General features: G+C 42.8%; 2 protein-coding genes, 2 long non-coding RNA genes and 1 other non-coding gene across 19 annotated transcripts; 2 read left to right on the plus strand and 3 right to left on the minus strand.

The window, feature by feature from the left end:
- Nucleotides 1-26,754: 26,754 nt before the first annotated feature.
- VWA3B (von Willebrand factor A domain containing 3B) lies at nucleotides 26,755-201,306 on the plus strand. 11 transcript variants are annotated; one of them, XR_011490444.1, is made up of 29 exons: nucleotides 26,755-26,994; nucleotides 32,225-32,452; nucleotides 43,771-43,865; nucleotides 51,035-51,285; nucleotides 53,338-53,497; nucleotides 57,943-58,112; nucleotides 63,186-63,301; nucleotides 80,482-80,607; nucleotides 91,348-91,526; nucleotides 98,236-98,390; nucleotides 103,455-103,593; nucleotides 104,647-104,778; nucleotides 111,800-111,898; nucleotides 120,453-120,635; nucleotides 125,786-125,913; nucleotides 127,918-128,060; nucleotides 134,143-134,259; nucleotides 135,638-135,725; nucleotides 135,808-135,964; nucleotides 144,835-144,953; nucleotides 151,129-151,179; nucleotides 157,709-157,913; nucleotides 182,641-182,752; nucleotides 187,940-188,064; nucleotides 189,197-189,334; nucleotides 191,352-191,452; nucleotides 200,185-200,465; nucleotides 200,557-200,785; nucleotides 201,235-201,306. XR_011490444.1 is itself a non-coding variant. In XM_070474633.1 (27 exons), exons 2-27 carry the CDS (start codon nucleotides 32,257-32,259, stop codon nucleotides 200,534-200,536), a joined length of 3,837 nt encoding a protein of 1,278 aa, XP_070330734.1. In that variant the 5' UTR covers nucleotides 26,756-26,994; nucleotides 32,225-32,256; the 3' UTR covers nucleotides 200,537-201,306. The 11 variants fall into 11 exon arrangements, 1 of the variants encoding a protein (XP_070330734.1); XR_011490440.1 differs by having other exon boundaries at nucleotides 26,756-26,994; nucleotides 200,185-200,785; XR_011490441.1 differs by having other exon boundaries at nucleotides 26,756-26,994; nucleotides 200,185-200,785; nucleotides 201,245-201,306.
- LOC139031796 (U6 spliceosomal RNA) lies at nucleotides 117,584-117,690 on the minus strand. Its single transcript, XR_011484301.1, has one exon. It is a non-coding gene; the product is annotated as a U6 spliceosomal RNA (small nuclear RNA).
- Nucleotides 135,719-141,358, minus strand: LOC110144105 (uncharacterized). Its single transcript, XR_011490458.1, has 3 exons — nucleotides 141,040-141,358; nucleotides 138,626-138,721; nucleotides 135,719-136,415 (listed from the first exon to the last, which is right to left on the minus strand). It is a non-coding gene; the product is annotated as an uncharacterized lncRNA (long non-coding RNA).
- A 17,304-nt stretch (nucleotides 201,307-218,610) lies between the features above and the next one.
- Nucleotides 218,611-223,776, minus strand: LOC139037636 (uncharacterized). Its single transcript, XR_011490512.1, has 2 exons — nucleotides 221,663-223,776; nucleotides 218,611-220,189 (listed from the first exon to the last, which is right to left on the minus strand). It is a non-coding gene; the product is annotated as an uncharacterized lncRNA (long non-coding RNA).
- Nucleotides 223,777-223,782: 6 nt separating this feature from the next.
- On the plus strand, nucleotides 223,783-262,483 carry CNGA3 (cyclic nucleotide gated channel subunit alpha 3). Of its 5 annotated transcripts, none has more exons than XM_070474647.1 (9): nucleotides 223,783-223,883; nucleotides 238,674-238,810; nucleotides 246,559-246,672; nucleotides 248,937-249,116; nucleotides 252,293-252,346; nucleotides 255,236-255,301; nucleotides 256,582-256,689; nucleotides 257,847-257,953; nucleotides 259,525-262,483. In XM_070474647.1, the coding sequence occupies exons 2-9, from the start codon at nucleotides 238,710-238,712 to the stop codon at nucleotides 260,913-260,915; spliced, it is 2,121 nt and encodes a 706-aa protein (XP_070330748.1). In that variant the 5' UTR covers nucleotides 223,783-223,883; nucleotides 238,674-238,709; the 3' UTR covers nucleotides 260,916-262,483. The 5 variants fall into 5 exon arrangements, with proteins under 5 accessions (XP_070330748.1, XP_070330747.1, XP_070330746.1 ...); XM_070474646.1 differs by lacking the exon at nucleotides 223,783-223,883 and adding an exon at nucleotides 225,974-226,918; XM_070474645.1 differs by lacking the exon at nucleotides 223,783-223,883 and adding an exon at nucleotides 225,974-226,840.
- Nucleotides 262,484-288,358: the final 25,875 nt, after the last annotated feature.

Raw genomic sequence — 288,358 nt, forward strand, 5'->3', positions numbered from 1 at the left:
TTCTCTGAGGGCATCATCACTGAAGCAGGCTGATATATTCTGAAATTTAAGATTTTTTTTAAACCTCGAGTAGATTGTCAAATGACAGGCTTTCAAGCTTTGAACCTGTGCTATTTGTAGATGAAACCCACCTGAAATACTCTAATGTAACGTGCACTTCATTGATTTTAGCTAAGCACCAAGTGACATAGGAATATCCCCAGGTAATTTCTAGGGTGCCCAGGGGTACTTTCCAAGAGTTTATATACACATCTAGTCAATTACCAAATGGTGTTGACTATGTCTACAGTTTTAATTTTTCAGTGCCAGCCCTGTCTACTGGTCAAGCCCATCTCCTACACGTCCCAACTGTTTTTAGGTCCACTTCTGCCTTGATTCCTGCTGGCAATGCTACTGTTTCTCTGAGACCCCCACTCCTCCTATTGTGGCCAGGAATCCTGCATCTGCAGCTTCATCCATGGTACCTGCCTGGCCTCACCTCCTAAAATTCTATTAAATTAAAGGATTTATAACCTAAGGTGATGCAATAGTAAAAAAATCCACCCACCAATGCAGGAGACACAGAAGACATGGGTTTGATCCCTGGGTCAAGAAGGTCCCCTGGAGGAGGAAATGGCAACCCACACCAGTATTCTTGCCTGGAAAATTCCATGGACAGAGGAGCCTAGAGAGCTACAGTCCATAGGGTCGCAAAGAGTCAGACAGGACTGAGCGACTGAGCATGCACATTAAAATGATTCAGGGCAGAAAATGCAATGGCATTAACTTTTTCTTCCCTCAGGGCTGTTGGTTACCTGTTGAAGCTTTCTGATCAGGACTATAAACTCTCTGTATCAACAGGGGTCAGGACTGCTTCACCTGAAGTCCATTGACCTCCCAGGAGGCTAAGTATAGCATTCATCAAGTCTGTGAATTTGGATGGGAAGGAAATTACATCTTCACTTTCACTCTCCTCAAACTGAAAAATTGCATTTCCCTTCTCTGTGAAGGGCTTCCCTAATAGCTCAGTTGGTAAAGAATCCGCCTGCAGTGCAGGAGACCCCGGTTTGATTCCTGGGTCAGGAAGATCCGCTGGAGACGGGATAGGCTACCCACTCCAGTATTCTTGGGTTTCCCTTGTAGCTCAGCTGGTAAAGAATCCGCCTGCAGTTCAGGAGACCTGGGTTGGGAACATCCCCTGGAGGAAGGAAAGGCTACTCACTCCAGTATTCCGGCCTGGAGAATTCCATGGACTGTGACCATGGGGTCACAAAAAGTTGGACATGACTGAGTGACTTGCATTTCACTGTACAACTAGGCAGCAAACAGGAGTAGAAGTACCAAATCTGCTCCAGCAGATATCTCAGGTATTTGCAGTGATGTTACAATTGTTTCAGACACCACAAAATACTGTTTATACTCATTCCTACCTTAAAATCACAATAATTATTAGACTTGCCACTAGATCTTGTCACCTATTTTTCTCTTTTTTAAGTACTCAATTACTAGTCTTCAAAGTATTTCCTCCTTTCTAATAACCATCAATCGCATTTCTTTTTCTGGTCTATTTAAAAACTTTTTATTGGAGTAGAGTTGCTTTACTGTGTTAGTTTCTGCCGTAGAGTAAACTGACTCGATCTGAATACAGATCGCCCCTCTCTTTCAGATTTCCTTCCCAGTTAGGTCACCACAGGGCACTGAGTGGAGCTCCCTGTGTGTAGTTCTCATTAGTTACTTACTTTACACATAGCATCACTACTGTGTTTACGTCAATCACAATCTTCCAGTTCAGCCCATTCGCCATTTCTCCCCTTAGTGTCCATATGTTTGTTCTCTAGGTCTGGGTCTCTATTTCTGTTTTGCAAATAGGTTCATCTGTACCATTTTTTTTTCTAGATTCCACATATATGTGTTAATGTAAAATATTTGTTTTCCTCTTTCTGACTTACTCTGTATGATAGTCAAGTATTACCCAAACTTAGAGACCTGTATTTTAATAGAATTGGTTTCCTTTATAATCTTATGTATTTTATTTTGTTCATTTGAAAGCTATTTTTTTTTCCTAAGAAGGGGTCCGTGGCTTTTCCAGATTGCCAAAGGGGTCCACATGCAAAATTCTTAAGAAACGCTACTCTAGAAGGTTAATTAATATAAGGGATGTTAGAAATGATTTTTCTGCCAGGTAATCAAAGCTGCTCAAGTTATGAGCTTGGTTATTGCATAACAGGGGCATAAAATCAGAAGACCCCACTGTCTTACCAATTGCCAGTTAGACCAAGATCTAGGACCCTGCTTGGTCTACCTTATACAAAGGACATTTTCTCTTTTTTTTTCTGAATAACTTCACTTTATTTCTCTGGGCCCATGGTAACTGGCGCAGCGTAAGGGGTTCAGTAAACTAGGATGAATTACAAAGGACATTTTCACCTGGCTTAACCAGCAGCCTGACTGGCCCTGTAGTTAGGACATTGTTGTGTCCGTTCTGGAGTGACCCTTTCTAGCAAAGTATGTGTCATGATTGAATTGTGTCCTCCAGACTAGCTGACATTCTCAACCCCTGATACTTGTGAATATGACCTCTTTGGAAATAGGGCCTTTGCAGATGGAAACAAATTCAGATGAAGTCATACTGGAGTCTAATCTATTACTGGTGGGTGTTCTTGTGCTAAGAGAAGAGTCACACAGGGAGAAGACCATGTGAGGATGGAGGCAGACACGGGAGCAATGTAGCTGCAAGCCAGGTTGCACCAAGATTGCCAGCCACCTCCAGAAGCCTGGAGAGGAAAGGAAGGATCCTACCCAGCATCTCAGAGGGAAGGGGACCCTGCTCACACCCTGGTTTCAGACTTCTAGCCTCCAGAACTATGAGAGAATACATATCTGCTGTTTCAAACCACCAAAGCTGTGGTATTTTGTTAGCACAGCCCTAAGAAACAAACTCAGTGTGTATCAGAGCATATGATATAGAGAAGGAAACCTCACTGAGGTCACAAAACCGGTTGTGTGACTTTTGGAGCCTCATTGACTAATGCGGTTTGTACATGTGGCAGAATCTGGTCTAAGCCTAGCGTTGATCGTTAGGTACCATCTGGTTGTGAAGTTGTGAGGTAGGAAATATATAGCAGCCACCCACGTCCAACTGGCAGAGCCTAGAGATACCCGAAATAGTAATACAGTTGTTGGTCCTCGGGGTGAGCTTAGCTTCGTTGAAAACAGAATGCCACTCCCTTTTTGCATTACATTCAGTTAGAGCTGCCCCTGTCTCACAAATATCTCCTTAGATATTTACTCATCGCCCCTTCTATTCCTGGGGCTCAAACTGAAGTCCAGGAAAGGCGGGGCAGGGATCAAATTCGCAGGCAAAATCTATGCTGGTTCCACATTGCTATGTCTCCTTCTTCTTTAGGGTGAATTCCCTCCCCAGGACAGCTTCTACCAGGATGAATGCAAGTCCACCCAGTGGGTTTGCTAGCCCTCCATCTGGTCTACTTTCTGGTAGTGGCCAAGGTCCCCTTAGAACTCTCTTCTTTATCAACACAGCAGCCTATTTACTGGAGAATTAGGGTTACGGACACTTGTTTTAGGTTTAGATTAGGGTACAGACACTTGTTTTAGAAAATACTTTGAGCTCTTGACGTTCTTACTTCCCCGATTTGGACACTCAAGGAAGGGATGGTGGGGGATGGGCAGCCTGTGGGGCAGGGACATCTCGTTGGTTGGAGCTCCTTGCCTCTGAAGCCCCCATTTCCTTCATGTTTGGCTCTGAATAAATGGCCCAAACAATCCTTCCTTCCACTGAGACCTTTGCCTCCCGCTCTTGCCTAAAGATGTGTCCTGAAGTCTGCTTCTGCTCCCAATATATTCATAGCCTTTAAAATACATGTCCATTTATTTTATTTTAAAGGCCATTTAAAAGGCTATCTGCTGCTGCTGCTAAGTCGCTTCAGTCGTGTCCGACTCTGTGAGACCCTACAGATGGCAGCCCACCAGGCTCCCCCATCCCTGGGATTCTCCAGGCAAGAACACTGGAGTGGGTTGCCTTTTCCTTCTCCAAAAGGCTATCTGCTGCTGCTGCTAAGTCGCTTCAGTCGTGTCCGACTCTGTGAGACCCCACAGACGGCAGCCCACCAGGCTCCCCCGTCCCTGGGTTTCTCCAGGCAAGAACACTGGAGTGGGTTGCCATTTCCTTCTCCAATGCATGAAAGTGAAAAGTGAAAGTGAAGCCGCTCAGTCATGTCCGACTCTTCACGACCCCATGGACTGCAGCCTACCAGGCTCCTCTGCCCATGGGATTTTCCAGGCAAGAGTACTGGAGTGGGGTGCCGTTGCCTTCTCCAAAAAGGCTATCTAGATAGCCATTAAAGTGGGGCTTCCCTGGTGGCTCAGACGGTTAAGAATCCTCCTGCAATGCAGGAGACCCAGGTTCAATCCTTGGGTGAGGAAGATCCCCTGAAGAAGGAAATGGCAACTCACTCCAGTATATTTGCCTGGAGATTTCCAGGGACAGACGAGCCTGGCAGGCTACAGTCCATGGGGTCGTAAAGAGTTGGACATGACTAAGGGACTAACACACACACAAACACACACACATAGCCTTTAAAAGACTATATAGCCTTTAAAATTACATTAGAACAGTCCTAAGAGTCACCCAATCTTTCAATAGTTTCCCCAGACCAAAGTCAAGTATTAACCTGCATAAATCTATACACATGTAATCTAATCTTCAAACATCAGAAAAATAGCTCTCCACCTTCTCCTCCATTTCAGAGAAGGAAACTATCTCACATGAGAGATTTTTTAAACTATCTAGTCCTGCCCCCAAATCAAGTTTTCAGTTGAAGAAAAAGCTGTGGCCAAAATCTCTGTGAACAAGCCCTTCATGTTACTCAACTGCCCTTCTCCTCCCTCCGCTATTTCTGGCCAGTGAACCAACTCTCATTTATTGACTGACTGGGATTTAATACATACACCATAAAATCCATCTCTTTAAAGTGTATCATGTAGGGACCTCCCTGGTGGTCCAGTCATTAAGACTTCACCCTCTAATGCAGGAGGTGTGGGTTTGATCCCTGATTGAGGAGCTCAGATCCCACATGCCTCTCGGCTGAGAAACCAGAAACACAGAACAGAAGCAGTATTGTAACAGACTCAATAAAGACTTTATCCCCTCTCCCCCCCACAAAAAAAAAAACTAAAAAGAAAAAAAAGTGTACCATTCAGTGGTTTTTTAGCATATTCACAGAATTGTATCACCATCACCAGTATCGAATCCCAGAACATTGTCATCTCCCAGAAGAGAAACCCGTTAGCAGTCACTTCCCATTCTCTCCTTCCCCAGGTGCTGAGTGCCATTAATTTAATTTCTGTCCCTTTGAATTTGCCTGTTCCTCTATTTTATTCAATCCTTTTCCAATCCCAGTCCCACCCAATTCACACCTCTTTAGTGAAAGCCTAGTGTGTGGGGAGGTTCTGTGCTCTGACTTTGAAAGGCCAGCTGTATTCAGCTCTCTTTACTCGTGGTGTCACGAAAGAGCAGGTGGCCTTGCAGATGGCCAGGAGGGGCTGGGGGTCAGGGGTCAGGGAAGTCCAGGAGAACAGTGCGGCTTTCCAGTGAGAGAACACCCAGTACTACGCCGAGTTTGTCAACTGAAGTCACACACGCTTCATTAGCAAGAAGGCTTTGATAACCGTGGAGAATGTTTGACAAGCCCAGGGGCCTTTGTTTCTAATTCCTGGAGAGTTGCTGTGGGCGGTTGCTAACTTTCAATGCAAACAGAAACAAACTAAAATGTCCGCTGAATGCCTGGAAACTTGATTCTTTTGGGCACAGTCCACTTGGGCCCTGTTTGTGCTCACGGCAACCGTTTGTTGGATCTGGCATCGACTGATGGACATCATTGACGTTCTCCTTCATGGCAGGGCTATTATTACATCACCAGCTAACTAAAGCCCTACGAGATGAAAATAGTCTTAAAGATACCTTGGAGAATACAATTTAGCCTTAAAATATACAAAAAGAGCCACATTCATTTTGCTAGGCTTTTTTTTCTAAATGAATCTATAGTTATTCTAGATATACTTTAAATTTTGAAAGTATATGTTTTTTCAAATAACGGGAAAGGGCATTTGTTTTTTTGTTGTTTTTAAATAAAGTTCCAAGCAATTGCAAGAGGGAGGGGATGTATGTACTCATATGGAAGATTCACTTCATCATACAACAGAAACTAACACAACATTGTAAATATTGTAAACATTGTAAATATTACAATAAAAAATACAATATTGGGGGAGAAAAGAATACTGAAATAAAAGAAAGGCAAAAATTGAAAACAATTTTTTTATCAGTATTTTTTTTCTTTTGATACTACCTACTACTAATACATAGGGCTTCCCAAGATGACTCAGTGGTAAAGAATTCACTTGCAATACAGGAGACGTGGCCTTAATTCCTGGGTTGGGAAGATCCCTGGGAGAAGGAAATGGCAACCCACTCCACTATTCTTGCCTGGAAAAGCCTATGGACAGAGGAGCCTGGTGGGCTACAATTCAGGGGGTCGCAAAAGTGTCGGATACCACTTAGCGACTAAACAACAAAAACAACTACAGTAGGTAAATGCTAAATGTTTTTACCTTGGAATTTCTTTATTTAATTCATTTCACTTTCTTTATACATTTTCATATCATGGCCTCATTTATTATCTCACACGCTTATAATAGTTTATATATCTTATACTTACTGATATTTACCACGTGACAAGTTAAAGCTAAAAACATTTAAAATATTCAATTCATTTAAAAATAACAGTAAACATTACATGCTAACATAAACAAGATATCTTTAAGAAAAATAAGGATAGCTTCTGAAACAAAATTTTAGTGAGAAGAGTGGCATTGTTTTACATTTTTGCCAATCTCTTGAATGACTGTCTCAATAGAAAGCATTTAGATTCTCATATCTACTTTTGCATTTGAGTCAGTTCTAATGAGGTGGATGAACCTAGAGCCTATTATACAGAATAAAATAAGTCAGAAAGAGAAAAACAGGTAAGATATATTAACACATATATATGAAATCTAGGAAGATGGTTCTAACGAACCTGTCTGCAGAACAGCAGTGGAGACGCAGACACAGAGAACAGACTTACGGACAAGGGCAGGCGGTCGGAAGGAGAGGGTGAGACGAACGGAGAGAAAAGCACTGAAGCATACCCACTGCCATACGTCACACAGAGAGCCCATGGGGATTTGCTCTGTGACTCAGAGAACTCAAACTGGGGCTTGTAACTCTGTAACAACCCAGAAGGGTAGGAGAGGGTGGGAGGTGGGAGGGAGGTTCAAGGCGGAGGGGACACATGTACATCTATGGCTAATTCACGGTGATGTATGGCAGAAATCAAACCAGTATGGTAAAGCAATTATCCTTCAGTTAAAAATAAATAAATTTATAAAAAGAAGATATGAGAGGGTCTCCCTGGTGGCTCATTAAAGAATCTGCCTGCCAGTGGTCTGGGAAGATCCCAGATGCCGAGCAACTAAGCAACTAAGCCCGTACCACAACTACTGAGCCTGTGCTTTAGAGACCAGGGGGCCACAACCACTGAGTCCATGGGCTGAAACTACTGAAGCCCATGTGCCTACAGTGCATGCTCCCCAACAGGAGAAGCCACAGCAATGAGAAACCCCCACTCACTGCAACTAGAAAAAAGCTGCCCAGCAATGAAGACCCAGCATGCATGCGTGCATGCTAAGTCGCCTCAGTCATGTCTGACTCTTTGCGACCCCATGGACTCTAGCCAGGTTCCTCTGTCTATGGGATTCTCCAGGCAAGAATGCTGGAGTGGGTTGCCATGCCCTCCTCCAGGGGATCTTCTCAACCCAGGGATTGAACCCATGTCTCCTACATCTCCTGCATTCCAGGCGGATTCTTTACCCACTGAACCACCTGGGAAGTCTGAAGACCCAGCATAGCCAAAAAGAAGTAATTAAGAACAAAAGTAGATGAGATATAATTCACATATCATACCATTTACCTATTTAAAGTGAATAATTCAACAGTTGGCAGTATGTTCACAGAGTTGGGTAACCAACTAAATTAATTGGTCTCACCCTCTCCTGGTCTAAATTAATTTTAGAACAGTTTCATTACCCTGAGAAGTAACCTTGTACCCATTAATGTGCGTGCTAAGTCGCTTCAGTCATGTCCAGCTCTTTGCGACCCTATGGACTGCAGCCTGCCAGGCTCCCCTGTCCATGGGGATTCTCCAGGCAAGAATGCTGGAGTGTTGCCAGTCCCTCCTCCAGGGGATCTTCCCAACAGGGATCGAACCTGTGTCTCTCATGTCTCCTGCATTCTCAGGTAGGTTCTTTACCACTAACGCAACCTGGGAAGCCAGTAGCATTCACTCCTAATTTCCCTTATCTTCCACCCTCAAGGCCCTACCCTAAGCAGCTACCAATCTATCATACATTCTGTCTCCATGAATTTACCTATTGACTTGGCTGGAACTGCCAGTATAATATTGAATATAAGTGCCAAAGCAGATATCCTTGTCTTGTTCCTGACATAGGGGAAAGTAGTCAGTCTTTCAATATGGTCTGATGTTAACTGTGGGTTTTTCATCAATGCTTTTTATCAGGTTGAGAAAATCCCCTTCTATTTCTAGTTTGTTGTGTTTTTATCACACAAGGATGTTGGGTTTTGTCAAGTGCTTCTCTGAATTTATTGAGATAATCAGGTGGGTTTTGTCTTTTATTCTATTAATAAAGTATATTACATTGAGCCAAACTTGCATTCCTATGGTAAATTCCATTTGATTTTGTAATATGAAATCAAATACTATAGTAATGTTGTTCTCTGTTATATTAAATTCATTGGTCTGCCTTTGAATGGTCTCTTTTGACCACCCATAATTTTATAATATCATATGTTGGTCATTTGGAAAATATTGGTTCATGCAGTTATACAGATCTTTCAAATACTGACACAATTCAGCAGATAATATTTAAAGCAATCACAGTTGTTAATGTTATAATCAATGTCATCAGAGAAAATATTTAGATGTTGAAAAGCTGTCATGTTCATGGTGGTGGACAGTAATCCTCCAAAATTCTGATTTTCATTTGAGATCATAAATTTTATCATGAGTAACAAGTACTGTCAGTAGCATTCTTAAAGTGATAGGCTCATTTTACTCACTTCCAAGAAAACATCAGCCAAATACCCAGTTCTGAATAATCACAGTTTGTCTATCAGTTGTTCTTTCAAGTAAAAGTGGTGTTCTATGAAAAAAGTGGCTACGTTCTATGGAAAAAAGTTCAGTTCACAACACACTCTCTCAGTTAATTTTTTGGGGGGAGGAAAGACATTGTTACTTTGGTATATAGCAATGTACTTCCTATTTTGTCATAATACATGTTTTAATAAAATAAATAATTTTAATTTGAAAATAACTCAAAAGTTGAAATTTAAAAAGATGAATAAATTTACTGCCCAGAAAGGGCATTCTTAAATGAAATTATCTTTGGGACTTCTGTAGCAGTTCAGTGGTTAAGACTCCGAAATTCCAATGCAAGGGGCATGGTTTTGATCCCTGGCCAAGGAACTAAGATCTTACATAGTACAAAGTGCAGCCAAAAAAAACCCCACCAAAACAAGTGAAACTGTCTTTTTTCCCCCTTGTATGTTGTTCAGTTGCTAAGTTGTGTCCGACTCTTTGCAACCCCATGGACTGCAGCACGCCAGGCTTCCCTTTCCTTCATGTCTCCCGGAGTTTGGTCAAGCTCATATCCATTGAGTCAATGATTCCATCTACCCATCTCATCCTTTGTCATCCCCTTCTCCTCCTGCCTTCAATCTTTCCCAGCATTAGAGTCTTTTCCAATGAGTCGGCTCTTCACATTAGGTGGCCAAAGTATTGGAGCTTGTGTATAGTGGAGAAGAATATAATGACTTCCAGTACAATGTGGAGCCACTGCATGGCTCCCTGCTAACATGCTAACAGTTTTAGCTACCATTGCTTTTGTGACATCAATAATGTCAACACAGTGACGAAGACAAACAATCTTAATATTACTATAAAAATAGTTTTAAATTTGTGTGATTAGTCATTCAGTTGTGTCCAACTCTTTGTGACCCCATGGACTGTAGCCTGCCAGGTTCCTCTGTCCATGGAATTCTCCAGGATCAAACCCGGGGCTTCTGTGTTGCAGGCAGCTGCTTTACCATCTGAGTTACTAAAGTTCTCAGGGACCCCTAGGGTTTCATGGCTCACATTTTGAGAATTGCTCTTTTATGGAAATTATACGTAAATGTCATAAAAGACTTCTGTAGGTATTAACTGTTTCTCTTCAACTTGTTCAGCTATTGCTGATAATCCATACTACCTTAATAATCCATACTACCCTGAAGCACAAGCTTGATTGGAAGAGGTGGTCATTTCTAAAGGTCTGTCCTAGTTAATCCAATTTTAGTGCATTTTCACACAACTGTGGTGATTGTACATGGCTTACAGCTAGTTTTAATTTTCAGTGCCTTAAATGATAGCAGCTGTAGCTTTCTTGAGTATGACAGCTTTTTGGATGGAGAGAGAGAAGCACAGAGAAGTGGGCCAGATTCACCTGAATAGGGAAATTTTGGGAGCTCACTTATGTTTACTAAGACTTTAGCGATGAGAGCAAATGTTAGTAAGTTCTTTTGGCCATGAAGAGTGTTGGTTTCAGTTCCCCTTTCCTTGGGTTTACTCTGAATGGTACTGGATCTCAGTTTCAGGAGACTGAAACTGCCAACTCCTTCTTGTCTTGAGAAAAGGAGTAAAGAGGTAGGCTGTTCTGTTCTTATTTGAGCTTAGAACACATGAGCAAGTAGCTCATATCCATGTAATAGTGAAGATCATTTCATCAAAAATAATGATGACAAAATTAACGAGGAGCTGAAAATTGCTGAGTACAAAGGAATGCCATCTTGACCATACCTACTTTGAGCAGTAGAACATCTAAGAAGACATATTCTGAACTACCATATATGAGTAAATTCATCAAATTCTTATCAAAATTGAGAACATTCTTTCTTTAGCTGCAAAAGTGAGGAAATATAATTAACCTACTAAAGGAAATTGAACTGGTAGTTAGGTCTGTTTGGGGGGTTTCTTATGCTATTCTTCCCCCTTCACTCATTATTTGATTTTCTTTGGTTTCTTCTGTTGGGTCCACCAGACTTGGCACCACATGCTGGTAGGCAGGAGACAGTGGATGTCTTGGGGCCCTTAGTGAGACAATGTGTGTGCTGAGAATAGGGGATGAGGGGACCCATCTGCCTACACATATATTTATAAAAAGCATGCACCATAAAATTTTTTCTCAGAGAGTATTTATTGGAATAATTATCACCAAGGGCCAAGATACCAGTTAAGATTTTTTCAACCAAGACAAGAAATTTTATAAAGAATAATGATGCTCTGGGGTAGTTTTGATGACGTGGGACTTGAAGACAGGTTCACTGACAAACACCAATGTGAAACTTGCCATGGTGTCCAAAATACTGTAAAAGGGCAATACTAACATAACACTGTCTGTCATAATGTCTATAATGATTATAGACATTGATAACTACTATAGTAGGTGATATAGAAAGCAAACCAAGCAAACACAGTCACTAACTTCTAGAACATCAGTGCATATGGTTGCTGCTGCTGCTGCTGCTAAGTGGCTTCAGTCGTGTCCGACTCTGTGAGACCCCATAGACAGCAGCCCACCAGGCTCCCCCGTCCCTGGGATTCCCCAGGCAAGAACACTGGAGTGGGTTGCCATTTCCTTCTCTGATGTGTGAAACTGAAGTCACTCAGTTGTGTCTGACTCTTAGCGACCCCATGGACTGCAGCCCACCAGGCTCCTCTGTCCATGGGGTTTTCCAGGCAAGAGTACTGGAGTGGGGTGCCATTGCCTTCTCCGAGTGCATATGGTAGACAAGTCCAAAGACAGACTCTTTAAAAAAACCTAAAGTATAGCTGAACTACAATGTTGTGTTAGTTTCAGGTGTATAGCAAAGTGATTCAGTTACATATTCAGTTATATATCTATATTATGCTATATATTTATATCTATTCTTTTCCAGCTTCTTTTTCTTTATAGGTTATTACAAGATATTGAATATGGCACCCTGTCCTATATAGTATGATAGGGACAAAACAAAGGGAGAAAATAGAGACTAATTAGTTGATAACTAGAAAAATATGGGGCACTCTTGTAAGTTAATGATTACTCAAGAGATCAGGTTTGCTTAATCGCAAAACCAAGCGGCTTGCTTAGCAACAAAATCATGCGACAGAAGCATGGGACATGCCCCCAAACAATAAAACAATGGTGGCATGAGACCCACATCATGCCCAGTGAGCTCAGTAAGTTAATGATCCCTAGAACATTCTCTCTGCACACAGAAAAAAACCACAGTTTGTAGACCCAGCTTGACCACATGGGGATAAGAGAACTCCCCTGCTCAACCTGGAGGAAGAACTGATGATAAAAACATGACGTCTACGCAAGAAAGACAATGAAGTTCTTCTCTCCCTCCCCCTTTTTCCTTTGATTATGAAACTGTAGCCCAGTAAGTCCTTGGGGCACAGCATTTCTTGCCCACTTTTAAGCCTCACAAGTGTTCTATTCTAAGAAATCACCTCTTGTCTGTCACCTTGCTGTCCTGGAATTCTTCTCTGACGAGACATAAAGGACTATGGTACCAGAACTCTTCAGACGCCCCCTTGAAATGACATCAATCGGTTTCAGGTAGGTCCTTGTCGTTTACCTATTTTATATGTATTAACATTAGTGTCTATCTGTTAATACCAAACTCCTAGTTTATCCTCCATCCCTTCCCCCAGCTTCCCTCTTTGGTAACCATAAGTTTCTTTTCTGTCAAAGACAGACTCTTAGATATTTATGTATTTATTTATTTGGCAGTAGCAGGTCTAGTTGCAGCATGTGGGATCTAATTCCCTGATCAGGGATCAAAATCGGGCTCCCTACATTGGAAATGCAAAGTCTTAGCCTCTGGGTCACCAGGGACATTCCAAAGACACACCTTAACAGCCAGAGTTTCTTGAGGAACATGTGGACTTGCTTGAAAGAAAAGGAAACAGCCACTATTGCCTTACAATACAAATTAGTCCACTCCAGTATTCTTGCCTGGGAAATCCCGTGGACAGAGGAGCCTGGCAGGCTACAATCCATGGGGTCGCAAAGAGTCGGACACAACTTAGCGACTAAGCAACAACAAAAATCCCTGGGCTTATCGCACACATACAGTTGTGAAACCAAAAGAAATTTATAAAATAAACATGAACAAGTGACCAAACCCAGTATAATTCAGGTTGATATCTCTTAGGATACGGTGCTTTTGTATGTGAGGTTACGGCTTGCCTGTTCCTGGTACAGTGTCCACTACTGGATTCAACATGATGACTCTCTTTCCCCATCACTGGTCTCTATCAAACCACAGTGAAAGTTACTTGCATAGAGATAGCTTTAACAGTCATTTGGCCTTTACTGGGCAAAATGCATCATTTCATAATCATGCTATTCTCCAGATTCTTATTTGAGGCATTTAATTGCTACAGCAACACATCAATAAACACAAGTAAACATGGTCACTTTAAATCCCACTGATTGGCGGGACATCATTCAAAGATATGAGAATTCATCAAGAAATAGCTATATATTTTTAAAGATGAATAATGGAAATGAAAACAACATTAATAAATGTCCACAGAGCATTCACAGACATCCAGAAAGAAGTTTCAGGAATATAGGGTTGAGAGTCCAGTTTGAGAAACATTGTTATTGGCTATTCTCCGGTGCATTTAAAAAACTAACTGGCTTCTTTCACGTTTAGACATGGCTAAGGGCAGTGTTCAAAAGGGAAAGATGAGGTGGCTGGGGAGAGGACAGTGACAGTCAGTCCACTGGAGACTGCAGGGTGCAACATGAGTGTCAAGTGGCCTGAAAGGCCCAGGAGCAGAGCAATGAGAATGAGCTTCACGGGCGGGGCAGCTGAATGGAGTGTTAGGCAAACAGTGCGGAACAGAAGCAAACCCTGCAATGACATGTGGCCCAAAGAGTGGCCCTGAAAGGAGGCTCAGGGCACGCCAGGACTGATAGAGAAACGTTATACACAGGAAGATCTGGCATGGCCATCAAAGTAATGATGCTAATCAGGGCTACTCTCCATTTTGATCATTGAGGTCAACGTATTTTAGCCAGTTAATTAAATCCACGACTCTCATTCACCCCTTCTCTCTACCCAGTGAATCAACAAGTGTGTAATAAGCAGAATTAACTGACAGGTTGCTTTGGCAGCTGTAGCCCACAGACCACATTAGACCACATTAGATTTAATATTCTACCCACAGCAATCAGCTTCCTGGGAAGAGCAGCAATGACCATGCTTTAGGCATGCACAATGCTCTTATGAGTTACTCTGTAGTAAGGGAGTTGGGAAAAGTCCTTGGTATATTGGTTGTGATCTCATGCATTGCCAATGACATTAATGTAAGGACTTGATTAAGGTCTCTAAAGATCACTTTAAGCTAATATGATTAAATTCTTAATTTTCAAACTTTCATTTCTGAATAAGTTATACATTTACACAGTATAACATTCAGAATATATAAAACAATATTTAGTGAAATATCTCCTTTCCACTGCTGTCCCTAACCTCTCATTTCCCATTCCTGGAGGTAACCAATATTGCAGTCTTGGTCTCCTTCCAGAGATAATTTGTGCACCGATAAGCCATCATATATATTATTACTTTAAAGATTTTTTAATTTTTAAAGTCCTATTGAATTTGATACACGATTGCTTCTGTTTTACGTTTTGTGTTTTTGGCCTTGAGGCATGTGGGATCTTATCTCCCCAACCAGGGATCGAACCTGTAACCCCTGCGTTGGAAGGTGAAGTCTTAACCACTGGACCACCAGTGGGGAAGTCCCCAAATATTTATTTTTAAAGAAAATAATTTACTAGCCTCATATTTTCATATTGTAGATAACATCAGGTATGTTTTTCCTTTCAATTAAGGGGGAAATGGTCATTAATTTTTCAAATTCTAAAGTAATACAAATAATAGAAAATCTAGAAACTATAAAAAGGAAAAAAAATGAAAATTGCCCCTCACCATACCATTTGGAGATAACCTCTGCTGATCCACAACGATCTCTACTTCCTTGTACTTTCAGGTGATATGCATAATATTTTACATTGAGATCTTTTTGTTTTCACTTACAATAGTGTTTCAACCTTTCCAAGTCATTAAATTTGCCTTCTACACACTGCTTTAAATGGCTTGTTTGTGTATACTATAATTTATTTACCAAGATGTCTTGTTTGAAAATCAAGTTGATTATTATTTTGCACCACTATAAACCTTCACTTGATATATATTTAGTCTTTATTGAGCACTTGGTAATTTAGGTGCAAGTTCCGTAAGGAAAAACTGTGCTTATCTTGATTAGTTACCTGCCTACAGCACAGTGACTGGCTGCATGAATTTAACTATTAAAAGTCCAAATTGACAACAAAAATGCAATTTGAAGTGAAATTAAACCTCAAAAAAGATTTATCTAAGTGAAATAAAATATCAGAAAAGATTAGTTTTCTGATGTCCCATATAAGTTGCTTTTTGGAAAACTGGAAGGCATTCTTTCATCTATGACTACAAATCCTGTTAAAGACACACCAAGGGTTTGTTTATTTTCTTGCATAAAAAGAATTGTGTGGGTTTACATCAGGGGGCACTTTCCAGGACTGCTGCTGGTCCCCTCATCCCTAGGGTGGGCCACTGCTGACCCACACCTCCACGGGAGACCCTCTAGCACTAGCAGGCCGACCTTCCCCCAACCACAGAAGCCTAAGGCTGGAAGGTACAGGAAATCCTTAGTTTCTGAACCTGACTTCACTGAAGAAGTCAAAATAGTTCAGTGCATTTTCAACCCTCCAGTGCTTTTCCAAACATTAGCTGAAAGAAAGCCACAGTACAATACACAAAAGACAATGGACCCAACTACCGGGCTATAGGGCTGCCAGACCCGACTACTGGGCTACCTGATCCCAGCCTGTGACTGTTCTTGAAACAATGCAACAGAAAGAATACGAGATCCTTACACTCCTCCTCACCTACTCCTGACTGGGAGCCCTCATCTTATGTAATCCCCCAGACTCCTCGTGGAAAGGGGACATAGGTCTTGAGACATAAGTTTCTTGTGCTCTCCCCTTCTGCTGGCTTTCTATTTTCTCCAAAAAAGAAAAAGAACTGTGGGATTTCCTGGGGGTCAAGTGGCTAAGACTTCGCGCTCCCAGTGGAGGGGGCCTAGGTTTGATCTCCTCCACCTACCAGTGCAAGAGACACTGGTTCAACCCCTGGGTCAGGAAGATCCCCTGGAGCAGGAAATAGCAACCCACTCCAGTATTCTTGCCTGGAAAATCCCATGGACAGGGGAGCCTGGCGGGCTAGTGCATGGGTCACAAAAAGTCAGACACAGGTTATCAGCTAACCAATGACGACAGCAAGGGCACCCATACCAGATGAAAACATTACACAAAACACTCTTCACAAGTGACTATAAGACAATGCCATTTCACATTTTACAAAAAGCTACTTTCTCAAAATAATACCCTGTTCCTCAGGAAAGCTCTGTTTTAAAAGATGGTTAGTAGACAATGGTGGTGTTGTTTACTTTTCTTCTAAGTCAGAAAACAGACCCTTTTTAGTTTATTCAGTCTGCAAAAAAACACCTTCCCCATCCCTCACTATGAGTTTCCACAGTAGGAACAAAGATGGGATGCTTCCAGGGCAAAGGACAGACAAGGAAAGGAGGAGGACAGATAGAAGAGGATGTCATGGAAGTTCCACTGGTTACTCAGCCAAAGGTTAACATCAGAAGTTAAAAAGAATTTCCAGAGACTGCCCACCCCTGTACTGACAAAGCCCTTCCCTGACCATAAAAAACATCCATGAAGACCAGGAATACTGAGTGCCCAGTGATAACAACAGTGTCAAAGACAAAGGCACTGGGGCACCCAATGCCAAGGTTTTCTCAAGGGCAACATGCACAGTTGGGCCCACATCTAGGTTTACCTTTGAGCATGTGAAAAGAAATCCCCTGCAAATCTTTGAAAATATTCACAGAAAGAGAAGAGAAACAATCACAGCCTTTTTTCCTTCTTTCTCCTCTGGCAACTAGATGTTTGACCATTCTGAGCAGAAGGAAGCTCTTTCTTGGGTCTATCTTTCTCTGAAGATATTTTTTAAAAATTTCCAGTTCTTAATTTTTTAATGATGAACCTTAAGATACTGATAGAGAAAGCTCCAGTAATCCCAGAATGACACTTTTAACCTGAACTTGGCCCATGGTTACCCCAAATGTGATCTGACTTCACAATAGATCCAACACAACAGAGGAATTACAGTTCTGCCTCTGTCAGTAAAAGTTCATACAGTCAGCTCTATCAACTTTGAAACATATGTCACCATTCTTTTAACTTTTATTTTTAAATAATTATATAGACTCACAGGAAGTTGTAAAAATAGTGCTGAGAATTCCCTGTAGTGTTTCCCTTGCCTTCCAGTGTGGATCTCTTACATAACTGTATCAAAGCCAGGAAACTGACATGGACATTGGTGCTATTCTCACTATTCTTTTGACATCTGACTGCATAAGAACTGAAAGTCCTTAAACCTAGGAAAATGAATGAATTCCATCTCCTAATAAGATCTACTACTACCAGGTTCAAGTTCTCCATACTTCACCCTACTCAGGCTACTTTGACTTTGTAATAACCAAGCGTTCTTTGGGCAGAGAAATGTGGTTCACGTAATTCCTCATCTTGAATACACGGAGCAGACCTCCCTGTTCCTTGCTCTCTGTGGCCAAAAGACAGTTTCCCATCATTCTACCAGAAAGAGAAGATGCGTCTTTTTTGGTGCTGCTCTTGAATGTGTCTGTGTGTGTATCTGTGTGCATGCACACTCAGTTGCTCAGTTGTGTCCAACTCTTTGCAGCCCCGTGGACTGTAGCCTGCCAGGCTCCTCTGTCCTCGGAATTCTCCAGGCAAGAGTACTGGAGTGGGTTGTCATTTTCTACTCCAGGGGATTTCCTCAACCCAAGGATAGAACCAGCATTTCTTGCATCTCCTGCACTGGCAGTCAGATTCTTTACTATTGTGCCACCTGGGAAGCCCATACTTGAATGGTCTTTTGCTTTTTAACTTTTTTGGGAAAATAATTATAGATTCACAGAAAGTTCCAAAAAAGTACAGAGAAGTCCTTAGTACCTTTCACCCAGTTTCTCCCAGTGCTTACTATAAAGTTCATTTGTTAGGTTACAACATTTGGAAAAGATAATTTCTGCATTTTTTAAACTAGGAAATATTAAAACTTTTCTTTAAGTCCTTTCATCCAGTGAAAGAAAATCTACTATACCTGAGACTCTCCTATTCAAGAGATTGGGCCTAATTATGAACCAGTTCATTGAAAAATCTTGGAACTATAAAACAATGACACACAAATCTTAGATACCTCATTTGTTTGTTTTTTTGGCCAAATTGTGCAGCATGTGGCATCTTAGTTCTCCGACCAGGGATCAAACCCATGCTGCCTGCATTGGGGAAGTCCCCTGAGATACCTCATTTTTAATTTGGCTCATGTAAAGATATAACATCAATCTTTTGGTATAGGGTTGTAGAAAAAAATTTTGTCCCTCAATGGAAAATGATGTATTGTCTGTAGCATACCCTCCTGCCTTATCAGATAGATGGTGTGAGTAACTGACAGACATGCAAATTCTATTCTGTTTGGTAAAGGTGAGGTTCCTCTCCCCTGTGGAAATGACAGTCTGTGTCTATTTGCATACTCAACTCAAAATTACTCCATATAATTTTTAAAAACTTTACTATGAAGCACTTATCTGCCTGGTTCTTCCCTTTGACGCATTACTGCTGCTAAGTCGCTTCAGTCGTGTCTGACTCTGTGCGACCCCATAGACGGCAGCCCACCAGGCTCCCCCGTCCCTGGGATTCTCCAGGCAAGAACACTGGAGTGGGTTGCCATTTCCTTCTCCAATGCATGAAAGTGAAAAGTGAAAGTGAAGTCGCTCAGTCGTGTCCGACTCTTTGCGACCCTATGGACTGCAGCCTATCAGGCTCCTCCATCCATGAGATTTTCCAGGCAAGAGTACTGGAGTGGGGTGCCATTGCCTTCTCCATTTGATGCATTAATAGAATCTTAATGTGTGTTCATTTTTATATCTGAATGAGAGTCATGATTTTATCTTTTTTTAGGTCAAGACTATTTCCTTTGAATATTTCTCCACTGTTGAGAGCTGCTTCTCTCCTTTTTTTTCTTTTTTTCCAAAAATCACACTCATAAAATGTCATGGACAACAACAATTTAGTTTCACTCTCTGTAATGTGGAAATAGAGCTTAAAGATCAGCAAGCTGAATACTTCTAGATTTGCATAACTGTTGTCCCTTCCCCTAGCCATGTGCCCTCAGGGTGGGTTTTACCCACTCCTAATTCCATAGCAATGTTATTTAGTGACTCACCTTTATCTAGGATTTCCAAAGCATTCATCCAAAATTTCACAGAAATTGGAACTTTTTTTGAGATGGGCTGGGACCTGGAACCCTTTGCTGCAGTGCTTACACTTGGACAAATATCTCCTCCAGCAGCAGACTCAAACTATAAGGGACTTAAAACAACTGCAGGCACGGGAAGTTGGTGCAAATTATGTACAAGATACAAAAAGACAACAAACTAACTGCAGCTTCTGAGGAGCTGGGAGAAGAAGCAGAGTCCCCCTGCCCAGGATCCCTGCACGCAGAAACACCAAGGCAGACCACATAAGCCACCCCTCCAGTCGGATCCACAGATCTGCTCCTACCCTTCCTCCCTCAGAGCATTTAAGGAACCAGCTCACTACCCCCAATCCACCCCTGGAGGAGCTTGTAAGGACACCTGCTATTTGTTTTCTCTCCTTCCTGTTGCATGAGTCCCAAGAGAGCCTTGTCTGTCTACCTCGTCCAGCCTCTTATAATTTCTGTTGATTAAAGAGTTCAAAGCTTCCCAGGTGGTGTGAGTGGTAAAGAACCTACCTGCCAATGCAGGAAGACATAACAGACACGAGTTAGATTCCTGGGTCGGGAAGATCCGCTGGAGGAGAGCATGCCAACCCACTCCAGTATTCTTGCCTGGAGAATCCCAGATTTCTTCAATGAATGGGCCTCAAGCATGGCTCCTCGCTTCCTCTCTTGCTCACTGAACCAACATTTTGGCTACATCCAAGGGAGACCTGGCCACAGTGAGAGGGATTCTGAGCTTTTTGGGGAGTCTGGAGTCCAGTGCAGCCCCTGCGGAGTTGGTTTCATTGGGCCCCCACTGCTGGCATTCATCCATTTGGCTATCTTCACCCTATTTGTCAGGCCAGGGGCTTCCTTTAGTCTGTTTGCATTCCATCCTCTGGTTCAAAGCCAGGATCCTTCCATGTCTATGTTGGCTCAGGTTGACAGACACCCACAGAAACCCAGATGGACCAGACCCTTCCCCAAATTTCTTTCTTTCTTTTTTTTTTTTAATGTTTATTTATCTGGCTATGCCAGTTCTTAGTGGCGGGACTTGGGATTTTTGATCTTCATTGCAGCATGTAGGATCTTTAGCTGTGGCATGTGGGATCTAGTTCCTTGACCAGGGATTGAACCTGGACCCCCTGCATTGGGAGCTTGGAGTCTTAACCACTGGAGCACCAGGAGAGTTCCCCGAATTTCTTTATTACCTCTCTGCATCCCCTCTGCTCCAGGTGCTGATTTCCTTCCACGTGTGTTTCCTGTGCTTTGCGCTCTGGGTCAGTACATTCAGGGCTCTCTGTATTGAATACAAGTTTATGCATTATTCACGATCGGCTCGCTCCTCCCTGCAGCCACTCTCATTGCTCTGGGCCCAGAAAGAAGGCTCCTGCCTCCATCTCCTCCCTTTGAAACTCCCTTTCTTGAAAGGCACTGAGCTGCCATTAAAGGCCCGTTCACGTGCACACATGTTCATCTGACTCCTGTCCTAGGAATTCAAGTTCAGAAACACAATGTTATTTGATGTATGGTATTTGAGAAGGGTAGTTTGTTTTCTTTCACATTTGTAAACATTCCAGGAGGTATGAAGGCATGAATGTTTTATGATCCCTGAGAAAAATGATCAAAGAGTATAATTAACCTGACCAAGGTCACACAGAGAGTGAGTGTGTTTAATCAGTGCATGGGCCCCTTGACCCATTACCTCCGATTCCTATACCTTCAAAACTTCCTTTTCGTACTTGCATTGGTAGGTGGGTTTTTTACCATGAGCGCCACCTGGGAAGCCCAAACCAGAGTGTATTTGCCTGCAACCCTTTCTAACTGCTGTTCTCCAAAAGCCCAAGCCTTAGTTTATATGGCAGAGAGAAATTCCTACTGCCCACTGGTTAGCCTGAGCTCCTCATAGTTCCTCATCTCCTACCAATGAGGTGGGGCCATGTGACTTGCTCTGGCCAATGGGCTGTGAGTGGATGCAAACATGACTACATCAATATAATTGTGTGTGTGCATGTACATAAAATGTTTGCATTTGTTTTGCAACTTGTTTAAAAGATAATAACATACCTTGGAAATTGTTCTGCATTATTACAAATAAACTTTGTAATACTGTCATATTACCATGAGAATATACCATAATTTCTGCATTGTGTGCATGCTAAGTCACTTCAATCGTGACTAATTCTTTGCAACCCCATGGACTATAGCCTGTCAGGCTCCTCTCCCCATGGAATTCTCCAGGGAAGAATACTGAAGTGGGTTGCCATTTCCCGCTCCAGGGGATCTTCCCAACCCAGGGATCGAATCTGTGTCTCCTGCATCTTCTGAGTTGGCAGACAGGTTCTTTACCACTAGCACCACCTGGGAAGCCCATCATAATTTCTACTACTCCTTCATTGATGGACATCTAGATTTCTATTATTTTGCTCTTATAAAAACACTTTCATGTATTCTCAAGGACATCAAAAAGTGGAATGGCTAGATAGAAAAGTATATATGTTTACAATTAAAAAATGATTTAAAAATATTTTATTAAATTCAATTTACTGCAATTTTACTGCTCTAAGTGGTCTAATGTTATCCTCTTCCTGTCTTTGGTCTCTTTTCTTCACTCCTCGGGAAGTGTGAGTATTGGCCTAATTGGATCAGACTTCAGGATGCTGACCAAGTTTACGTCCATCAGGTGTGTTTCTCCCTCTGTCACTTAGCTCTTTCACAAAAGGGACAAGAGAGCAGCCAAACCAGAACTTACATCTTCTGGTGGGCAAACACTCTTCTCTCTTTCTCCACATCAGCAGTATCACACGTTTGCCCCTCCAACTTGGCAAGGATCTGGAAGAGAGACCTGAGCTGCGAAGGAGAGACCCTAGACTTGTGCCCGAGTCCTATGCCCTGCAGGTCACCCTGCCTTAGGTTCATGCAGTGTAGTGCAGTGGTTAGTTGCTAAATCATGTCCAGCTCTTTTGCAACCCCATGGACTGTAGCCTACCAGGTTCCTCTGTTCGGGATTTCCTGAGCAAGAATACTGGACTAGGTTGCCATTTCCTTCTCCAGAGCATATTCCTGACCCAAGGATCAAACCCACCTCCCCTGCTTGGCAGGCAGATTCTTTATTACTAAGCCACTCCCTAAAATGAGGAAATGGCTTATCTCCCATTGCCATTGTTCACTGTGTCTACTCCGATCCTCAGGAACCACGAGAAGAGGATGACCCAGTCAAGGCAATATTCAGACCCATTTCTGAAGATTTTTGCATATGATCAAAGTCTCATTCCAGGAGTGCTGGTTTTGCCAGTTTTTGGTATAAATATCTATTTTGAAGAGTGATCTAAAATGTTCAGGTGTTTGGGACTTCTTGTTTAGATAAAATATTTATCTAAGCCTTAATTCAGCGATTGGGATATGACTGTAGACTCAAAGGCATCTAGTTTATTGAAAAGCAACACTGCATTGCAAAGGGGTTGATTAACAGGAAGTGTGGGAAGGAGGGGTGATTAGAAAATGGATGTGTTTTATTCCATTTAAAACTGAAATGTGTTCTGTTAAAAGCCCATTCAAGTCTAGTGAGGTTTTCACTGTGGCACTAATATCCAGTTCTAAATGAACACTGTACAGTTGAGACGACAGAACATTTCTTATGGAGAAAACTAAAGCCAATAATTGATCATCATAGCACATAATTAAGAGGGTGAGGTGTTGAAGCAGGTTGCCTGGGTTCAAATTCTTGGGCCACCATTTACTTGCTGAGTAATTTTGGACAAGCTGCTTGGGCTTATGTCTCAGTTTACTTGTCTGTCAAATGGGGATAATCATGGTATCTTCCTCCTGGAGCTTTTGTAAGTATTGAATGAAGTGACATATTAATAGTGCTTAGAACATTGCTTGGATTTCAAGAAATTCTAGCTGTTATTTTTAAATGTTGATTAACACTGAACATTGTTGTTCAATTGCTAAGTTGTGTCTGACTCTTTGTGACCCCTTGGACTCCAGCACGCCAGGCTTCCCTGTTCTACATTACCTTCCAGAGTTTTCTCAGACTCATGTTCATTGAGTCAGTGATGCCGCCCAACTATCTCATCCTTTGTTGCTCCCTTCTCCTCCTGCCCTCAATATTTCTCAGCATCAGGGTCTTTTCCAATGAGTTGGTGCTTCATATCAGGTGGCCAAAGTATTGGAGCTTCAGCTTCAGCATCGGTCCTTCCAATGAATATTCAGGGTTATTTCCTTTAGGATTGATTGGTTTGATCTTCTTGCAGTCGCAGGGACTCTGAAGAGTCTTCTCCAACACCACAGTTCAAAAGCATCAATTCTTTGGCTCTCAGCCTAGCAATTGTCAAAGGGCAGAACAGTTATGCTTAAAATCTCTGTTCCTCAAGAAAGATGTTAGACTTAGGGCTGCAAACCTGCATTCACTCCCCACACAAAGAAGAGTGAACTGAAGAACATCACGCTATGTACAAATGTCTCTTTGGACTGTGCCTTCCCTGATGTCTCAGGCAGCCCATGGCAGCCAAACTCCCTAGACCAACAGCACCATCCAAGGTTCAAGAGCAACTGTTGCCTGATTCAGGTGCTTCACTCCCCATTGCCTCCTTCCTCTTTAGGAGTGCTTCTGTGTTAATTCTATCTCAGATTCATCCTCACATATGTACACAATTCCCTTGGATTAACATTTTACTTTTTCTCTGGTTCCAGGTTTTGTGGTGGGCTCAGGAAAATTGCTTTTCCTCCTCTTGTTTCATTTATCACCCTCCCTGCCCCTCACCTACGAAGATTCTGCTCATGATCATAAGCCCAGTAGTGCCAGTGATAGGCTTGTTTAAGAAAAAAGAAAAACCATTCAACTAGAAAAGTAAACAGCACAAAGGTCAAATAACAATGTAAAGGGTTGTCACACTTGGACATGGTGCCAAGAGTGTGGTACTGACAACTGGTGCTCTAAATCTGGACAGGTGGAAAGAAATGATTGGGGCTAGAGCGTCCTGAGGGCCGACTGAAGAGAGGGGCTTGAGCTGGCCCTGTAGGTTCTGGGGGCTGTGGCTCCCAAGCGGTGGTAATTCAGGTGAAGGGGGTGTCGGAGTAGAGGCATCTGTGGTCAGAGGCAGGGACCACATTTGTCTCTCCGCTGGAGAGTTTGAGTTGTGGGCAAAGAGGCTGAAAGTATATGGTCCCTGAATGGTAAACTCAGGTTAAACTTTACTTCCCAGGTGGCGCAGTGGTAAAGAATCTGCCTGCCAATGCAGGAGATGTAAAAGAGGAGGGTTATATCTATGGGTGGGGAAGATCCCTTCGAGTAGAAAATGGCAACGTACTCCTGTATTTTCACCTGGAAATTTCACAAGCTACAAAACATGAACTTGCAAAGAATTGGACATGACTGAGAGTGCACGCGCATGTGCGCACACAGACACACACAGACACACACACACATACATTACTTTAAGGATGGGAGTGAAATTATAGATGTCTATTACTAAGGTTGAAGGTAGGATACAAAATATGTATAAAATGCAAATTCAAAACAAAAGTGTAAGTGTTCAGTCCAATGGCATATTGCAACTGTGCTAAAGGGTTTTGTTTTGTTTTGTTTTAATATTTATTTATTTGGCTGCACCAGGTCTTAGTTGAGGCATGCAGGATCTTTCGTTTTGATATGTGGGATCCAGTTTCCTGAGGGATGGAACCTGTGTCCCCTGCATTGGAAGCGCAGAGTCTTAAGCCTAGTAGTGCCAGTGATAGGCTTGTTTAAGAGAAAAGAAAAACCATTCAACTTGAAAAGTAGATAGCACAAAGGTCATATAACTTCTCTGGAGCACCAGAGAAGTTCTGCTAAAGATATTCTCACTCCAGACCACTCAGCAAACAAAAATGAGTTGAACTCCCCTAAGGCTGGCTGAACTGAAGTCCCTATCAGCAATGCAGTATTTCAAAATGATTTCAACTTCTGCACACTTTTCTGTCTACAATTTAAATAACTAATGTTTCCTAAGAATGTATGCTTACAGGCATATAAACATAATTGACAGAAGTATAGAGTCACCTGCAGTGACTTGCATGTTAAGAGACAAGTGTCACAGGGAAAGGAGAGTGCGTGGGATGAAGGTGGGGACAGGATGAGGGCCCAGCGTAACAGCATGAGGTAGTGGGTTTGGCAAAGTGGCTGCTATATGCTCTGCCTCACCCACAGCGACCTAGGAATACAAGCCTGGCAGGGTGTGGGCAGCAGGGTTTAATGTGGCATAGGCAAACGTGGGCATGGCCACTGTGCTACTTGCCTTCTGAACAGAATCTTCAGTACTGCTGAGTTTCTGTTTGTTTTTGGGGTGCAAATGGCAGGTGTCATTTGCTGGGACAGTAGTATACAATCTAATAATTTTGTGTAATGATTTATGATCTGAGAGCAAACCTTTCAATACTTTTAAAGTTACAAAGGCATTCAAAGAATATAGGAAAAATAAACTCCTGTAGATGAGGTAGACTTTTCTGTTTGGGACAGAATTATTCAGTTCTAATATTAACTATGTTTTATTAGATCTCCGAGCCAAAAATTTACCGAAAAAAAAAAAAAACAGCCAAAAATAATCTGGTCACTTCTTGAATTTTAAAATCTAAGACACAATATTAACTATGTTTTATTATATCTCCGAGCCAAAAACTTACCAAAAAAAAACCAGCCAAAAATAATCTGGTCACTTCTTGAATTTTAAAATCTAAGACACAATATCTCAACACAGTAAAACAATACTTGCCTGTGGGGTCTTATTAAGGATTTAAAGATGTTTTTCATAAACACAATTTTATTTCCGAGTGACTGAAAAAAAATCACGTCTTGCTCTCTTTGCTTACTCATTGTTACAAATAAAAATAAGGGTTAAAAATAAAGCCAAATGGAGAAAGTAATGCCTATAGGAATACTCACATCCAATAGAAAGGAGAGATTTTGGTTAACTGCAGCCCCTACCCCGCCCCTCTCCAAAATTACAAACTTGCAAGACTACAGTTCACAGTTCTTCAGGTCCCTCCGTCTCAGCTGGACCCCCACACCCGGCCCCGAGCCGCGCCCAAGCATCGACTCCCAGCGCCTCCTCGGAGCCCCGCCCCTTCGCCCCTGGCTCCGCCTCCGCGCGGGCACGAGCTCCATGGGCGGGGCCGGACGGGGGAGCCGCGCCGTGATTGGAGGTGTCCGAGCGACAGGCGCGACGCTGTGGCCCCCAGGTCGCGCTCGGGTCACAGAGAAACAGAACGGCTGGAATCCTTTCGCGCCAAGCTCGGACACTTAGCCCGCTGGAGTCGCTCTTTATCAACCGAGATGCGTACCTCGCCAGTCCTCCCGGGCCGGAAGGCCCCCCAAGCAGGGGAGGGTGGCTGCTGACGGAAACCGCCTGGTCTTTCACCTGACAGGTTGCCTCGTAAGTGCTGACTGCTGTCCCCTCACGTCAGAACCCCTGAGGCGCCGAGGTTGCTAACAAGCTGCTGATGGAAGCCTTGGAATCCCACAGTTTACGAGCTGGATTGGCCCCCTCTTAGAGGAAAGCTCGGCGACTTACCCCGAGTCACTTAGCTAATTCATACCAGGGTCAGACCCAGAAGCGCGTCCCGACCCCTAGAGCGCTTTGCACCGCCCCTCATTCCGGGGGGAAAGCTCGCCCCGGTGGTGGAGACCCAGCTTGGAAAATTTTTGTCTGTACTCTAGGCTGACAGTGATAAGGTGAAGCAGGTAGTAGTGTGCCAAATATTTAGACTGAATTAAATTATAATTAAGTCATGCATTGTGGTGGTGGTGGCCCCCTCAGCCCCATCCCGAGGTGTGAAGGGCCCTTCCCTCCCTGGCGCGGGCCGGCGCGCTCTGTTGAGACAGGCCCGGCTCCCCCACACCTCTCTGGGTTCAGCCCCGCCTACCCCACAGGACCGGCCTGCTCCCGCCGCCCACACTGCACAAGCGGTCGGGGAGCCCCGTTTTGGTGCAGGGGGTAGCTCCAGGGCCACTTCGTTGGTCGTAGGCTGGCTGGTGGGGTCGCGGCCGCCTGGGCCCATGGCGCTGGCCAACTTAGACTGAGATCCCGGTTGATGGGGCACGTCCACTGTGGCTACGTGGCCACCGTGGTCTCTGCCGCCTGCAAACCTCACTCAGCCAAGGGCTGGAGGGCGAAGTTGCAGGAGCGGCCTGGTACTGGTTTGGACCGGCAGCTTTCTGGAGTGCACCTTTCTGCTACAAGAGCAGTGGAAGCGAGGCAGGCACCCACTACATCACCTGCTCAGTCACTGGCGGTCGCCACGGTGGGACGAGGGCTTCCCAGGCGACTCAGCTAGTAAAGAATCTGCCTGCCAAAGTAGGAGACGTGGGTTCCATCCCTGGGTCGGGAAGATCCCCTGGAGAAGGAAATGGCTACCCATTCCAGTATTCTTGCCTGGAGAATCCCATAGACAGAGGAGCCTGGCAGGCTGCACTGTCCATGGGGTCGCACAGTCAGACACAAGGGAGCAGTAACATTGTCACTCAACCTCTAACCATACAGGACTGCTCTCTTAAGGCATGAGGCCTTCTGCAGGACTCAGCTCAGGGCGGCCATGGGACATCTCTTGCTGCCTGGTACCCAAAGACCCAGCAGCTCCAGGGTGGCTGCACCTAGAGCCCCTAGTTACCTTGCTGGGGGTAACTAGGCCAGTTTAAACAACTTTCTATATTTTTCCCAAACTTCTGCCTGCCTGCAGCTGCCAGCTCACACTTTCACTTCTCTCTCTTTTTTTCCTTTTTTCCATTTATACTTCCTCTTTCTATTTAGGAAAACCTTTTTCTATTTCCCAAAACTTTGGCTCTTGGATAGCTTTTAAAACTTAGGGAAGTGCTCAACTGGAATTTGTTATTTCTAACTTCTGGATTCCTCTAAATTGTAATAACCTCAGATAAAGAAACTCAGTTATAATACTAATCATAATAACATAGTCAGAGCTGTAAAATGTCTGTTTAAAGAGACAGCTATTTCCCACACTGCGAATCTTCGCCTTGTTTGGAACAATCAGGATTCTCAGTAATTCTGAGTGATCAATTTAATTCAACTCAACACCTGTACAAAGTACCTGCTGTATGTAAGGCACTGTGCTGAGGACATTCATGTGGTTTCTTCCGTGTAGTAATCGAATCTACTTTCAATCTGGGGAGCACGTACCTGAAGTAGCCAAGGCCATATGGGTGGAAGATCCAAGCAAAAACTGGGGCTTTCTCAGGGGGAGGCTGCAGGAGTTTGATGAGGCCTCTGGAGAGGCTTAATGGGGGAGATGGGATTGGAAATGGGCCTTCAAGGCTGAGATTCCATGCAGGGGAATGACCTGAGACCAGCTTAGAGGTAGGAAAACAGGTGGGCTCTGTGGAAGGATTGCTTTGTCAGTTCACTTGGCAACTTTGTTCTGGAAGCTTTCTTGCTTCTCCAGAGTACCTCTTACCCCATTTGAGAAGAATGATCTCTTCTGTTGGAGGTGCCCTTTCTCTCCTTTATTCCTTGTTTTCTCTGGATAAGTTCCGCTTTCTAAGCTTTCGTTTCCGAAAATATGGGTATTCTCACACTAAAAAGCCAAAAAAGTCAAGATGTGAATTAGGAGGACTCCTATAGGTTCTCTGATCCAACAGAGCCTACTCGACTTAAAAAAATTATTTAAAAAGATCATTTGAGGGACTTCCCTGGTAGTCCAGTGGCTGAGACTCTGTACTCCCATTGCGGGGGCCTGGATTCTAACCTTGATCAGGGAACTAGATCCCATATGCTGCAACTCGGCATGTGGCAACTAAGACCCAGTGCAGTCAAATAAATAAATAAATAATATTTTTAAGATAAATGAAAATCTTTCAAATGCAAAAGGAACTGGGGCATACACCTTAGCTGAAGGATTCAGTTATCCTTTGTTTGGAATTGAGAATATGTCCATTTGGCTTAAAAGCAAAAGCCATGGCTCTTCTACAATCTTCTTTAAGCTTCCAAAATCCAGTTTAGCCTTAGTGAAGCAGTTTGTGTAGCTGTGCTCCTTTTTTAACCTCAGGCATGTAGCTCCCTTTCACAAGAATATTACAGGAGGTGGATGAGTGTGTTCAGGAAAGAGAGAAAGTAACTGGAAATGATGAAATAGTAAAAAATATTCTGAGCTTCCTTTTTCTAGTTTTTGTAGGAACCATTGGCCAAATTTAAAAGTCCTTCAGCTGGCAGTCTTTGTTGGACAGATCTCAAAAAGAAAGTAGAAGCATATTAGTCTGCCCTTGTTGCTGTCTTCATATTCTCTGATTCTAAAGGAGGAGGAGGAGGATTCCAAACTTCATAGCTCTGGGAACTTTGGGACTTCCAAAAGGAGGTTTGGATAAAAGTGGGTATATGAAAAAGGGTAATAACTTTTTTTAAAGCTTAAAAAGTCCATTTATTAGCTTACAAATAGTATGAAGAGTAACGACTTTTAAGGAATTTATTTGTACATAGTTCTTTCTGATGTATCAAGTTCTCATCCACGCATTGACACATTTGTTCCTTGGGGGAGCCCTGGGAGTCAGGATGTGTTACCAGTGCAGAGAGGAGGAAATCACTTGCTTAAAATGGCAGAATGGACCTACACAGAGTTTTCATCCTTTATCTTCCAACTTCTACATGATGCTCTCTGAATACTATTGTAACATTCTCATCAAATTGAGCCTTAGTAGAAAAAAGATCTTCATCAAAAATATGAATTTGTTTGAAATTTGGAATTCAACGTATAGGGACAATACAAATTCACGTAAACCTTAAAATGGAAATCATTATCTTTATTTGTTATTTAGTTAGTTAGTTTTCAGCTGTGCTGGGTCTTCACTGCTGCTCGCAGGCTTTCTCTAGTTGTAACAAGTGGGGGCTACTCTCTAATTGCAGTATTTCTAATTGCAATGACTTCTCTTGTTGCAGAGCACCAGCTCCAGAGCTCAGGCTCAGTTACAGTGCACAGACTTAGCTGGCCTGCAGCATGTGGAATCTTCCTCGACCAGGGATGGAACCCATGACCCCTGCATAGGCAGGTGGATTCTTAACCACTGGACAACCAGGGAAGTCCAGAAATCATTATCTTTGAAAACTTGAAAATAAGTCATAAAGCTTATTGAGCCTGTGCATGTGTGCTTAATTGCTTCCAACACTTGGCGACCCCATTGGCTGTAGCCCGCCACGTTTCTCTGTCCATGGGGATTCTCTAAGTAAGAATACTGGAGTAGGTTGCCATGCCCTCCTCCAGGGGATCTTCCTGACCCAGGAATCGAAGCTGTGTCTCTGATTCTTTACCACTAGTGCCACCTGGAAAACCCTTATTGAGCCTGAGCTCTGCGAATAAAGGTCAGTGCTCTGTCTTCAGTGAGGACCCAGGAGCCCTCCTGGACAGCAGTCCTGTTGTATGGAGTCTGTAGCCTTGTACCATAGGACCATGTGGGAAGAGGTCACTTATCACCATGGCAGAGTGGTAAAGAAATGGCTTTGATTTCTGCTTCTGCTTTACTGACTATGTCTCCTGAACATGTTCCAGTTCCTCAAATGTAAGTAGGGTGATAACAGTGGGTAACTGATACCGATATGAAGAATTTGTGAGATAGTCTTTGAAAGGCTCAGTCCAGTTTCTGGCCAACAAATGGAAGTTGCTGCATGCAGTTGGATTTTTTTTTTATTGTAAAGTCCACAGAACATAGACTCTGGAATGGAAGACCCAGGTTAGAATCTAAGCCACATACCTCCCACCACCCCATCCCCCACCAGCTGTGAGAACTGGCCAAGTTAGTTAAGCCGTCTCTGTGTTGGTTTCCTCATTTGTAAAATGGAAATAGTAGTACTGCCTACTCCTTAGGTTACTGTAAGGAAAATGTATACTACACAGAAAATACACAAAGTTAAACGTTTGCTAATAGTACATCTAACGTCTTTTCACAAAACCTCCCTAGCTTGGGTCCAGTTGATTTCTGTTTGACTAAATTTACTTGTCATAACAGGGATACTTTCTGGAAATAGGATGAGAATTTTAGAAATGGGAAAGGGGAATTTTTCCATTGTTGGAAAATGTTGCATTCCAGGGAACCCATTTACATGCACCGCACATTCCTAGATACAAAGGGAAGCAGAGCTTTCTACTCTTTCCCCAGATTTTCAGGCCCTGCCTAAAGCAGTGGTGAGTGAGCTAAGATTGTATTACAGTCTCCTCACTCCATGTGTACACCAGCTTTATTTAGGCAGGTGTGGATCAGTTCAGTGTGTTGTATATTGTTTTAAGTTGGGCTGATCTCTTAAACTTTCTGGTTACTTGAGCCAGAAAGCCACAACTTTCAAGTAAAGTCCCCGAGAATGAAACATGGGATGGTGAATCCTTGTATTCACCACACAGAGAAAACTACTGTAAAATTGGCATATATCTTTCTCGATGTTTTTCTGAGTGGGGGTATGTACATATAGATATTGAATCTTATGGATACCTTTTAGTCATGCATTTAGGTATCTCTTTGCCAACAAGTATACAATTTTGTATTACTTTTACCTGTGCTAAATAGCATTCAGTGTAATGATTGTACTGTCATTTATGTTAAACCTGTCCTCAGTTGATATTAGCTTGTTTCCAAGTTTTCAGGAAGTCTGATTTTGACAATTGCCCTTACAGGAGGCTCCTGTGACTTAGATCCTAATTCAGAGATGGAAGTACCAGGCTCATCTTCCACCATCTCTGAGGACCAGACTCGGAGGCAAGAGGAGCTGAGCGACACTAGAACAGACTCAGTCAAGCAGAGTCTCATCTCATCTGAGGAGTGGCTTCAACTGCATGGGCTTAAGAGCAACAAATTGACCTTGAAACAGATTTTGTCACAGATTGGATTCCCACATTGTGAAGGTATTAATACAAAGTGCTGACTGGAAAACCCAAACATTATGCTGCCCTTTAGCCTTTGAGGAGGCGGCATCAGTTCTGAAGTCCCCTCAAAACACACGTCTCTGAGTTGTTTTTTTTTTTTTAATATATTTATTTATTTGACTGTGCCAGGCCTTATTAATAGTCACAGCATGCGGATCTTTGAGTTGCAGCATGTAGGATCTAACTCCCTGACTAGGGATTGAACCCGGGTCCCCTGCATTGGGATTGCAGAGTCTTAGCCCCTGGACCACCAGGGATGTTCCTCTGAGTTTGTTTTTGTCTCACATCCTTATGGGTAAAAAAGATTTGTGCATGGACCCCCAATATATGTATATTATATAGATTTAGAATCATCAATCCACCTATTAAATATTAGTAATACTTAATTTCATTCTTTCTTCTTTTAAAGATGAAATAAAACCTAAATATAAGTTATACCCCTCACACCCTGCAGATGTCTTGCTCCCGCCCTGGCATGTGCAAACCCCTTTTGTAGGCTATGGATTAGGGTAATAGGTCTGTGTCGTTTCAGGGAGAACTCGCTATTTTCCTATTGTGGCCTGCTTGTGGTAATGGGCCAGTTTCTTCTAAATGTGTTGGTTACAATGTTGATTTTCAATTCCCAGGAGTATTGCCCTCCAACAGGGAGCAGGGAAATGTGTGAGGAGATATATATATATATATATATATATACACACACACACACACACACACACACATATTGTTTGTTTGTTTGTTTGTTTTAATGACATGTTGACTTGAGTTGCTACTGAAATATAGGGCCTGGGTCAAGGATACTAGGATTTTACTCTGAATCCGTCAATCAATTAAATATATTTATTGAGCAGCCATTAATACTATGTTTTTCAGATTTTTAAGCAGTTCCCTTGGCAGCTTTGTTTTGGTAATAAGCAAGGTCTAGGAGAAAGAAATGGCAACCCACTCCAGTGTTCTTGCCTGGAGAATCCCAGGGATGGGGGAGCCTGGTGGGCTGCCATCTATGGGGTTGCACAGAGTCGGACACGACTGAAGCGACTTCGCAGCAGCAGCAGCAGGGGATGTAGGGGTTTCAGACTGACCTGGGGGCCCATCCTAACAGCAAGGCCTTGATCTTCAGGGTTCAGGCTCTGCTTTCTTTATCCTGCTGCTGCTGCTGCGAAGTCGCTTCAGTCATGTCCGACTCTGTGCAACCCCATAGACGGCCTACACAGCGCTAAAGCAGCTGATCCTATACCATCTAAATACCCTTTGAATAGGCTTCCCTGGGGCTAAGATGGTAAAGAATCCGCCTGCAATGCAGGAGACCCAGCTTCAGTCTCTGGATCAGGAAGATCCCCTGGAGAAGGGAATGGCAACCCACTCTAATATTCTTGCCTGGAGAATCCCATGGACAGAGGAGCCTTGTCCATGGGGTCTTAGAGTCAGACATGACTGAGCAACTAACACTTTCACTTTCACCCTTTGAATAGAAGGAGTCTGCCAGAGTCAGGGTCTATGGGATTCCTATACAAAGAAGCTGAAAAAGGTTTTGTCTCATGTTTCAAATTATTATAATTCAGTCATTAACATTAGCAAAATAGCAATTCTTCATATTTTGTCAAGGATTTTTCCATTTAAGATCATGAGGGATGTTACTCTGTAATTCTCTTTTAATGTCCTTATTAGGTTTTGGTATCAGGATTATGTTGGCCTCATAAAATGATTTGGAAGTATTGCCTTCTCCTCTGTATTCTGATGGTGTTTGTACATGATTGGTACTAGTTCATCTTTAAATGTTTGATAGAACTCACTGGTAAAACTTATCTGAGCCTGGAGTTTGTAAGAAAAGTTTGATAAGAAATTCAATTTCTATAATAGACATAAAACTATTCAAATTTTGTTTCATCATGTCAGTTTTGGAAAGTTGTTTTATAAGGAATTTGTCCATTTTGTGCATGTTTTCTAACATATTGGCAAAACATGTTCAAAATATTGCCTTGACATTTTTTAAATGCCTGTAGAATATGTAGTGATGTTCCTGCTTTCATTTCCAATATTGATAATTTGTGTTTTCTCTCACTTTTTTTGATAAAGTCTTGCTAGGGGTATATCATACCTCTTTTTAAAGAATCAAATGTTGGGTTTGTTGATTTTTTTTTTTTTAAATGTTCTTTGCTTTCCATTTCTTTGGTATCTGCTTTGATCTTCATTATGTATTTACTTCTACTTTAACTTGCATTTCTTTTCATAGTTTTTAAGGTGGAAACTTGGATAATTAATTTTAAACCTTTCTTTTTTTCTCATATAGGTATGAGAAAAATTATAAGTACTCCCCTAAGTATTGAAATTATAAGTATTCCCCTAAGCATTGCTTAGGCTGAATCACAGTTTAAAATATTTTTTTCTATTTTTCTTAGATACTTAGATTAGATTTCTTAGATTCATGATCTTTTTCCTTAGATTCATATTTTAAAAAGGAATATGTTGTTTAATTTTTAAATATTTTAGGGCTTTTAAAGATAGCTCTTTGAAAAAAAATAAAAATAAAGATAGCTCTTTGTCATTGTTGGATTTCTAATTTAATTCTGTTGAGTTCAGAGAACATCTATTAGTCTTTTGAAATTGACTGACATTTGACTTATGTCCTAGTGTGTATCTTGCTGCACATGTAATACATGCTGGCAAGGAATGTATATTTTGCAGTTGTTAAGTGGTATTCATAAATGTTAATTAGGTGAAGATGCTTGATAGTATTGTAGAGATATTTTACATCTTTAGTGATTTTTTCTCCCTAGTGGATTTGTCCATTTTTCCATCTAGTTTTATCAATTTTATTCATATAGTTTGAAGCTCTGATTGCCTGCACATTTAAGATTGTCATATCTCACTGATAAATTGGCAACTTTTGATAATTTTGAAATGTCCAACTATCTCAGATGGTAGTCCTTGTTTTGACATTTGCTTTGTCTAACATTAATATAACTACTGCAACTTCCTTGTTCTTCGTTTTTGTATGGCATGCATGTTTCTACTCTTTCACTTTCACACCAGTTGTAATGTCATTAAAGAGTGCCCCTTTAGCTCAGTCTCATGATCTTTTTTTGCTGTTTACCTACATTAGTTTGCTCATCATTTATCTGTTGGTTTTGGATGTGCTGGGTCTTTGTTGCCCTGCACAGGCTTTCTCTAGTTGTGGCGAACAGCAGCTACTTGCTAGTTGCGGTGTGCAGGCTTTTCAGTGCTGGCTTCTGTTGTGAAGGAGCACATGATCTAGACACATGGGCTTTGGTAGTTGTGACTCTCAGCTTAGTTGCTCCCTGGCATGTGGGATCTTCCTGGACCAGGGATCAAACTCATGTTTCCTGCATTGGCAGGTGGATTCTTAACCACTGGACCACCAGGGAAGTCCAGTCTCTGTCTTTTAATTGTAGTTTGGTTCTCCATATTTAATGTAATAATTGCTTTAATTAGCTTTAGGTATGTGCTGTGCTGTGCTTAGTCGCTCTGTCGTCGCCATCTCTTTGCGACCCCATGGACTGTAGCTTGCCAGGCTCCTCAGTCCGTGGGGATTCTCCAGGCAAGAATACTGGAGTGGGTTGACAGGCCCTCCTCCAGGGGATCTTCCCAACTCAGGGATCAAACCCAGGTCTCCCACATAGCAGGCAGATTCTTCACTGTCTGAGCTGCCAGGGAAGCCCAAGCGTACTGGATTGGATAGCCTATTCCTTCTCCAGGGGAACTTCCCAACCCGAGAATCGAAGCAGGGTTTCCTGCATTGCAAGTGGTTTTCTTTACCAGCTGAGCTACCAGGGAAGCCTAGATTTAGGTATACCATTTTACTATTTGTTTTCCATTTGTCCCATCATTTTCTTCCCTCTCTGTTCCTCCTTTTCTGCCCTCTTTTGGGTAAGTTGAATATTTTTGTATTTCATTTAATTACATTTTTATTTTTATTTCAATTTCAATAGAACTTTAAGGTACACCTTTTTACATTATATTTTCAGTGGTTACTCTCTTAATTATATCCTTAACTTGTCACAATCTGGTAAAAGTGAGCTTTGCACTACTTCATGTACAACGTAAGAATCTTAGAACAGTATAGCTCCACTTATTCTCTACTCCTGTCCTTGGTGTTATTGTTTAAATATATTTTATTTTTGTATATATTACAAATCTCACAATCCAGTGTTATAATTACTGCTTTAAAAATTCATATGTCTTTTAAAAGAAAATGAGTGGGAAAAAATAGCATCTTAAAATCCACATATTTAAATACTATTTATAATATTTGTCTTTCCTTTGTCTTTCCAGATTTGAAGTTCTATCTGGTGTTTTTTCCTAAAGAATTTCTTTTAAGCATTTCTTGTAGTGGTAGTCTTCTGGTGACAGATTTTTCTCAGTTGTTATCTGATATTATCTTTATTTCACCTTCTTTTTTTTGTATCATTGATTGATTGACATAATTTTTTTATTCTGGAGTGATATAGTCACAGGAGGTTGCAAAGATAATATAGACAGATCCCACGTACCCTTCACCCAATTCCCCTAATGGTTATATAAAATCATAGCATAGTACCAAATTCAGGAATTTTACATAGATACACAGTATGTGGCTAATTTTATGCAATTTTGTTTCTTGTATAGTTTGTATAACCACCACCACAATCAAGATACAGAACTGTTTATCACCACAAAGATCTCCCTTGTGGTACCCCTTTATAGTCATACAGACACCCCGTCTTCCAACATTCTTAACTTCTGGCAACCACCAGTCTGTTTTCCATATCTATAATTTTCTCATTTAGAGATCATTTATGTATATGGAATCATATATAGTATGTGTATGGTATCACATATGACCCTTTGGGATTGGCATTTTTTCATTTGGTATTATTTCTTTGAGGTTCATTCAGGTTGTTGCATCTATCAATAGTTTGTTTCTTTTTATTATAGAGCAGTATTCCATGGTATGGATGTACTGCTGTTTATTTAACTTGTCACTCATTAACAGATACCTGGGTTTCTTCCAGTTTGGGGATATTGCAAATAAAGCTGCTATGAACAGTTGTTTACAGGTTTTTATGTAAGCATTCATTTCCACTTCTCTGAGATAAATGCCCAGGAATGTAGTTGTTAGGTGGTAAGTTGTTCTTTAGTCGCTGAGTCCTGTCCAACTCTTTTGCAACCCCATGGACTATAGCCTGCCAGGCTCCTCTGTCCATGGTATTTCCCAAACAAGAATACAGGAGTGGGTTGCCGTATTCTCCTCCAGGGGATCTTCCAGACCCAGGGATTGAACCTGTGTCTCTTTTGTCTCCTGCATTGGCAGGTGGATTCTTTACCACTGCACCACCTGGGAAACCCTAAAGTTCTTTGTAGTATTCCATTGTTCTTTTGATGTCTGTTTTAAGGGTTTTAAGTGATAGTCCCTGTTTTGTTTCCTGGTATCAGTAATCCATGTCTCGGTCCAGTCAGTTCAGGACCACAGTCTTGTCTAACTCAGTGAGACTAAGCCAATTCATGTCTACTCTGTTTTTATCTTTGTTAGCATTGCTAGGGGGTTGTCAATATTGATCTAATTAAAACACCAATTTTTAATTTCATTGATTTTCTCTATTTTTCCTATTTTTAATTTAATTGATTTCTGCTTTGATTTTTATTATTTCTTTGGGAGCTTTAGTTTTGTTCTTTTTTTAAGCTGTGCTGGGTCTTCATTGCTCTGAGCACTTTTTACTCTAGTTGTGCTGTGCAGATTTCTCATTGTGGTGACTTCTCCTTTTGAGGAGCACAGGCTCTAGAATGCGGGGCTTCAGTAGTTGGGGTCCAAGCTCTAGAGCACAGGCTCAGTGGTTGTGCTACATGGGCTTAGTTGTTCCAAGGCATGTGGGGTCTTCCCAGACCAGGGATCAAACCCAGGTCTCTTGCATTGACAGGCAGATTCTTTACCATTGAGCCACCAGGGAAGCCCAGTTTTAGATGATTGATCTGAGACTTTTCAGCTCATCTTATGTCAGAATTTAGTGTAGTAAATTTCTCTCTCGAGACCATTTAAGCTGTGTCCCTCACGTTTTTATGTTGTATTATCATTTCATCATCAATTTGTCATTGTCAAATCATTGTCAAATCAATATCATTTCATTCAGTTTCATTTCACTTAAGAAGGAATTTTTTATTTCTGTTGAGATTTCCTCTTTGACTCAAGGAATTTTTTTAGAAGCATGTTATTTAGTTTCCAAGATTTTGGAGACTTTATCTTTTATTATTGATGTTTATTTGTTTCCATTGTGGACAGAGAACATACTCTGTTTCAATTCTTTTAGATTTTTTGAGGTCTGTTTGATAGCCTGGGATATGGTTTATCTTGGTATATATTCTGTGGTACTTGAAAAGAATGTGTATTCTTTTGTTGTTGTATAGAACATTGTATTTTAAAAAATAAATGCCAACTAGATCCTGTTTATGATGGTGTTGTTGAGTATCCTTGCTGATTTTCTGTTATTCTATCAGTTGTTGAGAGGAGTGACATTGAAATCTCCAGCTACAACTGTGGCTTTGTATATTTCTACTTTCAGTTCTATCAGTCTTGGCTTTACATATGTGTGTCCCTGTTGTTTAGTGCATGTACCTTTAGAATTTCAAAGTCTTCCTGGTGAATTGACACTTTTATAATTATATAATGTCCTCCTCTACCCTTAGTAATATTCTTTGCTCTGTGGTGTACTTTTTTTACATTAATACAGTCAACCCTGCTTTGTTTTTATTCATATTTACATGACATCATTTTTGTCCATTTAACTTATATGTCAGTATATTTGAAGCAAGTTTCTCAGACACATTATTTAATCAGTTTTTAAATCCTGTTTGCTAATCTCTTTTAATTGTTGTATCTATACCATTTGTATTTAATATAATTATTCAATTTGTATTAACATACAAATAATTATATTAAATACAAATGGTATAGATACAATTCTAACGAGTTTGCTATTTTGTTTTTTTGTTTTCTTTTTTTGTCTGTTTTCCATTTGTTTCTTTTTCCTGCCTAGCTCTGGGTTTCTTAAACACTTTTCAGAATTTAAAAAAAAATTATCTGTAATATTTTTGAGTGTATCTCTTCATACAGCTCTTTTAGTGGTTGTGCTAGGTATTACATTATAAATATGTAACATATCAAAGTCTCCTGGTATCAGCATTTTACCAGTTTGAATGAAGAATGGAATCTGTTTCCCTTTATGTCCCTTTAATCGCCTCATTTTTAATGTGCTTTATTTTTTCGTACATTAAGAATCACATTAGGCTGTACTGTAGTTTTTTATTCAAACATCAAGCAATTTAGAAAATTCAAGAAGAGTCTGCTTTATTTACACATACTTATATGTGTAAATACTTACTGTGTTCTTCCTTCCTGATGTTTCAGAGTTCTTTCTTTTATCATCTCCTTCCTGTCTATAGAACTTTATTTATTCTATGAGAATAGCTCTGCTGGGAACATTTTTTTTTTTTTTTAGTTTCTTTGTCTGACAGTATCTTTATTTCTCCTTCATTCCTGAAGAGTAATTTCACCAGGTATAAGATTTGGTGTTGACAGTTCTTTTAGCACTTAAGAGAGACTGTGTGGGTACTTCCCTGGTAGTCCAGTGGTTAAGACTCTGCACTTCCACTGCAGGGGGCACAGGTTCCAACTCTGGTTGGGGAACTAAGGTCCCATGTGCTGTGAGGCACAGCCAAAACAAAGAAACAAAGAAGCTAGTTCCTTCTGGCCTCCATGATTTCTTTGGCTGTGCTGGGTCTTTGTTGTTGCAAGGCTTTTATCTGGTTGTGGAGAGCAGGGGCTGCTCTCTAGCTGTGACGTCCAGGCTTCTCCTTGCAGTGGCTTACTCTGTGGTGGAGCACAGGCTTTAGGGCATGCCGTCTTCAGTGGTTGCAGCCCCCAGGCTCTAGAGCACAGGCTCAGTAGTTGTGACCCATAGGCTTAGTTGCTCCAAGGCATGTGAGATCTTCCCGGATCAAGGATCAAACCCAGGTCTCCTGCGTTGGCAGGTGGATTCTTTATCACTGAGCCACCAGGGAAGCCCCCTCCATGATTTCTGATGAGAAAACCACTGTCATTAGAATTGTTGTTGTCATTTTGTTTTGTCATTAGAGTGTCACCCAGTCATGTCTGTCTTTTGCCACCCCATGGGTTGAGATTTTCTAGGCAAGAATACTAGAGGGGATTGCCATTTCCTTTCTCCAGGGGATCTTCCTGACCCAGGGATTGAACCCAGGTCTTCTGCATTGGCAGGAGGATTCTTTGCCATTGAACCACCAGGGAAAGTAAATACTTTTACCCTGATGCTTCTTTATTCATTACATTTCCTTTATACATGTTCATATCATGTGCTCATTTTTAATCTCTTCTACTTAGAATATATGCATTTTATGTCTATATATTTGTTGTATTGGAAGTTAAAACTAAAACCATTAAAAATATTTGTTCATTTAAAAGTCACAAACCTATTATATGTTAGCATAACATTTTCAAGAAAAATAAGTAAATTTTTTAAAATAAAAATGTTAGCAGGAAGAGTGGCTTTGTTTTACATTTTTGCAAATCTCTTTAATGTTTATCCCAATAGAAGACCGCTAGTTCAGGTATGACTGATTCATTTTGCTGTATAGTAGAAACTTAACATTATACAGCAATTATACTCCAATAAAAATTAATTTAAAAAAACCCAGCTATATTCTCATATCTACTTTAAAAAAATTGTTTTTGATCATGCTATGTGGCATGTGGAATCCTAGTTCCCTAGTTATGGATCAAACCTGTGCTGCCTGCAGTGGAAATGCATAGTCTTAACCACTGGACTGCCAAGGAAGTCCCTCTCATGTCTGTTTTATCAGAAATAACAGCTTTATTGAGATGTAATTCACATTCTATACCATTAACCATTAACCAATTTAAAATGTATAATTCAATATTCTTTAGTATATTCACAGATATGTGCAACTATCATCACAGTCAACTTAAAGAAAATTTTCATCACCTCAGAAATAAACCTTGTACTTCTTAGCTATACACCCTGCCCATAAGGCCCCAGACCAAAGTAATCTACTTTCTATCTCTCTGGATTTGCTTGTTCTGCACATTTCATATAAATAGAGTCATATAATATGGGATGTTTTTTGACTGATTGTTATTGCTAAGTTGTGTCCCACTCTTTTGCAACCCCATGGACTGTAGCCCACCAGGCTCCTCTGTCCATGGGATTTCCCAGGGAAGAATACTGGAGTGGGTTGCCATTTCCTTCTCCAGGGATCTTCCTGACCCAGGGATAGAACCCAAGTCTCCTACATTGGCAGGTGGGCCCTTTACCACTGAGCCACCAGTTTTTGTTGTTGTTGTTCAGTTGCTAAGTCATGTCTGACTCTTTGCGAGCCCATGAACTGCAGCATGCCAGGCTCCCCTGTCCTTACTATCTCCAGGAGTTTGCTCATATTCATGTCCATTGAGTTGGTGATGCTATCCAACCATCTCATCCTCTGCCAAGAAGCCCCTTTGTGACTGATATGTTTCATTTAACATGATATTTTAAAGATTCATCTATTAGTACGTTGTAGCATATACCAGAACTTTATTCTTTTTATGGTCAGTTACTGTCAGGAGATGAATTGTATGATTATTGCACAGTTTGTTTATCCACTTATCATTTCATGGGTGTAGATCTGATAGAACTCACCAATTTACTTCTTTCAAGAATTAATGCCACTCCCATTTCTGCCTGTTCTTGATTGTTCTCTAGTGCCTTCAAGTAACTTTTTAAATATTTTGTCCAGAGGTTTTTTTTTTTTTTTTCTATGTAAGAGTTAATCAATAAAACCTACTTCACAATTATTGAATGAGGAATTCACAATGCCTTTCATTTTAATTGGCAATACCGCTGATGGAGTCTTACATAAATTCATCTCCTTCAGTTCTCAAAAACACAGTCCTCTCTCCTGACTCCAGATAAATGCCTGAGGTAAAGACAGAATGCTGCTGGTGATGTGAAGTTGCTCTATAAATGTCAGTCACAATGTTGAAATCTTAGAAATGAAGGTTTTAGAGTTTGAGAGATTTATTGAATGAGGTTATTGCTGACAGAATTCAAGTACCCATTTTTTGCTCTTTCCTATTATGGACATTGAACTTCAAGACTTATAAATTTTATCATTGCTGGTGATTTGGGACCAAGCCTAGCCTATAAAATGTAGCCTTGCCCTTCCTGCCTTTCCCAAGCAGGCTGTGACCCTGCCTCCCTAGAAAGGCAGAGGAAAGGAAGTGTTGGATCCAAGAGTACCACCATTCTCTTCACCACTTTTGGGACTTAATAATTTATAATAATAACAAAATAATCATCACAATAAAAACAGTTCCTGAAGCCTTACCTCATCTCTGTCTTTCCAAGTCATAACTAGTCCATGAAACTTTCTTTTAGTTCTGTGAGGCAATGACCATGTTTCAGGAAGCATTGTATTCCCATTCTGGAAACACTGTGTCTAGCACATAGTGGGTGTTCAGTGAGGGTTTATGGGGTTGATGTTGAACAGCTGTGCATATGCTCTGAGAAGAAAGTGGTTTTGACAGTCTGTATGAGTAGTTTGACTCTTGCTTCATCTCATTCACAACCTCCTCCTTGAGAGAACAATAGATGATATCTAAGTTTAATATTTAAAATTTGTATTAATTTAATTTTTGGCTGTGCTGGGTCTTCGTTGTTGCATGTGGTCTTTCTCAAGTTGTGGCAAGTGGGGGCTACTCTCTAGTGATGTGCGGACTTCTCACTGAGGCGGCTTCTTTTGTTGTGGGACATGGGCTCTAGGGTGTGTGGGCTCAGCAGTTGTGGTTCATGGGCTTAGTTGCCCCATGGCAGGTGGGATCCTCCAGGAGCAGGGATGGAACCCGTCCCCTGCATTGGCAGGCGGATTCTTAGCCACTGAACCACCAGAGAAGCCCCTAGGTTTAATTTTTAAAATTCTGAAAACTAAATCCAAGTCCCAAATAAAAGATTTCTGGAATTAAACATAACTTCTATGTCATCTTTCTGACCTCTGCCTTAATTGTTCTGGGCAAAAGACCCAAGAGACCAAGAAATAAACACTGTTCTTCCTTCCCATTCATTCATACATTTGGTGTTATAACAGTCACATTTATCATAGTGCCTGGAAATACTTCATTATCTAGAACAGAACTCTAAGCATCACAGATACAATTTGATGTCAGAGATAAGCATTTGGAAATAAAAATAAATGTTGATGTTGTACCATTTTGACTGCTTTTCTTTATATACATGCAGATTATGTGATGTCTCTGGGGAGACTTGTGGCTTCCCGGTATGCAAACGGCCTATTTCCACAGATCTACACGACAGAAGATGGCAGAGTGTACAATGTAAGTTGGAGTTCCCTTGATGGGCAGGTCCAGGGACACACTGCTGAGGTTGACACAGAGAGGCTGCCAAGCCAGGGCCTTATCAGTGCTGGAGGATTTCTTCTGACAGTGTAGAGGTTGGTGAATGTCACAGCCCAGGAACTTGACCCATTAGAGATGAGTGCAGAAAGCACCTGACCAGAGGTGAAGACGTTTGCATATCAACACTTTACCTGGAAAATAAAGGGAAAAAAACAGTATGACAGGGGTCATCTGAAAGGCAAGAGCAGGCTGCTATTACCTGACAGGTGCTCTAGAAATAAAGAACCACTGATGCAGGTAGTAGTGTATATAGAGAGGGTGGCACCTTGTACTGGAGTCCTTCATTCCCAGCAATTCAACATGTGATTCCTGCACCCGCCACAAATGTCAGGCCCTGTGCACACCCCGGCCACCACAGGGAGCTCCAGAGACACACGTCCCATCGTGTTGCTTCATGGATACTTGTTCACGTCACTGTACATCCATGTAGAGTCCACTTGGACTGTTATTTCTTAGTATTTAAAAAATATACATTACTCGCATACTTAGTCTGTTCCTAAACAATAATATGGTGTAGAAGGGCTTCCCAGGTGCCACGAGTGGTAAGTGAAGAGCCTGCCTGCCAGTGCAGGAGACGTGAGAGAGGGAGTTCGACCCCTGGTCGGGAAGGGCCCCTGGAGGAGGGAACGGCAGCCCTCGCCAGTGCTCTCGCCTGGAGAACCCCATGGACAGAGGAGCCCGGCGGGCTGCAGTCCACGGGGTCGCAAGAGTTGGACACAACTGATGTGATTTAGCACACACACACACACACAATAATATCCATGGAATTTTGAATTTGGTGTACAAAATGTTTTTTTTTTTTTTTGTCTGAATCACCTTAAAAACCAACGCAGAAATACCGGATATGTCTGTCTTTGCCATTCAGTTCCACCTTCATGGCCCCCGTGACACGGTCCCACCCTGGTTTCCATGTTGTGGTGGTGGCTTGTCGTAAGTGCTGCGAAGCCTAGCGAGGGGGTTAGGTACGTGCTTTAGGGAGCCTTGGAAAGCAGCAGGAGGTAATGCATCTGCTTCAGGAATAAGCTTGAGAGACAGAGTTGCTGGTGAAAATGAAAGGAGCTGAAGGCAGAGTGCTGAGCATGAGCCAAGACGTGAAAACATAGAATTACATGGTGTGTTCAGGAGACACACCTTCCTTAAGGTGTTGTGAGGATTGTTGAAAGGTTTTTTTTTTTTTTTAATACCATATCTTTTAAAAACAGATTCTTCACAGAATAGGGCACCATTTTTTCTCATTCCTTTTGTATGTCTCCTGCCCTCCACCAACCCCTGGAGGGCCTTGCATGGTTGTTCGTGACCTATGTGAATGACGCTTTATTTGTGTGTCACCTTTCAAGGGCAGCCCCTAACGTGTTCGTGGTAGTTCTGGGTGATCAAGTGATCTAGGTACAGGGGAGCTTGGCCTGAGAGAGACAAGAGGACACAGGACAAATGTCATGAGCACGAGGATGGGTACTGGGATGGCACCCCTTAGAGGAAGCCAGGCAGATATGCTGGCATGTTTAGAAGCATTTTCAGAAATGTTTTTGGCATGATGTAGTTATGCAGATAAAGAAGTGGCAAGAATACACAGAAGAACTGTACAAAAAAGATCTTCATGACCCAGATAATCATGATGGTGTGATCACTCACCTAGAGCCAGACATCCTGGAATGTGAAGTCAAGTGGGCCCTAGAAAGCATCACTAGGAACAAAGCTAGTGGAGGTGATGGAATTCCAGTCGAGCTATTTCAGATCCTGAAAGATGATGCTGTGAACGTGCTGCACTCAATATGCCACCAAATTTGACAAACTCAGCAGTGGCCACAGTACTAGAAAAGGTCAGTTTTCATTCCAATCCCAAAGAAAGGCAATGCCAAAGAATGCTCAAACTACCGCACAATTGCACTCGTCTCACGTGCTAGTAAAGTAATGCTCAAAATTCTCCAAGCCAGGTTTCAGCAATGCATCAACCATGAACTTCCAGACATTCAAGCTGGTTTTAGAAAAGGCAAAGGAACCAGAGATCAAATTGCCAACATCCACTGGATCATCGAAAAAGCAAGAGAGTTCCAGAAAAACATCTATTTCTGCTTTATTGACTATGCCAAAGCCTTTGACTGTGTGGATCACAATAAACTGGAAAATTCTGAAAGAGATGGGAATACCAGACCACCTGACCTGCCTCTTGAGAAACCTGTATGCAGGTCAGGAAGCCACAGTTAGAACTGGACATGGACCAACAGACTGGTTCCAAATAGGAAAAGGAGTATGTCAAGGCTGTGTATTGTCACCCTGCTTATTTAACTTCTATGCAGAGTACATCATGAGCAACGCTGGGCTGGAAGAAGCACAAGCTGGAATCAAGATTGCCGGGAGAAATATCAATAACCTCAGATATGTAGATGACACCACCCTTGTGGCAGAAAGTGAGGAGGAACTAAAAAACCTCTTGATGAAAGTGAAAGAGGAGAGTGAAAAAGTTGACTTAAAGCTCAACATTCAGAAAACTAAGATCATGGCATCTGGTCCCATCACTTCATGGGAAGTAGATGGCGAAACAGTGGAAACAGTGTCAGACTTTATTTTGAGGGGCTCCAAAATCACTGCAGATGGTGATTGCAGCCATGAAATTAAAAGACGCTTACTCCTTGGAACGAAAGTTGTGACCAACCTAGACAGCATATTAAAAAGCAGTCAACAAAGGTCCGTCTAGTCAAGGCTATTGTTTTTCCAGGGGTCGTGTATGGATGTGAGAATTGGACTGTGAAGAAAGCGCCGAAAAATTGATGCTTTTGAATTGTGGTGTTGGAGAAGACTTTTGAGAGTCCCTTGGACTGCAAGGAGATCCAACCAGTTCATCCTAAAGGAGATCATTCCTGGGTGTTCATTGGAAGGACTGATGCTAAAGCTGAAACTCCAATACTTTGGCCACCTCATGTGAAGAGTTGACTCACTGGAAAAGACCCTGATGCTGGGAGGGATTGGGGGCAGGAGGAGAAGGGGGCGACAGAGGATGAGATGGCTGGATGGCATCACTGACTTGATGGACACGGGTTTGGGTAAACTCCGGGAGTTGGTGTTGGACAGGGAGGCCTGGTGTGCTGCGATTCGTGGGGTTGCAAAGAGTCGGACATGACTGAGTGACTGGACTGAACTGAACTGAACTGAGTTAGGCAGATGTTTCAGTGAAATTTTTTTTTCAGTCTGGCTTTGCTGATCTCACTTTTCTTCTACCTAATTTCTTCCCTACCCCATCTAGTTTTCTTTAGGATATCTGGATTTTATCTAGATCTGTTGAATACAAATTTTTAAAAGTTTAATTCTTATTTTATATTAGAGTATTGGGTAGCATCACTGACTCAATGGACATGAGTTTGAGCAAACTCCAGGAGATAGTGAAGGACAGGGAAGCCTGGCATGCTACAGTTAATGGTAACAGAGATAAAGGAAACCTCTGCAGTTGCAGTCTGGACACAACTTAGTGATGGAGCAACAGCAAATAGCTGATTGACAATATTGTGTTAGTCTTAAGTGTATGGCAAAGTGATTTAGTTGTATGTATGCACATATTCATTCTTTCTCAGATTCTTTTCCCTTGTAGATTGTTACAGACTATTGAGTCGAGTTCCCTGTGCTATATAGTAAGTTCTTGTTAATTATCTACTTCATATATAGTATGTTGCTATAAACATTGGGCTGCATGTATCTTCACAAGATTAGTATTTCCATTTCCTTTGGATATATACCCAAGATAATTGCCAGATTATATTCCAGTTGTGTTTTTAGTGTTTTGAAGCACTTCCACACTGTTTTTCATGGTGGATACACCAATTACGTTCCTGCCAACAGTGTAGAGGTTCCCTTTTTCTCTGTTCCTTCTCCATCATTCATTATTTGTGGTCTTGCCAATGATGGACATTCTGACTGGTGGGAAGTGATATCTCATTATGGTTTTGATTTGTATTTTTCTGATGATTGGTGATGTTGATCATCTTTTTATATGCCTGTTAATTATCCATATATCTTTTTTGGCAAAATGTCTGTTTAGATCTTTGGCCCATTTTTTCAGTCGTGTGTTTTTTTTTTTAATATTGAGTGTGTGGGCTGTTTATTTTAGATATTAACCCCTCGTGAGTTATATCATTTGTAAATATTTTCTCCCATTTAGAAGACTGTATTTTCATTTTGTCAGTAATTTAGTATGCTGTGAGAAAAATCTTTAATCCATTTGTTTATTTTGTTTTTTTTATTTTGTTTCTTTTGCCTTAGAAGACAGATCCAAAAAATATTGCTATGATTTATATCAAAGAGTGTTCTACCTATGTTTTATTCTTGGATTTTTATGGTTTCCAGTATTACATTTTGTTCTTTAATCCATTTTAAGGTTATTTTTATATGCAGTGTGAGCAAATATTCTAATTTTATTCTTTTATAAGTAGATGTCTAGTTTTCCTCGCACCATTTATTGAATAGAGTGTCTTTTCCCCATGGTGTATTCCTGCCTCCTTTGTCATAGATTAATTGCCCATTATATCTGGGCTCTCGGTTTTGCTCCATTGGTCTATGTGTCTGTTTTTGTGCCGGTACCATACACTGTTTTGATTGCTGTAGCTTTGTAGTATAGCCTGAAGTTAAGGAACATGATACCTCCAACTCTGTTCTTCTTTCTTAAGATTGCTTTGGCTATTCTGGGTCTTTTGTGTTTCCATACAAATTTTAGAATTATTTGTTCTAGTTCTGTGAAAAATGGCATTGGTATTTTAATACAGAGGCATTAAATATGTAGATTGTCTTGTGTAGCATGGTCATTTTAACCACATTAATTCTTCCATGAACATGGACTACCTTTCCAGTTCTTTGTGTCTTATTTAATTTCTTTTATTAATATCTTATACTTTTCTGAGTATAGGTCTTTTATCTCCTTAGGTTTATTCCTTGGCATTTTCTTCTTTTTGATGTGATGGTAAAGGGGATTGTTTATTTAATTTCTCTTTCTGAAATTTCATTGTTCGTATATAAAACTATGACAGATTTCTGTGTACTGATTTTGTAACCTGAATTCATTCATGATCTCTAGTAATTTTTTTGGTGGTGTCTTTAAGATTTTCTATGTATAGTGTCGTGTTGTTTGCAAACAGTGACGATTTTACTTCTTCCTTTCCAAATTGAATTCCCCCCCTTTTTTTATGTCGGATTGCTTGATGCTCTGACTAGAACTTACAATACTGTGTTGAATTAAAGTGACAGGAGCAGGCATCCATGTCTTGTTCCTGATCTTAGGGGAAATACTTTTAGCTTTTCACCATCAAGTATAGTATTAGCTATAGGTTTATCATATATGGCCTTTATATTGTCAAGGTCCCTCCATATCCACTTTGTGGGGAGTTTTTTTTTTTTAATTAAAAATGGATGTTAAATTTTACAAAAAGATTTTTCTTCCTCTGTTAAGATGATCATGATTTTTTATTCTACAGTTTGTTGATGCGGTATATCACATTTATTGATTTGCAACTATTGAACCATCCTTCACCCCTGGGATAAATCCCACTTGATCATAGTGTATGATCCTTCTAATGTATTTTTGAATTTGGTTTGCCAATATTTTGCTGAAGATTTTTGCATCTATGTCCATCTATGTAATTTTATTTTTTGTGGTTTTGATATCAGGGTGATACTGACCTGGTGGAATGAATTTGGAAATGTTCCAGACTTTGCAAATTTTTTTGGAAATAGTTTGAGAAGGATAGGTGTTAACTCTTCTCTAAATATTTGGTAAAATTTTCACCTGTGAAACCATCTGGTTCTAGGCTTTTGTTTTAGGGGAGTTTTTTTTTTGGTTTTGTTTTGTTTTTTTACTTAGTTTTACTGCTGATAATTGGCCTGTTTATGTTTTCTATTTCTTCCTGGCTCCATCTGGAAGATTTGTGCTTTTCTTTTATGTTGTTCATTTTATCAGTATATAGTTGTTCATAGCAATCTCTCATGATCCTTTGTATCTCTGTCTTTTTCATTACTGATTTTATTGATTTGGGCACTCTCTCTTTTTTCTCTATGAGTCTGGCTCAAGGTGTGTCAGTTTTGTTTATCTTTTCAAAGAACCAGCTCTTAGTTTCATTGATATTTTCCATTGTTTCTTTAGTCTATTTCATTTATTTCTGTTCTGATCTTTATAATTTCCTTCTTTCTACTAACTTTATGTTTTGTTTGTTCATCTTTTTCTGGTTTCTTTAGGAACTTTTTTTCCCATCTGCCTTTGCTGATCTCTATTTTCTTTTACCTAATTTCTTCAGAGTACCCCTGAGCATTTTCAGAATTAAAAATAATTCTGTGACTGGAAAGGTTAAACACAATCTGGAAACACTTTTTTTTTTAAAGAATGCTATATTTTTGTATAGATCTCATCATCTTGTTTCCTTCTATGGGAAATTATCCAAGGGTTTTTTAGTTGAAAGATTGGAAGACTTCTTCCTGGAATGTATGGGGTTTGGAGGATCATCTATGAAATTGTTATTAATATACAGTTCTTGATGGCAAAGTCATAACTCAGTGGGCCTTATTGTTCCTGGCTGCAGTGGGGCTCAAATTACTTGTTTTGACTCATCTGTGAAAAAGAACAAAACAGTGCCACTTACAGCAACACGGGTGGACCGATTGTCATACTGAATGGCATTAAGTCAGACACAGAAAGACAAATATTATATGATATTGCCTAATGTGGAATCTAAAAAAAAAGAATACAAATGTATTTGTTTACAAAATGGAAGTAGAGTCACAGATGTAGAAAACAAACTTATGGTTACTGGGAGGTGGAGGGAGTAAATCGGGAGATTGGGACTGACATATACACACTGCCATATGTAAAACGAGAAACTATTGCTGGATAGCAAAGGGGACTCTCTCAATCCTCTGTAGTGGCCTGAGTGAGAAAATAATCTTAAAAAAAAGAGTGGAGAGAGATATATATATAAAACTTATTCACTTTGCGGTACACCTGAAACCAACAAAACACTGTAAAAAAAAACTAAACTCCAGTAAATGGTTTTTTAAAATGACTTGTTTTGGGATGCTTCTATTCATTTTATTTTGTTACTTTTATTCTCATTAAGCTGACAGCCAAATCAGAACTGATCTCTCAGTATATGGAACGTTTAACACAAGCTGTGGAGAGCTGCAAGCAGCGGATGGACTGGCTCACCAGCAACAGCCGGCAGATCTTTGGTGTCATCTTGGAGCAGTGCATCGCCATAGTGCTGGATTTGGGCGGCATGCTGGAGGAGGAGCTTAGTCTGTGCCGAGACGCCCTCACCATGGTCCTTCAGGAGCAAGTGGCTCACGCAGCCAAGTTCAATATCATTCGGTGAGTCCCCACGGGGCCAGTGTTCCCCTGAGACCTCGTGAGTGGTTCTCGTGTGTCTGGGGTTAAGTAGCACCACTAACACGGTTAGCTCTGTGGATGGGGAGACCTATAATCTTGTCATTTCTCAGGCTTTATCATTCCAGCAAGAACCCACACTTATCAGTATTAAAAACTTTTATCTATTTGGTGCAGGGCATTAGAAGAGATTTTAAAACAGCGTTCTCTTCAGTGTATGTCAAGGTCAAAATATAAAGATATTTATTATATTGAATATATGTTTAAGGCCATAAAATTCCTTCACACATTTTAGACTTTAGGTTTGATAATGAATTTCAGCATCACAAATTTTCACTGGTTTTCAGACTGAGTTTGCAGCTCAACTTGATTTCCTCTGTAAGCTGACCTATCTTTTAATCAGAGCAACAGGTGACTGGCTTTATAGAAGTTCCCTTATTTCAGAGTCTTCACAATCAATTATTTATGGATTCTTGGATTCAAGAGACTTTGGACTTTAGTGCTGACTTCTCCTGTGGAACAGTTGCTCTATCTCCTTGACAAAAGACACCTGGATGAGAAGGCCATCTATCTGAGTCTTTCTTTTCTAAGTAAAATATTTTCAGCTAAAACAGATGACACCCTTGAAGATGCTGCCTGATTGTGTTCTATCCTGGGTTCCTATTTCTATCACAGATATATCATTGAAGAAATTACGTGATTAAGTCTATAGTGCTTCAGCTTTCTTGGGAATATGTGCTATAGCATATATGCCACCTAGCCAGATCCTCTATGCAGAGGCCACACAGAGGTGACTCAGAGGTGAGGCACCCTAGGCCTCTGGAGGTATAGGCCAGGAGGGACAAATCAGGCTGATTCCTTTAGTCCTGGATTCATATAATTCTTCCCACTACAAATTCATATATGATTCATATAATTCATTTAATTATAAACACAGAGATGAACTCAAGTAGCTGTTGTTTTTTGGAGGGGGGATTTCCATCACATTTCCAGTCCCAAATTAAACGATTTAATCAAAAGTTCCAAGAATTTAAAAACTTACGCTCTGATGAATTCAAAGCAATACTGTTTTTGATCCTGAAAAGGGTAACTGATAGGAATCTTTCAGAACAATGAAAACAATGTAATAAAAGAATTAGAAATAAAGTTGTGGAGTAACAAAATTGTTGCTGATTTGCAAATCTTAATGCTTATAAACTTACTACTCATAGAAGACAGTTGCAACTAAACCTGCCTATTTATGAAAATAACTTTCCTCAATAATTTTTTGACATTAAAATTTTATTGAAATATAGTTGATTTACAGTGTTATGTTAATTTCAGGAGTACAGCAAAGTAATTCAGTTATAAAAATTTATACTTATTCTTTTTTAGGTTCTTTTCCATTGTAGATTATTACAAGATATTGAATATAGTTCTCTGTGCACTTTCCTCAATAATTTTAGTACACTTGGTAATATTCAAATTTTTGAGATTTTTTTAATTCGTGAAAGTGAAAGTTGCTCAATCGTGTCCGACTCTTTGTGACCCAGGCCAGCATACTGTAGTGGGTAGCCTTTCCCTTCCCCAGGGGATCTTCCCAACCCAGGGATCAAACTGAGGTCTCCAGCATTGACCCAGAGATCAGATCCAGGTCTACCTGCATTGCAGGTGGATTCTTTACCAGCTGAGCTACAAGGGAAGCCCAAGAATACTGGAGTGGGTAGCCTATCCTTTCTCCAGCAGATCTTCCTGACCCAGGAATCGAACTGGGGTCTCCTGTATTACAGGCAGATTCTTTACCAACTGAGCTATCAGGGAAGCCCTTCTCCTATAAATGTTGTTTTTACCAGTCAGTACAGCTTATGGAAAGTCATGGTGCTTTGGAAACCTGCCTTAAATAGCTCACCTGTTTTCTCATTAACTTTCAGAGGTCTGGGAGCTACATTTTCTTTCTCTCTAGTGACATTGGGTGTCTTGTTGCTTGTAGCTTTGAGACTGAGGGCTGACAGCTATATCGACCACTCCCTGGTGACAGCCCCATGTGATTCCTTTCAGGGTTTCTCAAGAGCCTGTGAAATGGCAGGAAAACTCTGTTCCTGTGACAGCACCATCCATAGCCGCTGCCATCAGCTGGGTCGAGAAGTTGTCTTTTGAGCTGGCTTCAAGTCACACTAGCTGCCTGGATGCTCTGCTGGAGGCGGGGAAAGATGAAGTGGTAAGTGTGTGTCCGTGTCTGGTCCCAGGTCACAAAAGTGACTTTGAGCTTATTCCTTCACACTCAGTATCCTCACACTGCCTCCTAGCTGAGCTTGAGCCCTTCCAGTTAGTTGCATCACATAGAGACTGCCTCCTTGGCATCCAAGAGCCTCAGAAGTCTTAATACTGTTCACCTCTGAATCTGGATCCAATTGAGAAATAGATGACAGGCCCCACATGGGGGTCAAAAGAGCATATCTGGTGGCGCAGATGTGGATCAATCAAATCAGACTCTGCTCCCCGAGCCTGGCTGGGCTTCCCCTGCAAGGGGGGGGTTGGGGCCACAAGGCACACCCTCCTTTAACTGCTGCTAGGAGAACCATGTGCTGCTCACAGCCTCTGAGCATCAAGAAAGGAAGGCTGAGGCCCTGACTGTGTATCTCTAATGCTTCAATTTCACTTTTCCACTTTTGCTTACCTGACAATTAGATAAACCTGACTCTTATGGGCTCTTACGGGCTCTTCCCTGGTGGCTCAGATGGTAAAGAATCTACCTGCAGTGCAGGAGATCCAAGTTTGATCCCTGGATCAGAAATATACTCTGGAGAAGAGAATTGCAACCCACTCCAGTATTCTGGCTTGGAGAATCCCATAGACAGAGGAGCCAGCAAGTCCATGGGGTCGTGAAGTTTGGACGTGAGTGAGTGACTAACACTTTTCTTTCTTATGAGAGGAGAAGTTGTAAGACTCCTCATAGAACCCCAAGAATGAGGAAATAGGGTTTCCCCAGCATGCGTGCTTTGAATCTTTCCCAGTTCCTCTTCACAAATGGGTCCATCAGGTGCTTTCCAAGGTGAAGTGTGTCCCCACTGGTGCATCATCTGTTTTCAGATGCTAATGCATTCATGTATTTTTTTTGATAGGGACCTTTGGGAAATAAAGCTTTATCTGGAAGGTGTGATTAAATGGTGGTGTTTTGTCTCTTTTAGCCATAATGATGTGTGTTTCTGTGAGTGACTGTTAAGGGCAGTGACAGGCTAGAGAGGAAGTACTCTGAGCAGGTGAGGGCCTTAGGGCAGCCTCAACTTTCTAAGTGGGGATAGGTCTGCTTTCTCTTGGGATACAGATGCTTAATCCTTACTAATCGATCCATATTAATTGATATTGATAATTAATTTCTGCTTCTACCCTGGAAGCCTGGGGGTTCTTTAGATTTCAAGCTTTACTCCGTTGTATTAAGAAGTCGTTTCTTGGGCAAGGCACCTTGAAAGGAGAGCCCTTAGTGGTCACCAGACTGTTTATTGATACTGAGGGTTCATGGTTTGAAAATGGAAACATACTGTTTATCTTTATAAAGCCAGAGGACAACTGTTTTTCATTAAAAAAGAATGAAATACAAGCTGCTTTGTTCTTTGGCCTTTCAAGTTTGTTTTAACATCTGTAAAATTTCAAATGTCTGGACACTGTAATAAGCATTCAAGAAATGGAATATTTCACAGGCTCTTGGATGTGTGTGTGTGTGTGTGTGTACATGTGCACATGGGTGTTCTCTTTCTTTGTTCCCCTGGCTACCCTGGCCATAGTTGACTCTGGCGACCTGACGTGACAGCAAGATTTCCTGGTGATCTTGCCTTTATATTTTATGTCCCTCCAGTTTGTATGCCTCCTCTCTCTGGGGTTTTTCCCTAGCCCAGGAAATGTATAACAATATAGTGAGTTCCAGGGAAGTTCTGTGGAAGAGAAAGTACCAAAAAGAAGTTTCCAGGCATTGGCCACCAAATGCCATGTGAAAACTCTTGAGAAGAGACTATGGGGTGTGAAAGATGTGGGACATATTCAGACTGGTGTTCTCCACTCAGAACTTGTATCTGGCTGAGGTCCTGAGGAGAATGTTAATAAATGCAGCTGCCTCACATATAAAAATGCCATGCTCTGTGTCTTAAGATGAGTAAAGAAAAGCATGCATGGTAACTTCCCTGGCAGTCCAGTGATTAAGACTCTGAGCTTCCACTGCAGGGGACATGGGTTCAGTCCCTGACTGGGGAAGATACTGCATGCCAAGTGGTGTATAAAAAAAAAGCCTATAAATGGGTAAGACTTTAAAAAAAATCTATTAAAAACTTCCCTGGCGGTCCAGTTGTTAAGACTCCACACTTCCAATGCAGGAGGTACAGGTTTGGTCCCTGGTCAGGGAACTAGATCCCATATGCCGCATCTAAAGATCCCACATGCCACAACAAAGACCCAGTGCAGCCAAATAAATAAATAAATATTTTCTTTTATAAAAAGAAAGGAAGGCAGTGTGCAGATGGTGGTCTCTGGGAAAGCATGTCCCCAGAAATCTGGAGCACAGATAACTGAGAGTTGACCAAAAACACAGGCAACTAAGAAGCTGAGTAAGAACCTTAGTGAATAGTGAATAACCCTATAGCCTTGATTAATGAAGGGAAGCAAATCCTGACTCACTGCTGGCTATAGCAATTTCTAGTTTGATGAAATCTTGAGGGGAAAAAAATCTCTGTGTGAGAATTTCAGGTTCTTGGGTTATTGCCAGAGCAAAGAAGCTATGTTTGCACTGCTCGAGGCAGAGATACAAGGTGTCAAGCTGTCAACAGACCAATGAGAGATATTTGTCCTCACTCACTTTCTTGTTTATGTACCAAACCCTAGAATATACTCCCCATGTCTGTTTCCCTGTCTTGAGCTTTGTGTGATTGTAGATCCCATGAGAGGATGAAGCTGTCCTCATGCTAAACTTGGACACCAACACAGTTAGAAAACTAGTAACCATGGCTCAGTGGAACCTATTTAAGATGTCTTATGTGAGCCTGGGGTGCTGCAGTCCATGGAGTTGCACAGAGACGGACATGCCTGAGAGACTGAACAACAACAATGTAAAGTAACGTCTAACACCATGAAGAGAATGACATAGAATGCATTTTCTGGAAGAACAGTATTAGTTGTCTAATTAGGAATCTGAAGAACACTTTCTTCCTCCTGTCAGTGTTTTTAGTTCTTTTCAAGTGGCCGGCTGGGAGAAATAGGCAACATTCATTCGTCTTTACCTCCCATGAGGTACTTTAAAAAGTCAGGGACTTTGTGATGAAGGGCCTGAGAGAGTGAGGGGTCAGATGGACTTTTTGTGCCCAGTTCGAGGAGGAGTGTGGTTGCAGTAGATGGGGCTCTGGCCATCTCCTGGCTCCCAGCATGGACCCCCTGCCACCCTGTCCCTACCTGCCTTCTTGGGCACAGACTGTCCCCCCTTTGCTGCCACTGACTGGGCATCCTAAGCAGCTGGGAGCTTACCCTCTGCCCACCTGTCTCTGGGACAGGTAGGCTTAAGTCTCAGCTTTGAAGTCGAGGTGAGGTAAGTGACTATCTACCTTCAGCCAACCCGGGATGGGAGATGTGTAATTAGAGGCTCCTGAATCCTGAAGGGCTGGTGACATCTGTTTATCCCTTACAACAGAACACATTTGCTGGAGGTTCTGGCTGGGTTATAAGTAGAGAATCACTTAGCGTGTTTGTTGGGGTTAGGTTTAGATGATGTGCGTTCCTGGCCCTCCCTGTGATTTTTACTTCCTGAGATTTATATACACGCATAAGTGTAAGTCATCATATTTAAGCTCTATCATGAAGCCAATTGCATAAGCTCCTTTTCACAGTGAAGAACTGAACTTAAACCACTTTTCCAAGGTTACAGAACTCAGTAGTGGCAGAGGAGACCTTTAGAGCAGTGTGGTTAAGGGTGGGGCAGGACCACCATTTGGGGCCCTGTAGATGGAGTTGATGTCTTTAAGTTAAGCAGGGACCACTTTGTCATTGTCTGCTTTCTGGGTGAGGTATGCATCTCCTAGATCCCTGGTTTAAGCTTTGGGGGGTATGTGGGGTGTGTGTGTGTGTGTGTGTGTGTGTGTGTATGTGTATCTTTCTCCTGACTTCTGGCCTGCTATGCCCCCTGACTGGCCTTACCTCCCCAGGTGTGTCTGTCCCTGAGGTGAGACCAGAGGATGAACCAGCTGGGAATATGCCCTCCTCCCCACACACAGTCTCAGACTGAGGATGCCTGGGTTTGCACTGTAGAATTCTGGCACCAACATGGGGAATTGCTAATAAGCTTCCTGCTCCCAGTGGCTATGCCAACACTTCCTTCATTCCTGGGCTTGAAAATAGCCATTCCTGACTGCATAACGTATTTGTGGGCTCAGAGGAAGCTTTTCTCCACATCTGCCAGTCATATCCTTCCCATGTAAAGGCTGAGACTTCCTGGCACCAGGCCTTGAATATCTCACTTCTTGACTTTGGCCCCCACACATCCTCAAGAAAGGTTGAGGAGTGCTGCTCTTCTTTCTGCCCATTTGTTTTTTTTAAAGAGGCAGTTTTATAGAGATTATATCACCCATGAGTCTGATTCAAGGCTAGGGTGTGTCAGGGAAATAAACCGACAGCACCACTGTTTTGCAGATTGAATCCATTTACTACTTTGTGGTGGGAGATGTTCCCGAGGAATCCAAGGAGCTTCTCCTTCAGCAGGCTTTGGAGATCCCCTGTCCTGTCTGCACGGTGTCCTTCAATGCCAGAGGACAGGGCACCATAGCCTTCCTGAAGGATTTGAGTGCCAAGACCTTCAGCAGGTAGGCCAAAAACAGGCTCCAGGGAGACTGAGTGAACTGACTGCTTGCATGAAGTCACTGGTGGGCCTCAATTCCGAGTGGTTTTCATGACCAATCAGTTGCTATGGGATTTCCCTGGTGCTCCAATAGTAAAGAATCCACCTGCCAACGAAGGGGACAAGGGTTAAATCCCTGGTCTGGAAAGATTCCACATGCTGCAGAGCAACTAAGCCCATGAGCCACAACTCCTGAGCCTCCAAGTGTAGAGCTCATGCCCCGAAACAAGAGATGTCACCACAGTGAGAAACCCACACACAGCAGTGAGGACCCAGTGCGGCCAAAACTCGGTTTCTCCATTCTTCTCTTTCCAAGGGCCTCTAATCTCCATTCACCTTTGCGCCCGTCTTGTTGTTCAGTTGCTCAATTGTGTCCTACTCTTTGCTGACCCACGGACTGCAGAACACTATGCTTCCCTGTCCCTCACCATCTCCTGGAGTTTGCTCAAACTCATGTCCGCTGAGTCGGTGATGCCATCCAACAATTTCATTCTCTGCCACTCCCTTCTCTCCTGCCCTCAATCTTTCCCAGAATCAGGTTTTTTTCCAGTGAATCAGCTCTTTGCATCAAGTGGCCAAAGTATTAGAGTTTCAGCTTCAGCATCACTCCTTCCAGTAAACATTCAGGTTTGATTTCCTTTAGGATTGACTGGTTTGATCTCCTTGCTGTCCAAGGTACTCTCAGATGTCTTCTCCATCACCAAAAATTGAAAGCATTAATTCTTCAGTGCTCAGCCTCCTTTAGGGTCCAACTCTCACATCCATACATGACTACTGGAAAAAACCATGGCTTTGACTATGTGGACCTTTGTCTGCAAAATGATGTCTTTGCTTTTTAATACACTGTCTGGGTTTGTCATAGTTTTTCTTCCAAGGACAAGTACCTTCTAATTTCATGGCTGCAGTCACCATCTGCTGTGATTTTGGAGTCCAAGAAAATAAAACCTGCCAGTGTTTCCATTGTTTTCTCATCTATTTGCCATGAAGTGATGGGACTGGATGCCATGATCTTAGTTTTTTGAATGTTGAATTTTAAGCCAACCTTTACACTCACCTCCTTCACCTTCATCAAGAGACTCTTTAGTTCCTCTTCACTTTCTGCCATTAGGGTGATGCCATCTGCATATCTGAAGTTGTTGATATTTCTCCCAGCAATCTTGATTCCAGCTTGTGCTTCATCCAGACCAGCATTTTGCATGATGTACTCTTCATATAAGTTAAATAAGCAGGGTGACAGTATACAGCCTCGATGTACTCCTTTCCCAATTTGGAACCAGTCTATTGTTCCATATCCAGTTCTAACTGCTGCTTCTTGACCTGTGCACAGATTTCTCAGGAGACAGGTAAGGTGCTCTGGTATTCCCATCTCTTTAAGAATTTTCCACAGTTTGTTGTGACTCATATGGTCAAAGGCTTTAGACCTTTTTTTTTTTGGAATTCTCTTGCTTTTTTATGATCCAGTGGATGTTGGCAATTTGATCTCTCATTACTCTGCTTTCTCTAAATCTAGCTTATACATCTGGAAGTTATTGGTTCGTGTACTGTTGAAGCCTAGCTTAAAGGATTTTGAGCATTATCTTGCTAACATGTGAGATGAGTGCAATTGTGCAGTAGTTTGAACATTCTTTGGCATTGCCCTTCTTTGGGATTGGAATGAAAACTGACCTTTTCTAGTCCTGTGGCCACTGCTGAGTTTTCCAAATTTTCTGGTATGTTGAGTGAGGCACTGTCACAGCTTCATCTTTTAGTATTTGAAGTAACTCACCTGGAATTCCATCACCTCCACTAGCTTTGTTCATACTAATCCTTCCTGTTTATACAGTTCATGGTGTTCTCATTGCAGGTATACTGGGGTGGCTTGCCATGCCCTCCTCCAGTGGATGGATCATATTTTGTCAGAACTGTCCACTATGATCCGTCCATCTTGGGTGGCCATGCACAGCATGGCTCATTGCTTCATTAAATTATACAAGCCCCTTCACCACAACAAGGCAGTGATCCATGAAGGGATCATAAAAAACTGGAAAACTCTTAAAGAGACGGGAATACCAGACCACCTTACCTGCCTCCTGAGAAACTTGCAACAGTTAGAACTATACATGGAACAACAGACTGGTTCCAAATCTGGAAAGGAGTAGGTCAAGTATTGTCACCCTGCTTATTTAACTTATTTGCAGAGTACATCATGTGAAATGCCGAGCTGGATGAAGCACAAGCTGGAATCAAGATTGCTGGGAGAAATATCAATAACTTCAGATATTCAGATGATACCACCCTTTTGGCAGAAATTGTAGAGGAACTAAAGAGCCTCTTGATGAAAGTGAAAGAGGAGAGTGAGTAAAAAAGTTGGCTTAAAGCTCAACGTTCAGAAAATTAAGATCGTGGCATCCGGTCCCATCCCTTCATGACAAGTAGATAGAGAAACAGTGGAAACAGTGACAGACTTTATTTTCTTGAGCTCCAAAATCATAGCAGATGGTGAATGCAGCCATGAAATTAAAAGACTCTTGCTTCTTGAAAGAAAAGCTGTGGCCAACCTAGACAGCATATTAAAAAGCAGAGACATTATTTTGCCAACAAAGGTCCATCTAGTCAAAGCTATGGTTTTCCCAGTAGTCATGTATGGATGTGAGAGTTGGACCATAAAGAAAGCTGAACATTGAAGAATTGATGCTTTTGAACTGTGGTGTTGGAGAAGAGCCTTGAGAGTCTCTTGAGCTGCAAGGAGATCCAACCAGTCCATCCTAAAGGAGATCAGTCCTGAATATTCATTGGAAGGACTGATGCTGAAGCTGAAACTCCAATACTTTGGCCACCTGATGCGAAGAGCTGATTCATTGGAAAATACCCTGATGCTGGAAAAGATTGAAGGCAAGAACAGACTGGTTGCCAAGGGGGAACTGGTTGGGGAAATGAGGGATTGGGAGTTTGGGATTAGCAGATGCAAACTATTATATATAGAATGAATAAACAACTAAGTTCTACTGTATGGCACAGGGAACTATATTCAATATCCTGTGATAAATTATAATGGAAAAGAAAATGAAAGAATTTATATGTATAACTGAACCATTTTGCAGTATAGTGGAAATTAACACAGCATTGTAAATTAACACTTCAATAAAATAAATGTTAAAAATCTTAAAAAAAAAAAAAGATTGAAGGCAGGAGAGAAGGGAACAACAGAGGATGAGTTGGTTGGATGGCATCACTGACTCAATGGACATGAGTTTGAGTAAACTCTGGGAGTTGGTGACGGACAGGGAAGCCTGGCATGCTGTGGTCCATGGGGTCACAAAGAATCGGACATGAGTGAGCGACTGAACTGAACTGATGGTTGTGAGAACTAGACCATAAAGAAGTCAGAGTGCTGAAAAATTGTCGCTTTTGAACTGTGGTGTTGGAGAAGACTGTTGAGAATCCCTTGGGCAGCAAGGAGGTCAGACCAGTCAATCCTAAAGGAAATCAACTCTGAATATCCACTGGAAGGATTGATGCTGAAGTGGAAGCTCTAATACTTTGGCCACCTGATGTGAAGAGCTGACTCACTGGAAAAGATCTTGATGTTGGGAAAGATTGAAGGCAGAAGGAGAAGAGGGCGGCAGAGGATTAGATGTTTGGATGGCATCACCATTGCAGTGGACATGAACTTGGGCAAACTCTGGGAGATGGTGGGAGACAGGGAAGCCTGGCATGCTGCAGTCTATGGGGTCACAAAGAATCAGACACAACTTGGTGAGTGAACAACAACAATGGTTCCTAAGGCCCGCTTGACTTTACAGTCCAGGATGTCTGGCTCTCATTGAGGGATCAAACCATCATGGTTATCCAGGTATTTAAGACCTTTTTTGTACAGTTCTGTGTATTCTTGCCACCTCTTCTTAGTATCTTCTGCTTCTGTTAGGGTCATACCATTTCTGTCCTTTGTACCCATCTTTGCATGAAATGTTCCCTTGATATCTCTTGATATTTTCTTAAAGAGATCTCCAGTGTTTCTAATTCTATTGTTTTCCTCTGTTTCTTTGCATTGTTCACTTAAGAAGTCTTTCTTATCTCTCCTTGCTATTCTTTGGAACTGTGCATTCAGTTGGGTATATCTTTCCCTTTATCCTTTGCCTATAAGTGGTATCATACAATGTTTGTCTTTCTGACTCATTTTACTTCATATGATTACCTCTAGGTCCATTCGTGGTGCTGCAAATGGCATTGTTTCATTCTTTCTATGGCTGAATAATATTCCATTGTATATATGGAATATATTCATCTATTGATGGACACCTAGGTTGCTTCCATGTCTTGGCTAGGGTAAATAGTACACCATCAACACTGGTACACAGGTGCTTTTTGAGCTTTAAGCTACATAGAACTGCCCAGGGACCTTGTTAAAGTGCAAGTTCTGACTCAGTGAATCCAGGTAGGGCCCAGAGATGTGCATCCCTAGCCAGCTCCCAGGTGCTGCTGCTGCTCCTGGGACCTCACTTAGAGGAGTCAGGCCTTAAAAAACTCACCCACACTGAATTCTTTTCATTAGTCCTTATGCTCAGGTTCTGGGGGCAGTGTGTGTTTGCTGAGTAAAACCTGACTGAAGCCCATCAGCAGCCCATCAGATGAGCCTATGGTGCCTCTTGTCACCAAATTTCAACACTGAGCCCTCAGGATTGTGGGCACTGTCTGGCCCCTCATTAGCTTCTTGGCTATCAAAACTGTTGACGTGATGGAACCCTGGGAACAAAAGAATAAATCTCAGCACAGGGTGTCATTTTTCCAGGATCAGTAAATACCATTTGGTTGAGCTAAGTGTCCTCTAATGAGCAGAAGATTCATCAGTTAAAATCCCAATGACTTCTCAATTCTCTGTTCTGTTCCGTCTGCCTGTCTTTTGTTTGTGGGAATTGACAAGGTACAGGGGAAAGCAGTGAACCCTTGGAAGGTGCTTAGCACCACAGAAGAGCAAATTCACAGCCTTGGGAGAAAGAACAGACTTACTAGCCTAATGTGCACTTACTAGCCTAATGTGGCAAATCTCTTCCTATTTCAGATTCCATGCATTTGCAGAGAGAACAGAGTGTGTGGAATTTCCTGCCTTTCCCGTTAAGGATGGTGACAGTGTGATTACTTGGAATTCAAGGAAACTGAAAGGAAAACTCCCTCCAGGTATCTGGGGTCAAAAAGAAGCGTGTACTTTATGTCGTAATAACTCCAGATGATCCCTAGCCTTGAAAAATAAAGCACAAGGGAGAGGGACTAACCGTATCTTTTGTATTATTCATGTGGTACAAGGGCAGAGTTCATAGATGTTAATGGAGAATTTGGCAGCCTGGCAACCAGGCATAAGTGTATTACCTAAGGAAGTAGCCTCAGTGAAATGTGTTTCTTAACTTGGGAAACTTCTAGAGACATGGCCCCAGGCGTGTCATTGCAGTCTTTATTCTTGGACAGGCAGAGCTGCTCTGTGCCCTGGGTTGTCTGGAAGCTATAATGCCCGCACTTGTTGTGGGTTTTCTGCTGCCTACCCGTCAGGGCTGGCAGTGCTTCTAGATGTGCATGCTGGATGATCCTGCCTCTTGTGAGGGCCAGGGGCATACAGGAAACTCTGGAAGCTGAATGAACTTTCTCTTTCTCATTCAAAAGATGTGATCAGAGAGTTTAATAGGCATTGAGAACAAGCTCAGGAAATAAGTGAGAAATAGTACTGTGGTTCAGGAATCCAGTTCTAGAAGCTTCCTCCGAAAGCAGGAGATGGGAGTTTCTTTGGGGAGCTAATGAAATTGCTAAGCTCCAAATACACTGAGTAAACACCACCGAGAAGAGTGGAGCAGGGAAGGCAGCTCCTGTGGGAATGTGAGATGACCCAGCATAGAGGGCATTAGAAGTCTGAGAAAGCCTATCCTGACCACTATCTTCCTGCTGACTTATAATAATCATCAGAAAGATTTCTAGCTTCAAACAGCCAGGAACTATTCTTTGGGGGTGGTTTGGGGCTGGGGAAGAAGCGCAGGGTACACATGCTTGCAAGTTGCCTCTGTTTCCATAACGGTGTTGCAGAGGCTCCAGAGAGAAGGGCCCTGGGACTGCATTGGAGCCACTTGCTTTCACAGCTCGGGGGTTGACACACACTTTGTGAGTCCAGATTCTGGGTTGCCCCAGAGCAGGGACGAGGTTCCAGCTGAGCTCATCAGGGCCACTGCTTTGGGTCACTTACACCTTTGCTCTGATGGTGAGGTGGACATCTCCAGGGGATTCAAGAAAATGTCAGTTGATAAACAAGATGCTAATCTAAGAAAAACATTAATTTAAGATGTATGCCTTGCCTTTGATGTTAATTTATAAGATTAAGCCTAGTGGGCAATGAATCGATCAAAGTAAAGAATGTGAGATGTCACCAGCTCCCCAAGGCACACCAGTGACCGTAAATGGGGTTTAATTCAGGCCTATGTGTTCCTTGGCAACTTGTTACAAAAGGAAGTGTCTCTGTCTGCATAGCTTACATTTTCAGCAACTACCCTCTTTCCAGTGCCCTTGAAGCATACAAATCAAATTACAGATAAAAACATTTTTCTTAGAATGAGGTCCTCAGGGCGTGGCCTGCCATTCTAATGCCATTTCAGTGATCACATGTTCTGAATTAGGAAGAGAATCCCAAATCCTAAATATGTGATCTTGTCCCTTCAATCCATCACAGTGTCCTAGAAATGCCAGCATTTCAGAACCTACCTCTCCTACTCAAAAAAAAAAAAAAACCAAAAAAAAAAAACCTGCCCAGAAATCCTTGAGATGGTTTTGGTTTGGAAAATGTGTGGTTTTCAGCCTCACTCAGGCTCAGAGGCAGTTCTCCAGTCTTGCCCTGATCAGTTCCCCCTCCCTGTCTCTCCATCATCTGTCTCAAGCATTTATCAGTTTACAAGCTTCTTCAAGGCCCTCTCTAGTCTCCTCTGGAGATAATTCCGCCTTCTGTTATGTAAAAAAGGCACACTGTCACGTGAGGGGCTGGGGGAGCAGTGCTCAGAGATGTCAACTGGCAACTGAAAGAAATGTCCTGCTGGTTCTGACTTTGAGGCTTCCAGAGAGTGAGTTCCCCTCACCCCATGCACTATATCAAGGCTATAAACCTCTGTAGTCAAGATAATAGTTTTTAAAAACTGTTGTAAAATGTACATAACATAAAATTTATCATCTTAAGGACTTCCCTGACAGTCCAGTAGTTAAGACACCATGCTGCAGAGGGCATGGGTTCGATCCCAGGTCGGTGAACTAAGATCTCACATGCCAAGTGGCACAGCCAAAAAAAAAAAATTATCATCTGAACCATTTTTAAAGTGTTAAGTACATTCTCTAAACTCAGCAGTGTCAAGTACCTTCACTGTATAGTGCAACCATCTCCAGAACTTTGTCCCTCTTGGAAAACTGAAACTCTGTACCCATTTAAAAAACTGTCCATTTCTCCCTGCCCCCCACATTTACCATTCTCCTTCCTGTCTCTGAATCTGACTGTTCTAGATAATTGGAATCACACAGCATATGTAGTTTTGTCACTGGCTAATTTTACTTAGCACGTGTCCTCAGGGATCATCCATATTATAGCATGTGTCAGAATTTCCTTCTGTTTAAAGGCTGAATAATATTCCATTCTCTCTTTGTGTGTGTATAGGGTGCAACTCCAAGGCTGGCCACTTTCTTTGGTTTCTAGAATTCAGTTTAATGATTGATTCCAGTGCCATACTATCGCAGCAGATTAGGGGAAAGTTAACCCCAGTCATTCCCAGGGATGACTCCTGAGCTTTTTCCACAGCTTGGAGATCCTTGGCTGTGCTAAGGCATCAGGAGGCGACTCTAGTAGTTGGACATCTGTTCCTGCCAATTTGCCCTATAACTATCCCCTGTGCCTGTCTTATGGTCACTCCATGCTGAGCAGTTCTCTGCTGCTGCTGTGCGTGGTGGCTTTAGATGTGGGAGTCCTTTGTAGACTCTACCCCCAACCATTTACCCTAGGCCTTCATCCCAGGGTGCTGCAGAGACTCAGAGCCAGTTCTCACCTTATCCGAGGATGCTCTTCTCTTCTTCCCCAAGCCAAGGGGAACCTCCTTCCAATCTGGAATAATGCTTCTCTTCCCACTGCTTCTTAAAGCTGCCTGCTTTGTAAACCCCAGCACCTCTCCTCAGGGGAATGGGGGATTGGATGAGGCTTCAATATAAAAAGCCAGAATGTCTTGCAGGCTATTTCATCTTTCTGCTCTGCCTTTTTTTGGGCAACTTTGCTGTGTTCCTGATACCTGCGTCAATGTGCAGGAAAGAGATGGGGAAGAGAAATATACAGGGAGAACAGATGAACCTAAAAAATATGATCCAATGATACACATAGAAGAAAACAATAGAATGGGAAAGACTAGAGATCTCTTCAAGAAAATTAGAGATACCAAGGGAACATTTCATGCAAAGATGGGCACAATAAAGAACAGAAACAGTATGGACCTAACAGAAGCAGAAGATATTAAGAAGGGATGGCAGGAATGCACAGAAGAACTATACAAAAAAGATCTTCATGACCCAGATAACCACCATGGTGTGATCACTCACCTAGAGCCAGACATCTTGGAATGAGAAGTAAAATGGGCCTTGGGAAGCATCACTATGAACAAAGCTAGTGGAAGTGATGGAATTCAGTTGAGCTATTTCAAATCCTAAAAGTGCTACAATCAATATGCCAGAAAATTTGGAAAGCTCAGCAGTGGCCACAGGACTAGAAAAGGTCAGTGTTCATTCCAATCCCAAAGAAAGACAATGCCAAAGAATGTTCAAACTACCACACAATTGCAGTCATTTCACATGCTAGCAAAGTAATGCTCAAAATTCTCCAAGCCAGGCTTCAACAGGACATGAACCAAGAACTTCCAGATGTTCAAGTTGGATTTAGAAAAAGCAGAGGAACCAGAGATTAAATTGCCAACATCTGTTAGATCATAGAAAAGGCAAGAGAGTTTCAGAAAAACATCTACTTCTGTTTCATTGACTGTGTGGGTCACAACAAACTGGAACATTCTTAGAGATGGAAATACCAGACCACCTTACCTGCTTCCTGAGAAATCTGTATGCAGGTCAAGAAGCAACAGTTAGGACTGGACATGGAACATGGAAAGGAGTATGCCAAGGCTGTATATTGTCACCTTGCTTATTTAACTTACATGTAGAGTACATCGTGTGAGATGCTAGACTGGATGAAGCACAAGCTGAAATCAAGATTGGCAGGAGAAATAGCGATAATCTAAGATATGCTGATGACACCACCCTTATGGCAGAAAGCAAAGAGGAGCTGAAGAGCCTCTTGATGAAAGTGAAAGAGGAGAGTGAAAAACTGGCTTAAAACTCAACATTTAAACAACTAGATCGTGGCATCCAGTCCCATCACTTCAAGGCAAATAGATGGGGATACGATGGAAACAGACTTTATTTTCTTGGGCTCCAAAATCACTGCAGGTGGTGACTGCAGCTGTGAAATTAAAAGATGCTTGCTTCTTGGAAGAAAAGCTATGACCAACCTAGACAGCATATTAAAAAGTGGAGACATTACTTTGCCAACAAAGGTCCATCTAGTTAAAGCTATGGTTTTTCCAGTAGTCATGCTTGCATGTGAGAATTGGACCATAAAGAAAGCTGAGTGCCAAAGAACTGATACTTTTGAATATGTGTTGGAGAAGACTCTTGAGAATCCCTTGGACTGCAAGGAGATCAAATCAGTCAATCCTAAAGGAGATGAGTCCTGAATATTCACTGGATGGACTGATGCTGACGCTGAAGCTCCAATACTTTGGCCACCTGATGCAAAGAACTGACTCATTGGAAGAGACTCTGATGCTGGGAAAGACTGAAGGCAGGAGGAGAAGGGGATGACAGAGAATGAGATGGTCGGATGGCATCAGTGACGCAATGGACATGAGTTTGAGCAAACTCTGGGAGCTGGTGATGGACAGGGAAGCCTGGCATGCTGCAGTCCTTGGGTAGCAAAGAGTTGGACACAACTGAGCGACTGAACTGAATGATAAGCATAAATATGACCTTTTATAGAGGTGAAACCTTAACCCCAGGTTGGGCTTTCTCTGAAGGAAGAGAATATATCCAGTTGCTATTTTTTATTTTATAAAATAACACTTCAGGAATCAGTGTTGGAGAATGAAAAATGGAGAGTTGGCATGCCATTAAATTGGTGACACATGTAGGTTTGGATCTGTTCTGTTCAGTATGGGAGCCATCGACCACATGTGGCTAGTGAGCATTGAAGTGTGAATCCAGTTTGAGGTGCGTTGTAAGGAATCCCCTGGTGGTCCAGTGATTAAGATTTGGCGCTTTCACTGCTGGGGGCCCCAGTTTAATCCCTGCTCTGGGAACTGAAATCCCACAAACTGCACCGAGTGGCAAAAAAAAAAAAAAAAAAAAAGGTGATGCACTGTAAGTGAAAAATACACCTAGGATCTCAAAGACTGAGTGGGGAAAAATGCAAATTACCACATGAAAAAAATGTGAATTATTACAAAATATAGATTAAATGTCAAATTGATAACATAAAAATATGCATTGCATCAAATATATTGATAAAATTAAGTTCTTCCTAACTTAATTGTGGCTACTAGAAAATTAGAAGTTATATATGTGGTTCACCTATTGAATTAGTACTGGATTGTATTGCTCTAGAGCCGCATTAGCTGTGTCATCACTTAAGTAGCTGTGTAACTTTGGGAAAGTTATTTAACCTTTCTGCTTCCTTCTCTCATCTGTAAAATGGGACTAATAAGTTATTATTATATTAATATATTATATTACTGTTTTTGTGCCATGTGCTCAGTTGCTCAGTCATGTCCAACTCTTTATGACTCCGTGGACTTTAGCCCACCAGGCTCCTCTGTCCATGGGATTCTCCAGGCAAGAATACTGGAGTGGGTTGCCATTTCCTTCTCCAGGGGATCTTCCAGACCCAGGGATCAAACTGCATCTTTTGCATCTCCTGCATTGGCAGGTAGATTCTTTACCCCTGTGCCACCTGGGAAGCATATTGCTGTATATTATATTTTTTGTGTTAAATGATGAGGAGGCGGAGAGAAATAAGGTGTTGTACTATGTTCAGGGAACTCAAATGCAGTAAAATTAAAGGCCCAGACTTTGGAGCCAGACCTAGGTTTGGATTTATCACTTAGCTATGTGATCTTAGTTAAGGTACTTAACTAATCTGATCTTTAGCTTTCTTATTTATGAATGGAGATGATGATGTTTGGGCCTTTCCACATGGCACTATTGGCAAAGAAGCCACCTGCCATTGCAGGAGGCATAAGAGACTTGGGTTCCATCCCTGGGCCAGGAAGATCCCCTGGAGGAGGACATGGCAAACTCCAGTATCTTTGCCTGGAGAATCCCAAGGGCAGAGCAGCCTGGCGGGCTACAGTCCATGGGGTTGCAAAGAGTCAGACACGACTGAAGTGACTGAGCATGCAGCACGCACGATGACGTTCATCTTATGAGTTGTTAGGAATATATTTATATATATATGTATATGTGTGTATATATGTGTGTGTGTGTGTACACTGTATAAAACAGTGTGTGTGTGTATACACGCACACACAGTGTTTTAAGCAGTACCTGGTACGTAGTTAACCAGCCAATAATTTATACCTTGTTATTGTCATAGCCATCACCATCCTGTGGGTTACTTTCCTGTTACTACCCCCAGGTAAGCAACTCAAAGACTAAATTTGTTTACCTTTTCTTCTGTCATTCCAGTTCTCGTGTTTGTTTTAATTCTTCTCTTAAGTACATTTAGTTCTCACTTGCAGTCCATCTGCTTTGGTTTCCCAAGTCATCCCTTGGTTGGCTAAAGTTTATCTTCTAATAGTTTCTCCAAGGAGGGAATCAGAGAGAAAATATCCTCAGCATTTCCAAATGTTCTTTTCTACCTCTTTATACTTAAGACATCTTGGCTGGATGGAAAGCTCTGGCTCACATTTTGTTTCTCCTGTGTGTGTTACTGGTTGTGCTGCAGTATCTTCTCATAGATCATGCTGCCGAGAACTCCAAGGCCAGCTTGATTTTTTTTTCTTTCATAAGTGACTTGTCCTTTTGCCTGGTTGCCCAGGAGTTTCTTTTATTCCACCAAGCTTTGTTGAGATAAAATTGACATATTGTGAAAGTTTAAGATGTACAATATGATGACATGATACATATATATTGTGAAATGATTATCACAATAAGCTTAGTTAAAGCATCCATCACCTCACATAATTACATTTCTTGTGTTTTGAGAGCATTCAATATCTATTCTCTTAGCAACCTTCAAGTGTATAATACAGTATTGTTAAATATAGTCACCATAGTGTACATTAGATCTCCAGGATTTATTCATCTAATAACTAGAAATTTGTACCTTTTGACCAGTTTCTCTCCATTTCTCTCACCCCAGCTGCTGACAGTCACCATTCTACTTTCTCTTTCTACAACTTTGGCTTTTTTTGTTTTCACATAGAAGTGAGACCATAATAGCATTTGCCTTTCTAATTTATTTCGCTTAGCTGCCCTCAAGGTTCATTCATGTTGTTACAAATGATAAGATTTCCTTCTATCTCATGACTGATTAATATTGCATAGATAGATGTTTTAAATTTTTATACCCATAAAAAATAAAATGTAAAATCACAGTTTCTAAATCCATTCATCTGTCAGTGGATAATTAGGTTATTTCCATGTTATGACTGTTGTAAATAATGCTGCTATGAACATGGGAGTACAGATGTCTCTTTAAGACAGTAATTTCATTTTGCTTGGTTAGATACCCAGAGGTGGGATTGCTGGATCATATGATAGTTCTATTTTCAGTTTCTTGAGGAACCTCCATCCTGTTTTTTGTAGTGGCTTTACATGTTTACATTTCCCATCAATAGTGCACAAATGTTGCCTTTTCTCTACATTCTCACCAACACTGTTGTCTTTTTGTAATAGCCATTTTAACAGGTTTGCAGTGATATCTTGTGGTATTGATTTGTTTTTTCCTGATAATTAGTGATGTTGAGCTCCTTTTCATGTATCTCTTGACCGTTTGTATGTCTTCTCTGGAAGAATATCTATTCAAGTTGTTTGCCCATTTTAATTGGATTGTTTGTGTTTTTGCTATTAAGTTGTTTGAGTTCCTTTACATTTTCTATATTAACTCCTCCTAAGATAAAAGGCTGGTAAATATCTATTATACTTCCATTCTGTAGGTTGCCTCTTGTTTTACTGATAGTTTCTTTCTCTGTGCAGACAATTTTTAGTTTGATATAGCCCCACTTATTTATTTTTGCTTTTGTTGCTTGCTCTGTTGGTGTCATATCCCCAAAAATTGTTGCCAAACCTGTATCAAGGGGCTTTTCCCCTATGTTTTCTTCTAGTAGTTTTACAGTTTCAAAATGTTTAACTTACTTATGTTTAAGCCTTTAATCCATTTAGAGTTGATTTGATGAGTGGCATAAGATAGAGGTCCAGTTTCATTCTTCTACATGTGAATATTCAGTTTTCCCAACACCATTTATTGAAGAGACTATAATTTTTCTATTGAGTGAGGATTCTTGGCTCCTTTTTCAGGTATTAGCTGAATTTATAGGCACAGACCTAGAGACTATCATACTTAGTGAAGTCAGAGAAAGACAAGTGTCATATGATATCACTTATATATGGAATCTAAAAATAGATACAAATGAACTTGTTTATAAAACAGAAATAGACTCACAGACATTGAAAACAAATTTGTGATTACCAAGAGGGAGAGGGTGGGGGAGGGATAAATAAGGAGTTTGGTATTAGCAGATACACTTGACTATATGTAAAATAAATAAACAACAAAGACTTACTGTATAGCATAACTATATCTCAATTTAAAAGATACGGGAAGAAAGGAGACTCGATTGCAGTCCGGGGGTCACGATGCTGAGCTGCCACTGCAGGGCGCGTGGGTTCAACCCCTGGGTGGGGAACTAAGATACCCCCGTGTTGTATAGTGTGGAACAAAAAAAAGGTGAGGGGTAAAAAAAAAGAAGTAGAAAAGGAGTGAATTTCGGGTAATAGGAAAAGATGGTGATTTTCTGAGTTTTTGTGTCCAATACACCTGGCAAAATGGTGTTAGGAAATCTGTTCTGCTCCACGGTATTGTTCTGAAGTCCAAAAATGGTGTGGCTGTAAAAGTTTGGCTGATTCTACTTTTGGAAACTAAACTTTTTTGTGTGTTGGTGAAGGAAAAATGCATGAAAGAAACTAGGTATTACAAAACCAAAATTTACTTATTTTAAGGTATGTTCTGGCTGTCTGGCTTAAGGAGAAAAAGCAACCAAGTCCTTATCCTTGGAAGACATTGTGATCTTGAATTAGATATTTAAAGTTTGCGGGCCCATCACTCAGACTTGGCATCATTTCTTTGTTTCTAAGCTGCAATTTAATTTAGAAGCACCAACTGGTGCCTGTTTATGGTTTACTGAGAACAGTTCTCTCAGAGGTCTCCTTCCTACTCCCGAGAACTCAGTTTAATTCAATAGATGGAGCCGGAGCAGCTGCACTTCCAAAACTGTTGCCACATTACAGTTTACGAGGCTGAGACTTTAATCATCTCCAAAGTCCTGCTCCTTCTAATGATGGTTTGCCTTGGATTTCTTATAATACTGCTCTGAGACAGTCCTCTGGTTAATGAAGCACTTATTAAATGCCTTGTGTGTGCTTTGGAGTCTCAATAGGGGTGAGGAGGAAATTCAAAAGGAATAGAAGACAAAGTTCCTATTCAGGGAACCCCAAACGCTTAGGATATCAATTTTGCTTCCACTTGGTAATTTAATTTCCCATCATAACTATAGGATCTCAGTTTAAGGTTTAAGAATTGCCCACCTACACTCAATCTTCTTCTTCCCTTAGGTCACACCTTCACCTGATAAATGCGAAGGTCTCGGTTCAGTTCAATTGCTCAGTCATGTCCAGCTCATTGCCACCCCATGGACTGCAGCACACCAGGCTTCCCTGTCCATCAGCAACTGCTGGAATTTGCTCAAATCCATGTCCATCAAGTCGGTGATGCCATCCAACCATCTCATCCTATGTCGTCCCCTTCCCCTCCTGCCCACAATCTTTCCCAGCATCAGGGTCTTTTCAAATGAGTCAGCTCTTCGCATTAGGTGGCCAAGGGATTGGAGTTTCAGTTTTCAGCATCAGTCCTTCCCATGAATATTCAGGACTGATCTCCTTTAGGATTGACTGATTTGATCTCCTTGCAGTCCAGGGGACTCTCAAGAGTCTCCTCCAACACCATAGTTCAAAAGCATCAGTTATTTGGTGCTCAGCTTTGTTTATGGTTCAACTCTCACATCCGTACATGACTACTGGAAAAACCATAGCTTTGACATGATGGACCTTTGTTGGTAAAGTAATGTCTCCACTTTTTAATATGCTATCTAGGTTTGTTATAGCTTTTATTCCAAGGAGCAAGTGTCTTTTAATTTCATGGCTGCAGTCACCATCTGCAGTGATTTTGGAGCCCAGAAAAATAAAGTCAGTCACTGTTTCCACTGTTTCCCCATCTATTTGCCATGAAGTGATGGAACCGGAGGCCATGATCTTAGTTTTCTGAATGTTGAGTTTTAAGCCAACTTTTTCACTCTCCTCTTTCACTTTCATCAAGAGGCCCTTTAGTTCTTCTTCACTTTCTGCCATAAGGGTGGTGTCATCTGCATATCTGAAGTTATTGATATTTCTCCTGGCAATCTTGATTCCAGCTTGTGCTTCCTCCAGCCCAGCATTTCTCATGATGTACTCAGGAAGCAACTGCTAGAACTGGACATGGAACAGCAGACTTGTTCCAAACAGGAAAAGGAGTATGTCAAGGCTGTATATTGTCACCTGCTTATTTAACTTATATGCAGAGTACATCATGAGAAACGCTGGGCTGAATGAAGCACAAGCTGGAATCAAGATTGCCGGGAGAAATCTCAATAACCTCAGATATGCAGATGACACCACCCTTATGGCAGAAAGTGAAGAGGAACTAAAAAGCCTCTTGATGAAAGTGAAAGAGGAGAGTGAAAAGGCTGGCTTAAAGCTCAACATTCAGAAAACTAAGATCATGGCATCTGGTCCCATCACTTCATGGGAAATAGATGGGGAAACAGTGGAAACAGTGGCAGACTTTATGTTTTTGGGCTCCAAAATCACTGCAGATGGTGATTGCAGCCATGAAATTAAAAGACGCTTACTCCTTGGAAGGAAAGTTGTGACCAACCATATTAAAAAGAGAGACATTGCCAACAAAGGTCCGTCTAGTCAAGGCTATGGTTTTTCCAGTGGTCATGTATGGATGTGAGAAGTTGGACTGTGAAGAAAGTTCAGTGCCAAAAAATTGATGCTTTTGAACTGTGGTGTTGGAGAAGACTCTTGAGAGTCCCTTGGACTGCAAGGAGATCCAACCAGTCCATCCTAAAGGAGATCAGTCTTGGGTGTTCATTGGAAGGACTGATGTTGAAGCTGAAACTCCAATACTTTGGCCACCTCATGCGAAGAGCTGACTCATTTGAAAAGGCCCTGATACTGGGAAAGATTGGGGGCAGGAGGAGAAGGGGATGACAGAGGATGAGATGTTTGGATGGCATCACCAACTCAATGGACATGGGTTTGGGTAAACTCCGGGAGTTGGTGATGAACAGGGAGGCCTGGCGTGCTGCGGTTCATGGAGTCGCAAACAGTCAGACACGACTGAGTGATTGAACTGAACTGATCTGAATTAGTGGTTAATTTCCATAGGGCGAGGCTGAGCAAAATATCTTAATATGTAATTTAACACAAGGAACTGAGAGTTTTCCCATTATAACAAAAGCTACCAATTTCACCACTTTCAATCCCTTTATAGATGTAATATGTCCCCTTTTATCAGATCCATATTATAATTTTACGTCTCTTGGAATTTTAATTACCTCATTGTTTATTATTATTTTTAAATGATTCATCACTTTCTGAAAAGAGATGTGCCGTGTTTTCATTTGATAGTCACCTTCAGCTTTTTTATATCCTTAAAGCTGAGTAGGCATTTAGGGCTCAGGCAGTCCACCCAGGGGTGCCAGTTCCCCCCCAAGAGCCCTGGCCATGGGGAAAGGGCCATACACTTAATGAGCTCACAGTCCAACCCAGGGCATGGTCTGGGATTCACAGTTGCTGAGAGTGGTTTTAATTTAATTTAATCACCTTTCTCCTCCTGCCCCTGGTATTGCTAACATTTCAGATATTGGAGGGAGAGGTGAGCCTTTCCTTGCTGTGGCATGAAGATCTAAAAGTAAACAGCTTACTACTTTAGGGCATGTCACTGTCAATATCCAGCATACCTAGGGCATAGCCGTATGCTCAAATGATATAAGTCTGTTATATACCATTGAGAAGAGTTTCTTTTCTTGCATGATTAGGGACTGTCAGTTATGAGATAGTGCAATTCCTTGCGGAAAGAACATGTTAGATACTTGGTCATTGTTTCTTCATAAAAAAATGAAAGGAGGAAGGATTGGAATTCTTACTGGAAACTCTGGATCCTGTGCTGAGTGCCTTGGAGGATATAAAGATAGAAGAGACGTTGTGCCCTTGCAAACAGAACCTGTAATCCAACTCTGCAGGCTGATACCATAGAAAAGCTGTAGATGACAGCTCTCGGCCCCCAGATGGCCCTGGACACAGTGCTGAGTGGTGAGCTGTGTTGTTAGCAGCTGCTTACTAAAAATAAAGCCTTGTGTTTGTGAAGGATTGACTTAAATTAGCCTGGATTCAAGGTCTGGATACACTAATTCACCATCTCTGCCCGATGCTTCTCTGTGCTTTTTGGAAGTGGAGGTTGACATGCCAGGCAGCCAGGATTTGCATATGGCGCCAGCCTGTCTAATGGTGTGCGGCCTGAGAGTGTGTCCTGGCAGCAGAAGCACTGAGAGCTGCGGTTGTGGCTGGGTCATTTCATGGGAATTAAGAAGGGGCAGAAGGAAGATGGCTGTTTCATGGAGAGGCTGGGCAAAGCTTGATAATGGAATCAGGCCAGTGCCTTGATTGAAGGGTGGGGTTAGGTAAGTGCAGTGGTGGGCTATGAGCCCCCGATTGGGAGCACAGGGTAGATGCAGGGGCCCTGGAGAGCTGGGAGGACAGTGCTCTGGCCAGGTTCATGGTGGCAAACTATTAGAAGGGATGTACTGGGGGAACTTGAGCCCTGGATTTAAATGCCAGCTCAGGGAGCAGGGCCCTGCTCACTTGACAGTGTCCACTCACCATGTGTACTATGTGCTCAGTGAGTATTTGCCAAATGAATAGAATAATGGGAACTTCCCTGGTGTCCAGTAGTTAAGAGTCACATGCCAATGCAGGGGACACGGGTTCAATCCCTGGTCCGGAAAGATTCCATATGCCATGGAACAACTAAGCCTATGTGCCACAGTTACTGGGCCTGTGCTCTGCAACTGGAGAAGCTACTGAAGTGAGAAGCCCGCACACTGCAACTGGAGAAAGCCTGCATACAGCAATGAAGACCGAGCACAGTCAAAAATAATTTAATTAATTAAATTTAAAAAGATTAATGAATTGGACTCTGACAACTGGACTTTATGCTGCAGGTGAGACAAGTTTAACAGGGAGATGGTGTTTGGTGGCAGGTACTCTGTGGGCTCTTCCCCTGATAACGTCAAAACATACCTCACCTGGGTCTCATTCATACATTGAACTAGCCAGTCTGAAAAGTCTGTACCGGGTACAAATGACAAACAGCAGCTTGATGTGACCCTAGCTCCAACTGGTGTCAGCATTCTGGGAGCCTTCAAGTTGTTGCCACAAGGCCTAGGGGGATGTCAGGCGTTGGTGAGGGGAGAGAGTCCTTTGGACTGGGTCTTTTAGGTCACCTTGGTGTCTCTATGAGGAGCGGTACCCTGTTGGTGTGCATGACAGGTCTCTAGATGGCTTATACCTTGATGGTCAGGATCCACTGTGGTTTCATCTCCTCTCTGATTTGACCTGGAGAATTTCAAACTCACAGAGCTTTCTGAATACTGAAATTTCTTGTGTCTCATCCTCCACACTCTTCTATTTTCAGTGGGGCTATCTCCTTGGCTGCAGCTGTTTTGATTTTCCATCTAAGTTCCTTAGAAGTGACCCAGATAAAAATGATATCTCTTTCTGACTGGCTATAGGATAATTTGAAATAAAACCTCTACCTTCTGGGGACTTCCCTGGTGGTCCAGTGGCTAAGACTCTTGAGTTCCCAGTGCAGGGGTCCTGGGTTTGATCCCTGGTCAAGGAACTAGATCCCACATGCTGCAACTAAGACCCAGCACAACCAAATAAATAATTTTTTTTTTTAAGTCATAAAAAAAACCCCTCTACCTTCTAAGTTAGGCTTTTTATTGCCTGTGTTTTTTTCCTTGTCTACTAGCTGGTTTTGTTTCATTGTGTTTGTTTTTAAAGCAAACCTAGTTAAATGGGTAGGTTTTTAATATATAACTCTATTTGTTTATTTTATTTTTGGCTGTGCTGGGTTTTTGTTACTGCTCTGGCTTGTTTCTAGTTGTGGTGAGCAGGGGCTCCTCTTCAGTTGCACTGCTGAGGCTTCTCATTTCAGTGGCTCGTCTTGGTTGCAGAGCACAGGGCTCTGGGGCTCATGGTGCTCTTGTGGCACGTGGGCTCAGTGGTTGGGGCTCCCAGGCTCTGGAGCACAGAGTAGTTAAGCTGCACGGGCTTAGTTGCTCCCCAGCATGTGAAATCTTCCTGGATCAGGGATCGAACCCGTGTCTTCCTCATTGGTGGGTGGATTCTTTATCACTGAACCACCAGGGAGGCCCTAGGTGGGTCATTTTGAGTTGTTTTGTTTCCCAATCCCCAGTGTAGGAATGTGTAGCTGCCTAATTCTAATGACTAAACCAGTAGAGTGATAGTTTAGTGACTCCTTGCTCAGGGGAGCACATCCCAGCTCACTGCTGCCCCTTAAACATACTTTCTTGTCCTTGGATCAGTGAGTGGCTACTGTATTTCCTTGGAAGCTTTTCCTTTGATGCTGAAAGAGTGGTCCACTTCTTGACATATCATTGGCAAGCCTGGGGAAAATGGAAAGCCTTGACTCATTTGAGACTTTTAATGAGAGAAGTCTGCTACTTAACACGTCTAGGCTGAAGCGAGCAGCTGGAAGTCAGCTTTGCTGTCACAGGGTCAGAAAGTCCTGTGGGCCGCAGGTTTGCAGTTGGCAGCAGCCTGCGATATTTTTTGCCCAGCGTGGAGCTGGGCACTCGTCACATTTTGCTCCTGGGGCTGCTGATGGCCGCCAGCACTGGTGGCTGTCCACCTCTGTCAGGGGCTGTCACTTGCTTCTTAGTGAATATGGCTGTCAGTGCTGTCTCACTCGCTCAGCCCTTCAGGAGGGCAAAGCTCTGGTGTCCCCCAGCTTCCCCGTGAACATTGACTCTGGCCTGCCCCAGTCTATCCTAGTGGTTTAAGGTCAGTCTTTTGGGGGTGGATAAATCTCCTGTGTCATCTCCTAGACCTGATGGTGGTCCTTCATTCTCTGTGGTTGTGGGATCTCGGGCATCCATGGACTGTTAAACTCGATGACATCAGCAGCTGGGGCAGGGGCTGCAGGGGCCTCTTAACCAGCCATCCCCATTCCAGGACAACTAGTCAGGGTGCTGAGTTGGTACAGTCACATCCACTTGGATTTGATACCCTGCTCTACCACTTTTGACCTTGGTGTGAGCTTGGACAACTAACTCTGCCTCCATTTACACAGTCATGAAACAGAAACAGGAATAGAATTTGCCTGCAGTGTTGTGGTGAAGAGAGATGAAAAAATGTTTAGAAGGCCCTAAGCACAATGCCAGGCACATAGCAGGTACTCTGAAAAGGTATTTATCATTAGAGAATTGGGACTCAGCTTACTTAAGTAAAAACATCAGTGTTCTCTGAGCCAACTGCATACAGTCTGTGAAATAGATTTGTTGTGTATGGGGTTTTTTTTGGATAAAGTTTTTTGAAATGGAATCTTTAAAAACTAGAGAATACATCTGCTGAATTCTTATCTACACAACCTTTTAGAGGAACCCCAGAGCAGAGACTCCCCTGTAGCCCCCACCATGCCTTAAGTGGTGCCAGGTGGTGGCTGGGCCCACAGATGCCACTGAAAATGGTTGAGTGGCATCTGCTTAGTGTGGTTGCCTGTGGGAGTTGCCGCTGACCTCGTATGCACAGCAGACAAGGTGGAGAGAACTGTAGGTGGAGAGAACTGTAGCTGTAAGAAATGCCCACATGCTCTTTTTTTTTAAGATTTTTTTTATGTGGACCATTTTTAAAGTTTTTATTGAATTCGTTACAATATTGCCTCTGTTTTACATTTTGGTGCTTCGATTCCAAGGCATGTGGGATCTTAACGCCTCAAAATCGAACCCACACCCACTCCATTGGATGGTGAGGTCTAAACCACTGGACCACTGGGGAAGTCCCACCCACCTGCTCTTTTTGGCATCTTGCAAAACTATAGGATGATATCACCACCAGCATATTGATATTAATGCTGTCAATATGCTGCCCCAGGTTCCCTCATGTTGCACTTTTATAGTCACACCCATCTCCCTCCTGCTCCTACACCATCCTTAACCTCTCAAACTACTCACATGTTAGAGCCAGGATCTTAGTGGAGGCAGAGCTTCTATCCCAGCATTGGACCTCTTACCGATGGGGTGAACTTTGATTGACTGAATGATTGGTTGCTACAATGATATAAATGTCTATATTTAATTTAGCCATATCATTAAAAAAAAAAAAAAAGACATACAGCCAAACCAAACCCTTAACTGAGACAGCAGAGTTCCAGAAAATGAGGCCAAAGAATTGTTAGTACATTAGGGAAAAATACCAAGTTGTGAAGGTGGTTTCAGAAGAGCAGAAAGTCTCAACTTGGTCAAGAGGTGAGGGGTATTACTTTCATAGACCGTTGAGTTTCCCTGCCCCACAGTGGTAACTCTGGCTTTCATTAGATGCTTTTTGAATATTTTTACTGTTTATTTTATTTGAGTGTTATCAATAAACTCATCTTAAAATATATTGGCTGCTACAAATATTTCCTTTATGAGGACTTATTGCATCCTAAAGTCTGCATTTATGATTTCTTGAGATGACAGCATTTTCTTAGGGATTTCATTTCTGAATCTCAGAAAGAATTAGTGGGAAAAATGGAATTCGATGCTCAGAAATATTCTAGAAACTTGGCCAGGGTGTGCCAGGCCTGCTGAGACCATCAGAGGGTTCTGGAGCCTCCTGCAGTCACTTGCTCACATGGGTTTCCCTTTCAGGAGCTGGGGTCAGAGAAGATGTGTTTCTCATCTGGAGGGAGATGGAGGAAGCTGGCAGCACACTGGCCCAGATCCGGAGGCTGGTGGCCGAGACTCCCAAGACCAGCATGGCCACAACAGACCATGGTGGGTGCTGTTGACAGGCGCGAGTGTGAAAGAGTCACTACTGAGTTGTAACTGCTACCGATTGGGGATTGGGACTGTTTCCATGTTCCTTACCAAGGAGGGCTCCTTAGTCCAGCTGGCCGGAGCTCCTGAGGGGACTCTCCAGAGCTCTGTTGTGTGTGTGTCTGTGTATGCATGCACATATGTGTGTCTGTTGGTTGTCAAAGCAAAACCAGAGATGGACAGCCAAATGGTTAAAAAGAAACAAGGTTCTATTCAGGGACTATTGCAAGAAGGGAAAAGAGTCCTCAGTATGGAAGTGGAATCAGTTATTAATAAACATGAGCAAGTGGGGATTTGCACCCAAGGAGCAGGGTGGAGGGCTGCTGGATGGAAAATTACTGAGAAGAAACATCAGGGATCGAAGGGGGTTTCTGGCTAAACCTATCTGACCGGATTCTTGCTGAAAGTAGGTTGAGGTGATCAGACATCACCTGGGCGACAATTGGGTATGAGGAATTTTTCTCAGCTATGGAGAGTGAGGTATTCTGGATAAACTATCTTAGCAGGATTTTTGCTGAAATTGGGCGATGCAAAGACAAACATAGAAGACCATGGGTCAAGAGCCAGCTGAAAATAGGATTCAGAGGAGCCTGAGTTTGGAGTGAGAAATATGGTTGTAAATACCAGTTCCATCATTAGATTAACCTGACTGCCTCTTTGAACCTTTGGTTATTCATCTGTTGAATAATTATAATACTGGTCTTGAGAAATTCTTGTAAAAATTAAGATAAATAATGCATGCTTTGCACCAAGGAGGTTCTTGGTAACTGTTAGCTCAATCTTTCCTCTTTCACATTTAGGGCAATAAGTATACTGATTCTCATCCCTGAATTCTTGAGTTAGTAAAGGATTTTCCTCTGGAGTCACTAGTTTCATTTAGGGCACAGCTAGTAATGATAGTAGTTAGTACATACCTTAAATGTTAGGCACTGTTCTGAGTTCTTCATAGGTATTAGCTCATTTCATCGTTGCTACAATCTTATAAGATAGATGCTGCTATTATCTCCATTTAAGGCTAAATAACTTGCCCAAGGCCATGCTAGAACTAACGAAGCCGGTATTCAAAACCGAGTTCCTCATTAAAAACACTGATGTCTGGCTCCAAACACAGACATTCTGATTTAATCCATAAAAGATGAAATCTGGACACTGGGAGTTTTTTTCTCTCTCAGTCTGGACATTGGGAGTTTTGAGAGCTCCCCAGGCAATGCTATTGTGCAACAAAATCTGGGAACCTCTGCCATGCTATCTTGCTCCTGGTACGCTGCCTATGTTACAGAGGCATCTGTGCGGGAAGAGAGCACGGAGGCCAGGCCGGCTGGGGGCACAGATGCAGCCGAAGAGGAGAAATGGGGACGGGGACATGAGTAGAAGGAGGAAGGGGTGGAAGGCAAAAGTGAGCTTGCACTGTGTGGCTTGATAAAATCCTGGTGACACTGACTTTTCCCCGTGAGTGGGTGTCCTGACTTGGGTCTGGGGTGGCAGCAGCGACAGTTGCTTTGCAAGGACCAGCTCTCTGGGGTTTCCAAGGAGAGACCCAATCAGGCTAGTCCGGAGGGACTGCTCACTTGTAGGGATACCTCTTCCTCCCCCAAAGGTGATCTTAGAGTCAAATACTCAGAGAGTCCTCTGTCATCCTGAGAGAAGAATGAAAATGAAACAGGGGACCTGGAATAAGATGTTTGTTTTGGGGAGCACTATGGACTGAATTGTGTCTCCCTCAAGTTCAGATGTTGAAGCAGTAACCCAAATGTGTCTGTATTTGGAGATAGGGCCTTCAAGGAGGTAATTAAAGGTAAGTGAGATCGTAAGGGTGAGGCCCTAATCTAAGAGAACTGGTGTCCTAATAAGAAGAGAAAGAGACACAAGATACCTCTCTCACTTCACACATCACATAAAGGAAAAGCTTCATGGGGACTCAGCCGGAAGGTTGCCACCCACAAGCCTGGAGGAGATGCTTCACCGGAAACCAGCCCTGTAGGCGCCTTGATCTTGGGCTTCCAGCCTCCAGAAGTGTGAGAAGATACATTTCTGTTTAAGTCATCTAGTCTGAAGCATTTTATGGCATCTTGAGCAAACTAATACAGGGAATAGTTAAGCTTGGGGTACTCTTGAGGGTAACGGCGTTTTTAGATACTGTTTCTAAAGGAAACAGAGGGGTTGTTGGCCTCTAATCTTCAGAGGGATAGATTGTCACCCCTTTGTTTCAATCTAATACACATGAACACATACCCAGAATTAAAAACCAAAATGACATCAAGCATAAATTTTCAAGATGCTTTTTGTGTACCATTTTTATTTAAAAAGGAAAATTTGGATACCTAAATTTCCACTGTTGGATACCCATGGAAACTTTTGTAACCTTGCTTTGGCCGCAGAGACTGACTTACTCCTGTTGCCATCCACAGCCCAGTGTTATTGAGGCAAATGCTGTGTCAGCCAAGACCTTGTGTCTGCTTCGTGTGAAGGTAGTGGCCTTTCCCATGTTTAGCTGCCAGGGCCTGTGGGTCAGAGGAGATCGGGTAGTCATCTGGAGAGGGGAAGGGTCAGAATGGAGGAGATCAGGTAGGTTGTCATTACAAGTGGAACCTTCGTGTGTATTAGACAAAGACTCCCTTCCTGAACATGGCAGCCCCTCACCTGCCCCCCGCCCCCGCCCCAGGCTAGGTGCACTGGTTCACGCTGGTTCAGGACCAGCTGGCACCTATGACCATAGGCTCAGAAGGGCAGTTTCTGGCGGGGATGACTCATCAGCCTGATGCCTGGAGTGAGAAGATGGTGAGGCCACACACACTCTGGCTGTTGGTAATTTTGACCTCGTTTTAATTACCAAGAGTGGTACATGAGAATTCCCTAAGGGAAACAGAAACTGACCAAAACACACAAAGCACTGGTTTTTAAAGACACCGGATACCAAGCATCAAACGCCAGAGATCCCTGAGAGATACAGGAAAATCCAGGGTAAACTCTGATAGTCTCAGCCTAATGCTTTGCCATGGTGTAAGAAGAAGGAGCTCAGCAAACTTCCAAGGTTGGGAGATAGAGCTGAGGATCCAGGGAGATCAAGATATCTAGATTTCACAAGACAAAGTAACACAGAACTCTGGAAATCTGCCAAGAGTCCTTGTGATTTCTGCTTATCCTGATCATTCTGTGAGGAAATTACCCAAGGCTGGGAAAGATCCACTGGGAAGAGTTAGAAAGGAAGGGTTTAGAGCTCATGTAGGGTAAAGAAGAATGCCTGTTTTCACCAGCCCATTTGGAAAAATTTGTGTCATAGAGCACTGGGTGGACTGCTTGGGAAGGTCTTACCTCAGTCATGGGAAATGACTGGCCTTAAACAGCTCTGAGCCCTCCTGAGTAAGCATCAAAGCACGACACGAAAGGAGAGAATTCTTTATGTATAACTTAACTGCATCTCAGAACAAAGCTCAAGAAGATTTATAAGAATATAAAAGCATCCAGTATCCAACTAGGTAAAACTCACAATGACTGGCATCTGATCAAAGATTACTAGGCATGAAAAGAAGGCTGTGCCCCTTGCTAATCAATCAACATTGACACAGATGTTAGAATTGACAGAAGGAGACAGTAATTATAACTGTATTCCTATATTCAAAAAGTTAAGTAGAGGCAGGTAAATATTTTTTAAAAAATACATGCTGAACTTTTACAGATGAAAACTTTTAGGCAAGAAAATATCTTAGGTGAAAACATGCTGAACAAAATCAATGGCAGATTAGACACTGCAGGAAAGAAAATGGGTGATCTTGAAGACATAGCAAGAGAAACTATTCAAAATGAGACACACAGAGAAAAATAACAAGAATAACAAAAATAAAAACAAAGAATAAACAGAAGAGCATCAGTGAATGTAGATGGAATTCCTAGGAGAGGGCAGGAGGTGGAACAGAAAAATATTTGGAGAAATAAAGACTGAAAAGTTTCCAAATTTGATGAAAGTTATAACTTAGAGATCCAAGGAATTCAAGGAATGTCAAGTACAAGAAAATGAGAGAAACTGTACCAAAGAACGCAATCAATTTGCTCAAAACCACTGATAAGGAGAAAATTTTGGGACTTCCCTGGTGGTTAAGATTTCATCTCCCAGAGCAGGGAACACAGGTTCCATCCATGGTAAGATCCTACATACCTCTTGGCCAAAAATAAAAACATAAAACAGAACATGTATTGCAAAAAAATTCAATAAAGACTTTAAAAATGGTCCACAAAAAAAAAAAGAGAGAGAGAGAGAAAAAAAAAAATTTTAAAGCAACCAGAGGAAAAAAAGACCTTTTCTGTAGAAAGGAACAGAGATGAGCACAGTAGGAGATTTCTCATTGGAAGTGAAGAGACAGTGGAGTGACATCTTATTTTTTCATTCAGTACCCTAAGCTGTCAATCTAGAATCCTGTGTTTTGTGAAGATATTTTTTTCAAAAACAAAGGCAAAATAAAGATATTTTTTATCTTTACCTACAGCAGAAAAGAATTATCAGCACATCTGCACTGTGAGGAAATAGTTCAGGCAGGAAGAGAATGATGATGCTTTAATGTGGGAAGAAATGAATGAAAATACGGTTCTACACAAAGGAATAAAAAACTGGAAATAACTCTGTGGATAAATACATGATGTTTTGCTATTTAGGTATCTTTAGAAAGCAATTTCTGTTTAAGCAAAAGTAATAATGGTGTGCTGTGAGGTCTGTGTGTGCGTGCTGTGTCACTTCAGTCATGTCCAGCTCTGCAACCCTATGGACTGTGGCACGCCAGGATCCTCTGTCCTTGGGATTCTCCGGGCAAGAGTGCTGGAGCCGGTTGCTGTGCCCTCCTCCAGGGGATCTCTCTGACCCAGGGATGAACCCGTGTCTCTCATGCCTCCTGCATTGGCAGGTGGGTTCTTTACCACTAGTGCCACTGGGAAGCCCCTGTGAGCTCTATGTGATATATGTAAAAGTCAAGTGTTTGGCAGTAGTAGCGTAAAAGGCAGGAGGGGAATCACAGCATCGTTCATAAGTTCCAAAGGTGAACAACCCAGATGTCTACCAACAGATGATGGGATAAACAAAATGTGGTCTGTATGTGCAATGGAATATTATATAGCTTTAAGAAGGAAACTCTGACACCTGCTACAACATGGATAAACCTTGAAAACATTATGCTAAGTGAAATAAGCAGACACAAAAGTGATTACCATGGACTGGGGGAGTGGGGAATGGAAAGAGTCATTTAATAGGTACAGAGTTCCTTTCTGGGATACAGAAAAAGCTTTGGAGTTGGATGGTGATCCAATACTGTGAATGTACTTAATGCCACTAAATTGTTCACCTAAAAATGGTTAAAATGATAAATTTCATATTATGTATATTTTACCACAATTATTAAAAAAAAATCCCACTGCATTGCCAAAAAGAAATTCAGAAGGGGAGAAAAGCAAATATGCTATTGTAAGCTTCTTAAAAAAAATTTTTTTTTAATTTGTTTTACTGTGTCAGGTCTTAGCTGTGATGTGAGGGATTTTTCTCTCTAGCTGTGGCTTGTGGGCCTCATTGCCCCGAGGCACATGGGGTCTTAGTTCCCTGACCAGGGAGCGAATCTGTGTCCTCTGTACTGCAAGGTGGATGCTTAACACTGGACCACCGGGGAAGTCTCTGCTATACAGTTCTTATAGCATATGGGGGGTAGTATAATACCCATTGAAAGTATCCGTCCAAATATCCAATGGGCTTCCCTGGTGGCTCAGACGGTAAAACTTCTGGCTGAAATGCAGGAGACCTGGGTTCTATCCCTGGATTGGGAGGATCCCTTGGAGGAGGGGAAGGCTACCCACTCCAGTATTCTGGCCTAGAGAGGACAGAGGAACCTGGCTGGCTACAGTCCATAGGGTTGCCAAGAGTTGGACATGACTGAGCGACTAACACACACACATGTTGAAGATGTGTACTGTAAATAAGGGCTTCCCTGACAGCTCAGTTGGTAAAGAATCCACCTGCAGTGTAGGAGATCCCAGTTTGATTCCGGGGTTGGGAACATCCCCTGGAGAAGGGACAGCACCCACTCCAGTGTTCTTGGGCTTCCCTTGTGGCTCAGCTCGTAGAAAATCCGCCTGCAAAGTGGGAGACCTGAGCTTCATCCCTGGGTTGGGAGGATCCCCTGGAGAAGGGAAAGGCTACCCACTCCAGTATTCTGGCCTGGAGGGTTGCAAAGAGGTGGAGGCGACTTTCACTTTCACTTTTCACTCTAAATAAAGTACCCACTAAATAACAAAACAAGCCAACAAACAAGATAAATTGGAATTGAAAATACTCAATCCAAAATCTGTCTTGGGACTTCCCTGGTGTGGATGAGAATCTGCCTGCCAATGCAGGGGACACGGGTTCGATCCTAAAGATTCCACACTCTGTGGGCAACCAAGTCCTTGCGCCACAACTACTGAGCTCATGTGCCACAACTTTTGAAGCCCACACGTCCTGGAGTCTCTGCTCTGCAACAAGGGAAGCCACCACAATGAGAAGCCTGTGCACCATAATAAAGAGTAGCCCCTGCTCACCACAACTTGAGAAAGCCTGCACACAGCAACAAAATAAATAAATAAATAAACAAATAGTTAATATTTTTTTTTAGATGCTGTCTGGAAAAAAACAAAGAACAAAGGACAGATGGCGCCAATAGACAACAAATAGCAAAGTGATTGACATAAACCTAAGCATACATATGTCAAAACTTAATATGTATAGTTTATTGTTATCAATGATGAATATACCTTAACATAGCTGTTCATAAATAAAGTAAAAGGAGATGTGGAGGACTTCCCTGGTGGTCCAGTGGTTAAAACTTAGAGCTTCCAATGCAGGGGGCGTGGGTTCAATCCCACATGCTGTGTGGTGTGGCAAAAAAATTTAAAAAAAAATTTTTAAGAATATGCATCATTCCTGAGGTGCTGAACTGTTTCGAGACTTGTTGGTACATCTGAGCATTCTGTGTGTGTGTGTGTGCCAGTTATGGCAATTGAACAAGAATATGACTTTTCTCACAAAATGAACAAGACTTCCGCTCAAAAAATTTCAGAAGTCCTTATTTGGAATAACCTTCACAGCCATTTTAAGACTCACTAGAGATGATTAGTTTAATCATATTGTGTAGTCATGCCAAGACTGGACTCTTGAATACTTGGTTCAAAATACCAAACTCAATGTCCAAGAATGAGGAAAAGCTGAAAGATTCAGTCAGGTCTGTGGACAGGCTAAGTAGGACAGGGAGGCCAGGTAAGTTAATCTTGTGACATATATGTGATCTAGTGTATGATTCTCCTGCCCATGGATGAGGGAGAATCTTTAAGAGATTGGTCATGGGGAGTGGTAAAGCAGTGTATTCAGGATATGCTGTGAGGTCACATATCCATCATAAATGAAGGTGTTATACTCAGCTCCATAGGTGAGAATTTATGTAGCATTTTTAATTAAGATAACCACAGGGGAATGGGGAGGACCTCTTAGTAAGTGACTCTAATGAACAGATGACTCCCTCTCCTCTCCCTTCCCTGGGATATGAGGCTCAGGTGTTGGTGGTGTAATTAGCACTGAAAGTGAAAAGATTTCCCCCTTTCTCTCCTTTTTTCAGCTTTGGAGTACCTGGGCTCTTTGTTTTTGCCTGCTTGACTGCCCCTTCTTTCTTTGATAAGGTTCAAGTTATTGGGGGGGTCTTCCTCCCAACCTCCATTTAGAGGGTAATTGGGAGTCTGAATCATGCCCCCAGGCTGACCGCAGTACCTGATCCTGGGTGGAACTACCAGTCAAAACTTAGTCTCTGGCTCTATAAAATCCCTTCTTAGAATTGGATTGATGTGTTTTTAGGAAGTTCTTTTCTGATCAGCTTGAATTTATCATTGATAAAGGACTCTTCTCTTTTTAAAAGAAGACAATCCAAAACAGAGCAGAGCCTGTGATAGGGTGTATGTTGCTATGGAAATAACTGAATGAAGTTTATTTCCTACTGTACCTACTAATCATAAAGGAGGGAGGAGAATAAAGTAGGAGTAAAGAGGAGACAAAGGTTTAGACTGTAACCAACAATAACTGGAGAAAAACAGTCACTCAAAGGGTTTCTCCAGCCCAGGATTTCTGGAAAAATTCACTTTCATTCACTTCATGGCATATAGATGGAGAATCAATGGAAACAGTCAAAGACTGTTCTCTTGGGCTCCAAAATCATCGAGGATGGTGACTACAGCCATGAAATTAAAAGATGCTTGCTCCTTGGAAGAAAAGCTATGACAAGCCTAGACAATGTATTAAAAATCAGAGACATTACTTCTGCTGACAAAGGTCTGTATAGTCAAAGTATGGTTTTTCCAGTAGTCATGTATGGATGTGAGAACTGAACCATAAAGAAGGCTGAGCGACAAAGAATTGATGCTTTTGAGCTGTGGTGTTGGAGAAGACTCAAGAGTCCCTTAGACTGCAAGGAGATCCAACCAGTCCATCCTAAAGGAAATCAGTCCTGAATATTCATTGAAAGGACTGATGCTGAAGCTGAAACATGACTACTCTGATCACCTGATGTGAAGAGCCAACTCACTGGAAAAGACCCTGATGCTGGGAAAAATTGAAGGCAGGAGAAGGGGATGACAGAGGATGAGATGGTTGGATGGCATCGACCCAATGGACATGAGTTTGAGCAAGCCCGGGAGATGATGAAGGACAGGGAAGCCTGGCATGCTGCAGTCCAGGGGTCGCAAAGAGTCGGACACGACTGAGAGACTGAACAGCAGCAACAGAAGGATTTCTCCAAGGGACCTGACCCTACTCACCAAAATGGCTCCAGTCTCCTTCGGCTGTTTCCTGAGATGCAGGAGAACCTCAGAATCTTCCCAAAGCTCTGGGAGAATTCTGATTTCATCCCCCTGTTCAAGGTGAAAAGACACTTTATGAATCATATAGAAACCAACTGCTGGCATTGGAGATGGTGCCCAAAGGGGCTTTTGATGCAGATTGGATTAAAGTTCAAAAGCCAAAATCAAGCTTCTTTGAGAAGTTCCAGCCCCAGTAGGTTTCAGAGTTAATTTTTTAAAAGTTGTTCTATTAGAATTTGAGGACAGGTGTAACATGAATGGACAGATCCTTCATGTATTATTGAAAAATAATTGACTCTCAAGTGTTTTATTTCTCCATGTATTATTCTAATTATATATCTCATTAGATATAGTAGTGGATAACTATGGGTCATATTTTTATTTCCCCAACATTGAATGCTACTTTTTAATTAAAAGTATAATTTAAGTTGAATCTGCCTGGTAGAAGCATAATGATGGGATGACCAAATCTTAATTTAGAAAGCTCTCTTCCTCTTACCCTAGTGCTCGGCTAATCACCTAGGGAACTTCGAAAATCTCAATGTACAGATTAATTAAAACAGAATCTAGTGCATGATGGGGGTGGGGGGCAGGCATCAGCGTATTTTAAGATCTCAGAGGATTCCAGTGTGCAGAGTTGAGAATGGCTGATCCAAATGAGTAAACTGTAGGGTTAGTAGACCTAATATGTGGTAGTGCCTGTTTTAAAAACCACCTCTCTGCCTAGCAACTTCTCCCAATCCTCCCAAGGTTCCACTAGGGGTAAAAGCTCAGAGTCCTCTCTGCCTTCCGTCCAAGGGCATGTAGAGAAATGTTATCAACCCCTCTCTGGAATAAGAAAGCCCTCATTTGTAGCATCCACTGTTTTTCAGATTTTATAAATGCTTCCAGCTTGGTCAGTTTCACCACGTGCCACCACTGAGCATGGCGTCTGTAAGAGAAGGGTACAGTTAACTCTCAAGGGCCAGCTTAAGACACCCATGCCTCCTCTATGCCCACCCTCAGACACCCCACTCTCCCTTAGGTGGTAGTAGGGTTTCTGAGCACATGGTAAATACTTTGCTGTTTGTTTGATAAACTGGCTACCCGAGTGTTTTGCTCAGGTAGCATGACATCTCCTCCCATTTACAGAGTACAGGTAAGCTTTGGAAAACACCAAGGGAATGTGCCCAAGGCTAAGGACATTTGGGCAATTGACCTTCTTGCTAGACTTGATCCTATGAGCCTAAGGTGAGTCATAGACACAGCTTCAGGCACCTGAGCTGAGAGGAGGTTCCGGAGCCTGCAGAGTTGAGAGCCAGGCTCTGAATCAGGGATAAATCTACCATGTTAACAGGGGAGCTTCTGCCCCTCCTTCTCCTCCTCCTTCATTACAACACACTTTCATATAACTTTTCATATTGAATAACTTCAACCTGCTTAGAAAGGCTAAGCAGATGCTATCTGCAGGTGAAGAATTCTATTGAAACTCAGAGAGTTTAAGTGGGGTGACTCACCCAAGTTTGAGCAACTTTCCCAAGCTAGTAAGTAACGGAGCCAGGACTTGAACCCAGAGCTTCTGACCCCCAGTCTAATGCTCTGCTGACACCTTGCCTTGTCTGTCAGCCACCTCCGCCCATGCAACTTAGGTAATGGAGGAAGTGAAATGAAAAGTAGCAGATTCCTGCCTTCCAGTCTTGTGAATTAGTTCTCTGCCAGTCCTGCTTTTGGAAAGTGTGCCTTCTGCAACAAATGTGAGCTAACAAGGAATATGTTTCAGCTTGGGAAAAATACTAAGTTGAGGATGACATATGAAAGCCTTGTGTAATATAAATGACTGATGGACTGTGATTCCACAACTGCAATTAGGAGCACATGAGTCAAATCCAGAGGACACCTGGAACTCAGAGAAGTGGCTTCAGAAATATGGTTTGAAAGCCCAGAAGCTGTCGTTTTACAATGTCATTGCTGACTGCTCCTTCCGCCACGCTGATGGAGTTGTTGATATAAAAGCCAAACCAGAGAACGAGTTGGTGCAGACCAGTGCGGTAAGTGAAGCGAACCCCTAGGTTGGGGCTGCCCTGAGTGGGGCATTGAGGACCAGGGCTGGACCCAGGGCAGGACCAGGGTTGACTGTCTGTGAAAGATACTCCTGTTCTCTGCCTTATACTTCTCTGAATGATACTTGTGGGAGTGGAGATCAAGTCTAAGAATGGCTTCTAGATATAAGTGAATTAGATAATAATTATATATAAACCAGGAGTTGTAGAAATCTAGGCATTGTGTCAAAAGACAAACCCTTCGTTTCCCCATATTGAATGGAAGAGAGAAACTGCTGGTGAATGTTCCCCAAAGCAGGCATTTCTATGGTCCTCTTGTATTGTCACCATCTTGAAGATACATTATTCAGTGACTTATTGTTGTTCAGTCCCTAAGTTGTGTCTGACTCTTTGCGACCCCATGGGCTGTAGCATGCCAGGCTCCTCTGTCCTCCACTATCTCCTGGAGATTGCTCAAATTCATGTCCATTGAGTCAGTGATATCTCTGCTTTTTAATACACTGTCTAGGTTTGTCAAAGCTTTCCTTCCAAGGAGCAGCGTCTGGCTACAGTCCCTGTCTGCAGTGATTTTGGACAGCAAGAAAGTAAAATCTGTCACTGCTTCCAATTTTTCCTCTTCTATTTGCCATGGAGTGATGGGACTAGATGCCCATGGATGCCATGATCTTAGTTTTTTGAATTCTGAGTTTCAAGCCATCTTTTTCACTTTCTTTCACCCTCATCGAGAGGCTCTTTAGTTCCTCTTTGCTTTCTGCTGTTAGAATGATATCATCTGCATGTCTGAGGTTGTTGATATTTCTCCCAGCAGTCTTGATTCCAGCTTGTGATTCATCCAGCCCAGCATTTCACATGGCGTACTCTACGTGTAAGTTAAATAAGCAGGATGACAACATACAGCCTTGACATACTCCTTTCGCAATCTTGAACCAGTCAGTTGTTCTATGTGTGGTTCCAGCTGTTGCTTTTTGACCTTCATACAGGTTTCTCAGGAAGCATGCAAGGTGGTATTGTATTCCCGTCTCTTTTCCACCATTTGTTGTGACCCACACAGTCAAAGGCTTTCGTGTAGTCAATGAAGCAGAAGTACATGTTTTACTGGAACTCCCTTACTTTCTCCATGCTCCAGCGAATGTTGGCAAGTGACTGCCAGCCAGCATTTAGTGGATTTTCAATAAATATGAAATTATTTTCGCTAAGGGGTTGTAGCATGGGAAAGGACTATACTATAAATTTCTGAAAGCTGCAGTTCCATTGTGACAATGGTACTGAAGGGATGTAGCTTTTCCAGGTGCCCAGCTCTGGCTGGCAGTGGAAGGATAATGGTCTGCAGTAGTGGCGCCTAACCTTTATTTTATTTTTTAAACTTTTTATTTTATATTAGAGTATAACTGATGAACAATGTTGTGGTCATTTCAGGTGAAGAGCAGAGTGACTCAACCATACATATACATGCATCCATTCTCCTCCAGACTCCCCTCCCATCCAGAATGCCATATAGTATTGAGCAGAGCTCCCTGTGGTATACAGGAAGTCCTTGTTGGTTATCCATTTCAAATACAGCAGTGTGTACATGATGATCCCAAATTCCCTAACTATCCCTTCCCTCCATTCTTCCCCTCACCACCACCCTTAAGCATAAGTTCTGTTCTCAAAGTCCCTGAGTCTGTTTCTATTTTGCAAATACATTCATTTGTATCATTTATTTGTAGATTCCACATATTAAGCGATGTCATATGATATTTCTCTTTTTCTATCTGATTTCACTTAGTATGAAAGTTTCTAGGTTTATCCATGTTACTGCGAATGACATTATTTCATTCTTTTTAATGGCTGAGTAATACTCCATTGTGTGTGTATAAGTGGCTTCTAACCCTTAGCATGCATGAGTCACTGGGTTTGAGGCCAGGCCCAAGAATCTGCCTTTATAATAATTGCCAGATGATACTGGAGCTGCCGGTCAATGGGTCACACTTTGAGAATCTCTAGTGTGTAGAACAGGACCAAGAAGGCTATCCAATATTTAGAATTATGGAAAGACTAAAAAGATCTCCATATGAAACAGAAACATCAGGATAAAATGATGATTGTAAATTTGTAAAACTGATGGAAATCTCTTTTAGAAGGTGGTGAAAATCCAGGTCCACACTGAGTAAGTGAAAGTCGTGTCTGACTTTGCAACCCCATGGACTGTATAGTCCAGGGAATTCTCCAAGCCAGAATACTGGAGTGGGTAGCCTTTACCTTCTCCAGGGGATCTTCCCAACCCAGGGATCAAACCCAGGTCTCCCGCATTGCAGGCAGATTCTTTATCAGCTGAGCCACAAGGGAAGCCCAAGAATACTGGAGTGGGTAGCCTATCCCTTCTCCAAAGGATCTTCCCAACCCAGGAATACACTGAAATGAGAGCTAAAATGCAAGTCACAGAGTAGCCATGCCAGTCATGGCAGCCTAGCAGAGACTCCTAGGAAAGGAAATGTCATGTCCCTTTATGTATCCTCTGAGACTATGATTCAGTGTCAGGATCATCCCTGCAGTGTCTCTCAATCCTATCGAGGTGAAGCTCCAGTCCCTTTGACACTCCTTCTTAGGCCCCTGGATTCCACATTTCCTCCCAAGGAAGCGCTGTGTTTCTTTGGGGCCACATTAGCCACGTGATGTTGTATTTTTGCCTTCTTACTGCTGTGTGTTTAGAATGAACTGCAAGAGGAAAATACTAAAATTGAATTAGAAAAAATACAGAATTGATGCAAGACTTGTTTCCTGGCTTACATGTTGGGATCCAGAGTAATTGCTACATTGCAGGGAAATCTCATTTGTGGGTTTCCTCCCCCAGCACATTTTTCTGATTCTGTAGACGTTATTCAGTAACATTATTAGTTCAGGAAATCATACTTAATCACATTTTCATCTTTAAAATAATTAGGCCCTGAATATTGAAAAATAGGAATTTCTGTCAGTTTGAACATAGCTTACTGCAAGCTCCCTACAGTGTGGTATACACAGGTCTTCTCTAATCCTGATTTTCTCCTTTGCTTTCTTGACAAATTTAAATGAAATTTTACAAGGATGGTTTGAAGAGTTTGGCTTTATAAATGGGGAATTTTGCCTCAAATTTCTGATGCTAGCAAGTTCTAATATAGTGAAGGTTGAGAGTAGCTTTTACAGTATAGCTGTCAAATACAATATAGCTGTAACATGCAGTATAGCTATCCTTTGTCACCACTACTGATGGGAAAGGGACAGTTTTGCTTTTAGTAGTATTTGAAGCTGCATATCTGAAACTGGATTTATACCTAAAACTGAGACTGATTATTTAGGGTTACCCTAGACTCCCACTGGGAAGAACCCCATAAACTTTTAACTATAAAAACTGCTTTGTAGGTAGAGAACCAGGAAATCAAGACACTGAGAAATAAATGACTAAAAAGGCCTTGCTATGAAGCATTTCTAAGATGGGTGAGCAGGTGAGGGGAGAAAACAAAAGTACTTTTCTAATAGGGAATTGCAGGCAAAGTCTAACAACTTCATATTTTGGGGGTGCCCATGAAGTCACATCACATTCATGGCTACTTATGCAGCTTGAGCACAAAGCCAGCCCTGATGTTCAGAAACTCACTCTAGTCTCATCATTTATTCCTCTAAAAAATATTTATCGAGCCTTCACTATGTACCAGGCATTGTGGTAGGGTGGAAAGTACACCCAGTTTGAATGAGAAGACCTGAGTGTAAATGCTACTTCTGTGGTTGTTGTTCAGTTGCTAAGTCATATCCAGCTCTTTGCAACCCCATGGACTGCAGCATGCCAGGCTTCCTTGTCCATCACTGTCTCCCAGAGTTTGCTCGGATTTATGTCTATTGAGTGGATGATGCTATCTAACCATCTCATTCTCTGCCAACCTCTTCTTTTGCCTTCAGTCTTTCCCAGCATCAGCATCTTTTCCAATGAGTCTGCTTTTCACATCAGGTAGCCAAAGTACTGGAACTTAAACTTTAGCCTCAGGCCTTCCAGTCATTTCCTTTAGGATTGACTCCTTTGATCTCCTTGCTGTCCAAGGGACTTTCAAGAGTCTTCTCTAGCACCACAATTTGAAGGCATCAATTCTTTGGCAGTCAGTCTTCTTTATGGTCCACTCTCACATCCATACATGACTGCTGGAAAAACCATAGCTTTGACTGTATGGGCCTTTGTTGGCAAAGTGATGTCTCTGCTTTTTAATATGCTGTCTATGTTGGTCATAGATTTTCTTCCAAGGAGCAAGTGTCTTTTAATTTCATGGCTGCAGTCACCATCTGCAGTGATTTTTGAGTCCAAGAAAATAAGGTCTGTCACTGTTTCCACTGTTTCCCCATCTATTTCCCATGAAGTGATGGGACCAGATGCCATGATCTTAGTTTTTGAATGTTGAGCTTTTAGCCAACTTTTTCACTCTCCTCTCTCACCTTCGTAAGAGGTTCTTTAGTTCCTCTTCTCACTTTCTGCCATAAGAGTGGCATCATTTGCATATTTGAGATTGTTGATATTTCTCCTGGCAATCTTGATTCCAACTTGTGGTCCATCTAGTTTAGTATTTTGCATGATGTACTCTTCATGGAAGTTAAATAAACAAGATAACAATATACAGCCTTGTCATACTCCTTTACCAATTTTGAACCAGTCAGTTGTTCCATGTAAGGTTCTAACTGCATTCCGGGTTTGAATGAGAAGACCTGGGTGTAAATGCTGCTTCTACCTGTTACTAAATATGAGATGTGGAACAGATAATTTAACCTGATTGATTCTCTCCACATCTGTAACATGGGTTGGTGTAAAGTCTAAATTTGAAAATCACACGTCCAAGCACTGTGCCTGGCACTTAGGAGATGCCCACTAGATGTTGCCTTCCGTGTTTTCTTCATCACAGATGTTGTGGGTCAGAAAGAAGCATTTATGGAATACCCACCTGCTTTATATACAAGGTAAATATTTGTGCTCTCATATCACAGATGTGAAAATGAATTCCCAGGGCCTCCAAGAGGTTAGATGACTTTACCTGAGATCTCGTGGCAGGTGGAGGCCGAGTTTGAATTCAGATTTGCTGGGCTGTCAACACTGGGCTTTCCCCATTTGGACATTCTGGTGCTGGAACCTGTTTTCACATAACTTTTGGTCTCATGTGTTTCCATTTGGAAACCCCTGAAGCACAGGTGAGAACTGCCTCATGATGGGGTTCAGAGTACGGAGCACATGGTCAGACTGAGAGACAACACGTTCCTCCTCCCTTCTTTGCACTGTAGTGGAGACACGGTTCCCCTTCTCGCCTGCCTTGGGAGCATCAGCACTGATCCCATCAACGCCCTTCCACCCCACTCCCATCAGTCATCTCTGGACCCATGGATTCTGCCTCCCTTCTCTGAGCCTTCTCCTTTCCTCCCTGACTCCTAAAATCCTTCTTGATCATTTCACAGTAGATCATATATCAAATCATTATGTTGTACACTAAAATTATTATAATGTTAAATGTCAATTTTGTCTCAATTTAAAATTTTTGTCACTAAGAATTTACTTTAAGACCTTTGGATGCTTCATTTTTTCACTCAGAGGATAAGCCAGGGTCATTTCCATCAGTGAGCAGGCTTTACAGCATCTGCTTCCTGGCCCCTCCTCCTCCTGCTCCTCTAGCTTCGTCTTGCTCTTTCCCTCGCTCGCTGTATTTCAGCTACACTGCCCTTCCTCAAAGTCTACAGACTTGCTTGGTAAACGCTTCCCTCAGGGCTTTTGTTCTGGCTGTGTCCTCAGATTGCCCTCAGACCCTCAAATGGGCACACGCTTTGTTCCCTCAGGTTTCACTCATATTTCACCTTCTCTTTGAGGTTTTCCCTTCTAGGTTTCAGCTTGCCCCCACCCTTCCCCTGTCCCTTGGTGTTCTCTGCTCTCCTTCCTGGCCTTTTTTGTCTCTATAGCATTTGTCATCCTCTAATCTGCTAGATGATTATTACTTTATCATCTGGCTCTTTTCCTGGTCATGTGAGCTCCACAGAGGTAGGAATTTTGGTCTTCATTTATGGATTGTCCTGGTGCCTAGAAGAGGGCCTGGTGGAGTAGTGCTTAATGCATTTATAAGCTGGTTGGATGAGTGGCAGAAACAGACCTTCTGAAAGCTCTCTGTGGGAAGCTTTTGTCCTTGGACCCGTTCTGAATGTCCAGGAATGGGTGCTGGATGTGGAATGGGGTTCTTGGGTGCTTTTCTTCATTTGGAGCTGGGAGTAACAATGGAAAGATGCTTGGAGTGTCTCAAGCCCACCTCCTGTGGATCTCCTTGACCCTCCAGTCCACTGTGAACTCTTTTTTCTTTGCCAGAACTTGTTCAGTCATTACTGTCTTAACCCAAGACCAGGTACTGGGTGCCTGGTACTCTGCCTTGCTACTTTCTATGTGGGTATGAATCACTGTATGTGTTTAGTGTCTTCTTGCTGGAAACGTTAGATTCCTTGGGGCACAGATGAGATTGCCCACATCTTTCTGACTGTCATTCATGACATCCAGCACAGGGCTCTGTATGGAGCAGGCTGTGGTATGTGTTTGCTAGAACCAAATGTTGAATGATCTTACAGTGGGAGTGAGGGCTAGCAGCTGTCTAAATAAGGCAGAGGCGGAGATGCCTTCTGGGGACTTTCCATTAGTTGTTTCTTAGTGGCTTCTGTCCTATCTTTTCCTCAGGAGACCAACAAGAAGACAGTCCATGCGAAATACTGCGGCAGATTCGTCCATGCTCCCTGGAAGGATGGGAGCTTGGTCCACGTCTGCATCACCAAGGAGAAGTACATGTGGTTCAGTGAAAGAGTTCACGCAGTCCTGGCCCAGATCCAGAGGAGGTTGGTGTACTTGCATGAGGGTACAAGTGGTCCAGCGTCCCTTGAAATTAAAATTTGCTTGAGTGCTTGGTAAAGCTCAATCAAGAGAAATGGCCAGTAAGCATTGTTAAGTCAGGGCTGCCATCTGACAATTTGCTATTGGCCTGGTTGTTCATAACCAAAGGGGATATTAGGATGCAGATTCTGAGCTGCCTTGATGCCAATCTAGATGCTGAAAAGCAGCAAAAATGTAGTTATCATGTTGCTTATGCATCACTGTAGGAAGCAAAGGAATGCTTCTGCTTTGTCTTGTATTTTTTTGTGGACCTCAGGTGAATACAAGACTCTATAACACCTCTCTTCTGTACTCTTGAATATTATATTTCAAAGCAACTGTTACAATGCTGTGAAACATTTGAATACAATGAAATAATATATATATACATTTTAGGAATCAGCTAAATAATTTCATGTGACCTCCCCCTCTCAGCCCTGCTGGTTCTTAAAATCTGGTAAAGCTCCTAAGAGTCTCATGTACTAGTGCTGTGACCTCAACATCAGCTCATGGGGTGACCCACCTTTATGCTTTCACCTCCCCAATGCCAGCGGACAGTTCTAGACTAAGAAGACCATGTCCACTTAGATGCATAGTCCCTAAAGTCAGATGGAGCTGGATTCTAATCCCAGCCTGCCATCTGCTGCGACTCTGGACAAGTTAGTCAATGTCTGTGTGTGTCAGCTTTCTCATTTATAAAGTGGGAATAATAATGCCATTTACAAATGTGTCTTTTGGATTAGACTAGACACTAAATCTAATAAGTTTTGTCTAGTCCCCAGCCTGCAGTAGTCACTTGTTGTCCAAGCTTCTTCACTCTTTCCATGTTTTCTGTTATAAAGTCACAAGCTGCAAGCAGCTGTCTACCCCATGTATGCTCTGTATAGCCCCAGTTTCTCAAAACCCAGCTGGTGATGATTACACAGAAAAAGTAATTCTTGCGCCTGGAGTCTGCTCTGCCTAAGGCTTGGAGTCAACTCCATGAGGAGAGTGGTTTGGATTTCGGATCTGGGGGAAAGGACGCTGCTTTGACAACACCCCACCTGGCAGCTCTGGGGTGTTTGTCCTCCCACCAAGTATCCATGGTTGTTGGGAAGTTTTCTCTCCCCTTTTGTTTTTTGGAAGACTTCATAGAGAATTTGCATCATCTCCCCAATAAATGTTCATAGAATTCACCATTGAAGCCATCTGGGCCTGGAGTTTTTATTTCTGAGAAGATTTTTTATTTTTTATTATTTTACTATTTATTTATCTATTTAGTTGTGGTCTTAATTGTGGCATGCAGGATCTTCAATGTTTGTTTCAGCATACAGGATCTTTTAATTGCAGGATGCAGGATCTTTAGTTGCGGCATGCAAATTCTTTATTTGCAGCATATGGGATCTAGTTTTCTGACCAGGGGTCAAACCTGGGTCTCCTGCATTGGGAGTGCAGAGTCTTAGCCACTGAAACATCAGGGAAGTCACCATGGTAAGGATTTTTAAAACTGTGTCTTCAATTTCTTTAAATACACATAAAGCTGACATCGGTCATTTATGTCATCTTTGTTTTCTAATAAGTCTGACTGGAAATTATCCATCCTATCAGTCTTTTCAAAGAACTGGTTTTTGGTCTCATTTTTTATTCCTCTCTAAGGTTTCCTCCTTTCTATGCCATTGATTTCTACTCTTATCTTTATTGTTTCCTCCTTTCTCTTTACTTTGGGTTTAAGTTTTTAAAGATAGATGCTTAGATCACTGCTTTTGACTCTTCTTTCTAATATAAACATTTAATTTTATAAATTTTCCTGAGTACTGCTTTAGCTATCTGTCACAGATTTCGATATGTTGTATTTCATTTCATTCACCACAAAACATTTTCTAATTCCCCTTAGATTTCTTCTTTGACCGAAGGGTTATTTAGGAATGTGTTGTTCATGTCCCAAGTATTTGTGGATTTTTCTGATAGCTTTTAATTTCACTGTGGACAGAGAAATACTGTTTTATTTCAGTTCTTATATTGAGATCTGTTCTGTGGCCCAGAATATGAAGAAAAAACTTTCTTTGGGTGGAGTGTACTTTATCTCAGCTCAAGTTTGTTGATAGTATTATTCAAATCTTCCATATTCTTACTGATTTTCTGCTTAATTGTTCTATAAATGATTGAGAGAAAAGTGCTGGCATCTCCAAGTATAGTTTTGTGTTTGTCCAGTTCTTTCTGTTCTATCAGTTTTTTCTTCATGAATTTTGAAGCTCAATTATCCAGCACATGAACACTTGTGGTCATTATATTCTCCTGATCAATCAGCTCCCTTATTGTTATGAAATGTCCCTTTTTATCTTTGGTAAAATTCTTTGTTGTGACATTTGCTTTGTCTAAAATCAGTATAGATACCCCGGCTTTCTTTTGATTATTTTCTGTAGGATTTATCTTTTTTCTACCCTTTTACATTTACCTATATGTATTGAACTAGGCCTTTCATTGGTAGAATATATAGAGATATTATTTTTAATCCAATCTGACCATCTCTGACTTTTTGTTAGAGTGTTAAGATCATTTGCATTTAGTGTGATCATCGATTCAATTGAATTTAAACTTAAAATCTTGCTATTTGTTTTCTATTTGTCCCACATGTTCTTTCTTCCCTTTTTAACTTCTTCTGCTTTCTTTTGTTGGAAGATTTTTTTATGATTCCATTTTATCTCCACTATTGACTTATTAACTACTTCTTTGTTTTGTTTTGTTATGATGTGACTACTTTAGCATTTACAATATAAGTCTTTAACGTATCACATGTGCAAGCATGCTAAGTTGCTTCAGTCATGTCCGACTCTTTGTGACCCTATGGACTATAGCTCCTCTGTCCATGGGATTCTCTAGGCTAGAATACTGGAGTGGGTTGCCATGCCTTCCTCCAGGGGATCTTCCCGACCCAAGGACAGAACCTGTATCTCCTGCAGCTCCTGCATTGCAGGCAGATTCTTTACCCCTGAGCTACCAGGAAGCCCCAACTTATCACAGTCTACCTTAAAATAATAATGTATTGCTTCATGTATATCATGAAAGTCTTCCAACTTCCATTCCCTATCGGTGTTTTCTATTGTTGTTCTACACTTAACTTCTACTTATGCTATAAGCCCAAAGTACGTTATAATCTATTGTCTTGTAAATAGACTCAAAATGAGAATAAATGTATTTTATACTTATACACGTATTTGACATGTATGTTGCTCTTTACTCTTTTTGTTTAGATCCAGCACACGTCTGTTGGTGATGAATTACTCAGCTGTTTTAGTCTGAGAAACTCCTGAATTTACTTTTATTTTTGGAAGATATTTTTGCTAAGGATAGAATTCTAGTTTTACAGTTTCATCTCTCAGTACCTTAAAATTTTTTCTCCATTCTCTTTTGACTTGCATAATTTATGATGAGGAATCACCTATTATTCTTATGTTGTCTCTGGCTCCTTTAAAGATTTTTTTCTTTATTACTAGATTTCAGCCATTATATTATGATGTGTCTTGGTATCTTTTTTTTTTTTTTCTGTCTGTTTGGGTTCTTTGAGCTTCTTGGATCTGTAGGTGTATTTTCATCAAAATTGGAAATGTTTGGTTGTATTTCTCCAAATATTTTTCTATCCCCTTTCCCGCCACTTTAGTTTCTAATTACACATATGTTAGACTCCTTGATATTGTTCCATGGGTTGCTTGTCCTCTGTTATATTTTTTAAACCTTTTTCTCCCTGTATTTTATTTTTAACTGTTTGCTATGTCTTTCTTAAAGTTCCCTGATCTTTTCTTCTGCTAGTGTCTATTTTACTATTAATAGCATACAGTATATTTTCCCTCAGGATTTTTTTTAATGTCTTCCATTCTTCTCCTCATTCTATTCCTACTTTATCTTCTTGAACATATGAGTTATGTTTATAATAGCTGTGTAGCATTCTTTTTAGAGAATTCTATCATCTGTGTCATTTTGAGGTCTGTTTCTATTGATCTGTTTTTCTTTGATTATGAATCATATTTTCCTGCTTCTCTGTGTGCCTGATAATTTTCTACTGAATGCCATACATTTTGAATGTAACATTATTGGGAACTGGATTTTGTTATATTTTTTAAATGTGTGTTATGCGATGCAGATAAGTTACTTGGAGTGCAGTTAAGTTACTCTGGGACTTGCTTTTAAGTTATGTTAGCATAGTGCTAACGAGGAGGCATTTTGGTCCAGGATTCATTTGGTCTTATTACTAAAGCAATACCCTTATGAGGACTTTACTTGATGCCACATACATTATGGAGGCCTTTCCACTCTGACTGCTTGGAAGATGAGCTATTCCCAGGCCTGTGTAAGCTCTGAGGGATTGGCCCAGCTACTCCTTTTTTGGTGATTTATTCTCTGACTTCAGTAGTTTTTTCACTTGCATGCCCTGATCATGACTTAGCCAAAATCTCTCGAGAACCCTCCTGCAGACGTCTGGAGCACACTCTGTCCTTCTCTGTCTCTCTTCCATCACCCCCCAACCCGCTTTCTCTCCTTTGCAGCACTCTCTTCAGTGTTCTGCCCTGTAAAGTCCAGTTGTTGGGGCTTGCTGAACTCTGAACTCAATTTCAAGTATTTTTATGTCTGCCCTGCCCTCTCTTCCACACTTTGCCTGCACCATGAACTTCCTAAACCATTTACATCTGTGATGGGACCCTGAGCGTGGACCACAGAAGCGGTCCTGCTTACACAACATTGTGGCACTTGATTATTATTGGGATCTGGGTATGCTTGATTCTATCCATAAGCTTCATTCAAGCTTCAGGAATGTGCTGGCATTACTAGCTTGACTGCAGTCAGCAGGGTTAGAAGAATAAATGGTCTGAAGTCATAGCTAAAGGCCTCAAAATATCAGATGACAGGAAATAATTTACTTTTGGCTTTGGAGCCTAGTATTGGATTTATTTTTATGCCCTATTGATTTCCCTCTGTAGATGTATCATAAAGTTCTTAGGAAGATGTTCTCAGTGCCACAGGCTCTAAGCATTCACTTTCAACTATTTCCTGCCCAGGATTAAATGGCTACAGGATGGGAGTCGAGGCCTCTTTGGAAAAGTGCCTAGTGATTGTGTCTACATCCTCATTGACACGTCTCACTCAATGAAGGGGAAACTGGACCTGGTGAAGAGCAAGGTCATCCAGCTCATACAGGTAAGATCAGGCACCTGGGCACCTGTGCATCATGAGTACATCTTCACCAGTCATGACATGCAGTGGTTATAAGAGATGCTCAGGCCAGCTTTGTACTTAGAAATCCACAGGAAAGCCACTTCAGAAAAAGGATCCTTTTTGCCAGTGAGAGTCATCCATTCTTTGCAAGTAGATCCTTGGGTCAGTGGGTCCTTCCTGTAATGTACAGACTGCTAAGTGAATTTCTATGTCCATCATCCCAGGTCTGCTCTATCCTGAAATCTGTGGCATGCACATGCGTTCATTATTTTCCAGGTACTCTTCAGCTGGTGGTGTTTATTTTAAATTTCCAGTGAGTGTTGGGGATGCTGCATGTACTGGCCCCAGAACTGATGTGTTGGGGGAGGGCAGGCTGTTGGTCAGGAGCGTCTGGTCCTTATTCCACCTGTGCCACCTCTGAGTTGTGCAACCTGAAGCAGATTGCTAACACTCCCTGCCTCCTAGTTTCCACACCTATAAATGGGTACTGTCATGAGTTAGTGGTGTTCAAGTGAGTATGAACCATAGAAAACAATTGCAGGGTGTGTTTGACAAATACAAAACACAATTTTTAATTTGATGAACTTCTACTGGAGAAATATGGACTGATGGAAGGCAAGTGAACAAATCTGCAACTGTAATGATGGCCTTGCCAAAAAGTTGTTGACCAAGTGATGACACTATTTTGGATTTCTTCTTTTCTTTAAGCATGTTGCATTTAGTGTGCATATTCAATATACCATTAATGTCAGTGTTAAAGAAAAATAATGTAATATTATATATATATATATAAACTTATACTGATATATGTTCATACATATATACATTTGTAAAAGTTTAATGTCTAAACTGTGTGTAAATTTTATTTAAACGCCTCTTGTACTAGATAAGATTTTTCTCTATTGAATGTAATTTTTAGCTGCTACAACTGAAAAGAGATATCATAGTGATTAAAATGTATCAAACAATGACCTGTCCTAATCCCTTCTCACACTTGAATGATTTTTATTACTAAATAATAATTATCCCTTACAGGAACAGTTGAAACATAAAAGGAAATTCAATTTTGTGCAGTTTGATGCTCAAGCCAGTGCTTGGCAGGAAAAACTTGTTGAAATCAATGAGGAGAATCTGAAAGGGGCCCAGGCCTGGATTAGAGACGTTAAGGTAAGGAGGAGGCTGGGTCTGGGAGAAGAACAGAGATCAGGATAGAAATGCTTAAGAAACTGCTTTGAACTCCATGGTTGGCCATGGCTTCACATAGACACTTGTTTTACTTACAAAGGTCGTGTTAATCCAATCTTTTTAGACGATATCTAACATTTAGATAGGCTTCTATTGACAACATTGCCCTCAGCTCAAGTCTCAGCCCCTGTATGAAAACAAATTTCAAAATATAGGTTTTTTAGTTAAACATTCATATTTATTTCTTCTGAGGCTTCATGCTTGTTTCAAATGATATATTACAGCTATTTTAAATAGTGGATTTTGCTCAAAAGTAATGAACTTGTGGAAATACACAGTATAATATGAGTGGTTAGGGCTGAAAGCCAGGACAGAGATAGGGCAGCAGAATGTAATAAAAAGGTAAAATCACTTCTTCAGAGGTCTGTTTTACTTGGAGAACTTTATATCTACACAGATTACTGGGAAGAATTTCCCTTTCCTCAACTTTTCTGTTGTCTTGAACTTACCTTCATTTTAAAAGTTCTTTTTTTAGAATCACATAGCATTCTACATATTTAAGATATACTAAAATTGAGACCAAGGACTATTCTTAAAAAGTCAAATATGGATCATAAATAACTTTAAAATGATTAGTTGCCTGAATTAGAGTTCCAGATTTGACAGGAGCTACACATGGCCATTAGTGGAACTCCCTGGGTATGAACAAGCAGGGTTTGCACTATCATTGGGATGTTCTGGAGCTCCTTTGGGATTTTTTTTTTTTCAAATGAGAGGAAGGGGACTTCCCTGGCGGTCCAGTGGGGAAGAATCCACCTGCCAAAGGGACATGGGTTCAATCCCTGATGCAGGAAGATCCCACATGCTGTGGGGCAACTAAGGCCCTGTGCCACAACTACTAAACCCAAGCTCTAGAGTCCATGATGCACAGCAAGAGAAGCCACTGCTACGAGAAGCCTGTGCACCACAGCAGAGAACAGCCCCCACTCTCCACAGCTAGAGAAGGCCCATGCACAGCGACAGAGCAGCCTAAAATAAGTAAATGAATAAATTAAAATTTTTTCTTTTTAAAAAGAGAGGAGGGGCAATTTCCTGGTGGTCCAGTGGTTAAGACTCTGTTCTTTCACTGCCAAGGGCCTAGACTGGATCCCTGGTTAGGGAACTAAGATGCCACAAGCCATACACCACAACAAAAATAAATAAAGTAATTTAAATAAATAAATAATGGGAGGAGGAAATCTGTTCTATAAGGAATAATGTCTGTAACATTTTGTCCTAACCGGCCACCATATGCTGGAAAAGAGTATTAAATTCATTCTCAGCTTGTTAAACATCCAGGATTATCCATTGAAGTTTCTTTTATGACTCTAGGTAACAGGAAATACCTTAATTCAGAGCCTGCTAATTTAGAGTTTGTGATAACAGGATGTTATATATGTATTCTCATTGGATAAAAACGTTAGCAGTTTCCTCTTTATATAAAAATCACTAATGAATACAATCAATCTCATCTAAGTGGCTAAAAATATGTCAGATCATTTTTTGCACTGTGATTATGTTCTCTTCAAAAACCTTCACTGAAGTACCTTTGCTTGCTTACTGAATGTGTAAAATTCATTTTCAAGAACACCAGATTCCACTGTTAGTCTTTGGACTGATTTGGTTCAGAAATCAACCAAGTCAGTTCAGGACACTACCCAGGTGTTCTGAATGTGCTGATATCACTGAGCTGTGGTCAGCTGGCATAGGTCAGAGAATTTATAAAATTTCAGTTACTGTATTTTTAAGTTCTAGAAGTTCCATTTGGTTCTCCTTCATGTCTTTTATTTTTTTCATGAGACTTTCTATTTCTTTGCTGATGTTTTTTAGTTTTCATTTGTTTTAAGATCGTTGGTCATTTCTAGTTGAAGCATTTTTTTTTCACAGCTGCTCTAAAATCTTTATCAAATAATTCTAACATCTCTGTCTTCTTGCTGTTGCTATCATCTTTTTCATTTCAGAATGAGAGCTTCCTGGTTCTTGGTATGAAGGAGTGTTTATCAGCTGAATCCTAGACATTTTTGTCTTATGTTTATGAGACTCTGGATATTATTCTAACCTCCTATTTAGTTGGCACTGTCTGACACTGCTCTGTCAGGGACATAGTAGGTGGGCCCTGCCTCATACTTCCAGGTGCAGGTTGAAATTCAGGTTCCCCGTTGGAACTCTGTTGAAACCTGATGGGGAGGATCACCTTTTCACTGCTAAGTGGGAATGGACATCATTGAGCAGGGAGGACATGTTACAGTTGGTGGGGATGAAAGTCCCAGCTCACTACCTGGCTTTCTTAGCTACCACACTGGCAGAGTGTTAGGTCATTTATTTATCCTACCTGATGTTATCTGACCACCTTGGGTCCATGGAGTTATATCTGTCATTGTTTTTGGGAAATTTTCAACCATTATTTTTTCAAATATTTCTTCTACCCTCTTTTTCCCTTTTCTGCTTTGTTTCCAATTAAGCATGTATCAGACCATTTGCTCCACAGCTCTCTGATGCTCTTTTCTGTTTTGTTCTTTTTCCTCTTTGCATTTTAAGTTTAGATAATTTCTATTGCTCTATGTTCATGTTTACTAATTCTTTCCTTGGCTATTTTGAACTTACAGTCATTCCTCTGTATCTACAGGTTCCTCATTCATGGATTCAACCAACCCCAGATGGATTTTTTTTTTTAATTCCAGAAAGTCTCAAAAAGCAAAGCTCAAATGTGCTGCATACTGGCAACCATTTACAAAACATTTAAACTGTATTAGATATTATATGTAATCTAGAGAAGATTTAAAATCACTGCAGATAGTAACTGCAGCCATGAAATTAAAAGGCGCTTATTCCTTGGAAGGAAGGTTATGACCAACCTAGATAGCATATTAAAAAGCAGAGACATTACTTTGCCAACAAAGGTCCATCTGGTCAAGGCTATGGTTTTTGCAGTGGTCATGTATGGATGTGAGAGTTGGACTGTGAAGAAAGCTGAGCGCTGAAAAATTGATGCTTTTGATCTGTGGTGTTGGAGAAGACTCTTAAGAATCCCTTGGACTGCAAGGAGATCCAACCAGTCCATCCTAAAGGAGATCAGTCCTGGGTGTTCTTTGGAAGGACTGATGCTGAAGCTGAAACTCCAGTACTTTGGCCACCTGATGGGAAGAGTTGACTCACTGGAAAAGACCCTGATGCTGGGAGGGATTGGGGGCAGGAGGAGAAGGGGACGACAGAGGATGAGATGGCTGGATGGCATCACCAACTCAATGGGCATGAGTTTGAGTAAACTCCAGGAGTTGGTGATGGACAGGGAGGCCTGGCGTGCTGCGATTCATGGGGTCGCAAAGATTCGGACACGACTGAGCGACTGGACTGAACTGAACTGAACTGAGAGAAGATTTAAAGTAAATGGGAGGTTGTGTATTCAGTTCAGTCCAGTCACTCAGTCATGTCTGACTCTTTGCGACCCCATGAATCACAGCACGCCAGGCCTCCCTGTCCATCACCAACTCCTGGAGTTTACTCAAACTCATGCCCATCGAGTCAGTGATGCCATCCAGCCATCTCATCCTCTGTCGTCCCCTTCTCCTCCTGCCCCCAATCCCTCCCAGCATCCGGGTCTTTTCTAGTGAGTCAGCTCTTCGCATGAGGTGGCCAAAGTACTGAGTTTCAGCTTCAGCATCAGTCCTTCCAATGAACACCCAGGACTGATCTCCTTTAGGATGGACTGGTTGGATCTCCTTGCAGTCCAAGGGACTCTCTCAAGAGTCTTCTCCAACACCACAGATCAAAAGTATCAATTTTTCGGCGCTCAGCTTTCTTCACAGTCCAACTCTCACATCCATACATGACCACTGCAAAAACCATAGCCTTGACCAGAAGACCTTTGTTGGCAAAGTAATGTCTCTGCTTTTTAATATGCTATCTAGGTTGGTCATAACCTTCCTTCCAAGGAGTAAGTGCCTTTTAATTTCATGGCTGCAGTCACCACCTGCAGTGATTTTGGAGCCCAAAAAAATAAAGTCTGACACTGATTCCACTGTTTCCCCGTCTATTTCCCATGAAGTGATGGGACCAGATGCCATGATCTTAGTTTTCTGAATGTTGAGCTTTAAGCCAACTTTTTCACTCTCCTCTTTCACTTTCATCAAGAGGCTTTTTAGTTCCTCTTCACTTTCTGCCATAAGGGTGGTGTCATCTGCATATCTGAGGTTATTGATATTTCTCCCAGCAATCTTGATTCCATTATATGCAAACACTATGTCATTTTATTTAACAGACTTGAGCATCTGCAGATTTTGGTATCTGTGGGAGAAAGGGTCCTGGACCAATTCCTGTTGACATATAGAGACAACTGCACTTTGAACTCTTTGAAAGATTTCTTCATATTCCTCTTCCATTTTTAGTTTGTTTATTTTTAAACTTATTTATTTTTATTTATTGGGCTGTGTCAGGTCTTATTGCAGCACACAGGATCTCCACTGCATCATGAATGCGTGCATGAATGCAGTCTTCATTGCATCAAGCCCTTGGGTGGCAGTACACAGACTCCAGTTGAGATGTCTGGGCTGTGGAGCACGCGGGCTCAATAGCTGTGCCTCAGGGGCTCAGCTGCTCCGTGCCGTGTGAGGTCTTGTTCCTCAGCCAGGAATTGAACTCACGTTCCCTGCATTGCACGGTGGATTCTTAACCACTAGACCACCAGGGGAGTCCCCTTACTGTGTTTTTTATTATTAGCATTTCCATCTCTGCTGAAATTACCCACCTGGCCTTGAATGTTGTTCACCTTTGCCATTAGAAGTTTTAATGTTTGAATCACAGTGATTTTAAATTTTCTGTCAGATGGTTTCAGCATCTGTGTCACATCTGAGTTTGTTTCTGATGAGTACCTTTGTCTCTTGATAGTATGTTGTATGTTCTATTTGATATGCTTATTTTTTGCTGAAGCTGAATACATTGGCCAGGTGATATGAAGAGCCAACTCGTTGGAAAAGACCCTGATACTGGGAAAGATTGAAGGCAGGAGAAGTGGGTGACAGAGATAGTTCGATGGCATCATTGACTCAATGGACAGCGTTTGAGGAAACTCCAGGAGATAGTAAAGGACAGGGAAGCCTAGAGTGCTTCAGTACATGGGATTGCAGAGTCAGACATGACTTAGCAACTGAACAGTGAACAACAAATTTTTTGTTAAGAGCTGGACATCATATGCAGTATATTGATACTGAGATAAATATTTTTTATGCCTGGAAAAGAGCGTGCCTTTCTTTTGTGGGGTGGGTTAAATTAATCTAATTAAGAGTTGGACTGGGTTTGAGGTTGGTCTGTTTGCACCATACCCCTCACATTATTGTAGTGATGCTTTGTGTTAGGGTGAGAGATGATGTACCAGAAGGTTGTCTGCTCCACCCTCAGCTTTTGATTTTTCCCTTCACACTGGGCTTCAGAGAGATCTTTTCTCTTGCAGGTTGCTTGTTAGTTGATGTTTCCAGGGGAGTAACAGGGATGGTGTTTTCTGAATAAGACTCAGTGTTAGTCGGGCCTGGTGTCCAGGAGTCCCAAGGGTGTGGCTTTGTCAGTATCTCTGAGCCCAGAACGTAGCCCTGCTCCTTCCACAGGTGTAGGGACTTCTTTGTTTCCTCTTCCATTCCCCAGCCTTCTTGGGTTTTGACCAGCACCCTGAGGATGAGTATGTTCGTTACTGCCCTTTCCCTCAAACACACACACAAAAGCTTTTGTTCTGCAGGGAGAGAGAGGACAGGGTCTCTGTGGATGTTCCTGTGTCACTGAATCTCTTCCACAGTTCTGCCCTATGAAGGAGACTTTCTCTAGGCTCTCTCAGTCTATCCTGTGACTACCCTGTGGGGTTTGTGGTGAAACAGTCTTCCAGAGAGCACTGATGCCAGGCTTCCCTGGCATTCCCCTGGTTAAGAATCTGCCTTGCAGTGCAGGAGATACCAGTTCGATCCCTGGTCCAGGAAGATCCCGCCTGCCATGGGGCAGCTAAGCCCATGCCCGATGACTCCCGAAGCCCATTCACCCCAGAGCCTGTGCACCCAGGAGGAGCTACCACAGTGAGAACTCACTGCAGCTAGAGAAACCCGGCATGCAGCAGCAAAGACCCCACGCAGCCGGGTGGGGGTAAACAAACAACATTGGTTAAATATTGAATAAATACAATTTTAAAAAGAAAAGAGCACTGATGCCCCCATATTGTGGTCTCTTGCCAATATATACCCACAGCTTCTGCCAGTTCACCAGCCACCCAGCCCAGCTCTCCTTCAGTGTCTGGCTGCATCCTGTCCCAGGAGCCAGGGCTTGCATCTCCCCTGACTCTCCAGATGCCCACCTCTCCCCAGATTTGGGGCCAGTTGGTTGCCCTATGATCTGAGCCCTCTCATGCATGTAACAAAAGTCACATACTGGCTGTTTGTCTGGCTCTTTTTTATTATGGAGTGACAGTTCTCTCCATCCCCCTGGACAGAGCTGCAGGAATTTTACAGTTTTACAGCTTCCTGTACCTCCAGATTGCTCATGACACCACACTTGTGTTTGCTGAATATTGGGTGTCATGAATCAATCCTGGTTGAAAACAAACATGGTCCCCACCCGGTGTATTCAGGCTGTGTGTTTAAGCCATGCTGACAGCTGAATGAACAGTAACTGAGTTAGTGCCTCCCGCAGAAACACACAAAGATAAAATTGAATTAAGAGCTCTGTCATCAGGACAGGAAATCCATTGTCCCAGCTTCTAGCTCTCCTGGGACTATCTGCATAGATGCTTTTATGATACATAAGGATTCTACTTCTTGGAATTCCTGGGCTGAAATTATTATCTCAGTATAATTTAAATTTATCTTTTATTTCACAAATACCTTCTTTTCTTTTTGGAGGCAGAGAATAAATAACACTTGTTTGTGAGATCTTTTTTTGAGATTGAAGTATACACTTGGTATGTGTCTCTCTCTCTCTCTCTTTTCTGTAGATTGGAAGTTCCACAAACACCCTGAGTGCCCTGCAAATTGCTTTTGCTGATGAGGAAACACAAGTAATCTACCTTTTGACAGATGGGAGACCTGATCAGGTACTTATCAAAGTTGGGAACAAAGACAGACTCACTAATCCCCTGAAAGTGAAAGCTGAGAGTGAGAATTGGGAGACCTTTTTCACTGCCACCAAAAAGCTGTTGACGATGCTTGCTTAACTTAGGGACCCAGAAGTGAGGTAAAACACACATCCACATTGAGAATTTCCTTTGTCCACTACAACACTGAGGAAAATTTATGTGACACTGAGTGTTGTCTGGTTAATTTGAAGCACTCCCATAGGCCTGGAGACCAACCCCATGAAAGGAAATGTCTGCCTTCCATGGAAGGCTGGTTTATATTTTATTATAAACTAAGAGCAAGGAAATCTTTTTGATTTTTTTCCTTTGGGGACACTGAATCTAAACATGTCACTGCACAATGTCCTTGGTTTTACCCCTAATTTTAACTTAGTAATCATTTAAACAAAAGCATGCCTTTCTGGTGAAATGTTCTTTGTTTTGTTTAGCCTGACTGGAAAATATTTGAAAAGTTTTAGTGGAGTCTGTTCATCTTCTTTTGAGCTTTGTGAATGAAAGACTAATGCTCTGGGCATTAAATAAATATACGGATGTGCGGGCCAGTACAATGTAAATTAACCGCTGAAGTGAATTAGTATCAACTTGTTTCCTTCATTGTGAAGTGTCTGCATGTGAAGACTGCTAGGCAAATATTGTAAAATATCCTGTGTCAAACAGTCCAAGGCTTAAATACTAAAACAACCAGATTTTACTGCAGCGTTAGATTTGTGGCCAAGAAATTGTATATAAAGTGAAATTTTATTTGGGATGATTTTCCTATCAATTTCACTGTATTTTCTACTCAAAGGCAGTTTACTGTGCTTTGTTTATGCTCCTTGTCTGGTGCCAAGGTGTGAGGCTACAAAGATGAATAATGTCCTGCTCTAGGGGAGCTTACATGTTGGAGGGTGTACTAGCATGTACAGTGAATTCTGATACTATACAGGGAGTAGGGTTGCCTAGGCTACGGATTGAATGGGAACACAGTGATGAATTCTGCTGTACAAGGTGGAAAGAAGACCAGGCAAGCATCCACTGAGAAGGGCATGCTTTAGCTGTGTCTGAAAGGAAGATAAGGAGTTTTTTTAAACAGAGGAGATTGCTGGTATCCTGGGCAGAAGGAACAGAGGTGTAAAAGCATGTGGGCTGCTCAGGGTGACACCCCGAGAGCAACAGCAGTGATAGAAGAGTGTCAGGGCCGAGTCTCTGAGGTTCAGTTGGGAGAGACCGTGAAGGTCCTCGAGTGTCACACGGAAAGGGTGGTCTTTACCTCACTGGGCACTCTCAGGAGCAGAAAGCCCCTCCATCTATCTGTTATAAATACGCCTCAGTAGGGCCAGGGAGAGACCTGACCTTGGTGAGGGCTGGTGAGGCCCCGCCTCAGGGAGGAGCAGCAGACTTGGAGGGAGAAACCCGCCAGAGGCGAGACCACAGGGGCGGCGCCAAAGGACTTGGTCAGTTTGTGAGTAGGAGGCGAGGGGCTGGGGAAGGACCAAGAGAGCAAGGGGCCAAGATGACTGATTCCATTTGTCTAGTGATTGTTATTGACTGACTGACATCTAAAGAAGGTGAAGACTTAGGGGCTGCCAGTGGAGGAAGCTGAGCTTGAGCCACCTGGATTTCATGGCTGTCCAAACCCGTGTAAGTATGGGGCTGGCGTTTGGAGAAGGCGTAGGTTGGAGATTCTGACTTGCAAGTCATCTGGACAAGGAGTCTTTTTCTTTTTAATAAATGCTAACTGATTTTATTGCAATTTAGAAAATATAGGCAGGCATATAATCATAAGGAAGGATAAGAGGTAAGTATAAGTAGTTCATAATTCAATTTTCTACCCTTTCTCATCTAATATGTGCCAGTTTTCCAAGTCATAAGATATTCTTCTGAAACATCATTCTCAATGACTGCATCATATTAAGTTACATAGATTTAATAAAACTACCTTCTGATTTAATTTTTGCATAGTAGTACATTAACATGGTACATATTACAAAGGTATAAAAGGATATGTAGAGAAAATTCTCCCTCCTACCTCCTGTTCATCACCTAAGAGGCAATGTAGATTACTAGTTTCTTTATTTTCTTTGAGAGATAGTTTGTTATGCAAACAGATAAATGTTTATATATATTTCCTTTTTAAAAGATATAGATGGTAACATATTACATGGGCTTCCCAGGTGGAGTTAGTGATAAAGAACCTGCCTGCCAGTGCAGCAGGTGCCAGAGACACAGGTTTGATCCCTGGGTCAGGAAGATCCCTGGAGGAGAGCATGGTAACCCACTCCAGTATTCTTGCCTGGGGAATCCCATGGACAGAGCAGGCTGGTGAGCTACAGTCTATAGGGTTGCAAAGAGTTGGAAACAACTGAAATGACTTAGCACACATGCACGCAGCATATTACACACACAATTCTGAACCTTTATTAATAAAGCAGAGGACTTCCCTGGAAGTCCAGTAGTTAAGACTTTGCCTCCCAGTGCAGGGAGACTGAGTTTGATCCCTGGTTGGGGAACTAAGATACCGTATGCCTTAGGGTTTGGCCAAAATTTTTTTTGTAAATAAATAAATAAAACAATATACCTCAGAGATCACTTAATATCGTCTCATAAAGAGCTTCCACATTTTTTAATAGCTGCTTACTCTTCCATCACACAGCTACTTAGTAATGTCCCCTGGAGATGAACATTTAGGTTATTTCAATCTTTCTATTCAAGGTTGCAAAAGTAACTGTGCACATATATCATTTTGCACCTGTATGAGTGTATCTGTAGCATAAATTCTGAGAAGTGTTCTCAGTAAAAAGATATATATTTTGATAGATCCTGCCATATAGCCCTTGAAGAGGATTTGCCAAGTAACACTATACCAACAATGTGTTAAGAAGGATGCTTAGACTGGAGTTCATCACAGGCTTATGAGGATCTGGGATCTCCCAAAACTATATTTAAATTGGAATCTCCAAAAAATATATTTAAATTATATTTAAATACATTTCTCTGGAGAGAAAGTAAGTAGCTTTCCCTGGATTCTCAGAGGGTCTGTGGTCCAGTTAATGATGAGAAACTAGGGATGTGGATGAGCTGGAATTAGGAATATATAAATTACTAAAATAGTGATTTATAAACTCTCATTCAGGCATTTCATATTCGTCTCTGCCCTTTCCCCACATGCAGTCTATTTAGTTTGTATTGCCCCTCAGATTCTCTCAAAAAAGTAAATGGATATTTGATATTCATGTTCTATGTAGAGGACATTAAAATGTAGTACTCAATCTCCATTTGTTTTTTAATTTTCACTGACTGTGTAGGACCTGAATAGGTAAGACCAATGTTATCATTCCCAGTACTCAGCAGAATTTTCTACTTGGAAGAACACACAGAGATGCTATTCGGGATTCCGTTACATGGACATCACCGTACTGCTTGTTTATTAAAAATGTCCAGGGCAGAATTATATGGAAGCCAAGTCTTTAATCAAGTTCAAAGAGTTCTAGTAATACTAGTTTTCATTAACCTGGGACCACTAGGTGTCCTTTGCTGAGTATCTATAGGGGTGAGTGGACACCGTGGGGCCTTTGCTAGAGAAGACCAGCACATTTGGCTGTGATTGTTTGGGGATTTCTTTGAAGTTAGGGCCTCACTCTCGCAAAAATTGAGAAAATGGACGCGAGGAAGTTAACTGCATCATTTTAAACAAAAACAGATGTGTAATAAGGACCCACGTGGGGTATATGAGAGGTAGGGGCAGGGGAAGGCACAGGGGACTCCCCCTGTACAAACCAACCTCCTTCAGACCATGAGAGAACCATTCCTGCCTTTCTTGTCACCCCAAATTGACCTTTGTGGTGAAAGGGACATCTGGCCACACACCTGTTTAGATTCAGGGACAAGGCACCAGGGCGAGTGTCTCAGGTTAGGGATCTCATCTTAGGGACCAACAGGGCCTCTGAAGGGAATTGACTAAGGAGTCATATGGGCATTACGCAGGGAGCGGCTTCCGCATTCAAAGCCCTTCCATCTGAGCTACTGCAGTAGCTCCACTTATCATCCGAGAAGAGTCAGGGAGAGTCAGGCTGCAGGGAGAAAAGGTTTTCTTCAACTACTGAGTCTTCTTGTCAAAGCTGTGAGGACACCCACCAGCAGAGGAGAATCCCTGGGGGCTGCGGGTGGGGGGCAGGAGGACAGGAATGCTGTCTTCCCTGGCAGAGATCGAGCTCCTTCTGCAGTTAAGATGCAGCCCCACCCTCTGCCCAGCTCTCTACCACCTCGCTGGCCTCTGGAACCTCGTGCCAGTTTAGCAAACATTACCTGGGACTGCATGTGGGCTGGGGGCTCACAACAATACATGTAGCGGACTTTCTCATGCTTGTGGTCTCTTGGGCTGTCAGGACTGATCGAAATAAATAGCTTTAAAGCCAGAGACCCGGGTTAGAGCTCATCACCTGCACTGCCCATCTGAATGACCTTGGGCAAATGTCCCCAAAGTGAGTTTCCTCATCCATGACTTGGAGCTAATGCCCCCTCCTTACAGGGTTGCTATGATGTTCTTGTGAATGCATTCCATCGATATTTCCTGAACACTTTTTATGAGCCAGGTACTGTTATCAATCTAGGATACGGTGGAGAGCAAGACAGACCAGGCGACTGCCTTCAGCAAAGCTTCTGTTTTATGGGGAGATAGATAGTGAGCAACACAAAGCTTTTCAGGCTTCCCAGGTAGCACTAGTGGTAAAGAACCCACCTGCCACTGCTGGAGACATAAGAGATGCAGATTCAGCCCCTGAGTTGGGAAGATCCCCTAGAGGAGGGTATGGCAACCCTCTCCACAGAGGAGCCTGGTGGGCTACAGTCCGTAGGGTCACAGAGTCGGATATGACTGAAGTGACTTAGCATGTAGACAGTGAGTAAATAAATTTATATGTCAGGTAACATATGAAAATGAAAATGCTACCCACAATGTCAGCACTAAATCAACATTAATGTCCCTCCCCAAATATCTCAGCTGGAAGTCAATATATTGTTGTTGTTTAGTTGCTAAGTCATATCCAACTCTTTTTTTTTTTCCATTTATTTTTATTAGTTGGAGGCTAATTACTTTACATCATTGCAGTGGTTTTTGTCATACATTGAAATGAATTAGCCATGGATTTACATGTATTCCCCATCCCGGTCCCCCCTCCTACCTCCCTCTCCACCTGATCCCTCTGGGTCTTCCCAGTGCACCAGGCCCGAGCACTTGTCTCATGCATCCAACCTGGGCTGGTGATCTCTTTCACCCTAGATAATATACATGTTTTGATGCTGTTCTCTTGAAACATCCCACCCTCGCCTTCTCCCAGAGTCCACAAGTTTGTTCTATACATCTGAGTCTCTTTTTCTGTTTTGCATATAGGGTTATCATTATCATCTTTCTAAATTCCATATATATATGTTAGTATACTGTAATGGTCTTTATCTTTCTGGCTTACTTCGCTCTGTATAATGGGCTCTGGTTTCATCCATCTCATTAGAACTGATTCAAATGAATTCTTTTTAATAGCTGAGTAATATTCCATGGTGTATATGTACCACAGCTTCCTCATCCATTCGTCTGCTGATGGGCATCTAGGTTGCTTCCATGTCCTGGCTATTATAAACAGTGCTGCAATGAACATTGGGGTGCACGTGAAAAATATGGAATGCTTCACGAATTTGTGTGTCATCCTTGTGCAGGGGCCATGCTAATCTTCTCTGTATCGTTCCAATTTTAGTATATGTGCTGCCGAAGCGAGCACAAGTCATGTCCATCTCTTTTGCAGCCCTATAAACTACAGCCTACCAGACTCTGTCCATGGGATTCTCTAAGCAAGAATACTGGAATGGGTTGTCATTTCCTTTCCCAGGGCATCTTCCTCACCCAGGGATTGAACCCGCATCTCCTGCTTGGCAGGCAGATTCTTTAGCATTGAGCTGCCTTGGAAGCCCCAATATAGGAGCAATTTCTAGCTAAAACCTATCACATCAAATTAACAGAATTTAGGTCTGATATCTCCAGTCTGGTATGTAGGGATGAGGGCCAGTGGTGAGGAGTCTTGGTAAGAAATGAGAATAATTATCGTACCTTCCTTGGTGGATTGTAGAGGGGATGCAGGGAGAGCAGAGCAGAGCTCTTAGTGCCTGGTCCATGGTAAGTGCTCACAGTAGAAGCTAGGTTGAAGGAGAGGCAGGCAGCAGAGAGAGATTTGCTCTGTCCTTGAAGTTGTCAAGACAGATGGGGTCAGCCCTCAGCTAGGTTAGGTTGCTGTTTGGTTTGGAACCAGCTAATGGGCAGAGAGGAGAGGAGAGAAGAGAGGAGAAGTGGGGTGGGCTTATGGGCAGTGTGTGTGTTAGGCACTCAGTCGGGCTTATGGGCAAGGGGAGGCTCAAAACTGGAACCAAATACAGAGACCGAAGTCATGTGTATGTAGTGGCTGGAATGAGACCTCCCTGAGCAGCGTGTGAGCTGCTCAAGGCCAGCAGGTGGTGAGTCCAGAGGCTTCCTCCCTCATCACCCCACCTCCCCAGGGTTCATAGGAAGCATTTTGGAAGTGTTAATAGTCAAAGAATAGGAATTGGGGGTGGAGAGTGGGAACTGGCTAAAAGAGCCAGCAAGTTGAATCAGTCAAAGAGGGACTGAGAAATACAGAAGCAATGAGGGCAAGACAACCAGAGGCAGCTTCTGAGGGCACTGAGCTGGGTGTGGTGGTGCTGGTGGAGAGGCAGCAGGGCAAATCATCAGTTCACCTTCCCTGTGTGTCTGGTAATGTTTACAGAGAGTCGATCCTTGTCAAGTGACAGTCTTTATTGCAAGCAGGGGAAAACAATCTGGCATTGCTTCTAGTACTAAAATCTGTCTTTGAATCTAGTCTTACCACTTAAAAGATTGGTGACCCTAGGAAGCTTAGTCCTTCTGAGCCTCAGTTTCTCCATCTTTAAGTGGAATCCATACCTACTGTGCCAATTAGGATTTCATATTACTGGGAGAAAAAAGCAGGAGAGAAGACAAATGGTAACTGAAATGGAGAGATTTATATTCCTATGAAGAAGAAGCCTGGTGGTAGGTAGTCTAGGTTATACAGCTACTCAAGGATTTCTCCAAGAAAACAGGCTTCTTTTAAACTTTCTAGTTCACCTGATTTTTGTGTTTGACATCCACCCTCATGGTTACAAGACAGCTGCTTCATGCCTAAGCAGAGTGTCCATTTTCCAGGAGGCAGGGGTGGAAAAAGGAAGGACATTAGCTTTTTTTTGTTAAGTCTTTATCTTTTTATTGGCAAAAAAAACTTTCCCTTGAAACTTCAATGGATAGACCTGGGTCATGTGGTCACTCCTAGCTGCAAAAAAAAAAAAAGTGTCAGAAGATGAGTTTTTATGTGTGTTTTGTTTTGTTTGTATGTTTGTTTTTAACTGAGTCTGTTGTTGCCTTGAAAAGAAAACCAGGTCTCTGACAGTAAAAAGGAGAGGTGGGCAACTAGTAATCTTTCCAAAACTCTGTCACAAGAGGGTTAACTGGAGTATTATATCCCCAACAGAGTGCTCAGAACATGAAAGGACCCTAAATAAATGTCTCTTTTTTCACTCTGAGATACCACTTTTTTCACTCTGAGATATCCAAAGCTGGACATTGCTTTTTAGGAGTAGAAGCTTTGGAAGCCACCCCAAGATCCTGTGGCCTCATTCTGTAGAATCCCAGTATCCAGGATGTCTCACCCATGACTCAGTACTTTAAGTGTCCAGCAGTATGTGCATGCATACATGCTAAGTCACTTCAGTCGTGTCTGACTCTTTATGACCCCGTGAACTGTAGCCTGCCAGGCTCCTCTGTCCATGGGATTCTCCAGGCAAGAATACTGGAGTGAGTGGGTTGCCATGACCTCCTTCAGGGGATCTTCCTGACCCAGGGATTGAACTTGAGTTTCTTATGTCTCCTGCATTGGCAAGCAAGTTCTTTACCACTAACACCATCTGAAAAGCCCTGCTCAAAATTATGTGTATATATGTGTAATTTGCTCAGTCATGTCCAACTCTTTACAACCCCATGGACTGTAGCCTGCCAGGCTCCTCTGTCCATGGAATTCTCCCCACAAGAATACTGGAGTGGGTAGCCTTTGTCTTCTCCAGGGTATCTTCCCAACCCAGGGATCGAATCTGGGTCTCCCACATTGCAGGCAGATTGTTTACCATCTGAGCCATCAGGTCCAACCCTTTAAAAGCATGGATTCTAGACTTAGGTGCACTAAAATTGAGTAATTGGATTAGTCAAATCTTTCTCCCAGACTTTTCCCACAGCAACTGTGAGCCCAGAGGGCATGCGTTGAGTCACTCTCACCACCTGGCAGTTTGCTTTGTCAGCCGAATTGGATTGACACCTTCCCAAGAAGTCCCTCTCCACTATATAAGGCATTACTAATTGAGAATTTCACTATCTAGAACAAATACTAGGGACTTTCACATATTTTTTTTTTTTTGTCTCTTCCTCTCTATCTCCCCTCTTCTCCCTCAAAATGTATCATTTCAGTCACCTGAAATGGTTATGGACCAGGTCAAAGTTTTTCAGAAAATTCCTATTTACACCATCTCCTTTTGTTACAATGATGAGATTGCAAATGGATTTTTGAAAGACCTTGCTTCTTTGACTGGAGGAGAGTTTCATTCTTATAATTTTGGCTGCAAGGATCCCTATACTCCAGAGGCTGTTCAGGTAAGAGCTTCATGAGCTGAGCAGAGAGTGTTCACTTACTTGAGCACTAATGGTTGGAGGTCTGTGGACAATGATGGGGAAAACAGCAACCATAAGGACAACTAAGTTGAGAAAATAAATCACCTAACAGCTAGTGTCCTGCAAACTGTGGTGGCCTAAGGACCACCTGAGCTAGGGCACCTGTGAAAATTCAGATTCCCGAGTCCCACTACCAAGCTATACTAAATCAAGCTCCAGGCACAGAGGCCCAGGAATCCTAATAGATCTCATTTTTCTTCCAAGCTTTTTATTATGGAATGTTGCAAACAAATGCAAAAGTAGAAGAGTATATAGACCATGTACCTATCAGTCAAATTTAACAATTACCAACATTTTGCTAAGCTTTAGGAACAAACACCCTGGAGGTCCATACATAGGGGTTGTTAACCACTGCCTGTTTGCACATATTTGTGGGAAAGTTTCAAAAAAAATTCACTTGCTAAGTAATTGTCTTCTAATTCATTAGGCTGTATAACCATGTGACCATCTGACAAAACAATTCATTCTAATGCGCTAATACAAGAAAGTAAATAAAATTCTATGCCCCAATCCTCCAATTTTGGCCTGAAGCTGTGCATTTCAAGTGTGCCTCTCTAGAGAACGTGTTTCATATTGTCTGTTCTAAGGAGAGACTTTAATCCAGGACAAGCCACAACACTGATCAATGCTTACATGTGAGAAACTATTAATACCAGAGTCTGGAAATGACTCATTCAAAAGATCAGATGAACCAGTTCTCTGAGCTCAGCAGAGGGCAGTGCCCACTCCCATCAGCTAGACTAGAAAACCTCATAATCCAATGGGTATTGGGTAAAGTTTAAAGGAAGGTCTTGCCTCAATAGTGGGAGCAGCCAAATGCTGCTCTACTTCTGTCTAGAAAATCTTAAATGCAAAACATGAACAGGCCAATCCATCTCCAGGGAATTTAGCTGCATCCACTCTCCCCACTCACATTCAACATACTACTGGAAGCTCTACCAAGACAACAAGGCAAGAAAAGAAATAAAAGGCATACAGATTAGAAAGGAAGAAATAGACCTGTCCCTATTTGCACATAACAAATAAAACTCCAAGGGAGCTACCAAAAAACTCCCAGAACTATTAACTGAGTTCAACAAGTTCACTGGTTATAAGATCAGCACATAAAATTCAATCACATTTTGATAAAGTAAAAATAAACATACAGAATTCAAAATCAAATATTGAAATTTAGTATTTCCTCCAAAATGAAATACTTAGGTATATATATTACGTAGTATATATACAGAAAAGCCTTCTGAAATAGAATAAAGTTGAACTGTATTTTCATTTAACATCCAATGGAGTATACAAAAATGCTACTGGAACTAATAATTGAAGTTAGCTAGATTATAGTATCCTACAAGGTCAACATATAACATACAAAAATGTCATATTAGCAAAGAACAATAAACATTGAAATAAAAATTATCATTTACAATCTCATCAAGAATATGAAACATGTAGTGACAAATTTGCCAAAGTATGTAAAAGGCCTGTCACTGAAAACTATAAAACATTGAGGGTTGTATGTTGTTTATGGATTAGAAGACATCACAGTGTTAGAATGTGCATTCTCAAAAAGAATACCTGAATTGTATCTATGTTTGTATTTGTGTAAAGTCGTTCCTTTGCCTTTCAATCTGTAGTTGACATGCACAGACCAAGTAGTGGTTCTCAAGTTGCTATTCTGCCATCTTACTATCTCCTTCAGTCCCTCCAAGTGCATTCCGTGTGTATGTGACCTTCTTCAGTGCTATAATAGGACATTTAACAGAGGTTGCTGTGTGCAGTACTGTATTTAGTGTTTTCATTTTAATTTTTCTAGGACATTAATTTATATGAAAATAAAAAGAATACTAAAAGAGAAAAAAATAGACTTACCACATTCCTAATCAAAATTTCAGCAGGCTTTTTAGTGAAAATTGACAAACTAATTCCATAGAAATTCAGAAGATTTCAAATAGCCAAAATAGCTTTGAAAAAGAAAATCAAAGTTGAAAGACTAATACTACTTGATCTCAGGATGTATAAAGCTATAGTCATCAAGACGGGGTGGTATTAGTGTAAAGACAGATTTATAGATCAACAGAACAGCATAGCAAAACCAGAAATAGACTAACACATATGTGGACAACTGATTTTCATTCAACAGAGATGCAAAGGCAATTCAGTGGAGAAAGTATATGTCTTTTTTTCTCCAACAAGTGTTGGAACAACTGGATAAAATAAACACAACTTGCTCCATACATCACACTGTAATCAAAAATTAACTCAAAATGATACATGGACCTAAATGTAAAACCTAGGTTTTTTCCCCTCCTAGAAGAGAACATATGAAAAGCCCTTTGAGACCTTGTGTTAGACCAAAAAAAATTTTATTAGGATATCAAAAACATAGTCCATATAAAGCAATAAACTCAATAAATTTGATTTAATCAAAATTTTAAGTTTCTCTTTAAAAAACAATGCTAAGATAACTAAAAGATAAGTTGTAGACTTGGAGAAAATGTTTTGAATTGTATTCATTGTATTGTATTGTATCCAGAATATATTAAGATTATTAATATAATCTTAAATATATTAAGATTTCTCAAAACTCAAGGAAACAAAAAATGGGCAAAAGATTTGGACAGACACTCTACCAAAGAAGATAAATGCACTTCAAACAAGATCATGAAAGGATGCTTAATAACATTAATCATTAGGGAAACACAATTAACCATAATGAAATACCACTATACGCTATTAAAATGGCTAAAATTAAGACAACTGACCTTATCAAGTTTTTACAATGATATGGAGGAACTAGAACTCTCATATATTACTAATGGGAATGTAAACTAGTGCAATCATTTTGGAAAACAGTTTGGTCATTTCTTGAAAAGTTCAGCATCACCACCCATATGATCTAGCCATTCCACTCTTGTTCACTGACCCAAGAGAAATGAAAGCAAATATTCATATGAAGATTTGTGCACAAATGCTCATAGCTTTAGTATTTATCATAGTTCAGACCTGAAAATTCAGATGTCCATCTACAGGTGACTAAATTTTGGATTTGGTATATAATTGAATACTCAGTTCAGTTCAGTCACTCAGTCATGTTTGACTCTTTGCGACCCCATGAATCACAGCATGCCAGGCTTCCTTGTCCATCACCAACTCCTGGAGTTTACTCAAACTCGTCCATTGAGTCAGTGATGCCATCCAGCCATCTCATCCTCTGTCGTCCCCTTCTCCTCCTGCCCCCAATCCCTCCCAGCATCAGGGTCTTTTCCAGTGAGTCAACTCTTCCCATCAGGTGGCCAAAGTACTGGAGTTTCAGCTTCAGCATCAGTCCTTCCAATGAACACCCAGGACTGATCTCCTTTAGGATGGACTGGTTGGATCTCCTTGCAGTCCAAGGGATTCTTAAGAGTCTTCTCCAACACCACAGATCAAAAGCATCAATTTTTCAGCGCTCAGCTTTCTTCACAGTCCAACTCTCATATCCATACATGACCACTGGAAAAACCATAGCCTTGACTAGACGGACCTTTGTTGGCAAAGTAATATCTCTGCTTTTTAATATGCTGTCTAGGTTGGTCATAACTTTCCTTCCAAGGAATAAGCATCTTTTAATTTCATGGCTGCAATCACCATCTGCAGTGATTTTGAATACTACTCAGCCATAAAAATGAATGTACTGTTGATTCATGCTATATCATGGGTGAATCTCAAAATAATTATGAAAGTAAAGTAAACTGGACATGAAAAGATGATATAATGTATGATTCCATTTAAATAAAATTCCATAAAGCAACTATACTCTAATAAAAATTAATTTAAAATAAGTAAGGGTTTCCATTTGGGTAATTTAAAAAGTTCTTGAACTAAATAATAGTGATGGTTGCACAATATCGTAAATGTGCTTAATGCTACTGAGGTGAACACACTTTAAAAATGGTTAAAATAGTAAACTTTATGGGTATTTTGCTGAAAATACATATAGACCTGCTGAAAAAAATAAACAGACAAGTAAAATTCCAGAAAATTGAAACTGATAGTGACAGAAAGTAGATGAATAGCTGCTTGTTTTTTGAACAGGGGCTAAGAGGGAGGGCAGATCTACAGTGGGATACAAACAAACTTTATAGAGGGTAATGGATATAATTATTATCTTGACTGCAGAGGTGATTTCACAAGTGTGAATGTCAAACTATTCAAATGGTACACTTTACATACATTCAGTTTGTTGTTCAGTTGCTAAGTCATGCAACCGCATGGACTGAAGCACACCAGGCTTCCCTATCCTTCACTATCTCCTGGAGTTTGCTCAAACTCATGTCCACTGAGTCAGTGATACCATCCAACCATCTCATCCTCTGTTGCCCCCTTCTCCTCTTGCCTTCAGTCTTTCCCAGTATCAGGGTCTTTTCCAAAAAGTCAGTTCTTCTCAGCAGGTGGCTAAAGTATTGGAGCTTCAGCTTCAGCAATCAGTCCTTCCAATGAATATTCAGGGTTGATTTCCTTTAAGATTGACTGGTTTGATCTCCTCATAGTCCAAGGGACTCTAAGAGTCTTCTCCAGCACTACAGTTCAAAAGCATCAATTCTTCAGCTATCTGTACATGACTACTGAAAAAACCATAGCTTTGACTATACGGACTTTTGTCGGCAAAGTGATATCTCTGCTTTTTAAAACACTGTCTACGTTGGTCATAGCTTTCCTTCCAAGGAGCCAGTGTCTTTTAATGTTATGACTGTAGTCACTGTCCACAGTGATTTTGGAACCCAAGAAAAGAAAATCTGTCTCTGCTTCCACTTTTTTCCTCTTCTGTTTGCCATGAATGATGGCAGTGGATGCCATGATAGTTTTTTGAATGTTGAGTTTTAAGCCAGCTTTTTTACTCTTCTGTTTCACTCACATCAAAAGGCTCTTTAGTTCTTCTTCATTTTCTGCCACACCTCGATTAGGCTGTCTAAAAAAGAAATAAGAACTACATGAAGTTCTTTAGATTCTTCTTTTCCTGATACAGTTGGTTTTTTGTTAGAAATGTTTGGAATCTGAACTTTCATATAATCTTGCAATGTGTTTACTTATTTTGGCAGGATGAAGATCTGACTCTTTTAATTAAGGAAATGGAGCAAGGACGCAATGACCTAGAGAAGGTGCAAGACCTTTACTCAGAGTCATTGGTCATGGACTGGTGGTACAATGCAGAAAAGGATGGAGACAAGTGAGCATGGCAAAGCGCCCACTTCCCCATCACAGAGGTCCTCTTGGGTGCTCTGCTGGGTCTCTTTACCACTTCTTTCTACAGTGCTTTGTGAGAGTTCTTTCAAAAATACATAGTATGATTATGTTAGGATTTTTGTTTAAGCAAAGGGGACTTATAATCTAACAAATTAATGATTGCCTTACAGAAGCCACAAACTCATCCTTTTTTTAATTTTGATTTTGTTTTGGTCATACCAAGTGGCATTGCTATGGGATCTGAGTTCCCCAGCTGGGGATCCACCCTGTCCCGTGGAAGTGCAGAGTGTTAACCACTGGACCGCCAGGGAAGCCTCACATACTCGTCCTCAAGGCCCATGTTCTCCTTAAGGGTGCCTCATCTGCACCCAGTGCGGACGGCCCCCACCCCACCACGGCCCACAGAGGGGGCGAGCAGAGTAGGGGTGCACTGCTGTGAGGATTTGACTCAGGGCCACGGCTGGAGCCACTTAGCATGCATGCGCGCCTTGGAGAAGGAACTGGTAACCCACTGCAGTGTTCTTGCCTGGAGAATCCCAGGGACGGGGAGCCTGGTGGGCTGCCGTCTGTGGGGTCGCACAGAGTCGGACACGACTGAAGCATCTTAGTGGGGGCAGCAGCAGGAGGCTCAAGGTCTGGACCTGACTCTGTGTGGCCTTTGTGAATCCCTAACTTCTCTCCACACCTGTTGATTGCTGTGGGTCTCAGTTTCTTCCTCTTTAAGATGATGTGGTGGTAGGGTAGGATTTGAGATGGATGATTTTTCAGGTCTTTCCCCATGCTATATGCTATTAATAATACGTCTAAAATCAAAACCACCCCAGCATTCAGTAAGTGTGTCAAATCTTACATGATTTCACATTGTACAGATATTCAGGCATCATAGCATTCATGTATCACAGCATATAAATACCCTATCAGGAATGGAAAATAAATTTATGGTTACCAAAGAAGATAGTAGGGAATGAGGGCAGTTTGGGATTAACAGTGGGAGGAGTTTTGAATTAACAAATATACACCATTATATATAAAACAGAATAACTTTATTCTGGGCTTCCCTATTGTAAACAACAAGGACCTACTGTATAGCACACTCAATATTTTGTAATAACCTATAATAATGGAAAAGAATCTGAAAAGTTTATATATATGTGTGTATATGTATATGCATAATGTATGTATAACATATATATACATAATATATGTAATATATGTATAAAAATGTGTGTGTATATATATATGCATATACATATACATATGTATATATATATAAAAAACTGAATCACTTTGTGCACTTGAAACTAACACAACACTGTAAATTAACTATACTTCAATTTAAAAATGACAAACAAGAAATGCCCCATCAGGAGTATATCTTTTTACTTAGAAGTGAAAGAAAAAGTGAAAGTGAAAGTTACTCAGTCGTGTCAGACTCTTTGTGACCTCATGGACTGTAGCCTACCAGACTCCTTGGGATTCTATGGACAAGAATACTAGAGTGGCTTGCCATTTCCTTCTCCAGTTTTCTAAATGAATATCCACAAAATAGAATCTCTTTTAAGGGCTGCATAATTAACTTAAAGTGAAAGTTGGTCAGTCGTGTCCAACTCCTTGTGACCCCATGGACTATACAGTCCGTGGAATTCTCCAGGCCAGAATACTGGAGTGGGTAGCCTTTCCCTTCTCCAGGGGATCTTCCCAACCCGGGGATCGAACTGAGGTCTCCCTCATTGCAGGCAGATTTGTGATAGCAAAATGGAAAGAAGATGAAAATATGTATTAGTCAGAATTTCTTCATCAAAATTCACTGTCTTCCTATTAGCAAATTTAGCATTTAATAAATGCCCTTCAGGAACAAAGAGAAAAATAAAAACATTCCTAGACAAAAAATAACTGTAGCTAGCAGACTTACCCTTAAAGACTGAACACAGGAAGTTCCTCAAATTTTTTCTTTCACCATCTTTGTCTACTTTTTAACCTAAAACAGGCATCAAAAAGAGATTTGTTCCATGGTTTCAACCCCAGAAAAATGTGCAAAACCTCACGCTGTTGTCAAATCATCACGAATGCCGAAAATACCAGAGGACCCATCAAGTCAAAAGATTCAGGGAAAGAAAGTGCTCCACGCAGGTATCTGTAAACAAAATGTTTGAATCTCGTGACTGGTTTTCCTTCAGTACAAGAAGGTATTAACAGGAATAAAGGAGGAATAAAACTAAAGCCTCATAACATTTTAAAAGAAGCCTAAACTTGTGTTTGTTAAACTGAAGTTATTATTAAAGTAATTGTATATTCCCATGCAGTTGTGAGAAATCATACAGAGAGATCCTGTATACCTGCTCTTCACCCAGCTACCCACAATGGTCACATGTTGAAAAAAAAAAGTTCAGTTTTGCAACCAGGATATTGACATTGATGCAATCCACAATCTTAGTCGGATTACCCCAGTTTTACATGTGTTCATGTGTGTGTGTGTACTTCTCTGATTTTATCACATGTGATTTCATATTCCCCCCTCCCTACAGTCAAGACACAGAACATTTCCATGACCACAAAGATCCCTGGCCTTGCTGTTTTATAACAACACCCATTTCCCTCCAACACCCTTTCCCCAACTAGTGGGAACTACTAAGTTCTCCATTTCTAAAATGTTGTCATTTCAAAAACGTTATGTAAATGGAATCATACAACACATAACCTGTGGGTTTTGGCTTGTTTCACTCAACATATTTTCCCCCCGGACTCATCCAAATTTTTATAGGTATCAACACTTCAGTCCTCTTCATTACAGAGCATGTGATATGGATGCTCCAGAGTTGGTTTAACCAGTCATCTGTTGACGGACATCTGAGTTGTTTCTAGTTTGGGGCTGTTACGAATAAAGCAGTTCTAAACATTTTTGTACCTGGTTTGTGTGAACATAATTTTTCATTTCTTTAATATAAAGCCCAGGAATGCAATTGCTGATTCATATAGTATTGAATGTTTAGTTTTGTAAGAAGCTGCCAGACTATTTGCTGGAGTGACTGTGCCACTTCATATTATCACAGTAATCAATGAGTGATTCAGTTTCTCTACATTCTTGCCAGAACTTGGTATAGATTGTCATAAATACTTTTTATTTTGAAGGGCTTCCCTAGTGTCTCAGTCACTAAAGAATCTGCCTGCCAATGCAGGAGATGCAGGTTCAATCCTTGGGTTGGGAAGATCCCCTGGAGGAGGAAATGGCAGTCCACTCCTGTGTTCTTGTATGGAAAATTCCATGGACAGAGAAGCCGGGCAGGCTACAGTCCATGGGGTTACAAAGAGTCAAACACGACTGAACACACACACACATACGCACATACACTTTTTAACTGTTCTGATAGGCGTGTAATATCTCATGGTGGTTTTTACTTGCATTTCCCTAATGACTAGTAATATGGAACATCTTTTTATGTGCTCATCTGTAATCCTTATATCCTCTTCAATTAAATGTCTGCACACATGGGCTTTGCGCGTATTCTATAAGGATCGTTTGTTTTTTATTGGTGAATTTTGAGAATTCACTCTCATGGTCTCAAAATGGCTGCTCCACTTCTAGGCTCTCAGAACAGAACTTGTTCATATATAGGGGACTTAACTGTATTTGGAACAATTACAAATGGTATTGATTTTTTAATATAGCTTGCCACATGTTTATTGTTAGTGTATCAATATGTGATTCGTTTTGTGCGTTGATCCCATAATGGACAACCTTACAGAATTCACTTAATGGTTCTAGGAGTTTTTTTGGTTTTGTGGGTTTTTAAAAATGAAAGAATAAACTAAGACCTTTTCCAAAAAAAAAAAAAATAAATAAAATAAAAAAATAAAAAAAATAAAAAAAATAAAAATTTTGATGTATGTGTGAATTCCTTACCATTTTCACATACACAATGTGTTATCTGCAGATTGGGACAGTTTTATCTTTTTTTCCCAATCTTTTTGGCTTTATCTCTTTTTCTCGCCTTGTTGCAAAAGCTAGAATATCCAGTAGTATGTTTAATTAGGATGATGCTCACCTTGCCTTTGTCTTGGTCTTAAAGGGGAAAGATATTCAATTTTTCACCAGTAAATGTGACTTTAGCTGTAGGTTTTTTGTACATACTCTTAAGTTGAGGAAGTTCCCCTCATTCCCAGTTTTCTGAGTTTCTGTCATGAATTAGTACTGGATTTTGTCAAATGCTGTATCTACATCAAATGATATTTTGTTGCTTAGTCGCTAAGTTGTGTCCAACTCTTTTTGATCTTACGGACTGTGACCCACCAGGCTCCTCTGTCCATGGGACTTCTGAGGCAAGAATACTGGAGTGGATTGCCATTTCCTTCTCCAGGGCATCTTCCCCACCCAGGGACCTCCTGCACTGGCAGGCAGGTTCTTCACCATTGAGGCACCAGAGAACAGTGAAAGTCACTCAGCTGTGTCCAGCTCTGCAACCCCATGCACTGTGGAGTCCATGGAATTCTCCAGGCCAGAAGACTGGAGGGGGTAGCCTTTCTCTTCTCCAGGGGATCTCCCCAACCCAGGAATTGAACCGGCTCTCCCACATTGCAGGAGGATTCCTTACCAGCTAAGCCATTTGATCTCTCAAATGAGAGATCATGTATCATATGATTTTTCTTCTTTATTCTGTTGATTTGGTGGATTACATTAATTGCTTTCAAATGTTTAAGCAGCCTCATATGTTTAGAGCATCTCCAACTTGGCCTCAGTGTTTATTTCCAGTGCTTTTAAGTGTAACTCTGCATGGTTTTTGTAATGGTTTCTCTGAGTATAACAGCCTATAAATGTGACTTAAAACACTCTTCTGGTATCAACATTTTACCACTTTTTTTGTGAGTGTGGAGATCTTACTTCAATTAGGTTTCTTTGCTGTCCCTAGTTTTGAATGTCATTGGCTTGAGTATCAGATGATGCTGTAATTTTTATTTAAATCACCAAATATAAGTCTCATGAAGAACAGATAATCTATTGTATTTACCATATTTTTTCTCTTTTGTTCTTTCTTCCTTTGTGATTCTCCAAAATTTCTTCTTTTCTCATTTACTTTCTGTTTGAAGAACTTCCTGTGTTCAGTCTTCAAGGGCAAGTCTGCTGGACACAATAATTTTCTTCTTTGTCTAGGAATGTTTTTACTTTCTCCTCATTCCTGAAGGACATTTTTGCCTTGTTCAGAATTTGCAGCTGATTGTTCTTTCCTGTCTGTAGTTGAAAACATAGTGCCTCTTCCTCAGGCCGCGTACACTTTAAATGTGGGGAAAAAAAAAGTCTGAAATTAGCTCAAACTGGTTCAAACTGCTGCTTCCCTCTAGGTGCTGGTTCCTTTCTCTCTGGCATGCTTTTTAAATTTTTTCTTTGTCTCTAATTTTCAAATGTTTAACTATAATGCATCTTGGCATGGATTTCCTTGGGTTTATTCTGTTTGGGGTTGCACAGCTTCTTGATTTGTATGTTGTATCTTTCACCAAATTGGGGGCACTTTCATCTATTACTTCTTCCAATAGTCTCTCAGCCTCACTGTTTCCTCTCTGTCTTGGGACTCTAATGATATGAATGTTGGATATTTTGCTATTATCCTACAGACCCCTGAGGCTCTGTTTATCTTTTCTTATTGCATTTTCTCTCTATTGTTAAAATTGGCTGAATTCCATTGTTCTGTTTCCAAAGTTTTCTGATACTACCCTCTGCTATTTTTACTACGTTATTGAGTTCACCCAAAATGTTTTTTATTTGTTATTTTTCAGTTCTACAATTTCCACTTGGAAATTTTTATAACTTCTATTTCTTTGCTGAGATTTTTCTATTTGTTTCAAGAGAATTTTATAATTAATGGCTGAACCTTTTTTCTGACAGCTTCTTTGAGAGCCTTGTCAGAGAATTCCAGCTTCTGATTCATCATGGCATTAACATCCTTTGATTGTTTTTTCTCCATCAAAGTGTGATTTTCTTGATTTCTGATATGATAGATTATTTTTTTACTAGTTTCCTGAATGTTCTGTTAGGGACCCTGGCTGCTATTTATATCTTTTATTTTAGATAGCAGTTGTCCTGTTTAAAGTTGACACATAAGTCTCACTTTGGCCTGCACTTGTGGGTTCTAATGGTGATTTCATTTTCACAGCCTTTGTGGTATCACTTTGGTGCTTGTTTCCCTGGTGTTATTGTGGCTCCCACTGATCCCTTTATGGTGCTTCCTGAGGGACCAGAGGAGTTTCCCCAGGATGCTGTATGTCTCTCAGTGAGGAAGGTTGTGATGGCTTCCTCTGCCATACACACACTGTCTCTTTTGTCTCCCCATGTCTCTGGGCAGAGGGGGAGAGCCTTAAACCCCTAGAGACCAAAGAAGTATTGTAGCTTGGTCCCTCTTTCATGATCTGTCCATTTGCCCTAGTGTCTCTGTCTTAAGCCCACAGGGACAAAGAGGATTCCCATTCTGGCCACTTGTGTGGCAACATCCCTTTTGCCATTCCTGCCTGGTTATTCCAATGAACCTGACTTTGCTAGAAATGCTACTTGCTACTCATCCTAAGTGTTTTAATGGCCTTTTGTCACTTGCACCATTTCATTTAGATTTGGGATTGTTGCTATTGTTAGGCAGCCGTGTGCCAAATTTTTATTCTGATTCACTTTCTAATTTAGAAGAATGATGAAATGTGGTGTTAGACCATACAGAGCTGCGGGAGTAGTTAAATGCGTGAATCCACTGCCAGATAAATATGTCTTCGCTCGTTACTTGCAGTTTGGGAATAGTACAGTTTTCATGTCTGGGAACTTTGGGAGCTAAATTTCATTTTCATTTGGATACATCTGTTGTTTCTACCCAGCAGTTGTGATCAAGATGGTCTGCTGGTATAGTGAAGAACAGAAGTTCACCTCTCCTATGTGGATTATTTGTCTCTTTTGCTCACAGACACAGCTCCTGAGAAAATTTATCCTTCCAAATTCCTTGTTACAGAGGCAGTGGAGACAGAAAACACCCTATTTGTTGCCTAGAAAAACAGTGACTATCACATAGCACACTCCTGACTCCATACATGGAAACTACTGGGGGTATCTTTCTGTGTGAGAGACAATGCAGATTATTAGCTAATTTTCACTCTAATTTCTTGTAGGAAAGGATAAGTCCCTTCTTGTTGAAAACAGGATACATTTCGTTTACAAATACTACATAAAGCTTTGGTACTACATAAAGGCCTCCAGATCACAAAGTACAGACAACAATTACAATTAGTGTGGTTTCTGTGATCCCATGGGGAAAGTAATCAAATGTCTTGGTGCAAATGCATTATCCTCTGAAGCAGTAATCCCCAACCTTTTTGGCACCAGAGACTTGTTTCATGGAAACCCATTTTTCCACGGATTGGGGTTGGGGGAGCGGGGATTGTTTTGGGATGATTCAAATGCATTTCATTTCTTGTGCACTTTATTTCTATTACTATTACATCAGCTCCATCTCAGATCGTTATGCATCAGATCCCAAAGATTGGGGAACCCTCCTCTAAAGCACACAGATTCAGTGTCATTATTTACTAAGTGTGTACTTGCTAGTTGAAAGGACACAACAGAGGGTAGAAAAGAATACAAATAAAAGTGTAGACAGCAGGTGTGGTGGGCAGAGCTTCTAAAATGACCTACAAAGAGGTCCCACTCTAAACCCCGCACTCTGTGAAGGTAATGGGCATCACTCCCCTGATTATGTTATGTGACCCTCAGCCAGGGTTTCTAGGAAAGCCCCGTGTACTCACATGAGCCCCTGAATGCGGGAGCTTTTTCCAGCTGGTGGCATAAGAGGAAGTCAGAGAGATTTTGGGCAAGAGGGGAATCAGTGTGCTGGCTTGAAGATGGAGGGGTCCATGAATAGGAATGGGGGTGATTAAGAAGCTGAGAGAGACCCCTACATAAGAGCCAGCAAGGAAGTGGGACCTAAGTCCTCCAACCACAGGGAAATACTTTCTGCCAACAAGCTGAAGGAACTCAGAAGCAGATCTCTATCCAGGAGGGGCAGAGCTTGAACTCAAATCAGTAGAATCTGACATTACACAGCATCTACTTGGTGGCAGCACTGTCCCCCTGACGGTTGGGAGACTAAACCTGCTTTCTTTTTAAAGGCTCCAAGGACATAGCTGCATCTCCTGAAGCACCTCCTTCCATCCCAAATTCCTTTAACCCTTCTCCCTGTGACACCCACAGAACCAACCAAAACCAGCCTGCTCAGAAGCCAGCTGTCCACCGTCAAGAGCTCAGCCTGCAGTGAGAGGAAGGACAGGATTTCCAATTCTAGCAGCTGGAACATGCCAGGTGACAGGGGTGAGCTACTGAGGGTCTATACATCAGGAAGCCCAAGCTGGTCACCCCTCCCCAGTGTGTCTTCTCCTGAAAGAGCTGAGGAGAGAGATTTTGAGGGGAAACAAATCATTTTTAAGTGAGTCTAGATTTCTACCTCTTCAAAGGACTCCCTTGTAAATCAGGTTGTCTTGCTTTAGTGAACTGGACTTCCTTAGGGCCAGACTTGCATTTATCATTCCCTGGTTATTTAATACACCTTTGGCTCATATAACCACTGACACTAGTGGTGGTGCTGGCTGCCACTCCGTGTTTTGAATTTGAAAACCTAATACCTCACAGTCGGTTTATTTTCTTCCATTCATTCACAGGTGGCACCATCCAACGAGCCCCTCTCTGATCCATGTTGTCAGCCTGTTGGGGGCTAAATAGGAGGAAAATTCAACTTTTCCACTCAGTTTTTATTGATAATATCATTATTTTTAAAATAGTAAATTTAAAGACTTGATTTCCTAAAATTTTAATTCCTGTAGCACTTTTCCCCGTGTTTCATAGAGTTCATAAATAATAAGCCCCCGGCTAAGCACACACATCCACACAACCCCTTAAATAGTAGGAAGCGCACGAGGGACAAATTTATACCCGCTCTTACTGAGTCATAGCTTAATCAAACCCTGTGTTCTTCAGTGCTGATCTGTGGGGTGCCTTTTCCTCAATTTTAATTAACCTTCCATATTTCCTAAATCTGCTATGTGCACAGTCCTTTAAAAGGATTATCGTATGATGACTTGGATGTGATTTCTTAGGCATTTAACTAGCTCACTCCTAAACACCCCTTCTTCTACTAATTCAATTAGCTAATATTGCTTTTCATTTGTAAATCCAAGCTTATATAAAAATAGACATTAAAAATTCCAAATAATAGTTTGAAAATTTGAACTTACAGCTAAACAGAACTTAGTAGGGATTTTGGTTTTCCACATAGAGCTGAGGAATCAGGGACCAAACTGTCAAAAACTGAAATGTTGAACGAGGCTGTCCTATGTAGTCTGGGGGGAGTCTAATGAGGGCAACACTGAACAATTTTTGGCTCATGGCATTCTTATTTGACATTTAGAAGATACATTTTCTGGAGTGTGAAGAATGAGGCCGTCTCATCCTTCCATAGAGAGAGATCTCAGTGGGTATGGGGTACCCACCCTATTACCCATGTATCAGCCTTTAGTGTCCATTGCAAATTCATCTTGCCTAGAATCCACTCTGAGAGATTAGCTGTCGGAAATATAGTCCATTTATTAGTCCTCAGACACAACTGAACCCAGAGATGAGTGCGATCCTTTTGCACTTTGATATGAACCCCACATGTGAGGAAATTATACAGCTTCCATTTTCTTTTCTACAGAAATGGGCATCCTGCTGACAAATGAGTTTCCAGATGACAAGTCATTAGAAAGATTGACTCGAGAAGGAAGCCAAGTTTATGACCAAGAGTGAGTACTTCAATTTTACTAGGACAGGCTTGTTATGTTTTTGTTTGATGTGTCTTAAAACATCATGGTCTCATGTTCTTAGTTCTGCAGGAATGTCTTCAGCATCCTGGCTCAAGATCCATGGCTTGGCGGCCAAGAAGCTCACCATCATGGATGCTTTGTCCATGGCTGCCATTCCCCACAGCTCCACCTACGTCCCTGTTCTGGACAAGCACGTTGTTTCCAAAGTCTTTGATGAGGTAAAACTGATTTCCTATATGTCCCTGCTTGATGTACTTTTCGTTTCTTGCTTACATAGAAAGTAGTTCACTTAATGTCTTGTACAGTTGTAATAGAAATGTATTTCAGCCATTGGGAAAAAATTATTTGTAAAGACAGTGAAAAGTAGAGGGAGAAGCTCTTAAGCATTTTTGCTTCTAAGCTGAGAAGAAATTGGCCTTTGTTGGGTTGGCAGTTCACGGCTCCTTGCTAATGGCAGTGTGGAGCTGCAGAAATGTCTGAAAAGCCCCTAGGTCAGAGTCACAAGTCATGAGAGAATATCATTCAATATCAAAGGTCAGGGAGAACTTGTGGGAAATTATGATCCTCCTTTGCTTACCTTCTCTTCCTAAGTACAGTGGCATCTTCTCCATCATAAAAGTCTCCAAAGGAAAAAGTCAAAAGGAGGGAGGTAGAGAGAACCACCTGGGGCTGAGAGAGAGAAACATGTTGAGTGATTTTCGAGAAGGAAAAAAACTGGAAGCGTATCAAGGGTTCTGTTTAGAAAGCAGAGCCAAGGGAACAGGATATACATTTTTTCCTGTGCATTCCACCATGGGCACTTATGCTCAGGGCCTTCTGTGGCATTGTAAATTCTCACCACAAGCCTGTGGGCACATAGTGCACACATGCTGTCCTCATTCCATTATCGGTAAGAGCAAGAGTCATGGCAATGAAGGAAATGATCCTGCAGTAAATTCCAATTTCACCCTCAGAGCACACTTACATCTTTTGTTTATTATTTTCTCTAACTGGAAGAGACCCTCAACTAAAGAAAAGAATGGGAAAACAATGACTGAAAAATATAAACCCTCTGGGTGAGATATATAGCTTTTATATTTGGACCTAACAGTTTTTCGGAAAAGTAGACAAAAAGTAGAACGGAGCTGAAAAGAAAACGTGAATCTTCACCTACTTCACTGATAATTTTAATTTGCTTTCACTCCAGTGTCCTGTGTGCAGCCACATCTGTCTGGGTAGAATTGTAAAGCATCGTTTGCTTTTGTCCCCAGCCATTTGTTTCATTCATGACTTATATATGGGCTGTTTCTTCTTCTGGAACACAATGCTGTTTTGGTTTTCATGTTTCCTGGACCCACATCAAATCCATCACCTTGGAAATGAAGTGTTGAGCAGAGAGGTTGCCCTGGCAACCCTTCATTACAAGATGCTAACTGGCATGTTCAGTTTTCAGTGGACCAGATAACTTTAACCTTAGCTCTTTCAAAAAAATTAATTCATCATCAAGTCATATACAGAGTAAAACTGCTTTAACTACTTGATGAATCTGGAATTTAAAGCTCTTTATTGCCAATTGCTTTGGGAAAAAAAGAATGTGGAAACAGTTGTTTTTGCATCATTGGAAAAGCCACTCCAACATCACACATCATCCTGTCTTTAACAGCATCTCATCAAAGCTTCCTGCTTTGCTCTAATCTGGGTCCAGCACATAGCTTTGTGATCAGGTAGCCTGGGCTGGCACCCCATCTCTGTCCCTTACTCCTGACAGGCCATGGCAAGGTCTTTAATCAGGTTTGTGAGGAGCCCTCTTGCTAGGTTCTTTTTTTAAATACTTATTTTTTATTAATTTATTTGGCTGCACCGGGTCAGTTGTGTCACATGGGATCTTAAGTTGAGGCATGTGGGATCTAGTTACCTGACCAACGATTGGCAAGCCCAGGCTCCATGTGTTGGGAGCGTGGAGTCTTAGCCACTGGACCTCAGGAAAGTCCCTCATACTAGGTTCTGAGAGAAGCATTTTATCTCATCAAAGTGTCTGATCTAAAACTTACAGCAATCTAGTGAGGTGACTATTTATCTTATCATTTAGCTGATGAGGAATGTTAGGGATGCTGCTAAGGGCATAACATTTTGCTGCTTTCAAATATAATAGCATTGAAAACTGTGTTGATAGAAAAATTAATTAAAGATTTAAAAGGACAGTTAATACAAAAACTGTATGTATTCATTGTGTAGAAAATTTGGAAAATACAGGTAAGTAGAAAAGAAAGAAACATTAGAATATAATTTCTCACAGATGAAGTATTTGATGACTGTCTGATCAAAGCTTTTTCATTATATACATTGTCTTTTGTTCTCTGTTTTGTTTTACAAAATGAAGTTGAACTGAAGATACTCTGTGCCTTGATTTTTACTCAACAATCTATTTTGAACATCATTCCATACCAGAAAATTTCATTCATAAAATTTACAAATTCAAATTTCATTTATAAAATTTACATTAAAAAATGATCTTTTTATTTTAAGTTTAGATTGAAGTTTGTGAGATGTAACCTACCCTGTTGTAAGTAATGTATTTTTGTGGGTTTATGAATGATCTTATTGGCACACCTCTTTGCCAGTTAATTTTGTGGCCCTGCCTTCAGTTTGCTCTATGGAAACCTGGAGATGTTTCTATTTAAAAAGCAGCGGTTTGGGACTTACCCAGTGATGCAGTGGCTAAAGACTCTCCCTTCTGATTCAGGGGGTTCCGGTTTGATCCCTGGTCAGGGTACTAAGATCCCACATGCCATGGAGTGTGGCCCAAAAGTAAATAAACACAACTTGTTTAAATAAATAAATACAAGCAGAGGTTTAAGCTTTAGCACTCAGAAATTTGTACAACTACGAAGCCACTGCACCTGTGTTCAGAGTCAGCCATGCAGATGTGTCCAGCCTTTGCATTTTCATTACTCACATCCAGTCAGACCTCTTCTTGCCCAATCTGGCAGCAAGCTCTGGGATATGTATAGGAACAAATGATTTAGTTGAAAAACAGTGAAGTTGTTGAATTCAGTCAGTGTCGAATGATAAATATATAAACACCAGTTTGCACCATTTTCTCATTTTCAAAATGATTGCTTATAAACACAGCCAGAATGTGGTCTGGTCGAATTCTTCCTGGACTACTCTAACAACTAATAACAGTGCCTACAGTTCAGAAAGGCAATGCCAAAGAATCTGAGAACTCACCTCACATGCTAGCAAAGTAATGCTCAAAATTCTCCAAGCTAGGCTTCAACAGTACGTGAACCGAGGACTTCCAGACCTTCAAGCTGGATTTAGAAAAGGCAGAGGAGGTCAAATAGCCAACAGCCATTGGATCATAGAAAAAGCAAGGGAATCCCAGAAAAACATCTACTTCTGCTTCATTGACTACACCAAAGCCTTTGACTGTGTGGATCACAGAAAACTGTGGAAAATTCCTAAGGAGATGGGAATACCAGACCACCTTACCTGCCTCCTGAGAAACTTGTATGCAGGTCAAGAACCAACAGGTAAAACTGGACATGAAACAACGAACTGGTTCCAAATTGGGAAAGGAGTACGTCAAGGCTGTATATTGTCACCTTGCTTATTTAACTTATATGCACAGTACATCATGAGAAATGCCAGACTGGATGAAGCACAAGTTGGAATCAAGATTGCTGGGAGAATTATCAGTAACCTCAGATATGCTGATAACAGCACCCTTATGGCAGAAAGCAAAGAGAGCCTCTTGAAAGTGAAAGAGGAGAGTGAAAAAGCTGGCTTAAAACTCAGCATTCAAAAAACTAAGATCCAGTCCCATCCTTTCATGGCAAATAGGTGAGGAAACAATGGAAACAGTGACTGACTTTATTTTCTTGGGCTCCAAAATCACAGTAGATGGTGACTGCAGCCATGAAATTAAAAGATGTTTGCTCCTTGGAAGAAAAGGTGGTTTTTCCAATAGTCATGTATGGATGTGAGAGTTGCCATAAAGAAAGCTGAACACTGAAGAATTGATGCTTTTGAACTGTGATGTTGGGGAAGACTCTTGAGAGTCCCTTGGACAGCAAGGTGATCAAACCAGTCAATCCTAAAGGAAATCAATCCTGAATATTCACTGGAAGGACTTATGTTGAAGCCGAAGCTCCAGTACTTTGGCCCCCTGATGTAAAGAACTAACTCATTGGAAAAGACCCTGTTGCTGGGAAAGATGGAAGGCAGGAGCAGAAGGGGAAGACAGAGGATGAGATGGCTGAATGGCATCACCAGCTCGATGAACATGAGTTTGAGCAAGCTCTGGGAGTTGGTTATGGACAGGAAAGCCTGGTGTGCTGCAGTCCATGGGGTCCCAAAGAGTCGGACATGACTGAGCGACTGAACTGACTGACTGACAGTTCTGTGCCCCACTTTCTTCATTTAGCATATCTTCTGCACATATTTCCTTGTAATGACTGTTTTGGGATGAATTTTAATAGTTGTACTAATGTTCAGTAACATGAATTACTTTAGCTATTCCCTGCATTATTGGACAGTTTACTTGGAATTTTGAGAGTGCCTGTTTTCCTAATCTTAGCTGTCACTTAGAGCAGTAGCATTAAAAACAAACAAAAAACCCTGCCTGCTGCTAACGGGAAATGGTACTCCAAATTTAACTTTTTTTCTTTTATTGTTTGAGAATAGTTTTTTATGTAATCTAAATGTATCTCTTAAAATTTTGCTTACATCATTCACATTCTTGGCAAACACGTCTTTTAAAATAGCAAAGTTATGCTCATTTCATGCCTCAATCACCAAGAACTCAAATCTGGTGGACTTTAAGACACAGTATTTTACAATATAGATAAACTTCTAAAAATGTTGGAGCTTTAGCCATTACTTGAATTTATATAATTTTAATCTTTTACATATTCAGAAAATGGTTACTTTGCACATGCATTGTGTTTTAGAAACTAGTATTTTTTAATAGAGTAAAAAACTACAGAGTTCAGTGGAGAGGAAAGCCAAGTAACAAAACTGCATTTCACTGTCTGTATCTCTGGAAGGATTGAATGAGAAAATATATAGAGGGCTTAGGACCTGGCAGACAGCAAAAGATAAACACTATTATCATTATTGATAAAACTATTTTTAATAGACTATTAAAACTATTCTCAACTATTGATAAAATTATTGGTTAAGGTGTGTCTCTGGTCTAACAGTGGGAAAAATTCTAGCAGAATCAGCCCAAATTGAGGCTATCCAAGGATTCAGCAATTATAGTCAGTGACACTCTCTCTCTGCCCCTTCTCCTTCCCTGACGTCTTACCTCCTCCTTTCTCCCTCTGCTCTTCCTCCCTTGTAGTTACAATCTCACACAGACTGTGATTATCATTAATTTGGTAAGGCTTCTAGGTTGATCTCAAGAGGATTAAAATAGGCGATACCTTGAGGCTCCCTTTTATTATCAAATACTGTTCAGAAGGGCCCTGCCATAAGTTAGTAATGCTTGATTTCCATTATAAGAGGTAAAAAGTAAAACATGTTCAAAGGACATGTTACCAAGTGGTTTCATTCCCTTTCAAGCAATGTCAGTTTCCTCATTAACTACACTCCCCTCCCCACCTGCCTCCCTACAGAAGCTGAGCAGCCAAGATTCTGATCATCCAAGTCCCTGTAAGAATACCCTTTATGACCTCATAGTCACACCAAACTTGGCATCATAAAGAGAATGTCCCATGGGACCTTCAGCTGATCACCATGTTGTAAAAACTAAGACCACAGACTGACGGTGTGGAGTATGACTTTGTCTTTCCCTCAATCTGCACGCAGAAAGGAATGAGAGTGGGTGCACATGAGCCAAATTTGAACTGCTACCACCCTGAAGTCCAAGATGGCCATGCAAGGCATGAGATCCAAACCCACGAAAGAGGGAGGTAGAATGTTAAACAAAGGGTTTTCTTTACACACCTTCTGGCAGGGGTCCAGCAGATCCTGGTGAAGTAGTATAATGTTGCTAAATATTTTGTGGTATTGATTTGCAGTTGAGCCATAAGTTGGCAATTTGAAGAGCTATTTATAGACGTCTAGAGGGAACTTTTCCCCAGGAGGGATAAGAGTGTAGGATCTTTCACTTTTTTGAGGCTGTTTCTTTCCTCTAAAAGTTTATGTGGTATTTTAAAAGATGGTGAGTTTTGTTTGTGTTTTTTTTTTTTCACTTTTGTAAATTTCTTTCAATTTTCAAAGTGCAGTCTACTCACCTTTATTTTTTATTTGATTTGATTGACTGATTGACTTTTGGCTGCACTGGGTCGTCATTGCTTTGCACAGGCCTTCTCTAGTTGCGTCGCGTGGGCTTCTGTTGTTTCAGAGCATGGGATCTAGGGCGCGTGCACTTAGTTGGTCTGTAGCATGTGGACCCTTCCCTGACCAGGGATCAAATCCATGTCCCCAAAATTAACAGGCGGATTCTTAACTGCTCGACCACCTCGACTCACCTTTTAACCCACTGTTCTGGCTCCTCTTGGACAAAGCTTGCTTAGAGGTCACGTGATGGATTCTTTTGTCTGACAAGTAGCAAGGATTGACTATTCAGCCTAACTTATTGCTTCCTTCTCAGTTTCCTAAATCTTTGGCTGTTTTGTTTGTCTTGGTCTTGAGGTTTTAATTGCAAAATCAACATACATAGTTTTCAATTTCAGTGTCTTTTTTTTTCATGATGTTATTTTATTATTCAAAATATTGTTCTTTTTCTCATCCATTTGTTTTCATGGCACATCTGTTTGTTCTTACACCTTCTTATGACTGTTCTATCTTTGAGCAACTTAATCACTAATTTTAATCATAATTAATATGAAACTATTGTTAGGTGGTCATAAAATTAATTTCTACTCAAGTGAATTGATATTCAGATTGTTGATTTGCTCAGCTACCATTTGGGGCATTAGTGTGTGTTTAGGAATTTTAGTTTGTTTTCTCATTTTTAATAAGACTTTTAAAAAATCTGTTTTTTCCTCTGCCTTCTTTTTTTGCAGTTACCTAAATGCATCCCCTTACTCCCTGGTCATTGGCATTTAGAGCTCTTATTACATGATGATACTGGGCTAGTGCAGATTGAGGGTGGCTTGGTTTAGTTCTTGGTTGTGAAGCTACACGAGCGTTCTCTCTCATCAGGCAGGGCCTTCTTGCAGGGGTGAGAGAACCTCATGCTAATGCCAGCTTCAGGCACTAAGCCTGACGCAGAGTCCCACTTGCTTCCTGGGAGTTGAGCTTTCTCTACCCCTGCCATCTTTGGACACAAGAGTCAACAAACCTGCAACTTCAGTCCTGCTGATGTGTTCAACTTTTTCTCTATAGAAATATATTGATGCATCTTTCTTTTACTTTCTTTCCTTCTTCTTTTCCTTCTTTTCTTTTTATGCATTTTTCTTAAATAATAACAATATAATTTTTGTATGATTTGGAGGCAAAGGGAAATATGAACTCTGTATCATCTGGAATGAAAGTAAAAATTTACTTCTTAAAAGTGATTGCCCATATTTCTAAAATGCCTACATGCTCCTTGTGGTTGGAATCACATGCAGTATTGAAGCACCACTGTATCTCAGTATTTCTCCTGTTAGACTTTCTTTTGCATGTAAATATTAAGATATGGAATATACCTTTTGAGGAACATACATTTATTCCTTTATCAACAGATATTTGTACAGTGCCAGGCCCTGTTCAGGTGACAGAAATAAAGTGGTGAATGAAACAAAGTTCCTGCTCTTAGGGAGCTTACATTCCTAAAGAGGGATAAGTGAAAGTCACTCAGTTGTATCCAACTCTTTGCGACCCCATGGACGCATGGGGTCACATGGTGTCGACCCCATGGATGCATTGTATAGTCCATGGGATTCTCCAGGCCAGAATACTGGAGTGGGTAGCCTTTCCCTTCTCCAGGGGATCTTCCCAACCCAGGGATTGAACCCTGCTCTCCCACGTTGCAGGCTAATTCTTTACCAGCTGAGCCACAAGGAAGCTCAAGGAGAGGGGTAAGTAATATGCAAATAGGTAAAAGTGAAATATTGGGCTTCCCAGGTGGCTCAGTGGCAAAGAAACTGCCTGCCAATGCAGGAGACCCAGGTTCGCTCCCTGGGTCGGGAAGATGCCCTGGAGAAGGAAATGACAGCTACTCCAGTATTCTTGCCTGGGAAATCCCATGGTCAGAGGAGCCTGGTGGGCTACACTCCACGGGGTCACAAAGGAGCTGGACACAACTTAGCAACCAAGCAGCAACTAAAAGTAAACTATTACAGGTCCTGTTAACATAGCATGGAGTCAGAGACATCCCCAAACCCAGAAAGAAGCAAGTGTCAGATGCAGACAGAATTCAGAACAATGCCCTCTCATTCTGGCACGCTACTGTTCTTAGAGAGCATGGTTTCAGTGATCACTAAGCCGTCTTTACATGTATAAGAATCCCTTACAAATTGATAAGGAAGATGGCCCAAAGATATTACCTAATCATATATTCTCAAGAGAAAATAAAATTTAAAATAAGTATGTGAAAAAGATGTTGAATCCAACTGAAAAGTGAAAGTGTTAGTCACTCAGTCGTGTTTGAGACTTTTGAGACCCCATGGTCTCCAGCCCGCCACACCCCTCTGTCCATGGAATTCTCCGGGCAAGAATACTGGAGTGGGATGCCATTCCCTTCTCCAAGGGATCTTCCCGACCTAGGAATTGAACCCATGTCTCCTGCATTGCAGGTGGATTCTTTACCATCTAAGCCATCAGGGAGGAACCTAACTAGTCATTCACAAAATAGCAGCAATGAGATTCTATTTCTTATTGCTCATGCCCATCAATTTGACAGAGTCTTATGAAGAGAATAGTTGACTCTGATTAGGGTTTCCTGAAATAGTTTTTTGAGGTGATGGTTATTTTTAAAATATGTAGTTTTAAAAATTAGAAGGAAAAGGTTAGCAATGATATCTCTGATTTTTATTTCTTTGTTTTTGATTTCATTTTCTAATTTCTCTAAAGTATTGATTTTCTAGCCAGAGAAACATATTGTACAACCATTAGATTAAGTTTTGAAGGTACATGTTAAGTGACACTTTTCTTTGACATTGGCGTATAGGTGTTCCCTCTGGCACATGTGTGCAATGACACAAATAAGATGACTTTAATTAACCCCCAAGGAGTGAAGCTCAATATCTACAAGCAAAAAGTGGAACAGGCAATTAAGTCCTATGAAAAGTGAGTATTACCCCTGGCTACTCTTTAATGAATGTGGAATTTGTTTTTGCTTTTCTCTTGTTTTAGCTTAAATTTTTCATCTAGGGCAGCTATTTAACAATAGTGAAGTTGCTCAGTCGTGTCCGACTCTTTGCGACCCCATGGACTGTAGCCTTCCAGACTTCTCCCTCCATGGGATTATCCAGGCAAGAATACTGGAGTGGGTTGCCATTTCCTTCTCCAGGGGATCTTCCTGACTCAGGGATCGAACCCAGGTCTCCTGCATTGCAGGCAGATGCTTTAAACCTCTGAGCTACCAGGGAAGCCCATTTAACAATAGTCCATGAGAAATATTAACAGCAGCCCCAGCTAACAGATGGGCTTCCTCTATGCCTGCACTGCATTAAGTGCATTACCTGAATGTGCCCAACAGGCTTTTCAAGAAACCGTCTTCCCTTTCCAAACTCTGTAGACATCTCGGGTTTCCATAAACTCTTTTTTCTTTTTTTACAGATTTTTAAAGATTTTCTTTTGGTGTGGACCATTTTTTTAAGTCTTTGTTGAATTTGTTACAACACTGTTTCTATTTTTTATGTTTTGGCTTTTTGGCCACAAGGGATATGGGACCTCAGCTCCCGGATCAGGGATCGAACCCCAGCCCCCTGCCTCGGGAGGTGCAGTTTTAACCACTGGACTGACAGGGAAGTCCCTCCATGAACTCTTAAAGCTTTGTTTTTAGCCGAGTGAACTGGACCATTTTAGCATTTAACTTTCTGTAAAGTGACTAATAAGACACCACAATAATGATATAATTTACTTAAACAATTTTTAAATCAAAAGCAAGATGATGACCAGGTTGACTACAGTGAAAACTGTACCCTTAAATAGTCACTGTGTTCATGCTGAGTTAGGGGGCCTCTCTTCACAAGGGCAGATAACCCAGGATTTGGCAGGCAACTGCCAGGCTGGAGGAGATCCAGGTGGGAAAGAAACCCAGGGTCCTTGAATCCCAGCCCCTTCCTGGGGCCTGGCTCCTTCAGACCTGACCTGGGAGCTCATCTCAGAGTGGAGATTATGGCTCTGTGGCTAGAATCTCATCCTCTCCCAGCTCTCTAATCACCTCCCCACCCTGCCCTGTAGCATTTAATTACTCCTTGTGCACACTCTTAATTAAACTTTGAGCTACCCAGCTCCTCCAGGCAAGTTCTTATTCTTGGTTCTGGAAGCTGTGCAATTGGGTTTTCATTCACTACCATGTGGTTGAGGAAAATCAAAGTAAGCAAAAGTGAACAGGGCTCAGGCCAGCCTTACTGATCTACTGTCATTTTTTAGTGTGTCTAGTGTGTGTTCAAAAAAGTATTGGTTTGGTCCCAAAGTTTGGATTTTTCCATTACATGTTACAGAAATACCCAAATAGACTTTTTTGACCAACTAAATAGAAGATCTGACTTCTTGCCACTTGGAGTGCACAACCCAGCCCAGAGACTGGCCTTTCTGCACTAGGCCCATCTCAGGCGTCTCCAAATCTGCTTACACTTGACCTTCTTCTGCTACCCTCACCTAAGAACTGAGGCTGTGTTGCATGGGCTCCTTCTGTTGCCTCAGGGCTTTTCTGAGTCTTTGTGGGCCCTTCATTTCCCTCCAGGGCAGGCTGAAATCACCCAAGGGTCACCCTCCCTGCTGGGCCAGAGACTTTGCTCTGTCTGGTCCTCTTCTCTGCCTCTTCCTCTGCACCAGGCAGGCCTTCCCTTGCCTCCAAGCCACTCTCCTGCCCACCCACCCAGCTGTCCTCTCTCGTCCCTTCTTGCCTCAGCACCAGTGGCCACCCCCTACCAGAGGCCCTTCCCCAGCGACTCTCCAGCGGCCTCTCTGACTGTGGTGCTTGGGAGTACTCCCAGCTCCAACACAAGCCTGCCTCTCCCCTGCGAGGATGTCAGCCCCCCAAGGGCAGACTCTGGGCTGCTGGCTTTCCCCGTCATCTCCTCTTCCTAGCAGGTGTCACTATATATATTTTGACTGTTGGAATTTAGTTTGAATTTGATCTAATTCAGGTTTAATTATTGAAATTCATCTAGTTCAGTTATATAAAATATAATGATATCATTTATATTGTAATTTAATTTGCTTGACTCATTCAAATATTTGAGTCCTGTGACTACCTGGTCTGTGAAAGCCTGCTACAGGCCACAAGCTGGGGCTTTGAGGTCAGACAGCTCAGGGGTTTCATTCTTGGCTCTGACAGTTGCTTGACAGGTCATGTGACACTTGTGAGCTTCAGATTCCTTATTTGCAAAGATCTGGTTCACAGGGCGGTTTGAAGGTTATGTAAATTATATACATAAAGAGCGACTAATGTTAATTACTTCCCTCTTTCATTCCCTGAATCTGCTGACACTAAAATAACCATAAATACACGGGATGGAAGAGTCAAATAGTTCTTTCCACTGAGATGATCCTTTCCTGAGAATTTCCAGAAGGACAGAGACCCTCCATTCCCAGGCAGAAGAGAGTCCTTCATTCATGGCAAAACCAAAATACAGACCTAGTAGTGCTCTGTCCCAGTTCTTACTTCCAATAATGAATCTAGAAAAGCCTTTCATACCCTCAGAGGAATATTATACCATATTGTTATTAAAATAATAAAATAGTAAATATTATTAGCATTAACTTTAATATGATTAATATTGATTGAATGTGTATTATTTGGTATCATTAATTTGATGTTTATTTTAAATGAATTATTTATTTAATATTGTTTTTAATAATATTAACATTCATATTATATAGAACAAAGCTTCTGATCTTTTGTGTTTAATAGTATTTGTTTGCTGGTATAAATGTCAATTGCCTTTTCCATCTTGCCCCGTCTTTCTAAAGCTATGCAGACTATGAAAAGTAGTTAGTGAAACTTATTTATCCCCATCTCATCCCCAATGAAACATTTCTAAGGAGTTTCCCACCACAGGTAAGCCAGATATAACTCTAAGCGTATGGTTGGGGATGACCAAGTAAGTTGGAAGCTCACAGTCCTTTGGTCAAAGTAGTTACACACACTTGCTATTTTGGTCACACCTAATTCCCAGGTATAGGAGTCCTTGTGTTTTAGTATTTTAAGAATTGCAGGAGCAGTTTTGACTTTGTGTGTCTGCACATAAGCTCTGAGGATATCAGTGCTGGCTAAATTCTCAGGTGATTTTTCTGCAGCTGTGTTCATGGTGAACCTGAGATCAAGTTTGACTCCTAAAAACAGAGGAAGATTGTGGTTTATCAAACCCCAGTATCCTGGACGGCCCACATCCCACACTTTTAAAGGCTTTCCTGTGGCTGCCTTCCACACCAGTGGAGCCAGGATTCATATACTCTCCACTGCCCTCAATTCATGCCTGCTTGCTTTTTCTGTGTGCTTTGAAATAGCTCAGTGAAGATGGCAAATGGAGGAATAATAGGGGTTATGAAAATACCCTCATAGGAAAATATTTTCTGAAGAAATAAATTAAAATTAGAGACGGGGGACTTCCCTGGCAGTCCAGTGGTTAGGACTTCTCACTTCCAATGCAGGGGTTGCGGACTCAATGCCTGGTGGGGGACTAAAATCCCACCTGCATGCAGCATGGCCAAAATAGTAATAAATAAAAACACTAACCTTTGAACACTTAGTACATGACAGGCACTGTGGTAAGCTTTTTTTTTTTTCATTTAAAAAATAAAATTAGAGACATGTCATAGCTAATTGGACCCACATTCACCAACCATTCCTGAATTTCTAAGTCTCCCTCTTCTTCAGAACCTGGAAGGAATGAGCCTTAGTTATTTCTGATCACTTTATACATACTGCTCATTTAATCCCCTCAATGCCAGGAGTAAGTGGTGTTATCCTTGTCTTATTGGTAAGAAAGCAGTTTTCAAAAGTTATGTAACAGGGATTTCCCTGGTGGTCCAGTGGTTATGAATCTGCCTTGCAATGCAGGGGTTGCAGGTTCGATCCCAGGTTGGGGAACTAAGATCCCACATGCCACGGAGTAACTAAGCCTGAGTGCTTTAGTGCCAGCTACTGAGCCTTTCATGCCACAACTAGAGAGTTCAAGTGCTGCAAATAAAGCCTGACACAGACAAATAAATGAATATTTTTTAAGTTATGTAATAGGATCACACAGCAGTAAAGCAGAGCCTCTGAGATCTGAACCCAGACCAGTGTCTCTGCCAAGCCCTGTCTACACTCCCAGCCTCTCTCTTCCATTGCCTCCACTTTCAAGGTTTACATTTTTAAATATTTTAAATAGTTTTTTATTTTCCATAAATGCACACAAGCTTTAGAAGCCCTCGTCATTGTTTAATCAACCACATAATTAAAGAAAATTGGGACTTCCCTGATCGTCCAGTGGCTAAGACTCCACACTCCCAATGCAGGCAGCCCAGGTTCGATCCCTCAGGGAACTAGATCCCACAATCCGCAACCAAAAAAGATCCTGCATGCCACAATGAAGATTAAAGATCCTATTATGTGCTTAGTCGCTCAATTGTGTCCGACTCTTTGCAACCCCAGGCTCCTCTGTCCATGGGAATTCTCCAGGCAAGAATACTGACTGGAGTGGGTTGCCATTTCCTTCTCCAGAGGATCTTCCCAACTCAGGGATTGGACCCAGGTCTCCCTCATTGCAGAAGAGTTCTTTACTATCTGAGCCACCAGGAAAGCCCTGGCGTGCCGCAACTAAGACCCAGGGCAGCCAAATAAATTTAAAAAAAATTTTTTAAAGAAAGCCAATTTCTTGTGACCCTATGGACTGTAGCCCACCAGGTTCCCCTGTCCTTGGCATTTTCCAGGCAAGAATCCCTAAGTGGGTTGCCATTCCCTACTGGGATCTTCCTGACCCAGGGGTCAAAACCGGCCTCCTGCCCTGCAGGCAGGTTCCTTACGGCCTGAGCCACCAGGGAAGCCCTTCTGAAGAGGCCACAAAGAACCAAAAGTATCCAAGGAGACGGGGCAGAGCAGAGCTGGCTTGTTCCTGCTTCCTGGCTCTTTCTGTCACTTACAGAGTGTTTACCTGTGTCAGACACAGTTCTGTGTACGATGCATACACTTGCTTATTAAATCTGCACTGCAGCACTGGGAGGGAGCTACTGTTATTATCCACATTCTACAGAAAAGTTGGCTACTGGCCCAAAGCCTACTGGATAATAAGAGGGGAACACTGAGCTTTGGGCCCAGTGGCTCCAGAGTCTGTGCTTTTCACCACCACACTAGACCCCCTTTCCATGACCTCCTCAAGCTCATGATGGATGATCAGGGCAAGATAACACCACCCAAAGTATGCTCCCAGAGCCCTGTGCCACAGACACTGGGCCCAAGGATTAGAAGCGTGCCTCCTGGGGAGTGGCAGTATTCTCCCTGTCCATCTTATTGAGACTTTTCTGTTTCATGGGACACCAGCTCACAACCCATGGAGCCAGTGTTCTGTGCCTGGTGCTCCAGGAAACCTGGTTTAGGTGATGATTTAGCAGTAACAAAACAGGGCTGGAAACTCTGAAAAAGCACCGCTGATTAGTAACAAGAAAAGGAGCTATAACTACCCAATTGAAAGCACTGGCTCCAACTTCCTCCTTTCCAGAATCTTTCTGGAAAGATTGCCAGAATCTTTCTAACATGTTCAGTGAGCTTAGTCTCAGCCCCAGCTCTCCATGCTGGATGAGCAAGGTGCTTCATCATTCTCCCCCCTCAGCAGCCACATTTGGAAAATAAGGAGGTCAGACTGGTTGATCTCTAACGTGTATCCCAGTTCTCTTATTTATGACCCTATTAACCCTTTTTTGTTCTGCAAATCCAGACAGAAAAATGTCCTCAGAAGGCAGGCTAAGGGCACACTTGTATTTTTCCTTAAGATGAAAATAAGATATTTAAAAATATCTTCATGCAGAGTTAATGAGGACCAGTTTGTTTGCTGCCTTTTCTCAGCCTGGGTTTTACCTAATGGAGCTGAGAACTATGCCCTCCTTTCACATTTAGTGTGATTGCCACAAAGTCATAAAGCTTCTGCAGTGATGCCGAAGGAGGGAGACCCTCACATCCAATCTCCGAGCAAGTGGCAATGGTGTGGTCCTACGGTGGTGCGTGGCTTGGGCTCTCCCTGCCTGGGGTCAGTCTTTTCTTCTGAAGTAAAGTATTGCTATTAAATAATTATTGTTGATTTTTTTAAAACAGGCGCTTGAATAAAATTGTTTGGCGAGCATTATCTCCAGAGGAAAAAAAAAAGTAAGCCAGTTCCTTTTCATCTTTAAAATTGCTCTTTAATTTTGGTGAAATTCATATAACCTACAGTTAACAGTTTCTTTTAACTGTTTTTAAATGTGCTACTCAGTAATACTTAAGTTATTCACAGTTAGTTCACAAAATTGTAAAGATTGTAATAGTAAAATTAAAAAAAAATTTTTTTTAATGTTGCGCAAGCCACATGTTCCTTTAGTTTCAAAACTTCTCTATCATCTCAGAAAATACCTTGTACCTGTTAAGTACCCCTTCCCCATTCCTCTCTCCCACTTCAGTAACTTCCAGTCTGCTTTCTGGGCTTCCCTGATGGCTCAGATGGTAAAGAATCTGCCTGCAGTGCAAGAGACCTGGGTTCGATCCCTGGGTTGGGAAGATCCCCTGGAGAATGGCAACCCAGTGCAGGATTCCCGCCTGTAGAATTCCATGGACAGAAAAGCCTAGCAGGCTATAGTGAGTTTTGAAAGTCTCCCAACTTTGTTCTTCTGTTTCAAAACTGTTCTGGTTATTTGTGGCCCCTTGAAGTTCAATGTGAATTTGAGGATTGGCTTTTAAGAAAATTATTTTAAGTCTTTGTCTGCCAAATCCAGTATCTGAACTTTATGTGTCTGTTGCTTTTTTCTCTTGTGAATGGGCTGTATGCATCCATGTTTCTTGGTATTCTTTGTAATTTTTTGTTGAGAACTGAACATTTTGGACATTGTAACAGTAACTCAGGAAATCAGATTCTCTACCCTCCCCAGAAATTGCTGTTGTTGCTTGATGAAGGCTGCAGTTGTCTGTTCAATGCCTTCCACGCTATTTTGCAGACTGTATTCTTTATCATGTGTGTTCACTAAAGTATTGTTTTGTTATCCCTGTGGTCAGTCAGTGACCTGACAGAGATTTCCCTACATGTCAGCCTCTCTGTGCATCAAGCATTCTTCTGAATGCTATGCAAGTATTCAACTACATTCTTGAGTTCCAAAATAGTTAATTCTATCAAATAGTTGTTTTGGTGAAAAGACCCGTTCCTTGATTTTTCCACTCCACTGTCTTTCATGACGTCATCTAAAGCATGATGTTGAGTAAGTTATGACACCTTTACTATGTTACAGTGCTTGTGCTTCTGCTCAGTTCTCCAGTCATGTCCGACTCTTTGAAATCCCATGGACCTTAGCCTGCTAGGCTCCTCTGTCCACAGGATTTTCCTGGCAAGAATACTGGAGTGGGTTGCCTTGCCCTTCTCCAAGGGGTCTTCCCAACTCAGGGACTGAACCTGTGTCTCCTGCATTGCAGGCAGATTATTTACCTCTGAGCCACTGGGGAAGTCCTGTATTGAGGTAGTTTCCTCCTAATCCTAGTTTATTGAGTGTTTTCATTTTTAATCATGAAAGAGTGTTGAATTCATCATAATTTTGCTGTATCCATTGAGATGATCAAGTCATTTTTTTCCTTCATTCTGTTACTGTGATTTATTATATTGATTGATTTTTACATATTGCATTCTAGAAATAAGTCTTATTTTTTAATGTGTTGTTGAATTCTGTTTGCTAGTATTGAATCAATGTTCAAAAGCAATATTGGGCTGTAGTTTTCTCATCTTGTAGTATCTTTGTCTGGCTTTGGTATCAGGGTGATGCTGGCATCATAGAATGAGTTTCAACATGTTCCCTCCTCTTCAATATTTGAAATTATTTGAGGAGGATTGGTGTTAATTCTTCTTTAAATGTTTGGTAGTTTTCTCCATGGTAGCCATATAGTACTGAGCTCATATTTGTTGGAAATTGTTTGCTGATTCAATCTCCTTACGAGTTACAAATCTGTTCAGATTTTTTATTTCTTTCTGATTCAGTCTTAGTTGGTTATATTTTTATAGAAATTTGTCCATTTCTTCTAGGTTATCCACTTTGTTGGTGTATAATAGATCATGGTAGTCTTTTATAAAATATCTTTCTTATTTCTCTGATAACAGTTGTAATGTTCCCTCTTTCCTTTCTGATTCCAGTTATTTGAGTTTTCTCCTTTTTCTTCTTCATCTAGCTAATAAGTATTTGTCAGTTTTGCTGCTCTTTCCAGAAACTAACTCTTAGTTTCATAGATTTTTTTCCTACTGTTCTATTTCACTTATTTCTGCTCTCATCTTTATTATTTCTTTCCTTCTGCTAACTTTGAGTTTATTCTTCATTTTCCCAGTTCCTTGAAGTGTAAAGTTAAGTTGTTGATTTGAGATATTTTCTCTTTTTTAATGTAAGTATTTAGCAATATAGATTTCCCTCTTAGGACTGCTTTTGCTATATCTTAGACATTTTAATATGTTGTATTCTTATTTTATGGGCTTCCCTGGTGGCTCAGACGGTAAAGTGTCTGCCTGCAATACAGGAGACCTGGGTTCAATCCCTGGATTGGGAAGATCCCCTGGAGAAGGAAAAGGCATATCCACTCCAGCACTCTTGCCTGGAAAATCCCACGGACGGAGGAGCCTGATAGGCCAACAGTCCATGGGGTCACAAAGAGTCGGACGCGACTGAGTGACCACCTCACTTCACTTCATTCTTATTTTAAAATATCTCAAGATAGTTTACAGTCTCCCTTATGATTTCTTCTTTGGCCCATTGGCTGTTTAAGAGCGTATTATTTAATTTCCACATATTTGATTTCTAGTTTTATTACACTGTGATTGGAGAATATATTTTATATGATTTAATCTTAAAACTTTTAGGACTTGTGCTTTTACATGTGGTTTATCCTGAAGAGAATGTTCCATGTGCACTTAGGAAGAATACATATTCTGCTATTGGTTGGTAGTGTGTTCTATGTATGTCTGTTTGGTCTAATTAATCTATCATGTTTTTCAAGTCCTCTGTTTCTTTGTTGGTCTTCTGTTTGGTGGTTGTATCCATTATTGAAAATGGAAATTGAAATCTTCTGTTACAGTGTTTCAGTTTCTCCCTTCAATTCTATTAATGTTTGCTTCTATATTTGGGAGCTGTGAAATTAGGTGCATATTTGTGACTGTCATATCTTCCTTGTGGATGGACCCTTTTTACCATTATATAATGTCCTTCTTATATGCAAAGTCAAGTGGGCCTTAGGAAGCATCACTACGAACAAAACCAGTGGAGGTGATGAAATTCCAGTTAAGCGACTTCAAATCCTGAAAGATGATACTGTGAAAGTGCTGCACTCAATATGCCAGCAAATTTGGAAAACTCAGCGGTGGCCACAGGACTGGAAAAGGTTAGTTTTCACTCCAATCTCAAAGAAAGGCAATGCCAAAGAATGTGTAAACTACCACACAATTGCACTCATCTCACACGCTAGTAAAGTAATGCTCAAAATTCTCCAACCCAGCCTTCAACAGTAGTGAACCATGAACTTCCAGATGTTCAAGCTGGATTTAGAAAAGGCGGAGGAACCAGAGATCAAATTGTCAACATCCAGTGGATCATTGAAAAAGAGAGAGAGTTCCAGAAAACATCAAATTCTGCTTTATTGACTATGCCAAAACCTTTGACCATATGGATCACAACAAAGTGTGGAAAATTTTTAAAGAGATGGGAATACCAGACCTCCTGAGCTGCCTCCTGAAAAATCTGTATGCAGGTCAGGAAGCAACAATTAGAACTGGACATGGAACAACAGACTGGTTCCAAATCAGGAAAGGAGTACATCAAAGCTGTATATTGTCACCCTGCTTATTTAACTTATATGCAGAATACATCATGTGAAATGCCAGGCCAAATGAAGCACAGTTGGAATCAAGATTGCTGGGAGAAATACCAATAACCTCAGATATGCAGATGATACCACCCTTGTATTAGAAAGTGAAGAAGAACTAAAGAACCTCTTCATGAAATTGAAAGAGGAGAGTGGAAAGGTGGCTTAAAACTCAACATTCAGAAAACTAAGATCATGGCATCTGGTCCCATCACCTCATGGGAAATAGATGGGAGACAGTGGAAACAGTGAGAGACTTTATTTTGGGGGGCTCCAAAATCACTGTAGATGGTGACTGCAGCCATGAAATTAAAAGACGCTTACTCCTTGGAAGAAAAGCTATGATCAGCCTAGACAGCATATTAAAAAGCAGCCATTATTTTGCCTACAAAGGTCTGTCTAGTCAAAGCTATGGTTTTTCCGGTAGTCATGTATGGATGTGAGAGTTGGACCATAAAGAAAGTTGAGCACCAAAGAACTGATGCTTTTAAACTGTGGTATTGGAGAAGATTCTTGAGAGTCCCTTGGACTGCAAGGAGATCAAACCAGTCCATCCTAAAGGAAATCAGTCCTGAATATTCATTGGAAGGACTGATGCTGAAACTGAAACTGAAACTTTGGCCACCTGATGGGAAGAACTGACTCACTGGAAAAGACCCTGATGCTGGGAAAGAGGAGCATGATGGTGGGAGGAGAAGGGGATGACAGAAGATGAGATGGTTGGGTGGCATCACTGACTCGATGGAGATAAGTCTGAGTGAGCTCCGTGAGTTGGTGATGGACAGGGAAGCCTGGCATGCTGCAGTAGTCCATGCTCAGTCAAACATGACTGAGCAACTGAACTGAATGTCCTTCTTTGTCTCTTGTAACAATTTATGACTTAAAATAGTCATAATTTTCTGATTTTTTTTTCTGATTTACTAAGTCACCTTTTGAAGCTCTCTAGTGAATTTTTCAGTTATTGTATTCCTCAGATACAGAATTTCTGTTTGATTCTTTTTATAGTTTCTGTGTCTTTGTTGATATTCTTAATATGTTCATTCATCATTTTCCTGATTCCATTTAGTTGTCTATATTCTCTTGGAGCTCAATGAGCATTTTTAAGACAGCTATTTTCAATTCCATCAGGTAATTCATAGCTTTTTTCTTTAGTGTAGATTTCTGGAGATTTATTTTATTCCTTTGATTAGGCCATTCTTCTCTGTTTCTCTTTATTCCTTAGTACTTTTAGGCAAGATCTGGACATTTGAAAAGGCAGACACTTGTCCCAGTCTTTATAGATGACTTCTTATAGGGGAAGACCTTCACCAATCATTCTGACTAGAGATTCTGGGAACCTCTCACAACTTTTCTGGGGGTAATTCTTCTCTAGGAGTGGTGGTGGAGGTGGTGTGTATGTGTAATTTCCCAGTTGAAGAGGTTTGCCCCAGTCTTTTCTCAGGAGCTGGTGATCTTTTTCTCCCCCTGGTGTCTTTCTCTGGTACTGCAGTATCTCTGGTGCTGTAACCAGCCATGCAACTTGCCTTTGCTCTCCCCTGCCAGTAACCTGCCATGCAAAGTATGCTGCCATTTTTATTGGCACTCTTAGTCAAGTGAGACAAAAGCCAGTCTCTTAAGCAGCCCCACAGAAGGCCAAAATGTTGCATACATGTTCCACTCTTCTCTTTCGGAGAAGCCTGGACTTCATTTCCTCTGAGTTGCTCGGCAGGTGCCAAGAAAGGGGAGGGACTAGGCCAGGCAAAGTGCAGCGGACGCTCCTAATACGCACTCAGTGCCCCCTCTTCTCGGCTTTGAACTCCCGGGGAGCTGGTACCTTTTAACTGGCTTCTTGGGATTCTCACAAAGGCAGTTTGTCCACATATTATTGTCAGCATTTCTGTGGGGGAATGAGGCCTGGGGTTTCTCATTTTACCATTTTCCTGAGATCACTGCCATTTAGATTTTTAATAAGAATTTTTGCCGTCTTCTGGAGACAAGTTTGTCTGTGGATTGGGTCCTGTGATTGTACTGGGCCTACAGTGTGCTCTTCCAACACACAGCATCTTAAAAAAAATGGAAAAACGTGACACCTTCAGCAATAAGAGAATGATAATTATGAAATGTTCTTCTCCCCATATCTCCCTCAGTCAATCTATCCATCGCCCTCTCTTTACCCCCTTCCATGAATATCTGACTCAGAAGTAACTGCGACTGGAAATAGGATTTAGGACTTGGGCCCTCCACACCGCAGTAGCTTCCCCTGGAATCGTGCAGCCTGTTCATCAGCTGATAGAAAGTTTGGCTTCTGTTCTTTGTGAACCAAATCAGTGAAGCCAGAAAGTATAGGCCTATTTAGGCTTACAAGAGGACAGGAGATAAAGGTAGCTAAAATGAGCTAATAGAAGAATTATTGCACTGAGACAAATATTTGGGTTTAGTGTTTGCTTTGTTTTCCAGAGTCACTGCTAGGCATAGCTGTGTGAAATCTCTTTGAAACTTGCTTTTGATTCTGCCAAATGTTAGACCTAAGGAGAAAGGAATAGGTTCCAAACATGCTGAAAAAAAATTGTTGAAGAAAAAAAAAACTCGTGTAATAAAGTTCTAAAAAATCAATCAAATTAAATAATGGGGAAAAAGGCCTCCCATGACTCAGATGATTATTTCTAACTTGTGCAAACTACCAACGCCCCGATGGACAAGAAGGCGTGGCTGCAATTCTGTCGACACCTGACATCTGCTCCGACAGATGTTTCTCAGGGGAGGGTTGGCTGAAAAACCATCTTTCCATATGTTTTCTGTTATGATCACATTATGTTTATCTTTCTTCTTCCTTCTCTAGGTTAGATGCAAACAAACCAATGCAGTACTTAGAAAACAAGGCAGCTTTGAACGAGGCATTAGAAAGGTTGAACTGGCCCATTTCGTTGAAGGAGTTGTCCATGCTGGAGAATGAAATCCTAGCTGGGAAAATGTACATACAGCAGGCCATGGAGCTCCAAGAGGCTGTCAAGAAGGAGAATTATGTAAGCAAAGCACTCGAAGAGGTGTGTACCATGGCGGGGTCTGTGTTTGCTCCCTCCCTCCTGCTCCGAGCCCTTGACATCTCTGTGTTGGCCATCCGTCTCCTCCACTTCTCAACACACTGATTTCTAAGAGTTACAGCCAACCCCCTGAAGGTCTCAGGACCTCTTTCAATAGAAAGGAAATGGTCTTTGATTTTACTCTGACCTTATTTTTTAAATAATACATGTTTTAACTGGAAAATAAAACGAAGCAGAAGTATCACATGATTAAAAGCCTGGACTTTGATATGAGCCAGACCAGCATCTGGTCTCAGATCTGCCACCTAATCCCCATGTGATCTTGGCCAGTGACTCTCTTTAAACCTTAGGTTTTGCACATGGTAAAACCTTAGGTTTTTTTTTAATCTGTAAGATAAGAGTATTAATAGTATTAACAGGCTTGTTATGAGAAAATGAACATTTAAAGTAGTTAGTATTTAAAGTCTTTCATAAGTATTAGCAATTATTGTTACTGGTAAAACAGACCTTCTAAAGAGGTTTTATTATCTGGCAGCCTTAATATTTATTACCACTTTGGATCATTTACTCCTTTATTTTTTTTGGTGGCGCTCGGTCTTTGTTACTCCGCATGGGCTTTCTCTGCGGCGAGTGGGGCTCCTGTTGCAGTACGTGGACTTCTCACTGCGGTGGCTTCTCTCGCTGCAGAGCGGCTCCCGGGTGCTCGGGCTTCAGTAGTTGCAGCACATGGGCTTCAGTGGTTCTGGTGACAGTCTTAGTTGCTCTGTGATGTGTGGAGTCTTCCCAGACCAGGGATCGAGACTGTGTCTCCTGCATTGGCAGGCAGACTCCCACCCACTGTACCACCAGGAAGGTCCTGAATCATTTACCTTTTTTAAAAAATAATTTATTTTTTATTGAAGGATAATTGCTTTACAGAATTTTGTTGTTCTCTGTCAAACCTCATCATAAATCAGCCATAGGTATACATATATCCTCTCCCTCCTAAACCCCCCTCCTATATTCCTCCCTGTCCCACCCCTCCAGGTTGACACAGAGACCCTGTTTGAGTTTCCTGAGCCATACAGCAAATTCCCCTTGGCCATCTATTTTGCACATGGTTATATAAGTTTCCATGTTACATCTCACCCTTTCCTCCCCTCTCCCCATGTCCATAAGTCTCTTCTCCTCTGTTTCTCCATTGCTGCCCTGTGAATAAATTCTTCAGTTCCATTTTTCTAGATTCTCTATCTATCCATTAAAATACAATATTTATCTTTCTCTTTCTGACTTACTTCACTCTCTGTAATAGGTTCTAGTTTCATCCACCTCATTAGAACTGACTCAAAGTTGTTCCTTTTTATGGATGAGTAATCTTCCATTGTGTATAGGTGCCACAACTTCTTTATCCATTCATTGGTTGTAAATAGTGCTGCAGTGAACAATGGATACATGTGTCTTTTTCAATTTTGGTTTCCTCAGGGTATATGCCTAGGAGTGGGATTGTTGGGTCATGTGATGGTTTTATTCCTAGTTTTTTAAGGAATCTCCATACTGTCTTCCATAGTGGCTGTATCAATTTACATTCCCACTGACAGTGCAAGAGAATTCCCTTTTCTCCACACCCTCTCCAGCATTTATTGTTTGTAAAGTTTTTGAAGATGGCCATTCTGACTGGTGTGAGGTGATATCTCATTGTAGTTTTGATTTGCATATCTCTAATAATGAGCAATGTTGAGCATCTTTTCATGTGTTTGTTAGCCATCTGTATGTCTTTGGAGAAATGTGTTTAGCTCTTTTCCCCATTTTTTGATTGGGCTGTTTGTTTTTCTGGTATTGAGTTGTATGAGTTGCTTGTATATTTTGTCAATTAATCCTTTGTCAGCTGTTTCATTTGCTATTATTTTCTCCCATTCTGATGGTAGTGTTTTCACCTTATTTATAATTTCCTTTGCTGTGCAAAAGCTTTTAACTTTAATCAGGTCCCACTTGTTTACTTTTGTTTTTATTTCCATTACTCTAGTAGGTGGGTCATAGAACTTGCTTTGATTTATGTAATCAAGTGTTCTGCCTATGTTTTTCTCTAAGAGTTTTATAGTTTCTGGTCTTGCATTTAGGTCTTTAATTCATTGTGAATTTATCTTTGTGTATGGTATTAGGAAGTGTTCTAATTTCATTCTTTTAAATGTAGCTGTCCAGTTTTCCCAGCACCATTTATTGAAGAGGCTGTATGCCCCATTGTATATTCTTGCCTCCTTTGTCAAAAATAAGGTACCCATAGGTGCATGGGTTTATTTCTGGGCTTTCTATCTTGTTCCATTGATCTATATTTCTGTTTTTTGTTCCAGTACCATACTGTCTTGATGACTGTAGCTTTGTAGTATAATCTGAAGTCAGGGAGTTTGTTTCCTCCAGCTCCATTCTTTCTCAAGACTGCTTTGGCTATTCGGGGTCTTTTGTGTTTTCATATGAATTGTGAAATTTTTGTTCTAGTTCTGTGAAAAATGTCATTGGTAATTGGATAGGGATCACATTGACCCTATAGATTGCACTTGGTAGTGTAGTCATTTTCACAATATTGATTCTCCCTACCCAGGAACATGGAATATCTCTCCATCTGTTTATGTCACATTTGATTTCTTTCATTAGTGTCTTATAATTTTCTGTGTACAGTTCTTTTGTCTCCTTAGGTAAGTTTATTCCTAGATATTTCTTTTTGTTGCAATGGTGAATGGGATTTATTCCTTAATTTCTTCCTGTATTTTCATTGTTAGTATATAGAAATGCAAGTGATTTCTGTGTATTGATTTTGTATCCTGCAACTTTGATAAATTCACTGATTAGCTCTAGTAGTTTTCTGATACTATCTTTAGGGTTTTCTATGTACAGTATCGTGTCATCTGCAGACAGTGAGAACTTTACTTCTTCTTTTCTGATCTGAATTCCTTTTATTTCTTTTTCTTGTCTGCTGTAGCTAGGACTTCCAGAACTATGTTGAATAAAAATGGTGAAAGTGAACACCCTCGTCTTGTTCCTGACCTTAGTGGGGATGCTTTCAACTTTTTACCATTGAGAATAATGTTTGCTGTAGGTTTATCATATATGGCCTTTACTATGTTGAGGTAGGTTCCTCCTATGCACATTTTTTGAAGAGTTTTAATCATAAATGGATGCTGAATTTAGTCAAAGGCTTTTTTTTGCATCTATTGAGATTATCATATGGTTTTTATCTTTCAATTTGTTAATGTGGTGTATCACATTGACTGATTTCCATATACTGAAGAATCTTTGCATCCCTGGAATAAACTGAGCTTGATCATGGTGTATGAGCTTTTTGATGTGCTGCTGGATTCTGTTTGCTAAAATTTTGTTGAGGATTTTTGCATCTATGTTCATCAGTGATATTGGCCTGTAGTTTTCTTTTTGTGTGTTGTCTTTGTCTGGTTTTGGCATCAGGGTGATGGGGCCCTCATAGAATGAGTTTGGAAGTGTTCCTTCCTCTGCAATTTTTTGAAAGAGTTTTAGAAGGATAGGCACTAGCTCTTCTCTAAATGTTTGATAGAATTCTCCTGTGAAGCCATGTGGTCCTGGGCTTTTGTTTTCTGAGAGATTTTTGATCACGGCTTCAAATTCAGTGCTTGTAATTGGGTTGTTCATAATTTCTATTTCTTCCTAGTTCAGTCTTAGAAGATTGAACTTTTCTAAAAATCTGTGCATGTCTTCCAGGTTATCCATTTTATTGCCATATAGTTGTTCATAATAGTCTCCTATAATCCTTTGTATTTCTGCATTGTCTGTTGTAACCTCTCCTTTTTCATTTCTGATTTTGTTGATTTGATTCTTCTTTCTTTTTTCCTTGATGAGTTTGGCTAAAGGTTTGTCAATTTTGTTTATTTTCTCAAAGAATCAGCTTTTAGTTTTATTAATCTTCACTATTGTTTCTTTCATTTCTTTTTCATTTATTTCTGCTCCAGTCTTTATGATTTCTTTCCTTCTTCTAATTTTGGAGTTTTTTTGTTCTTCTTTTCTCAGTTGTTTTAGGTGTAAATTAAGTTGTCTATTCGATGTTTTTCTTGTAGGTAGGATTGTATTGCTATAAACTTCCCTCTTAGAACTGCTTTTGCTGCATCCCATAGGTTTTGAGTTGTCATGTTTTCATTGTCATTTGTTTCTAGAAATTTTTTTATTTCCCTTTTGATTTCTTCAGTAACTTGTTGGTTATTTAGAAATGTATTGTTTAATCTCCATGTGTTTGTGTTTCTTAAGTTTTTTTCTTATAAATGATATCTAGCCTCATAGTGTTGTGGTCAGAGAAGATGCTTGACACAATTTCAATTTTCTTAAATTTACTGAGGTTTGATTTGTGATCCAGGATGTGGTCTATCTTGGAGAATGTTCCATGTACACTTGAGAAGAAGGTGTATTCTTCTGCATTTGTATGGAATGTCCTAAAGATATCAATGAGATCCATCTCATCTAATGCATCATTTAAGACTTGTGTTTCCTTATTAATTTTTTGTTAATTAAATTAAAGTATCCTAATTAATTAAAGTCTTCTACTATTATTGTGTTACTGTCAATTTCTCCTTTTATGTCTGTTAGTGTTTGTCGTATGTATTGAGGTCCTCCTATGTTGGATGCATAGATATTTACAGTTATTATGTCTTCCTCTTGGATTGATTCCTTGATCATTGTGTAGTGCCAACAAAGGTTCATCTAGTCAAGGCTATGGTTTTTCCAGTAGTCATGTATGGATGTGAGAGTTGGACTATAAAGAAAGCTGAGTGCTGAAGAATTGATGCTTTTGAACTGTGGTGTTGGAGAGGACTCTTGAGAGTCCCTTGGACTGCAAGGAAATCCAACCAGTCCATCCTAAAGGAGATCAGTCCTGAGTGTTCATTGGAAGAACTGATGTTGAAGCTGAAAACTCCAATACTTTGGCCACCTGATATGAAGAGCTGACTCATTGGAAAAGACCCTGATGCTGGGAAAGATTGAAGGCGGAAGGAGAAGGGGATGACAGAGGATGAGATGGTTGGATGGCATCACCAACTCAATGGACATGTTTGGGTAAACTCCAGGAAGTGGTGATGGACAATTGGTGCATCCATGGGGTTGCAAAAAGTTGAGCATGACTGAGTGACTGGATGGAACTAAACTGAACTGTCCTTCCTTATCTCTTGTAATATTCTTTATATTAAGCTCTATTTTGTCTGATATGAGGATTGCTACTCCAGCTTTCTTTTGCTTCCCATTTGCATGGAATATATTTTTCCATCCTCTCACTTTCAACCTATATGTGTCTTTAGGTCTGAAGTGGGTTTCTTATATATAAGTCAGCATATATATGGGTCTTGTTTTTTTATCCATTCAGCCAGTCTTTGTTTTCTGGTTGGAGCGTTTAATCTATTTGCAGTTAAAGTAGTTATTGATACATACATTCCTATTGCCATTTTCTTAATTGTTGGGGTTGATTTTGTAGATCTTTTTTCTTCTCTTGTATTTCTTGACTATGTAAGTCCCTTTAACACTTGTTGTAAAGCTGGTTTGGTGGTACTGAATTCTCTTAACTTTTCTTAACTTTTGCTTGTCTGAAAAGCTTTTTATTTCTCCATCAATTTTGAATGAGATCCTTGCTGGGTACAGTAATCTTAGTTGTATTTTCCCTTTCAGTATTTTAAATATATTCTGCCATTCCCTTCTGGCCTGCAGAGTTTCTGCTGAAAGATCAGCTGTTAAACATTTGGGGTTTCCCTTGTATGTTACTTGTTGCTTTTCCCTTACTGCTTTTAATATTCTTTCTTTGTGTTTATTCTGTTAGTTTGATTAGTATGTGTCTTGGTGTGTTTCTCCTTGGGTTTATTCTGTATGGGACTCTTTGTGCCTCTTGGACTTGATTGACTATTTCCTTTTCCATGTTGGGGAAATTTTCAGCTATAATCTCTTCAAAAATTTTCTCATGCCCTTTATTTTTCTCTTTTTCTTCTGGAACCCCTATAATTTGAATGTTGGTGCATTTGATGTTGTCCCAGAGGTTATTCTGCTCCTCAGAAATTATTTCCACCATTTTATCTTCCAGCTCACTGATTCATTCTTCTGCTTCAGATATTCTGCTATTGATTCTTTCCAGAGTATTTTTAATTTCAGTAATTGTGTTGTTTGTCTCTGTAGGTTTATTCTTTAATTCTTCTTGGTCTTTGTTAATTGGTTCTTGCATTTTCTCCATTTTGTTTTCAAGATTTTTGATCATCTTTACTATCATTATTCTGAATTCTTTTTCAGGGAATTTGCCTATTTCCTCTTCATTTATTTGGACTTCTGTGTTTCTAGCTTGTTCCTTCATTTGTGTAGTATTTCTCTGTCTTTTCATTATTTTTTTTTACCTTATTGTGTTTGAGGTCTCCTTTTCCCAGGCTTCAGGGTTTGAATTCTTTCTTCCTTTTGGTTTTTGCCCGCCTAAGGTTGGTCCAATGGTTTGTGTAAGCTTCAAAAAGGGTGAGATATGTGCTGAGTTGTGTGTGTGTGTGTGTGTGTGTGTGTGCGCGCGCGCGCGTGTGTGTTTTTCCTCTGATGGGCAAGGCTGCATGAGGTGGTAATCCTTTCTGCTGATGATTGGGTTTGTATTTTTGTTGTTTGTTGTTTAGATGAGGCGTCTTGCACAGGGTGCTACTGGTGGTTGGGTGATGCTGGGTCTTGTACTCAAGTGGTTTCCTTTGTGTGAGTCCTCACTATTTAATACTCCCTAGGAAGGAAAGTTATGACCAACCTAGATAGCATATTAAAAAGCAGAGACATTACTTTGCCAACAGAGGTCCGTCTAGTCAAGGCTATGGTTCCAGTGGTCACGTATGGATGTGAGAGTTGGACTGTGAAGAAAGCTGAGCGCTTTGAAGAACTGATGCTTTTGAACTGTGGTGTTGGAGAAGACTCTTGAGAGTCTCTTGGACTGCAAGGAGATCCAACTAGTCCATCCTGAAGGAGATAAGTCCTGGGTGTTCATTGGAAGGACCGACGCTGAAGCTGAAACTCCAATACTTTGCCCACCTCATGTGAAGAGTTGACTCATTGGAAAAGACCCTGACGCTGGGAGGGATTGGGGGCAGGAGGAGAAGGGGACAACAGAGGATGAGATGGCTGGATGGCATCACCGACTCCATGGACATGAGTTTGAGAAAGCTCCGGGAGTTGGTGATGGACAGGGAAGCCTGGCGTGCTGCAATTCATGGGGTCACAAAGAGTTGGACACGACTGAGCGACTGAACTGAGCTGAACTGAGTGTTCTCAGGTAATCTGGGGTCTTGGAGTCAGTGCTTCCACTCCAAAGACTTGGGGCTTGACCTCTGGTTAGGAACAAAGTTTCCACAAGTGGTTTGTTATGGCATTAAGTGAGCTTAAAACAAATACCCAAAAGTAAGAAACCAAAGATGAACCCCAGACAAATGGCAGTTACAAAATCAGGTAAATAATTATTAAAATAATGGAGTATACACATGTACCCATAAGCGGAGTCAAAACAACTAAAAAAAAGTACAGTAGATTGACCTGGTAAACAAACAAAATAAAAAATTATATTTACCAGTTAAGAACAAAACTAACTAAAGCACAAACTGGAAAACAAAACTAAAGCAAGGTGCCAAGTGGAGAATAAAACTATGAAAACAAAACTAACAAATATGTTGAGAGAAAAAGAAAGAAAGAAAAGAAAGAATAAATATGCAAAGTTAAACAGGTGAATTAAGAAGATTTATATATATTAAAGATTAACTACAAGGGGAAAAGAACAGTAGGAAAGGCAAACAAAGGAATAAATGTAGAAAAAAATATAATAGGTTTAAAAAATTAAAATTATAAAAAAGAGAAAAGAAAAAAAAGAAGAAAGAAAAAGAGAAAAAAAAAGGAAAACTCCATAGCACTGCAAAAACCCAACGTAGAGGCAGAGGTTTATAACAATAAAAAGTATGACTGAATATATACATACATACATACATACATATATATATATATATATGCATATACACGCATAATCAAAGTCAAGAGTCCAACAAAAATAAAGCACAATACATTGACCTGGTGAACAAAGGAAGCCAAAAATTATATCTACCAGTTAAAAGCAAAACAAACTAAAGCACAAATTGGAAAATAAAACTAAAGCAAGGTGCCAATTGAGGAATAAAGCAAGGAAAATAAAACTAACAAATATGTTGAGAGGAAAGGAAAGAAAGAATAGATATGCAAGGTTAAACAGAGGTAGATAAAGAAGATTTATATACATTAAAGATTAAGTGCAAAAAAAAGAATAAAGATTAACTGCAACAGGAAAATAACAGTAGGAAAAGCAAACAAAGGAATAAATGTAGAAAAAAATTAGTTAAAACTTAAAAATGAGAAAAGGAAAAAAACAAGGAAAACTCCACAGAGCTGCAAAAGCCCAATGTAGAGGCAGAGGTTTATAACAACAATAAAAAATGTGACTGAGAAAAAGAGAAAAAAAAAGCTCAAAAGCTTAATTAGATTTCCTAGTGCTAATAAAATTGACAGCTAAAACAAAGGAGGGAAAAGGGAGTGCGGGGCGGGGGGGGAATCCAAAGAATCTACAGAACAAGTCAAAACATAGGAATAATAGATGTTTTTCTTGAGTCACTGCTGTCAGAGTCCTCTCCTTCACTGGGAGTCACAGTCCACCTCCCCTCCCTAGGAGGCCCTCCAACACCGTGCTGATCTCTGGACCTGTTGTGGGGGCAGCTCAGGTTCTAATCTGGTCCTACTCCTGTGTGTTCTTGCCTCCAATGTCGACAGCTGTCAGAACTGGTGCCTGGCAGGCCACAGTCTACAGGGCCGCCAAGAATTGGACACGACCGAAGCAACCCTGCGTGCATAGACGCAAGACTTCTTTTGTCTGTGGCAGCTCTGCCCCAGTGAGAGTTGAGCATGAAGGTGGTGCAGCTGTTTGGCTTGCAGGGACCCTGGGGGCACCAAATGTGCAGGGACATGGACTGCCTCTGCTGCAGGAGTTATGGCCCTATCAGAGTCTATTTTCGAGCCTCTTGTAGCTGGCGATCAGAAGGCTTCTTTGGCCAGTCTTTCTCTGTAGCTCGGCCCAACCAGGCACTTAGAGGGCTTCCTTGCCTGGGGTCCTTCTCTGTTTGGTGCATCAGGCACATGGAGGGGCCCCCCTGGTTGGGGTCCTACTCTGTAGATCGGAGTGTCGGGCACTTAAAGGAGCACCCTGGGTGGGGTCCTATTCTGTAGTTCAGTGGGCACTCTCTGGGCCAGCCTCTCTTGTTCAGCTGCCGCTGCTGGCTGTGTGAGGAGAGAGAGGCTATGGTGATGGCTCCACCCACTATGCGTGACTCAGCAGTATCGCCTTGCTTCCATGGCTGCCCAGCTTTCCTCCACAGGCATTTCCCACCACAGTCTCCTCCCTCACATCCCCTTGATCCGTCTCTCCGCAGTCAACAGCAGCCCTCGCCCTGGGATTGCTCCATAGTCCCTAAACTCCAGCTCCCAGCTGCCGCGCCTTCCAGGGGACCTCGTCCCTGTCAGGAGTATGTAAGGCTGCGGCAAGGACTGTCTGACTCTCATTCCATTTGCTGCTACAGATCAGCTGTTTCCCTCTCAGACTTAAATGTTTCTCCTCTGACTCAGACAGTTGCCCTGGTATGGGGATCAGACCCTTGCTTCAGTTCCCTCACCTATCGAGGGCAGGTCCAGTCTTGCTACCAGTCCTGTTTTTCCCCCTAGTTCCTTCATCATGCCAAGTTTTGTGTGATTCTATATATTCTTTTCCACTGGTCAGGTACTCCTGTCCGCTCTCAGCTGGTGTTCTGCATGCACTTCTGTGTCTGAAGGTGTATTCCTGATGTATCCATGGAGAGAGATGTACTCCATGTCCACCTACTCCTCCACTATCTTTAAATCCTCAAACATTCACTTTTAATTATTTTTCTTCCTTGAATAAATTTTATACATAGAGTCTCCATAATCATTTTATATTCTGCTTTTCAATTTAGCATTGTCTTATATACTTTCTTTGTGTTTTTGCTGAGCCATCAGATTGATATTTTTTATGGTTACATGATATTCCATGCCGTGTGACTACACTCACTGGTTTAACTGTTCACTGAATGTTGGACATTTGGGTTTGTTTGTTTTTTTCAATTTTCCTTTCACATGTTTTGATGCTTCTATTGTGCATATAGTTGAACTATCTTGTTAAGATAAGTTCTTAGGAGTGAGACTCCTGGCCCAAAGAACATAAACACTTGCGGGCTCTAAATACTTGCTGCTTGTATAATAAATATTCTCTTTATGACTGTAGTAGGGTGTGTGTAGACCTGGAATAGTTCATCCGGAATCTTACTGACTTCTATATAATTTTCATATATTCACCATTTGATGACATAAAAAAATATATCCAAGGAATTGACCTTTGAGATTCATCTATTTTTTATTTCAGTTTTTGCTAAATGATACTGACTTTGCCTGGTTTTAAATTCTGTATTTGCTATTCTAGATTGTTGTGTTTTGTTTGCTTATTTTTATTTAATTTTTCCCCTGAAAATGGCTTTTTTTCCCCGTCAGTGTAGAAAGCTATTTCTTTTCTGCAGAATGTAAAAGTTTTATCATATTTTAATTTTTGTTTTTACTTATTCTGTATATATATATATATATATATATGGATTCTTATTGTTGTTTTTATTCAAACAAGGTGACCCCCTCAAAGAGTTGTTCAATCTTTCCTTGGAATGCACTATCTGTTGACCCCAAATGTGTGGCTGTCTATTGGCCTTTCACACCTAGATGTCCCATGGACGCCCAAGAATCAAGAAGACTGAAAATGAATTAACTCCCTCTCCCTGGAGATCTCTTCTTTCATCATGCCTCTTCCTCTCTGTTTGTCCCTTCATTTATTCATTGAAATATTTATGAGTTCCTCTGAGGTGCCAAGCCCTATTCTAAGCACTGGAAGTACTTAAACACAGGGACCAACTCCCACTCTTATTCTAGTTGAGAAAACAGACCATTACGGTCTTAAATGATGGACTTTCCCATGTTGCGCTCTGAAGATGTTACTGCCTAACATCAGAATTTTCAAGCTTTCGATCTCTGGGTTAAGAAGGCCCCGTGAGGAAGAAACTGCAACCCACCCCAGTATTCTTGAGAATATTCTGGGAAAGTCCCTGGACAGAGGGGCCTGAAGGGCTGCAGTCCAAGGGTCGCCAAGAGCCAGACGCAGCTGACTGACTGCACAGCAGCAGCAGCATTCTTTCACCTATACGCTACGTTAAATTTAAAAATGGGAGTGTTGCTAATGTGGTGAAAAGAGGCCTCTTGGGATTCAGAACAAAGTATGGTCTGAATTTGTCTAGATTTGTGGGATTCAAAGGCTCATTGTTCGTGGGATATGAATGAATTGTTCTACTTCTTTATTCTCTTGTCCACAGAGTGGGAAGTAAAGTAATTTCCACAATTTCTTCATTCAAAAATATTTGTTCACTACCTACCGTGGATCAGATTCATGGCACAGATGATCTCAGGCAGTGAATAGCCTATCACATTCTTCTCTCTTTCCTTGGGATCTGCCATGTGAAGCTATACATTGAACACAAAATAGGGGCTTATTAATACCATTGGAGACATAGATTCAGCCCAATGTAGGAGACATACTGTATTAGAACATAATCTCCATGAGAGCTGAGATCTTGTTTGGCCTCACTTACAGCTATATCCATAGCTACATCCACTGAGAATGATGCTTGGCACATGGTGAGTGCTGAAAAGTATTTATTGAAGGAATGAAACCCAGATCCTTATATCAGACTACTACAAATATGACAGTAGAAGCATAGCCATAGAACAACACGAACATGGGGGAAAGTGAACAGTTCTGGCTGGGGAGTTGAGGAGTCTTCACGGAACCGGGTGATTGAATTGGATCCAGAAGGATGTGTAGGGATTTGAGGGTGGGAGTGTGAGAAGTGTTCTGAGTGAGAGAAACAGCTTGTGTGTGAAAAGACGGGTAGAGGGGAAGAACATGGTGTATTCACCAGGGGTGTGGCAGGAGACGAGACAGGGAAGGGGAGGAGGGACCCAGAATATAGGGAACTGAAAATCTCTCCTAGAATCAGGGACTCTACTCTGTAGGAAATGAATACCAGCGAGAGATTTACAGCAAGCGGAAAACATGAACAGATTTTTGTTTTGGAAAGATTATTTTGGCAGCAAGATGAGGCTCAATGTAGGGGGGCAGACCAAAACCAGGTGTAGACTCTGACAGACGTTGATCCTTGAGCCAAGCCAGTACAGTGTGGAGGGTTTAGGTGAGACAGGCATGAGTTGGTGGAAAGTGAATGTGTGGAGTGAGCCAGAGGGCAAAGTTGAGAACACCTACAAACTTCCCATCTTGGACAGCTGAGAGACAGAGGCACTGTTACCCACCACATCCATATCACCTCTGCTTCTTGAGGAGACAGCCCTTCTGAACACCCTGTCATTCTCTCACCCCTTACCACATTTTTGTTTTCTTCACAGCACATTTCATCACCTAATGATATGTATGTATTTTTTCATGATCTGCATCCTCCACTAGAATAAGAGTGGGACTTGGTTCATTGTGTTCTAGGTATTTCTAGTATTGCTGGAGTATTGCATGACACCTTGTTCAGTTCAGTTCAGTTCAGTCACTCAGTCGTGTCCGACTCTGCGACCCCATGAATCGCAGCACGCCAGGCCTCCCTGTCCATCACCAACTCCCGGAGCTTACTCAAACTCATGTCCATCGAGTCAGTGATGCCATCCAGTAATCTTGTCCTCTGTCGTCCCCTTCTCCTCCTGCCCCCAATCCCTCCCAGCATCAGGGTCTTTTCCAATAAGTCAACTCTTCGCATGAGATGGCCAAAATACTGGAGTTTCAGCTTCAGCGTCAGTCCTTCCAATGAACACCCAGGACTGATCTCCTTTAGGATGGACTCGTTGGATCTCCTTGCAGTCCAAGGGACTCTCAAGAGTCTTCTCCAACACCACACTTCAAAAGCATCAATTCTTCGGCGCTCAGTTTTCTTCACAGTCCAACTCTCACATCCATACATGACCACTGGAAAAACCATAACCTTGACCAGATGGACCTTTGTTGGCAAAGTAATGTCTCTGCTTTTTAATATGCTGTCTAGGTTGGTCATAACTTTCCTTCCAAGGAGTAAGCTCCTTTTAATTTCATGACTGCAATTTTACCACCTGCAGTGATTTTGGAGCCACCCAAAATAAAGTCTGACACTGTTTCCACTGTTTCCCCATCTATTTCTCATGAAGTGATGGGACCAGATGCCATGATCTTAGTTTTCTGAATGTTGAGCTTTAAGCCAACTTTTTCTCTCTCCTCTTTCACTTTTCATCAACAGGTTTTTTAGTTCCTCTTCACTTTCTGCCATAAGGGTGGTGTCATCTGCATATCTGAGGTTATTGATATTTCTCCCAGCAATCTTGATTCCAGCTTGTGCTTCTTCCAGCCCAGCGTTTCTCATGATGTACTCTGCATAGAAGTTAAATAAGCAGGGTGACAATATACAGCCTTGACGTGCTCCTTTTCCTATTTGGAACCAGTCTGTTGGTCCATGTCCTGTTCTAACTGTTGCTTCCTGACCTGCATATAGGTTTCTCAAGAGGCAGGTCAGGTGGTCTGGTATGCCCATCTCTTTCAGAATTTTCCACAATTTATTGTGATCTACACAGTCAAAGGCTTTGGCATAGTCAATAAAGCAGAAATAGATGTTTTTCTGGAACTCTCTTGCTTTTTTGATGATCCAATGGATGTTGGCAATTTGATCTCTGGTTCCTCTGCCTTTTCTAAAACCAGCTTGAACACCTGGAAGTTCATAGTTCACGTATTGTTGAAGCCTGGCTTGGAGAATTTTGAGCATTACTTTACTAGCATGTGAGACGAGTGCAATTGTGCGGTAGTTTGAGCATTTTTTGGCATTGCCTTTTTTTGGGATTGGAATGAAAACTGACCTTTTCCAGTCCTGTGGCCACTGCTGAGTTTTCCAAATTTGCTGGCATATTGAGTGCAGCACGTTCACAGCATCATCTTTCAGGATTTGAAATAGCTCAACTAGAATTCCATCACCTCCACTAGCTTTGTTCGTAGTGATGCTTTCTAGGGCCCACTTGATTTCACATTCCAGGATGTCTGGCTCTAGGTGAGCGATCACACTGTCATGATTATCTGGGTCGTGAAGATCTTTTTTGTACAATTCTTCTGTGTATTCTTGCCACCTCTTCTTAATATCTTCTACTTCTGTTAGGTCCATACCATTTCTGTCCTTTATTGAACTCATCTTCGCATGAAATGTTCCCTTGGTATCTCTAATTTTCTTGAAGAGATCTTAGTCTTTCCCATTCTGTTGTTTTCTTCCATTTCTTGGCATTGATCACTGAGGAAGGCTTTCTTATCTCTCCTGGCTATTCTTTGGAACTCTGCATTCAAATGGGAATATCTTTCCTTTTCTCCTTGTAAGCACTCCCAAATATTTGAATGAATAAATGAATGGAAGAACCGAAGGAAGAGGTACCATGAGAGGAAAGGAAAGGAAACTCACTTTAGGTCCTCTTGTTTCTTGGATGTCCCCAGGGCATCTGGGTGAAAAAGGCCAGTAGGCAGCCACATGTTTGGAGTTTAGGAGAAAAGTCTGAGTCAAGGAGATGGATTTGAAGGGTCTTTGTGGTAATGAGAAAGGGAGACTGTAGAGGGGCCAATACAGGACAGCTAGAGAAGCAGAAGCTCCAGGTCGGCAGCCATGATGCCGGAGCCTAAGGAGGAGAGGTGGCAAGAGCCCTGGGCCTGGGTCAGAAAGACCTGAACTCAAGTCCAGCGCTGCCACATCCCAGTTGAGGGCCTTCCTTAGGCTTCCTTTGCCAAGGTCCCTCATCCTTGTGTGAGAAAAATTATAGTGGCCACCTGCAAGATGGTTATGAGACAGCTCACATAATATGCTCAGGACAGTGTGCAACATTAAATGTTCAGCAGGAAATGCTCTCTCAACACACATTGTCCTTCATTGCTATTTTTATGATTAATGAATTACTGAGGAGTTTTGAAATAATCATACAGGATGATATCTGAAAGCCATTTGACTTTCAAGATGGATATCAGTAATGATCCTAGCCAGAACAGTTTTGGTGGCATTTTGGGAGTGGAAGCCAGTTTGCAGAAGGTGGAGGAGTGGATAGAAGTTGAGAAAATAAATATAGGAAGTGAAGACTTTAGTTTCAAGATCTTCATAGAAAGGAAAGGAGAAAAAGATGGCAGGAACTTGATGTGGGAGCCACAGCGAGAGAAGAAATTGAATTCATGTAATGGTATTGGTGGGTCCACTGCTACCCTCTTTCTTGGTCAAGGATTAAAGATATCCTTTCACTGCCCTGTCACTTTATCAGGTGACCAAAGCCTCCACTGTCTGTTCAGGGCAGCACCCAAGTGCCCAGGGCAATTGTCCATAGGTAAGGAACGGGTGGGAGAGGTTCATACTTGGCAGCTGATCCACAGAGTTTCTTCCACTCTGAGCGTGGCCCTCTGCAGTGGAAAATTTTCGGTATAATTTTCTTAAGATGATGCTTCTCCTTACTGTATGTGATGTATTGTGTGATATTTTTACTTCATTTCTATCTGAATTAATTTCATGACCCACTAACAGGTGTCAACCCTTCTGTGTGAAAAAATGGTTGGGATCAAAGCTCAGGATTGCAAGACTTTTTGAGATCCTGCAGTGAAAAGTCCATCACATATGCAGTCATCTTTATTGATTCAGATATAACTAGAGTCTCATTTTAAATTCTAATAGCAAAGGCCTAAGATTTTGATCAATGGTTGTAATTGGGAGAGGAAGAAGCCTTCTGGTTTTCGTTAAGATCCCCTAGAGTTTATTGATAACACAGCAAAAGGTGGTTAAAGTTGGTTGGCATGAGATGCAGTCAGAAACGCCCATGTGTGTTCAGAAGGGAGTGGTCACTGTATTTGATCCAGTCGAGAGTGCATCATAGAGCCTGAGGGTCTGTGGCTCTCAGGTACTTTCCCCTGCCGTATGTTGGCACCCAGAGTAGACGCCACATTGGTTCCTGAGCTTGGGACAACTTCATGATTTTTCTGTTGGTCAGGATTAATGGTGGAGAGAAGTGGTTATACATGCCAGTGTCTGGCTAGATTGCACCCTGCTTTTCCGCTCAGACTTTCCCTGGCAGTTCTTTGCAAGATCAGATGTAGGGTGTGAATCATTATTTCACCTGCTCTGCCCAGCACATTATACTGGGCACATCCCATGCTTAATTGTTCTCCCTGTTTCTATAATCCACTCATTCTGTGGCATCCTTGGAGATAGGTGCTTGGATTACTGACTACATAATGGAAGGAGAGGTCTTAACTTGTTGGTCCTTTAATGGACCAGAACCTCGTGGTCCAGAGTCGATGATAAGAAAGTAAGAGAGAGAAAGAGGCTGATATCCCCTGGTTTACGCAGAAAGCCAATAGAGTCCTGTTCTTAGGGCTCGCGCTGCTGCATGTAGGCACCAGGCACCCTCTCGAGTGGGTGAAGGCACAGTGCGCCTTCTCGAGAGGGTCTTAGAAGCCCGGGCAAGAAAGTGAGCTCAGCGGGCCTCCGCGCTCCAAGGAATTAGCCAGAAATAGAGAGAGAGAAAGGCAGAAAGAAAGACACGGAGACCCAAGCTCTGATGGAGCAAACGTGTTTTAATCAACAAGGTGTGGGCATATATAAGGTAGTTATTCTCAGCAAAGATAAAGCTTAAAATTCCAGATTTACAAAACATAATGCGATCCCTATCAAAGAGAGAGTTGCAATCACCTTTTACCATATGGTTCATAAAAAGGAAGAGGATACTTATGATCGTAATGAGAAATGCCTGGATTCCTCAGCCCCGGGAAAGGTGTGCCTCTTCTCTTAATTCCTGAATATTCAGGAATTAATAAGGGCCAGAGGGTTCCTGACAGATCCAAAACAGCACACAGGAAGCCTCTTGTTAAATGCTTCCTGACATTAATTTTGAACTTTTATTTTATTTTTTTAATGAAAAAATATCTTCCTGGTATTTATTTTATTTTTGGCCACACTGCATGGCATGTGGGATCTTAGTTCCCCAACCAGAGACGAGACTCATGCCCCTTGCATTGGAAGCACAGAGTCTTAACCACTGTACCACCAGGGAAGTCCCTTAATTCTGAACTTTTAAAATTCCACTGGAAAGCTCCCTTCACCAGCACTGCTCTTGTTGCTGTGATTGAAGAGTTCAACAACATTAGCCCATCCTGAGCCCTCAGGGCTGCAGGACAATGGAAAGCACCAAGGGCATCCAAGATATTACTAACCTCCCCGAGTTCTCCCTGGGAGCCTGGTGTAGGGCAGCCCCAGTCATAACCTTGGCTGCCTTGAAACACATGGTGGTGGAAAATCTTGTTAAGCTATAAGCATCTGTGAGCAGCCTGAATAGAGACCTTTGAAATGAACTGACCCAGGTGGCCGCACGTGGTTACTATTCCAAGTTGTGACCAGCAGGGAATCTGGAGTCTTTGGCTTTGAGAAATAGCTAGTTAAGTGCTCCATTCCATGGAAAATTGTCCAGAAGAAAGAGAGCATTAGGAAAATGCACCACAGATGGGAGGATGTGGGTGAGACTGGCTGAGAAGGGAATGGGAGAATGAAGTGATGAAAAGAAACCACTTGAATTTGAAAACATCATATTGGATTGTGACTTTGACATTATACAAGGGAACAGTAGTCCGGGAGACTTAGAAATTTCTTTGAGTTGTATAAAATGAAGTCAGAATAAGTAGAGTCATTTGTCATGTTTTCTCCCAAACAGTAATTGAACCAGTTGTCTGTCATTCCTGCCTCATAACCCATCTTTATATAGCTCTCAATATTCCCTCTTTAAAGGGAGGCATCACACCTTAACCCTTTATGACTAGCCAGCCTCTCTCATTCCACGAGTGAAAACTGTAGTCTCTTCTGATGATACTTGAGTCTGATAGGAGGACTGACTTCCTGGAGACTGTGACATAGTCACAGTGTGTGTGCAGGCAGGGAATTAGCAAGTCTGGATCGTGCATCTGCGATGCTATCACACAAAGAACGACACATGCACATTTAGGTGGTAAGTGAACATCTGGAAACCAGACCCACGATGGGCTCCTGTGAGATGATGATGGTAGGACACCTGGCCAGCGTGAGGCTGAAATCCCAGAGAGAGTGAGGCGCCAGGATGTGACGGGCAAGGATGCCAAAAAGAAGATGCTGCCCATGTCATGATAGTGCCATGGTTAGCTGGAGAGTTTAGGAGAGGATACTGCTCAAGAAGACCAGTCAATGGAGGAAATTCAAATAAAGGAAGAAAAACTCCCACCAACTCTAAATAGTATCCAGAATGGTTTCTGTCTAGTACCCTGATGTTCTGGAGTAGAAAGAGGGGTATCAGCTCCAGGAACAAAAATCAACACCTTGATTCTTTTTATTCTAAAGCTGAAGGCAATCCTCTTGGCTAGAGATTTCAGCTGGGTAGACCCCAGCACTCCCCTGCCACAAGGCTCATCTTTTTTTATTTTTTAAAATTTTGTTTATTTATTTTTGGCTTTGCTGGATCTTCACTGCTGCTTGAGGGCTTTCTCTAGTTGCAGCAAGTGGGAGCTACTGTTCATGGCAGTTCGTGGACTTATCACTGCAGTTGTTTCTCTTGTTGCAGAGCATGGATTCTTGGGGCACTCAGGCTTCAGTAGTTGCAGCACATGGGCTTAGTAGTTGGGACTCATGGTCTTAGTTGCCCTGCAGGAAGTGGACTCTTCCCAGACCAGGGATCAAACCCAGGTCCCCTGCATTGATTGGCAGGCAGATTCTCCACCACTGGACCACCCGGGAAGTTTTCATCCTTTTTTCATTGGCATAAATTCTACCCTAAACAGGTTTGGGTGTGGTCATTGACTTCACTGGCTGGAGAAGGAAAATTGAGTGCAGAGGGCTTATAAGGAAGGTCCAAGCAGGAAACAGAATCTCATTCAGTCACTTCAAGTGAAGAAACATTAATGAAGGAACTGTTTGCAGAGGGGGAGGCAGGTCAAGGCAGCTAAAAGGGGATTTCACCCCAGCACTGGCAAAGCAGGAAGTTGTCAGCACCTCTGGACTTCAGCAGTGGAGGGAAATAGTGGTACTGGAGCCTGCAAGAGTGCAGTCCACTAGTCGGTGGGGGGCGGGGCGGGGGTGGGTATCTGTAGAGAGACAAAAGACTGGGAGAGAAGTTGGAACCAATGCCCCAGCCCTTCTCTCCCTGCTGCCCTCTGACCTCCCACCTCCCACTGGCTCAGCCTATCAGAAAGTAAGTCAATAAGAGAAATCGGGTCATGTTGTCCTTGGAGGGGTCAGCCTTCTGGAACATGGGGGCAAGGCAGGGCAGAGAATGGACATAGGGGCAGATGGGTGGACCAGAGTAAGCAGAACAGAGATTCTTTTGAAAAGCTTTCTTAAAGACCCAGCATTTCTATTTACACCATCACCTCATTTGAGATATTTCTGTACAACCTCAGCAGTCAGCTGGTGGTGGTCCACACTCCAGGCAGTGGCACAGTGGTGGCTCTAGTATGTGCATCTCTGGAGTACCTGCCTGTGGAAGTACAGACCTCAGAAGGCTGCAGTAATTTTCAGGTTTAAATACTTAAAACCTTTTCAAGTTTTCCTCTCTTTGATTCTTCCCTAAAAGAGCAACGAGGGAATATTCCCCAAGAAGATGTTACAAGTGTGCTTTCAAGCTACAGAAATAATTTGATTCAGCATCTAATGCATATTTATTAGGTTCCTTTGCCACTACCCTGGTGGCTCAGATGGTAAAGAATGCAGGAAACCTGCATTCGATCCCTGGGTCAGGAAGATCCCCTGGAGAAGGGAATGGCAACCTACTCCAGTGTTCTTGCCTGGAGAATTCCATGAACAGAGGAGCCTGGGAGGCTGCAGTCCATGGGGTGGCAAAAAGTCAGACACTACTGAGAGACTTACACACTTTTGCTACTACCAAAAAAAAAAAAAAGAAAGAAACACCCGAAAAAATTTCACCCTTCCACAAAAGCCCTTTGAGTTGCTATGGATTGAGATTTGATTGGAGACTTTACTATCAGAGTGGTTAAGTCTCCCTAGTCCAGTGCTGCTGTGTGCGGGACTGAAGGCCATTCAGGGCTTCATCCTATCATTGTTTCCTATGCTTCATAAGCAGCTGCTTACCCAGCTCAAGGAACCACACCAGGATGAGGGTAAGGCCAGGCCGCCCCTAGAGAGGGGATTAGAAACTGCACAGAAATTTGCGGACATGTATTGCTCATGTGTTTTCTAACGTTATGAAATTCCCTGAGGAGGAGGGGAACAAAGCTCCGTGAAAGCACTTGCCTCCCCTGCTTTGGATTTGAAAGTACAGCCAAGTGCCAGAGAACAGACCACAGTCCTGTACTGGCAGCCTGGCAGGCCACAGGCCTTGGGACAGAAAGAGTCAGCCACGACATAACTTCTGAAATGGGACAGTAATTCTCTGCATGTTCTCCTGGTTGTAGCTTCCCTCTTAAGCCTTGGGCTCACAGATGGACTCCTCAGTGTCCCCAGGAGTCCAGCACCGACCTGCTGTGCTTGAGAAATCTTGCAAGAAGACTTAGCTTCCTTTTAAAATAGAAGGAGCTGGGACAGGAAGTTCCACTTAGAGCTTCACTTCTTTGGCTTTACAGTTTGCCTCCTGCTTAAATGCAAATTTCCTAGAAAGGAAAACACTCCAACTCTTTTCAACGTTCTACCATGGGTAGAAGAAATGAAGAAGGAAATGGCAACCTCTTGCCTGGGAAATCCCATGGACAGAGGAGCCTGGTGGGCTATAGTCCATGGGTTTGCAAAGAATCTGACACAACTTAGTGACTAAACACCAACGACAGCAAGCATGGTTCGGCCACTCCCATTCTGCTGCCTCGAGGGACTGAGCAGGAGTTTGCCACCCCTGGTTTACATCTTCCTCTAAGGTCTTTTTCTCATTTTCTCTCCAGAACCCATTTCTAAAAGAAATGCAGATCTTGGCTACTCTTGTGGTGGAGCAAAGCCCTCTACATATAAATGAGAGGAGAGAGAGTAGGTCAGAAAATGCTCCAGGCTGGCCTTGTTCTCACTAGGTTTCAAAAGAGTGTCCAAATGTTCTGGTCTCATAATTAGGTACTCTATAGAGAGGAAAGGTCAGAACATCCCTGGCCCTACATGTAGTATCTTGATCACAGCAGCCAGACTTTACTTGGCTTTAAGGACAAAATATGGCCAGAGAAGCATGTTGGACCTGCTGCTAGTACTGTTTAGGGGTTGTTTGCAGCAGAGTTCAATGATTTGAGGCAGGAAAAAATACAATGATTTTACAAGATTTTGAGCCAAAGACTAGTTCTAGTTACAACGTAGAAGTATGTTCTGTACCTGATGTGAAAACATGCTGTTTGTTAAGTGGAAAATTCTAAAGCATCAAACATTTAGTGACCTCCACCCCACCAATGCAAACCTGAGAACATGACCTTGAAACTAAATAATGAAACAAAAGGAGGGTATTGCATCTTGGATCCTGTATCTATTGATGCATCACTTGATAATTGAATCTGGCAAAAGAGTGAATTGGAGTCTCTGAATTTTGGAAACAAGGCAGAATCAAAGTGCCCAGAGAACAGCATCCCTAACTGCCAGCATCACTGCCCATCTGACTTCCTCACTAAAACTGGCCTACAGATAGGTTGGCTTATTTATTTAGTGCTGGCATGTCTCGTTCTCTCATTCTCCATCCCCTGTGACTCTCGTCCTCCGTAGATTTCTTTTTCAAGCCCAAGAGCATGCTTGTATTGTGCATATGATTAGTTGACTTATGGCAGAAAGGAGCAGGTCAGGGAACATCCTCTAGTGGGGGCTGTGTCTCTAAAGTCTTTGGTGAGTCTTTGGTAGTCCAGTGGCTAAGACTGCATGCTCCCAATGCAGAGGACCTGGATTTGACCCCTGATCAGGGAACTAGATCACACATAGAGCAACTAAAGATCCCATGTGCTGCAACTAAGACTCAGTGCAGCCAAATAAATACTTTTTAAAAAATATGAAGTCTTTGGCAAGATTCAAAAAATAGCAGGATGTCATCTCTCTGGAAAGGTGCCGTCGGCATTGTGGCTGAAGGGATGAGGTATCTAGCTGCCCTGACTGATGTCCTTCCATCCTGAGAGACCAGTACTCTATTTCTGGTGAATGAATCTATATATTAAAGCTGGCCCTCATAGGTCTGTGTTTGCCAAGGCTTCTCTGCTCTATCTGTGCTGTAGCTGAGTTGCCTGTGCAGGGATATGGGAGAATCACCGAGTGTGCAGGGAGAGATTCCTTCCATATAGCTCCATGCTATAGAAACAGCCAGGAGTGAGTTTTTGCCAATAGTAGTAACAGTTGGAAACAAGAGCAGAGTGAATGTGAGTGTACAAAGCACTGTAGTAGTAATGGTCCTTTCAGGTGTACTCAAGGTGTAGGAATGATGTGAAGGAGGGACGATACTTTTTGGCTGTTTAGAAAGGCAGGGTTGGTGGGTTTTTTTTTTTTTTTTTTTTTTTTTTGGCAGTGCCTCACAGCATGTGAGATCTTAGTTCCCTGACCAGGGATTGAACCCAAGCCCCCTGCTTTGAAAGGGTGGAGTCTTAATCACTGGACCACCAAGGAAGTCCCAGAAAGGCAGGTGCTTAGGTAGCATTTTCAGTGTGTTAAAAATGAACACCAGTAGCCCTCTGCATCGCTTCCATTCATTGCTATTACCCTTGCAGGGAAGGTCTTCACAGAGTGAAGACCTTTTTCTGTATTAGATGCATTGGGAAGTGAATGACAACTATAGGAGGGTAAAAAAGAGCTCTCTGATGATTTCGGGCAAATGACTTCACAGATTTGTCCCTGTGGAACTGTAGAGAGCAATCATATTTGTTACCGTCTGGCTAAGAGAAGCTCTCTGGTTGAGAGAATCAATATTTGGAATCTAGAAATAAAAAGAGGCTAGCTAAATAAATTATGTGATTATTATTTCAAATTTTGAAAAGGAGTTTTAGATGAATCTAAGCATAGGTTCTAATAATCCACTGGTCTGTTATACTCATGACATCTAACGGAGAAAAATGGCTTTCTAGAATCAATGTGGAAATTTTTTGTAAATGATAGGTTGTTATTGGTCTGGAGCTGATAAGACTGTCTCATGCCTCAGGGACCAACAGGTCTCCTGGCTGATTGGTCTTTGATATGAACACTGATGGTATGAAGCAGTGTGGCTTTGGAAATTAAACTTATGTAAAGGCGAGGGTATTTAATTTGGCATATTCTGAATTTTTAAGATTCTGAATTCTATCAATAACAAGAATATACTGTACATGGAATCTTCCATCAAGGAACTGACTGTAGGAAACTGTGGTGTGGGCCTCTCTTTGGGTAATTATGATGGAAAACTCTGCTACTCGTGTCACAGTTCTGACCATGACATTTCCCTTATGTTGTAAAAACTACAACCAGGGTATCATGCTTGTGTTCCTGCCCCTGTACGCATGTGACCTGACAGTTTCTCCAGTACTGCAGAAGGTCTTCTAAGGCTGACTCTCCTGGACATTAGAGGACATTAGAGATCATTTATGTCGTCCTCTTATTGTGCACATGCAGAAACTGGAGCCCAGAAATGTTAACACGTTGCCCAGGCTCACACCTGGATAGCACTTGGTCCCATTTCTCCTGTCCCCTGGTCAGGTCCCATCTCTTTGAGACCATTTCAGACTGGCAGTAGGTCATTATGATTGCCCATGGAAAGGAGTGCTTAGATGTGTCCTCTGGTTGAAAGCCCAGGAACAGTCAGATGATATTCACCATCTACCAATGATGTTGGGCCATCCTCTTTGATACACTGACTGCATTTCTAAAAGCAGAAATTCCATGAGAATGGAGGGTCCCAAGCAAAATCCAGCTAGGTGGGAACATCAAAATTGTGTTGGTCATCTTCCATTTTGGTCTGTGGCCACATAAGCTAAAAGCTATGTGAGTCTGAAGACTTGAACACATCCCACAGCCCTGGGCCAGGAAGATCCTCTGGAGAAGGGGAAGGCAACCCACTCCAGTAATCTTGCCTGGAGAATCCCATAGACAGAGGAGCCTGGTGGGCCATGATCCATAGCATTGCAAAGAATTGGACACGACTGAAGCAACTTGGCACTCACACTATGGTTACGACTGCTAATTTAAAGTCTTCATCTGATTATTCCAATGCCCGAGTCATCTCAATTCTGTGGTCTATTGATTGCCTTTTACCTTGAGAATTGATCATGTTTGCTTGCTTTTTTGTATGTTGCATTTTGGATAGTATAATGCATATATATTAAATATTGTGTTTTAAAACTCTAGGTCCTGTTTAAATGCTCTGGAAAAGGTTGACTTTTTTGGTTTCATTTTAACAAAACTTGATTAGATTAGACTGAAAATTCTGCCTCATTGTCTATGTGCAGTGGTTCCCCATATCTGTTCAAGTTTAAAAGCCTGTTCCCCACCAGAGAGTCCTCCAGAGTGAGTATATAGTATGTGCATGTTCTGTAATTCTTCAGTGATGTAATTCTCATCAGAGAATAACAAACTGTCTTGTTCCTGTGATTTTCACTGTCTGCATTGACTTTTTCTATCAACTATTAATGTTTTATTTATTTATTTTTTAGCAACAGAAAATTCAAGGAACTCCAACAAAGAAAAACAAATCAAAAAAATTGGATCCACTCAAAGGCCAGAAGGTTATTGCAAGATGTGATGAAAATGGCTTTTATTTTCCAGGTAGGTAGATATTTTATTTTGTAAAATTCCTTTGTTAAGTAATACGATATCAGGGACCAGAAGTTCTCAAACTGTGCTTTCCCTATCACACTGACACTTCATGAGTTGTACTAGGTATTCCACTTCTAAAATGAAAGGATGATGTTTCTACTCATACTTGTGGAGAAGTAGTCACCAGAAAAACTTATATTAATCTTTCATTTGTTTAGTAAACAAGTTTTTTACTACATATTTACTATATTCCATGTATGTAATATTCCTAAAGTGCTGGTCTACCATAGTAAGCAAACAGAAGAAAATTCTTGTCTTTATGGAGAAAAAGAAAGAAAGACACGGGGACCCATGCTCTGATGGAACAAGGGTGTTTTATTCAACATAGTGTGGGTATATATACTGTCTTACAAGGTAGCTTTTTTCAGCAAAGATAAAGATCAAAAGTCCAGACTTACAAATTATCAAGGAAACATAAGACAATCCATATCAAAGAGAGAGGATTGTAAATAATCATTTTTACTGTATAGTCCATAAAAAGGAAGAGGGTCTTAAATAGTTACTTTTCACCGTATGGAAAAACTAATGAAGGAAATGCGTGCATTCCTCAGCCCTGGGAGTGGTTTGCCACTCCTCTTAATTCCTGAATATTCAGGATTTAATAAGGAACAGAGGATTCATGACAGATCCAAAATAGCACACAGGAAGCCTCCTTCCTGTTAAACGCTTCCTGACAGTCGATGAAGAGCTTATGGGTGAAGTGACATATTAATCAGGACTTTCAAAAGGAGCGATAAGGGACTTTCCTGGTAGTCCGTCAGTTAAGACTGCAGGCTTCCACTGTAGGGGGCATAGATTTGAACCCTGGTCAGGAAGCTAAGATCCCACATAGCGTGTGGCACAGCCAAAAAAATTAAAAAATAAAATTTAAAAATAAATTAATTAAAAGGGGCCATGAGATTATCTGGGGGAGAGAGTTCTAGCAAGGGAAGAGCAGGGCTTCACTAGAAGCCCTGAGAATGGAATGCCTATGACAGCCTCTTCCTTAGAGGAAGAGTCCAATGTGCCTGGGACCTGATGAATTGTAGATGCACCATGAGACACTAACATTGTCAGAGAAGCAGTTGGAGATATGGAGCTAGAATCTGGAGAGGAAATCTGTCCAGAGATAGAGATTTTTGACACGTCAGAACAAAAGTACTCACTGAAATCATGTAAAAAAAAGCCTATGGGGAAAGGGAGCTTAAAGAACCCGGAAGAAGAGGTGCCCATCAAAAACATTATACCTTGAAGTATAGCCAATCCTACTGTCAATCACCAGTTTAAAAAAATTATTTGTTAAACTTAATTAAATCTGCTTTTTAAGTGGGAAAAATACTTAAATAGGAATTTGGGTTTCCAGCAGACATATGTGTAGAACTAACAACTAGGATATTGTATTTGAATTTTTTTTACCCCTTCCAAAAAAGAAGGCCAAACAGAATTTTGAGGAGCACAGGCATGATCTTCATTGGTGACTCCTTTCTGATAATCTTTGTTCAAAGCCTCATAAATGTTTCTAGAGGAAAACAGCTAAGCTGAAGTCAGCTTCAGAGCAATTGGATCAAAGCATCCTTTGCATAAGGCCAGGTCTGTGCAGGAGCAAAGCTGGCTCAGTCTTGCTGCCACCCTTGGGAATCAGGGCAGGGATTTCCATTTGGCTACCTCTGTTCCAAAGAATTGATGCTTTCAAATTGTGGTGCTGGAGAAGACTCTTGAAAGTCCCTTGGACTGCAAGGAGATCAAACCAGTCAATCCTAAAGGAAATCAGTCCTGAATATTTATTGGAAGGATTGATGCTGAAGCTGAAGCTCCAATACTCTGGCCAGCTGATGCAAAGAGCTGACTCATTGGAAAAGACCCTGATGCTGGGAAAGATTGAGGGCAGGAGGAAAAGGGGGTGGCAGAGGACTAGATGGTTGGATAGTATCACCAACTCAGTGAACATGAGTTTAAGCAAACTCCGGGAAGTAGTGAAGAACAGGGAAGCCTGGCGTGCTGCAGTCCATGGGGTCACAAATAGTCGGACACGACTGAGTGACTGAACAGCAACAGCCTCTGCCCCAGGGATGAGTGTGGATTAGCTAGTGGAGGGCAGACTGTGTTGTGCAGAACAGAAGTGGCAAGCTGATAGCCTGGTTCATCCTGATGCTGAAAATCAGGAAGGCGGACACATCTCAGAGCTTTATTTTAATCATTATTTGTAGGAACTGTGTCATCTTTCTTGTTGTTCAGTAAAAAGCAACATTTTATCTCAGGAAATCCTTAATGATGAAAAGTGTGGGTTGCAAGATTTCTGCACTATGCCATCAGAACAAGTTACAACAGAAAAAAAAAAAAAAAGGCTGGGAGTGGGAAACAGAATACTTTCCCAGGTGTAATGATTTAGGACCAGAAAAATCCTAATTTTTTTTTTTTAAATCTGTTTTTGCCTCTACCAGCCAGGTGACTGGCATCACTGAAGTATTCTAAATTTGTTTCCTTCTCTCTCCAAATGGTATTTAAAACAGTGAAAACCCCCATAAGATCATGATGTTGATTAAATTTGATAATGTGCAGCATTTTGAAATTGGAAAGTGTTAATTACCTGTAGAGTTTGTCTATTACTGCCTCTTGGGAGATATAAACGACTCACCTGGGGTCCTCACCTGGGGGTATAGAACACTGCTGGAAGTTTAAAAACTTTAACAGTAGTTTTAAAAGTTTAAGAACAATTCAAAAACACAAAACCAGCACAGTGAGCTACAGAGGAAACCTGAGACTAAAGGCAGAAGAGACTATGATGATTAGATGTATAGGCTGGAAGTCAGTGGAGGTGGGGCCAGTGGAAGGCGCATTTCCAGTTGAGCAGAACAGATGCCTTTTCCAAGAAACAGAATCCCAGCCCAGTTGTGAATATCAGAAGGTTCTTATAGCCAGAGGTAAAAAAATCTGCACTCCAGCCTGAGAAATTCCTGTTTGGAATGAAGATTGAAAACCACCCCTGCTTTCTTTCGCTAAACTAACTGACACATGCTGTCTACTTAGACTGTTTCTTCATTCCTCTGACCTTTGGGCATGGGCAGTGTTTTCACTGAGGGTCTCAACTGGGGGGCACCCCTTTCTCCTCCCACCTGGGTATAGGAGAATCCCCTAACCGAGGTGGGGAAGCTGACTCATACCCAGGAAGATGGGGATCCCTGAGCCTCCAGCAGGAGGAAGACAGAAAGCCATGGAGGTGGTTCTGGTCTAACCTCCAGAGCCAGAGCCCCAAATGGCCCTGAGAGATACCTTCTCACCTCTCTGAGGCTGAGGGCAGAAGGAAACTGCAGCATAAGGGCAGCCCAGAATAGGAAGCCAATCTTGAATCAGGACCTGGAAATGGCAGCGACTCCTTAATGAGGTGGAGAAGGAGTTAGTGCAGAGGCTGAGCCATAACCAGACAGGCCAGCAGCTCTGGGTCCTCCGTCCTGATTTACAGCCATCCAGGTGTCAACACCATGAGGCTGGCTCCACAGTTAATTGGAAAGAAACTGCACTGATTTCTGGAGGTGAACAAAAACCCACGAATGCAGAGATTGAAACAGAAAAGAGCTGGTAGAAACTTAACAAATGTCTAGGTCTAATGATCTAGATCAAGGGCAGGAAGCCTTTTTATGTAAAGAAGCAGCTAATTCATGGTGTAGACTCCATGGCCATGCAGCTGTACAGCTGCTCAACTCAGGCAGACACCTGAAAAACTTACCCCAGTTTTAAGACTGGATTCTACACAGTCCCAAAGGCTAAGAATTTGAGGAAGGTCACACTGGCCAACAAGGTCATCTTGGCAGCTTGGACCCTCACCCCTGCTCTGGTGGCAGTGGTTGGTGGTTGTGGCAGGGGCATACAGATGCTGGGGATATAAGGATTCTTCTCACCTCACAGTAGTTCTTTGTTTTCATAGTAGGAATTCTTTATAAAAAGTAGCGTTTGTTTTCCTAATGAAAAAGGTAGAGTCAATTTATGATAGAAAATGTGTGAATGGTGTGTAACTAGTACTTCAAAAACCAAACCAAACATTTTAGTCCAATAAGAAAATAAATAACCTAAAGCTGGTTTTCTTGTGTGTGGTGGGGAGGGGAGGGCGGTTGTTTTGTTTTTAAGCTTTCCCTTTCTTTGGCTTTTTACAACAAGAAACATGGGGAACTTCCCTGGCAATCCAGTGGTTAAGACTCAGCACCTCCACTGCAGGGGACACGGGTTGGATGCCTGGTGGAGGAACTAAGATCCCATAAGCTTCGCAGTGTGGCCAAAATAAAAGGATTAGATTCTTTATAAATAAATAACTGATACAAGATGCGTGGATTCAAGATGAAAGCCAGCAGCTGTTTCTTTGCCACCTGGAGGGACCTGAGACTTCACTAAGGCTGGCGTGTGAGCTGGAGTGGGGAAGCCAAGGCAGGGCGTTGGAGCCCAGTGTGGGGACGAGCACATTTCTGTCTCAGGATAAGGGGGTCCAAGTGAAGCTGTTACTGCTGGGGAAGTGTCCCTGTCAAAAACCTCTCCCTAATGTTGATAATCCCTTTGCAATGGGAAAATTAATTTCACCTAGGATAAATAACAAAATCCATGAACCTTAACACTGATATATTCTTTTCCTGTTATAATAATCTCCCCATATAACTAAAAGACAAGAAAACTTACTCTTTTTTCCTTCATTTTTTGATTATACATTTTAGGGAAGCCGTGGGGTGTGTAATATCAGATGAGAAGCTGAGGATGGGAATTCATATTGCCTTTCACTTTCTCAATTTAACAATAATGATTTTCTGTCTCTGAGTATATTATAGAAGGAAATATGGCTAAAATAAATAAGATGGTAGGAAGCATCCAGGGAGAGGGTATTTCTAGGATCCGTGTTCCTATCAGGATGGTTTCTGGGAATACTGGTTGAACAAGTTCCCACGTGTTCTCTCAGCTTCCCAGCTCAGCTCCAGACCAGAGCACGGCACTGCTGTCTGAGCTGGTTAACCCTAGCAGGCATCACACAGAACCCAGAGTTATGCGGTGGAGAAATCAAGGGGCTCGCTGATTTCAGCAGGCAAAGTGTTATAACTTAGCAAACCCAAGAGCATGGGGCAAGCCTAAGGGAACAGGCATTGTCTTTATATTTTATTTCAATAATTTGATTTCTTATAGGAGTTGTGAAGAGGTGTGTGAGCCCCACCCATGCACTCGTGGGCTTCAGGTATGGAGACACCAAGGTTGTGCCCATCTCGTTCATCACGCCAGTGGGCGGTGCCATGCCCTGCCCACTGCTACAGGTACCTGCTCCAGCCAGCTGTTCCCCGGCCCCTTTTCACCATTCCTAGAGCTCTGGACAGCAGTGGCTGGTGTTCCTGTGACCTCTTGCCTAGCAATTTCTTTGCTCTTGACCTTTATCTGCCAACGCCTTGTTTAAATAGCTCAGTCCTGCTTGCATTGCCCCTGAGGCCTTTGTTGCTTTACAGACAATAGATGGGTGGTGGGAAGGGAGTTGCTATAACTGCTAGAGCTCTGGAGGCTTTCATTGCAGGAAATTAAAATAACACAGATTGAGTAACAAGAGCAGAGGTAGCACTTGCCTTGACACCGTAGTCAGTTGATGCCAGACCTTGATGCCATAATGCAGTTGCCCCTCAATGTGCATCCCAGGGGGGAGCGGAGCTGCTGTGTTCTCATGTGCTTGTAAGTTCATCAGAGCCATGCTGTGTCTGCCCATTCTCCTGTGTTGGCCTTGTTCCAGCATCAAGGCCAGAGGAGAAGGCCTCTGCAGAGTTCCACTGCTGCTGTTTCTTGAATAGTATGAGCCTGGAGGAAAAGCAGTGAGGGGCACTCAGAGGGCTCACGTGGGTTGTCTATCCCCACATCTCCTGGGCAGACCCAAAGGCACATCAGGGCACTTTCCCCCAACCACGAATCCCCTCCATCTGACTGATGCCCAAAACTCTGTGTCCCTTCACCAGAGTTTGTTTCTCCTGGAAGTTATCTCTCTGTGACTTTTCCCCACAGATTCCAGGTGTGAGATTCAGAGCCACATTAAACAACACGCTCCTTTCCTCTATCCCTGATAGCCCTTCAAACTCATTCTTGTGTCAAAGAGTCCTGGTTCCTTCAACGAGTCATTGTAGGAGTTGGTTTCCAGAGCCCTCGCCACCTTGTTGGCTGTCCCTGAGACCTTTGGCAGGTGAAGCCCTGCTGAATGCGGCTTCCACAGACTGATCACAAAATTCCAGCCAGGGCCCTATGAACCCAGAAAATGCTGGAACTAGTAACTCTTGCCAACTAAGGGAAAAAATGTGTGTTTGAATCCTAGCATCAGCTAGCATCTTGGGGTGTTTCCAAACAAGCTTATTTACTATTGTTTCTAAGATCCATAAGCTGAATATTTGCTCTGAAAGATGTTCTCATCTACAGGTTGGAGATTATGTGTTTGCCAAAATTGTGATCCCCAAAGGATTTGACTTCTATGTTCCCGCCATTGTTATTGCACTTCCAAATCAAGATATGGCTGAAGATAAATTCTACACAGTTTTAAAGTGTAACAACCGGAGAGTAAGTAGACTTTCATTTAGAAAAGCACTTTTTCTTTAGGCAGAAAGTGGCTTCCTTGACCCCTGCCTTTCTTGTGTGCAGTGCCTGGCTCTTTCCTGCCCTAGCTGTATCTATTTCCCCTGCACGTCCAGCTCCTGTGGTTAGAGTTCCGTCCACTGGGCAACTCGAAGTCTGCCCTTGCTAAGGTCACAGTGCTCTTCTAACTCCCCCATCAGATGGTCTCTGGGGCTCTTCTTCCACATTTGGGGACTGGGGAGGCTTGCTCCAGTTCTGGCTTCATCAGGAGCCTCCCCAGTTTCTTACAGCCCCATTCTCTCTCCCTACTGCTCCTCCCTATGTATTTTTCCTAAATGTTTTAGAAAAAATATCAGGTTGCAAATCTGATGAGGTCACTTGCCTCCCTGATGTGCCGCCTGCCCCTGCTCCATCCCTACACACACACACTTCTCTTAAACCTCAAGGAAAAGCCCAGCCCAACCTCAGCCTGACCCCCCTGCCCTGTGAGTTTGACTCCCAGCCATATCGAAGGCTCACTGCTTCCTGAACACAGTGGACTTTCTCAAGCCTCTAGGTTTTTAATCCTTCCTGGATTACCCTCTCCATCTTCTTCCATATAAACTCCTGTCCCCTGAAGACTTTGCCCTGTTTCTGCTGAGGCCCCCAGGTCCCCTTGCACACTCTCCTACCTTCCTCTCACACCAGATCCCTCTCCAGTCTCCCAACTCCTTAAAGGCAGGGCCTGGGTCCTATCCATCTTTGCACCCCTGGTACCGCTGCTGCTAGTGAGCACATTCTTACCATGGTTTTGTAAAGCGCTTGCATAAGTGATGTTTCTAATGGAAATAATGTTGTTTTGATGGCCCATGTAATACACTTGGAAAATGTATTGTCAAACAAATACAATCGTGCTGACTGTATTCAGCACTTTCTATGTGGCATGGGTACAAACCCAAGTGCTTCACACATAGTGAACAGTTGGATGCTGAGAACATAGTGAGGTACATACTCATATTCCCATTTTTATATAAGAAGCCAGAAGTGGAGAAGTGAAGTCACACCCAGGGTGAGTGGTGTTACAGGCATTTGAACCCAGGAAGTCTGGTTTTGTGGCCTGCTCTCTAAATACCTGTGCCCAATTAAACAGAATTAAAATATGTTGTCAATTCTTGACAGTAACTGAGGTATGTCCATCAGGGAAAGGGTCATGGTGAGTGAATTTTAGGATGAAGGAATGAAACTTGGGATGGATGAGTGAAGGCCATCAGAGCCCCCTGGAGCGCTGCATCCAATCTGACAGTTCAAGGGAGAGAGGGAGCCTTCTCATCAATCCAGGAAAACCCCTGAGGGATGATGGGCTATCTGGAGCTGTTTGGATGACAGTGAAGAAGGCTCGAAGTGGGTGGGAAGCATCTCTGCCAGGTGGCCCCACTCTGGGGACTTCTACCAGGCAAGAGAGGAGAAAGCAGGTATAGGGTCATTGGGAGAGATGGCCCTGAATGGGCTCCAGGTGGCCCAGGGTCCCTGAGGGAGGGCCTCAGGAGTTACCCACAGGACAGCAGGGCCATGGGGACTAGATGGCGTGGTCTGGAGGATAGATGCCAAGGGCACTTCTGATAGGGATTCTGGGGGACCCAGCGGCTGACAGTGGGACATTGAGCATCGGGTGGTGGTGATAATTTATAAGTCCAGAAAGGAGATGGCCAAGGCTGAAGTTAAGATGGAAAGAAAGGTAGTTATATGAAATAGTGTGTGTTTGTGCATGCACACACACATCTTAGAGGGGTAAACTTGGCAAATGACCCAGAATGTGGAAAAATGACAGAAAGGATTCAATGATGACTTTTATTCGGCATAAAATCACCAAGTTAGACTCTGCATTCAAACCACTCTCAAGTGTCACCAGAATAGGAAAATGGCTGGTAGCTATTACAATGGGCTGTACTAGAAAAATAAAATCACATCTGAATTGTGGACATTTCTGATTTAAATTGAATGAACTCTTTTGGTATTATTACAGGAATTTTGCCCTCGGAGTGCACTCATTAAGATCAGCCAAAACAAATATGCTCTCTCTTGCTCTCATATTAAGTCACCCCCAATTCAGGAGGATTCAAAAGTGTAAGTGGACCCAACTTCTTACTTTCTGAATTTGATTTATGTCTTTGCACTTTTCGTCTGCTTCTGAGTTGAGATCTATGATCTCTAAATGCTTGTGGAGAAAAGCAAAAAGTGAGGATTTCCTGCTAAAATGCAGGTCTAGGATGATGGTTCCTTCCACACCACACTGTTTATCTGCTGGTTGTTTGCCTATCTGGTTCTAATCTCAAATTCAACATTATGTATTTCACTGACCTTTCAGAAAAGCATTCAATCCTGTTGTGAATCTGAAGGAATTATTTTCCTTTTATTAGTAAGGATTCAAGGCCTTCTAAGATGAAATCTTACTAGAAAGCACAGGTTAGATTAAGTTACACTTGGGACCAATCACCCGTTGCCTCTCCTCATGGGGAGTGAGAGTAAGGTGCAGATCCTGGCTTACCTGTGCCCTGGTAAGTGTGGGTGGGTGGTAGTTGCCTGGGGCAACAGTGGGTGAACACATTTTTATCTGAGGCAGCAGGATCACTAAAAGCTGGAAAGGTGGATTAAAGCAAAATCAGTAAGAAAAGGCTGAGAACTGGAGAGTAGGCAAGAACCCAAGTCCCTGGGACCAACAAGGAGCATCAAAGTTGGAGTCAGAGCCATGACCTTGGAGGTGACCTTGAGCACAGGTTGGGCCATCTTTGGGTGCCAACCTTCCCTGTCCCCATGGCCTCACCTGGGCTTCATAGACAGAAACCACCAGACGTTCTCTCGCTGTGCTGCTTTCCCCAGCTCTGGGCTTGTGGAAGCCTGGATCCCTCCCCCTGACGTCAGAGTCCCTCCTTGTCCTACGCTGATCTGCCCAGCATGTCTGTTGCAGGAAGAGGGACCTCTTCCAGAACCCAAGAGTGGGCTCTTGTCTAACACTTGGGAAATGAATTTTTCGAGGAGACACATGTGCTGACAAAGCAAGAGACTTTATCGGGAAGGGCACCTGGATGGAGAGCAGGAGGGCAAGGGAACCCAGGAGGACTGCTCTGCCATGTGGCTCCCAGTCTCGGTTTTATGGTGACGGGATTCGTTTCCAGGTTGTCTCTGGCCAGTCATTCTGATTCAGGGTCCTTCCTAGTGCTTCACACATCACTCAGCCAAGATGGATTCCAGCCAATAGGATTCTGGGAGATTGGCAGGACATGTGGACTGGAGTCTTCTCTCTCCTTTTGACCTTCCCTGAATTCTTCCAGTTGGTGGTAAGCTTGTTAGTTCCACATTCCTTACCAGGACCTCCTGCTTGAGATAACTCATTCTAGTAGTTACTATGGTGCCTGGCCAGGGCAGGCAGTCTCAGTCAGTAGTTCCCCTAAGAGATCTGTACCCCCACTGTCTGGGGTCCTTGCTCAGTCAGCTACCCTGGCCTCCCTTCACTACCCAGATCTGAAACCACACAACCCAGACTGGAACTTGAACCCACTGTCTTTTAACTGAGACCACACTGCTAGTCTCAGGACTTAATGAAGCTCAGGATCTTGATGTCTCATTGCAGAATTCAGTGAGAGACAAAGTGATAGGTAAGAAGTGGATTTATTTAAAGACAGACATATTCTATAAACAGCTTGCAAATATTTCTCAGCACTGCTGCACATGTGCTACATTAGGTCAGGAGGCTTCCTCCTGCCGTGCTGTCCAGCCATCTCCCCTGAGGGCTGGGCAGAAGAATCTTCCTCACAGGCAAATCTGCTCTTGTCCCTCCCCCACTAAAGCTCCCTCCTCCCTGAAACGCCTCCTCTTAACCTAGCTTAGCTTCTTGTTGACCTGAACGACGCCTACCTACCTGGTCTAACTTTTCCCCTAGCTACTCCCCAACTATCCTCCCAAAAGCCCTCTGCACACTAACCGTACTAAATTTATAAACTTCTAGTTTTTTCCCCATGCTGTGCTTTTTCAAAGCCCTGTGCCTCTGCATAGGCTAAGTATTCCCTCCCTGGAATGCTACTCTTGCCCTTGGCCACCTGGGGAATTCCAACATCAAAGGCAAGCATCCCATCACCCCTGTGTGATGTTCTGGGACTCCAGTCCTCTGTGGTGAGGTGATCCCACTGCCTCCTGTAAACATTTTCATTATGAGAATGTTCCCTTGTGTTGGACCATGTAATTTCATGGTCATCACTCTTACTGGACTTGAGTCTTTGAAAGCAGGGGCTTTCTATCCACTTCTATATCCTGGTTGCCAGGGTCCAGCCTGCAAGATGTACCCAAGGACAATTTGAAGAATGAACAGATGAACAAATACTAGGGGATGCCCAGCAAGACTCCTTTAGGGGCGTGTGTAGTTCCACAGAAAAGCTTTTATTAGGTATGATTGTTGAAAATAGGTGTTACGATCCTTTTTCTAGATGAATATTTCTTTTTTAAATGATAGAACTGTTTTTTGTTCATCTCAAAATCCTCCTCAAACAATTTGATTTCCAAATTATAGTACCTAATAAAGGAATGGGCTTCCTGGTGGCTCAGACGGTAAAGCGTCTAAGATCCCCTGGAGAATGAAATGGCAACACACTCCAGTACTCTTGCCTGGAAAATCCCTGGACAAAGGAGCCTGGTAGGCTATAGTCCATGGCATCGCAAAGAGTTGGACACGACTGAGCGACTTTACATACTTACTTACTTAATAAAGGAATGTGGATACATGGGTCTAGGTGTTGACCATCTTCATTAAACTCAAGATTAACAATCACTATTTTAGAATTAAAATTCAATCCTTTCTATGTTGAGAAAAGCCTTTCATTATTTTCTACCTTAGTACTGCCCCAGGCCTTATTTAAAACTCTCTACTGCTAGTGACCTGCCCCAGCTTCTGGGTCTTTACACAGCAGAAGCATTCATTGACCCTCTTGTCCCCCTTTGTAATTTCCACTATTCTGTTGCTCTGGCTGCCTCTCTGCTAGCAAGAGACAGCTTTTAATTCTCCTAAGCAGAGGTCGTATCCAGCCTGCTAAGTTCAGAGCTTAATCTGTCTCTGTTTCCGTAATTGGAGCTGGCAGGTGTGAGCACACAGAATAAAGGCGTAGGTCTGATGTTATATCTACACTGGAATTTCCTTCCGGTAGGTCCTTTCTCATTAGAAGCTCTTTCTTACCTGTTGTTTGTTTTTTTTTTCCCTAAGATATCTTTACTTTGTATGATTATCATACATTTGGAGTAGATGGTTCTTTTTTAAAAAAAAAAAACTTTTTATTTTGTATCTGTTATAGCCAATTACAATGTTGTGATAGTTTCATGTGAATAGCAAAGGGACTCAGCCATACATACACATGTATCCATTCTCATCCCCAAACTCCCCTCTCATCCCGGCTGCCATGTAACATTGAGCAGAGTTCCCTGTGCTCTACAGAAGGTCCTTGTGACTATCCATTTTACATACAGCATGTGTACATGTCCATCCCAAACCCCTAACTATCCCTTCTTTGAATCCTTCCTCCACCCCTGGCAACCATGATTTCATTCTCTGTCTCTCTCACTCACTTTCTAAATGGACCACCTCCCTTTGGTTGTGCTTTAGCAAATCTTCACACCATTGCACTAAATGAGGCCATTAAAAAAATTATAGTGCTTTCTTCAATGGACTAATTAAAGAAATGAATTGTAGGTTACAACTCCAACAGGACATCACTTGACTAAATTTTGTTTTAAAATATCGAATCCACTATAACCAACCACTTGGGGTTGGTGAGACCAGGGTACATGGCCCCAAACAGCTATGGACCAGAGTGCCAGATATCCAACTTTTCACCCTCTGCCCCTCCTTTTATTCTTCCTTCTTGGGGTCTTCAGTTGGGGCTAACAGAGTATTTTCAGCAAACCCCTCTTCTGGTTCCTCACGAGGGTGTTACATAGTGAAAGGCAGGGAGAACAGTATTTGGAAGGTGAAGAGTTCAACATTGATTGAATATGGCTACAGCTGATACAAATTTTTCATTTTCAGTTCAAAATTTGACACTGAAATTGATTCTTAAAACCTCATAATAAGGTTGGTTTGCAAAATATGTTACCAAGTTCGCTAAATTCCAAGTAACTAGTCCTTAAAGGAGATAGTTTTAGTATCACCGTGTTTGTGAGGCTGTTCCAATTTCCTCTTTTCTTTGCAACCCAATGACTGTGTTCTCTGATGGCACTTCTGAAAGAGGTGTGTCTGGTGGAGGGAAATGATCATTCTTGCCGTGCCTTACCTTCAGGAAAGTCCCTGAGCTTTTTCTATATTTCACAGCATCAGAGATCTCTGTTCTTTGCAAGAATGTCCCCTAACCTGTCTAAGGCTTTCCCCATTTAGAGAACACACATGTAGTTTTTTCTAAGTCCCCAAAGCAAGTGGACCGAAAGGAATGTTCCCCGCTTTTTGGCATCCTCCCTTCTCGCCAGCAGGAGATTCGCATCCTGGGTCTCCCTGCCTCCCCAGGGATCCTGTTCGTATCAGAAGGCTGGGGCTTCTAGCTCCTTCCAGGAAAGTGTGCCTGGTGGGCTTAATGCTCGGACTTCCAGTTTCCTCCAGCGAAAGGACGTGCCCCTACTGGTGTTATTCAACCACCCACAGCTGGGGACCACGTGCTCCTCTGGGCAGGGCAGCTCTGGCAGCTGAATCCATGCTCGTGATGCCATGTAACTGGTAGGAAAACCCTCCCAATAGAGCTGGAATCCATCTTCCCTTCCTTTACTGAAATTTTAAAAATTTATTTATTTTTGACTGCGCTGGGACTGCACTGCCATGCTCAGGTTTTCTCTGGCTGCGGTGTGCAGTCTTACTGTGGCGGCGGCTCCTGCCGCAGAGCTCAGCTCTAGAGCTCAGGCTCTGTAGTTGTCGTGCACGAGCTTAGTTGCCCCGCGACATGTGGGATCTTCCCCTGTCTCCTTCATTGGCAGGCGGATTCTTATCCACTGTGCCACCAGGGGAGTCCCTCCCTTTCTTCCTGACAGAGCACAACTTGGACAGATTGCCTTCAAGCCTCCTCTTTAAGAAAATTTACTGTAGAGGAAGTCTGATTTCTTGAAAAAAATTTAGCAACATTCTAAATGTGATCTCAGGAAAGCCCCAGAGTGAACCATTTATTGTCTCTGTGCTGAGGGAAAATCATTGGGCATCTGAAGTAGGATGTTGGTCATGAGATCCTGGAGGCAAGAGTGTTCTTCCCTTGATGTGGGATTATAACCGTGTGGACTTCAGGATAAGAGTTCTGGAGGGGGGGACCCTCCTCCAAGGGTTCAGATGTGGTTTGTCTGGGTCTGTGGCCAACTCTTAATTCCTGTTACACAAAATACTAGCCTCTCGTTACCATTCTTTGAGCAGTTTAGTAATTTTCCATCAAGCTGTTTGAATTAAGACTGTGCCCCCACAGGCGATGATAATTCCCATGTTGTTGAACACTCCTCCCTTTATCCATGTAGCCTGGCCTCACACTGCGGACTCTGAGATTACCCGAGATGAATCACTTCCCACCATCTCGCCCGGTCACCACTGACTATTTTCCCCTTAAAAAAGGAGCTTGCCTCTGAAACCATTAAGCCTCTGTATGTCATTAGCAGCCTCAGTCCATCCTGGTCAGATCAGGAGCCTCATTTCCAAGGCCTAAAAGATAAGCAGTTCAGCAGTAAGCCTATGACTGAGTGCCCTGCCATATCCGGAGGGGAAAATGCCATTACCTGTCCTCAGAAGACGTGTAGTTCTTGGGACCAGAACACAGAGTCATGCAGATCCATTACCCCTGAGGGCCAGGGGGAGCCATTTGGATGGCAACTGCCTTTTCTTTTTTTTTCAAATTATTTTTTTATTTCAGCTGTGTTGGGTCTTTGTTGCTGCAGGAGGGCTTTCTCCGGTTTCAGTGAGGAGGGGCTGCTCTCCAGTTGCAGTGCTCAGGCTCCTCATTGCAGTAGCTTCTCTTATTACAGAGAACAGGTTCTAGAGCACAGGCTCAGTAGTTGTGGTGTGAAGGCTTAGCTGCCCCGAGGCCCGTGAAATCTTCCCGGACCAGAGATCGAACCCATGTCCTCCACATTGGCTGGCAGACTCTCACCACTGGAACACCAGGAAAACCCAGCAACTGCCTTTTCTTACCAGTTTCTCCACTTTCTGCCCCTTCTGTTGTCAAAACCCCAGGGCCTCCTGATCCTCATCAAACATCTCTTCAGTGCCCACCCCAGAGGTCCCCCTGTTGTTCATTTACTAAGATGGTCTTACTGACAGAGACACACTTAGGGCAGAACAGAATTGAGGCCTCAGGGAACCGGCAAGAATCTGGGCAAGCTGACAATGCCTGGTCAAGGAAACGCATTGGGTTTTAAGCTAAGGAGAGCGTGGACACGACGCTCAGAACTCTTCCGGGAAGTAGAACCAGCTTCTCTGAAGAGCCAGTGAAGATGCAGTGGCTGGCTCCCCAGAAACCCCCTGTAGTGTTGGCCTGTTTGTTGCGTTACTGAATTTAACTCTATGGTGGAAGACGACAGGGCACTAAGCTTAACTCGGTTTGGCTTAGGTTTCCCTGGTGGCTCAAACAGTAAAGAATCCGCCTGCAGTGCAGGAGATGTGCTTCGATCCCTGGGGCAGGAAGATCCTCTGGAGAAAGAAATGGCACCCCACTTCAGTATTCTTGCCTGAAAAATCCCACGGACAGGGGAGCATAGCAGACTACAGTCCAAAACTGTCACAAAGAGTCAGACGCGACTGAGCGACTGAATACACACAGGGCAAAAGAGAACCACCTAGCAGGGTCCTTCTAGATGTGCTGGTGAAGAATGTCCCCTGACTGAAGTGAGGAGATGGCCGCCCTTCCCCTCCCCACAGAACAAAGTGAGGGTGCATGGCAGGGAGTGGATAAGAACTTTCACATCAGATTCGTTTCACACCTACTCTTCTGGCCATCCCATGAGCAGACATTTCCTTGTGGAATATTTTGAACTTGGTCAACATCAGTCATTTTGGAGAGTATGATAAAGTGGCCAAGCAGCATCTGCTTGGTTTATCTAAAGGCTCTTCCTTGATCAAAACCCCAATCCATTTTTATTCTAGTCCTGACAACTTGTGGGCTTGTGTGTGTGTGTGTGTGTGTGTTAGTCACTCAGTCTTGTCTGACTCTTTGCGACCCCATAAACTGTAGCCCAACAGGTTCCTCTGTCCATGGAATTCTCCAGACAAGAATACTGGAGTGGGTAGTCATTCCCTTTTCCAGGGAACCTTTCTGACTGAGGGATCGAACTCAGTTCTCCCACATTGCAATCAGATTCTTATATTGTTTTATTCCTATTCCAAAAGTAATGCATAGTCAATATAATTTAGGAATTAAAAACAAACAAACAAAAAGACTGTAAAAACCATCCTTAGTTCCTCATTTCAAGAGGAATCACCATGTAAAGATATCTGTTTGGGTCCCTGGGAATAAATTCTACTTATTGCCAGAAATAAGTGGAATTTCTGGATTATATAATTCTATTTTTAGTATTTTGAGGAACTGCCACACTGTTTCCCATAGCAGCTGTACCATTCCCATCACAAGGATCCCAATCTCTCCACATCCTTGTCAACAATTGTCACTTCTTGGTTTTGTTTTTTCTTTTTTGGCAATAGCTATCCTAATGGGTATAAAGTGGTCAGGCCAATTTTTTAATTTCTCTTGGAAATTACCTCCTGAGTCCTTGAGCCAGTCTTTGCAAAGTATCACATGTGGTTTGAGATTCAGACCACTGAAGAGAGATTTGATTGATGGAATTTTCTACTTAAAAATAACTAAAAATCTTTTCTCACTCTACTGATTTTTTTCTTGACAATTTCTAAAAGGATCTGAAACAACCATGATCAAAGTTATTCAGCATGAAAGGTGGGTGATCAAGGTGGCAGATACTGATTATAGGAACAAAATAAGGTTGAATACCAGGCAGCTTGTGTCCTTACTTTGCCCTGAAGCCTCTGAAAAAGGCAAGTTCCTGAAATGGTGTATGCCATGAATGGCATGGTTGAGATGGGATCATGGTATTTCCAAGATGCTTTTTTTGAAGGACAACACTTCAGTATAAATAAACTGCCCAATATATTTTATTTTTTTATACCCTTTGGCCAACATCTCCCTGTTTCTCCCACCAACACCCCACACCTTGCCGCCAGACCCTGGCAACCACCATACTATTACCCCTTTCTATGAGTTTGGCTCTTTTTAGATTCACATATGAGTGAGATCACATAGTACTTATCTATCTCTGTCTGACATATTTCAATTAGCATAATGCCCTCAAGAGCCATCCGTGTTGTCACAAGTGGCAAATTGCCTTCTGTCTTATGGCTAAATAGTATCCCATACATGTCACATTTTCTTTATCCATTTATCCACCGGTGGACACCTGGGTTGTTTCCGTATCTTGGTGATTGTAAATAATGCTGCAGTGAACATGGGGATGCAGGTATCTCTTCAAGATACTGATTTCATTTTCTTTGGCTATGTGCCCAGAGGTAGAATTGCTATATCAAAAATGTTCTTCTACTTTTAATTTTTTGAGGAACCTTCATGCTGTTTTCTATAGTGGCACTACCAGTTTACATTCCCACCAGCAGTGCAAAGGGGTTACTTTTTCTCCACATCCTCACCCACACTTGTTATTTCTTAACTTGAACATCTCTGTAGACATAGCAGCCATCAAAACCAGAATAACCCTGATCTCTCCCTCTCTCTCTCTCTCTCTCTCTCTCGCTCTCTCGCTCTCTCTCTCTCCCTTCCCCTCCCCCCCCCCCCCTCTAGGGAATACATGGACACAAAGAACTCTACTCTCCTAGTGTGGCCAATCAAAGAAGTTAACACAGGGGATTTACAAGCTACAAGACAGGAGAACCCTAGAAGGAAGAAAAAGAAAGCCAGCAAGAGGCTACCTCTCCAGGAGGTGGTCTCCTCAGACTCAGATGACGCTTCCCGTGGCAACAGGTCCCGAGACTCCCACACTAAGAGACACCCGAAGCCCAAGCTGGGAGGGGGACATCGTGTCTCCCAGGAACACCCTGAAGTCTCTCTCAAGGATAGTGCATGTGAGATCACACCCCAGTTTCCGGGTCAGTTTAGGCCCCAGCACAGCAAAAACTCAAACACCCTTAAGTAATGCTGACATCACTTCCCCAGAGAATGTCCTCAGCCTGGGGTCTAGCAGTCAACCAGCCGTGCCATCGCTGCCACACCCACACCTGGAAAAGCCCCGCCCTGCCCTCATCAAGCGACCCACAGCTGGGGTCTGAATAGCACCACTGAGAAACCTGAAAGCAGTCTAGCGCCATCCATGTTCGCGAGAACCAGTGTTCCTTCAGGGCTGCTCTCTGCCACCTGACACTGTGGAACTAGCCCCTCTGCTGAGGTAAGGCCGCGCGCCATTCTATCCTCGCCTTCCCTGGCTTGACGAGGGTAGTCATCCTTGCCACCCTCTACCTGGATCTAGTTGAGCCTATTGATCTGACTTTCCTGGGGCATTCTTCATCCTATTATTTCCCCTGTCCTCAAAAACTGATAGAATACCATCTTCCATAGACACACACACCCAGAAGTTTAATCTGACAGATTACCCTCATAGGATTTTCAAGTTTTTTGAAATCTGTAGTTCTAATCTTGAAATTCTGTAGTTCTAATCCAAGCTTGCAATCTCATTTTGCATTGATTATCTCATCATAATCAGAAATTTTATCATTAAATGTTAGGACTAAAATCAAGACCTTGTAACTTGTCTGAGAGTGGTAAAACTGAACATTACCTATTTTGTTGTTGTCTGAAAATTTTTATTGAGCCCTCCCTAATTATTTTTGTCTGAAGTCTGTTGTAGGTACTTCTAATTGAGCGTGGAACCAGAATAAAGACTCTTACATTGGAAACATTTCAAAACTATTGGGCTGTTTGTTACTGTTTTCTTTGAACACATTTTGGCAATGACATACAAGAATATTCACTTCTATTCAATAATTGTTTAGTAAAATTAGCTTCATGAATTTTATTGTTCCCCCTCTCATTCTTAGTGTAGATGTTGGGAAAGGCAGTTCTCCTTGCAGCTTCCTGGAGATGAGTGATGAGAAGGTTGGTTTATTTCTTTTTCTTTTTTTTTGGCTACACTAGGTCTCCACTGAAGCGCCGGCTTCTCTAGTTACAGCACACAAGCTGTCTAGTTGTGGCTTGAGAGCTTAGTTGCCCTGCAGCATTTGGGATCTTAGTTCCCCTACCAAGGATCAAACCTGCATCTCCTGCATTGGAAAGCAGTTTCTTAACCACTGGACCACCAGTGAAGTCTTAGCTTCATTAATATTTAAAATAAAATAGTCTCCCAAATTCTCCTCTCCTAGTCAATAATAGCTCTGGGTCTATATAATAATAGGGTGCATATTATTAATAAGAAAAATATTGGATGCTTTCTCCAAAAAAGATAGGGCAGTGTTGTGATATTCTAAAATCCATAATCTAATTAAAAGTGATGTTTACATTCCTAAAAGCTGGGGGGGTCACCAGGGTTATGATGAAGAATTTCAAGGAGGAATCCAGTTCCAAAAATATGAAAGAAAAAGGGACATTGACTCAGCATCAGGTTAAAATGCTTCAGTAACACATGGAGGAAGGAACTGAGGAGTGAGGAAATGATCTGGAACAAGGCTGGGGAGAGCATCCTATCACTGGGCATCCTGTCACCCAGAACCCCAGCAGGAAGATACTGGAGCAGTCAGCTGGGTTTGGTCTGCACAGCTGAGAACTGATGGGGTAGGAAAGAAGTCATTCACTTGGTCATAGTGATTCTTTCATGCATGTGTGCTTTCATGTAAGCCTGCATATATCCATTCAGTTATTCAGTAAACAGTTGAGTGCTGACTGTGTGCCAGGCTGCAGAGAAACCATTATACTATTCTGCCTCTCTCCAGATCCATGGGGATGCAAAGATGAACTACAGGACAAATATTCATAATAGTATTTTGATATTACATTATGGTGTATGATATGCTCAATGCCATTAAGTGATATATTCAACATGTTGTCCTTCAGTGATAATGCCCAGTTCTTTGGGCTGGAAAAACTGCAATAATTGATGTATTTCCACTTCCAGCCAATGTGGAATAACAGAAATTAAATTTCTACCCATACACACTTCCCCCACCTGAAACAACTAAACCACCTGATAAAATGTATGTAACAGTTTCCAAAACATTGGACAGAAGCATTGATCTCTGGAAAACAAACAAAGTGAGCCCTGTGAGTGCCTGATATACTGTCTAGAAACAGTTTCCAGGCTTCAGCAAAGGCAGGAGATGTATTACCAGCCATCCTTACATGTGCATCTGTATGCATTGCCTCAAGTAACTTGTGTATTTGATTTTCACTGAATAAATCTGCACTTTTAGCATATGACAGAAGAAATAATAAAAAAGATTAGATCTGTTAAAAATAATAACTATATATACAGATTTTATAGCTACCCTTTAGCCTGGATTAAAAGCCAGGAGCAGAGGCATCAGGATGGAGTAATTGATAGCCACGCAGAGCTATGTGGAATGAGTACAGGGTGACAAGCTCTTATCAGAAGAAGGGGAACAGATGGTTCAAGAAGAGACCAGATGACCACCTGAGTGATGTAAAAAAAGATTCATGCATCAAATAACAGAATCCCCAACATTACATCTAAGTTCCTTTCAACTCTGAGAGTCTGTGCAATACTTAGTCCATTACTAACTCAGAGCAGTTCAACATAGATGAAAAACCATCCTTATAAAAAGGGAGAGGAGTTGTAACCAACACAATTAGATGAGAAAATTAATTAGGAGAATAGAATTGAAAAGGAAAATTATATTTTCACATGAAAAGAGAATATACCTGAAAAACCTGAGAGAATAAGTGATAATATTGATACTAATTAAAACAAAAAACAAAAATTCAGTGAGGTGGCAGGATAGAAATTTAATATACAGAAATCATTAAGTTTCTGTATGAAAAAGCAAACTGTATGAAAATCAATACAGTTTTCCTACACAAGTAATGATCAATTAGAAGATATATTGATAGAGAAAACCTCATTTACAACAGCAACTAAGAAAATTAAATATAGTCAATTCTCATAAATCTCATATTTTAAATGGCATTTAGGTTCTATAAAGTTACCTCTAAAACTAAATTTAGCATATACTGAATTATAGTTCTTAGGGGTTAGGTTCCTGTGAGCCTCTGGTCACATCATTTCCACCAACTGATCAACATCTAACCTCCTTTTATGTGTTTTTCTGTTTAAAGACACTTTTTTTAATATGTATTGTTGATTTGTTAACATAGAATTCATGGCCAACAGTGCTAAAACTCATATCTGAAGGAAGTGTATATGTATTTTCTTTGTAAGGTACATCATAGCCTTCTTGCACTTAGCAACACTAGACAGCACTTCAGCTCTACTTCATTTTAAACAGTGAAGTCACCAGCAGCAAACAAAAATGTGAAAAAATGTGGCACTAAATATGCCACGAAAAAGACATCTTTTTACCACATGAGAGCTGAAACGAGAGGCAGAAAGATGACTTAAGTTTTCACCACCACTCTGAGCAAAAGCATATTCTACAAAATACTTTGAGTATTGATTTTGGAGTTACAAAGATGTTTTAGTGACCAGGTGAATCACAGCTACGGAAATCCATCAATAATGAGGATCTACTGTAACTTGAATAAACTTAACAATAAATTTGCAAAAACAATATGAGAAAAACTTTAAAACACTCCTGAAAGTCACAAAATTAGACTTAATAAGCATCCCTTGATTTTAGATAAAATGGCTCAGCATCATGAAAATATTAGTTCTCCCTGAGTTCATTTTTTAATGTAACATAGTCCCAATAAAAATAATACCAAATGTTTTATAAGACTTGAGAAGTTGGTAGTACAGTTATATAGAAAAATAAATATGTGACAGTAACTTGAAAATGCTAAAAAGAAAAATGAGAGGGACTTGTGATAACACATGAAACATGATAACATCTTCATGCTTAAAACTGGTTTGTGCTAACACAAGACAAGGAGACCAATGGAATAAAATAGTGTCTAGAAACAGACCCAAATATAAATGGAAATTTAGTGTATTACAAAGGGCTGATATCCCTAAAATATAGAGAACTCTTAAAAATTGAAGGAAAAATGACCAAAAACATGGCAGAAAATAGGCAAAGGACATAAAAAATTATGTAAGAATAAACAAACAAAAAGAATAAACATAAAAGCTTGAAAAGATGTTTAACTTCACTCATGTTAAGAGAACTACAGATTAAAACTATTTGGAGAACTTCCAGAAACGTGGCAATGTGAAGTGCTAATGCAAATCCTTTCACAATGACAATTTTAAGACCTGGATAAAATATTTTTAAAAGTCAACAGGTGGGACTTCCCTGGTGGCCCAGTGGCCCAGACTCCACGCTCCCAATGCAGGAGACCCAGGTTTGTTCCCAGGTCAGGGAACTAGATCCCATAGCTGAGAGTTAAAATGTGGCAACTAAGTATCTTGAATCCCGAATCAAAGATCAATGCTATAGCTAAGGCCTGGCACAGCCAAATAAATAAAAATAAATATTAAATAAAATTCAACAGGTATTTAAAACCACAATAAAAATTTTCAAAAGCATATAGGATATGGAGAGTTTATTCTCCAAAAACTGCATCTAGAAGGGGTAAGATTTGTGAGGTGGTGACACTCTGGCTTAAGGGCAGTTCCCAATTTTCACGGCCAAGGCCACAGAAAACTATAGGCTGACTGGCTCCAGGTGCCAGAGATAAGAGTTCAAAAGAACTGGAAAGAAGTGAGCTGGCAGAACTGGAAAGAAAAGAGCTGGAAAAGAAGTAAAAATTTAACGATATCTTGGCAGCAAGAAACCACAGTCAGAGTGAGTCATAAAAACTGAGTATTAACTTTTTATTTCTGATTGATCACTAAACAATATAAGCATGTGTAAGGGAGAACTCAGGGAGCTCTGTTTAAAACAAACAACAACCAACAAAGGCAGAAAACAGGAATTTTATGAGATAGAGCTGCATGGAGCAAAGCCTGTGTGTTGGCTGCCTGTTAACTGAAATGTATTTGCAAATCATGTACAGCTTGGGCAGCAGTAATCTAATCCTGTGGGATTACCACATCAGGGGACAGAGTCAGGCTGGCAGTGCAGTTGAAAATTTAAACAAGGAAAGAGTGAGCTTCAAAATCTGCCACCAAGATATATAGACATAAGGGAACTACCTAAGGTGCCAGAATTAAAAAGCAGCAATGAGAAGCCGTAAGAACAGAATAAAAATGTGAGCTGCTTCATACTACAGGAGAGAAAAGTTTGCAGTTTGAGTACAGCAAGTTAACTTATTACTAGAATGAAAAAAAAAAAAAAGCAGACCAAAAATAAACAAAAACCCCCCTTGAAGAACACAACAGGCTTCAACACTGCTAGAATATATTGCCTACAGTGTCTGATTTTGAATCAAAAAATGTAGTAGACATGCAGAGACACAAGAAAATGTGTTTCATTCTAATAGTTGAAAGAATCAATAGAAACTTTGAATCTAGATGTTGTATTTAACAAACTTCAAAGCAATAATCATAAATATGTATAGGAAATTAAAGGAAAATCAATGAAAAAAATGAATAGGGAATCTCAGTAGATAAAAGGAGGTCTTAAAAATACAAAGGGCGAATTCTAGAGCTGAAAAATATAACAAAGCATACTAAAAGGACTGAACAGCAGGAGGAAAAAGCAGAAGAATCATTGAATTTGAAAATATATTGAGAAAAATTACCCAATTCAACAAAAAGAACAGAAACAAAAAGGTATTGGAGAAAAGTAAACAGAACCTCAGAGACCTGTGGTATGGTTTCAAACATTTTCAAAATATGTGAAATCAGAGACCTAAAAGAGGAAACAGGAGAAGAGAAAAAACATCTTTAGAGACAATGACTGATAACTTCCAAAATGTAGTGGAAAACATTAGTAGATTCTAGAAGCCTAAATAATCCTAAACATAATAAATACAAAGAAAACCACTCCAGGCACATTGCAGACAAACAGTTAAAAAGATGATGATAACAAGAAAATCTTGAAAGCGGCCAAAGAACAGTGTGTTACATTCCAGGAAATGATGACACAGTATTAATGACTTCTCAAAAAAGCTATGGAAACCAGATGTTGGAAGAACAAAGTGCATAAAAAAAGGAAAATAACAAAAACCTGTAAAAAGGAGTTGTATATTCAGTGGAACTAGCCTTTGACAGTGAAGGTGAGAGAAAACCCACTTCCAGTCTGTTTGAGTAAACTCTCAGGGAGACCAGTGGTCTTTTTTATAAGTGTCACCTTGGCTAGGTTATAGTCCCCAGGAATTCAAACACTAATCTCGATGGTGGTGGTGGTGGTGTTCAGTCACTAAGTCAAGTCCAACTCTTTGGGACCTCATGGAATATTGATCGCACGCCAGGCTCCTCTGTCTTCTGCTGTCTCCCAGAGTTTGCTCAAATTCATGTCCATTGAATCTGTGATGGATTCTATCTATTCTAACCATCTCATCCTCTGTCATCCCCTTCTCCTTCTGCCCTCATTCTTCTCCACATCAGGGTCTTTTCCAATGAGTCAGCTCTTCACATCAGGTGGACAAAGTATTGGAGCTTCAGCTTCAGCAACAGTCCTTCCAATAGATATGTAGGTGTTGAAATGAAGGTATTTTGTAGGTATAGTTAAACTCCATAACCAGTTGTCCATAAGAGAGATTATCCTAGATAATCTGGGTAGGTCTGAGTCAATCAGTTGAAAGGCCTTAAGAGTAGAACTGAAGCTTCTCTGATGAGGAAGAAATTCTTCTTGTGGACAGGAGCTTCAGCCAGTGCCCAAGAGTTCCAGCCTGCCCTTGCTGACAGTCTGCTGTCTGCATGTCACTTTGGCCAGACTGGAGAAGATGTAGGTAAGGGCCGGGGAAGGGTGTCGTTTGACAGCCCTTCAGACGACCCTAGAGGAGACAACTGATTCCATCTGAGGGATGCTGTACCATGATCTTCAGAACTAACGTAGGAATAACACAAACCCTGCTACATTCCAGGGCTGCTTCTCCTGTGTGGGTTTTCTGGGACGGTAGGCTCACCATCTTCCAAAAGAGGGACCACACTGGGCCATTCAGGGTTCCAGGAATATTCTGGGGGTAGATGGCCAACCTCAGACTCTTGCTTACGCCCTGTTTCCAACCCCCAGCCTCCAGAAGAGGACGATGTCTTACTGGAAGGTCTTTTTCCTTTACTTCCCAAGGGCTCAGATTTGCAGGATGGCAGTCCAGGGACTTTCAGTTCTGGGATTGCTCTGTGAGATTATTTGAAGAATGCTCTCCTTCCTCCTCCATTTTCACGTCTCCTCTCTTTGTTAATATATTTAACCTACACCTTGTGCCCAGCAGAGAAACGCCCACTTTGCTGTTTTGCTGTGGCTATGACCCTGAGAAACACATCAAGTTCTACCAAGAGTTGTTTACAAGGCACATCTCACACCTCTGCTCCCTGGAGAATGATCTATTTACTTTTTTTATAAATTATCTGTATTCATTTTGAATAATTATTCTAGGTACTTCTGGGGTTTCTGCTCACTCCCCACAACATCCCCTTGGGTGTCCAGGCAAGGTGGCATATAACCTGGTGTCTGCTTCCTAGGTGGCCCAGTGGTAAAGAATCTGCCTGAAATGTAGGAGACAAAAGAGACTTGGGTTCGATCCCAGGGTCAGGAAGATCCCCTGGAATAGGAAATGATAGCCCACTCCAGTATTCTTGCCTAGAGAATTCCATGGACAGAGGAGCCTGGCAGGCTACAGTCCATGAGGTAAAAAAGAGTCGGACATGACTGAACACACACACATCATCATCACATCATAGGTTGCAGTCAGGTAGGCCTTCTCTGAACCCTGCCAGTGAATGTCACAGCAAAAGCTTTGCTTACAATGCAAAGGCTGGGATGCCTGGGGCTCCTCGAGGTGGCCTTTTTCACTTGTGAGAAACTGCCATTGTTTGGATTTACACTGCTGAAGAGTGTCATGAGGTTTCAACCGTCTGTCTGGGATATTTTTTGGAGGCACCACCTAACAATTCTGGTTATCAGGAATCTCCATTTGTGTTCCTTTGCTTCCAGAGGAAATTTGAATATAAATGATTCACTTCCTGCCAAGAATACAAAATTATATTCCTGTATGCGAGTCTTCCCGATACTTCAACCTTTTCTGTTGAACAAAATAGAAACTGTCTAAGGTAGGACTTACACCCTACAGTGGAGGTTTGCCACTTGGTTGTTGTTCAGTCACCCATTCGTGGAGGTCTTTGCAACCCTCATGATGCAGCATGCCAGATCTCCCTGGCCCTCACCATCTCCCAAAATTTGCCCAAGTTCATGTCCATTGCATCAGCGATGTCATCCAGCCATCACATCCTCTGACCCTCTTCTTCTCCTACCCTCAGTCTTTCCCAGCATCAGGGACTTTTCTGATGAGTCAACTGTTCACATCAGATGACCATAGTACTGGAGCTTCAGCATCAGCTCTACCAATGAATATTCAGGGCTGATTTCCCGTAAGATTGACTGGTTTGATCTCCTTGCTGTCCAAGGGACTCTCAGGAGTCTTCTCCAGCTCCACAGTTTGAAGGCAACAATTCTTTGGTGCTCTGCCTTCTTTACGGTCCAACTCTTACAACTGTACATGACCATTGGGAAGACCATAGCCTTGACTATATGGCATAGAAATAGCTCTGCTTTGTCAGCAGAGTAATATCTCTGCTTTTTAATGCACTGTCTAGGTTTGTCATAGCTTTCCTGGCAAGAAGCAATCATCTTCTAATTTCACGGCTGCAGTCACCATCCACAGTGATTTTAGGGCCCAAGAACAGGAAATCTGTCACGACTTCCACCTTTTCCCCTTCTATTTGCCATGCAGTAATGGGGTCAGATGCCATGATCTTAGTTTTAATATTTAGCTTTAGGCCGGTTCTTTCACTCTTCTTCTTCATCCTCATCAAGAGGCTCTTCAGTTCCTCTTTACTTTCTGCCATCGGAGTGGTAACATCTGCATACCTAAGGTTGTTGATATTTCTCCCAGCAATCTTGAAACTCACAATCATCTTATAACTCACCCAGCCTGGCATTTCTCATGATGTGCTCAGCGTGTAGGTTAAACAAACAGGGTGACAGCAGACAGCCCTGTCTTACTCTTTTCTCATTCTTGAACCAATCAGTTGTTCCATACAGGCTTCTAACTGTTGCTTCTTGACCTGCATACAGGTTTCTCAGGAGACAGGTAAGATGGTCTGGTATTCCCATCTCTTGAAGAGCTTTCCACAGTTTGTTACGATCCACACAGTCAAAGGCTTTAGCATAGTCGATGAAACAAAGGTAAATATTTTTCTGGAATTCCTTTGCTTTCTTTGTGATCTAGTGAATGTTGGCAATTTGATCTAGAGACCCTCTAGATCCTCTTCCTTTTCTAAACCCAGCTTGAGCATCTGGAAGTTCTTGGTTCACATAATGCTGAAGCCTAACATGCAAGATTTTAAGCATGACCTTACGAGCATGGGAGATGAGTGTCTGAAAGTTAGAAGATTCTTTAGTACCACCCTTCTTGGGAATTAGGATGAGGATTGACCTTTTCCAGTCCTGTGGCCACTCCTGGGTCTTCCAGATTTGCTGACATCTTGATGGCATCATTCTTCAGGGTTTGGAATAGCTCTACTGGAATCCCGCCACACCCACTAGCTTTATTAACAGCAGTGCTTCCTAAGGTCCACTTGACTTCACACTCCAGAATGTCTAACTCTGACCACACCATCATAGTAATCCAGTTCATTAAGATCTTTTTGAACAGTTCTTCTCTGTGTTCTTTCCATCTCTTCTTGATCTCTCCAGCACTAGAGACTTTAATATGTCTGTAAATTGCCCTGTTGAGAATGCAGAATCCTGGGCTCCACTTCCAGGTAGTTGATACAGAAGGCTTGGGGTGGAAACTGGCATTCTGTATTTTAAACAAGCTCCTGAGCAGGATCTCAGTAAATCACACATAGGGTACCAGTACCTAAGCAGGTGATTCAAGAGGAAATACTCCTGCTTGTTATACATCTCCCTCCCAGGTCTGAGCCCCAAACACCCTCCAACCAGGGCTAAGGAGAACTCGGCCTCTAAGACCCAGAGCCAGTTCACTTCTTGACTGTTAGGCTCGTGGTCCCTACAGAAGGTCCTCTGGGCACCTAGAGTGAAAATCATGCCTGCCTCGCAGGCTCTCATGGGGTTGAATGGCTGGAGGACTTGGAACAGGGTGAGGCACACAGAAATCATTACACCTCAGCTGTTCTGCAGCCGTTACCATGGCTACTGGCATCAATAACACTCCCACCGAGAGATGGCAGGGGCCTCCTGAATCCCTCTACCCCCATACCTTGTGAGGAAAGATCACCACTTAAAGCAGCCAAGATCCATGCAGGACAGATTATAACCGTGCACTCAGCATCAGCACCAACCTCATTTCACCTAATCTCCCCGGCGCTGGGAGGCTTTCCCAGGGTTCTCACCCCCGGCAGCCTATGCGTACCCCTCCCAAGCAGAGAGCCATCCTCCACTGAGAAGTTACCATCCCATAATCATCCTCTGTGAGTTTCCTCCCTGTGTGCACTGTAATCCCCAGATACCCCTTCTGTCATTCCAGACATGCGCCGTGGTCTCTCAATAAGCTCCCTCCTTCCAGGCATTGAGTGGCTGATGGAGGCCCTCACCAAGCACCCCTTAGAGTCAAAGTGCTATGAATCTCCCCCAAGACCCCAGTGACTGTACTGAGCTTCAGCACACTTCCTGAAAGTTAAAGTGTTAGTCGCTTAGTCGTGACTGACTCTCTTCAACCCTATGGACTGGTAGCCCACCAATGTCCTCTGTCAGTCTCCTCCTAGGATTTCCCAGGCAAGAATACCAGAGTGGGTAGCCATTCCCTCTCCAGGGGATCTTCCCGAGCCAGGGATAGAACCCAGATCTCTTGCACTGCAGGCAGGTTCTTTACCATCTGAGCCATGAGGGAAGCCTGCACAGCACACTTCCTGGTGTTTCCAAAACAGTTCTTCAGAAGAGAGTCGACCTTGGCTCCAGGAAGAGAATAGCTGTGTTTTACATGACCTTGAGGCTTTGTCCCAGCTAATTCACAAGGGTAGGAGGTCTTTTTCAGTGTGACAAGGTGAGCCAAGCACATGGTGGCTGCTCAGTAAATATTTGTGAAATGGATGGACCTTTAGGCAGCCTTACTCCTGGGCTTCAAAATTCCCTTACAGGGATATGTATACTGTAGAGAAATAACTAACCCTGGGCCTCAGCAGTGGCCAGCATGGATGGGCTGCTGCTTCCCCAGCAGCCCCCAGGGCATGGGGATTGGAAGGGATCTCTATGTTACCCAGAGTCTTCAGGAAGGCCCACCCTGTCCTTTCTGATTCAGCCTCCCATAAAGATGCACATGGAGCATGACCTGGCCACACCCGACCTGTTAAACCAGCTGTTTGATCCCTACGTGGTGGTATTTTGCATTGTATGTCCAATATCTTCTGGCTAATATAACAATTACAGATGAGCCAGATGCTACAATCAGGAATAAAATGGGTCTGGTCCAGGAACACTTTTTGCCAACTTTCCCATCACTAGGCATAGCTAAACCAAAAAGGAACATTTCCTCAACTCACAGCTGATTGCTGTTTGGGGGCAACAAATGAGATAACACGGCAGGGGTGGGGGTGGCTGCAACCTCATCAGTGATGGGGAGGTGAGCATTTACTGATTGCTCAGTAGCCAACCCATCTGAGAGCTAGCCATTCAGGATAAGTGGCCTCAGATTGCTTCTCCCAAGACAGGCTGGGACCGGGGACCCTTGGCTGCAGTGCTTGCACCTGGACACACGTCTCCTCCTCCTCCTCCTCCCACAAACTGTAAGGGACTGAAAATAACTGCAGGCATGCGCAGTTGGGGCAAATTATGAACAATAAGATACAAAAATGCCAAAACCCAACTGCCGCTTCCGTGTGCAGGGTCCTGCTCATGCTCCCTGCACACAGCGCCACCCAGGGGGCAGGCAGACCACCTAAGCCACCCCTCCAGCCCCACCCACTGATCCCTCCCACCCTCACCCCTTTTAAGGCAGGAGCGAGCAAGGGCACCTGCTTCTGATATTCACTTCCTTGTGCAACAGGAGTCCCAATAAAGCCCTGCCTGAATTCCTCGTCCGACCTCATCAATTTTTGTTGACTGAAGAGTCCAAGGACCCAGGTAGACAATCCTCCCCCACCGTTAAACTTCCCAGTGATTCTGCAGGGGAGAGGGGTGAATGAGGATGTCACAGAGAGAGCAAGAACCCTGGTTGTTTCACACACCCCTCTGCCAGGTATCTGGTGGGAGGATCTTGAGTCCCCAGAAGGACCTGGGGGCCCAGCTTTCTGGTGTGACAGAGACCCAACTTAAGTGTGTGCTTAAGAACCCACCACTGGTGCCAGCCTAGCTCTGTGGTGGTGGCCACTTCTCCTGTGCCTCAGTTTCCCCTTTCATTATTAGAAAAGTAAATGAATTGATTTACAAGTGTTTTGCAGTGTTTTGCTTGAGTAAGTGCCCTGAAGGTAGTAACCATGATTACCAACAGGGGGCATATTTTCTCAGCTTCTCTCTCCACATAACAAGCACTGCACGGGATTGTTATGAAGTAACTTCTAAGGAAAGGGCAAGCTTTCTCTCTCCCAAAGCACAAAACCCTCAGTTTGTTTGATCTGCAAAATCCTGAGCTTGCTTCTTAATAGGCTGAAGGCATAACAGAGGAACTTTGGGGCAGATCATCTGGCTAGAAAGAGAGCCAGAACCTGATCACAGAAGCTGGTCCTTGGTGAGTAGCAGAACTACATTTAAATTAGAGCTAGGGAATTCGCTGGTGGTCTGGTGGTTAGGGTTCTATGCTTCCACTGCAGGGAGCATGGGTTCAATCCCTCTTGGAGAAACAAGATCCCTCATACCACACAGTGCAGCCACACAAAAAAAAAGAGAGAGAGAGAGAAAAAAGTCAAGTGTGCCAGTAGCACTCCTTGATTTAATAAAAAAGAAAAACCAAACTTGAGCTAGTTACTCCCCACTATGGGCCTCAGTTTTCTTATCTGTACAATGGGCAGGTTTGAGGAATGGGGTCAGGTGGGAGGAGACTCCTGCATCCAAAATTCCCTCAAGAACTTCCCAGATTTGCTTCCTACAATCTGCCTCCTAATTCTCCTTCACAACCAAAACAAGCATTCATGGTAACCGTGGGAGCATGCAACACATGGAGGATTTGAATTCGCACCTGGCAGGAGAAAATGGTGGTTGTACCCTCACCCCAAACGGTAGGTGCAAGCCAGAGTAGGGAGGAGGTGGAACAGAGAAGAGCAGTGAAGAGGAGGGAGAGGAAGGAGAAAGACTGAAAAATAATGAAAGGAAGGAGGTGGGGGAGAGGCAGAAGAAAAAAGATAAATTCCTTTATACAGCTACTTAGTGAGAAATTGGAATTCAATAGAGAAGGCACATTCAAAAGCCGCATTTCACAAAGAGTCAAATGGAAATGTAAACTACCCTTGTTTCCTCTAACATGTGTTATTTATTGCTCTGTGGCACTGCCGATGTGTGCTGTGTCCACTCACAGATAAGCAGGGTACATCTGCATGATTTAAATGTCACTCTGATCTTGTGAATAATAAACTGCGTGAAGTCATCCCAGAGGTTCTGAATCACTTCCCCTGGAAACCTTTACTTCATCAGCTCAGCCTCCACTCAAGGGGTTGAAATTCTAGGTGCCTGTGACTTCTTGTTACCTTGTGTCATAACTCTAAGGGGGACAAAGCAAAACGTGTTCCCTTCATCAGCAGCTCTCAAACACCTCCATTCCGTGGGGGCCACCTCGTCATATCAAGTAAGGTAGACCTGAGTAATGGTCCATGTTTGAGTAAATCACTCTGCTTATCCCTTCATGTATTGATGAACATTTGGTTTATTTCCAGTTTGGGCCTGTTATTAACAAAGTTGCTATGAACATTTGTGTACAAACCATTTTGATGATGTATGTTTTCATTTCTCTTGAGAAAAAGATATCTAAGAGTGGAAATGCAGGATCATGAGGTTGGTGTACTTTTAACATCATAAAAAAATGTCAAGTTGTTTTCCAAAGTACAAATGCATCATTGTACATTCCCACCAACTGTGTGCTTGTTTCTCTGTATTCTCTCCATATTTACTTTAACTTTTTCATTAGTCATTCTAATGGGTGTGAGGTAGTATTTCACTGTGGTTTTAATTTACATTCCAATTTGTAATGTGATTACTAATGACAGAGTACTTTTCATTTGTATATTTGTCATCCCTATATATTCTTTGGTGAAATGTCTGTTCAAATACTTTTCCCATTTTTTAATTGGGTTGTCTTTTTATTATTGGTTTATATAAATTTTATATATTTTGGAAATAACTCCTTTGTCAGATATATGTATTGTGAATATTTAATGTCTATGCATTTTCTTTTAAAATATTATGAAATAATTTAAGACTTAGAGAAAAGTTGCAAAAATAGTCCAAAAAATTTCCATATACCCTTCACCTGGGACCCATAAATGTTATTTTATCAATCACCATGTCAACTTTTTCTCTCTCACATACCCACACATGCTAATTCTTTTTTCCGAACCATTTGACACTAAGTAACAGAGATGTTACTTCTTTATTTCATACTTCAGTGTTTTCTAAATACAAAAACATCCTCTTACTTAACCACAGTACAATTATCAAAATTAGTAAATTAACAGTGACACACAAGTATTATTAACACAATTATTATTAAACTACAGTCTTGTTCAGAATTCATTGGTTGTCTCATGACATCCTTGACAGCAAAATTGCTGGAATCAGGGATCCAAACCAAAATCATGTTGCCTTTAGTTATCATTTATTGTTGGTGGTCTTTAATCAGAAACAGTCCCTCAGTCTACTTGTCTGTCTGCCCATCTGTTAGTCTGTGTGTTATTGAAGAGCACATACAATTAATTTTGTAGACTATCCCTTTCATTTTCTTTTTTTCCATTTTAAAACCTTTATTGAATTTGTTACAGTACTGTTTCCTTTCATTTTCTTGATGGTATCTTTTGATTAGAAGAAACTTTTTGGTGAAGTATAATTTATTTTTTTTTATGGTTAGTAACTTTTGGTCTTGTCTAAAAAATTTTTGCCTACTGCACATCATGAAAATATTCTGATTTTTTTGTTTCTATGCATTTGATTGCAGCTTTCATATGTAGGTCTGTCTATAATCCATCTCAAATTAAGTTTCCTGTGTAGAGTGAAATAGGAATTGAGATTTGTTTTATTCATACACATCCTGATGTTTTCACTACATTTCCTTTTCTTTTTTACTACATTTCTTAAAAATGAATTCTTTTCCACACTGAATTGCATTGACACTTATCAAAAACTCAGTTGTATACACGCACACACACACACACACACACACATACAGGCTTTGATTGAGACTGTGTAAAATCTATAGATTAATGTGGGGGCAAATATTTAAATTATTGAGATTTCATAAACATATGCCATGACGTGGTATATATTTACATTTATTTAGGGCTTTACTTTTTCTTAGCAATATTTTATAAGTCTTAACATAGAATTAAGAATTATGTCTATGGTGCAATTATAAATAATACTTTAAAATTTTTCATTTTTATTGTTTTTTGCTAGATTATATAGAAGTACAATTGAGTTTTGTACATTAATTTTGTGTCCTGCAATCTTATTAAGTTTACTTATTAGTTCTAATATTTTTGTAAATTAAATTGGATTTTCTGCATACACAATCATGTTGTCTTTGATTAATGACAGTTACATTCTTCTCATCTTTATGTCACTTGTTCATTCTTTTTTTCAGTATTATACTGGCTAGGACTTTCAATACAGACACTAATAGACAGACTGAAAGTGAATACCCTTGCTTTGTTCCTGATCTCTTCAAATTTAAGTGTAATTTTAACTGTAAGCTTTTCTAACTGTAAGCTTTCCTAAGATGACTTTTATCAACTTGAGGAAGTTTCCTCTTATTCCTAATTTTCTGAGAGTTTTGGTCTTGGGGTTTTATTTTGTTTTTTAATATGAATGAGTGTTGGATTTTGTGACAGAGACCATCTAGCCTGAAAGCCTAGAATACTTACTATCCAGTTAGTATTTAAGAAAAATTTTCTGATCCTCTTCTCTAGATAAAAATATAAAAGATATCCCTATATCTATTTGGATCTAATCAAGAGGCAGAAACCACACAATAATTTAAACAGGAGGAGATTACTATAAAAATCATTAAACTATGATAAAAGAGTAACCATGAGATGTGAGAGAATCTACATGACACCCCAGGGCAGAAGGGGAGTAACCAAGGAAAGGCAAACTTGGAATGGAGCCACTCCTCCCCAAGGCTAGAATTTAGACCGTGTTGGATCTGGCATAATCGCAGGCCAGTGGGTGGCAGAGAAGGTCACTGGTTTGCATAGGCCTGAGCTGGTCTGCAGTTGTTGGACCAGCAGGAAGCAACTTGCAGAATGCAGATGGGGTAAGCCCCACAGGTGTGCAAAGAAAGTGAGGACACTGGTGTGGGGAGGAGACCTAGAGCTCTGATGCTTGTGTCAGAGGGCTGCGGCACCGAAAGTCCCAGGAGACAAAGCTGGGGGTGAGGGTGCAGGGACGCAGATGGAGTTGGAGCACCAGTACAGGCAGGATGGGCGGTGGCGCGAGGTGTCCATGCGGAGAGAGCTGCAGGAAGGCAACCACCAGGGAGGACTGCAGCTGAGACATCATCGAGGGGCCGTGTGGCTTAGGCATGAGTGGGGGCGGGGCTGGGGATGGGGCCGAGACCGCTGGTCATTCTCACGCCCTCTCTGCTGACCAGTGGTGCAGCTGCCAGAAGAGGCGGAAGAGTCTCTTCCTGCCCCCTCTACGGAGTCAGCTTAACATCTTGCATTCTGCACAAAACAAATGCCTAATATTACCCTGGGAAGCAGGTAATACTGGGGAGCTGAGAGCTAATGAACTGGTAACTGATACAGCGTGGTTGAAGAATCGAGTGTGGGGGGTATCCTCAACAATCATGTATTTGTCCACTCTAGTCTATTAAGGGATCTTGGAATGAGAGAAGTAGGTGGCTTTTAAATTTTTTTAATAGATGAAGAACCTGAGTTCCACATTAATTCTCAAAGTTTCAAAGATTTTAAGTAAAATTCTTGGCTATATGTCAGAACAAGTCCAGTGGTATTAAAATGTTAATATTAAGTATAAAAACATGTAAAACCGTAAAAAAAAGGAGTAGGCAACATATATATAGTGGAATTATGCATTCTAGGATTTCAGTGAATTGAATGAATCTCAGTGGGAAATGTTTTGTAAGTCTATAAAATAAATATTATAACTCAAAGGCAAGCCAACGTGAGAAATATTTTCATCAAATAAACCAGAGAGAAGTTTCTCTCAGTATTGCACAAAAAGCTCATAAAAACTGAAAGGAAAAGCATCAACTTTAATGTAAATGGGCCAAGTACACGAATAGATAATTCACCAAGAGGAAACACAAGTAATAAACAAACATGAGAAAATGTTCAACTTTACTACGTCTTACTGTGATGCAAATTAAAATTGTAATAGGGTACAGTTTCTGCATCAAATTTGAAAACTAGAATACGGGTGAAAAAATGGTGGAACTGGTAAATGATTGATAGCAATAGAAATTGCTAAAACTTCTCTTGGATTCAGATATTTACATCTCTGGAGTAATCCTATTTCTGGGAACATAACCTAAGGAAATCATTACCAAAAATAGGAAAAGATTCTATGCATGTGCTTATGGCCATCATTTAAAAGACTGAAAAGTGGGAAATAATTTAAATGTACATAAAAAGATCAGTAACTGTGTAAATCATTCTATTGATTATGTAATTCATTTGGCCATGATCCTGGCCAGTGATAAACAATTTGGCCGTGACCAGAAAAGCATTGGAAACTAAATAGCAGCTATTCCTCAAGGTAATTAAAAGCAGAATAACGAAATTGTATTTACACATTATTATGACTATAATAGAGAACATGTGTATGTGAAGAAAAACTAGGACACAACAAAATGTAGAACTGACTTATTAAATGGATTTTTAAAGTTTATTATAGTACGATTGGGCAATACCTATATTTTTGGCTGTGCCACCGCTTTTGCCTGGGCTTTCTCTGGTTGTGCGAGCAGCGGCCGCTCTTGGTCGTGATGCACGGGCTCCTCACCGCAGTGGCTGCTCTTGTTGCCGAGCACAGGCTCGTGGGCTTCAGCAGCTGCCGCATAGACTCAATAGTTGCCGTTCCTGGGGTCTAGAGCACAGGCTCTGTACTTGCGGTGCATGGGCTTAGCTGCTCTGTGGGGCATGTGGGATCCTCCCAGACCAGGGATAGAACCTATGTTCCCTGCACTGGCAGGAGGATTCTTGACCACTGTACCATCAGGGAAGTTCGGTTGTGGAACACTTTTTTAAAATGTGGTAACCAAACTGAAAATAATCCAGGTAGGTTTACATGAGCAGCTCTAAGCAAGCCTCACCTCTTTTCTAGTGATCTACTTCTCTATTAAGTCAGCATTCTTAACTTTTGCTAATTCTGTAGAAACACATCATCCTGATGCTTCGCATCATATTAAATGAGGTCTGCTAAGCCATGTCTCCTCTTCTGTACTGGGACGGCTGATTTTTTAGGACCCTGATGCAGAACATTATCCTTGTTCCTGTTAGTTTTTTTTTTTCTTGGTCTGTATTTTCAGCGCATCGCTGAAAGCTCTCAAGCATTTTTTGGATCCAGATTTACACCCCTTATTTGCCATATTTCCTGAAAGCATGTTAGCCATACACTCAATCTATACTGAAATGTACAGGACACATCCACGTGTTTCCTCCAGGCCCTGATGAGAATGTGGTCCTGAGCAGTACTGAGCCCCAGGGCGACTCACATCTATTACTGAGCGCCGGTGATGGCATTCATGCTGCAATCCACTCGAGCAGCCTTGCATTCTGTATACATTTGTCAGCTTTTACAATCACAAAGGTAATTGCCCTTCTGTTTGGGTGGAAAAGGAAGGTTTTAGTCTTAGAGGAAAATTCAAGTGATTTTCCAAGGCCAGGACCAGGCGTGCTTGTAATGGGGGCCACGTTTGCCCTCAGTATTCAGTGTCTGTCATCTGGCCCTGGCCCTCTCTGATAGCACCCGCACCCCCACCCCCATCATGATATCCACACCATGCCACCCTCACTGGTTTCCAGCATCATCAAATGCTCTCCTCAATCTTATCAGAACTTTTTATTCAATTCTTTATCCACATTCTAGCACCTGGAGTTACTGGCATTTTTAAAAGAAAGTTTTAAAATAAAAGGATGAAATTCTGAGAGTGGAATTGCAGGCATTGGTGGTCAGACACAGGAGATTTGTGCAGAGTGAGAAGGCTCCCACCCACACAGGCCTTTCCGGCAGCCCCTACCTGCCCACTGGCTGCAAGGCTGACCTGAAGGGGGCGGCTCCTGGGACAAAGTAGCTTAGATCCACCACACCACGGACCTCCTTGGACTCATAATGACATTTGGGTAGAATTCGTAACTCCACATTTCATTAATTTATTTTCCTTCTATTCTTCCAACTGCCAGGTAGGTGAGGGAAACAGAGGTCGTCTTCTTCATGGTCTGAGAAGGAAGCAGGCAAAGTGGGCCTTAAAAATTAACACATCTGTGTCTCTTTTCTGTTTTGCATATAGGGTTATCGTTACCATCTTTCTAAATTCCATATATATGCGTTAGTATACTGTATTGGTCTTTATCTTTCTGGCTTACTTCACTCTGTATAATGGGCTCCAGTTTCATCCATCTCCCCCCAATGGGGGTATCGGGATGGGGAATACATGTAAATCCATGGCTGATTCGTGTCAACGTATGACAAAAACCACTACAATATTGTAATTAGCCTCCAACTAATAAAAATAATTTTTAAAAAAAACTAAACACAATTGCCTCTCCCTACCTCAGGCGTTTTTCCCCCAGGTGATTTTACAGTGACTAGGAGAATTTTTGCTGGGGAAACTGATGCATCATTGCTTCTCCTGTGAACCTTGTCTGCCTCTGTGTAAGTATTTTATTTCCCAAAAGCCACTCCTACAAATTGCCTTATCATTCACCAAGGATCTAGGCCATGTGCCAGGGTAGGACACCTTCTCCTTACTGATAAGTGGGCTTATCTGTTTGCATTTCTACTTCTCATCTGCTAGTGTGGCTTATCTGTTTATCAGATTGTGTGTTCTTTAACATAACGGGCACCATATGGCCCCCAACAGAAGCAGCTGCCTTGTTGCCCACCTTTGAGCACAAATTATGTGCCTTTTAACACCAGCCTGTAATTATCAGATTCCCAGGATGTCTGAAGTGTTTGGACTGGGCAGATTTTACATAATTGGAATAGCAAAAATTCAGTTCCTCTTCCCAGTTTTTAAAATGAAAGTACATCATACGCACACAGAATAAATAAATTGTACATATACAGAGTGAAACTGAAAAAACCTATGGCTACAAGCAACAACATCTCTGAATCTTAATATTGGTTGGGGAAAAAAAATCCCAGAAGACTATATAGACCATAATTATACCATTTTTAAATTTTAAAACAATTAAAACTAAATATCGCTGCTGTTGTTCAGTTGCTTGGTTGTGTCCAAGACTTTTTGCTACCCCTTGGACTGCAGCACACCAGGTCTCCCTGTCCTTCACTATCTCCTGGAGTGTGCTCAAACTCATGTCCATTGAGTCAGTGACACCATCCAACCATCTCATCCTTTGTCGCCCCCTTCTCTTCCTGCTCTCAACCTTTCCCAGCATCTGGGTCTTTTCCATATCACTGGGGAGTCCCTTAAGCCACACTTATCCAGGCTCATGTTCTAACTCAATCCTTCTGGGCATGGCTAGTATTTATCCTTTCATTTCTCTGGCACTGAAATGACAGGTGAACAGAACTGGTCTCACTAGCCTTCCCTGGGGCCAGCCTTACTCAGGTCCCGATGGCCAAGTGCCACCCTTTCCCCCACAGACCCTCTCTCATTGCTTTAGTGAGTCCTGACCGAGACTGCAACAACAAAGGATTCACCTAGTCTTCCCCTCTCCCAATCTCACCTGCCCCATCAGAATAAGGAGTGGTGTCTCCATCAGGCCCTTTGCACTCTGGTCTTCCTCTTCTGGCAGAAGGCTTTGGGTTTCTGAAGATCCCTGTGCTGGGTCTCTGGATCCCATGGACCTGTGAGGCCATCCCACTAGCTCGCTGGGGATTGCCTGGCGCTGACTGTGTCCTGCCTCTTGACAAAGATGCCATCCATACACACCATCTTGTACCTCAGATGAAGCTTAAGCAATAGGACAGATCCCCAGAGGCCACCCCACTCGGTGTGTCTTGGGCCAAATCTGAACCCTCTATCCCGGCAGCCAAAGATCTTGCTCCTAGATGTCTTTCCAGGCAAATTCACAGATACATCTTCTGTGGGCTCTTTCCACTCATTCCCAGTCTCAGTTCATCTGTTTCCATCTTTCAGGTGCCAAAAGTTCTTCAGTAAAAATTATCAACACCCATATAATGCCCTATAGCCCAATTATGTGCTCATTCCTATAGTAGATGGTCTACTTTATTTCATCAGATTCAGTGCACTTCTCCAGCTTATGATCAATTTTGTAAGATCTTGTTTTCCTCTTCAGATCTTAGAAATGTCTGCATTTCAAAAACAAAGTTCACATGTATTTTTCATATTATGCCTCAAAATTTGTCTCCTGATAGCTACTACTACTGCTTTCTCCAAAATCAGAATTCAAGTTTCTTTAAAAGCTCTAAAATATTTTTTTTCTTTTTTCTAAAAGCTCTAAAATATTTTTGGGTGACAGAGGATAACCACCTGCTTCCTGTCTTCCTTGAGGACAAGCCAACAGGAAACAGCTCTTACATGTATGGTAAATCACAGGGATTAGAAGAAATGCAACATTTCTCAATAATAAGGACTGTGAAAAAAAAAATTGCTGTAAATGATGTATGTTGGAGACTCTGTGGGCTAAGGAGACCATGGTCTCATGAATTGTTTTTTTCTCTTGTGGTAAATTCAGGTTTCTTCCAGGAGCCCACTCTCTTCTCCATCTTCTGTTGCTTCAACTTTGTTTTATTGATTCACCATTTCCATTCATTTGTTTTCCTATAATCAGAATCCTTTGAATCTGAACAATTTAGCCTGACTTTTCAAGGGAGTTTCTTTCTAGGCTTTGTGTCCCTTCCGTAAGATAAATGTGTACATATGTCTAATTCGTTACTTCTCCATTGAATAGGATACACTTCATCTCTCCCTTCAAATCTGCATGAACTTGGAAGCTTGTCCTCTGAAGAGTTTGCTCCATGAATAGATAGTTTGATAGGAATGTTCAGGAAATGCCATGTACTTCAAGTCCTCAGAGAAGCCTCTGATTTTCAGGCTCCTGAGGGGAATCTGCTCCTTCAGAGTTTCTTCCTGTAAGGGTGTTAATTTATGGAACCTGGAACCCAGAGGCTTCTTGTCCCAGACAAGAAAGCTGGACTCCCCCTGGGACCGGTTCATCCAGAACTGGAGAGTGAATGGGAGGTGAGATTAGGTCTTCATCCTTGAAGTGTGGGTCAGATATATGCCTTCTGTGGAGAAAGTGAGTTTGCAGAAATGTGGAGGCTTTGCTAAAAGTTTTTTTCTTCAAAAAGAGTTTAAGCACCTTTGGCCTCTATAGTGGGCAATGAATACCAGCTGGACTGGTGGGTTTTAATTTTTGGTTCAGGGAATCTGTTGTCTGGTGTGATAGAAGGAAATCAAAACTCTGCAAAGAGAATACACCATATCCCCAAGAGACATTTGTTTCTAAAACTCTCTCCCCTAAGATTGTAAATGAGTTTAATGGGATATATATTCCCACCTTTAAACTTCAAACTCCCAGATCTCTGTTGTGTCCTCATGCAGTGTGAATTACGCTACCAGTTTTAAAACAAAAAACAAAATCCCAGGAAAGAGTCCAAGAAGGCTATTCGCGGTTAGGAGCGAGTCCAGATTTGACAGACGGATCTTGCTGCTTGCTTGCTCCTGGCTCGCCCCTCTTGCCTCAGAGGGCACCGCGATACGATCGAGCGGCTTCGGCCTCTTCCGGGACCGCCTTTGAGGCTGCGGAGCCTCACCTGACTTTTGCAGAGAGAGGGAGGCAACCGGCTCCTTCCGCTGCGAGCGGAGGAGGGTCCTGGGGCTGGAGCGTGTGGGAGCGAGCAAGGCGGGAGCTGCTGTCCAGAGCGAAGAAGAGACGCTCCGCCAGGCACAGGCGCGCCGCGGCGAGCTCAAACTTTGGTGGGGTAAGGAATTTAGGGGCTCTTGAGCTGGTGATTCTTGGGGCGCTGGGAGGTGCGCGGGGGACGCAGACTCCAGTATGAAAATGGATTAACGATATGCGCTCAAGGGACTAGGGTAGCGGGATCCTCGGGTGGGCGCGGCGCTCTCCGCAGCCTCCGGTGCTGAAACAGGGGAGAAAGGGGCAGGAGAAAGGGGCAGAAGCAAGGGCCAGCTCTGCTCCCACCCGGGCACACACATCCTTCCAGCAGCAATCAGACTAGAAGCCGTCCCTGCTTCCTAAATCTATCGCACCCCCTTCTACTCACGTCCCGCAGCCGCCGCGCTGGGCCAAGTCAGGCTGAGCCGTCGAGGCTGGAGGCAGAAGAACCTGGGCTCCTTCAGCAAAAGAATGTCCACCTGACACCACCCCCAAGACACCTCCCCAAGATCCCGAGTACCCGGACGCCCCGCCTTCACGGCCGTCCGTCCTAGAAGAGGCTCGTGGCCGCCTCTTTCCCCGGGCTCCAGATCGGGGTCCCGCGCAGAGTCTCCCCGAGTGTGCGCGGCTCCTGAGGAAGTTGTGACCACGACTTGGAGGGAGCAGGAGCCAAGGGGAACGCGGACGGGGTCGGGGGCTGCCTCCGCTGGACCCTACTCAGCCTTGAGGATCCGGAGACAGGTGGGCTGAGGAAGAGGCAAAGAATTAAAATTCTCTGGGGGAGTGAGCAGTCACTTTTTTTTTTTTTTTAATGATAAAATCATAATCTGAGATCTTGGCTGCTCCGGCCTTAGGGGCTTAGCGTTTAGGAGCAAGAAGGGGCGGGGGTCCTCTGATCCTTAGCAATCCCCTAAGCGGATAATCACACCGGCTCTCTGTCCTCATCCTCAGGCTTTTCTCCCCAGCTCAGCCGCCGCCCCCACTCCCAGTCCTCGAGAGGCGCGGCCAGCAACCCATTGCGCTCCAGCCTTCCCGGGCAAGGGCTGGACGACCAGAGAAAGAGCCGATTCATTCTCCTCTCCGTGTAATCCCCCAATTCACAGCTGCCTTATCTTATGCTGTTGCTGAGACTTTTTGTTGTTGTTGTTGTTGTTGTTGCTGAGACTTTAAACGTTGTCATTCTGAAGTGGGTATCCCTAGTTAGACGCGGGATGTGGCCGAGGATGACGAGGGCAGCAGCAAAGAAAACCCGGATCTGTGGTCTCCGCGGCGGTGGAGGGCTGCCTGCGAGGAGTTCCGCCGGCACAACTCCTCATTTGGAAAGCCGACAGCGTGATAGTGGGCGCGCCTCCCTAAACCTTCCAGAGGCGCGAAGCTGGGGTCGGCACCTTCCCTGGTACCCCCAACACTGGGGCAGTAGCTCCGGACCTGGATTCAGGCTCTCTCCGGAAGAGTTCAGTCTCTCTGGACCTGCCCTCCAGCCTACCAACCTGCACACACACGCGCGCGCACACACTTTCATTCATAAAAATTCACAACTGATATCGTTGTCTAGGCATGGGGTGACATCTTGAGTGAGAAATCACTGGATGGGGCTCTGGAAAGTCAGGCCGGGAGAAGGGAGGAGACCGCAGTCACAGCCACTAGCTCTAAACTTGTACACCCAAGTTTCGGATTCTTGAAAATTCTGCTGGGTCAGGGAAACGCGTTAGGATTTCACTGAACTAGTGGGAGAATTAGAGGATGTGGCGCCTCTGTTCCATCATAAATGGGGCCCTCGATGCGTGCTGGATGCCAGGAGAGGGTCACTAGATGCTCTTTGGGTGACTAGTTCTGCAAGATCTCAGTCACTTTAGCAGGGACTTTGGCCAGGACTGCTTGTGCCTCTTGCCTTTGATGCTCCTTTGTTTAATGCGTTTCCTGTCCTCATTCACTATCTGCCCGCGGTTGCAGCGTCTTGTCAATAATGGGGTTGCCATGACGACCAATTTCCCATCGCCATGGTACCCAGGAGGTAAACAGTTGGAAGCTGCAGAGGTTCTTGAGTAGTAGCTCCCCAGATCCTGCACAAGCTGAGGGTTTCCCGTAGTTGTGAAAGAGGGATGGCAATGATCAGGTGCTGCCGGTGCTCACCCTCCCCCCCGCCCCGCCCCCACACCGCCCAGCTGCCTGTTCACCTGAAACCCTAATCCCTGTGGCCTCCAGGTTGGGATGGGTCAAGCTTTCATTTTCATCCTCCAATTGTTACAATGAGGCTGGGGGGAAATGGTTTTCGCCCTGACCTAACTCCCGTCTGCTGCTCACTGACTACTCCTGAGCACAAATCGCAAGACTAAGCCCCGTGGGAGAGAGAATTAACTAAACAAACACAGCCCCGGCCTCCGCACATCACGGTGCAGAGATGGCCTCCTCTCTGGACTGAAATAGAGGTGGTCGTGCCCGGAGAGTACAGAGGTGGGGATGACAAACCACCGCCACTCCTTCACCCCAGGGGAGGCCATACTGGAGTAGAAACTAAGGAATTTCAACTGAGGAGCAAGAAGGGAAAGGTCTCTCTAGGTAGAGAGACTAGCGGGCGCAAAGACATGAATTGACTCTGCGCGGGCTAGCCCTGCGGTAGCAGGGAGACATATTAATAAGATGGGTGGGGCAGCGCGCAGCCGTTAGCTCACGACAATTCTCGCGAGATCTTGAGCGTGAGGCCCAGAGCGTGTCCGTTAGAGGTCCTGCTCGCTTCCCAACGGTCGCCCTCACAGTGACCGTCATGGCAGAGGGTGCTGTGGGAAGTGGATGGCAGCCTTCTCCCCACAACCCTCCAGGTCCTCTAGCCTGGGAGCCCTTGTGTGAGCTGGGTGTCCCAGGACAGGCTGAGGTGTCCTCTGTAGCTCCAGAGTCCCCGGCCCTGCCGCCCTGGGAACCTCTCCCGCGTCTCTGCCTCCACCTTCTAATGGCAGAGGTGGCCTTCTAATGGCGGAGGTGGTCTGCAAAGGTCCGAGTCTGTGGAGGCCTCAGCAACTGGAGTATGTGGACACTGCCATTCAGGTACCAGCTTCAGCCAGCTTCAGTCTCTCCTTTCAGGTTTCAAATCTCGATCCAGCATAGATCAGTTGTCCATCCCTAGTAAGTGGCCGGAGGTGAGGGTTAAGTTTCAAGGACCTTGCACATGGTTACTTCAGGTCCACCTCTGTGGGTGGGGCTCTTTTCAACCAAGGGCGATCGTCAGGATCCGGGAACTGACCTGAAGAGTATTTGCTGGAATGGGTATTCCTGTTGATCCCATACAAATGGTTCTCTCCAGGTTAAATGACAAGCCTGGGGGCTGGCTGGGTTCGGGTCACCCAGTGATGATGGCCGAGCAGGGTCTGGGGACCTGGCCCTGAGGGTGCTGGCAGGAGGAACCAAGACTGGGTGCTGGAGGAACACTCCTGGGCAGGGTGAAGGGCACCAGCAGAGACACCCCCCCCCCACACACACACACACCCTACCCTCCTACCCCCCTGCCTCCCCACCCCGCCTTAGCCAGGGCCAGGGCATCAGAGGGAGAGAGTTGAGTCTTGGGACCTCGCCCTTCCTTTTCAGAACAGAGAATAACATTTTTTGTTCAGTCGCTAAGTCGTGTCCGACTCTGTGACTCCGTGGACTGCAGCACGCCAGGCTTTTCTGTGCTTTACTACGTTTGTTTCGTGAATTTGGTGGAGGTTGACAGGAGCCTCGTGACCTGACCTCTAGAACAAAGGATGTGACTCCACGAAGTTTACAACTCACCACACCCCTCCATCACCTTTCCTAGAAAAAGGCTTTACTGAAAGGTTTCAGGGAGTTTGGGGTTTTTAAGGCAAGAGCCACCTGTCTTCTTGCATGGCCCTGCAATAAACCTTTCTCTGCTCCAAACTGCAACATTTTGGTTTTGATATTACTTGGTCTCACTGTGTTTCTGGCACATAAACTTGCATTCAGTAATAGATTCAGAACATCTCAGCAGCTTAGTGTATTGCCTATGCAATGTCTGAGGTTCCAAGGCTTGGTGGGGCAGGGGGACTTCATCAACGGGGGATTCTGCTGGCTAGAGCCTGCCACTCAGTCCTCAGCTGCTCTGGAAGGGGGACTGAGAAATAAAAGCCAGTGCAGAGTGGGCTTTGGTGAACATTCTATGCTAGTAAGTGGGATGAGAAAACTCATGCAACCCTTAAGGAAAGGGTGAATGATTTGGTTTAAATGGAGCATCACTTTTAAGGTAACATGATCCAGGTTACAAAAAATCTTTGTCAGGCTAAGGCTCCACACTGGAGAAAGTAGGCCACCTCTAAAAGTTTCTGAATGATGTGATTAGAACTACTGTGTGGGAATTCCCTAGTGGTCCTGTGGTTAGGACTCTGCACTTCCACAGCAAAAGGCATGGGTGGATTTGTTTTGACAATCTTGGAGAGTGGGACAAGAGCCTGGACAAAGGTGGGAGCGGAACTCAAGAGGCCAGGAGCTGCTTCTGGATTGTTCACTGTCACACCCCTACTGCCTGGTATGGTCCTGGCACATGGTTAGGGCTCAATCCATTTCTGAATTAGTGAATGGAAGAATGGAAGGCAACAGAGGGGACAGATAACCTAGAGGACTTGGTTACGGTAGATATAGGAAAGTGAGGGAGAGGGAAGTCTGGAAGCTTATGCGAGTCTTAGCTGGGTGATTAGTAGGCTCCAATGGGAGGGCGCCATTCAGGACAGTTTGGTTATCAACTCTTCCTAGGATATGCAGCATCCTCTCTCACATGGCCCACACACTGGACCTCATCTCATCCCCAAAGCACTTCTTTTGTCCTATTTTATTTATTTATTTTTGACTTCACAATGCAGATCCTAGTTCCCCTACCAGGGATTTGGAAGCCTGGAGTCTCAACCTCTGGACCACCAGAGGAGTCCCTCTTTTGTTGTTCTGTGAGGAATTTCACACATTCTATCTTGTATAAGAATAATCTAGTGTAGGGGTTAAACCCAAACAGACTTTTGTTCCCCAGTGATGCCACTGGGTGACTTTAAATAACCATTGTTAACAATAACTGGTGTTAGCCATTCTGAGCCCAAGGTTCTTCCTGTGCAAATTGGTAGCAGGAGTTATACTATCTGCCTCATTGGGTTGTTAGGAGAAGAAATGAAGCAATTGGAGTGAATTTCTCAGCACAGTGCCTGGTATGGCAAGTACTCAATGTTGGATATGACCATTTTATAATTTACTATAATGACAGTGTACTATTATAATCATATCCCAAAAGTTAATTAAGGGGAAATAACATACTTTATTTCCTGTGCCTGCAGCTAGTCTTGGAAATGGGTCCTTGGGGAAAGAAGGGAGGTCCTTTGCCTGGCCTTGATGACTATGAGTAAGTGTATGTGTGTGTGTGTTGGGAGGAACAGACATAAGTCTGCAGCGAGCATCTATAAGGCTGGCTACAGAGATCTGGGTTCACCAGCTCTAGCAACATCTAGAAAGTAGTTTCATCTTCTTGGAATCTCAGCCTGAACAGCTGAATCTTATTGCAAAGTAGTCATTTAGAAACTGAGTACACTTAAAGCTGAAACTCCAGTACTTTGGCCACCTCATGCGAAGAGTTGACTCATTGGAAAAGATCCTGATGCTGGGAGGGATTGGGGGCAGGAGGAGAAGGGGAGGACAGAGGATGAGATGGCTGGATGGCATCACCGACTCGATGGACATGGGTTTGAGTAAACTCCGGGAGTTGGTGATGGACAGGGAGGCCTGGCGTGCTGGGATTCATGGGGTCGCAGAGTCGGACACAACTGAGCGACTGAACTGAGCTGAACTGAAAGCTCAGGAAACCAGAGTCCCATGAATTTTGAATCATCTCTGCAAAAGACCAAGACACTTTCCAGGCATATGGCAAGCCTCTGTTTGGTGGTTAATAACAGAATTAATAACATTGTTACAATTTCAGTGCATTCTCTTTCACCTTAAATCTCTTCCTGTTTGGGGAACAATGTTAGCTTTTTTTCTCAGTCAGGAATTGAAAATCTACAGCTGGTATGTGCAAGCTGCCCTTTTCTTGGGTTATAGAAATGCACAGAGTTCAGAAGCCGGAGAACTCCACCCTCTGCAGGTTGCAGTTTAACAATTTTCAACACTCCAAAAGGAAATCCTGCACCCATTATCAGAGGCATTTTCTTTTCTCACTCCCCTCCCGTCCTTGTCCCTGGCAGCCACTAATCTATTTTCTGTCTCTATGGGTTTGCCTATTCTGGACATTTCATACAAATTGAATTATACAATATGTGGCATTTTGTGTCTGGCTTGCTTACTTAGTATATAATGTTTTCAAGGTTCATCCATGTTGTAGCAGGTATCAGTATTTTATCCTTTTTAATTGCCAAATGAAATCCCACCTGAATAACACTATGTAGATACACCATATTTTGTTTATCTAGCTATCAGTTGATGGACATTTAGTCTGTTTCCACTGGGGGACTATTATGAATAATGCTGCTATGAACATTGAAATACAAGTTGTGTGGACATATATTTTCATTAGGTATCTGCCTATGAGTGGAATTCCTGGGTCTCATGGTGACTATTTTTAGCATTTTGAGGAACTGCCCAGTTGTTTTCCAAAGTGGCTATACCATTTATATTCCTACCAGCAGTGTGTGAAGATTCCAGCTTCTCCACATCCTTACCAACACTTGTTATTGTCTGTTTATTTCTTAATTATGGCCCTTTTAGGCAGTGTGGAATGATATCATGATTCTGACTTACATTTCTCCATAACTAAATATATTAAGCATTTCTTCATGTGCTTGTTGAACATTTGTGTATCTCTTTAGAGAAATATGTATTCAAGTCCTTCGCCCATTATTTAATTGAGTTACTTGTCTTTTTATTATTGAGTTGTAATAGTTCTTTACATATTTTGGGTATAAGGCCCTTACCAATATATGATTTTAAATTATTTTTTCCATTCTGTGGGTTGCCTTTTTACTTCTTGATGGTGTCATTTGATGCACAAAGGTTTTATTTATTTATTTTTTTATGAAGCCCAGTCTTTTTTTTTTTAGCCCATTATACTTTTGATGTCATATCTAGGGAACCACTGTCTAACCTAAGGTCATGAAGATTTACTCCTATGTCTTCCTCTAGAAACTTTATAGTTTTAACCCTTATATTTAAGTCTATGACCTATTTTGAATTAATTTTTATGAATGGTATGTATTGTTTTACATACCAGCAACATTTGATGAAAATACCATTTATTCTTTCCCTCACTGAGTCACCTTGGCACCATTGTTGAAAATGAGTTGATTATAGATGCCCTTAATCAGGTTGAGGACATTTCCTTCTAGTTTATTGATAGTTTTATCATGAAGATATGTTGGATTTTGTCAAATGCTTTTCTTGTGCCTATTGAGATGAACATGTTTTTACCCTAACCTATTCATACGGCGTACTGTGCTATGTTGTGCTTAGTTGCAGTCAACTCTGTGTGACCCCATGGACTGTAGCCCACCAGGCTCCTCTGTCCATGGGGATTCTCCAGGCAAGAATACTGGAGTGGGTAGCCTATCCCTTCTCCAGGGGAACTTCCTGACCCAGGAATTGAACCCAGGTCTCCTGCATTGGAGGTGGATTCTTTACCAGCTGAGCTACCCAGAAAGCCCAATATGGTATACTAGGCTGATTAATTTTGGATGATAAGCCAACTTTGCATGCCTGGAATAAGTATCACTTGATCATGGTATAAGATACTTTTTGTGTATTACTAGATTTGGTTTGCTAGTATTTTATTATTAAGATCTTTGCCTATTAATATAATTTTCACCTTCTCACATTAAGTTCTGATATTTAAGTTGTTTATACTTGTGCCATGTCCAGAGAATAATGACATTATATATAGTTGCTTCCCCTTCCTGTTTTTGAATCCCCTCCATATAGGATCACATTCATAGCAAATAGGAGAGAACTATCAGGTACAGTATTTGCACTGGAGGGTTTTGTCCCATCATTGAAATTCTGAAACAGGAGGCCCTTTAATAATCTACAGGGTCTTGGTTTGTAACTCTGTTCCACAAAGTTCCCAAAGGTATAAGTGTTTTTAAAATGTATATTTAAATATTTTAAAACCCCGAATGAATAGAGATAGTATTGGTTGATATGTGTTCCTTACCTAACTTTACTATTTGGATACTATGGTCAAAATTAACTTATATCCCACTGATTGTCTTTATAAAAATTATCAAAAATTTAAATAAAACACTACAAGTGAATGTTTTTTGAATTGGGTTTCTGTGGAAGATTTCATCTATGTGCCATAGTCTATGTCCCATTATTAGATGAAGAAACTAAAGTGCTAGGTCACATGCCCAAGTTGAAGGCTGAGCTGAAGAGAGACTCCAGCTCTCCTTTCTCTTAGTACAGTATACATGACCACCTATATTGTCTTTCCAATGTCATTTGTCTCAAGAAAAAGATATTTTACTCAGGGAACTGCTTGAAAACACAAAACCCTTATCATTGAGTTCATGTACTAATGTCTGCTCTGGTCACTGTGTTTGTTCTGTGGCCAGCTCACATGTCTGAGTGATTCAGTGGCTCAGCATTAGAGATTTTCCCTTCTATCTTGAAGTTCTCAGATGAAGCATGAAAGAAGGGAAAGGCAATTACAAGTATGCTTTAGATAAAATTCCAAGGTGTGCAAACTTTGTGGGAGTTACTAACTTATCTTTGAAGTTTAATTTGACAAAATGAGCCTGCTCAACCTCACACTTACTGAGAATTGGCTGAGTGCTTTGCCCAGGGTGATGCTAGGTAAGTTGAGTTGTGGAGGCTTGAAATGGCTGAAGCCGAGACAGGTTACTTCTGAGAAGATCAAAGACCCCAAGTGGTAAAAATGGTCCATTCCAGCTGGAGAAAATGGAAGCCTGGCCAAGCGTGCCCATCCAGCACGCCTGCAGGGCTGTCCCCTGATTGGGATTCCCATTTGCTTGGCGTGGCCTTGTGTCCAGACTTACTGCCTCACTGATCGGACCTGCCAGACCCTGATTGAACAGAAGTCAGTACCCAGGACATTGATCGTTCACAGAGGCCTCACACCTCTCTATTGGTGCGCTACATCCTGGTTTTGGAAAATGGCAATGTGTCAGTCGGCACACATGGAACCAGGACTGGTTTTCATGTTTAAGCTAGAATAAAAAAGAGGACAGGACATGGACAATATTTTTTTAGTATGAGAAGTTAGTCATCACAAGTGGGGACCAAGATTTTTTTTCAGAAGCACATTTCAATTTAAAAAATAAGGCTTTACGTGTTTTGACTTCCTTTGTGGCTTACCTGCTGTCTCCCTCATAAATTCCCCTCCGTTCTTAAATAGGATGTAAATGCTCAGCATGACTCATTCACAGAAGTGTTAGGAGGATCAAATGAGTTTAACACAACTTAAGTTATCAAGAACAGTACCAGGCAAAGAGTAAAGGCTAATAAATATACTGTTGTAATTATCATTGTCGTCATTGCAGTTACTCACCTGGATTTTCCTCCATTTATGCCACCTACTTTTTATTACCTACCATGAGTATATGATGGGTGTTTTGGAGGATAAAATATTTTAAGTAAAGCTTATTAATTCCTTTAAGTCTTCTGGAGTTAATAAAGGAATGAGAAAAACACAAGAATAGCTGGGCAAGTTGTGTTAGATTCCTGCCTACTTAGATGTCCAAACCAAGAACAGTGGAGAGAGTTAGAGCTATGCACAAAAGACAATCAAATCCTTAAAGGTGCACAGCACAGTGGTTCACACGGGGTAGATGTTGAATAATGTTAAATAATCACAGTGATTGCTCCTCACATAAGGAGTCTCCTCAGACCTCAGTGGACCCTAAGACAGAATTAGTCCCCCGCCATCTGCATCACTTCCATCACACCTCTGTCTCCATTTCAGCACCTCTCTTTCCTCCCACTGCTGTTTACATGCCTGTTTCCTCATGCAGATTTGTGTCTTCAAAGACAGGGACCTGTTTTCTTCATCTTCATACTCCTCAGGGCCAGGTGCAATGTTTAGCACACTGGAAGAATCAGTAAGTGTGTCAGTGGGAAGAAAACACGTTGGATTTAGTGATGCTATTAAAAAAAAAAAAAAGAATTGTCTGAAACAGTGTGTCCTAAATTCCCCAGTCAAGCCCTGGAAAACACATGGATTTGGGAGATGATCACAAACCACTCACACCTGGGATCTGCTTCAAGGTCACCCTAGTAGTAGGATGTATCTTTTTCCCATGCTTGAAAATTAAAATTATATTTGTGCACTTCTAATCTCCTGCAGTGCGTGTGATACTATAAAACAAACCACAACACAGACTTCAGGGTCAGAGAGACCCTGACCTGCATTTCCTCACCTCCACAATCAACTTCACTATTACCTCTTAAGGTTCCTGAGGATGTACAAATGATGGATATGCAGGTGTCCCACACTCAGGGAACCCTGGGGGGATGGTGGTTTCCATTCTCAACAGAGCCTCAGTATTACTGGTTTTAATTTCATGATCTCATCTGTGAGTTCTAGAGTTTATGGGGCCAAGAGATGTGAAAGCACTTGAGCAGTTGGGGAATCACTTGGGTTATCATGGCTTAAAAGCTGGTATTAATGGAAAAGAATTAAATGTTTATCCTGCCTTTCCTGAGCTTCCCATGTGGCTTCAGTGGTAAACTGCCTGCCTATGCAGGAGACATAAGAGATGCGGGTTTGATCCCTGGGTCAGAAAGATCCGTGGAGGAGGGCACGGCAACCCATGATGGTGTTCTTGCCTGCAGAATCCCATGGACAGAGGAGCATGGCAGGCTATACAATCCATTGGGTCTCAAAGAGTCGGACACGACTGAAGTGACTTAGCATGCATGTACCTGCCTTTCCTGTATGAGTCATACTACTGAGCAGCCAAATAGTGTCAATTTTTTTTTTAAGAATATTTCAGCTAACTTATGAAGGTGGAATGGTAGAATATCACCAATATGCAACTCCTAATGAATCAATGATCACCAATGGCTGCTAAAGGAAATATTCCCAAAGGAATATTCTTGCAAAAAAAGTATGGAACTCAAATTTAACCACATCCTGAGTACAGCTACCAATTTACAGGAAACATTGTAGAACTGGAATTGGCAAAAATCCATACTGTGGGAAACTCAGTAGTACAAGCAGTTTTGTTTTTTTTCCATAAAAAGAAAGAAGAGAAATGCATAGAAACTTTAGATTTAAAAATACCAAAGAGATACATAAAGCAATCAGACTATATAGACCTTGTTTTGATCCTTATTCTTTTAAGTAATTTTAAAAAGACAACCATTATGACATTTATGAAACAATTAGGGGGGAAAGATCTTATGATTTATCTTAAACTAACATTTTCCTTTAATTGTGTACATTTTGCCCTGTCCTACCCAACCTTGTTCTCCTGGATAAAGAACACAGAATTAAAAAAGAAAATTATATTACTTCTAACCCTTGAGAGGTCTGGGTCAAGGGCCACTTACCATAGCTAAATAACTAAAAAACATTCTGAGTTGAGGTAATTCGCTCCTCTCTCCATAAGAACCCACAGAATCTTGGGTAAGGGCATACTGGCAGCCAGCTTTTTGGGGAAAGTTGTTCCAAGGAAGAGAAGTAAGAGTCTTAGAAGAGAAAACAAGGAAAAAAGGGGAAAACACCCCAAGTGTAGATTATCGAGCTAATCACCACTATAGGCAACTGGTTAGACCCTTCAAGGGCTTCTCCAAAGAGCCCTGTAGAATATAGGTCTGAATTGTCTTCCTGAGGGGACAAAAGAGGGGAATATCTATCCTTGGTTCTGGGTTCTATCAGCCAAGGGTTGCCCAAGGAGGGTTTGCAATCTAGCACTTCTGGGTTTGCACACGTGTCACAGTGGCCTCAGAACATGGCAGCATGGGGAGATTTGATCTCTGGTCTCCATCCATGGTTTGCCCCCTTCTTTTCCCTGTGGGTTTATCCCAAGTCACGGGGCGGGGACTTTCACACATGCACGTGGGCATTCTGCCCACACCTCCAAGCTCCATTTAACCCTCCCTCACAAACAGCTCCTCCTGAGCCACCTGGAAGTCTAAGGGCATGCACACTGACACACTTCTCAGGAAGACAGACCTGGGAAGAGGCCCCAGCAGGCTCTAGAGCCAGGTCACAGCGTGCTGGGCAGAGAATTTGGGGGTCCAGGGCATCCAGAGCATGGCCTAGGGCAGGGGGCAGGGTTCTGGGTGGGCATGTCCCCTTGGTCATGGGCTGTGGTTGGAAAGTGGTCAGAGTGGGTCCTTTAAAGAATGGGACCCCCAGGCAGGGGCCCTATTGCCTAGGCCAAAAAACAATGCCAGTTCTTTTCTACCCACAGACTTTACATGATCAGGCGCTGGAATCAGATTTTTGTTAATCTTGGCTCAGGTCGCAAGCAACAACATTAGGGAAGCTGCTCACCTCTCCAGTTTCTTCACTGGAAAAGGGAAGGAAGAGGGAGGCAGCCGGGCGGGTTAAAGGACAGTGTTACACAAGCGCCTACCCTGTGCCTGGCATGCAGGAGCTCTCACCAGTGGGCAGGTCTGTGAGGGCCCAGAAGTGCTGCCTCCATTCACTGGCATCCAGGTCAGGGTTGGAGCCCAGGGTGGAGGGGGCGGTTCAGGGAAAGGGCCAGACTGGGGGCATCGAGATTTTTCTTCGTCTGGTACAATTTTCCTGGAAATGTACAAAGAGCAATTTTAATAGGTTTTCAACAGAGTCCCAGACTTCTTTAAGAGGTTCTCTAGATCCCACTGTAAGCTCCCTGAGGACAAAGCTGCATATTGTTTTCTAACAAAACCCTACCTCTTAGCGTGTTGCCTGTCACGTAACAGTACAGTCAGGGCTCAGCTCAAAACTCACGGGACGTAGGATTTCACATTATAGACGTATTTCTTTAATGGGGGATTCTTGTTTCAGATGTTGGCTTCACAGTTCCTGCAGATATCTCAAACTGGAACATTCTTTTCCTCTGCCTTCCTCCTTCCCCAGTCCCCGCCTCAGTCAGCAGCAGCACCAACCCCACACCCTCGCAGTCGTGGCAGCATGACTCCCTCATTTATTCTCGATCAATTACCATGGCCCCGTGCTCCTATCCATTCAGTTTTTAAATTGATTTTATATTTGATTCACTACCACAAACCTAGTTCAGGCAACTATGGTCTCTCCCCTGAGATACTTAGCTGCTCGTGTTCCCTGAATATATCCTCCCCACTGCAGCCAGAATAACCTTTCCACATCTGACCACATTCCTGCTGGGCTTAGAGTAGAATCCAAGCTCTTGATACAACCAGCAGGACTCTTTGGTATCTGTCATCGGCCCCACTTTTTAGATCCTTGAAAACTGTCTTTGTCTTATATTTCTTTGTATCTCCTGTGGTCAGCCAGAAACTAAGTTACATAAATGAACATAGTTTTCAAAAATCAAAACCATCTTTTATCTATTGAAAAAATGATAATATTTTAATTAAATCATGGACTTAAGCTATCAAACCTCAAAGATGAACCAGGACTGTCTAAGCCTGTAGCTTCCCCTCCCTGAGTAACTTGTGATGAGCATGGACCACATCTCTATTGAGTACTTTGGTGCAGTGCTCTGGGCTCCCTGCACCGACCTTCCTTTGGATATGAAGTTAATTTAGTTCTGGAGTGAGCCACTGGGCTATTTCTGGAAATCACCATTTTTCTCTGGAGTGGTCTCAACTGACTTCTGACACACTCAAGCCGTGCGGCTGCTCAAGAGAGCCTGTGCTCATCTGCCTCAGAGAAACTAGCCTCAGGAATTTATTTTCCTCCTGCAGAATTTTGATCAGAAATCATGCAACTGGTCTGTCTCTGTTTCCCTCATGCTAGCTGTGCACTCACATCAGTTTTCTTTTCTCATCGATCAGAGGAGCACCTTCCACTGTTTGCTGAAGGGAGAGTATTCATGGTCAGATTTCTAGCACTGGGATCTCAATTTAGTCATCTTTAAATGGAAACAGAAATTGTATGTGTCTGATGAGGTTATTTTGAGGATTAAATGAGATGAAGTGTGTATCGGGTTGAACATCTTGTTGTAAAGGTTTTTATAAATGTCAAGTATTTAGGCTTTTTATGCTTTGTTTTAAAACAAGATTTGAGGGAGCTATAAAATGTGCAAAATTAATAAGGTAAACATAGGCAAATGACAAAGCCAGACTTTTTTTTTTTTACTTTTTAAAAAGTTGTTTATTTATTTTTGTCTCTGCTGGGTCTTCACTGCTGTGAGGCAACGAAGTTTCTCATCGCAGTGGCTGTTCCTGTTACAGAGCACAGGCTTTAGGGTGCGGACTTCAGTATTTGCAGCATGTGGGCCCGGTTGCAGCTCCTGGGCTCTAGAGTACAGGCTCAGTAGTTGTGGCACCCGGGCTCAGTTGCCCCACAGTATGTGGGAATCTCCCCGCATTAGGGATTGAACCCGTGTCTCCTGCATTGGCAGGTGGATTCTTTACCACCGAGCCACCACAAAGTCAGAGTTAAGAGGGACATTGCATCATTGAAGAGAATCATGAGGGTTTACCTTTCTTACATCGGATACCAAGTTCATTCGTTTGATCAGCATTTAATTTTGAGCAGTACTTGGCATGCAGCTTATACAAAGGAGTAAAAGACCTTTTTTGTGCTTCTGAATGGGAACAAGAACCCAGAGAGAGCCAACTAAAACACAGTGTGGCAGGAGTTGTGAGAGAGATGGACGAGGACATATGTGCCAGGGCTTGTCTGGGGAGCAGCCCTCCCAAACGAGCTGGGTGTTCAGTTACTTCCTCGTCCTGACGACGTATCTGGTTCATGTTCATGTTTCAGCAGCCACCTTGGGGCGGAATGTGACACAGCAAGAAGATGGCCAAGATTAGCACCCAATACTCCCACCCCACCAGAACACACCCCTCGGTCAGGACCACGGACAGAGATCTGGATTGCATTGAAACCGGTCTCAGCAGGTAGGATGGGCTTTAACTTCACGCCTGGAACAGGTTGTTCCCATAGCTGCTCTTGACTGGGGAGAAAGAATGCCTTAGTCTGTGGGCAGGACAGGTTGGAGGGCGGAGGCTGTTCACAGCACTCCTTCTAACTGCATGACTCCTCCCAACCCACACTGAAATAGTTTTTATTCTCATTTTAGAGATGTGGGAAAATGCTCCAAAAATTATGTAACTTTTGGAAGGCATGAAAATGAAGATTAAAACGCAGCAGATTAAACACTCCTGTAAAAACATCCCCACAATGCCACACCATCCCTTGTGGACATCAATTGTCTATCAGGCTCTGTCTGCACCAGTCACTGTCCTGGGCACTGGGGTGGAGCACCAATCCAGTGCCCTGCCCCTCATTTCCCGGGGAGGGTCAGGACTCAGTCATGCTCATGGATTTGGGGGAAGGGTCCAGGCCTGCCAGCAAAGCCATCAGCACCATCGATGATGTCCGACATAGGCAGTCACCTGGAAACCTGAGGCCTCTACTTCAAGCCCCGTTTCTAACTTACTGGGAGACCTGGGAAAATGCACTAAACCCTCTATACCTCAGAATCTTCAACTGTGAAATGGAGCAGCATTGGGAAATGGGAGTATCTATTTAGTACAGATGGACTTACACTTTTTTGATGCTTCTTAAATTGTCAATGAGTTGATTGAGTTAAATCAGAAGAAACTTTATTTTCAATATTAATGTTATTTTTGTCCCATGGATATAGCAGTGAAAACTTCTCCCACCTATGCAAATTGCACATTATCTAAGGCCCAAAAATGCAACGACAGTCCCTCAGTCCTTGCATCCGTGGCCCTGGCCCTCCTCTATCATTTCTCCTCACTCACCCGTATATGTCTCTTCCTCTCTCAGATGCACATTTCATTGTTTTGTGTCCAGGTTCTTTGTCCCAGGTCCTTAGCAAACTCTGCTTATGAGTGACAGACAATAGTTTCCCTATCACTGCAAACTCATGTAGTCTTTGGATCCCCACTTTCTGGGATTCAGGCAAAGGAAGGAAAATCTCAAAGCATGCCAACAGATGTTTACTCCCTCCTACTCTCGCAAGTTGGTGCTGAGATCCAGGAAATTTTATATGACTCAGGGGCATCAGAAATTCTCACCCTACTCAAATCTCTCCCTGCTAACTGGCTGACGGTCAAATCTGTATTCCACAACTGAGGGCTCCTTCCTTTAGCTTAAGTCATTGCCCTTATTTAAAAGGAAAAAGAACACTGTTAGGACAGTTATCTGCTATTAAAACTTTGGTATATTAATAGTTTCTTTCCCACATCAGAGCTTATAAAACCCCCTGAAGAAGAGGCTGAAGAGGGGCTTCAAAGAGGGTTGCTTCAAAGAGGATTGCTTCAAAGAGGGTTGCAGTAAAAGGGGAAAAAGGCCCAATGGGGACTTCCCTGGTGGTCCAGTGGCTGAGACTCCACGCTCCCAGTGCAAGGGGCCTGAGTTCCATCCCTGGTCAGGGAAGTAGATCCCACATGCTGCAACTAAACAAACAAACAAACAAACAGGTCCAAGCATGGCACACAGCAAGAAAGTCAGGCTCCCTGCAGACATGAGGCTCCTAGGATCTTGGGCCCTGGGGAGAAGGACAGAGGCTGTCAGGATCAGGAGCATGTGAAGCAGCGTGGAACTTCTCCCCATTGCTCCCTTTTGCCTCAGGCAGGACATAGCCAGGGCATCTCTGGGATCCAGGCTCCCTGGGGTCTGTCTGGCTTCTCTCAATGGGAGAGTCAAGAGAAGGCAGGCCCAGCAGGTGGGCTGGGGCTCCTGCCCAGAATGCCTGCTCGACCCACACCACCACCACACAGGCCAGCTCTGCCCGACTCATCCCGGCTCTGCCTCAACTAGCAAGCCCCGCCTGGTTTGAAGGCTGTTGAAGAGCCTGTGGTTTCCCAGAGCCTCTCTGTGAGCTCGGGTTGGGCCCACGCACACTCAGAGAATGGGTCCGCCACACAGCAGGGGCTCTGAGATGCTGCCCTTGGTCAGTCCTCTCTGCCTTCTCCCCCGGGTGATGCCATGCCCTCCCCTCCCCTGCTCTGCATCCCCAGGCCAGTGTGGTGACCAACAGCACAGGCTCAAGGGCACACTGCCAGGTTTGAAAACTGGCTCTGAAAAGCTGACCAACAGCTCCAAGCCTCAGTTACCTCATCTGCAAAATATGCTAGTTCTGACCTCAGAGAGCAGTAGTGAGGTTAAAACAGAGTAAAGCTCATGCCACAGCCCCTGCCATGCAGTAAGCACCTATCACCGCTCCCTGCTGGTCTTGGAGATGCTCACCTCCATGGGCCTTCTCTGTGTCCCAGGCTGAAGCCTTCTCTGACCCCTCTGACCTCCGGTAGCCCTAGCTGCCCTGACACCTGGACGGGCCGTTTCCTGCCTGTGTCCGCATCAGGCTGTCTCAACCTGACCACCAGCCGAGTCTCACTGAGCCCCACTGGGGGCCATGTATGCCCAGCAGCACACGTGGTAAGAGCTTGTTGACAGATTAGTGCAGAATCCCATGAAAACACTAGAGAGATCTCAAACAGAGAGAGGAGAAAAGCTTCCTTCATGAGAAGCATTATCTCGCAGAAGCAGGAGTGGGTTAACAGAAGTTTCCAGAATGGCTCCTTAGCATCACTGAGGATTGAGAATAGGAGTTCATGCTGGGGATGGTACAGCCTTGGGCCAGAAAGCTGCGTCCAGGCCCCTCCCCTGCTTCTCAGGGCAGCCTAACATCTGTCTATGGACAGACCAGTTTTCCCTGTAAGATATATTTCAGCAAAGGACTTTAACACAGTCACAAAATTTTTTAAGTTTGAATCACTATTTTGAGGGAGGAAATGGAATCTGAATGAATCATAGATCTTTGCCTTGAAATTCCAATCCTTTAAGAAAGCCTTTGGAGAAATAATTACAACTGTGTGTCCTTGAATGTGAATCATTCTTCATCCTCAGTGATGTAGCTCAGCTGTGCTGGGAACCTGTGTGTTGCTTGGCCCTTTGCTGAGGGCCCCCCAGAGAGGGAAGATATCACCTTCCTGTCCCCTGAGACATCTTTCTTCCCAGCTCTTTCACCAAATTAGAGACCAGTTTCCATTTCTCTTTTAAAGCACTGGGATCATTTTGCTAGTGAAGAGCCATAAGGAAGGATCACCGTGTTTCCTTTGAACAACAACAAAAAATTAAATTTATACCTTGAAAAGACCAGAAATAAAAATATCTTGCATTTTGCTCTTTCTATTTAGATCTATTTCATTGACTCAATTATTTAAGAGCTCTCTGGCATGTTTTTGCAGATAATGCAATAAAGACTTTAGAACCTGCTGCAGAGAGTCACAGCTAGCACAAGGACACCTCAACCCCCAGAGCAATCTCCTGGTGTGGCTATTTTAGATGAGCTGTTGGGCAGAGGGGGTCGTGTCCTACAGAAGAGGAGACTTCTTCGTGCTGCTTCCTGAGCAGAGCCCAAAGCAATTATCACAAAAGAAAACCATTTGCCACCTGCTTCCCCAGAACTGAAGGCAAAAATGCAGTGACCTCAGTTCCCTGGTCACATGCGGCTGGGGCAGCGCCTGCCTGTCACTCTAGTTCCTCGGGGCTTGGGAGGAGAAGAAAAATAATGTGTCCTGCTCTCCACCCTTGTTCTAAAGGTCACTTCTGTTCACTCACATGTCCCCCAGGTCACTAGAGGAAGACACCAGATCCACAGAGCACAAAGTTAATTACCCGTTTACATTCTGATGAGAACCTCTGCTTCCTCCAGGGACAAAAAAGCCTCACCTCATGGACATGAATTCCTCTGTATAAACAAACACAGAAGATGAGCTTTACACGTTGAAAATAGCCTTGTCTTTCAAAACAATCAGTTTCTTGTGTTTCACCAGTTGTCCTTGTTCTTGCTAATTACCAGCTTCACAGGGCTTCTTCCTGTGGAGGTAGCATCACCACAGAGACCTAGTCAGGTTGTCCTGGCCTGATCTGCTCGTTCTATAGAGCCTGAGGCCTGTCAAGTCCTCAGCTAGCTCCTGGCAGGACGGGGCCTGGCTCCCAGTCTCCACCCTCTGTATTTCCCTTCGAGGTTCTGAATCGCTGATCTTGCAGTGATTGCCAGAAGGTTCTCCCTTTCAGCAGTACCTGTGTGTCCTTGGGTACTCAACATGTCACCTCAGACATTTGTTTCCTCTCCTCCTACCCCATCTCCCCTTCTGTCTACCTTGTGAAATCAGTTTCTCTGAGGAGTAACTCATTGGATTTGCTATTATTTAGATATCCCCCAAGCATTTAAAAAGGGTAGAGATTCTGGAGCTAGAAGAAAGATATCAGGGTAGAACTTTGGGCATCAAGAAACAATTAGGGAGATGCATCCAGAAAAAAACGGCCCCTTGGGTGCCTTGAATTTACATCATATAAGACCCTTCCTGTTCCTCACAACTAAATGTACCTTTTGGGACTTGGGTGTTTGAACAAGTCATCATGGAATCAATTTTTCCTTTGTTTCCTTTTTGAAGACCAGGAAAATTAAACTCAGGAGGGTAAGTGACAAGCCCCCAGGACACCTAGCTAATAGGTGTTGGGGTAGGGACTCAAACCCCGGCCTCCAGGTCCCCCATTCTGCTGCGGCCCCTTCCAGGGGACGTCATGGGTCCAGGCCACATGCAGTGGCTCTCACTGCTGCCAGCTGCAGGCCTGCTTTGAAATCTGGGGTGAGTTCTGCCCCTCTCACTCACCCACAAGCTCTGATGTCATGGGCATGGAGTCCTTTGCTGCGGATGCAAGTAAGCCTGCTCTCAGGATGTGCTCCTGCACAATTAGCAGAAACCAGACTAGGCAGAAATGCTGGGCTGACTGCCTGGTGCCTGGAACTCCCTGAGGAGCTGGTGAGGACAGAACACCTTCTTCCTGGGGACCACCTCCAGGCACACAGGCTGTGCAGAGCTCCAGCCCAGCTGCCCGTTGCTGCCCCCACCTCCAGCTCCCCACTCCCAGGCGTGCCAGCTGCTCGGAACCAGGGATTGGAGAGATGGATTCACTTGTCTCCCTGCCTCCCCCTCCTGCAACTGACCCGGTGCCTTGGAACATGCATTCCCAGCTTTGTGGTACACAATATTAGAAGGGCAAGGGAATTGTAGCTTCCTAATTGTAGCAGGGCCTCTGATAGGGTCTCTCTCTTTAAATTAATTAGTTTTTATTTTATTTTTGGTTGCACTGGGTCTTCGTTTTGGTGTGCAGGCTTTCTCTAGTTGCAGCAAATGGGGGCTACTCTTTGTTGCGGTGCCCAGGCTTCTCACTGCCGTTGCTCTAGGTTCACGGGCTTAGCTAGTTGCAGCACGCAGGCTCAGCAGCTGTGGCACATGGGCTTAGTTGCTCTGCAGCATGTGGAATCTTCCTGGACCACAGACTGAACCCATGTGCCTTGTATTGGCAGATGGATTCTTATCCACTGTCAGGGTAAGTCCTGACAGGGTCTCTTATATGTATAAGGTTGAGGTGTGAGTGGTCTCTTATGAGTTTAGAGAGAGAATTCGATTAGGTGCTTTGGTAATAACAAAAACATGCCCACATAGTGCAGCTAGGGGAGTCAGAGTCATGTCTCTAGTGGCATGCTACAGAACTCCATCCTCAGTCCAGCTCAGTCCTCAGTCGTGTCCAACTCTTTGCAACCCCATGGACTGCAGCACGCCAGGCTTCCCTGTCCATCGCCAACTCCTAGAGCTTGCTCAAACTCATGTCCATCAAGTCGGTGATGCCATCCAACCATCTCATCCTCTGTCGTCCCCTTCTCCTGACTTCAATCTTTCCCAGCATCAGGGTCTTTTCCAATGAGTCAGTTTTTCACATCAAGTCGAGAAAGTATTGGAGTTTCAGCTTCAGCATCAGTCCTTCCAATGAATATTCAGGACTGATTTCCTTTAGGATGAACTGGTTTGATCTCCTTGCAGTCTAAGGGACTCTCAAGAGTCTTCTCCAACACCAGATTCCGAAAGCATCAGTTCTTCGGTGCTCAGCTTTCTTTGTAGTCCAACTCTCACATCCATACATGACTAGTGGAAAAACCATAGCCTTGACTAGATGGACCTTTGTTGGCAAAGTAATGTCTCTGCTTTTTAATATGCTGTCTAGGTTGGTCATAGCTTTTCTTCCAAGGAGCAAGCGTCTTTTAATTTCATAGCTGCAGTCGCCATCTGCCTCAGCCATGTCCTATTCAACTTTTGCTTTAATTAGAAGATACACCACTGCAATGTTGTAAAGTAATTAGCCTCCAACTAATAAAAATAAATGGAAATAAATAAAAAATTAAAAAATAAAAATAAAATAAAAAAATAAAGTAAACACATAAAAAAAAAAGAAGATACAGAAGGCAGATTCATGAGTGGGTGACAGCAGGCTTTGAAATGGGATGGGATGGCATTCAAATCTCAGTTTTGCCATTTGGCTATGTGACCTTGGGAAAGTTATTTAATCTCCCTGAACCTCAGTTTCATCTCTTATAACGTTGCTATATGATTTAAGTGATAAAATGCATGTGGCTGACGTACAGTAAGCAGTCAATAAATGGCAGATACTTTATGTATCACTCTGTGTGTTTTCAGCAAAAAAAAAAAAAAAATGCATCCTCGATATGGGGAATCTGAGGGGGAGAAGAAGCTGCTGGCTGTCAGGGCTGAGCAGAGACCGCCTGGAGGAGCCACGGTGTGGTAGTGAGCTCCCCCTGTGCTGGAGACAGCAGGGCTGTTGCAGAAAGGAAGAGGCAGCAGCTTGGCAGCTGGGTTGTGGGATTCTGACTTCTGATCACTCACTGGGGAGACCCAGAGCCTGTACCCTGACAGTAATTCTTGCTTACTTCTTCAACCGTGCTGCCACCTTGTTAAGAAGGCTGATTAGGTTGGAATAGGTCATGTGATCGAATTAATTTGTCTTGCTTGGGCTCTTTAAGACTCGAAGGATGTAGTGCAAATCCTTAGAGGCCACTGCCTGGAATGGCTTTTAATCAGGCTGATCAGACTTCAGCCCCAGGAAGTTTTAAAGGGAAAGAAAGGAAAACAGGCCCCAACAGAGAGATCTTATTCCAGGAAATTCAACAAACACCAGACTCTGCTGATGCTCAGTCTTTTTGCCTGAATTGCACAAGGGAAGGTCCTCCGCCCCTGCCTTGGCGAAAGGGCACAGCAGAAGTGGACTTTCATTGAAAGCACTATACAAATATGAAGCCAATTCATTACAGTATTTCAGGACCCTCCTCTTAACCAGTGGTTTCCTGCAGCACATACACACAGGGACAGAGGGCAAGGGAAGACCTCTTGAAGGAGGCGGCCCTTGATCTGGCTTTAGAAGACAGGGTTTCAGCATGCAGAGATGTGTGTGAACCAAAATCCTTGTTCTGGAATCCTCATGTGGAAACAACTGCTCTGGCTCCAGAGGCAGGCATGGTACCTCCCCCACCCCAACGCCCTGCCCTCGATGCTCTAATAAGGACCATTTACTGCTGGCTTGCCCCTTTCACATAGGCTATGGACAGTGGCCTCCTTGCCATAAAGGAAAGGTCACATTATCCTAAAAGTCAGGATTTGCTGGAGCATAAACTGAAGTGTAGAGCCCTGGGGTGAGGATCTCTGACAGCAGCATTCCTCTTTAAGCAGAGCATCTGGCCATCTCAGTCCTTAACACGTCCAAGAGGTGGATGAGCTGGAAATCAATTTCTCTTGCTGCATATTTGATTTCCTAGGACCCATTTGCCATGCGAGGAGACATCGTCAGAACTGCAGGAAGGCATTGCCATGGAGACTAGAGGACTGGCTGAATCCAGACAAAGCTCCTTCACCAGCCAGGGTCCCACCAGGTAACTGACTGGTCTCGGCCCTTAGCTTGGGAAAGGGGAGACAGAGGCAGAAAGAAGATAAGTCTTAGGAGGAAATGGTGGATGAGGGTGGGGTTGCAGATTTGGAGAAGAAAGGGGCAGGAGAGGCAGAGTCAGAAATCTATCAGGGAGTAATTTCCTCTTGGGTCAGGTGTTCTGAGCTCAGAAAAATCTAAGAAAAACTGCCTTTATCTGAAATTGCTCTCATAAAAAGTGATATCAAGGTACATGTTCAGTTCTGAAAGAATTCAGGAAAAAAAAAAAAAACACCACCAACCAGAGAAGTTTCAGAAAAGAATTCAGAAAAGAGACCAGCCAGCCAGGTGAGACTATAGGGTGGACCACAGTGGCAGGCAGATGGCAATGGCGGCCCTGTCTGAAATAGCCCCTGGCAGGTCCTCAGTCCTAAGTGTCTAGACTTCATAGCTCACATCCTTGCAAAAGCATTTGAAAGATTAACTCGGCTCTGAGCTCTGTCTCCATTCTGATGACATCTGTTCTCCAGCTTCAATAGCTGTACCACCTGGAGGACGTCATTTCACCTTTCAGATCTTGTCTGAAGATGCATCTAGTAACATGAGGGCTGCAGTGGAGCCCACACTAGACAGTCAGCAAATGTTGGGCTCATGATTTCCTTCCACTGAGGTTTTTTTTTTTCATCCAAAGCCAGAGTTTCATACAGTAGTGTTTTTTACAGTTTCTGCTTAAGAGTATTTCAAAAAAATTAGTTTCTCTAGTTATTCTTCATGTTTTTCATGGTGGAGGATTATTTATTTCACTAGCTCCTTGTAGCTGGGCACTTAAGTGATATGCAGTGGTTTTTTTCCATCTTATTAATAAAATGCTCTCTTGAGGCCTGTTGATTATAAGGAAGAGAACACCTTCAACCAGCTCAGATGGAAAGGGGAAGGCTAGAGCAAGGCTGGTATAACCTAAGACCCAGGCCACCTCGTGGAAATGGAGACGGTGGGGCTGATGAGGGGCCCCGGGGAGGCAGCCGCCTTCCCTGTCTTATTTCTCTAGCAGCATTTCATGATCCGTGTGCTGCCTGCCTCTTCCACTTCTGGCTTTCTCTGCCCTCACCTCAGTGGGTACAGGGTGAAAATGGCCTGCACCATACCATCCTGAGTTGCAACACCCAACCCCATCTTGAAGTGGTTTTTAGTTCAGAGGCTTGAGTGACTGAGTCTCTGTGGGTCAGTCATCCGTTGCCCATCCCTGAGCCTGTTGGCCAAGGCTGGAGCTCCAGGGAGTATGACCTCTGTTCCACCCCTCAGCAGAGGGAAGACCTGAGTGGGCGGAGTGTCAGAGCAGAGAGGTTGGGCCTGGCAGGCACCTTGACATTCATCTGCAGCAGCAGCTATTAGCCTCTCTGTTCTGTTTGTGGGATATTCCTTTGCTGCATTTATTTTTAGGCTATGGTCACAAGTGTGTGATGGGGATCAAGGTATGTGACAATTCATGACTCCATACCAGGTTGCTCAGAACAGATTTGGGGTACCATGGGTGCCAAGTCAGGGAAGCCAGACACCAAGAAACAGAGTTGAATCTCTCGGCCCAAACTCCCCCCACCCCCTGCACCTCCTCCAAATCCCCCTGCCACTGCTGAGACTCAGGAGGTGGGGCTGAGGGAAGGTTTTACAGGAAAGCTGGAGCTGAGATGAGCTCTAGGCATGTGGGCTGCCTGGGTTCAGGTGCTTGAGGCCTGGACCAGGTCTGCTCCAAGACAGAGGTCAGTGCACATTGCAAAGGGACTTCTCCACAGGCCAGGAGAGAAAATAAGAGTTTGTATGAAAAGCAATTCATAGGACAAGGACTGGGGAAAGAACCTAGGTTGTATCTGGGTGCGTGCTCCATTAAACTTGTTCTGAATTTTATTCCTATTTGGAAATTGTATTTTTTACTGTTCCTCTACTTACCAGTCATAACAAAGAGCTCTACATGGGGCAAAAGGAAAACTGAGCGGATAAACTTGCTAAGGTCACACTGGAAAGATCATGCCTTTGATGGAGTCTAGGCATTAAAGTGACAAAGCCACAATGAAAATAGTATCCCTTCTGAAGGAAGCTCCATCCCAGGTGGCAGAGGAGGGAGGAAGAAGCAATTCTGGGGAATGGGGGCAGGGGTGGGGTCAAACCTGAGCCTGCCGCCTGCTGGGATCACTTCCCCTGCCCTCACCCTCTGGGGGGGGGGGGGGGGGGTCCGCGTCCTTCTACTTCGCCCTGGCTGCCCATCTGTCCTTCCAGGTTGTCACGCCTCATCATCTTGCTCCGTGCCTGGACCCCCAGGCAGTTACACCAGGAGGACCAGAGACCCAACTCTTTCCTGGAGCGTTTCAGCGGAGCCGAGCTCAAAGAGGTGTCCAGCCGAGAAAGCCATGTCCAGTTCAATGTGGGCAGCCAGGAGCTGCCAGACAGAGGGAGAAGGTAAGGGAGATGGGGCCACCTGTACCAGATGGGACTGGAAGCACTTGCTGCTCATTTGGTCCAGTGTGGATTCGCCCAGCATGTGGCCTGGAACATCGGTGCCCGGGCATTCCCTAAGAAAGGGTCTGTTCTGGGGTACACTGCATGCTCTAAGTGTCTCCATCAGACTTCAAGAAGCCCTGAAGGAGATGAAACCCTTTAACCTGAGGCCCCAGCCTCAACTGAGCTCTGACCCTGTCCTCCGCAGAGCCCCCCAGCACCCCCTGGTGATGGTGCTTTCGGAATCACACTTCCAGGACGTTGGCCTCACCAATCTCTCCATCAAAGGACCCTCATCCTACACTGCACTGTGACCTGTCTTGCTAGAAAACTGAGGCTTTTGTACCACGAGCCTCGGGGAGTACCTGCATGGTACCCACAATTTTATGGATGGGTATAGGTGCATTCTTCTGGGGAAAAGATCTGAAGGTTGGTTAGAACTTTCAAGGGGAACCTTCCAACCCCAGGTTAGGTTGAGAACAATGAGGGGACAATAGGTGGGTCTGGGGGGGGATGCTTTTCGTTAGGAGAAGGGTCTGCAGAACAAGGGCTCAGCGCACCTTGCCTGGCCCCCTACCCAGCGGGGAGCTGTGTCTGGTTCTGTGGGGTGCAGGCATGCGGAGAAATTTGCAGAGGCTAGACTGGTATGCCCTGCTGCCCCTCCGCACACAGAGCTGCTGCCTCCCCTCCCCTCCCCTCTAGTGCTCTTGAGAAGCACCCAGCTTCTGGCCAGTGGGAGACCACTGAGCCACCACGGGTGGAATCAGTAGTCGCTCAACAGCAGACGGTCTCTTTAGGAGCCCGTGGCGGCAGGAGAGGTGAGCCTGCGGGGGAAGCAGACCTCCTCTCAGCCTCACAAACAGGAGGACACTTGCTCAGAACCTGCTTTAAGGGGAAGGGGGGCTTGAACAAGATCTTTATTCTGAATTCTCTAGGTCATGCCAGGAGTTAAAAGACATAAAAAGAAGGGTGAAAAAGAAGCATGGTTGTTGCAGAACCGACAGTCCCTATGTAATTTGATTGAGAAAATGCTGTTTCTGCATCAAAGGAACAGAAGGGCTCAGATGCGGTGCCTCAAACAGGCAGAGAAAGCCCCTGGGGAGCGAAGGCTCTGAAGCTTCAGGGGAAACAGGACGGGTCTTCTCGGAGCTTCAGTTTTATTTCCTAATTCGGTGGGGGGGGGTGGGGTATTTTTATTATAGGTTATGCATTACATTGTGAAATGTGCAAGATGTACAAGCTTGCTTAAGATAAAATATGAGAGTTCAAAGAAATGTCTTGCTAGTGACATTAGGAGGCCTCGTTAGTCTTCCCTGCTGGGGAAAGGCATGAGAGTTGCTGGCTGAGAGGCAGAGGTCCAGTGGAGCAGCACATCCGGGCTGCTGTTTTACACGAGCTTGGACAACAAACCCTTGGTCTCCTGGGCTGTGAGAAGGGTGCTGTGGAGGACCTGAGTGCTGGACATGTGCAGGGCCATTCCAGGTCCCCAGAGCTGAGCATCCCTGTTAGGGAGCTCTAGGACCACAAGGCGCACGTGCTGGTCACTGCTGGGCCAGAGAGACAGGAAGGATGGAGGCTCAGGAAGAAGGGAACACGGAGAAGCGGGGTAGGGCAATGGTGGTGTGTGGCAGGGGGTGGGGTGCAGGAAGCAGAGAAGGGGTAGGGAGGGAAGGAGGTCTGTTAGCAAGTCAACAAACTGCTTCAGTTCCTTTTGGGCAAGCAAAGACTTCCTTGGCTTAACTGATCAAGCTGTCTTCTCCTTAACTTGAGATTCATGGAGACGAACCCTAGACTGTCCATTTCCCTGTGTGACCAGATAAGTGGAGGGTTGACCTAGGACCCCATCGGGGCCAGGCCCCAACTTGCCACCAATGCGTGGTTAACTCACTGGAAGGTTCAGGGTGGGCGGGTGAATGCGATGGTGCAGGATGGGAGCAGAGCAATCAGGGAGGCTTCCTGGTGGAAGAAGACCTTGAATTTTCAAGGCCAAGTCCCATTAGCAAAGCAAAATGTATGCAGAAATGGGTCTTAGTTCTCCTATGGGTTTGGCCCAGTGAGACTATGGGCACAGGGGTGTGGCAATCACATACCACTGCACCCCAGAAACCGAAACTTTCCTTTGTAATAGCACAGTTTTGATTCCTCAGGGGATTTTCAGATGATCTAAATTAATCCTGAAAAAAGCGATTAGAGCCACATTCTGAATGGAAGGAGGGAGGCATGGGCGGGGCATGCAGAAGTACCAGAAAGGTATTTGGCTAGATGTTCGACATCAGAGGAGAGGTGCCTTGAGTGTGGAGTGTCTCAGCCACTGGCTTTGGCCCCCAGACCTCCTGTCCTGTGACTGGTCTGCAGTGACCACAGACAGGCAAGCCTCCCCCCAGCCCTGTGATTCAGGCTGGCTTTCTTAAACCAGCTGTCACACACGTGAACTGGCAGTTGAGCTCACGAGGATCACGCCTTTTCCTAAAGAACATCATCAAGCACTGCCCAATCCAGCTTCAAATAAACATCGCTGGGTGCAAACCACCTTCTACAAGATTCTCACATAGATCTGGGTAGTGGGCTCTGAAGTTTTAGGGCAAATGCTGGGGACCGGGCTGGGAAGGATGAGCTGAGCCCTGGGGTAGCTCTGCCCTGTCTATTCTTTGCCCTAAGAATGGGAAGCAACGCCTGTGATGAGGCGTCTGAGGGAGGGGCCCTGTGAGAACCTCGTCCCTGCCACTAACTCTGTCCACCTCGGTCCATGGCACTCAGCCTGTTCACCCAGAAGCACCCTAGGCAGGCACCATGCTGGGCCATCTCTGTGCCCTCCATAGCGCCTGGTGCACTGCCTGGCGCGTGCTGAAACATCAGAGGAATTGAGGCCGGGGTGCTGGATGGGACTCAAAGAGGTACCCCTCATTTATTCAGAATCCTCACGTTACCCACGTGTTCATCCTCTGCTCTACTCCGAGGCGTTCACCAGCACAAACTGGTCACACCTGAAAAGTTTGTCCCCAACAATAACAATTCCCTGTGTTCAAACTGTGCGGAAAGGCCCAGGAGACAGAGGATGGGAGTCCCAGAATAACTGGCTGAGGGCAAGAGGTCCCCGGCAAGTGGGCCGAGCTCAGATTCTCTTTGCCTCCCCACAGTGACTGGCCCCTGGCCAGGAACAACACCAACACCTGCAACAACTCAGAGAAGGAGTGAGTACCTCTGCCCCTCCCCCTCCCCGCCTCCTGCAGACACCCAGCCTCCTGCAGACACCCAGCCTCCTGCAGACACCCAGCCGTGTCTCCCTCCTTAGGCCCGCCGCTTCTGCCACACCCACCAGACCGTGCTAGAACCCTGCTCCTGGCACTGGAAACCCATCCCCGTGGACACACGTGGGGAGGGACCTATTCTGTGTGACTTCCTTGGGCAGGTCCTCTTTTCTCTGTGTGTCTTGCATTGTTCTATTTATAAAGCGAAGGAGCTGGATGGGTAAACATTTTCAGTGCCATCACCCTCTGTTGCTATGTATCTGAAGGTGCAAAGCTGGGGTCTCTTTACTGAGCAGTGGATCTTCTCCTTCATGATAAGAATGTACTTTTCATTCTACGTCCTCAAGCTCCTGTGTGCCAGGGGAATGCTCTTGTCTTAAGGCTAATTTGGGCCTCTTTGGAGGACATGATCAAGATGTAATCAGTGAAAAGAGGAAATTTAAGTATTTCCAGAGAACAACCTCTTGAAACACTGGCCCACTGCGATTGCTTCCTACCACCTGATGCTGAGCTGGCAGAGAAGTTTGATGAGTGATTCTGGCAACACCATCCAAAAGCCTTTGGGCTTTCGGGAGTGTGTATGTGTATGTGACCATTTATATGTGTGAACACGTGTGCATGTGTGCCCCGTTCTCCAGCCCTCCTTTGTGGAACGCCACAGCGATAGGTAGGGAAAGGGGAGGTCTCAGCTGGAGCCTAGGAGGACCATATCAGCAAAAAATGCCAATTTGTTGACCTCCGGTTGACAGAGAGCTATGCCAAGGCTTTTTCTTGTTGTTTCCCTTTGTTCTGATAGACTTTTTGTTTCTGTTTCCCTCCGTGAACATTAGTTGCACTGGGGGTTTTTGGTTGTTGTTGTTGTCTTTTAAATTTATTTTTTTAATTGAAATAAGTTTACAATGTTGTTTTAATTTCTGGTATACAGCAGAGTGATTCAGTTTTATATATTTATATATTCTTTTTCAGACTCCTTTCCGTTGTGGTTTATCACAGGATACTGAGTATAGGTTCCTGTTCTATGCAGTAGAACCTTGTTCTTTATCCATGCTATATATATAATAGTTTGCATCTGTTAATCCCAAACTCTTAATCCATTTCTTCCCTGAAGTGAGAAAAAGAAGGGCTTCCAGGTGGCTCAGACAGCAGTAATGCCTACAATGCAAAATTCCAGGTTCAGTCCCTGGGTTGGGAAGATCCCCTGGAGAAGGGAATGGCAACCCACTTCAGCATTCTTGCCTGGAGAATTCCATGGATGGAGGAGCCTGGTGGGCTGCAGTCTATGGGGTCACTAAGAGTTGACCTAATCTCAAACTCCTAATCCATTCCTCACCCTCAGTTGCATTTTGTTTACATAAAGTGGGACATCAAATCCAGAGACCCAAATGTCAGAAAAACGAAATGATTTAATCTGCAAAATGATAGCTGTTTCTAAATGTGCTTGATGTCAAGGCAAACCTAACATCAAACACCCTTGAAAGTCCTGCAGTTGAGTAAAGACTCAGGACACCCGACTGGGCAGAGGTCCTGTGGGTGGGTCTCCAGGCTTCTCTGACCTGGGGCTAGGATGTGGGCAAGGATGGGGATGCATGCTGTTGGCTGCATCAGGCACTGATAAATCTTTTCAGATGAGCTCATACCATGGGTCCAAGGACCAAAGGACAAAACTGAGCACTGTTCCCAAATGGGGCCACCTGGGCACAAAGATGCAGAAGCAATTCTTATGGGCACCTTCCCCCACTCTTCCACCACATTTATGGCATTTTCACTTAGTCCATGGGTTCTGAAAATTTCTTTCTCCTGATCAAATTGTTCTCAAAGCCACCATCGATTCGTAGCTCTGTGCAGGCCCCCTGGGTCAGTGCTGGGTGCATTCCGGGACACAGCTGGATGGCACAGGGTCTTCCCCAGGCCTCAGCAGGTTGGCAGCCAGAGGAAAGGCCGAAGCTTGTAACCCAGGCCACACATCCTGAACAAGGGTGACGGAGCCTGGCCTGATTAAACTCCCAGCAGGGCTGTGTGCCCCATGAGCTTGTGGGCAGCGCCCTCTGCTGGTGTTTTGGCATTAAGACTCCGCTGCTGAAGGACCAGTGGATTCAAGAGACCAGAGGACGGGGTGACTTGCGCTTCTCATTCACTGGTTATAACTTTTGTTTCTACTCAACTTATTAATATGTTCATTGTCAAAAACTTTGGAAACAGAAAAGCACCCATGAGCACATACCCACAAAAGTATACTCTATGTTAATAATCGAACCCCATTATCAGAGAAACCCCTCTTCACATATCAGCAAATATACCTCCAAGTTTTCTCTAGGTCTGTGTATTGAGAATATAGATGGGTAGATAAATAGATACATACATACATACATACATACATGCTAAGTTGCTTCAGTCATGTCTGACTCTTTGTGACCCCATGGACTGGCTCCCTGATTCCCCAGGCAAGAATATTGGCGTGAATTGCCTTTTCCTTCCCCAGGGGATCTTCCTGAACCAGGGATCAAACCCACGTCTCTTATAAATCCTGCATTGGCAGGCAGTTTCTTTACAGCTAGCACCACATACACACAATATGTTTAAGATATGTACTGGTTAAGAGCATTTGTACCCCAGCTCAGCTAACTGAGAGCTTTGTGACCTTGGGCAAGTTACCTGAGCTCTCTGTGCACCAGCTTCCTGACATTATTATTATTATTGAAATGAGCAACCTCGCTTCACCCCAGTGTGCTGGAAAGATGAGTTTCCTGCACCACACCCCCTCCTTCGGTCACTGTGCCCTGCCCGCTCCCCATGGTATTCAAAAATTGCTAAGTGTCACCCTGTGTCATCCAGTGACAAGGCGAACAAGGAGGAGAAAGAGAAAAAGGAAGAGAAAAAGGAAAACCCCAAGAAAGAGGAGTAAGTACTCAGAGAAACTGCCCCCAAAGAGGGGAAGTTCTGGGGTCACAGCACGCCTGGTCCCTCTCCGGGGAGGAGGGAGAGGCTGACCCGTGGGGCCTCGGGGTCAGCCCTGGAGAGGGGCTGCTTAGGGCTATGGAAAAGGACTTGATCTCAGGCAGGGATCAGGCCTGCTGAGCTCGTGTGAGGGTCTCATTCTGCAGGGAAAGTCGGGGACCTCAGAGTGGGGCTTGTAGGTAGGCGGGGTGGTCTGCAGCCCCAGGTGAGCAGCTGGGGGCTTCCCTGGGAGCCTGCCCTCTCCCGGGGCGTTCTGTTTGCCCACCAGGCGTCATCTTCACACGTGGGGTGTGTGGAGCCCCTCTCCCAGGCGCTAGAAAATACCATGTTCACAAACTGTAGTTCAAACCCAGTGATGATGAGTGTTGGTGGTTGGGAATGTCCAAAGCCCTGTCAGTGAGAAACTGATCTTGCATTTGCTCAGTTCAGGTGCAAGCAGAAAGGCAACCCAGGGTGTCCTCTGGGGCGCAGGAGCAGGCCCGCAGGCCTAGTGGGCACGGTGGGGAGTTGGTGTTGGGGAGGAGACAGGTGGACCCAAAGAAAAGATCTCCAGTACCAACTATAAATTCTAACCCTCCGAAAATCCTGAAAATGAAAGCAGAAAGCACCCTAAGCTATTTCTTCCTTTCAGTCTTGGGCTGATGTAAGTGCAGTGATTCCCAGGCTGGTGGTTTTCGGTGGGAGGCAGGACCCCAGTGCTCGGAAGTGAGGCTTTAGAACATCTGCACAAATGCAGTTAGTGAGGTGGACAGAGCACCTTCTTGAAGGGGAGCCCTGGGATCCCAAGGTCAGTCCAGAGAGGAGCTGCCTCAGAACCGCCTGGGGCGATAGTCAAATGCACATTTCCACACCCCAGCCCTGGAGGGGTCTGGGCAGGCCTGGGAAGCTGCATTTCCCCAAAGCTTCCCTGACGTGGTTCCAACATTACAGTGCTCCACTTTCCTCCCTGGCACCCTGGAGGGCCTGGATGATACCACGGGGCACGTGGGAATGTCATCACCATGGTTTTAGAGTTACCGTGGCTTCCTGGGGCTGGCAGAGAAGGCCCTCTATAGGGACACCCACGTGACCCCCGCGGAGATTGACAGCACCCTGTCTGGGAAGTCCTCTCTTCTGCTGCGGCCCACAGCTGCCCTGGGGTCTGTAAGCTAGACCAGGTCTCTAAACCCCTCCAGAGCGTCCAGACTTCCAACACGCTGTGCTGTCTGTGTGGGCCTTTCCAGGAAGAAGCAGGACGGCGTCGTGGTGGACCCCTCCAGCAACATGTACTACCACTGGCTGACCGCCATCGCCGCGCCCGTCTTCTACAACTGGTGTCTGCTTGTGTGCAGGTAGCAGGGCGGGGCAGCTCGGGACGGAGCTCTGGGTCCCCAGGCGCTACCCCCGGCTGCACGGGCCTCAGTTTCTCTGCCCACAGTCGCTCAGCATCCAACTCTTCACGACCACACGGACTATAGTCCAGCAGACTCATCTGTCCGTGGAATTCTCCACGCAAGAATACTGGAATGGGTGGCCATGCCCTCCTCCAGGGCTCTGTCCATAAGGAAGGGCTAACAGAGGGAGCACCCGTGGGGACCTGTGTTTGAGATCAAAGCAAAGGTCCTGGCACCCTGGAGCCTTCCTAATTGAGTTGCAGGAGGAAGCTGCAAGAGCGAGATATTGCTCTCCTGAGGGGAAGTGGGAGGGCTGGGTCACTCCTGCGCTGACCTGCAGGGCGGGGGTGTAGGTAACAGGCGGTGTTCTCCGCTGGCTATGGGCTTTGGGCTTTCTTTTTTGTTTTCTGTTAATTCTTATTGGCATATAGTATATTTACAATGTTGTATTAGTTTCAGGTGTTCAGCAAAGTGAGCCTATTATATATATACATATATTTACTGATTTTTAGTTTCTTTTCCTATATAAGTCATACAGAGAGTTGCCTGAGCTATACTATAGGTCCTTATTAGTTGTCTTATTAGTTATTTTATATATAATAGTGTGTATATGTCAATCCCAGTCTGGACCAACCTCCCCCACCGGGGGGCAGACCCCAGAGCGGGGCTTTGGGCTTTCTGAGCCGTTTGGGGTGCATGGTGAGCTATTGTTTTGCAGGGGGCAAATATGACTTGTTCCATTGTTAATCTCTAGAAGTTGTAGTATCTTTGTTGGCATTTGGCCCCAGAAAGGGCAAGTTCTAACCCCTTCATGTGACTCTACCACTGAGGCCTGGAAAAACCGCCCTCCCCCCAGTATGGGGAAGGGGCCATCATATCACTTACTGTCAAGAGACAACAGGGCCCACTCTTTGGTGTCAGTCTCAGCTCTTCTTAGGAGCTCTGTGACCTCGAGGCAGAAAAGCTTCTGAGAGCCCAGGTCCCTCATCGAGGCCGGGATGAGGTGCTGGGGAACAGCCCGGCTGGGCTGTTGGGATGAACTGAGCCCAGTTTGTAGCACAGCACTGCTGCCCACCCTGGCCCTCCCCCACACTGCCCTTCTTGCACTTTTTTAGGGCCTGTTTCGATGAGCTTCAGTCCGAGCACCTGATGCTTTGGCTGGTCCTGGACTACTCGGCAGACATCCTCTATGGCCTGGATGTGCTGGTCCGAGCCCGGACAGGTGAGTGGGCCAGGGCCCAGGGTCGTAGATCCCACAGCATGCAGCAGTGGGGGGGCCTGGGCCTGTGGACAGGTTCATGGAGATCCAGAACAGTAGCCCTTGGGGTTCCTCTTCTTGGACAGTCAGAAGAGCCAGGGCATGTTACCCATGGCTTTTAGAGTAGGTGTAATATACAGAGAACCAAAATGTGAAACGGGGCCTAGGAGGGTGTGACTTCCTTCAGATTAAGAGCCTGTGACCTGGGACCTTCTACCAGAGTGCTTGTGCAGCAACAGAATACAAAGGATCTATAAGGAATGAAAAATAACTATCCCCATATACAGATCACCTAAGCCACACCTCCAGCCCAACCCACAGATGCACCCCCACCCCCCTTAAGAAAGCAGCCCACCCTCAGGGAGCGAGCAAGGACACCTGTTACTCGTTTCACGGCCTAGTGCTGCTGCTGCCTGCATCCCAGAATGCTCGAATTCCTGGTCTGGTCTCTCACCAGTTTCTGTTGGTTAAAGAGTCCAAGGACCCCAGTCAGTAACAAGACCACCTCTAGCTGTGAGCCAGGCCTAAAGCCGCACCCATGCCTCAGTCTCCAAGCTGTGCGTCCTTGAGGATCCTCTTTCTGATTTGCACAAAGACATCACATAAGCTGGCAGAGGCCCTGCTTGTCACTTCCAAGGTTTTTACACTAAAAACTGTGCCGTGGTTGTGGATACAAACACCACCAGATCACAGCAGAACCTTGGGCAGCTTTATAATACACAAAGCATTCCAAGCACATCTTGTTTTCTCGTGAGAACTGCTGCAGGAGACAAGAAGCGCGGGGTGGGATTATCTCCATCTTACTGCTTGAGAAACCAGGGCCCAGAAGCACTAAGTGACCAGCCTGTGGGGTCCTAACTCCCCGACCAGAGATGGAACCCACATTGCCTGTGTTGGAAGGTGAAATCTTAACCACCAGGGAAGTCCCATGGGCAAGGTTTTAAAAAGACAGGTCATGCCCCATTAGTAACTGGTAAAGTCAATTTGCGAGGCTATGACCAGTGTTTTTAAAGTTTTTATTGTTAATATTTTCAAACATATACAAAACTGAGAGAGCACTATTATGAATCCCCATGTACCCTCATCCAGCTCCAACTATTTTCAACACTTTGCTAATTTTGGTTCATTTATCCTCCCACACTCTGTTCTTGGATGGAGGTTTTTTTAAAGTGAATCTCAGACAGTAAGCATGTTAGCATGTAGCTTTAACCAGGACCCATTTTTAAAAATATAACTTCCATTTATCTCTTAAAATTTAATAATCTTTCTTCACTACTATCAAATACCCAATCCACATTCAAATTTACCTAACTGATCTGTATTTTTAGTTGAATAAAATAGATTAGATGATCTGATAGAAAATACCAGAGCACATTTCCTGTAATAATCGTGAGTATGGTTTTTGGAAATTTTTTCTATTTTATATATATATAATACCACATCTTGTGCAGTCACAAGGTAAAATATCTTTCTGTGGGCCGTGATCATACACAGGCAGCCTCTTTGATGCCCACGTGATCGGTCTTCTTCCTCAGGCTTCCTGGAGCAAGGCCTGATGGTCACGGATGCCAACCGGCTGTGGAAGCACTACACGAAGACCTTGCACTTCAAGCTGGACATGTTGTCCCTGGTCCCCACAGACCTGGCTTATTTTAAGCTGGGCATGAACTACCCAGAACTGAGGTTCAACCGCCTACTGAAGTTGCCCCGGCTCTTTGAATTCTTTGACCGCACAGAGACAAGGACCAACTACCCCAACATGTTCAGGATTGGGAACTTGGTCTTGTACATCCTCATCATCATCCACTGGAATGCCTGCATCTACTTTGCCATTTCCAAGTTCATTGGTTTCGGGACCGACTCCTGGGTCTACCCAAACATCTCAAACCCAGAGTATGGGCGCCTCTCCAGAAAATACATTTACAGTCTCTACTGGTCCACCTTGACCCTGACCACCATTGGGGAGACCCCACCCCCCGTAAAAGACGAGGAGTATCTCTTTGTGGTCATCGACTTCCTGGTGGGAGTCCTGATTTTTGCCACCATCGTGGGCAACGTGGGCTCCATGATCTCAAACATGAACGCTTCACGGGCCGAGTTCCAGGCCAAGATCGACTCCATCAAGCAGTACATGCAGTTCCGCAAGGTGACCAAGGACTTGGAGACACGGGTGATCCGCTGGTTCGACTACCTGTGGGCCAATAAGAAGACAGTGGATGAGAAGGAGGTGCTCAAGAGCCTCCCCGACAAGCTGAAGGCCGAGATCGCCATCAATGTGCACCTGGACACCCTGAGGAAGGTCCGAATCTTCCAGGACTGCGAGGCGGGGCTGCTGGTGGAGCTGGTGCTGAAGCTGCGTCCGGCGGTGTTCAGCCCTGGGGACTACATCTGCAAGAAGGGGGACATTGGGAGGGAGATGTACATCATCAAGGAGGGCAAGCTGGCCGTGGTGGCCGAGGACGGCATCACCCAGTTCGTGGTCCTCAGCGACGGGAGCTACTTTGGGGAGATCAGCATCCTGAACATCAAGGGGAGCAAGTCAGGGAACCGCCGGACGGCCAACATCAGGAGCATCGGCTACTCGGACCTGTTCTGCCTCTCCAAGGACGACCTGATGGAGGCACTCACCGAGTACCCCGAGGCCAAGAAGGCACTGGAGGAGAAGGGGCGGCAGATCCTCATGAAGGACAACCTGATTGACGAGGAGCTGGCCAAGGCCGGGGCAGACCCCAAGGACATCGAGGAGAAGGTGGTGCACCTCGAGGCCTCCCTGGACGCCCTGCAGACCAGGTTTGCACGGCTCCTGGCGGAATACAACGCCACCCAGATGAAGGTGAAGCAGCGGCTCAGCCAGTTGGAAAGCCAGGTGAAGACGGGCCTCCCGCCTGAGGGGGATGCTCTACAAACAGAGGCCAGTCAGCAGTGAAGACACAGATGTCCGTCTCCTGCCTCCCCGGGTCACGGTCGGCGCGAGGCTGCACGGCGCGGGGCCCGGCCAGGATTGAATTCCAGCTTTCCCTACCCTCTGTGAGCTGTGTGGCCTTGGGAGAGAGCCCTGATTTTCCTCATCTAGATAATGGGACTCTTTTTGTCTGTCCCAGTTAAGTGACAGATTGCTGTGAGCTCCACAAGAAACGCTTCGTGAGGCAGGATTTTGTGAAGTGTAAGATGTCTCCAGGTCAAGATGTAAAAATGTGAGCGCAGAAATTTTTTTTTTTTAATCCATGGAGAATATTTAGACTCCTGAACTTCATTTTTTTGTAAATGGGATATTATTTCCTTACCCGCCCCTCCTGCCCCTCACTCCACCACTTCTGGATGAGGGAGAGGTAACAGAAGGTGAGAGTACATGTGGTAACTCACATTGGATACACGAGACAGCTTGGGCATATTTCTGACTTGGGTATCTCCTCCTGTGCTCTTTGATGCCGTGACAGGCACAAAGAATGAAGCCAGGTCATCCCAGCTGAGGCCATTTCAAGTCTGAGAAGCAAATCCAGGTGTCCTGCCATCAACTCCTGTGAAACCAGAATCTGTTTCACAGCAAAGAGCATCTCCATTAGGGAAAGGGACATCTCCTAACTCCCCAACAGGCTTCAAAGACAGCCTCTGTCCCAGTCCCTGAGTTAGGGTCCTGGGACAGCCTGTTCTGGCCTGGAGGGGAGAGTCGTGTTGAGGGGAAAGTTTCCCAGGTTGAAGGTCGGAATGGGGTCCTAAGGCAAACAAGCTGACCACTAGGACTTTCAAGAGGCAAGACCCTTAGGCCATATCTTTGCAAACTGTCCCTGCACCCTGGAACAGGAAGCCTCACTCTCCCTTGGAATTATATCCTGAGGCAAAGCTCTTAGACAAAAATGTGCAGAGTGTCGACCTGGCTCTTTTTGTTTAATCCGGTATATAATATTGCATTAAGATTTTAGAAGGTATCTATAGATTTGGGTTCTATGACTGTGAATGATTACCTTAATGGTCCATCCTCTGCTTCAGACACATTGTAAATTACCCAAAGACAAGTCAGTCTCCTGATGCAGAGAAGCCATATATGCAGGTTTTCCTGCTCCTCTCTCTGAACTCGTCTCCCCTTCTCCCTTCCTTCCTTCTCTTCTCTTCCTCCTCTTCCTCTTTCTTCCTGTCCTCTTTTCTTCTCAGACAAGATGCCCCTGTGTCCTTTGGAAACCTTGGAGTCTCTGCGGTCTAAGTTATAATCCACATGCTACATAAAGTAGTTCATACAGAAGCTGCTGCCTTTTCAAGTATGCATTTTGGATTTATATGGGTCTGTTCTGGTTTCTACTATGGATCATCTGACCATTTTAACTTTTTAAAAGAAATTTCAAAGAACTATTAAAGAAATATGTGATCCAAGCTCTTATCATCAGCACAATGTAACTAGCAACGTGTTACCAAAATGCACGTATTTTAAAAGCCTTAACTATTAATTTTGCCTACATTCATATTTACACAGGAAAAATAGAGACCTGGATTTAAAAAACACTGAATGACTCCTGCTTCATGTTTCGTCATAAGGGAAAACTCACGTGGTCACATACCCTGGGGTATGTTTCTAAGGCAATGAGCCTGGCTTCCCCAAAGGAAGGGGCACTGGTGAGCAGGTTTCAGACAGGCACCATGTGAGGGGATGTGTACAAAAAGCAGGTGAGGAAAGGCAAACAAAGCTGTGACATTTGTCAGAGTGAGTAACTCAAAGCGTTCAGTTATATAAAATGAACATCCCAGGCGGGACGCTAAGCCTATTGGCATCATTTGTCCCGGGTCGCCATGGGGGAGGTGGTCGGGCAGTCTGGGAAGGCATGGATGTTCAGGAAGCCAGGTAAGCATTTCCCCAGATTTGTCCAATGCTTATGCCCAAGAAGTTTGGGTAATAAGTTAGAATATGGGCTTCGGTGTGAGCGGCTTGGGACTGCTCTTGTTCAAGTCACGACTCTGTCCCTCAGGCAGGTTATTTGACCTCACTATATCTGGCTTTCCTCACCCGAGAAATGGGAACTACGTTGCCCACCTGGCAGAGCTGCTGGGAATAAACTTTAAAATTGCACAGTATAATGAGGATGGCCCTTCAACCTCTTGGGTGCAGAAAATGTCACATTATTGTCCCAGAGGAAGAAATGAATACAGTTTCATCTAGTTAGCCCTTGGCTGCCTAGGTTGCTGGGAAGTTGAGTCTCGGGTTGTTTTCAGGACTTCCATTCACTGTCTTGGAACCTGGGAAAGGGCTTGTGGGCTCCCAGCCGAGCCCGTGTGCTGCCCCGAAGGCAGTCCCTCTCTCTGCATCGGGCCAGCATGGGGGTCCATGCCAGGAGACAGCTTCTCTTCATGCCTTCTATGGGACTCTAAACTCATGGAGGTGTGTTTGTGTGTATGTGTTTGTGTGTGTGTATCTGTCGGTCTCAGGAAAAACAGTCTCCGAGACAAGAAAGGAAGAAAACGCTGGTGAGCACCTCTCAACGTACAGACTGATTCCAGGCTCCCTGGCAGAACCCCGGGGAGCGGGGAGCGGGCCAGACCTTGGATGAGCGGGCTGGAGCTTTGGGTCTGAGGAACCCAGCCTGGTAAAGGTTCCGATACCGCAAACTTGGAAAGTCCCAAAGCTTCTAGGCCTCAAGGAACCACTCTGAGCTGGGCACAGGATTCCTTGGCAGTAACCGGTATAAAGGCCATCTGAAATTATTGGTAACTCAACTGGTTCAATACGAGAGAAGCCTGCTCCATCCCCCTGAAGCACTAGCCCTCAAATAACTGCTGCTACCAACACCCTAAGTTAGGCAGGGCCAGAGACCTATTATAACTTTGTTAAGCAAACTCTGGTCTCTCTAGAATCCTTCTGCCAGAGTTCTGTTAAATGGAAGCCAAGGCAGCCTCCTTTTCTGGGTCTGGGGGCCCAGAAAATACCCCAAGGAAGGAAATGCAAAGTGAAAACCATGAGGAATAAAATGGAGGAGAAAAATGCTTCTCTGAAGTTCAGGAAGTGATTTTGCCTAGTAAAGTTGACAACTCATACCTGTGATGTGGCAACCCTACTTCTGGCTCCGTATTACAGGAAAGCTTCCATATGTGTATACCCAGAGACATACACAAATGCTTACTGCAGCATTATTTTAATTAAAAAAAAAAAGAAAATAACCGAAATACCAGAATCTAAGAACACCCTTGTAGCCCACAGTTATTACATGAGGGAGGGTGGGGAACCTCCCTCCTTTTAATTTAAAACTGGAAACATCCTGCAATCTCAGCCCTAAACTATTGTGTCATGGATCTGGACCTCAGGTATGGACCGAGACCTGACCTTGGTCGTGGACAATGCATCTGCACCTCGGATCTTAACAGAGATGTTGGACATGGATCTTGGATCTAGATGTGTCTACTTTTTTTTGCCATGATGGTGGAAATGACAGTCAGGGTCAGGAGAAGGTTGAAGTGAGGGTGATGGGAGTTATAACACTGAGAGTGAGGCTGAGGGTATCGGGGTGAATACACAGAAGCTGATGAGGCCAGGAGAGAGTGACGGTGAGGCTGAGGTGTGGAGCAGGAGCGAGCGTCGGATTGAGGGTCAGACTGAGGGGAAGAGCAAGACTGGGCCTGGACGTGAAACCGGCCTTGAGTTTGAGGATGAGGACTGGGGTGAGAGTGGAGATGAAGAACATGGTGACTGAGTCCTGGACCTGGACGTGGACCTTGAGCCTGCACTTGGACATTGACCTTCATCTTTGACCGGGATTTGTCCAAGTTCTTATAGTTCACTAGACCAGACAATGGCCGAGACAGAAGAAAGCTAACTGATTATTCATTGTTTTAATTATGTTTTCTTCATCCAACCCAATGAGAATTATGGCTTCCATGTTAAAAACAATCAGTATTTTAACTGTCAGTCCATTTTGAGGTCCTGGGTCCTGAGTATTGATTCTTCCCCACACCCCCAACATTCTGTATTGAACATTTCCAAACATGTAGCAAAATAGAAATAATTATGTGGTTAAACAACAATATACTCACCACCTAGATTCTACCATTTACATTTTACTGTACTTATTTTATTACTATCCATCTATCCATTCTTCTATCCATCCATTAATGTGCCTAATTTTAAAATACATTTCAAAGTAAATTGCAGCAGCCATTATTCCTCCCAAATACTTCAACATGTGTATCATCAGAGTTTGGTGCTTACAGGTTTTTTTTTCCTACTGAGGCAAAATGCACATGTGAACCATGAAGTACACAATAAGTCCATGTCCTCTGAGTTTTGATAACTGTATACCCTGCAACAGATGTAGAACATTACCAACACTCTAGAAGGTTCCACACTCTCCTTCTCAGGCCATCTCCATTCCTCTCTCAGAGGCAACCACCATTCTGAGTTGTTTCTATCATAGACTGATGGTTTTTGAAGGTAACAGAGACTTCCCTGGTGGTCCAGTGGCTGAGACTTCTTCCAATGAGGGGGTGTGTGTTCAATCCTTGATTGAGGCATTAAGATCTCACATGCCACTTGGTCAATAGACCAAAATGTGAAACAGAAACAATACTGTAATAAATTCAATAGTGACTTAAAAAATGGTGTACATCCAAAAAATCTTAAAAATAATAAAAATATCTGACAAAAGTTTTGTACTAACCTGTTATAATATATGGAGCCTATGCATCACGGCTCTGAGTGGCTTTTTGTGAATGGTGATGGCAAGTGAGACACAGGATGGCCCAGGCCCTGATGGCTCAGTCAGAGGGTCTTGCATTGCTGCTGTTGCTGTTCAGTCCCTCAGTCGTGTCTGACTCTTTGCAAACCCATGGACTGCAGCGTGCCAGGCTTTCCTGTCCTTCACTATTTCCTGGAGCTTGCTCAAACTCATGTCCATTGAGTCAGTGATGCCATCCAACCACCTCATCCTCTGTCGTCCCCTTTTCCTCTTGCTTTCAATCTTTCCCAGCATCAGGGCCTTTTCCAAAGAGTCTACTCTTTGTATCAGGTGGCGAAAGTATTGAGTTTCAGCTTCAGCTGAATATTGAATATTGAATATTGAATATTCAGGACTGATTTCCTTTAGGATGGATTGGTTTAATCTCCTTGCAGTCCAAGGTACTCTCAAGAGTCTTCTTCAGCACCACAATTCAAAAGCATCAATTATACGGTGCTCAGCCTTTTTTATATTCCAGCTCTCACATCCATACATGACTTCTGGAGAAACCATAGCTTTGACTAGACAGAACTTTGCCGGCTAAGTAATGTCTCTGCTTTTTAATATGCTGTCTAAGTTTGTCATAGCTTTTCTTCCAAAGAGCAAGCATCTTTTTAATTTCATGGTTTCAGTCACCATTCGCAGCAATTTTGGAGCCCAAGAAAATGAAGTCTTCCATTGTTTCCCCATCTATTTGCCATTAAATGATGGAAACAGATGCCGTGATGTTAGTTTTTTGAATGTTGAATGTTAAGCCAGCTTTTTCATTCTCCTCTTTCACCTTCATCAAGAGGCTCTTCAGTGCCTCTTTGCTTTCTGCCATTAGGGAGATGTCATCTGCATATCTGAGTTTATTGATATATCTCCCAGAATCTTGATTCCAGCTTGTGCTTCATCCAGCCTGGCATTTTTCATGATGTACTCTGCATATAAGTTAAATAAGCAGGGTGACAGTATACAGCCTTGACGTACTCCTTTCCCAATTCGGAATCATTCTGCTGTTCCATGTCTGATTCTAACTGTTGCTTCTTGACCTGCATACAGATTTCTCAGGAGGCAGGTAAGGTGGTCTGATATTCCTGTCTCCTTAAGAATTTTCCAGTTTGTTGTGATCCATAGAGTCAAAGGCTTTAGCGGAGTCAATGAAGCAGAAGTAGATATTTTTCTGAAATTCTCTTGCTTTTTCTATGATCCAAAGGCTTTGCTGATGAGTGACCCAGAATCCAGGAATGGGAGCTGGCTTAGGACCAGAAAGTACCAATTTGCCTTGGGCAGGCATAGAACTGGTATTTCACAGACCCAGGCTCTAATTAGCTAAGCTAATAGGAAGAAACTTGGAGACATGTGTAGTAATACTCCCTGACATGTGGAAGGCACCTGCTTGCTGTCTGGTACAATATCAGATGCTCTGCATTTTTTTCTATTCAACACTTGGAGGCAAGTATTAGAATCCCCATCCTGCAAATTTGGAAACTGAGACTCAGAAAATTTAAATGTCACACCTGGTTTTAAATCAATTGAGATAGAGAAAAAAGCACGAAGTGTTGGCATTGTATTCACTAATATAAATTACCTGCCATCAGAGAATAAACATTTTTTAGTATATGTTTTGTGGTCAATTTTGGATTCATGGATTTTTTTTCTTAGCAGGATAGCATGCCTACTAACAAAAATGAAGTCAAATGTAGCCCAACAAAAACCAGAACTAAGGAGAGCCTCTCAGTCTCTTAATGATTCACTAGGATAATCATAGTACAGAAGAAAGACATTACCTGGATTTAAAATTTTTCCTTGACCCAATCATTGGAGGAGTCTGCGGCTCGGTAGTTCTCACCCTCATCCTCACTGACACTTCAGTATGTATTTTATAAGAACAAGGAAAAGAACATTTTCTTACATACCCACAGTGCAGTTATCAAAAGCAGGAAGTTTAACACTGATTTAAAGACTTTATCTAATCTGTGATCTGTCTTCACATTTCACTGAGTCCCAAGAAGCTCTACCTTTTCCTGGCCCAGGATCTAATCCAGACTCACCAACTGTGTTTACCATCACATCTCCGTGGCATCCTTTCACCTGGAGCATCTGGCTCCTTACTCTTCTTTGGTCCCTTGCTCCTTTTTGAAGAAGCCGATTATTTTGCAGAATTTCCCTCCATTTGGGTTTCTCAGATGTCCCACATATTTAGAGTTAGGTTGTACAATTTGTATCCTAAGATTTAAATGGTTAAGGGTTGAAGATCAAATAGGGCTCTGAGCACCCAAAGAAAATAGAAAGGAAAACACTAAGTCACATGACTTGTTATCGGAAACCAAGAAAACGTGCCATTCTTATTCAGGAGTCTCACACCTAGCATTTTCATACATTCTGTCTGAGTGCCCTCAGAACAGCTCTCTCAGTGTGTGCCCACCTCCTGCCTGAAAGATCAAATTTTCCCAGCCTTCCCAGTGGTGAGCGAGGTCAGTCTTTAATCACCCATGTTTCCACTATTCATTTCTTATCTGGTGAATAACTTTTTATTCTCTTTGTTCCTTTTTCTATTGAGGTTTCATCTCATTACCTCCTACACTAAATTCCATTCTGATAGATATCTGGTCTTCTTTTTTTTTCTTACCAGTGTATACCCAGGAAAGGACCAAGCATAATAATAGGTGTTCTATAAATATGTGCTGAATGGTTAAGGGATTAATCTCCTTAGGGTAAATTCCTGGAGGCAGAATCAGTGAGTCAAAGTGTAGGAATTCTCAAAAAGACTTTTGATGCACATTAAGTTGCTCTCCCGAAAGTTTATATCTTTTTACAGTGTATAAGAGTAGCTGTGTATTATCATTATTTTTGTTTTCTATCAGATTAATAGTTGGGAAATTACCTTATTTTAACATGATTTAGTTCACTATAAATATAACTGGAGCATTTATATAATAATTGGTTATTTATGATTCTTTTAAAACCACTGTTTATAATTCTTCCTATATACTTGCTTTTCATCTCTTTCATATTCATTTGAGAAGACGTTAGGAAAACAGATTGGTGTTCCTTTGTCGACATGTGATACAATTTCCCTCTAGTTAGTTTTTGTTCACAAAGATTTCTATATTTTTATGTTGTTGAAGTTATCTATGTCTTATCCATTTTGGCCTTTATGTCACTGTTAAGTCTTTTCATTCAGAATATAGAAATATCCACCCATGTACACCTCTAGGATTTTTGTGGCTTCATTTCTTATATCTGAATCTTTTATCCATTTAGAAAGAATTCATTTTAGAAGGAGTTAGATGAGGTTGAGACCTGGAAGTTCCAGACAAATGTTTTGTTGTGAATAAGACAGGCATGGGAAGTATCTTAAATGTAGAGCTTGATACACAGTTACGTGTGGACATGAGCTCATGCATAGAACAGCTCCAGCATCATGGAAGGCCCCCGTGTGCCCCTTCCCAGTCAGCAGAACCCCCTGAAAAATAACCATTTGACTTCTGTTACTAGAGATTAGTTTTGTCTGTTCTCAGACTTCATATAAATGGAATCACATCATATTTGCTTTTTGTAGCTGACTTCCCTTGTTCAACACAAAGCTATCAAAACTCATCCATGGTGTATGTGTAGCTGTAGTCCACGTTCTCCTTGCTGTCTACTATTTCACTGAGTGAACACAGCATGGTTTACTTATCCATTCTTCTATTCGTGGGGATTGGGGCTGTTTCTCTTCTTGTCCACAATGAGTAACAATTGCTATGAATGTTCTTGGGGTGGATGTATGCACTCACTTCTGTTTGGCATATATACCTATGGGCCATACTTTTTTTATCTCTCAAACTGCCCTCTGCATGCAGGCTATGATTGCGTTAGGTCCGGCATGCCAGTATCTCAGCTCACTCTGGCTGAGAATCAGAGGAAAGAGTTGGCTTACTTTAAGTGATTATGTTCAGGGCTCTGCCACATATGGTTGCTCTAGTTGTGAAAGTGAAAGTTGCTCAGTCGTGTTCACTCTTTGCGACCCCATGGACTATACAGTCCAGGATTCTCCAGGCCAGAATACTGGAGTGGGTAGCTGTTGCCTTCTCCAGGGAATCTTCCCAACCCAGGGATCAAACCCAGGTCTCCCGCGTTGCGGACGGATTCTTTACCATCTGAACCACCAGGGCGGCCCAAGAATACTGAAGTGGGGAGCCTATCCCTTCTCCAGCGAATCTTCCCGACACAGGAATCGAACCGGAGTCTCTTCCATTGCAAGCGGATTCTTTACCAGCTGAGCTATCCGAGAAGCCCCACTGCCCAAAAGTGTCCCTCCTAGAGAGGCATCTTGCCTTGTTAGTTGTCACAGAGTTTTGTATTTATTATGATGGATTTCCTGCAGATGGCAGGAGAGGGTCTTGTTCTAATCCAGTGAGTACAGTATGACAATTCCCCAGCAGGGGGAGCGGGCAGCCGTGTCTTTCCCTTCCTAGTAACAGATGTGAGCTCCTAAGTCATTCTCGATTCCCAGAAGAGTGTTGCAGCATACTTGGCAGCAATGGTTTACCCGATTCATTTCTGAGTTCTTTTGTATATATTTATATACAAAATCTTAGCCAATGTTACTTGTCAGTAGAAAGCTTCTCTTTAAGGTTTACAATGCCACAAGAAAACTGACAAAAGGAGTGATGGTTTTTACAGAAAAGAGATAAAGGACGCACCAGCATGAAAACTGACCAGGCATTTTATTTCCATGAAAGCAATATGTGTATCTGTTTCAAAATTAATTTATCTGAGTGATTTTGAGTTCCCAACTCATTAACAATTCAAATTTTCTTTGATAACTTCACATAATTTTTATTAAAGAAAAAGATTTCACTGGGACTCTGTGGTGTTCCTGTGGTTGAAAATTCACCGGCCAATACAGGGGACACGGGTTCAATCTCTGGTCCAGGAAGATCCCACACGCCACGGAGCAACTAAGCCCGTGGGCCACAATTCCTAAGCCCGCACACCTGGGCATGTGGTCTCATGTTCCCAACAAAAGAAACCACCGCGTTGAGAAGCCCAGGCACCACAGCAAGAGAGTACCCCACTGCTCTCCACGACTAGAGGCAGCCCTCAGGCAGCAACAAAGATGCAATGCCATCCAAAGTAAATAATTGTAAAAATAATTACATTGTTTTTACTGAAGTATAGTTGGTTACAATGTTGTGGCTGTGGTGTACAGCAAAGTGATTCAAATATATATAGACAGGTATAAACATATTCTTTTCGACTCTTTTCCATCTAGGTTATTGTAAGATACTGAATGTAGTTCCCTGTGCCACACAGTAGGACCTTATTGTTTTTCTATTTTATACATCATAGTGCATATCTGTTAACCCCAAGCTTCTAATTTATTTCTCCCCCTACCCTTCCCCTTTGGTAACCTTGTATTTGATTTCTATGTGTGTGAGTCTGTTTCTGTTTTGTAAATAAGTTAATTTGTGTCATATTTTAGACTCCTCACATAAGGGATACCAAATGACACTTGTCTTTCTCTGTCTGACTTACTCCACTTAGCCTGATACTCTCTAGGATGGTTGCAACAACCACCCACTGTTGCTGCGAATGTCATTATTGCATTCCTTGGTTACTGCCGTAGTGCATTGTGTACACGTGCCACATCTTCTCCATTCGCCTGTTTGGACACTTAGATTGTTTCCATGTCTTGGCTGTTGTAAATAGTGCTGTTAAGAACATTGGGGTACATGGACCTTTTCGAATTAGAGATTTTAGAGTTAGACGTACGCCTAGGAATAGGAGTGCTGAATGATATGATAACTTCATTTTTAGTTTTTTAAGGCACATTCATGGTGTTCCACATAGCAGCTGCACCATTTTACATCCCTACCAACAGTGTGGGAGTGTTCCCTTTTCTCTACACCCTCTCCTGCATCTAGTATTTGTGCCATTCTGACCAATGAGAGGTGTTACCTCTTTGTAGTTTTGGTTTTCCTTTCTCTAATAAATAGTGGTGTAGAGCATCTTTTCATGTGCCTGTTGACCATCTGTATGTCTATTTTAGAGAAATGTCTGTTTAGGGTTTCTGCACATTTTGGGGGGCTTGTGGGTTTTTGTTGTCATTATTGAGTTGTTTGAGCTGTTTGTATATTTTGGAAATTAAGCCCACATCATTTGCAAATATTGTCTCCCAGTCTATAGGTTGTCTTTTTGTTTTTTAATGGTTTGCTGTGCTGTGCAAAAGCTTATATTTTATTAGGTTCCATTTGTTTATCTTTGCTTATATTTCTTTTGCCTTAGGAGACCGACCTAAGAAAACATTGCTACGATTTATGTCAGAATATTTTGCCTATGTTCTTTTCTATGAGTGTTATGGTGTCATATTTAAGTCTTTAAGCCATTTTGAGCTTATTTTTGTGTGTGGTATGGTGGAGTGTTTTCTAGCTTCACTGATTTACAAGCAGCTATCCAGTTTTCCCAACACCACTTGCTGAAGAGACTGTCTCTTCTCCATTGTATATTCTTTCCCCTTCTGTTGAAGATTAATTGACTGTAGATGTGTGGATTTATCTCTGGGCTTTCTATTCTGTCCCATTAATCCCTATGTCTGCTTTTGTGCTAATACCATGCTGCTTTGATTACTGTGGCTTTGCAGTATTGTCCGATTCTGGGAGGGTTATGCCTCCTGCTTTGTTCTTTTTTCTCAGGAATGCTTTGGCAATTCTGGATTTTTTTTGTGGCTCCATATAAATTTTATGGTTATTTGTTCCAGTTCTGTGGAAAATGTCATGGGTAATTTAATAGTGTGTGCATGTGTGCGTGCTCAGTTCTGTCTGATTCTTTGCAACCCGATGGACTGTAGCCTGCCAGGCTCCTTTGTCCATGGAATTTTCTAGGAAAGAATACTGGAGTGGTTTGCCATTTTCTTCTTGCATTAAATCTGTAGATTGCTTTGAGTAATATGGTCATTTTAAGGATATTAATTCTTCCAATCCAAGAGCATGGTGTATCTTTCCATTTCTTTGAGTCATCTTCAGTTTGCTTAATCAATGTTTTATCATTCTCAGCATGTAAATCTTTCATCTCTTTGGTCAGGCGTATAGTTTTCAATAATGGCCTTACGTTTGTTATAATTGTTGCGACTGAGAAACAAAAAATCTATTAACCTAAAAAAGTGTTTGCCTTGTCCTGGCACGCCGGCCATGTATGTGCTGAGCTGCTCACACTCTGAGATGCTCTCGGATCCCTGCTCACTTCAGCAGCAGAGGGACAGGCAGAATTTCTCACACCATTCAGAGTGCTCCCCTCCTCCGCTCTCTCCTCTTTAGCCCCAAACTCAGTTGGATTTGCAGAAGTTTAATGAGCAAATGCTACAGCTCCATGTTTCTGGATGTCCTGTTGAGAAAGGCTACTGTGTTCAGGGTCCAGGTGCCGTAGTGGTCAGGTGATGCTGCTGCTGGCAGGGTGACATCACAGCTATTGCGTCTCTCTGCCCTGGGCTTCCTCGGTGGCTTGGCAGTAAAGAATCCGCCACAGGAGATGCAAATGTGATTTCTGGGTCAGGAAGATATCCTGGAGGAGGGCATGGCAACCCACTCCAGTATTCCTCCCTGGAGAATCCCATGGACAGAGGAGCCGGGTGGGCAAATAGTCAGACGTGACTGAAACACCTTAGCACACACTGGGGCAGAGCCAGGGGGTGGGATCAGTGAGTTTCCAAGGCCCCTCCACCTCTGCCCTTCTCTGATCCTGCCAGTAGGAAAAAGAGAGACTGTGGCCCTCTTGTTTTGTAGGTGGCCTGGATCCTTTGATTACTCTTGCCATGACAATTAAAATGGACCTTATGTTTCCAGAAAACAATGAAAACATAGCCATCACAGGTGGAAACAGGCACTGTAAACGGTTGACTCTAAGTTATCACTGTCATCTGGCACAGGACAGCTCCTTCTTGGGCATCCCACCCAGGACATCTGGCCCTCCCCCCGCCACACAGTGAATGCCCTTGGCACCTGCAGACACCGTGACAAGCCAGTACCCTTTCCAGACACCTCCCAATCCCCACCCTGGGGTGGGGGCGCTGGTCAAGAACTACGGAAATCTTTAACAATTCTTTCTGGTGGAAAGTTGTATTTGCTAACTATCGTTTAAGTTAGATTCATGTCTCATACAGAGTTCAGTCCTTGTACAAATTGACTTTTGTTTTCTGCAAGCTATTCAGTAATTCAGGTCAAACACACAAGTAATACCATTTTCATTGAAAAGCTCCCGGTTTAGAAAATTTTCTCGCCTGAAGATCAAGGCCCACTAGTTTTGGGCAAAAGGCAAACCTAGCGGATTCGGGGTGCATGAGAAGAAAGGAGAGGTTGCTGAGGGAGCCCACGTCTCTTGCTCGGCCCCCCTTCCCCACCCCTGGCCCCTCCTTGGCCACATTTAGTTTCCCATCCTCCTAGCTGCCCTCACCCACAACACTCTGCCGTCACCAGTGGGGCAAGGCTGGGGTTGCATGTCTTCCCAAGGCGGACAACGGGTGATGGGTGGAGGGTGGCGAGCAGAGATCCTGATTGCCGCAGAGGAGAGAAAGATTCTTGTCATCCTGATGGAATTCTGGTTTTATTTTCTAATAGAAACACTTTTAATATCAGTGAAATAGAAATGTATAGACTCCCTGGAAACTTTATCTCCATTTATAACACTGATTCTCTAGTGAAAGAAACCTAATCCTAACTCTAAATAACGTTCCAAACTTTTCTTTTCTGCAACTCTTTATAGGTTTTATTTATACGCAGGGCAGTGAAAAAGAAGCTGCCTGCAGTGAATGACTCTCATTTTCTTCCCCTTAGACAGAGAAATTTGTACAGGAATGAATTTTTCAATGTACCCAGAAGCCCCTCACACAGTCTTCCATGAATGGGTGGTTCTACTTACAGGACCTGGGAGTTCACGTGTACACATCCAGTTCCTTGGGTGAGTCTTCAGCTTTTCCAGTTTGTTCTTTGGGCTCAGAAGCATGTAGCAACAAACCGCCAACAAATGTGGAGGGGAAAGCCATCGATCTGTGCCCCTCTGCCGGCTTTACCGTCTCCTCCACCCTGGATGAGAAGCCAGCACCACTCCACACCAGGACTCAGCGCTGCCCTCCAGTGCTTTTTCTGGACCAGTCTGTAGCTCAGTGCCGCAAACTGAAGCGGCTGCCTGTGTTTCCCTGGAGCTTGGCCTCTGGACCCTCCCCTCCTCTCTGGATAGAGATGCTGAAACTACTGAAATAAGGGTGAAAACTCTAGGTCACCCTTGTTTCAGGCCACCAGCCTCACTTATTCATTCATTCCACATCCTATAATGCTAGAACATAAAAGTTTGGAGTGGCTTGAGATGAAGTCAGATAGACAGGCAAGGGCTTCCTCACCTTATTTCTCAGACATCTCCCTTCTCCCTCCCATTAAAGCTGGTGATTCTCCTTGTGGGATAGGAAGTCATCCCCCTCTGCCAGTGTTATCTCTTGAAGATCCATATGCTAAGGAGTTCTGGACTTTACCTGAGGCAATTAAGAGACACTGGAGGGTTGCGCTGCCTCCATAAATCCCTGTTATGCGGGAGTTGGATTTGGAGGCCCAGAGAGAGCAGTTGTCCAGGCTGGGGAGGGGTCTGGGCTGGGGAAGGGGATGGCAAGCTGAACAATGGAGAAGCAGAGACAGAACCAAGAAACATTTAAGAGGTCAAGTAGTCTGCAGTATTTTAAAGCCTGGAAGGCATAACCATTTTTGAAGGAGAAAGAAGACTTGCCTGTGAAACCTTCAGGGAACTGAGGCAAGCAAGTTAGTAGTCAGGATGTGGTAAAAGTCAGAGATGGAGATTCAAGGAGGAGGGTGTGGTTGCTGATGTCACATTCTGAAGAATGGTGACCTGTGCATTGAATTTGGTAGCAAGAAGGACATTGGTGACCTTGGAGAGTTCTCTTCTGCTAGTTCATTCTGTCTTTCATTCTAGAAGAGGTAGTAGCTACGACAGCCAAAGGTGGAAAGGTACACACGTAAATCCTTAACGCCACTGTCTCCTGGTAGAATTGGAAAGATCCTTTTGTTATTTGCTTATCTGTACCATCCAATTTTTTTCAACCCACAAGCATGTATTACTTTTGTTATTATTTATGGAAAAAACAAAAGAGACATGAAAGAGGCAGATCCCCAGGCCAGGTAAGCAGCTTTCATATTTCAATCCCTGTCTTGACCAGAGAGGACCCTACACATCTCATATTCTTTAATCCTCCAAGTCTTCTGTTTTAACACTCTGCTCTGAGGTTGTATTTACTAAACCACATCAGGAATACAGAGACTAAATAAGTTGGTGAACATGAATGAAACCATTAAAATTAAAATGAGGGACTATTTTTTTCTATATGCAAGAATTTCATGATGAATGGATTTCACAGAAGCACAACAAAGCAAAATTTTTGCAGAAAAAAAATACACATCCATGGCATTGTACTTCAAAAGTTGCCTGTCCCCAAGACAAAGCAGTTATACAGAAACCAGACTTTGAATCTAACAATTGCTATAATGTGGCGATTGCAATCCAGAAGAATCTTATGTCAGTGATCTTGAATATAACCATGTGATTGGCTCCCCAACCTGGGAAATGATGCTTCAGACACTGAAGAGCATGTCTTGAAAGAGTAGGTTACAAAAACTTCAAAGTTCTTTTGACAATTCCTTCAAAACAATCTGAGTTCTGTTTCACTAAGGCAAGGATCTTAAAATGGGAATTTCAAGAGTCTTTGGAAATTTTTGAAATTTCAGATATACTTTCAAATATTAAAATTAAACTTTGGTCAGTACATTAATAGGCATATCACCAATGAAATTGCCTAAGATTCGACAGTTACAAATGACACTTTATAAATCATTTGGGTGGTATTTCCCCCATGGGATTGGTAAAGCTACTGAAGCGAGCCGATCATGGCTGCTGGCAGCAGTGGTTAACGCTAGACCCAGATGAGGAGTCGGCTTTGACAGAATTATTTCGTTCTTCCACTTATTTAAGGTGGGTATGCAAGGTGCATGCTGTTAACAGACGTAAGAGTTCACAGACTTGGCAATGTCTTCCGTGGTTTAAGTACAGCCTGTATTTTTCCTAAGTGTATTAGAGGAGAAGTCGTGTGTGTGTGTGATTATAGAGTTTAGGTTAATAATCAGGGATCCAGAGGACACGGCTGTCAGTACTTGGAGTGGTTTTCCAGGGAAAGGTTAGGCTGAACTGTGTGCAAACCTGTACCCAGGAGATCCACCCATGCCTCAGAGACAGAACAGGTCAGATTGAGGGACAGGGCTTCCCTGTGGCTCAGCGGTAGGAGAATCTGCCTGCAGTGCAGGAGTGGCAGGGAACAGCTCTTTTCTGTGCAAACGTCAGCCTTCAGCGCTGGCAGCAAGGTATGGCTTGGCCTTTTCAGCGCACTGCAGTAATCAAGATGCCAGAGCAAGAATGTGGTTGGGACCATTTGGAGAATTTAAGATGCAGTGACTGATCATAAATAAACTCCTAGGTGTTTGACCCTCTGGGTGGGTAGCTTTTGATTATGGTCACCGTCTCTCCTTCCTCGTCTCTATGGTGATGTCTCAGTGAGGGTGCCCTGACAGACACCAAGGCCTCACTCTGCCTCCCTTGCAGTCAGGCTGACAAGGAAACCAGATGTGGCCAAGACGTGTGAGTGGAGGAACGTGTCTGCTGCCCCACGCCTTCCTCTTCCTCCTGCCCGTGACCTGCAGGCCTCATGATGCAGAGCCTGCGCCTCCAAGCCCACAAGACTGTGGTACAAGTGAGAAATAGGCCTTCACTGTGTGAAGCCAGTGACATTTGGGTTTATGTGTAATATTTTATAACGTCTGCCTTTGAATCAGGAAGGAAGCCCTGCATTTCCTGTGCCAGCAAGTCAGGGTTCTTTTTCTATAAAACTCATTTCCAAACCTACCTCCCGGCCCATGATGCTCCTGAGGGTGCTGTCTTCATCCCCGGATTCCTGCAGTGCCATTCTGCTGGTGGTAACAGAGGCAGCCGTCGGTCCAGAGGCACATCTGTTATCTTGCCATCTTTGGGATGGCTAAGAGTGAACTCAGTTTTAGAAGAGATTCAGGGAGAGGGAAGGGGCTGTTACCATTCCCACTGTCAGATGGGGAACCAAGGCTGAGCAAGATGAAATCACTTGTTTAGAGCACACAGCTTGGAAACCAGGCAGGCTTCCGGAAGCCCATATTTTAACCACTTATGCTAAACTACACCCTAGGAGTTGGGTCAGCTTGACCAATTCAGAGAATGTCTAATGCTTTCACTGCAAATTTGCTGTGATTCTGTGAAAAGCATTTATTTATTTTTTCAAATTGTGGACTGCAATCCATGATCGGGTCATGAAACCAATCTAATAACAAATTTTGGGGAAATATAATAAAAATAATAGACTGCATTGGCACCACACATAGGAGTATGGCTCTATGGAAACTGTATTTGTTATACTCACACGTTGTGTGTTTGATTGGGACATAAAATTCAGTCTTTTGCTACAGAATGTAGTCAGCAGTCTGACAGCACCACAAAAATTAGGTTTCAATTGTTTGTGAGTTTCATGGGTAAAAAGGTTATATTGGGAGTAACCTGTGACTCCTAACCTGCCAGCCTCAAAAATGCCCCACTAAACTTTTTTAATGTAGCATTCCTTCTCTGGGCCTTGCTGGGTCTTCACTGCTGCACACGGGCTTTCTGCGGTTGCGGGGAGCAGGGCTGCTCTCTAGTCGCGATGCATGGGCTTCTCACTGCAGTGGCCTCTCCTGTCGAAGAGCACAGGCTCTAAAGTGAGAGGGTTTCAGTAGTTGTGGGGCATTGGCTTAGCTGCCCCACCGCTTGTGGAATCTTCCCAAACCAGGAATGGAACCCGTGCCCCCTTCCACCAGGGAAGCCTAGCCCATGATACCTTTTATCACAAATTGAAGTGTAGTTGATTTACAGCATTGTATTAGTTTCAGGTACACAGCAAAGTGATTCAGTTATGCATACATACATATATCTATTCTTTTTCAGATTCTTTTCCATATGAGTTATTCAGTTCAGTTCAGTTCAGTCGCTCAGTTGTGTCTGACTCTTTGCGACCCCTTAATTTCAGCACGCCAGGCCTCCCTGTCCATCACCAACTCCCGGAGTTTACTCAAACCCATGTCCATTGTGTTGGTGATGCCATCCAGCCATCTCATCCTCTGTCATCCCCTTCTCCTCCTGCCCCCAATCCCTCCCAGCATCAGGGTCTTTTCAAATGAGTCAGCTCTTCGCATCGGGTGGCCAAAGTATCAGAGTTTCAGCTTCAGCATCAGTCCTTCCAATGAACACCCAGGACTGATCTCCTTTAGGATGGACTGGTTGGATCTCCTTGCAGTCCAAGGGACTCTCAAGAGTCTTCTCCAACACCACACTTCAAAAGCATCAATTCTTCAGCACTCAGCTTTCTTCACAATCCAACTCTCACATCCATACATGACTACTGGAAAAACCATAGCCTTGACTAGACGGACCTTTGTTGACAAAGTAATGTCTCTGCTTTTTAATATGCTGTCTAGGTTGGTCATAACTTTCCTTCCAAGGAGTAAGCATCTTTTAATTTCATGGCTGCAATCACCACCTGCAGTGATTTTGGAGCCCCCAAAAATAAAGTCTGACACTGTTTCCACTGTCTCCCCATCTATTTCCCATGAGGTGATGGGACCAGATGCCATGATCTTAGTTTTCTGACCGTTGAGCTTTAAGCCAACTTTTTCACTCTCCTCTTTCACTTTCATCAAGAGGCTTTTTAGTTCCTCTTCACTTTCTGCCATAAGGGTGGTATCATCTGCATATCTGAGGTTATTGATATTTCTCCCGGCAATCTTGATTCCAGCTTGTGCTTCATTCAGCCCAGCGTTTCTCATGATGTACTCTGCATATAAGTTAAATAAGCAGGGTGACAATATACAGCCTTGGCGTACTCCTTTTCCTATTTGGAACCAGTCTGTTGTTCAATGTGCAGTTCTAACTGTTGCTTCCTGACCCGCATATAGGTTTCTCAAGAGGCAGGTCAGGTGGTCTGGTATTCCCATCTCTTTCAGAATTTTCCACAGTTTATTGTGATCCACACAGTCAAAGGCTTTGGTATAGTCAATAAAGCAGAAATATATGTTTTTCTGTAACTCTCTTGCTTTTTCGATGATCCAGCAGATGTTGGCAATTTGATCTCTGGTTCCTCTGCCTTTTCTAAAACCGGCTTGAACATCTGGAAGCTCATGGTTCACGTATTGCTGAAGCCTAGCTAGATATTAAATACAGTTCCCTCTGCTACACAATAGGTCGTTGTTGTTAATCTATTTTATGTGCAGTAGTGTGTATCTGTTAGTCCCAAATTCCCAGTTTATCTCTCCCTGCATTCCCTTTTGATAACCATATGCTTGTTTTCTGTGTCTGTGAGCCCCACTACACCTTGATCCCCAAAGCACAAGATGAGCAAGGCTGCTTCATTTATCCTGTCAAGAAAGGCACCAATGCCAGCGTGCTCCCAGGCAACCAGGTCTTCTCCAGGCCTCCAGCACACCCAGATCATTCCCACTGAACTGGCGACATCAGACAGAAGTCATCCCTTCCAACAGGGGCCTCCGATACACTGATCTGCAGTGTGCCGAGGAACGCTTCCATCTCTCTCTCCAAAGGCCAGCCTCACCTCCCCTCTTCCCTCCACATTCAGGGACTCCACCAGCTCCTCTCTCCCCTGCCTGGTCCCAGCCTGCTTTGGATGAGATGTTCCATTTTAGCTGGAGAGTAGAAGAGACTGTGTGATATTCCTTTGTGTGCATGCATGCATGCTAAGTTGCTTCAGTTGTGTCTGACTGTGACCCTATGGACCGTAGCCTACCAGGCTCCTCTGTCTGTGGGATTCTCAAGGAAAATTAGTGGAGTGGGTTGCCATTCCCTCCTCCAGGGGATCTTCCTGACCCAGGGATCGAACTCACGTCTCTGCATTGCAGGCGGATTCTTTGCCACTGAGCCGCCTGGGAAACCCTACTATACTCCTTTACAAGAAAGCAAAGCAGAGTGACTAAAAGTGAAATAAAATTTACAGTGAACAAGCATTTTAACATTGTGTGATGGTGACAGCACAGTTTCTCAGAAGTCAATATGCACGCAAACCACGCTGAGAATCTTGTGAAATGCATCTGGGATGGAGCCTGAGACTCTGCATTGCTAACATGTTCCCTGACGATGCTAGAGCTGCTGGTCCATAAAACACACTTTGTGTAGCAAAAGTCAGTCTCCACGATGGCTGGCACAGAATGGGTGCTCAAAAATATCTGCCAAATTGAATCAAGTCTCAGGAGAGGCTGGTTTTATGCCAGGACTCAGTGGCAAGAGCAAGTGTGATAAGGTGAACCAATCAATTAAACTAGTGGTGTGCAACCCTGACTGCACATTAAAACCACCCAGGGAGGCCTTTAAAAATCCTGACGCTTGTGCTCCATCCTTGGCAATTCTGATTTAACTGGTTTGGGGGTAGAAGCTGGACAGCTACAATTTTTTCAAACTCTCCAGATGATCCTAACATGGAGCCAAGTTAAAAAATTTCTAGAATGAAAATTGTTGAACACACACCAGGTGTTGGGCCCCACTGAGTGAGACGGGGTCCCTGCCCTCTGTGAACCTGTGAACTAACAGGGGAAACAGATCGGTGTGTGACGATAATGTAAAAAAGTGCTGTAGTACATTTATGTATACTTGTTTTGGGAATACTGAGAGATGATCTGATCCATTCTTGAGGAGGCTGGAGGGAAGAAGACTGCCCAGAGGTAATGATATTTGAACCTTAAAGGAGGGGACTGATGCTGAAGCTGAAACTCCAATACTTTGGCCACTTGGTGCGAAGAGTCAACTCCCTGGAAAAGACCCTGATGCTGGGGAAGATTGAGGGCAGGAGGAGTAGCGGGTGACAGAGGGTGACGTGGTTGGATGGCATCACCGACTCGGTGGACATGCGTTTGAGTAAACTGTAAACTCCAGGAGATGGTGAAGGACAGGGAGGCCTGGCGTGCTGCCATCCTTGGGGACGTGACTTAGCTTCTGAACAACAACAACAAAGGATGAGAAGGGAATGGTCAGACAGATGAGGGAAGGAAGCTTTGTGCTTACTCATTATTAGCCACAGTGAGATGAGGTTTGACCAGGACCCAGGATCCGCATACTGCTGCTTATGAGCTTTATGGGAAAGATCTCTACAGAGGGAAGAAGGTCAATGAGTGCTCTTTCTTTGCAGCAGTTAGGGATATTTGGAAGCAAGACGACATGTAAGCTGCCAGCAAGGAACAGTCAGGAAAACAGCCTGCAGCAGATACCCAATGGAGAGAATCTGGTAGAGGAACCAGTTACATGATTGAATTGCTGGAACTCCAAACAGAAGACAACCCAGAGGTTTGCAGAGAGCCCAAAAGCTGAAGGGTTGTGAGGTGGTGGAATTACCAGAGGCCAGAGTTGCCTGATGAGAGCTGGAAACACAGCAAGGATTGCTCAGAGGGGGCTGGGCTGTCGAAGGAGATGCAGCCAAGGATGCACACACAACCAACTCTTGACCACAGAGGGAGGGGATGCCTAGATTCCCCCTTCCTCTGCTCCCCAGGCTCCCCAGAGCATGCCACTTGGGAAACCCAGCTAGGAGTCGGTTGGCAGAGGAGCTTAGCAGGCGTAGTCTTCAGGGGTCAGCCCCTGCAGGTGGGAAATTAACCTGATTCCTTACAGGCTGCAAAGGTCCATCTAGTCAAAGCTGTGGTTTTTACAGTCGTCGTGTATGGATGTGACTGCTGGACCATAAAGAAGGCTGAGTGCCGAAGAATGGATGCTTTTGAATTGTGGTGCTGGAGAAGACTCTTGAGAGTACCTTGGACAGCAGGGAGACCAAACCACTCAATCCTAAAGGAAGTCAGTCCTGAATATTCATTGGAAGGAGTGATGCTGGAGCTGAAGCTCCGATACTTTGGCCACCTGATTCAAAAGCTGACTCACTGGAAAAGATCCTGATGCTGGGAAAGATTGAGGGCAAGAAAAGGGGGCAACAGAGATTGAGACGGTTGGATGGCATCACTGACTCGATGGACATGAGTTTGAGTGAACTGCAGGAGATGGTGAAGGACAAGGAAGCCTGGAGTGCTGCAGTGTGTGGGGTCTCAAAGAGTTGGACATTACTTAGCAACTGAGAAACAACAAAACAGGCTTAACTGATACATTCTGGACTTCTTGCCTGAGGCCTGTACCAAAATCAGACTGAGAAGACTCTTTGTCCCTTTTTCCTACAACTAACACTTCATCTTGGCCTAGGGCAGAGATGCTCAACTGATGTACTGGAATTACTTTCCTGATGGGGTCTGGAGAGGCCAGAAGCCTTAAGGCATTCGCCTCCACTTGCAAGAGGCTTTCTTTTATTCACCCCAGGATCCGGGATAAATGAGTGCCCTGAAGTAAAAATATCTGAGATGCAATGCCATGGGAAGAAGCAAAGGATGGAAGGTACGGGAGGAAGTCTACACTTAGGAAGAGAAGGAGCTTCTAGAGCAGAGGCCTGCCTTGAGGGTCTCCGGGGTGAGGCAGCTCCAGGCTCTTCCACCTGTACCAGCCAGGAGAGAGGCCATTAAAGGAGGGAGCTAACATCAAAAAGGAGAAGTATGATCAAAATCCACCCCACATTCACAGAATCCTGAAAATGGAAGACAAGGTGAAACCGAAAGTTCTCCCACCCTCAGGTTTCAAAAGAAGTAACAAGACACTGGAATGTCCTACCTCTTACGTAGCTGTTCCTCTCAGTTCCTATATGCAAAGAAGCAGGAAAGTGTGACCCATACATAGGAAGACAGAAGCAAACGAAAAAGCAGGCAAGAGAAGCTGCCTGGGAGAGGGCCTAGCTTGTACTTAGTGGAAGAAGACATCAAAGTCATTATAAACATATTCAGAGAATGGAAAAAACATGCTACAAAGAAGTGAAAAAAAAGATTATGACAATGCTTCATGAAACAAAGAGCATCAATAAAGAGACATAAGTTGTTTACATTTTTTATTTATTTGGCTGTGCTGGGTCTTCGCTGCGTTGCAGGGGCTTTCTCTAGTTGTGGCAAGCAGGGGATGCTCCTCATTACAGCGCGAGCCTTCTCATGGTGGCGATTTCTCTTGTCGTGGAGCATGGGCTCTAGAGCGAGGGCTTCAGTAGCTGTAGTGTGAGGGCTTCTCGTTGTGGGGCCTCGCTTGCTGCAGAGCGTGGGCCCGAGGGTATGCGGGCTCAGGAGCTGTTGTCCCGGGCCCGAGAGCACAGTCAGTAGTTGTGGCTTTTAGGTTTAGTTGCTCTGGGGCATGTGGGATCTTCCCAGATCTGGGATCGAACCCATGTCCCCTACATTGGCAGGTGGATTCTTATCCACTGCGCCACTGGGGAAGTCCAAGAGACAGAAATTATTAAAAAGTTAAATAAAAATTAATCTGGTTCCTTACAGGCTTAACTGATACATCCTTTCACTGCAATAAACTGTAACCTTGAGCAAAACAACTTATGGGTCCTGTGGGTCCTTCTAGCAAATTATTGAATTTCAGGATGATTTTAGATATTATTAACACAATAATACAGAGAAGGCAATGGCATCCCACTCCAGTACTCTTGCCTGGAAAGTCCCATGGATGGAGGAGCCTGGTATGCTGCGGTCCATGGGGTCGCTAAGAGTCAGACACGACTGAGCAACTTCACTTTCACTTTTCACTTTCATGCATTGGAGAAGGAAATGGCAACCCACTCCAGTGTTCTTGCCTGGAGAATCCCAGGGATGGGGGAACCTGGTGGGCTGCCGTCTTGGGGTCACACAGAGTCGGAAACGACTGAAATGACTTAGCAGCAGCAGCAGCACAATAATATGCTATTTGCTTGTTTAAATATCAGGGTTTTTTGAGGTATAAATTCATATACCATAAAAACTACCCTTTTGGAGTGTACAATTCAATGGGTTTTACTCTATGCACAGAAGTGTGCAGCCATCACCACTATCTAAATACAGAAAATTTTAATCACTCCCAAAACACTCCTCTACATACTAACAGCCACTCCCCCTCGTCCCCTCCTCCCAGTCCCTGGAAACTACCTATCTACCTTTGTTTCTATGGATCTGCCTATTCTGGACATACTATAGAAATGGAATCATACAATGTGTGGCCTTTTGTGACGTGCTTCTTTCATTTAGCATGTTATAAAAGTTTATCCATGTATTGCATGTATCAATACATCATTGTAAATAACATTCTACATTTTATGTATTCATTCAACTGATGTTCTTTGGGTTGTTTCTACTTTTTGACTGTTATAAATAATGCTGCCATGAACAATCCTATAAAAGTTTTTTCATGGATGTATTTTAAGTTCTCTTAATTACACATCTAGGAGTGGAATTGATGGGTCGTATGCTAACTCTACATTTTGGGAATTCCCTGGTGGTCCAGCGGTTAGGATTAAGCACTTTCTTTGCTGTGAGCTGGGGGTTCAATCTGGAAGCTAAGATTCTGCAAGCCACGTGGTTCAGCTAAATAAAAAGTCTCAACTACCAGCAATGTATGAGTCTTTTTTTGATTTACAATATTGTTTCTGTTATATAACATAGTACATATATATATATATATATTTTTTTTTTAGGTTCTTTTTCTATATAGGTCATTACATAGTATTGGGTAGAGTTTCCTGTTCACCACATTTTGCCAGTTCTTGTTCCTATGTGACTTGATCATCTTAGAGGCTATGAAGTGTTGCTTCCTTGTGGTTTTGATTTGCATTTCTCTGGTGACTAATGAGGTTGAGCATCTTTTCATGCACTTACTGGTCATTTATACATCTTTTCTGGAAAAACGTCTTTAGATCCTTCGCGCATTTTCAGTTGGGCTGTCTTTATTGCTGAGTTGCAAATGTCCTTTATGTATTGTGGATAAAAGTTCCTTAAATATATATGATTTCGAGATGTTTTCTCCTATTCTGTGTGTTGTCTTCACATTCTTGATGACACTCTTTGAATCACAAAAGGTGCTGATTTTGGTAATGTCCAAGCTATTTTTGATTGCTATTGCTTGTACTTTTGGTGTCACATCTAAGGAATCATTCCCTAGTCCAGGCCTGAAGAGATTTATTTCTATGTTTTATTCTGATAGCTTTACAGTATGAGCTTTTACTTCTAAGTTTATGATTGACTTCGAGTTAATCCTTGTATATAGTATGAAGTAAGTTTTGGCTATACATATCCAGTTGTCCTCAGACAATCTGTTTAACAGGCTATTCTTCCCTCAGCTGAACTGTTTTGGCATCAATAAAATCAATAACTCAAATATAAGTCTTTATGTCTGGATTCCCAAGTCTATCCTATTGATCTTCACGCCTATCCTTATGTTATCTTGATGACGTAGCTTTATAGTAAGCTTTGAAATTAGTCAGGGTAAGTCCTCCAACTTTATTTCCTTTTTCATGATTGTTTTGACTATCCAGGTTTTTTCCTTATTTCCATATACATTTTTAGATCAGTTTGTCAATTTCTGCAAAGAAGCTATCTGGGATTTTGATAGGGATTATGTTGAACTGAAGATCAACTTGGGGGAATATTGCCATCTTATAAATGTGAAGTCTTCTGATCCATCAACATGGGATATCTTTCCATTTACTTATATTTTCTTTAGTTTCTTTGGACAATGTTTTGGATTTTCATCATACAAAATCTTGAACTTTGTTAAATACATTCCTGACTATTTTATTGTTTTGGTGCTATTGCAAAGGGAGTTTTATTAATTACATGTTTGGATTGCTTGCTGGTCATTTATAAAAAATATTGGTGTTATATTCTTCATCCTTGCTGAACAGGTTTACTCTAATTAAAAAAGAATATGATTCCTTAGGCTTTTATATATATGTGAAGAAGTGGAAGTGTCAGTTGCTCAGTTCCGTCCAACTTTTTGTGACCCCATGGACTGCAACCTGCCAGGCTCCTCTGTTTATGGGATTCTCCAGGCAAGAATACTGGAGTGGGTAGCCATACACTTCTCCAGGGACTCTTCCTGACCCAGGGACTGAACCTGGGTCTCCTGCATTGAAGGAAGATTCTTTACCATCTGAGTCAACCCTGCAAATGGTTTTACCCTTTCCTTTTCAGTTGGGATGTCTTTTCTTTTCTTTTCTCCTTGTCTACTTGCCCTAGATAGACCCTTCAATATGATATTGCATGGAAGTGGAAAGAGGAGACATCTTTGTTGTCTTCATTGTCTTAGAGGTAAAACATTCAATCTTTCATCAAGTGTAATCTTTGCTGTGAATTTTCAAAAATATTCTTTGTCAATCTAAGGAAGTTCTCTTTAATTCCTAGTTTTCTGAATTTTGTCAAATCATGTGACTTTTTTTGTCATTTATTAATATGATGTATTTCCTTAATTGATTTTCAGATGTTAAACTTACATTCCTGGGATAAATCCCACTTGATCATGGCATATAACCTTTTCCATATGTTACTAGGTTCAGTATGCTAGTATTTTTTTTGGGGGGGGGAGGATTTTTTTTATATAATAAGGAATATAGATTTGGAGTTTTCCTTTATTCTAGTGTCTGTGTCTGGGTATCTGAGTAATACAGGCCTCATATAAAGAGTTTGAAAGTGTTTCCCCCTCTAGTTTCTGTGAGAGTTTGTAAAGAGTTTTCTAAATGCTAATTAAAATTCATTAGTGAAGATATCTGGGCCTGAGGATTTTTTTTAATGGAATGCTATAAAGTCACTAATTAAATTTTCTTATTAAAGATCTATACACACTTTCTACTTCTTTTCAGTTTATTTCATTTGTTTCTGTCCAGGGATTTCTTCATTTCATCTAAGTTTTGTAGCTTGTTAAAATTGTTCAGTTTTCCTTTTGTAATCCTTATTATTGATATAAATGGTTAGTAGTGATGTCTCCTCTCTTACTCCTAATTCTAGCAATTTGAATCTTCTCTTTAATTTGTTTTATGGCCAAGCTAGCTAAAGGCCTGTCAAAATTGTTAATATTTTCAAAGAACCAACTTTTAATTTTATTAATCTTTCTTTTTTTCTATTCTGCATTTCATTAATTTCAATTCTAATCATTTTTATTTCCTTCTGCTTTTTTTGTTTTGTTTTATTTTTCTAGTTTCTTAAGGAGAAAGGTTAGGTTACTAATTTTAAGTCTTTTAAAAAATATAGCTGTTTCCAGCCATAAATTTTCCTCTAAGCACTGCTTTAACTGCATTGCAAAAGTTTTGATATATTGAGTTTCCACTGAAATTTTTCTGAAAATGTTTTCTCACTTCCCTTTTGAGTTCTTTTTGACCCCTTGGTTATTGAGTGCTGTGTTTTTTAATTTCCACCTACTTGTAATTTCCGTTTGTCGTTGATTTCTATTTTAATACCGTGGGTGTCAGAGTACATACTCTGTATGATATCAATCCTTTTAAATTTATTGAGACTTTTTAATCACCTGTCAAACAGCCTATCCTGGAGGACGTTTCATACATAATTGAGCAGTATCTCAGGCCTCTCCAAAGCTCCCCCATGTAAGTCTTCCTCATCCTTTCCTTTTAGGTTAACTGGTCAGCCTTTTGCTGGCTCCACCGGCATCACCACCTTAGGCAGTTGCACTGTTAAATAATTACTGCTGATTCCTTTCAGTA

The sequence above is a fragment of the Odocoileus virginianus genome, chromosome 2, assembly GCF_023699985.2.
Source record: "Odocoileus virginianus isolate 20LAN1187 ecotype Illinois chromosome 2, Ovbor_1.2, whole genome shotgun sequence".
NCBI classification, from domain to species: domain Eukaryota; kingdom Metazoa; phylum Chordata; class Mammalia; order Artiodactyla; family Cervidae; genus Odocoileus; species Odocoileus virginianus.

Excerpts from the sequence above, each read along its gene's own strand:
- VWA3B (XM_070474633.1), top strand. The coding sequence starts at position 32,257 with ATGGAAGTACCAGGCTCATCTTCCACCATCTCTGAGGACCAGACTCGG. Across the intron at positions 104,779-111,799 it reads CCTGGATTAGAGACGTTAAG|ATTGGAAGTTCCACAAACAC; the intron begins GTAAGGAGGAGG and ends TCTTTTCTGTAG. Across the intron at positions 135,965-144,834 it reads TTTCCAAAGTCTTTGATGAG|GTGTTCCCTCTGGCACATGT; the intron begins GTAAAACTGATT and ends ATTGGCGTATAG.
- CNGA3 (XM_070474647.1), top strand. The coding sequence starts at position 238,710 with ATGGCCAAGATTAGCACCCAATACTCCCACCCCACCAGAACACACCCC. Across the intron at positions 246,673-248,936 it reads ACCAGCCAGGGTCCCACCAG|GTTGTCACGCCTCATCATCT; the intron begins GTAACTGACTGG and ends CTGTCCTTCCAG. Across the intron at positions 256,690-257,846 it reads TGGTGTCTGCTTGTGTGCAG|GGCCTGTTTCGATGAGCTTC; the intron begins GTAGCAGGGCGG and ends GCACTTTTTTAG.